The sequence below is a fragment of the Gopherus evgoodei genome, chromosome 9, assembly GCF_007399415.2.
Source record: "Gopherus evgoodei ecotype Sinaloan lineage chromosome 9, rGopEvg1_v1.p, whole genome shotgun sequence".
Taxonomy (NCBI): domain Eukaryota; kingdom Metazoa; phylum Chordata; order Testudines; family Testudinidae; genus Gopherus; species Gopherus evgoodei.
Genome location: NC_044330.1, coordinates 7,960,126 through 8,241,664, shown reverse-complemented (window position 1 = coordinate 8,241,664; position 281,539 = coordinate 7,960,126). Strand labels below are relative to the sequence as shown.

The 281,539-nt window shown below is 51.2% G+C and overlaps 10 protein-coding genes, 1 long non-coding RNA gene and 1 pseudogene across 24 annotated transcripts in view; 4 read left to right on the top strand and 8 right to left on the bottom strand.

The window, feature by feature from the left end:
- EEF1AKMT4 (EEF1A lysine methyltransferase 4) overlaps positions 1-16,426 on the bottom strand; it is a 33,498-nt gene extending 17,072 nt beyond the window's left edge. The window contains exons 1-2 of the mRNA XM_030575873.1: positions 16,157-16,426; positions 997-1,280 (exon numbers count right to left, since the gene is read on the bottom strand). Coding sequence (XP_030431733.1) covers positions 997-1,280; positions 16,157-16,376 — 504 coding nt within the window. The 5' untranslated portion in view covers positions 16,377-16,426. The remainder of the gene's footprint in view (positions 1-996; positions 1,281-16,156) is intronic.
- Positions 16,427-17,258: 832 nt separating this feature from the next.
- Positions 17,259-24,631, top strand: ALG3 (ALG3 alpha-1,3- mannosyltransferase). Its single transcript, XM_030575865.1, has 9 exons — positions 17,259-17,466; positions 18,693-18,792; positions 19,017-19,164; positions 20,280-20,440; positions 21,826-21,946; positions 22,556-22,761; positions 23,141-23,217; positions 23,523-23,667; positions 24,192-24,631. Exons 1-9 carry the CDS (start codon positions 17,274-17,276, stop codon positions 24,379-24,381), a joined length of 1,341 nt encoding a protein of 446 aa, XP_030431725.1. The 5' UTR covers positions 17,259-17,273; the 3' UTR covers positions 24,382-24,631.
- An 864-nt stretch (positions 24,632-25,495) lies between these two features.
- Positions 25,496-82,580, bottom strand: VWA5B2 (von Willebrand factor A domain containing 5B2). Of its 4 annotated transcripts, none has more exons than XM_030575862.1 (22): positions 82,529-82,580; positions 63,780-63,956; positions 62,304-62,465; positions 51,710-51,941; positions 50,936-51,090; positions 44,316-44,447; positions 43,642-43,766; positions 43,244-43,420; positions 39,550-39,660; positions 38,905-39,107; positions 37,014-37,128; positions 35,523-35,705; positions 35,076-35,274; positions 34,484-34,773; positions 31,050-31,275; positions 30,505-30,846; positions 30,284-30,421; positions 29,653-29,772; positions 29,089-29,166; positions 28,247-28,316; positions 27,601-27,709; positions 25,496-26,155 (listed from the first exon to the last, which is right to left on the bottom strand). In XM_030575862.1, the coding sequence occupies exons 2-22, from the start codon at positions 63,916-63,918 to the stop codon at positions 25,502-25,504; spliced, it is 3,960 nt and encodes a 1,319-aa protein (XP_030431722.1). In that variant the 5' UTR covers positions 63,919-63,956; positions 82,529-82,580; the 3' UTR covers positions 25,496-25,501. The 4 variants fall into 4 exon arrangements, with proteins under 4 accessions (XP_030431722.1, XP_030431721.1, XP_030431723.1 ...); XM_030575861.1 differs by lacking the exon at positions 82,529-82,580 and adding an exon at positions 81,940-82,169; XM_030575863.1 differs by lacking the exon at positions 82,529-82,580 and adding an exon at positions 81,940-82,169 and having other exon boundaries at positions 51,722-51,941.
- A 2,394-nt stretch (positions 82,581-84,974) lies between these two features.
- Positions 84,975-92,068, top strand: LOC115657733 (nucleoporin NSP1-like). Of its 4 annotated transcripts, none has more exons than XM_030575868.1 (4): positions 84,975-85,118; positions 87,708-87,746; positions 87,896-88,083; positions 89,178-92,068. In XM_030575868.1, the coding sequence occupies exon 4, from the start codon at positions 89,199-89,201 to the stop codon at positions 90,381-90,383; it is 1,185 nt and encodes a 394-aa protein (XP_030431728.1). In that variant the 5' UTR covers positions 84,975-85,118; positions 87,708-87,746; positions 87,896-88,083; positions 89,178-89,198; the 3' UTR covers positions 90,384-92,068. The 4 variants fall into 4 exon arrangements, with proteins under 4 accessions (XP_030431728.1, XP_030431726.1, XP_030431729.1 ...); XM_030575866.1 differs by having other exon boundaries at positions 84,975-85,160; XM_030575869.1 differs by lacking the exon at positions 87,896-88,083.
- A 3,417-nt stretch (positions 92,069-95,485) lies between these two features.
- Positions 95,486-101,067, top strand: LOC115657734. Of its 2 annotated transcripts, none has more exons than XM_030575871.1 (3): positions 95,486-95,577; positions 97,682-97,733; positions 98,781-101,067. In XM_030575871.1, exon 3 carries the CDS (start codon positions 98,802-98,804, stop codon positions 99,975-99,977), a length of 1,176 nt encoding a protein of 391 aa, XP_030431731.1. In that variant the 5' UTR covers positions 95,486-95,577; positions 97,682-97,733; positions 98,781-98,801; the 3' UTR covers positions 99,978-101,067. The 2 variants fall into 2 exon arrangements, with proteins under 2 accessions (XP_030431731.1, XP_030431732.1); XM_030575872.1 differs by having other exon boundaries at positions 97,682-97,754.
- Positions 101,068-101,704: 637 nt separating this feature from the next.
- Positions 101,705-110,648, bottom strand: LOC115657604 (PHD finger protein 13-like). The gene is made up of 6 exons (XM_030575653.1): positions 110,526-110,648; positions 108,449-108,697; positions 105,321-105,413; positions 104,478-105,087; positions 104,035-104,082; positions 101,705-103,721 (listed from the first exon to the last, which is right to left on the bottom strand). The coding sequence occupies exons 1-6, from the start codon at positions 110,646-110,648 to the stop codon at positions 103,495-103,497; spliced, it is 1,350 nt and encodes a 449-aa protein (XP_030431513.1). The 3' UTR covers positions 101,705-103,494.
- A 3,021-nt stretch (positions 110,649-113,669) lies between these two features.
- Positions 113,670-132,475, bottom strand: ABCF3 (ATP binding cassette subfamily F member 3). 2 transcript variants are annotated; one of them, XM_030575110.1, is made up of 21 exons: positions 132,357-132,475; positions 130,239-130,386; positions 129,837-129,916; positions 129,311-129,363; positions 127,271-127,368; positions 127,025-127,147; positions 126,415-126,681; positions 125,969-126,049; positions 125,203-125,262; positions 124,534-124,590; positions 124,210-124,232; positions 122,938-122,993; positions 122,505-122,705; positions 122,047-122,123; positions 121,375-121,419; positions 120,750-120,882; positions 120,326-120,414; positions 119,754-119,845; positions 118,806-118,938; positions 116,403-116,490; positions 113,670-114,886 (listed from the first exon to the last, which is right to left on the bottom strand). In XM_030575110.1, the coding sequence occupies exons 1-21, from the start codon at positions 132,427-132,429 to the stop codon at positions 114,728-114,730; spliced, it is 2,136 nt and encodes a 711-aa protein (XP_030430970.1). In that variant the 5' UTR covers positions 132,430-132,475; the 3' UTR covers positions 113,670-114,727. The 2 variants fall into 2 exon arrangements, with proteins under 2 accessions (XP_030430970.1, XP_030430971.1); XM_030575111.1 differs by lacking the exon at positions 113,670-114,886 and adding an exon at positions 115,351-116,248.
- A 3,836-nt stretch (positions 132,476-136,311) lies between these two features.
- LOC115657603 lies at positions 136,312-144,165 on the bottom strand (annotated as a pseudogene).
- A 6,564-nt stretch (positions 144,166-150,729) lies between these two features.
- Positions 150,730-195,194, bottom strand: AP2M1 (adaptor related protein complex 2 subunit mu 1). Of its 3 annotated transcripts, XM_030576682.1 has the most exons (13): positions 195,111-195,172; positions 194,045-194,099; positions 174,308-174,420; positions 165,607-165,872; positions 163,894-163,976; positions 159,031-159,036; positions 157,901-158,036; positions 157,620-157,761; positions 154,362-154,481; positions 153,631-153,766; positions 152,615-152,712; positions 152,300-152,411; positions 150,730-151,844 (listed from the first exon to the last, which is right to left on the bottom strand). In XM_030576682.1, the coding sequence occupies exons 3-13, from the start codon at positions 174,379-174,381 to the stop codon at positions 151,710-151,712; spliced, it is 1,308 nt and encodes a 435-aa protein (XP_030432542.1). In that variant the 5' UTR covers positions 174,382-174,420; positions 194,045-194,099; positions 195,111-195,172; the 3' UTR covers positions 150,730-151,709. The 3 variants fall into 3 exon arrangements, with proteins under 3 accessions (XP_030432542.1, XP_030432541.1, XP_030432543.1); XM_030576681.1 differs by lacking the exon at positions 194,045-194,099 and having other exon boundaries at positions 195,111-195,194; XM_030576683.1 differs by lacking the exons at positions 159,031-159,036; positions 194,045-194,099 and having other exon boundaries at positions 195,111-195,194.
- A 1,933-nt stretch (positions 195,195-197,127) lies between these two features.
- Positions 197,128-240,585, bottom strand: DVL3 (dishevelled segment polarity protein 3). 4 transcript variants are annotated; one of them, XM_030576676.1, is made up of 17 exons: positions 240,398-240,585; positions 213,686-213,755; positions 209,580-209,701; positions 208,776-208,882; positions 207,724-207,859; positions 207,325-207,418; positions 206,773-206,842; positions 205,878-206,017; positions 205,633-205,709; positions 205,119-205,231; positions 204,685-204,735; positions 204,420-204,569; positions 202,704-202,835; positions 202,196-202,363; positions 200,619-200,831; positions 199,407-199,808; positions 197,128-198,985 (listed from the first exon to the last, which is right to left on the bottom strand). In XM_030576676.1, exons 1-17 carry the CDS (start codon positions 240,562-240,564, stop codon positions 198,954-198,956), a joined length of 2,244 nt encoding a protein of 747 aa, XP_030432536.1. In that variant the 5' UTR covers positions 240,565-240,585; the 3' UTR covers positions 197,128-198,953. The 4 variants fall into 4 exon arrangements, with proteins under 4 accessions (XP_030432536.1, XP_030432538.1, XP_030432537.1 ...); XM_030576678.1 differs by having other exon boundaries at positions 205,164-205,231; XM_030576677.1 differs by having other exon boundaries at positions 197,128-199,808.
- A 12,277-nt stretch (positions 240,586-252,862) lies between these two features.
- EIF2B5 (eukaryotic translation initiation factor 2B subunit epsilon) lies at positions 252,863-276,748 on the bottom strand. The gene is made up of 16 exons (XM_030574998.1): positions 276,516-276,748; positions 272,998-273,122; positions 271,975-272,160; positions 271,698-271,875; positions 270,881-270,961; positions 270,093-270,170; positions 268,667-268,979; positions 267,754-267,899; positions 267,248-267,386; positions 266,735-266,836; positions 265,402-265,509; positions 264,325-264,415; positions 263,012-263,135; positions 257,383-257,508; positions 255,707-255,817; positions 252,863-254,649 (listed from the first exon to the last, which is right to left on the bottom strand). Exons 1-16 carry the CDS (start codon positions 276,660-276,662, stop codon positions 254,584-254,586), a joined length of 2,121 nt encoding a protein of 706 aa, XP_030430858.1. The 5' UTR covers positions 276,663-276,748; the 3' UTR covers positions 252,863-254,583.
- Positions 276,749-276,792: 44 nt separating this feature from the next.
- On the top strand, positions 276,793-280,976 carry LOC115657308. Its single transcript, XR_004001952.1, has 3 exons — positions 276,793-276,974; positions 277,378-277,437; positions 279,197-280,976. It is a non-coding gene; the product is annotated as an uncharacterized LOC115657308 (long non-coding RNA).
- The last annotated feature ends 563 nt before the right edge of the window (positions 280,977-281,539 follow it).

Sequence of the window (281,539 nt, the reverse complement as noted above, 5' to 3'; positions counted from 1 at the left end):
CTCCACCGAGTCCTTCTGGGCTTTCAGGGTGCTTGGATCCTAGCTAGGATACCCTGAATTCTGCCCACACAGCCCCAAGCCCAAACTTAAACTGTTCCCGGGCAAAGGTGTTGACCTTTCCCCTCCCTTACCTAGCTCAGGTTACAGGCTCTGGTATCGTCCATCCCCTAAAGTCCTCCCCTGCTCTCCCACTCCCCACACAGACAGCCCCTACCCCATCACACCAGCCATCTCTGAAAGACCAGCAAGGAACACAAGAGCATCTCCCCTCCCCAACCTCAGGACACAGCCCTGGGGCAGAGCAAGATCACCAGTGGCCAGAGGTCTCTGGGCCAAGCCATGGACACTGTATTCTCTCCAGTGTCTCACTGCTCAGCAGTTCCCAGGAGGAAGGAGAATGGCTGGGATGTGCCCCGGTAGCTGGGGGAGATGCTGGTAGTGGAAGAGCTCCATATGGAGCGTGGGTGGGGAGGAGTCACTAGCACCCTGATTTGAGGAGAGGCAGCTCCCCCAGACCCATAGATGAGAGCATAGAATTGAGCCAAGACCTGATCTCAATGCCGCTTGGCTCCCACCTGGACAAGGGCTGGGCTGGGCCGGCCCAACTCTGCCCCTGGCTTTGGAGCAGTCAGGCAGCCGGGGCCGTTCTCCTGTGGGTGGAAGGGGTGCTCAGTCCCAGCTTTGTCACACATTCACATTGCGTGTCCACCGCGCCTGGCAAGCTTTAACACATGGGCCCCTTCACAGCCAAGCCTTTCCCAGCATGCCTGGTGGAGCTGTTGTCTGGAGACAGGGCCTTGCCCTTCGAGGGCACCTGATTGCCCATTCCGACCAAGGCCAGCCATTACCGCCAGATGCTTGCACGAGCAGGTGTCAAGGTGTCAGCACTGGGGATACAAGTCCACATCCCAGCTGGGCCCAAGTCTGGTCCTACGCTGCCCTGACTGCAGTAAGGGGATCAGAGCCTCTAACGACCTCCGAGTCCTGCCCACTCACCTCCTTCAGCACCTGGTCCAGCAGCGCTATGGTCTCAGGCGACACGTTCCAGGGGTCCATCTCTGCCACCATCATGGAATCCAGCATGCCCTTCTCCAGAACCACATCGAAGGTGCCGTCTGTGAAGGCCAAGTCCCGAGCGTCCATCACCACCCACTGCAGGCCCTGGCACTGGGCGTAGCGGGCTCGCATGCCCGCGATGCACACCGGAGAGTAGTCAATGCTGGTGACATCCGTGTAGCCAAGCTGGAACAGGTCGGAGCTCAGGGCACTGTTTCCACAGCCTGCAAAAAAGGAGGATGGCCAGGTGAGAGCCGGCCAAGGCAGATGCCCAGTTGAGAGCCAACCAATGCAGATGGGTCCATGAACTGCAGGAGTGGTTCTGTGGCCCCAAGCAGAGCCCTGGGTGTTTCACAGCTGGGGAGCAGGAGCTGGCTGTCCCAGCCAGCTCAGCTGGCTTTTAACTCTGGAACCTACAAAAGACTATTCAAATGTCAGTGTTAACTGTTTCAGTGCCAGTCATTTTAGCAGCAAGATCCAGCTGATGCACTTTTCCCACTGTAAGTGGATGCAGGGGTAGATCCTCAGACAAAGGGGCTGCCCTTTGCTGCGGTGCTAACCTAGGAGCTCAAGCCTTGGTCATACACATTATCAAGTCCAGTGGGGGACGGGAGGTTGAGACTTTCCCACTGCCCCTTCCCAGCAGCCTCCCACACCCCCTAGATTGATGAGACAATAGCACACATTCCCTGCCCCCACCCAGGTAAGCTGGGGAACGCAGAGGAGTCTGGCCTGACTGTCTGTTGTCACAGCTAATCCAGCAAACCTCAGTGATTTCCCTTCACTGCAGCTGGCACACGAGGTCCTCTCTGCAGCAAGCTCTGGGCCGGCCTCCTCACCCTGCAACGCGCTGTGGAAGAGACAGAGCACTCAGACTGACGGGGCCCTAGCCTGGGCCCAAACACTGAACAACTTGCATCCAACCTGACCAGTGAAGCTGGATACCAAAAGTAGTAGCCTCCATTTTTGTGGGGCTCACCAAAAAGGCCTGGGTGCCCCCTGCTGGCTCCACAGCCATCATTACAATATTGTCCTCTCTGGAGCCACACACAAACCACACACCTCCTGCCACAGACCCAGCGTGGGGCCTCCTGTGCCCCAAAACTCAGCTGGGGCTCCCACTCCTCCTCAGGATGGGCCTGACTAGTCTCATGCAGATAAGGGCCAGGAACAGGGAAAAAGTGGCCAGAAATTGGCGCTTGGATCGTTTAAATCTTGACTAAGGCCTGCAGACCAGCAATGCACCAGAGGGGCCAGCCCCAGTGGGAAGGAGCTGGTCTCCTCCAGTTCTGCTTTGCGACTCCAAGAGCAGTCAGTTTTGGGAAGGGAAGGGGTGTGTGTGTGGGGGGGGTCATTAACTAAGAGACAAAGCTGCACTTAATGAGAGAGTTTGCAAATTCCATTTTAATGTCATAGGCGCCGCCTCTCCCGTGCGTCCACACGCGTGGGCAGGTGTCCCTGGGCAGAGGAGCCAAAAGACTCTGCTCCATCCCACATGGCAACTGGGGACACAGATCCCAGCCCTGCTGAACTCTGTCCTCCACAGGCAGCCTGGCCAGCTTCACCGGGGACTAGAGGGGTTTGGCCAGGAACCCAACACCAGAGAACCAGGGAAGAGGGAGCCAGATTCTGCCCTGCCCCACTCCAGGTCGGGCAGATCAGAGACTCCAGTTTGGGATTTACCGGGGCCTGCACATGTCAGAGTGGTCTAGGGCAAGGAGAGCACTTGCGGCAGCACAAACACAAGAACTGGATCCTCTGGCGACATGGAAGGACTCAGCCGTCCCTGCCACACCCTGGGCTTCAGACACCAGCACTAGCAACAGGTTCTGAGTGTACTACTCACAGGGAGATGGGGCACAGGCAGGGTGTTAAAGGCAACTCCCCGCACAGCATGGTACTGCCCCCTCCCAATACCAGGCTGGGATGCAGAGAGTGCAGCTCCCCCTGCAACATAGTCCCCGCATGCCAGGTTGGGGTGCAGAGACAGTGCCTCTCCCTCAGCGATGCAGTCCACCCCACCCCCCATACCTGTCTAGGGGGCAGACACCAGGCAGCTCTCCCAGAGGCCCAGCACACACTCCCCCCCGCATGCCAGGCAGGAGTGCAGAGACAGTGCATCTCCCCCAGCAATGCAGCCCCCCCCCATACCTGTCCAGGGGGCAGACACCGGGCAGCTCTTCCAGTGGCCCAGCACCCCCCCAAATGCCAGGCAGGGGTGCAGAGATGGTGCATCCCCCAGCGGCCAAGGTCTTTACATGGTTTCTCTGGCAGCTAAGTCACAGTGCTGGGTGCAGCCAGTCGGTGGGTCCCTACACTCCTCCCAGGCTCCCTGTTCCTGCCCACCTCCACCCCCTGAGCTGTGTGGGGAGCCAACCTACCAGGGAGGGATGCGGCTGGGATTCAGAGGGCACCAGCCACTGAGCAGATTACTGCATCTTGGCACCATCTGGCAGGGCTTAACTGATATGGGGGTGGGGGAAGCATCTGTGAATTTCTAGCGCATGCGAGGCAGATCAGGGAAGGGAACGAGCTGTCCACACTCCCAAGGGAGCTCCCTGAAAAGGCATCTGGGACAGCCAAGGCTTGGCCAAGCACCCTCAGGCCTGGGGCTGGGACAGCTCCCGAGCCAAACCTCATGCAGGGGTGGCAGCTAGGCCACGGCAGGTACATCTCTGGGTGTCTCCCCAACATAGAACCCCCCCACCCAAGGCTCCCTGCCTGCTCCAGACCGGGTGAGGCATTCCCTTTCCTACTCCAGCTGGGGTCTGGCCTAGCACACTCAGCCCCACCACCAGGTTTGGCCTCAGCCCCCACCCCACACCTGTGGGCTCCCCTCCTACCTTTCCTGAGAAGCCCTCAGCCCCAGGGGGATTTGGCTGCTATTAATCACAGATCGCATAGATTGATCCTGTTAAGGGATCACACGATTAGACCCGGTTAATCTGAACCTGCTCGGAAACTCGGGGAAAACTCCGGATTAAGGAGGCAGCAGGTTAAAAGCTGCAACAGCAGCCAGATCAGAGATGGATAAAGCACCAGGTGGAATTAAATGAAGCTTTGACTCCTCTCCTTCCCACTAAATCTCCTAGATGGACTTCCCTTGCAGCCTGCTGGGGGATCTGGTTAATTCGCAGGAGAAGCACTGTGCTCCGGACAGCGAGGGGCAGGATGCAGTGGGCATTGTCCAGTTCCCCCCTCCCCCACCATCACCCCCAAAGGCTTTACAAACCAAGACACAAACACGTCTTGTCACTCCTGGTGAGCATGTTTATAAGAACAGGAGCTGCCACACTGGGTCAGACCACAGGCCATCTTGTCCTGCTTCTTATCTCCATCCACAGCCAGTATCAGAGCTGCAGCGGGAACTGTACAGAATAGGGAAATTATGGAGGGATCTAGGTCTTCCCCTCCTGGTAGTCAGAGCTTTAGGGGGGGCCCTGAGCATTGGGTGGCAACCCTGAACTGTGGCTAGTAGCCATTGATGGGCCTATCCTCCATGAACTAGTCTAGGTTTTTTGAACCCAGTTCTACTGTTGGCCTTCACAAAATCCCCTGGCAAGGAGTTCCAAAGGTGAACACTGCATTGCTTCCCCAGGCAGAGACATGGATTGGCCAAAATGACCAGGTTCCCCACCCTAGGCGAGGCTGCGCTCTCTGTTCTTGGACAGCAAGGCCAGAAGGGAATCACCTCCGGCCACCTTCCTGCAGAGAGACTGGCCATAGAGTGCACCCAGCACTCCCCATACCCAACCCACCCACTCATCTCTTCTAGACAGAGACACCTGGTCTTGGGGCAAATCCCCCCCCCGCCCCCATTCCTCATTGGCTACACCCCCCTGGGTAGGAAGTGCCGACCAAAGCCAGACTGCTGATACAATATTGTGACAGGCAGCAGCAAAGTGTCAGTCTTTTCTTGTGCTCCCCCATCTATCCATGTCCTCTCATCTTATCCTTAAATCGAAAGCTCTTTGGGGCAGGGCCCATTGTTTGAACAGCTGCTATTGCCACAGAGGCTTGGTGTAAGACCAGGGCTCTGAGGTGCTGGGGTTAGAAAAATAAGAATGCGTTGGAAATTCATGCCCAGATGCCAGGGCTGGGCTTTAAAAAACATTCAACCATCCCGCCCTGTGCATTGTCATGCAATGTGGGTCACCCCCTCTGCCATGCAACTGCCTTCACCAGGGAAAATCTGGGGTGTTCCTGGTTCTAGCCTCCTCCAAGCTCTGTGCTTTGTACTCCTCTCAAACAGATAGTTAAGGGTTCATGTCTCTTTTGCCCGTAAAGTGTTAAGAGGCTCAGTAAACCTGGCTGACAGCTGACCAGAGGACCAATAGGAGGACAAGATACTTGCAAATCTTGGTGGAGGGAAGTCTTTGTTTGTGCTTTTTTTGTTTGTTTGTTTTTGGGGGGGGGGGTTGTTTGCTCTTGGGACTAAGAAGAACCAGACACACACCCAGGCTCTCCAAATCTTTCTGAATCAGTCTTTCATGTTTCAAAATTGTAAGTAATAGCCAGGCAAGGCGGATTAGTCTTATTTTTGTTTTCTCAACTTGTAAATGTTTCTTTTGCTGGAAGGATTTTTACCTCTGTTTGCTATAACTCTGAACCTGAGGCTAGAAGGGGTTTCCCCTGGGCTATATAAATCTAAGTACTCTGTAAAGCATTTTCCACTCTAATTTTACAGAAATAATTTTTACCTTTTCTTTCTTTAATTAAAAGCTTTCTTTTTAAGAACCTGATTGATTTTTCCTTGTTTTAAGATCCAAGGGAATAGGACCTGAACTCACCAGGGATTGGTGGGGGAAAAAGGAAGGGGGGATGGTTAATTCCTCCTTGTTTTAAGATCCAAGCGGTTTGGATCTGTGTTATCCAGGGAAGGTTTTGGGGGAACAGAAAGTGTGCCAGACACTAAATTCTGGCTGGTGGCGGTGTACCAGATCTAAGCTAGTAATTAAGCTTAGAAGTGTTCATGCAGGTCCCCACATTTGCACTCTAAAGTTCAAAGTGGGGAAAGAAACCTTGACAACTCCAGACTAGCAGACACTGTGTTAGCCAAGACCCCCTGGCTTCTCAGCCCTTTGTCCAGGTGTCCTAACAGCTCCTTGTTGTTAACGGGATCAAGCCAAGGTTTCCACCCAGATCAGTTATCAGCCAAAGAATCCCTCCAGAGCCCTCGTCCATCGTTTGTGAGGGGCCTTGTTGGGTGAGACGTGTTCTGGTCAGAGCCCCTGTGACCATCTCAACAGCTGGCCCAAGCACCACCAGGGGTGGCTGGGAAGCTGGGACATCAGTCGTCCCTCTTCCGCCAGGCCCACGGCAATTGTGGGAGAGTTCGACGTTCACAGAAGGAGTCAGCTGTTTGCTGTGTCAGGTTCAGTCATGCCCCAGACATCCCTGAGTCACAAGCCTGCAACGGCTGCCCCCCCACTCAGGTCTCACCTCCTGCACTGCCCAGGCAAGCAGCACAGACCCCCTTGCTAGGCATTCCCAGCACCCGAGCCCCGATGCTCTGTGGGTCGCTGCTCAGCTAGTCAGTAGATCACCCCCACTACTGGGTCATTTCTCAAGTGCCCAGGCATCCTGCATGAAGGGGTGAGCTACTGAGGTGCCGTCTTCTCCATTTGGAAGGAGTCACAGCACATTGTGCCGGGGGCTCTTGCAAACCCCACAAGCTGGGCCATAGCCGGACATCACATTTCAACTTAAGTGCTGCCGGCACTTGGATGCTCATGAATGAGGAGGTCCCTTTAATTGGAAGAAGCTGCAGCTCCACCACTCCCCAGTCAAAGCCAAGGGCTGCTGGAAACTGGTTTTCACTACCACAGAACAATTCCAGCGCTGTGCTGAGGCCAGTGCTCTGCCTGAGCCACCACAGAGAACCAGACGTCCCGAAGGCGCATCCTCGCCATAGGCACTGCAGGTCACCAACGTTCTCCTCCCATTAGCCTCTCAGCTCCCCAAAGGCCAACTGAGGTTTCATAGATCCCCCCGAAGCATCGCGTTCGGTCTAGATGTGAGATATGGGCCAGGCTGATTCCCTCAGGGTCTGTCTACACTACAATGAAACAGCCGCAACCAATCTGTGTCAGCTGATTTGAGCTGGGGCTATAAAACTGCAGTGTGGACACTGGGCCTTGGGCTGTAGCCCAGGCACTGGGACCCCATGAGGCAGGAGGATCCCGGTCTACACTGCAATTTTATAACCCTGTGAGCTCGTCAGCCAGCACGGGCTGGCCACGGCTGTTTTCACTGCAGTATAGATGGATCTTCAAATATTTTATTGCCCAGAACAAAAGGCACCGGCAACAGCCCTGGATACCCTCCCTCAATGCAGTTAGCACACAGGGATTGTCAGCAAATTCACCTGCCAAGGTGAGGGACATGCAGCATAAACTGACATGCAACTCCACGATACGCAGACAGCGCGTGCCAGCCGGCTCCTCCATGGCTGTTCTCCGGTCCCAAGCCCCCGGCTCACAGCGGGTTGTCGCAAGCAAGGACCGTGCTCTCAGTCAAAGCCCTTTCAGGCCTGTCCACACTGCAGTGCAAGCCCAGGGTTAGCAGAACTTGACCTAGCAGAGCCTGGGCTTGAGCATCTAAACACGTTTGCAACCCCAGGTTAGGAAGGATTGAACCTGGGTCCGCACCTGGGGCTCCAGCATCGACACTGCATTTTGCAGGCCTGAGTCCAACTCCCACAACTGAGACTTCCCAGCACCACCCCAGAATGCACCACCTTTAGCCCTTGGTCCGTGATGCAGCGCGGGAAAACTTTACTGTCCAAACCTGACTCTCCAGAAGACACGGAAGGCCGGCCCATGGGTTTTTTAAGTAGACCCCCAGAGCATGAGTTCAGTGTGGCTGCATCTACACTGTAAAAAAAAAAAAAAAAAAAAAAAAGGGCTTGAAACCCAGGACCTAGTTTGAGTCAGGCGCAAATCCTCCACCCTTGTGGGGTCCTGGGACCCTGGATTGGTGCATGTAAATGGAAGGGGGGTTAGGTTTGAGCCACAGTTCAAACCCTGGGCTCACGCTGCCATGTAGACGTACTCTTGAGGGGCCACAGGAATTCTTCCCACTTGGAGGGGAGACAGTTCTTCAGCTGCCACCAGAAAACGCCCTGATTGTTACTGCACAGAAGCCTCTGGATGGGAATCCAGAGCTCACCTTTCCCAGCACTTTGCTCTTCCACTGTCCTTGTCACCCGTGGAGCTCCAAGCCCTTCACAAAGGAGGCCAGTATCGTTTCCAGTGGGGGAGAAAATGGGGGGAGAGTCACTGAAGTGTCGCAAGCCCTTAGCTCCATCTTCCACCCTCATCACCCAGGAAGGTGGGGAGGTTTTCGATGCTCTCTCTGGTCCATCCCACTGGAGCAGTGGAGGAGGGACGGCCCCATATAAAGCCAGACCGATGGGTGTCTCACAGCTCAGCCTGGTGCTGGTCTGCTCCAAATACCAGGGCTCTAGGAAGTGCAGGGAGGTGCCCCCAAGGGAGTGCCTGGCCCTGGCCTTCATCCTGTCACCGCAGAGAAGTGGGGGGTGGGGGGGGATGACAATTGAAGTGGGGTGAGCTGGGAGCCAACATTCTCAAAGGCCTGAGAAGAGACTCTGGAGGAGGCTGGAGCCCCAAGCTGCTAGGGGTGGTGCTGGACACCTCTCCCAAAGGAGGAAGATGGTGGGAACTGCAGCAGATCCTGAGCACGTTGGGGGGAAGGTGGGGGACAGGACACTACAGGACAGATTGGGGACCAGCCCTGGGTAAGTGATCCTAGGCTGGGGAGACCCATCTCTCATACTGGGCTTCAGGGCCTCTGCAAAACCCCATTTCCTCCCTTGAGCACAGAGCACACAAGGGAGAGGCGCTGCTCAGTCCCAGCCCTGCCTGGAGTAACCTCAGACCTCACCAGCAACAGGAGACAGCTCCCACACAGCCCAGGACAGGGTGGCACCAGCCCAGGCGGATCCCCACCCATGAAGAGCAATCCCAGCCCGGCTTGGGCTACGTGAGCCTTCAGATCCCCGCTGCCAGGCCCTGCTCACATCAGGCACAGGATCCGCAGCTCTAGCCGAGGGGGCCACAAGGGCACTGAACTCCTTCCCATGGATGTTCCCATTCTGCATGGCGTGGGTGGAGTCAGAACTCCTGGGTTCTCTCTCATTTCCTCAGTTCTCCCCATGGGCTCTGGGGCCCACTGCAGGCGGAGGAGCAGCGTGAGCTCTTCTGATGCAGCAAGGCCTCAGAGGAGAGCAGAGGGGTGACCGCGAAGCCCGGCTGAGGATCTCAGGCAGAAACTCCCAGGCATCCCCACAGCTCTTGGGTACAACAGACAGGGGTGCAGGAATCTCATTAGCAAAGCATGCCGGGAAAGAGCAGCGGGTTTTCCCCAGAGATGCCCAAGGGGAGGCAGGGAAGAGGGGCCAGAGACCGAGGAGGAGACGCTGCACAAGGAGGCCAGCAGAGGGATCACAATCCCAGACACCCCCAGCAGAGCAGTGGGTCCCCCCAGAGTGGGTTTGCAGAGCAGCCCCCAGAAGGGCTTGGAGCCCCCAAACACAGACCCACTGCTGCAGTGAGCCCAGCAGGCTTTGCCCTGGGATGCAGCCCTGGCCCTAGGCCAGCTCACAGGGGCAGCCCCAAGAGCCCAGGGCCTCCCCCACCCTGAGTTCTGCACTCGCCCACAGCAGGGCTTGGAAGTGAGTCTGGCAGCGTCCAGCACCCTCAATGCTGCTTGAAATGGCCATGCTGCCCCCTGGTGGCGCTTGGGAGAAACTGGCAGGTACCATACTAGTTTTGTAGCGCAGTGGTCTCCAAAGTGGGGTGCGCAAGAGGATTCTTTGGGGTGTGCAGCACTTCAGGCAGCTTTTTATTTATTTATTTTTGCTCTGAAGGCATCTCAGTGCCTTTTTATTTTTATTTTTTTTTGGCTTGGGGCGGCAAAAATGGCGTGGCAGGGGGTGCGTGCTCAAAATTTTTTTATTTTTTTTTTTCTGATAGGGGCGTGCGATCAAAAAAGTTTGGAGACCACTGTTCTAGAGGTTACCTCTGCAGCAGAAATTCGGGGTCTCCAATGCATCCTCTGCTGCCAAGGTCACCCTGGAATAAGGGGGCCCTTGATGGCCTCGCAGACGGATATGGTGTACACACACAGGCTGCAGCTCTATGATCTATGGAACGGGTTGCTCAGGCTGCAGGCCAGAGGCCTGCTTCCTCCATCAAGTCTTGGGGGGACAGGGGAATAAGGGGTGGGCTGGCACATATGGACATCACCTTGGAGGGATAAGCTACGCAAGCCGAGCTGGCACCTTATAGTCCCTCTGCTCCACAAACAGCTTCCTCCCTGGGACAAGGATCTGTGCTAGCCCCAGACCTTTCACTCGCCCTGCTGGGCCAGTGGCCAGGCTCAGGACCTGCCTAGCACCGACAATGGACATCAGCAATAAGTGCGGCTGAACCAGAGCTGGGCAAGGCATGTCCTTGGTTACACCTGCAGCCACACCACCCTCCTGCACACATTACTGACACCCACGGGCAGCAAGGGGCATTTCCTGTAGCATAGATCAGGCTAATTATGTGCCTGCAGTGACTGACTAGCCAGATAGAGCAGGGGCTGTGGAAAACCCAAGAATAGGGGGGTGGGGAGAGTTAGAACACACCCACACCCAACACCATTTCAGGACATGTAGCAATACAGGCCACAATAGCTCTATGTGAGCTATGGTTTTAAATTGAGTTTGGATCTTAGCATGAGTGACAGGCCCAAAGCATGTGACCAAAAAGAGAAATGGTGAGAAACAAGGACTGTGTGTTAAATGCATAGGGACCCTTTGGAATAGCAGCATTCCCTTGTTTAGACCTGTTGCTTAGCCCAAACCTTAAAGAAAAACAGTTAATTGGGTACCAGGTGCAGTGAATAAATTGGATAGAAATGCTTAGTGCAGTAGTCAGGGACAAAATATGATAGAGAGAGAAGGGAAAAAAACCTTGACGAGCAGAGTGCAGCCCTAAACTGCTTCAATTGCCTTTAGCTAAGGTCCAACCACCAGCAAAGACATCGCTTGTTTGTTAGCAAGCTCTTCGAGCAGTCAGAACTTTTCCTTACCCCTCTGGCGGAAGATGTCTCCTGGGCCTGACCTGGTTGGCGTAGTCGGGTGGACGCTGATCACTGTATTGTATGTATCAGAGAGGCTAACAGAGGAGCTTTGCGAGGAACTTCTCCAGGCGAAGGAAGAGCGATTACATGACCCTTGGGGTAAGTTTGTGAGAGTGTGTGTTGTGCTTGCTGCTCGACTGAAATATACCATGTGGTCTGGTTGTTTGGGGGACCATGTGTTGACTGGTTGGGTGCTGAGCCTAGCAGCCTGCTAGGCAAAGCCGAGAGCTTAATGAAGCTTTTGGAACAGGAGCGGCTAACAGGAGTTTTGTGAGGTAGTTTAGAGGGAGAGTGGGGGGCTACAAACACTAACATTCCTTAAACTTAGGCCAAAAGACACCCCCTGATGAAAACAAAGCAACGAGCTGCGAGAGTAAAAAAAGAGGATGAAGGCAGGAGTCCAGCAACAGAGTGGGGATTACCTAGTTTAGTGCACCCAATGCAGCATGTAGGATCACCCGCCCTATGGGCTGGTGGCATGTGTGTGCATTCGGTGCAAGGAGGGAGGTCCTGGCCCTCAGAGCCCGTGTACGGGCTTTGGAGACCAGGGTGGCTGAGCTGGAGGAGCTGAGGGAGACAGAGAGGTACATAGATGAGACTTTCTGGGACACAGTACAACGGTCCCGCCCCTGGTCTGACAGGCTCTGTGCTACTGAGGAGGATGAAGGCCTCAGGGAAGGAGAACATCCAGCTGGAGCAGAGGGAACCAATCCCATAATCGGGACCTTCCTTCCAGATGTTGTGGTATCTTCTCGCACTGATTTATTAATTAAAAACAGACTTTTTAATAAAAAGCTTTTTGAAGAAAACAACCAAAAGATAGTTTTAATTAAGATACATCTTTGCGTTATAATGTCTCATATAATGGAATAGGGATTATAAATTCTAATTCTATAGTGCGAGACAATATATTCACGGATTAGGGACCCAATCTCATGGGGTTCCAGGGGCTTCTGCATAGATTATTTGGGTTAATCTTTCTACCTACCCAATGGGACTCAGGGCTCAGTCTAGAAGATACCATCAGAGATGCTTAGGTTTTGCAGTTCTCAGACTGGATTGGTCTCCACAGAGGTAACAGGCTTGTTAACAGCAAATATGTTTTTAAATAAATAAATATATAGGGGTGAGAATAACAGACCTCAACCCTATTGTCCCTCTGCACATTTGTGTACATAGAGTCAATCCCTTACCTCTCTCTAAAAGGAAAAGCACCAAGTTTCAAAGAGTTAAATAAACTGAAGATTATTTGGAGCTGACTAGATCTGGACAGGAGAAGAAGTCTGGAGATAAATGTGAGAAGTGAGGGACACATGCTTTTTTGTGAAAATATTACGTTTGCTGTTGAAGAAAAAAAAACCCAGAATACTTAATGTTGTTGTTTTAGTTAAATAAAACAATTTAAAATGTCTGGTGATGTTCGCCTCCAAATACAGCCTGGCAAGAAAATCCTCCAAATATTAATTGGAGATTATTCACCTCCCAATGACATCATAAATACCTGCTTCAATTATCTTTGGTAAATGAAATAACCGATCATTCATCTTCTGATACAGCTGTAAAACTAATCTGAAAAGTTTTCAAAAGAAATCACTGTTTAAAAATGTATAGTGTGTACCTTCTAAAAATGAAACCTACATCTATCTCTGAGTTGTGAAGAACATATATTAAGGTTATACCAACCAACAAGAATGCACTTTTATGTAGAAAACCATGATTAAAATGGAGTCTTCCTGATGAGTGATTTAAATCAAGTCCACCCTGGAGACGACTAAGGGAGGATATGATAAAGGTCTATAAAATCCATGACTGGTGTGGAAAAAGTAAATAAAGAAGTGTTATTTACTCCATTCCATAACACAATAACTAGGGGTCACCAAATGAAATAGGCAGCAGGTTTAACAGACAAAAGGAAGTATTTCTTCACACAATGCACAGTCAACCTTTGGAACTTATTGCCAGAGGATGTTGTGAAGGCCAAGACTATAACAGGGTTCAATAAAGAGCTAGATAAGTTCATGGAGAACAGGTCCATCAATGGCTATCAGCCAGGATGGGCAGGGATGGTGTCCCTAGACTCTGTTTGCCAGAAGCTGGGAATGGGCGACAGGGGATGGATCACTTTATGGTGACCTGTTCTGTTCATTCTCTTTGGGGCACCTGGGATCAGCTACAGTCGGAGGATAGGATACTGGGCTGGATAGACCTTTGATCTGACCAAGTCTGGCCGTTCTTATGTTGCTGGTGGTAGAATACAAGGGTCAATCTACTTATGTTGATATTTTGGATGTAACCAGCGCCAAGTGGCCTTTGGACTAATAAAAGGAATGCTTGTGTGGAAACTGAGTTGTGGTAAAACCTTAATAAATTTACCAGGGAAATTTCCAATAGGCTGCAGGGGGCCAGCTCTCAGGAGCTAACCAGAGCGGGAGGCACATTTGCGGCAGTAGTGGGCACTCTCCTCTCTGGGTCGGTGAGGAGGCATAGTGGAGTTTTGCACTACGTTCACTACAACCCCTCTCAGAAGCAGCCAGTTACTGCCCCAGAGCAAGGGAAAGACCAATCCACATTCTCCCCTGCCCACCCTGCAGCACTCAGCCCCAGAAAGGCCACATTCAAGGACCACTGACTCAGAGACCTTCCCACACAGCCCAGGCAGAGGTCACCGCACACAGCCCAGGCCTTCCGCACAGCTGCTGGGAGGGAATCCAGATGAAACCTGCCATTGATCCTGTGCCCCCAGGCCCTTGGTGCAGCTGCCGCCCATCCTGGACAACAACAGCTGCTCCCTCTCCAGTACCTTCCCCTTCCACGCCTTGAAATGCCCAGCCCAGGGTGGAGATGTGCATGGGGTAAAGGGATGATGCTCTGCTCAGGCTCCCCATACAATCCCAGTCACTGGATTTCTCTACTGCAATGATCAGCAATGAAACAGTTAACAACATTAAGACTCAATACATCGTTAGGCTCCAGAGAGAACAATCCTGGAGATGAGAGGGGGCAGGTCAGGGATCTCAGAGCTTTCCTTCTGAACTACCAGCAGGCTCAGGTAGATGAGGCTACCCCTGTGCCAGGTTCTCAAGGCCACTTCCCAGGAAGATGGTTAGAAGCATGTGGTACAACAGTGAAAGACTCAACAGTTGAAAAAGTGAAGAATTCTCTCACCACATTCAAAATATTTGCATACGTGGCTGATGAATGCACCGATGCAAATGGGCAGCAAGTCATTGTGTGCGTTATCTTGATGTCAGGGGTAGGCCAATAGATGCATTTCTAGATGACACATCGGTTGCATCTGTGACAACCCACATGTTAGAGTTAAAAGCTTGTCAATTCGACCCCAAACAGATGGCTGCTTGTGCCTCTGATGGAGCTGCAAAGTTCTCTGGAAGACATGGTGGAGTACAAGCTTTGCTCAGAGAAAAGTGTAACCCTAATCTCTCCTATACACACTGTAGAGGCCATCTACTCCACCTAGTGCTAGTACAAGCTGCAGACACTTCAAAAAGACATTTAAAAAGCTACACATTTAATGTCTTCATTATATTCTTTTTTCAGCAAGAGTCCAAAAAGACTAAATATCTTGGAAATATATAGAAGATACACTGGGACTGAAGTTCAAATTAGTCCAACCTGGGAAAACCCTCTGGCTTTCTCATGAGCAATTGATCCTTGGCTGTTGTCTTAAAATTACTCCAGCCATTATTATTACTGGCTTTGGAAATTATCTACCAAGATGGGATGGATCTAAGTAGTCAGGCTGGTGGATTACTTCTGCTACTAAATTCAGAGAAGACTATTGCCATTCTCTCTCTCTTGTAAGTCTACTGTTGAAACCACTTGGGTCATTAAACAATGCCATCCAGGCATCTGCTACAACAGCAGTAAACCTTTGTCCAGCAACAGAAGCTACATGTGGATCAGAGAGCTATCCATTGAAAAAAATACTGGAAGAAGCAAGTTTTTCAGTCCAGAAGTTGACTAATGAAGACATTTATATTGAATCCTTAAGTGAAGAAGACAAGAAGTGTTTGCTAAGACACTGAAAAAAGTACACAGTCTTGATTCTTAAAAATCTACAACAGCGACTTCTAGATTCTACTCAACCTCTATGTAGCTTTTACAGATCCCTGTCCTGTAAAAACACAACAGTTGAGTGGAGCGAGGCACTACCAGCAATGGGGCTGCCAGGTGCTCAGGACAGACTAGAGAATTTGAACACAGAGTGGAATATCATACAACCAACGAATGAAGATTTGGCTTCAACTTCTTTTTTTATCATCACTAGTGGCTCGATCCGATCTTTGTTTTCCGTTTCCTGGGATGAAAGAAGTAGGAATTCATCTCTCGCTACTCCCAGTCACAAGAGCTACAGCTGAGCGTTCTTTTTCATCATTGAACAGAACTTTGTGTTCTGAAAGAAGTCGCCTTCTGCCTGATCATGTGAATGGACTAATAAGCATATCAATTGAAGGAATGGACGTACCAGACACACGAGAAGCCACCAAAGATGACCACATCGCATTCGAGAAGTTAACAGAGCTGTGCAAAATTATAACAAGAAACCAAGAAGGATTTAGACGTTGTGCTTCGTAGAAGCCTTGAGTAGCCAACTTTACTTTGTGTGATGATTGTAAAACATGAGTTAAATCTAATAAAATGGTCCTGAAATATTTTTCAGTTTTTACTATGGTACCACAAGCCCACCTTCACCCTCACAGTCACACCCCTATCGAACCACCCCCCAACCCCCATTTCAATTTCTGGAGAAAACGCTGCTAGTGCTGGATAGTGGAAACACATGTCATCCCACACGGGGACCCCCATCACAAGGCCACCAAAAAGACCCAGCCCCGTAGGGGAAAAAGAGGATAGAGCCCAGGGTGCCCTTAACCCAACACCAGGCTCCGGTGAGGCTAAGGGGGATTCCCCAGGGGGTTTCACTTACCCAACACCAGGATCCGGTCCCCCGGGCGCAGCTCCGCCTCCAGCTGCTCGCGGAAGCAGGATAAGCCCCCAAACCACTCAGCCGGAGCAGCCCCCACTTCCCGGTACCGCGAGTCCCAGAAGCACCGGTCCCGGTACCGGACGTTAGAGTCCGGCAGCTGCGGAAGGTCCATACTCCCGGACCCAGCGGCGCCGTGGTGCCTATATGAGGGCGGGGCCATCGATAACGGGGCGTGGCCGACCCGCAACTTGTCGCTGAAACCGAACCTGCCGCCTGCCACGTGTTTCCCCACAAACCACGTGGAACTTCCGGGCCGGGTTTGGTGCAACGCCGAAAACATTCCGTCCGAAAACTATCCCCCCCAGTGGGCGGGACAGAACTCCGTGTGCCGACTCCCAGGGCATGCAAGGAGGAGGAGGAGATGTTTCCCCATGGGGACCCCTTCCAGAGCCCCCCTCCTTGCTGCCCCCCCCGTTTCCTATGTCACCATCCCCGGCCCTTCTGTCACCCCCCTGCTCTACTTAGCCCACCCCCTGACGCCGGGGTCAGGCCAGGGGCACTGATTAATCGTTAATCAGGCCACAGCTAACAGGATCCCAGCCCAGATCCTCGGGGTCGGGGATGGGGCAGGACACCTGTTGATACAGGGACCCCCCTCACACCGCAGTGAAATGCAGCTGCCTCTGGCTGGAGGTGCATCAGCTGCTCCCCCACACCCTGCCAAGCAGGGCTGTAAGGGAGGAGGATGATTCCTGTGTTGCCAACACCAGCCACTGGGGATTTAGGAGGCCCAGCTTGGTGGGGACATTTAAAAATGTGGCAACTAAGCAAACAGCTGAGTCAGCCCCAGTGCTCTCACCAGCAGACCACACTGCCCCTCCATAGCCTGGAACAGCCCGGAGCCACCCTGGCCTGATCCTGCCAGTGCCTGTCTCTGGCCAACCCCAAGCAACACGTGGCTGGGCCCGCGACAAGCTCCTGACACGGCCCCTCCCAGCCCGAGGGCCTGGGGGACCGGCCTGTCTGGGAGGGCTGCGTGTTTCCTCCCGGAGGGGGGGAGCCCTTAGCCGGTGACACGGGCCCGGGAGTTGGCAGCCTGGCCCGGGCAGGGCGGACGATGGCTCCCGCTCCCGGCTCAGGGCTCCGGCGCAAAGGGGCGGCGGGGCCGGGCTCGCTGCGCCAGGGCCTGCGCCGCGCCTGGCAGGAGAAGCACCGGCTGCTCTTGGCGCCCCAGTACACGGGGCTGGTGGCCGCCTGGCTCTGCCTGGCGGAGGTGGGGGTCACGCAGTGGGTCATACACAGGGTGGCATGTGAGTGGCCTGGCGCGGTTCCCGCAGGGCGGTGGGGGAGCTGGGCCGGCCCGGGACCCGGGACCCGCGACCAGGGCTGCGGGTTGGGACTGAGGGGCACTGGTAGAGCGGTGGGTGGGGAGCCCAGGGCTGGGGTAACAAGGGGCTGCGGATCGGGAGTGAGGGGCACCGGCAGAGCTGGGTGTGGGGAGCCCAGGGCTGGGACAGCAGGGGGCTGTGGGTCGGGAGTGAGGGGCACCGGCAGAGCTGGGTGTGGGGAGCCCAGGGCTGGGACAGCAGGGGGCTGTGAGTCGGGAGTGAGGGGCACCAGCAGAGCTGGGTATGGGGAGCCCAGGGCTGGGACAGCAGGGGGCTGTGGGTCGGGAGTGAGGGGCACCGGCAGAGCTGGGTGTGGGGACCCCAGGGCTGGGACAGCAGGGGGCTGTGGGTCAGGAGTGAGGGGCACCGGCAGAGCTGGGTGTGGGGACCCCAGGGCTGGGACAGCGGGGGGCTGTGGGTCGGGAGTGAGGGGCACCGGCAGAGCTGGGTGTGGGGAGCCCAGGGCTGGGACAGCAGGGGGCTGTGGGTCAGGAGTGAGGGGCACCGGCAGAGCTGGGTGTGGGGAGCCCAGGGCTGGGACAGCAGGGGGCTGTGGGTCAGGAGTGAGGGGCACCAGCAGAGCTGTGAGTGGGGAGCCCAGGGCTGGGGTAGCAGGGGGCTGTGGGTCAGGAGTGAGGGGCACCAGCAGAGCTGTGAGTGGGGAGCCCAGGGCTGGGGTAGCAGGGGGCTGCAGGTCGGGACTGGGGGGCACTGGCAGAGCTGGGGCAGGTGACCCTTGAGGCTGCTGTGGGCTAGTTTTTCACTGTTATGTCAAATTCAAGCTTCTGGCCCTCAGTGTCCCGCCCCACCCCCCAGCTCCTCTCCCTCGCTCTCCCCTTCTTTCTCAGCTTTCTCTCTCCCCCTTCGCCCCTTCACAGTTACTTCACTGGAACAGGCTCCTGCCCAGCTCCCCACCTGGCCCTCCCTGTGATGGCTCCTTACTGAATCCAGTAGCGCCTGTCTCCAGCTCTCTGCCTGGGCTGCTCCTCTGGTGTTACCTAGTTGGGAAGTCCCATGGGGCAAGGACCTGGCTTGGTGTCCGTCTCCCACCCCGTAGGGCTGGGGAATGATCACGTTTTCCCAGTCCCCTCCTAGCACCTGTCAGTGGTGAGCGGCTGCTGAGTGTGAGCCGCGTGCTTTCCCCACAGACACAGAGATCGACTGGAAAGCCTACATGGATGAGGTGGAGGGAGTCGTGAACGGGACCTTCGACTACACCCAGCTGAAGGGAGATACCGGACCCCTGGTGTGAGTACGGGAAGGGGTGGGAGGGAGCTGGGGACTTGGGGGACCAATCCTGGGGGCTGGGACTTCCTGCTGGCTAAGGAAGGGAAATGTGTGTCTAAGCGGTGGATAGGGCCAGACTCTTTAGGGAGGGGGCTCTTGGGAGGGAGCTGTCCATTGGCCAGGGCCCCTTCCCTCCTGCACTAGCCCAGGCTGCCCCTGCCCCTCACTCCCGTCTCTCTCTGTAGTTACCCCGCCGGGTTTGTGTACATCTTCCTGGGTCTCTACTACATCACCAGCCGCGGCACAAACATCCGTCTGGCGCAGTATCTCTTTGGCGCGCTCTATCTCGTGACGCTGCTGCTCGTCTTCCGCATCTACAGCCGGACCAGGAAGGTGAGCCGCCATTTGCAGCCACCCGGCCAGGGCCAAAGCCACATGGGGGCTCGAGGGAGCAATCACAGCTCCAGCCTCTGAGCACATCCGTGCTGTGCAGAGCTCTGGCCTGTGTGCGGGTCAGCAGGGGTAGGGGGCAAGACTGGAGTAGCAAAGGAGCGACGTATCTGAGGAGAAGGGCATTGACAGAGCTGGGAAGGCAGGTCTGGAATAGTAGGGGGCTGCAGGCTGGGACTAAGGAGCACTGGCAGAGATGGGGGGAGCCCAGGGCTGTGATAGCAGAGGGCTGCGGGTCAGGAGTGAGGGGCATTGGCAGAGGTGGGTGGAACCCAGGGCTGGGATAGCAGGGGGCTGCGGGTCGGGAGTGAGGGGCATTGGCAGAGGTGGGTGGAACCCAGGGCTGGGGTAGCAGGGGGCTGCGGGTCGGGAGTGAGGGGCATTGGCAGAGGTGGGTGGAACCCAGGGCTGGGGTAACAGGGGCTGCGGGTCGGGAGTGAGGGGCGTTGGTAGAGATGGAGGGAGCCCATGGCTGTGATAGCAGGGGGCTGAGGGTTGGGACTGAGGGGCATTGGCAGAGGTGGGTGGAACCCAGGGCTGGGGTAGCAGGGAGCTGCAGGTCGGGAGTGAGGGGCACTGGCAGAGATGGGGGGGGCCCAGGGCTGGGGTAGCAGGGGGCTGCGGGTCGGGACAGAGGGGCATTGGCAGAGGTGGGTGGAACCCAGGGCTGGGGTAGCAAGGGGCTGTGGGTCGGGAGTGAGGGGCATTGGCAGAGGTGGGTGGAGCCCAGGGCTGGGGTAGCAGGGGGCTGCGGGTCAGGAGTGAGGGGCACTGGCAGAGATGGGGGGAGCCCAGGGCTGGGGTAACGGGCTGAGGGTTGGGACTGAGGGGCATTGGCAGAGATGGGGAGAGCCCAGTGCTGTGATAGCAGGGGGCTGCGGGTTGGGAGTGAGGGGCACTGGCAGAGATGGGGGGAGCCCAGGGCTGGGGTAACAGGGGCTGAGGGTTGGGACTGAGGGGCATTGGCAGGGCTAGGATACCAGGGGTGGTGGGTCAGGACTGACGAGTATCGGGGGGGCTGGGACTGCAGTAATGGCCGCCTCTGTCTCTGCTCATAGGTTCCCCCCTATGTTTTCTTCTTCATGTGCTGCGCCTCCTACCGCATCCACTCCATCTACATCCTGCGCCTCTTTAACGACCCCGTTGCCATGGCCATCCTCTTCCTCGCGGTCAACCTCTTCCTGGAAGAGCGCTGGTCCTGGGGCTGCTTCTTCTTCAGGTGGGTCCCCCCTGCTCCCCCAAACCACAAGGCGGGAGCCTCTTTACCCCTTCCTTTGGCTGCGGAGTGTCGGATTCTTGTGGGTTGTTCTGGGTCAGGACTGACCCCTCCCTAGTCCAGGACACGAGGCCTCTGGGGCTGAGGAGTGCAGCAAGTCCACGCTGGGGTGGTCACTGCTCCCAGGAGCTCCCAGTCACGGATGGAGCTCTGGGAAGGGAAACGAGCATAGGTAAGTTCTGCTAAGATCAGCAGGATTGACTCCAGCAGCATGACAGAGGTGGGGCTCTAATGGTCCATCTACCCTGCAACTAGATACCCAGGGCTGGCCCAAGTCAGCTGGCAGCGTGGAGGGGCCCTCAGGGAGACGGAGACATGGGTAGGGCAGGGGCCTTCACGTCACTGCGCGCAGGAATCAGCATTGGGAGCCTTAGCAGAGCAGAGTGGATGGGGAGGGGCAACACCAAGCAGATGAGGGAGGATGAGCAGGGATGGGCACTTCCCCAGAGTTTGGGTGGCTCTGATGTTGGAGGAGCCAGTGGAGGGATCCCCTACTGGGAGTGACTTGATCAAACCCCTGGGCCAGGACGAGGCTTCTCGGGACAGCGCTTTGTGTGGGCTGGAGGGAGGGTGGTGGGAGCGTTTGGGAGGCCAGAGAGGAGGAGGCAGCGATCGCTCAGGCAGGACATTTGGCCGTGGGGATGGAGAGGAAAGGACGGATTTTGGAGATGCTGAGCATGGAGAAGCAGCAGGATTTGGAAACGGCCCAGATGCGTAAGTCATGGGCGAGGGAGGACGTGCCCCCGACAGCGCCTGTCTGAGCCAGTCAGGCTGCGTTTGGGCCAGGTCCCCATGCCCCCAGTAGCACCTACCTGAGCTGCTCAGCCTGTGTTTCAGGAGACGCAGCATGTAACCCCTCAGCCCACATGCTCCGACAGGGACAGTTCGTTCCCCTGGCTCCATTCCCCTCAGGATGGGCAGCTGCCTTCCTCCTCTCACTGTCTGTCCCGTCATTTCATCCAGGGCTCTCCCCCACCAGCCTCAGGACGGTCACAGCGCTGGAATAGAGTCCATTAGGGCACTGGAGCTGTGGAACCTGCCTGGGGGCAGCCTGCAGGCAGGATCGGGGCCATTCTGCACAAGGTCAGGGCCAGCGAGGGGAGGCAGCCTGCAGGCAGGATCGGGGCCAATCTGCACAAGGTCAGGGCCAGCGAGGGGAGGCAGCCTGCAGGCAGGATCGGGGCCATTCTGCACAAGGTCAGGGCCAGCGAGGGGAGGCAGCCTGCAGGCAGGATCGGGGCCATTCTGCACAAGGTCAGGGCCAGCGAGGGGAGGCAGCCTGCAGGCAGGGCCCTAGTGAGCCGCAGTGACTCTCTCTCTCCCCTCAGCCTGGCCGTGTCTGTGAAGATGAACGTCCTGCTCTTCGCTCCAGGGCTTCTCTTCCTGCTCCTCTGGCGCTTCGGCCTCCTGGGCACCATCCCCAAGCTCTCCATCTGCGCGCTGCTGCAGGTAACCCGCCCCGTGGGACTGGCCCAGCCCAGGCGAATGCTGGGGCCTGCACAGCTGGGGCCAGCTGCATGGCCGGCCCGGTCCGTGGGTCTCTGCTGCCTCCTGTACGGACGCACCTGACTCTGCCAGGCTGAGCCCGAGGCCCAGCACCCAGAGGTGCATGGAGAACAGGGCACATCAGGAAGGTGGATGCAGGGGTAGAGAGGGAGACTGGGGGAAAGACCGTCCCCACCCAGAGCCCCCTCACAAACTCGCATTTAGTATCCCCAGCCATTCAATGTCCCCACAGGCAGGAGGCAGGGAGCCTGGGGGCCCAAAATCACACAGGACACGCCTGTAGCAGCAGGCAGGAGAACGCTGTGGGAGCTCCTTCCCACACCTCTGCCAGTGCCCGTCAACCCCAACCCACAGCCCCCTGCTGCTCCGCTGCCCAGCTCTGCTGGTGCCCCTCAGGCTGCAGTCCCGCTATCCCAGCCCTGGGCTCTCCCCATCCAGCTCTGCAGGTGCCCATCAATCCTGACCCCCCCAGCGCTTAGGGGCGTCCAGTGAGATACCTGGGCGGGTCCTGGCTGGGGAGCTGCTCTCATGGTTCGGGGGTCTCACTTGCAGGTGGTCCTGGGGCTGCCCTTCCTGCTGGAGAACCCCGTTGGGTACGTGACCCGCTCTTTCGACCTGGGCCGCCAGTTCCTTTTCAAGTGGACGGTGAACTGGCGGTTCCTGCCGGAGGAGGTTTTCCAGCATCGGGCCTTCCACCTGGCGCTGCTCGCGGCCCACCTGGGCGCCCTGGGTCTCTTTGCGCTTTACCGGTGGCACAGGTGAGACCCGGCATGGAACGGGGCGCTGGGTACAGAGCAGCGGATCCTTGAGGTTTCCCTGCAGGCCCTACGCCGCAAGGTGATTTGGAGAGGAGGCTGGGGCAGCCCACCCACAGGGATCCCTGCCTGGCCAGGCTACGGGGAGCATAGTGTCAAAAAGCTTCCGTTACACTGGGGCTATGAAGTCCTGGGTGCCAGGGGAGGGGAGAACTTTAGTGCATTTTGGGGGCCTCCCCCATTCAGAGCTGGGCCCCTGGCTCTGTGAAGCCATTGCTGGCTGTATTGTCTCGGAGGGGCCAGTTCATGGCCCGGGGGGGTCTGTGGCCTCTGTGCCGAGGCTGGGCCTGAGGGGTCCTGTGCTTGTCCTTCTCCCCTGCAGGTCTGAGGGGAGTCTCCTGTCACTGCTGAAGGACCCGGCAGAGAGGAAGAGTCCGCCCCAGCCCCTGACGGCCAACCATATCCTTACGCTGGAGTGGCCATAGAGGCTAGGGCAGGGCAGCCAGCACCTGAAGGCCATGGGTTTGAGGAGGCCTCAGTGTGAGCATCTCCGGGCTGCGGCGCTGCGTAAACCCAGTGTCCTGGGGGCCACCCGGGGGCTGTTTGGGAGCTTCCCCCACACTGGGTTAGGAGCAGGGAAGCAGCCGCTCCCGATGCAGCCTTGTGGCTCTGGGATTTGGTCACATGCCTGGAGCCCCAGCCTGGGGTGGGAGCACAGTAGCTCTGGAACCAGCAGCTCCGTAACCTCCTTAACGGCAGTGCACAGGTCGTCTTCGTTCTCTTCACCTCCAACTTCATCGGCGTTTGCTGCAGCCGGTCCCTGCACTACCAGTTCTACGTGTGGTATTTCCACACGCTGCCCTACCTGCTGTGGTGCACACCCGCCGGGAAGCTCAGCCACCTGCTGAGGTACGTGCCTGGGAGGGGAGTGGGGCTGACCTCCCTTTGTGCCTCAGTGTCCTGCCCCCAGCTCCTGGGAATCCCTCCTGCTGCTGGTGCTGCATGGGGCAGGCCCTGGCCTTCACTGGTGCCGTAAACCTGAGCAAATGAGGGGCTGTGTGGGTTCCTCCCGGGTAATTATCCACAGGGCAACTCTGCTTGATTTGTCACCTCTGCTGAGGAAAAGGCCAAGGTCACAGGGGCTGCCGGCCAGGAGTGAGGGGTATAGGCAGATCCATTTGATGGGAGGAGCCCGGGGCTGGGATAGCAGGGGGCTGGGGGTCGGGGTTGAGGGGCACCGGCAGAGCTGTGGGTGGGGAGCCCAGGGCTGGGATCACAGGGGGCTGCAGGTCGGGAGTGAGGGCCACTGGAAGATCCATGTGACATGGAGCCCCTCAGGGCTGGGATAGCGGGGTGAGGAGCTGAAGGGTGTTCTCTCTCTGTGATGGGGGGCCCTGACTCCCCAGCTCTGACCCAGTTATCTCCCATTGTAGAGTTCTCATCCTGGGCCTCATCGAGCTCTCCTGGAACACGTACCCCTCCACGCTTTGCAGCTCAGCCTCCCTGCACCTCTGTCACGGGATCATCCTGCTGCAGCTCTGGTACGGCACCACTGCCCTCCTGGAGCCACAGGGCCCCCCCACTGCCCAGAAAACGACCCCCTCCCTGAAAAAGACAGAGTAAGACTGTGGGCAGCTGGACAATGGGACCTGCAGCCCCTCCCCATGGGAGCTGGAACTGGATATTCTGCCTGGGGGGACGATGCACCAGGCTGGTAACTCTGGCTGCTGAACTTCCAGGCTGTTCTGCAGGTGCCGCTCAGCTGCTGGCACTGCCTGTCCTACCCAGCGGCTGAGTGGAGCAGGCCCCCCCAGGACACCTGTTACGTGGGATTTCCTCAATAAACGTGGCAACGCCCCCGTGGGCTCTCCTGCCCCGGCCTGCAGTGATCTGTCTGGCCCCTGCTGCTGCTGGGCCGGGGGCATCATTTCACAGGATGGAGCAGCTGCCCTGTGTTTGGGGGGGAGTGGGGTGTAATGACTGGAGCAGTGGCCTGGGATCCAGGACTCTTGGGTTCCATTCTCAGCCCTAGGTGGGAGTGTGGTTAGTGCTGTGTGGCAGAGGGCAGCTCTGGGAGGGAGGACTCCTGGCTTCTATTTGCTCCCAAGGGCAAGTCCCTGAGGGGCACCTGCAGACACACCCATTTCAGGGACCAATGTGGCTGACCCTCGACGTGCTTAAAACTCGCGTAGTCTTAGAGGACCTGGGACCACACATGGGGATGAGCATCGGCCCCCGGCCCATGCTTCAGTCCCATTGACCCTACACCATGGAATCCTTCGGGAACTTGGTCCCCTAGCAGCCTCGAGTTGCTTTCACAGAGCAAAAGGGCCTTTCGCCTCCTCTGTTTGTTACCCCCATTCTGAAGGTGGGGAAAGGGGACTGCCCCACCCACTGGGGGTGCAGTGTGCTGGGGCCTGGGCCTACGTGAGCAGAGAGCGGGGCGGGGGATCACATGCCTCCTCTTCACCCAACGCTGCCTGCACCTCACTTGCTTCCAAACCCTTCTGCTGCTCGTTGGCTACCCCAGCCCCCCAGCAGGAGGCCGAGTGATGGGTGCCTGGGCCCAGGAGCAGTGCTGATGGTGGGAGGGAGCTGGCTGCTGGAGCAGGTGGGGCCTGGCCATCTCAGAGGGAAGCGCCCTCCGGGGGGCAGCTCAGGAAGGGAAGGAGCTGTGGACACAGCGGGGCTGAACCAAACCTCTTTATTGGCACCACATGGAGCCCGGGCCCTGCCCCTCCCCTCACATGTTGCTGGGGTTGTAGCACAGCATGTTCAGCTTGATGTTCTCGTCCCAGTGGCGTAGCAGCAGGAAGAGGTGACGCGCTGCCCCTTTCAGGGAGCCCACATCCATGCCCTCCGGCAGCTGCTGTGCCCGGAGCCAGGCGTCTGCCTTGGCAGCCAGCAGCTCCCATTCCACAAAGAAGCCAGCGCAGCGGTGCTCGAGCCAGGCCAGCGCCACCGCCGTGGCCCAGCTGGCGCTCTCCAGGTCCCCCTCGTCGGCCTCCAGCCCCACCTCCTGCAGGCTGACGGCTTCGGAGGTGACGGGCGAGTGGTCACAGGCGTCGGTCTCGGAGCCGCGCCCGCTGTCTGCCTGCGGCCAGATGGCGGTGCTTAGGACCTCAGAGCAGGTGCTGCGCGAATGGGGCGAGCCTGGTTCTGGCACCCCCTCCTGGCTCCCTCTGGCAGGCTCCATGCCCTGGCCGGCCACTTGCTTTTGGCCGTCAGGGCTGCCCTTGGCAACGAGTGCCCAGGGGGAGGTGCAGGAGCCAGGGCTGAGGCTGGCGCGGTGCGAAGCGTACGGCGAGGTGCGGTGCAGACGGTCCAGCGGGATCTGCACCACTTCGGAGAACCTTTCCGTCAGCTGGAAGGTGCCCTGGGCCTGCTGCAGCTGCACCTGGGGGAAGGAGAGGGCGTCACAGCGCGCTGGCTGGGGGGAGCATCTCACATTCACCATCTGTCACTCACTGCATGGAGCCTAGGGTGTAGAGGAGGGGTCCTGCACTCACTCCAGAGGCCCAGGGAGTTTGTGGGGAGGGGGTGTCTCCTGGCTGCAACTGGGCAGTCTGAGAGGCAGGGCTTGTGCGCCAGGCAGCCCTTTAGCTGACGCCGGCACTGTGCCCACATCTTGAGGAAGCAGCAGTGTGGGGGAAGCCCAGCACTAGGCCCAGGCTCTTTATGTACGAAGATAAGAACGGCCAGGCTGGGTCAGACCAATGGTCCAGCCAGCCCAGTGTCCTGTGACAGGTGCTTCAGAGGGAGTGAACAGAACAGGTGCTCGTTGAATCGTGCACTCCCAGCTTCAGGACACCCAGAGCAAGGGGTTGCATCCCTGCCCATCCTGGCTAATGGCCATTGATGGATCCATCCTCAGTGAACTCATCTTATTCCTTTTTGGACCCCATTATAGTTTTGGCCTCCACAACAGCCCCGGCAACAAGTCCCACAGGCTGACTGTGCATGTTGTGAAGAAATACGTCCTTCTGCTTGTCTGAAACCTGCTGCCTGTTAATTTCATTGGGTAGCCCCTGGTTCCTGTGTTACGTGAGGACGTAAATAACACGTCGTTATTCACTGTCTCCAAACCAGTCATGATTTTATAGACCTCACGTCATATCCCCTCCAAGCTGAGAAGCCCCAGTCTTTTTAATCTCTGCTCATATGAAAGCTGTTCCGAATCCTTAATCATTTTTGTTGTCCTTCTCTGTACCTTTTCCAATGCTAATATCACTCTGCTGAGATGGGGAGACCAGAGCTGCATGCAGGATTCGAGGTGTGGGTGCACTATAGATTTATAGACTGGCACTGTGATATTTGTAGTTTATTATCTATCCTTTGCCTAATGGTTCCTACCACTGTTAGCTTTTTGAACTGCCACTGCACACTGAGCGGATGTTTTCAGAGCGCTGACGATGCTCCGAGTTCTCTTTCACGAGTGGTAACAGCTAACACCGATCCGTCCCCGTCACACGGACGCTCTGGGTCTGAGCTGGGGTAGAGCAGGTAGGGAAGGCTGTGGCAGCAGCAGTTTCCCTTGTACAGCACTGAGGCCTGTCATGGGGCGTGCACACAGCGTTGACACCATGCTCTGCAGCCTAACTTCTCGCAATACCACGCAGCGGTGGGGGCAGCTCTGCAGGAGCCCTGGCTCCCGTGAGATGGGGGTTGGGATTGGGGCAGATCCTGGCCTTGTCATTACTAGTCTGCTCCATCAGATAGGAGACCAGGTTTGGTCACAGGTCCTAGGGTGGGATCCATCCCTGGCACTGCTGGGCTGGGAGTGGAGTGCCTGAGGGGAGGAGCTGGGCTCAGCAGGGTGGGATGGCAGTGCGGGGTCCTTACCAGTGGGAGGTAGTCATGGATGGCACTGTCCTTGGAGAGCTCGCTTTCTGGGGTCATGCACTGTGGCCGCAGCGCTAGGCCGTGTCCCCTGATCCTGCTGAGACTGAACCTGCCAGGAGAAGGGACCAGTGAGCAGCATGGCCTGGATCCTGCCGGCGTTGGAAGAGCTGTGCTCATCCACTCCTGCTAGGAGGAGGTGGCTGGAGCCTGACATCCCAGGAGACAGGAGGTCCATTGGGAGGGCTGTGAGCCCCCAGCCCTGAGTGAACACACACTCAACTCCCCTCCGTGGCCCAGCAGCCCTGGCCAGGGAGACTCCTCTCCAGCTCCTTCCTGCCGAAGAGGCGAGGTGACCAAGCTGCAGGGCCACGCTGGCCTCTCTCCAGGAGGCTGCTGGGCCCCAGGCCAATGCGTGCTGCAGTGCAAGGTGGGCTGGCAACAGCATGGGGAGAGATTAACCCCTGCTGTGCTGCAGGGTCAGGGCTGAAGCAGAGGTTTTGGGGGAGGGACCCTCAGTGAAGAAGTGGTGGGGGGTCTCTCCCTGACAGACTGGGGCCTTTCCTGCTGAATGCAGGGTCCCCTCTGCATGGAAGGGGCCCCCATCTAGCCCCCCCCCAACCCCAGAGAGTCAGTCTAGAAAGCCTACCTGGAGCCAGCAAAGTTCTCCATGGATTTCTGGGATCCCACGGAGGTGGCAGAGGGACTGAACACAGGACCTGGCATGGGGAGGGAAGGTCACTCCATAGGGCTGCACTCCCCAGGGCTCCCCTCCTTTCTCCATCCCCACCACAATTGTCTGCTACCACGGGACAGCTCCACAGGGGCCCCCAAAGCGTCCCATTCTGTGGGGGAAGGGCTCAGCCACGCTAGGAGGTAACCAGGCAGGTGGAGGGCCCCCAGCCCGTGCCCCACCTGAACATTACTCCATCCCCTGCCAAATGCAACATGGGGCAGGATGGGAAGTTTGACCCCAGCAGGGGCTGCCTTCCCAAACCCAGCGCTCCCCCGGGGTACTGCAGGCAGGTCAGGGGCACGGGGAGGTCATGGCTCCTGCCCAAGGTTCTCCTACGCTCCCGGGAATGGGAGCCACCCTCTCATCAGACCTTTCATCTCCACTAGAGAACCAGCATCTCTGCACTGGCTGGAGCAGCAAGGCTGGAGAGCAGCCTGTTCCGGCCAGTCCCAGGAGCACAGACAAGGGCGATAACGTAACCACACAGGTTAGGGGAGGGGGCTCGGCCCCCTCACGAGAGGTCGCACCCCAACACGGGACTGAGGGTTGGATAGTAAAGCTGATGGGTGCATTACACATCCAAATGGGCTGTGAGATGAGTCACGCTGAGGCTCCAGGCTTCCTGCCACCTCCTGTTTGGCCCCATCTCTCTCTCTCTAAGATTTTCCTATAGGGCCGAGCAGCGCAATGTCTAACCCTCAAAGCGCCTGCTTTCCCAGCTCCCCCAGCAGCTCTGGGCTGTGCGTGGGACTTACCATCACGGCAGCTTTGCTTTTCCCAGGCGCCGGCAGCAGAGGAGACACTGATGGGAGAAGTGGGTGTCTCGTCTCGCTCTGAAACAGAATCAAGAATTCAGAGACTACGCTGGGTGCTGGGACCTTCCAACTCCCCGCTGCAGCCTGCTGAGGACATGAACCCACAACCTCCCTAGTTCACACAGGCTCTAGCTCTGGCTTGGTCCCCTTTGCAGCAGCAGTGGCCTGAGGTGCTGTCCCTGTCTCCATCTCCATTTGATGCACAGGCTGCGCCCACTCCCGGGATCCCAGCACCTGCACTGGCTTGCACTTGGAAGTAAGTGCCAGCTGTGGGCTTCCAGGGAGCACCTCACCCCAGGGCCCTTTTCTTAGGTTCCCATCCTGGCTGGCTGAAATCAGTGGCCCCTTGAGCTGACAGCCCTCTGATGTGAGCCTGCCATTGCCCTAGGAGCCTGGACAAGCCTCACTGGTTTGCTTCAGTTCCTCCCCAAGGCAGTGTTGGGGTTTCAGGGGCGTGGGGCAGCGTGCCGGGGGCAGGTTATCAATGCAGGGCTGGGCTGGTACCTGCAGAGATGAAAGCATCATCCAGCTCCTCTGAGTCACGCCGTCGTCCCAGGCCCACTGAGTAACTGCACTGGCGCCGGATCCCAGCCTGGGACCCTCGGGGATGGCTGGAAGGGCCCCCTGGAGGGAATCACACTCACCATCAGCTGGCAGCTGCACCACAGAGCAGGGCTTAGATCTTGCAGAGGGTCCCCAGCCACCCCTGGCCACTGCTGCTTTGAGCCCAAGATGCTCAGGCCCACATCCTCTATGAAGTGCTTAAGTCCTGTTGATATTAATACTTCTGAGGATCTGGGCCTCAATTCCTTTAATGCGTCCTCTCACACTAGGCTTTCCCACTCTCTGGGCAGTTCTTTGGAGTCTAATCTAGCTCCATCCTTGGCATAGCTAGCTGCCCTTCTGAAACATCTCTGCGCCTGGACCCCAGACACACCTGAACACACAGATGTAGGCATGAGCACGTGCCGACAGGGAGACAAACGCAGACAGGCCCAGCCACGCGGACAGGCCCATGGATGGAGCCAAGCATACCCAGACACACGCAGATCCACATGTGCATACAGAGTCCCATGGGTCCCTAGAGGTGAGCTGGGAGCCTGGGGGGAACTCTGTGCCATCCTGGGAGCCATACCTGCACTGCGAACCTCAAGGGCCCTGGGCAGGGCCTCCTGGGTGGAGGAGTCCACAGGCACCAAGCAGGTGTAGATGGAGGGTGTGTTGCAAGCCTTGCTGGACTGAATGGCCTTCAGGCGGAGCCTCCGGGAGAAACCTGAGAGTGAGTCACAGGGTCAGGCTGGGCGGGGAGGGGGAGCCAACAGGATGTGGGGGGCATGCAGGTAAGTGCATACTCACTGTGCTCCAGCTCAGCTTCCCTCTGTGCCACATTCTCGTGGTCCCGGATGACGGAGCTGGCAGTCAGATGGTGCAGCAGTTTGTCCCAGCCCTTACACAACTCTTGTGGCAGCTCATCTTTGCCCTCCCTGGCCCTGGCTTGGAGCAGAGACTCCAGGGTGACTGTCACTTCCCAGGAGACAGGCTTCCCGGCATTGAGTGCATGGATCACCACCTGGCATCGCAGGGGCAGACAGGCACCTCCCTCACACTCACCGCGCTCAGCTGTTGGCGACGCGCTGAAGAGATACGGGGGCTCCACCAACATGTCCCAGTCCAGATGGGATGGCGAGAGCAAGTTACCTAGGAGACAGCAAGAGTGAGGTCCGGGGGCAGAGAGGGAGACAGCCCCCCTGGGCTGGTACAGGGCACAGCAGTCCCTTGCTCCACCCTGGGGACGGGACTGCCCTGAGCCCCCTGCACCCTCCTGAGGGGGCTGCCCTGAGGCCCAAGCTAATTTGGGCTCCAGCCCCCCAGCGCCTCCCTCCTGCTATAACAACACTCACTGGAATCTGCCAGGCTCCTTCGCAGCCTCTGCAGCTCTGGCCCAATCTCATCCAGCTTCCCTTCCAGGGACTGGTTCCGCTTCTGGGACACCTTCTCCAGGGCCCTGCGCAGCCGATGGGCATCCAGCTCACCGTGCGGGGACGAAAAGCTGCGTCCAGACAAGGCAGCTCGTGCTAGTGCCTTCTTCCGCCGCGCCAGCTCCTCGGAGCTCAGTACCACGCACGCCTGAGCAGGAGAGATTCAGGGGTCAGTCTGGGGAGTCGGGGCCCTGCTTTGGGTGGGTGTGCAGATGAGACCCCTGGGGGTTACTGCAGGGGATCAGCTGGCTCATCTCTCCACACAGGCCTAGCGCTGAGCACACCCATCTCTCTGCAAGGACTCAAGACCTGACAGGTAAAGTGCTGGCTTCCTGACAGGGAAAGCTGCCCCCAAGGCTGGGGCAGTTGCAGTCCCAGCCAAACCAATGGAGCTCAGAGAGGGCTTTGAGGCAGCCCAGTAGCTGGCATAGTCTGAAGTGCTCCCTTCCTCCCTCCCTTGGGTTCCCTGGAGTTGGACATGTTCTGGCTGCTGGCAATGGTGGTGTCACAGCAGTGTCCAGGCTGGAGCTAGACTCTGTGTACAAACTGAAACACGAGATTTTCAGGGCAGGTGCCCGTAACTCGTTTTAGAGCTGCCGTCCAAATATTCATTTCACCCTGGCTGTGCTCTGCCCCTCTCTGTATCAGCCATTTGACTAGAATATAAATACATCTATCAATGAGAAAGATTGACTTTCCCTGTTATTTTGGGGGTGGTAGCTAAGCAAAGACTGCTGCATTCCCAAATTGTTAGATAAAGCTGATGAGGAATTGTCAGTTTATTTGATATTAATTTGATGAGATTAATTTGATGATTTGATACTAACCCCTTTTACTGTTGTGTGATTTGGTTAACATTAAACCACGAGTATATTTCCAGTGAGGTTTTTGGGGTTTTTTTGTTAGTTTTGTTACTAAATAATACAAAACTCTGAAAACCAGACACTTTTCTCCCAAATGTCAGAGCCCAGAACTGTAGGACCCTGGGACAGAAACCAGAGATAACTCAATAAGCCATCTAGTGGTGACCCATATGACCTGCCTCCAGTAGTCCTCACACTGAGGCTTCCTTGGATGGGCCCTTTTAGAAAGAAATATTAAATCTGTTGTATGGATTAAGATGTTGATTCCCTTTAAAATCTTGGGGTTTGTAAAGTTCTGTCTTTGCTCCAGAGAGCTGGTGGCCAGGAAAGCAGAAACAAGGTTTTAGGGGGAAAACAGAAGTGACAGCCAAGGACTGTTGTGAAACTCTGCTTGCTTAGCAGAGCAGAACTACCCCTGTGCAGTTAGCAGGGAGCATTTATGTAAGATGGAGATAGCGTTTAATATTCACATTGGTTCGGCTGTAGGGGGGATGGTTCTGAAATATGGATTATATTTTCTTTCCTATTCTGCTTTTGAATGATCTAGAGGATTTAGTGGACAAGTCCCTAGTGTAACTGGCAGATCAGTATTTTAAGGGCTCATATATTTTGTTTCAGAGTCACCTTCTCAAATTAAAATAGATTTGAATAGTGTTAGAATTTAAAACTGTCATGTACGTATTTCTCATTTCATCTCAGAAAAGCAATCACGGAGAGCCACCGAGAGTCTGCCTCAAGGAGAAGTTGTTGCTATCTTGCCTGTTATCAGGAAGAGGTCATCATCCCATGGATTCAACAAAAAATTGCTTGAAGTCCACTTGAAGATGCTGGAGACTGTAGCCCAGTGTTTTGACCCTTTCTCCAAAAGAAACCAAAGTACATCGTACATATCCAACACATGAACCAAAATCGATGCCTTAAATTTGACCCTAATGGTTTGTTTATTGTTTGTTTATTTTTATTATTTTTATTAGCTGTCTTTTAGGGCTGGTCTACACTACGGGGGAAAATCGATCTCAGACACGCAACTTCAGCTACGTGAATAACGTAGCTGAAGTCGAAGTATCTAACATCGAATTACTCACCGTCCTCAGGGCGCGGGATCAATGTCCACAGCTCCCCATTTCGACTCCGCAACTCTGTTCGGGTTGGTGGAATTCCGGAATCGATATAAGCGCGTTTGGGGATCGATATAGATGAGACGCAATATATCGATCCCTGAGCAATCAATTTTAACCCACCAATATGGCGGGTAGTGAAGACATAGCCTTAATCATGAATGAGCCAGTACGTCATGGAAGGTGTGAGGATGTAGTTGTGTTTCACAGAAGAAATTAACTAGATGGATTTAATTTGACAAAGCAGGAGATCTGGGAATCTGTTTAGACTCTGAAAGCCAGAGCTCAGGCAGGGATTGAGAGGATGACAGCGGTGACAGTTAAAGGCAAAGAATTATAAACTATGGGTGATGCACATGTAGGCTTTCCCATGGCTTGTGTATTTAAGATAATGTTTTGCAAGACCAGCCCTAGAGCCCCATATGAGGTAACAGGGACCTTTTGCACTGCTCTGAGTGGACCCAGCCCTCAAGCAGTATCATCTTGAGATGACGCCTGCCACATTAAAGCATGGAATGTGATACAGAGGTCAGCAGCCATCAGCCAAACCGAGGCAGTGATACCCATCAACAATCAGTACTAGGTCCCACAGCTGGCAGGAGACAGTCGATTTGGGGAGATAGCCATATGTGTTGAGGACAGGAGAGATTCACTTGGGATGGAGACTTTACTTTAATTTTGTTTCATGTTAAATTAAGACTAATTTTAAGTGATTTTAATTATATTGGGGTTTTTAATTAATTAATTACATTTTGAATTCTACCTGGCTGGGAAATTGTGCCCATTGGATGTTCTTTCTCCAGCTGTCAGGGCCTAGAACAGCGAGAACCCGGGGGGCAGACAACAGACTTAGCTCAATACATGATCTAGCAGTGGTCTATAGAACCCATCCTGACAATCGTCACACCACACTCGTGTTACATGTTACTCTGCTTTCTGGCAATCGGGCTGACTGGGGAGTATCACTGCCCTGTATCCATCCCCGGCTAACCCTGGAGGAGCACTTACCTGTGTCATTCACCAATCAGCAAATCGTTCCTCCAGCCCCATTTCCTACCCCTGGGCAGCACTAATATGACCCAGGCATTCAAAGCTGCCCAATCCCTAACCAGCCCAGCCCTTCTAGGGGATCTCTCTAAGGCCTGCCTGCACTCCAGGGAACACAGGGTCCAACATGGAGGAACCGGGGGACTGCCTCGGTCACCATGATAGAGGATTCTGTCTCCAGTGGGAACTGAGCAGGAGATTTAGAAGAAATTCACACCCATTTGTGGGCAGGGGCAGGTACATGAGGTAAGAGGAGATGGACCACCCCAGCCTACTCTACTCATGGCAGTCCCAGCCATGGCCAGCCAGGGGCTCGGCCACACCTCACCTTGGTGGCAGCAGTCAGCCCGGCCTGCGGGAGTGGAGCAGATTTGGTGGAGGAGTCGCACAGAGAAACGCTCTTCTGTCCCTGCTGAGAGTTGGCTTCAAGGGTGCAGGCCAGTGAGCCACTCTCAGGAGCTATGTCCCTGGAGCCAGTGGACTCGCTGCTGGTGGAGCCGTGGGAGAGTAGGCCCTGGCTCCGGTCGGTGCTGACGGAGCAGTGAGTGAGGACATACTGCTCCTGGATGTAGGAGGCCTGGTAAATCCTCTTCCAGATGTCAGAAACAGGATCCACATCTGCCAAGGAGAGACACAAGCAGCAACCCTATTCTACTGGGGAAAGAGACGCTCCCCGTCAGCCCAGCCCTCTGACCTTGCCTGGCAGGGACTCATCCTTTGGCCAGCTGTCTCCAGACACGAGGGGTGGGTGCTGCAAAGCCTCGAAGGCTTAGAGCAGGCAGTAAGAGACCAGACGGGTCAGGGGTCAGCATCCTGCCTCTGCAGCTCCTCTGTGGATGAACATCTATCTCACCGGCCAAGTTCCCCAGGTGCAGCCAGCCCCACTCCCACACAAAGTGCTCACTCGCTGCTCCACTCACTCTTCTCGGACTCCTCGACGCCCCCAGTGGAAAACTCCAGGGAAATCTCACGGGAAATCTCCTGCAGGGCTTGACTGATGTCCTGGCTCTCCTCAGCTGGGTACGGGTGAGCCACATCTGGGCTAAATGCCTCATCCTGGGACTGGAATGCTGACCCCACAGAGCCCCGTGAAAGGCTTCTACACACCCGTTCTCTACCCTGGCAAAACAAGAGGACAAGGTAGTTGCCACGGTCACAGAGAGAGGCCCTCCTGTTGGCATCAGATCATGAGAGGGGAAGAAATACACCAGCATGTGAGTTTCCTCGCCACAGGGCCCAGCCATCCAGGGCTCCAGCAGCAACCTTCTTCACCACAGCACCTGAGACTTTGCAGCTATTGTCCAATCCCCACTGGTGACCACGGCCCGGTGGAAAAGCCCCACCCCCACTACACAGAGGGTTCTTACTGTCTTCTTGTCCCGGAAGCTGGCGATGTTGTAGAGGGTGCAATAGCTGATCAGTCGGTCTCCTGGGTACAAGGCTGCGATTTCATTGGGTGACAGCAGAGCCTCCATGGTGTCAGGCACATACCAGTCTATGGTGATGTCACTCACGGCAGGCTCAATTGCCTTTTTCAGAGACTTTATCAGCTGAGGAGGGGGCAAAAACCAGACCCATCAGCCCTCAGAGGCTCACAGCCTCCCCATCTATATGTTCCATTGCCACACGCACTCAGGGGCTCCAACCCTTTAAATTACCAACCAGCTGTTGGCCCCGAGAAGCAGATGACTGACACTGGGCACTGAGCCACCCAAAGCACAGAGCACAGACTGGGCCTCCCAGACACTGCAAGTGGCTCTGGGTCACAGGATGGCACAGAAACACTGACAGCAGGACCCGAGCTAGAGTAGGGGATGCGGGTAGATCTGGGGCTACAGGGGCCCTGTTAAATGCTGGTGGCCAATGCCTTGCTGAACACTGGCACAGAGCTGGCTCGGTGGGTCCTAGGGAAGTGAGTACATAAGCAAAGCCTGATCAGGGCACCGAACATCTTTCAAAGTCATTCAGGGGGTAGGCACCTTAATTCTTCTCCCCCTACACTTACTCTCTCAGTAAGTTCCCTCCCACTGGTGGGAGATAGATGCAGCTCTCTCCAGAACCCAGGATACCACTCTGAGCATCAGCCTAGGTACCCAGGGGCCTCAAGAGCAAACACGAGGCCCTTCACCACCAAGGCCTAAGTGACAAAGAGCGGGGGAACGGTGGGAGGGACAGGTAGGACTCGGGAGAGCTGGGTTTGACTTTTAGCTCTGCCACTCATTCTGCGTGATCTTGGGCAAGTCATCCAGGCCCAGATCCTCAAATCCTCGGAGCCTTGATTTCAATGGAAGCTAGGAGCCTAAACTCCTTTGAGGATCTGGGCCCTAATCGCTCTCCCATCCATATCATGAGTATACCACTACTTCCTTTGTCTGTTCAGGTTGTAAGCTGTTTGGGGCAGCGACCATCTCTCAGTGTGTGTTTGCAGTTGATTAACATAGCATCTTGGCCACTGGCCATTGCACATCACTATGTGTCTGAGCAGTGCCCAGCACAGCGGAACCCATCACAGCCAGGGCCGCGTAGATGGGCATTCCCAGCAGGCGTGAAGCATAGCCATGCTGCCAGATCAAAGTGGCGTGCTCTGTGTTGGAGACCCATGGTCCCTGCCACGAGCCACACAGCACATGCCACAAGCTGTGTGACATGCCAAGCCTCCGGGTCTGTCTGCAGGCTGCAACTGTGGGTGCCCTCTATAGGCTGCCCTCTGCAACAGAAAGAGGGCAGCTGAGGCCAGTGTCGTTCTATGCCCATTCGGTACGGTGGGTGAGCTTTAGGCATCCTTGGTTAATAGAGACCTCACTGCTCTCACCCCCACAACTGATTCCAAAATACTGGTGCAGAGGGAGGACACTTACCTTGGGCTGCAGCCTCTCCTCAGGGCTCAGGAACTCAGCCCGACCTTTGCTTACCTTGGCCAGGCCTCTCAGGAGCCTCCAGCAGGCTCCGGAGCCCAGGCCAAAGCTGAAACACCTGCAGGAATAAGCAGAACTGTTTAAAAGCAACCCTGGGCCCTGCTCTGAGACCCACCAGCTTCGATGGGAATGGCTCCAGCCTGAAAGGAGGAGGCACTGAGCCACCCCACTCGGGCTGGGATATTTGTAGGTTTTCTGGGACCAGGTCTGCACTGGGGTCTTTGGCAGAGAAGACTCCGAGACCCCCTCGCTTGGGGTTTGAGGTTAAAGATGGTTGGAAATGTTCCATTGAAAGTTTTTTGAAAATGCCACTGTTGTCAAAATCAAAACATTTAGAAATACAAGGTTAGCAGTGCTGGCTTAGCCGTCTTGGTCTCGGGATGACAGGATAAGGCGGGTGAGGTAATACCGTTGTAGAAACATGCCAATTTAAAACAAAAACTCAAAACAAAGAACATCTTCAATTTTCATTTTGAAAATTCAAAATTGGGGGGCTTTATTTTTAATTTTAATTTATATATTTGTATTATACTTTATATTATTTCATGACATGTCCATAGCAATAATGCACAATAGGCACCTCTGCTATAGACCTGCCATACTACAACATAATAAAGTAGTTATAATATTTTCTTATTGTTTTATTTTATGTTTCAAATCATTAGAGGGCAGCTGCTACTTAGTACTGATTGAAACATCGCATCTTCTTTTCTAGATCTGAGTCTCTTGTTTGTGCTTTAATTAAACAGTCTGGCATGCTGACATTTGAAGTAATGTAAAAATAATAAAAACGACATGAAGATTACAATTAAAAATCAAGGTAACATTTCAAACATGCAAACAAAAATTTGAAATTCTGGAATAAACATTCTCCAGATCCAAAAGTTTTTCAGAAATTCTGTTTCGTGAGAAATTCATGAGAACAAAACCAAATTTCAAAATGTCAAAATTTTCTATGAAATGGGAAATCTGAGTTTGGACTGCTCTATCTGAGGTGTGTGTGGTGGGGGCCTGGAGTTATTCTCTCAGGAGTTAACTTTGATATAACCATGGCCAGGGTCATCCCTAGGGGGGTGTGGGCCTGCGACAATCCCCCCTCTGCCCCAGGCCCTGCCCCCACTCCACCCCTTCCCCCAAGCTCCCACCCCACCTCTTCCTACCTCTGCCCCGCCTCTTTCCAGCTTCCGCCCCCTCCCCAGAGTGACACTGGGAGACAGCGGGGAGGGCTGGGGTCCCTGCTGCCACTTCTCGTCGGTAAGTGTGGGCCCGATCCCCGTTGCCGGTGCCAGGCCTCTCACTAAGCCCTCAGGCCAGCCTGCCCCCCCACCCCCGCTCAATCCCACCCCTCCGAGCCAGCCTACTGCCCCCCGCATGACACGCTCACAGAGCTGTCCCTAGGATATGGCAATTCGGGGCAGCCACTGCGGGGCCCCTAAAGAGCGGGCTCCAGGGCGGCCACCCCGATTTGCCATACCCTAGGGATGGCTCTGACCAGAGCTTAAATTCCAGTAAATATTTTCAAACCCATAGGGCTGAAGCTCCAAGCCATATTGCACCATGTGGGGCTTCAGCCCTGAGCGTCCCTGCCCCCCAGCTTAAGCTCAGAGCCCGGGCGGGGAGGAGGAGGATTGTGAGGGGCTCAGGGAAATACCCTATGAGAATTTAAGCCCTGGGTATAACAGTATTGATGCAGCGCCCTCTGCTCCCCTCTGGCACCAGGGGCTGCCAGCTAGTTCCCCATCCCCTCAGCCCTCCTCCCCGCAGTAGAAAGATTCTTGCCCTGTCCCTCCCCTGGGTTCGTTTCCCTCCCCCTACACACACACACACTCGGTACCTGACGGTGCTGGCCTGCCTCCGAATCAGCTCAATGATCTTGCCTGCGTTGCTGACATTGGCATCCGTGAAGATGAAGAGCTGGCGCGGGTAACCGCGGTGAAGAGGCTGCCCCAGGATCCAGGTCAGAGCAGACAGGAGGTTGGTCCCATGCATATCGGCTCGGAGCTTCTGTATGTGCTCACAGGCCAGCCTGAGGTTCTCCTGCTGACACAAACAGTGTGGATTACAGAGGTACTCCAAGCCCACAGAATCACCCCCAAATTCTCACTCTTCTCCCCTCTTGTCTACGATCCCACTACACTACGGTCATGTTGAAGTAAGGAGCCCGATGCCAAGCACCGATCTGTTGGCCAGCACTGCTCACACCATGGGAGCGGCTAACTTTCAATCACAGGAGCCAGAGAAAAAGACTTAGGTGTTTAACAAGCTCATGACAAGAGTGCACCAAGCAGCCATGGCCCATGAAGAGCCAGGGATGTGGACCAGGGGGCCTTGATTATTGGAGGGGCTGGTCATCGGGTGTCAATGTGAGGTAGGGAAGTGTAGTGAAGGCTTCAGACCTGGTGCATGGGGGCCTCCTAAGCCAGGTTGTGATGGCATCTGGGTCTCAAGGGCCAGGACTCCTCCCATGCACCACACTTACATTGCTGCAGGGCTTGCTTGCTGGGAAGAGGGGTTTGATGTGGGAACCGAATCCAGCAATGTTCAGCAAGGTGCCTGAAGGGAGGCTCTTCATTGCCACCAGCAAGGCCTCCTGGGAAGAAACAAAATATAACACGTAGGGCAGGTGAGGCCGGTGATGATGGGGAGGGCGGACAGCGAGGCTGATCCGCTGTAAGTGGGATACACCCTGTCCATCAATATTCACCACTCCCTACCAACAAGATCTACCAGCCTGGGGAACCATCTTCCAGGGGAAGGGCTGAGCGCCCCACTGCTGGGAACGTTCGGAACTGGACTGGACAAAGCCTTGGTGCATGGGCTAGAGAGACGACTCCTGCATCCCTCTGTGGGTCCATTCAATTTCTGACACTTCTCACCAAGCATGGCCTCTGGGACCCCTCCCTCTGTGGCACAAGGCTAGAACACCTCTCTGCGGAGTCACTTCCCAGCACTGGCACTCACTGGGCAACTGAGCCAAGTCACTTCCCTCCTCTCAGTCTCAGATGCCCCCCCTGGCCTTTCTGGGTTAGTTGAAAACGGACGCTCCACGCACAAGGGCCAGCGTGGAAGAGATGTGGAGACTGTTGGGGGAGAAGCAGACAAACGCGAGGCTGAGGCTGGACTCACTGCGGGGAAGGAGGCCGGAGACAATGGGACAAGGGAGAGCACCAGGAAGAAGCTGAGCTGCGAGGGGCCTTGAAAGGGAGGACAAGAAGCTTGGATTTGATGCAGTGGAGAAGGGGAGCCACTGGAAGGCTGTGGGGGTGTGCTGGGGTCAGAGGTCAGGCAATGACGATGAGCCTAGGCTTTGGAATGGGCTAGAGGGGGACGACGTGGGTGTATTTCTGGTTAAAGCCTACAGAGCATGTCCTCAGCTACTTAAGTGCCCTCCACAGGCTACTTCAGCCATTGAGTTACTGCGGAGCTATGGACTGAGGGAGCCGATCTGCCCCTATATATTTACATACACGTTCGATACGGGCCAAGGATTCCAGGATGTCTTGGACAAGGCCATCACATCCTGTTCCTGTTTCAGTCCCTCTCCCCAGACGGGAGAGCTGCATTTTCCCATGATGAATCTCAGTTTATTTGCAGCCCATTGTTCTAGTCTCTTTAGGTTTCTTTGTATCATCTTCCTGCCCTCACTGCTGCTTGTATCACCTCTTCAGTCAGTCTCATCTGTGAACTTCATTAACATGCTTTCAGATCATTACATGAAAATTATAATGAGAATTAATTAGCTCATGTTTACACCGCACCTTAAATATGTGAAACACTATGTAAACGCTAAGTACCACTATTAGAGAGACAAGGCGGGGGAGGTAATATCTTTTATTGGACCAACTTCTGTTGTGAGAGCTCTGTGTAAGCTCAAAAGTGTCTCCCTCTCACCAACAGAAATTGTCCAATAAAAGGTATTACCTCACCCACCTGTCTCTCGAATATCCTGGGACCAAGGGCTGCAACACTGCTGCATACAAGTATCACTATTAACAAGTGAACTCAGACAGGTCCTGATAACAATCCCTACAGTCCCCACTAGAAACCTCTTCACAGCTCTACCTGCTGCCATTTCTCAGGACCCTTTGTTCAGTCCTTCAGTCAGTTTCCAGTCAGGTTCCAGTGCTTCTATCCGAATCAATCAGAATTAATGTTTCAAGCACGATTTCATGAGGCACAATCAAGTGTTTTCTTTCCTGAAGTCTCTTTCGAACTGCCATGTTCCTTTCATTCACTACTTCTACTGTTCTCTTAGAAAGAGCAATCAGATTTGCTTGATATGATTTATTCTGCACAGCCACTTATTGGTCATGGTCTTCTTACTCTATAAACAGTGTTCTCAGAGTACCTGTCCCATTATTCTAGCAGGGATAGAAGTTAGACCAGGGGTAGGCAACCTATGGCATGCGTGCCGAAGGCGGCACGCAAGCTGATTTTCAGTGGCACTCACACTGCCCGGGTCCTGGCCACCGGTCTGGGGGGCTCTGCATTTTAATTTAATTTTAAATGAAGCTTCTTAAACATTTTTAAAACCTTATTTACTTTACATACAACAACAGTTTAGTTATATATTATAGACTTATAGAAAGAGATCTTCTAAAAACATTAAAATGTATTACTGGTGCGCGAAACCTTAAATTAGAGTAAACAAATGAAGACTTGGCACAGCACTTCTGAAAGGTTGCCGACCCCTGAGTTAGACATACAGGACAATAATTGCCAGGATCATTCTCTTGCATTTTTTAAAGACTGGTATTTTTTCTCTAGTCCTCTCATATCTTTCCAGTTCTCCAAGACTTTATAGAAACAGTCCAGTGATCAAATGGATTTATCAGTTTATTCCCCTCATAGCCTGGGGTCAGGGCCATCCAGACTGGCTAATATATAGGGTCAGATTTTCCAAGTATTCCCTCACCTGGTTTTATCAACGGATCTTTACTATTCCCTATGCAGCAAATCCAGCCTGAATGGTTGGGCTGTGGAGATGTGTTGGAAAGGTGTGAAGGAGAATTTCCTTAGGCTGCAGAGCAGCTGTGGAGTCATTCTGCAAAGACCTTTCAGTTCAGTTGCTGCAGTAGCCTATGCAAGGCATTTACACAGCCTCATCCCCACAGGAAGGAAGGAGATGAGAGGATCCACACAGCAGCAGATCCACTGGTCCCACCTCTGGCTCATCCACATCTCCCTCCCCACTCCTCTGCTGTGCAGAGAAGTTCACTCGCCTACTGCAGGTCCTCTGCCCCTACACCTGTTCATACTGTGCAGTCATACTGGTCTCATGGCCCAGGGGCTCTCGGAGGAGGGAGATGGATTTGGCCCTGAGTGTCCCAAACCTCTTTGCTTTATTAACTTAAGACAATTTTTTTTGAGCAGCTCAGAACCTTAAACATCTGAGTCAGAACTGGCTCATTTTCTAATGTCTCTATCCTTCACTTCCCCCCCCCCGTTTCTTTAAAAGCCATTCTTGTTAACAGCCTCAATCTGCCTTGTCTTTTCCTTACAGCATGGACTGACCCTGCATGTTGTTCAGTTACCTCCTCCCTTCTTTGTTTCTAATACAGATCAGTCAGTGATGTCTGTCTGTCTTCCTTCCATTCTAATCTCTAAAGTATCTCCGCTTTGAAAGCCTTTGACCAAAGCATTTTCAGAAGTAACTAAAGAATCTTGCCCTTCCAGGATATCATGTCCCTCTCTGCCACCCCAAGCAAAAGCTCAAGAAGAGGGATGAGTCTTACACCCTGCCCAGATGGTCAGTAGACTTCAGTGGGGAAGCAAATTGCAGTCTGTCTCCTCCAAAGAAAATGGCATGACCTGGCCCCTCCTCACAACATTCAAATCCAAGGATTGTTAGCAAGTTCCTCAGCTGACCTCAAATGCAGCAGCAGCAGCACAGGGAAGAGGTAGCCAGCCTGCCTGTTAAGTAGCTGATCAACCAAGGGGATTAACACAGTGTCTGTGCCATCAGGCCCCACTGATAACGAGGAAAGGAATCTGAGGGATCTGGGTGACCTAATGTTTCCTCCCTCTCACCTCACCCCTAATGGGAAGATTTGAGACAAGTCAGTGATTCACCCTGAGGACTCAGAGCCATCCTGGCCACTGCTTGTTCCTGGCTTTCTTTCCCTAGGTGGATCTTATGCTGTCTGCCCCCAAGTTGGGCTTTTTCCCCCGACCTTGATCCTGATGATGTTGGGGCCACTCATGCTGCTGCTCTGGTCGATGAGGAAGAGGATTTCCCGGGTGACTGTCTGGAGGTCAGTAGGCACACTGCCCACCTCAGGACAGAAGTTCAGCATCAGGACCGGGTTGTGGAAAATGTCTTTGTGGAATCGCTTTTGAACAAAGGCCACCTGTGAGCATGAGAGAGAGACAAGAGTGGGGTGGGATCCTCAAGCCTCACATCCCCCTTTCACAGGCACTTGCCCTGGAGCCTCACACATCCTTGCCCAGGACAGCTGTTTCCCCCGAGTCTCAGCCTTCTCCCAGACCTTCTCCCATCCTAGTCTTCTAACTGGCCCTGACACCTCCCCCTCCAGGACCACCCTGTTAAAGACCCTCCAGGGCTGGTCACCTGTCTCTCCCCATCACTGTCCTTCTTGGCAATTCGCACGTAATCCCGACGACTCCTGATGTGCGCCTCATACTCCTGGTACGTCATGGCACCCGACTCAATGACCAGGTGAGGGCGATGGGGCTCTGGGCAAAAGGACAAACATCAGAGAAGTTAGTGCCTCCCACCCTATGGCCCTAGGGCACTTCCTGGTGCTCCACAGAATTTAGAGTCATGAGGACCAGGCAGTTGGGAAGGGAGGGCTTGGGAGGGGAGCTGGGTCTATGAAAGGCCCTCTCCCTTATGAAGTGGGCTGCAGAATAAAATGGGCCCCTGACACAGGCAGCTCTTCTAGGACAGTAAATCAGTCCAGATTGAAAATGCCTTTGAAATACTAAATATGTCTCCACGTAAGAGAATTGGGGTTTACTCCACTGGCAGCACCTCCTGCTAGGAGAGGCAGAGAATTAAGCAACGGAGAGCTTCCCCGTGCTTAGGATGCCTGCTCCCTTCTCCACAGCACCATCAGCTGGAAGAGTCTTGAGCTGTAATAACCAGGAGCTTCCCACAGTCAGCGCTCCTGTTAGGAGAAGCCTTGAGCTCCCAGAGCCAATGTCTCTTGAATTTACCCTAGCTGTGGACTCCAGGTTAAAGGCATGCTCCCAGTGTAACGTTGGTTCACTTGTTCCTCTTACCACAGGGGTACAAGATAATCTCCAGACTCCTGTCACACTGGTGACCCTCTGCCAAGGTAACACAAATAGTGGAGGCAGAGTTGGCATAGGGGTTTGCATCAGCCCGAAGGGCATGCGATGGGCTCTCCAAGCCTGCAGGGCAGAGGAAGAATAAGAAGCAGAAGTTACAATGACTAAGGGGCTAGGGGAGGTAGGGGTAAGGCCCAGGATTTGTAGTTTTTAAAGGTACTCGGGCATTGCTGAACTTAGTGTTGTAACACCTAACCAATTTAGGAGCCTACATCTCATTTTCAAAAGGCATTTAGGAGACAAAATCCCATTGATTGTTGATGGGACTTAGGCACCTAAATCAGGTAGATGTTGCAACACTGATACACAGAAACGTCTAAATACCTTTAAAAATCTGGGCCTAAATCATCTAGTCTCAGCTCTGGATCATCATTGTGGCTTTTCTATCCAGACATCATCCCAGGGCACTTAGCGTATGTCAACCCTTGTCAAAAACATACAGCTAAGGGTAGCATAAAATCCCTCCTTTACCTGTAAGGGGTTATGAAGCTCAAATAACCTGGTTGGTACCTGACCAAAAGGACCAATAAGAAAAGAAGATACTTTCAAATTGGGAGGAGGGGGCGTTGTTTGTGCTCTCTTTGTTATGTTCTCTTGGGACAGAGAGAGGGACCAGGCAGGAAAAAAACATCTCCTAAAACCCTACCTGAAATAAGCATCTAAGATTACAAACATTGTAAGTAAAGCAAGGAAATGTGTTAGATTATCTTTTGTTTTAGCTTGTGAATTTTCCCTATGCTAAGAGGGAGGTTTATTCCTGTTTTTGGAACTTTGAAGTTGAGCCTAGAGGGGAATCCTCTGTGTTTTAAATCTTTTTATTACCCTGTAAAATTATCTTTCATCCTGATTTTACAGAGGTGCTTCTTTTACCTTTTTCTTTATAATAAAGTTCTTTTTTAAAGAACCTGATTGATTTTAGTGTCCTAAAGGTAAAGGTTCTGGTCTGTACTTGTATTAAAGGCAATTGGTTAGTATGTAATTCTCAAGCCTCCCCAGGAAAGTGGGTGAAAGAGTTTGGGGGAATATTTTGGGGAAACAGAGACTCCAAGCAGCCCTTTTCCCTGGATGTTTGTCTAAATCACTTGGTGATGGCAGCAATACCGTCCAAGGACAAAGAAAGGATTTGTGCCTTGGGGAAGTTTTAACCTAAGCTGGTAGAAATAAGCTTGGGGGTCTTTCATGTGGGTCCCCACAGCTGTACCCCACAGTTCAAAGTGGGGAGGGAACCTTGACAACCCTGCAGCGGCGAGTCTCAGAACCTGGGTATACAGACTCGGGCTTGAGCTACGGTGCTAAAAATAGCAGCGTAGCATAGCTGTTGCTACTTGGGCTGGAGCTCAGGCTCTAAGACATCTCTCCCTCACCAGGTTTCAGAGCCCAAGTTCCAGCCAAGTGGGAACATCTACACTGCTGTTTTTAGCACCATACTAGTGATCCTGAGTCTGCAGACCGCAGCTGAGAATCGCTGCTGCAGATTTGTTTTGCAGGGCAGACATAATCTAAGTCCCTGCTGCATCAGCTGGGTGCCTTTTTTAAATACTTGTGGCCTGTTATGCCAATTATCTCTCCCCTAGACCCTGCTGTTCCTTCCCCACAGAAGATGTACAGAGATATTTGGAGTGACTGCAAATAGATAATAATTAAATTCAAAAAGCTATACTAAAAGAACACTAAGGTTGCGAAGTCAAGCACTGAAAAGTTAGGAAGTGTCACAACTCAGGTTGCCTTTGCAATCTGAATTCAGCCCCCTTGTGCACTTGGATTGTGATACAATTTTTAATTGCATGATCACATAGTATTTTTTCCACAGGATCCCTGCCTCATTCAGTAAATGAGAAATTATTCAATATTTTTTATCCCACCATTCAGTGCATTGCCCCAGACCTTATTTATGCCATTCCATGGAAACCCTGCCCTGAATTCAACACTGTTCATTCTCTCCTGAGTGTTTTTATGATGCTCTCACCTTTGTATCTGAGGGCTTTACAGTCTTTCTTTAATTTATCTTCACAACACTCCTGTGGGAATAGGTGCTATTATCATGCTCATTTTACAGATGGGGAATTGAAGCACAGAACGATAAGGCTAAAATTGTCAAGTGTCCACTAATTTGGGGGGCCCAATGTGAGACACCTGGGGACTGATTTTTCCAGAGTACCAGGACTCTGCAGTTGCCATTCTGAGCACTTTGCATATCTGGCCATAGGTATCTCATGCTGGGCATCCAGAAAAGGTGTAATACATAATTAGTAGCCAACCATGAACATTTTGATTTAAGTGACTTTCCCAGAATCACCTAGGAACTCGGGGGCAGAGGTATGGATAGAATCCAGTTCTCCAGGGAGACATTTAGTTGTCATAACCCTTCTTGTCCTGGAATCCCCTGCGTCATCCACTTCTCAACTTCCTACGTCCGCAACAAATGAGGCAGATCTGACAAACTACAGCCAACCCTGATTCCTTCCTGAAGCACTGTCCACTCTGTGGCAGTGAATGAAGCTGTAGTCTGTGATCACGTGATTAAAGACTGTACCACAATGCATATGCAAAAGGGGCCAAATTAAAGTTGCATTTTTGGTCTGGACAAACAATGTATTTTTCCCTAATCTTGCTTTTGGAAACAGCCAAACCATTTCAGTAGAAATGTTTCAAAACAAGTCAGGCTGAGGCAGACATCTGGCATGGAAAATTTCAGCCCAAATACTTAAAGTTTGGCAAAGTTATAAGCAACTGAAAACAGGGTCTTATAATTGAAAGTTTATGCAACCTTAACTACAGGCCATACTACCAGCTCTGCTAAAATAAAACAGATCTATCCCATGAGAGGGAGGAAGGGTCTATCAAATTGAAATAGACAGAATTTTCTCATTTACCTGCCTCCAACACATACACACACACTCAGGCACATTCAAACTTGGGGGTTATATTTGGCTAACATCATTATGCAAGGCCCTGAAAATCTGGTATTGCTTGGCAGACAGGTAACATTATCCTTTCCTCTCAGGAATATCCATCAGCTTCCTTTCACTGTCACACATAGACATAGACTTTAAGGACAAAAGGGACCATTGTGATCATCTAGTCTGACCTCCTGCACATTGCAGACCACAGAACCTCACCCACCCACTCCTGTACGCAGGGGTGTGCGCAGGAATAACAATTTGACCACTTTTGGAGGGGCGCGTTCTATCTCTCCCTGCCCCCCATGACCCTGGAACCGGAGGAGCTGGCTCTGTCCTCGAGTCCGCCACCCCAGGGCCAGAGGAGCTGCCTCTCCCCACTCTAACCCCAGAGTTGTTCTGTGCCCCTGCTGATTATTGGGGCCACATGTGTCCCTGCTTGTCTCCTCTTGTGCACGCCTCTGTCTATACTAGACCCATAACCTCTGGCTGAGTTACTGAAGTCTTCAAATCATGATCTAAAGACTTCAAGTTACAGAGAATCCACCATTTACTCTAGTTCAAATCAGCAAGTGACCCGTGCCCTACACTACAAAGGAAGGCAAAAAAAACAAACAAACAAGGTCTCTATCAGTCTGACCTGGGGAAAAATTCTTTTGCAGCCACAAATCTGTCAATCAGTTAGAACTTGAGCATGTGAGCAAGATCTACCAGCCAGATACCAGGGAAAGAATTCTCTGTAGTAGCTCAGAGCCCTCCCCATCTAGGGTCCATCTCTGGCCACTGGGATTATTTGCTACTAGCAGTCGCGGATGGGCCATATGCCATGGTAGGCAATCTCATTACACCATCCCCTTCCTAAACTAGGGTGACCAGACGTCCGATAAAATTGGGACCATCACGATATTTAGGTGTTTGTCCCACGTCCTTTTTGGTCGGGACGCAATTTGTCCTGATATTTCGCTCCGCCGGCATTCAATTATTTTATTTTTTCCTCTCCGCCAGCAGACCCCCATGCGTTCCTATATTTTCTTCCTCTCATCTGGTCACCCCACCATAAACCCATCAAACTCAGTCTTGAAACCAGTTAGGTTTGTTGCCTCCACTGCTCCCCATGGAAGGCTGTTCCAGAACTTCATTCACATGCAAGTATTCACACACGAATGTGCACACACCCATGCTTCCACACACAGAAGTATTTATACCAACACATACACACACACTCAGGCACATTCAAACACAGGTGCATATGCACACATAGAGCCATGCATGCACATGTGCTCACACACAGAGACAAGCACTCATGCATGCACACAGATGTGCACTCACACACATACCTGCTTACACAAGTGCATGCAAACACACACAGCCATGAGCACAAGCACTTACACTTGCACAGGGGCTAGGGTTTGAACACATTTGCTAAGAGGGAAGGTTAAGGTTTGGAGGCCTCGCAGAAGGAGGAAGTGTGTTTTGAGGAGAGACTGAAGGAGGAGAGGGTGGAAGTGGAAGGAAAGGGGCTCTGCCCGTAAGGAACAGTATAGAAGAAAGCCACAGGCTATCTGCTGAGAACCCTCTGCCCATCCCACTTGGCCAGAGTCTTCCCTGAGCATCCCTCCCTGCTCACCCTTATGCCACCCCACACACAGCCACTCACCTGAGCATGGCCTCCACTGAGGCTAGTCACCACCCAGTGTAATATTCACACCAGTGCTCAGTGCCAACATCCCCGCCCCTAGACTCAGTAGCTCAGGGGAGGCAGAGAAGAGCCTCTTCAAGGTCTAAAAAGTACAGTAGGGATGCTCACAGTGCAGCTGGGACTCCTTGACATTTCTCTTCCTGGCGTACCTCCCCCTCCTACCAGAGGGGGCCTATAAACCACTCAGCACCAACAGACATTTTCTGCAGATTGATGCACGTTGAGGCCGGAGTGCAGCACCTCAGAGGCAGATGGGCCTCGAGCCAATGCTAATGGTATCAGTTCCCCTAACCTCTCAGGCACACACTCCAGTCTCTGTGCAATTCATCCCCATCACGTCCCTTCGCCCCACAGCCATTCCTCACTTTCATTTCTCTGAGTGAAGGAGGATATTGGCTAAGCAAGAAAGAACTAGGCCTTTACTGCTGGGTCCAAGTGGTAGCGGCTAAGACTCCACCTCAGGTGACATGAGTTGACTGGTCTCAGCCAGCTATCCCATAAATCCATGATGTGCAAAGGCATTTGGGGGCAGGAGTAGGTGGACTGGCTCATCCATTGTCCTACCTCAGATGCCCTTTGATCTTTCCTGCATTCCCTGACTTACCCAAGAGCTCTCATTCTATTATTAATGGCGTACATATATAACAGAGTGGTTGGGTTCTTCAGCTGAGCCCTCCTGGTTCTAAGGTACTAGGACACCACTAGGAGATGTTAATTGATTCCTGCTGGATATAACAGAAGTGGCAGTAGTCCTTTGACTAGAGGTATCTATGGGTGCTTTTGTCTTAAGTGAGTGCCCTGGGGAGGCAGCTTGGGTTGGAGTTTTGTGATAATAAAGTCAGCAAAGAGGTGGATGGGTTTTGCCTCTCTCACGTCTGTGGTGAGTGTATTGGAGCACGGTGAGAATGCCACTGGTTCACAGCTTGGCATTTATAGTCAAATCTGCTCTCTGCCTTGAGGAGCTTAATCAGAGATGACATGTCCCGGGGAGAGATAACATCAGATAAGGACATTGGGGAGAGTCGGACGGACCAGGTTAACATGAGACAAGATCAGGAGGTTCCTTGGCTATGCTGGGATCCTATCAAGTTAGTTCAGCTCCCCAACCCTTTAGTTTTATTGTTCAGAGGCTGGAGCAGGAATGAGGCTCAATGATGGAGGGAGGCAGAAGAAGCAGGTTTGGAGAAGGGGTTGGACGGAGGGACAGGAGGTAGTTTTTCCTTCAGTACCAAAAGGAAATGTCTTCAGGAATGAGGTGCATCATCAGATATCCTTTGTGTCATGGGACATCTCTCATTTTAGTCCCAAAGTTACGTACATGTTCCCTTCTAGCTTTTACTGTTGGAAACTTTCCATCAGAAACAGACTCATGAATCTGAGTATCAGAGGGGTAGCCATGTTAGTCTGGATCTGTAAAAGCAGTGATGCATCCGATGAAGTGGGTATTCACCCACGAGAGCTCATGCTCCAAAACATCTGTTAGTCTATAGGGTGCCACAGGACTCTTTGCTGCTTTCATGAATCTGAGTTAACAGAGAGAGCCATTTACACTAAGGGAATGAATCCCATAACTGCACTGGAATAGTAATTATTTGGTGCGCTTCATTTTGGGCCTTTGTCACATTCTGCAACCCCTGTTTGAGCCTTGGTAGCTGCCAGGTGGGATCAGTAAGCTATGGATCTAAGGAGCTGAGGGTTGGAATAGCAAGCTGTGCTGGGTCAGGACGAAGGGACGTGAAATGAGCTGCATGTTTCTGTTATCCCAGGGCTGGAATAGCAGGGGTGGGACTGCGGATGGGGATTGTGGGGTACTAGATGGGCTGTCAGGGGGAGGCTTGGCCAGCTGTTGCCCACACAGTGTCCAGCTCTATTGACACTTCACTTCCATGAGCATCGATAACCCACCAAAAGAGAGAGAAAAATTAGCCGATGGAGAAACATCACCCTCATACCTGCCAGCAAGCAGGGCCCCTTGACCAGCAGCTCAAAGGAGAATTCATAGGGGAAAGGATTGTAGGCCTGGCCCCTGAAGATGTCTGTGCTCTCGGGAGGCACAATGAATGACTGTTCACTTCGCAGGCCAGTAGCTCCAAAGCAGCTAGTGGGACTGAAAGAAAAGACAAGTCAATCATGAGCTGACTGCAAAGCACCCGCTAGCGGTGGGCTTGGCCTGCTGGGGAACGTTAGCCTCTGCAGTGCTGAGCAGCCTGCAGAGACCCCGTATCCAGAGCAGCCTCTCTCCCTATCGGCAGAGAGAGCTCTCGCCATGCACTCCTGGGCATTCCAGTAGCTGGGAGATTAACAGCCTCCTCTGATGATACCCTGCGATGTGCACCAGACTTTAGTTCACACCTGGATATCTCAGGCAGGCCATAGGGACTTTACTGCCACCTCAGGCCAATGGAGAGCCACAGTTCATCAGGGAGGGAACATGAAGTGTCTTCCTGAACCCCAACATCCTCCCACATTTACCCTGTCAGGTAATTCCTAGTCTGCCCACCCTGTGAGGACATAGCAGGAGAATGTGGGAATCCACAACTGGGGAGATCTGGGCAACCCTCTAGCGTGAGCCTCTGTATTCAGGGAATCTCCTCAGGGCTGAGGTGACCACAGAACCATCCCTTTGCTCCTTATCCCCTCCCTATAGCCCCTCTACTTTCCCTCCCCTTCTATAACCTCCTCAGCCCCCACTATGGCATAGACTCTGAGAAAGCCATGAAAATCACCATAGGGCCAACCTGTCGTCACACAAGCCTCCCGGCTCACTCGCACTTTCTGGGACAGCCACCACGAGGGGCGTGAGGATAGAGGGGAACATGATGTGGAGTGCACCGTCTGGTAGGGTCGACAGCTCCTGGCTGCTGCTGAAGACCACAGTCAGGATTTCTGAGGGCCCAATGGGGCCCGTGCTGAGGATGAAGGTAGAATGCTCTAAATCTTCATCAAGGATTAGGTGACCTGGGCAGGAAAGGAATAGTCAGCAGGCAGTTTCCCCAGGACAGGCATTTAGAGCATCGAGCTGGTGATCACAGTTACAGACCAGCACCAGGACGGGGGATTAGGCCCTCAGCCATGGACAGTCTCAAACTGGAATAGTGAGGCCAGAGGGATTATTATTCATTATACATTAAGTATTATCAGTGTGCTTAGCAATGTACACACATATAAAAAGACACTTATATGTCCTTGCCCCTAGAAGTTTACAGTCTAAAGTGTGGTCTAACTACAAAGGGAAGCTGATGTAAGCCATCTTGCGCTGACCTATTTGTGTACGTGTCTACACTTGAGCTTGTCTCCCACCAATGTAAGTGCCCCATTACAGTGATGCAGCAACTCCACCTCCCTGAGCAGCATTGAGCCATGGTCGATGTACTGAAGTCAATACAATGTGAGTGCAGACACTGCGTTACTTACGTCGATCCTAACAGTCCTCCAGCAGCTGTCCCACAATGCTTGACACTGAGAGTGGTCACAATTGTGAATTCCACTGCCCAGACTGGAAGGCCCCCCTCCCCTATAACGCTCCATGAATTTTTGAAATGTCTTTTCCTGATTGTCCAGCTTGGCAAGCACACCGAGCAGCTCTCTTTGTTGTGTGCAACTTCCCAGCTGATCATGCTGGCTACATGCTCCAGATGCACTCCGGCTTGGAGCAGAAAGGAGGTACTGGATCTCCTTGGCCTGTGAGGTAAAGACTCTGTACAAGCACAGCTCTGGACCAGGCATAGAAACATGGGCATCTATAAGCAGATTGCCTGGGGGATGCAGAAGGGGTACAATAGGGACCAGCAGCAGTGTCGTGTGAAAGCAAAGAAATTGCGGCAGGCAAATCAAAGGACAGGGAGGCCAACAGTTGATCTGGTGCTGAGCCACAGACCTGCCACTTTTACAAAGAACTGCAGATCATACTTGGCGGAAATCCCAATACTGTCCTGCACACCACCATGGATACCTCCGAGGAGCCCGAGCCACAGGCCTCTGTCGTGAAAAGCGAGTTAGGCAAGAGGAGCAGTGGGGTTATGTACACAGGGATGTGCCTTTAATCCTCCTGAGAGAGCTCGATAAAACTTTCATGGAGGTACTCTGCAATCCTCTCCTGAAGGTTTCTAGGGATGGCAGCCTTATTTCTTCCTCCATAGTAGGACATTTTCCCACACCAGTCAGCATTAACTTCAGCAGGCACTGTAGGCACCGACTCCGTGGGTGCTCCAGGACTGGAGCACCCACGGGGAAAAATTAGTGGGTGCTCTGCACCTACTGGCAGCCAAGCTCCCCTCACCCCCCATCCCACCTCCTCCTCCCCCTCCCCTCAGCGTGCCATGTCCCTGCTCCTCCGCCTATCTCCCAGCATTTCCTGCCCAGTTGCTGCCAAACAGCTGTTTGGCAGTGTTAGCACGCTCCAGGGCGGGGGGAAGAGCGGGAATGTGGCATGCTCAGGGGAGAAAGCGGGGCCGGGAGAGGGATTTGGGGAAGGAGTTGGAATATTAGCAGGGAGGGGGCAGAGTTGGAGTGGGAAGTTTGGGAAAGAGGTTGTAATGGGGGTGGAGAAAGGGTGGGAAGATGTGGGCAGGGCTTCATGGAAGGGGTGGAGCAGGGCGGGGCCAGGGGCAGAAGAGAGGTCGAGCACCCACAGGAAAGAGGGGAAGTTGGTGCCTATGACAGGCACCATTGCAATACACAGGCTAGCAGCATACAGGCTTGGGCAGCTTCAGGACACCAGCAGCAGTTGTGTTCTCTGCCATCGTTACCCTCAGGAACGAGATATCAGTTAAAGCACTACCATCTATGGAAAATGGTGCCAGTATTCAGTGACATTGGCCTATCCCAGTGGTTTTCAACCTGTGGTCCACAGACCCCTCAGGCTCCACAGATAATGTGTAAGAGTCCATGAAAGGTTGTTGTTACCACAGAACAGTGGTTTTCAACTTGTCTTAGATTTCCAAAAGGATCCAACCTCCATTTGAAATTTTTTATGGGTTTGCAAATGAAAAAAGGTTGAAAACCACTGGCCTATACTCAGAGTTTTATGCAACTGAGCAATTCCTCCTCCTTTTCCTCACCCCTGGAGAGCCATACTCACCATGGCTGGTGCCATGAGTGGCACCACGCACAAGCTCTCCAAAGCAGAATTGTCAATAAGTATGACTTGTTTAAAACTTGAATAGAGAAAAAGAAGGGAGCTAAATAATACAGTAATAATAAATGGAGATATAATACCTATCTCATAGAACTGGAAGGGACCCTGAAGGATCATTAAGTCCAGCCCCCTGCCTTCACTAGCAGGACCAAGTATTGATTTTTGCCCCAGCTCTCTAAGTGGCCCCCTCAAGGATTGAGCTCACAACCCTGGGTTTAGCAGTCCAGTGCTCAAACCACTGAGTTAGCCTTCCCTCCCTGTGAATCTTAACTTTCACTTTCTGTTGTGACTATACTGACAATGGTACCTCTGTGTGTTTAACCTGCAGGTTCTCCCTCTACACCTTTGGAATGCCTGAGCCAGATGAGGAGGAGAAAGAAAATGACTTGGGATGCATCAAGATATAATAAGACTTATCTGCAGACTCTTGTAGACCTTCAGAGTCAACAATCACAGGCATGCCTCCCTATGCTATACCTGGAGAACTCCATTACACCTCTCTAAACATACCCCTAACATTCCACCTGGCATCAGGGGGCACGTCCCTCACCCCTCCGCCCCAGGGGACATAATGGACAACCACAGCTTCACATAGACTGATCTGTGAAAGCCACAGTTGCTGAATGTGTAGGTAGGACACAAATGTTCTTTCTCCTTGTTAAGTTGTTCCATTAATTTATTAAGTTTTTAATGTATTTGTTTTTAAATTGCACAGATTTTTCTTTGTATTGGTTTTACTACTGAATAAAATTATATTATTTCAAAAATAGTTCATCTTTATTAGCTCCTGACATATGCTGCAGAGAACCTAGCAGTTCTGAAAGCACCTACTTACTAACTACTTTACCATGTGACATAACTCGTAGGATCAGTGACACACACAGTGTAATAACCATAAACGTACAGCAAGCACTGCAAAATTATTAGGTCATTGACAGTGTTATAGTCATAGATGTACACCAAGCACCACACAATTTCTAACAGGCCCACAAATAGCAGGGTGAGGTACAGCACAATACACCACAATGCGTTACTGTACTGTGATTCACTGTTAAAGTGCTCCTTCAAAGCCTCTCTGAACCGTATAGCTCTGCATTGAGCTCTTCTAATAACCCTTCCATGTGGCTGTTCAAACTCAGGAGACAGCCACTCTGCCTCCACCCCAGCTGCAACGTTTCCCCCTTTGCTTCACAGATATTAGGCAGGACACAGCAGACTGCTTTAATCATTGGGATTTTTGTCACCGAGATCTAATCTTGTGAGTAAACAGCACCAGCATCCCTTCAATCTACCAAGAGCATATTCAACTGTCATTCTGCACATGCTGAGCCAGTAGTTAAATCTTTCCTTGGTGCTGTTGAGATGCCTGGTGTATAGTTTCATGAGCCAGAGGACAAGTGGTAGGCTGGGTCCCCCAGGATCACTATTGGCATTTCAGCATTGCCAATGGCAATCTACTGGTTGGGAAAGAAAGTACCTGCTTGCAACTTTCTGAATAGTCCTATGTTCTTAAAGATGCCAGCGTCATGCACCTTCCCTAACCAGCCAACATTGATGTCAGTGAAGCATCCCTGGTGATCCATCAATGCTTGTATAATCATAGACAAATAGCCATTTGTGTTGATGTACTCTGTGACAAGGTGCTCTGGTGCCTAAATAGTGAGATGTGTGCTGTCTGTAACTCCACACCAGTTTGGGAACCCCATTTCTCCTACAAAGTGCCAAGAGTCACAGTCCTGTGTAGCAGGAAATAACTAATGGCCCTGCACACTTGCATGACAACAGCCCCCACAGTGCATTTCCCAATTCCAAAATGATTTACTACTGACCGGTAGTAATCTGGAGTTGTAAGTGTCCAGAATGCGATTGCCACTTGCCTCTAGACACTCAGTGCAAATCTCATTTTGGTGTCCCTGCGCAGAGGGCTGGGGCGAGGTTGGCACACAGATCCATGAATGTGGCCTTGTGCATCCAAAAATTCTGCAGCTACTGATCCTTGTCCCAACCTGCATTATGATGTGTTCCCACCTGTCAGTGCTCATTTCTCATGCAATAAGTGGCTCTCCATCATCTGCAACTGCTCCATGAACACCACCTACAAGCTTTAATTGGTTCTCACTATGTCCCACAGCAATCTTTGTCCTCCAAGAAATCGTCACATTCCCCCCAGATTCCGTTCTTTTTACAGTTCTGCAAATATCAGAGGATCATGCCTCCTGTGCTTGCAACGCTCATGACAATAGTGCAGAGAGCTATGAGGGTTTCATGGTTATGTCAGATATGACGGACTGTGAGAAGGATTCATGTGATTTTTTAAAAAGGTGCAAAAATTATGGGATACAGATGACATTATGGGATGAAGATAGTTGCACACTGGGAAGTTGACCCCTTAATCCCGGTGACCCCTGTGAGGCTCTTTTTTGCCCCACCATCCATTGCTAACATTTCCCAAAAGACAATGCACTGGATGGTGGCAAGTTGCACACTGGGATATCTACCAATGGTGCAACCACACTGTGCATCGACAAAAGCATGCCTGGTGAGTACGCCAACGCAAGGAGCCTAGTATGCACACGCACAAGTGATATACTAACTGCAACAGCTTTATGCCGAACTGGATGTGGAAGGTGAGGAGCAGCCAAATGAAGGAATTCAATCAGTGGAGTGGAGTGGTCAGGAAAGGAGGAGGGATGTTAGCTTCAGTGTTCACGGTGGAGTAGAAAGGAGAATCTGGGAGGCCAGAGGAGAGGAGAAGGTTGCAGTCATGGCAGGAGATGACAAAGAGCAGGTTTTGATGGAGGAATGGAGAGTCAGGGATGGATTTTTGAGATCTTATAAGCAGGAACTGAAAGGATCTTTTAACATTGAATGGTGGGGAGCGGGAGACAGAAAGAAGGGCACGGAAGATGTTCCCTGAGGAGAAAGATGACGTCATCACTGCAAAAGGAGGGGGATGGTTTTAGGGGAATACATGGAGTTCAGGTTCAAACATACTGAGTTTGAGATAGACTGTGTAGGGGATGTTTGGACAACCAGAGATGTAGAACTAAACTTTCAGAATGAAATACTGGAGATGTGACATGTCCAGGAAGAAGGACTGCAGATGTGAGATGGAGAAGAGTGGGTGATGTTGGTGCTGCAGAATTAGACTTGGGAGTCACTGGCAAAGAGACAGTAGCTGAAACTACTGGGATAGATGAGGTCACCCAAAGAAAAAGCAAAGAGGCAGAAGAGAAGGGGAATGAGAACAGAGCTCGTATCTTGATGTACGTCAATAAACAGAGGGAGAGAAGAGGAAAAGAAGCCACTAGGGGAGACACTGAAGGAGTGCACAGAGATAGGAGAAACAGTAGGACTGAACTGAGAAGCAAATGTCCCGGAGGAAGAAGCAGCAGTGATTGACTGTTACAAGCAGCAGAAGATAGAGGAGGAGAAAAGAGAGGAGAGCCTGAAGATTATTAACGAGCTAAATCAGCAGTTTCAATGGAGGAGACAGGACAGAAGCTGGCTTGCATGGCATACAAGAGAATTAAAGCAGACAATGTCAGGACAGCTGGAACTGGTGGCACATTCAAGTTGCTCGGAGGCAAAGGATAATAGTGAGACAGAATCACAAAGAGGTTTCTATAAGCTCATATTCAAAAGCTGAGGGAAAACAATTAAATGTTAATGGAGATGAGGACTATCCCTTTTTCAAAGACAGGCTTGCCCAGGACTGCAGGTTCAGGAGAATCAGCCCTCACTCACTGACAAACCTGCTGCCACTGGGATGCTGGTACTGGAGGGATCAACCCCAAATTACAGACTGTCCAACTATGGGACAGTGGATTCAGGGAGGAGGAACAGTTTATTTCAGAGAACGCCCATACCCCATCACTCCTCCTACCCGCAGGTAGGACAGCTCTCACCTCAGCACCTGCCCTGACAGGGAGAAGAGTCGGTTTTAATTTGTCCTGGACAAACCTCAAAGGATTCAGTGTTTCAGTTCCCTTGGCAGCATCCGGAAATTCATATGCTGCTTCTCCAAACTTTGTTGGCTGAACTCATGAGTGGGGTTTTGGCCAGACTCCCAGCATCTCTTGGTTCCAGCTATGTTAGCATTGCTTTGTGAATCACCTTTCCAGGGGAGGTTGGGATCCCTTACCCCAGGTGACACATCAAAGGTGCACCCACAGAAAAAAATCAGTGAGTGCTTAGCACCCACCGGCAATAGTGATGCTGCAGCCCCAGTCAGGGGTCAGCAGTTCCTGAGCAGCCCCACCTATACCAATCAGCTGATAGACTAGATCACCAATCAGCTGTTTGGTGGGCTCCCCTGAATGCAGCCTCACCCTGCCTATCAGCTGTTCTGCAGCCTCTGGACTGGATGCAGCAGAGGCTGACCCAGTCCTACATCAGCCCTCAGTAGGGGGTGGGGACCCTTCTCCAGCAGCCTCAGGAAGCTGCTCCAGCCAGGATTAGGGGTGGGCTGCGGGGGCTGGCCCCTGGACCCGCCCAGACTCCACCCCCTCCCTGCCCCTATTGGGCACCGGTGGGTGCTCACATCCCTGGCCCTGCCCCCAGTTCCTCCTTGACTCCCCCCTGCCCCTACTGGTCCCCTTCCCAAATCCCCGCCCCAACCCCACCTCCTCCCCCAAGTGCACTGCATTCCCCCTCCTCCCTCCCAGGTTTGCAGCGCAAATCAGCTGTTTCGCGGCAGAAGCATTGGGAGGGAGGGGGGAGAAGCAGGACCCAGCGGCGCGTTCAGGGAAGGAGGCAGTGGTGGAGCCGGGGTGGAGGCAGGGCCAGCTTTAGGAAGTGCGGGGCCCAATTTGAACAGTTTCGACAGGGCCCTGGCAGGGATGACTATAAAAAAAAATGTAAAAAACACATGGGGCTTGTACTCACCAGGCAGTACTCCAAGTCTTCGGCAGCAGGTCCTTCACTCGTTCCAGGTCTTCGGCGGCACTGAAGGACTCGCCGCTGAAGACCCAGAGCAAGCAAAGGACCCACCGCCAAAGTGCCGCCAAAGACTCGGAGCGCTGCCAGGTGAGTAAAAATTAAAAAGGCGCCTCTATCCAGGGAAGAGATTCTCACTGGGCGCAGAGCCCTCTTAGGTGCGGGGCCTGATTCGGGGGAACTGGTGAAATTGGCCTACAGCTGGTCCTGGGCGGAGGTGAGCTGGGACGGGAGGGCGGGGAGCTGCCAGTGGGTGCTGAGCACCCACCAATTTTTCCGCCTGGAGCACCCACGGAGAAGCCCAGCCTCATCATCAGCAGTGAGATCTTGCTTACCTGGGTCAGATGGCTCCACCTCCTACGTAGATCTCCTGGGCAGGCTCCAGCTCCCAGTCGGCTCCAACTGCAGGCAGCACTAGGTGAGTCCAGGCAGAGGGAGCCTGGCTGGGGGTGGGTAGGGCCCACTGCAGTGGTGGGAGAGGGGAGGCCACCATAGGCACAATTTGGGGGTGATGGGGCATGCAAAATCACTGCCACTACCTTCCCACATTTCTGCCAGTGCTGAGCTGCTCTCCTCCTGTTGGGAAGGGTCTGTTCTCAGAGATGCCATTGGGTGGGGGGACTGTCCTGGCCCCCCAGAACAGTAAAAATCTGGGGCAAATCTGTCTCTCTCATCCCTCCCTTCTACCCATGCATCCTTTATCCAAAATACTCATTTGGCACTGAAGTTAAATAGTTGTTAACAAAATCAGACAAAACAGAGTTTTTCAAAGTGATTTAAAATCTCTTCCCCTCTCCATTGCTCAATTTTCTGTCTCTTGACTCTTGTGACTCCATGCATTTGAAGTGGTTTTTTACCCACAAAAGCTTATGTCCAAATAAATCTGTTAGTCTTTAAGGTGCCACCAGACTCTTCATTGTTTTTGTGGATACAGACTAACAGGGCTACCCCTGATACTTGACTCTTGTGATGTTATCATTTCACTAGTTCTCCTGTTATCATAGCTTTGTCCAGACTAGCATTTGTCCTCCTGTTGTAATTGATCGCCAATTGCTTGTTAAGTGACTCGAAATGCTAATCTAGCTGCAAACATTTGCAGAATATCAGGACATGGGGGTTCAGCATGGACAAACCACAAAACTTTGTGCTACAGAACAAAAATCTGTGGAGAGCCTCAGTTATTAACACAATTAGCATTTACAATCAATCAGTTCAAATTATAACAGGAGCACCAACTCTAGTCTAGACAAAGCCAAAGCATGAGTCCTCCAGGCTAGACAGGACCTGGATTTTTAATATAAAAGGAGATACCATAAATGTATCTTACTCCCCAAAACAAACAAATGTATCAACAAAACAAAAAACATCTAGGACCCCAAATCTTCATGCCTTCTTTACACATCAGAAGAAAATCAAACAAAGGCACAGTCTCAGTTATTGCCCTTTTACAGATCACCTTTTAAAATGAAATGATCTTTTACATTCCAGTTCCCCCAAATCGGGGTAACTGCCAACTTTGTGGGGCTGAAAGACTGTATCTGGGTGTGAATATTTGTTCCTTTCCACTGTTGGATGTACATATAGAACAGTGCTCGGAGCACAGCTGAATAGGTTAGGGTAAAAGCAAGCTGACTGGGGGGAAAAAGCCCTCAAAAAAGCCTTGTCTTGAAAATAGCGACAGGGATGGTTTAATAGTCAAGATTTCTGAGGCCGGTTAAGTGAGATACAGTCCCACTAAAAAAATCAAATAACATCCAAATTTTACACTTCTTATAACTTTTTTTTTTTTAAACACATACTTGGGGGCTCAAACTATGGCTCTGATGCTAGTATCATTCTCTCGGGATCAATCGTGGGTAATTTCCACCAACCACGTCCCTTTTGGGGAAGCAATAATTAAAAACCTATTCAAGGGCTGGGGTAGAATTTATGGTGCAAATTTAGGTTATTTGATCGAGAGGTTCCCAATATATGTCCTCCCCCTGCATTATGAGCTTCTTTTAATTTTCAAAGTACTCTAAAATCCAGATGCATAATAAGATTATCTAGGATATTGGTATGCCGCAATGGTGAACATTTGGAGTAATTTGGTTCAGGCATTCCTCATATACTGTCCGCCCCAATAAGAAGATTTTAATATTCCAGTTGCTCTAAAACTGACAAGCAGAATGAGATTATCTTCCACAACTGAAACTGAGGTAGAAGGGAAGTCCCATTGAGATGAATGGGTCATTTCACACCACCCAGAGCTATTGTGTTAAACTATTCATCTCTTTGGAGCACCCTAATTCATCTGAGCACACCTAACTGAGGTGAATGGGCCATTCCACACATCAACAGTACTCCTGTACTGCAGAGAGCTGTGCAGAGCTCATTCCTTTACACTAGCTCCCTAAAGTAGATACAAAATCTGGGGCTCCCAGTCCCTGCTATTCCTCTTGCTGCCTCCAGCTGGTAGATGTGTTCCTAAAGTGGCAGATCATTCCCCACCCAAAGGTGCCCTCCAATCATGCTCCCTCACTAACACCTCTTCCTCAAGAAACAAAGGAAATTAACTGCCCAAAAAGATGGTTAATGCAGGCCTTGTTTACACTAAAGCGCCTTTGCCAGTATAGCTATGCCAGCTAGACTCACCCCTGCTTAGTACCTTCTTCACCTCAAGAAGTGTGTTTCAGATTCTTGCTGGCACTGCCAGTCTGACATGCCTTCTCTGGCTTGTCAGATTGCGTTTATATCTGCTGGTGAACCACAGCACCCCTCAGACTGCTGCCCAGGCTGGTGAACCACCCGTGGTTCATTAATTTTATACCATTACCAGTGTAATTCCACTGATTCCATTGGGGTTGTTCCTGATTTACAATACAATGCTCAAGCACCCATGGAAAAAAATAGTAGGGATGGTTCAGCACCCACCAACCACAGCCGTTCAGCTGTTTGGCAGAGAGCTGGCATGAGGCCTGGGAGGAGAGGGCAGAGCAGGGACAAGAAGAGGTGGCATGAGGGTGGGGCCCTGAGGGAGAGGGCGGAGCAGAGACACGAAGAGGTGGAGTGGGGAAAGGCCTTGGGGCGGAGCACCTACCGGGAAAAATAAAAGTCAGCACCTATGCTAAATGTAACTTCTCAGCCTTCAGGAAGCTCTTGGATTCCATCTGTACTTATCTGAGTAACCCTTGGCTTTGACATCATTTTAGCCACCCCCTTGTCCTAATATGGCTAGGTGACATGTTACCACCCAGCATACCTACCGTTGGGGCACAGCAATGGCTGGCCCAAACTGGGGCTGCAGTCAACACAGCAGTCCTCTGCTCGGTGTCGATTCTGGATCTGGAAGGTGATGCTTCTGCTTCCTGTCACAGCTTCAAAACCTGCTACCACCTCAGACTCCTCCAGCGGATAGATGAACACACCTATAGGGGGCAGCAGAAAAAGAATTCTGAGGCTGAGACCTCAAAAGCTACCAGATGGAAACCAGCCTGACTCAGAACAGATTCCACCCTTACGCTCAATGTTCCCAGCCTGCACTATGTTATTGTCATAGATTATCAGGGTTGGAAGGGACCTCAGGAGGTCATCTAGTCCAACCCCCTGCCCAAAGCAGGACCAATCCCCAGACAGATTTTTATCCCAGTTCCCTAAATGGCCCTTTCAAGGATTGAACTCTTAGCCCTGGGTTTAGCAGACCAATGCTCAAACCAATGAGCTATCCCTCCCCCCTGGTGCTTCACCACAAATTCTGCTTTAGAGCTGGTGAAAGGTCCTGGAGCACATCCACCTCCATTTATCCTCAGTGCAGCTACAGAACTGGCAATTGCAACATCAGCTTCTCCCATGTTCCACATCCCCAAACATGTCAGATCTCTGCCTTGAAGGCAATCCCTCTATGTTGGAGAGAAGAGTTCAGACTCAGTTTGTTTATTCGGTCCTTGTCCCAACAAGGGGGGCAAATCTGATGGTGGCTTTTGTGATGTGGACTCCTGCCCTCTGGTAACTGGACTGAGACTCACTAACTCACTTCACCTCCTAAAGCACTGAACAGCCATCACATGGAAACGACTTTTGCTCACTATTCCCAACATGGACAGAATGGAGCAATTGACCTAGTGATGCAAGGTTTTGTATCCCAGTTCCAGTCCCCTTGAGCTAGCCAGCCCTCCAACAAGGGATTTTTAATCTCCAGGATGCAGTAAGGCAACTAGGAAACTGCTCTAGATCCATTTTAGTATCTACTTAATGCACAAGAGGGTGCCTAGCCATTTAAATGCACAACAGCCTGGCTATTTGTCATCTTGTTGAAAGGTGATTGGATCAGTGCCTCCTGGATGCAAACCAACTCAGATTCACCTATGATATGATCAGGGAGAAGGAAAGCCCAGTGCTTCCACCTCTTCTTACTCATGGGCTGTGCTGGGTTTGGGAAGGATCCTTCTGCCAATCTAGCATTCATGTACTGTCAAGCATGTGTATTCCGCTGCCTCCTACGGGAACATGCTGGGTTTGCTTCTGCGTATATCAGTTCCCTATACTGACTATCCTATACTGGGTCTCCTCTTTTATCTCACTAAGTAGAGGCAAGAGTTCAAGAGACCAAGGATGAACAGGTAGAGGAGGGTGAGTGCAGCACTGCTCCACATGAAGATAGGTCAGACCTGCTCCTATATCCCAGCAATCTGCTAGTTAAGTAGGTATAACTTATTCTTTAGCTCTAGATAGATGCATCTTACCTTCTACAGGATCCTCCTCTGAGTTGATGTAAGTGAGGTGAGCAGTGACTCCCAGGGAGTACCCATTGGCACAGGCCTTTACGCATGAGCTCTTCAAAGGGAGAGCTGTCCAGGTAGCTAGAGAATACAAGCCTGGCATGGTCTCTAGGCACAGCTACCAGGTCCTGCCAGCTGGGGCTATAAAGAGAAGGTGAAACAACACAAGGAAACATTGAAGTTTGAAGGCAAGGAGAGGTCAGACTGAATGCTGTCTTTAACTACCAGGAGAGCTTCAGAAGTCTGTAATGAAGTGGGGTTAATAAGTCAACTGCAAGATTAGAATGAATCTTGTGATGAATAAAGCTGGTGATTTTACAGTATTCTTCCTTCCTTCAATCTCTCCCCCCAATCCCTCGCTCCTTGGATTTCCATGATGCTTTGCTCTCCTGGATCTTCTCATCTTTCCTCTCAAACTCTCTCCTCTGCCCCCTTTCTCCATCACCGTGACAATTCCTCTATCTTCCCAATCAATCCAGTGTACAGCCTCAGGGTACCATTCAACTCCTTTCTCCCCTTCTCTCCTCACATCTCAGTTCTAATCAGGTCTTGTTACTTTGTACTCTGCCACTTCTCTACTGTCCTTTCATCTTCATCTAAAACTCTCACCTGGGCCTTGGTCCTCTCTCACCTCAGCTATTCAATCTTCCGCTCTCCAGCATCCCTGAATCTCATCTTGCTCCCCTCCAATTTATCTAAAGTGCAATACCAAATTCTCCTATCACACTTCTCTGACCATTTCTGAGCCCCCTCCCTGACTTCCCCTAGCCTGTTGTATTACATCCTTCTCATCCATCATCCTCACCTCTAGGATCATGTATATGTCTCTGCCTTCATTTCTCCTGTTCTCTCCTTTGCTCCTGCTACGGCACTATTCTATTTTCCCTCTCTGTATCATTCCTCCATGCCCACCTTCATGCCTTCTCCATGCCATTATGCTCTTATACTTGGAACAAGCTCGCCCTGCTGATGCACCAAACCATCTCCTTCTCTACTTTCAAATCTCTCTTCACAACATTTTTTCGGGCAAGCCTTCCAGTAATGAGCATTGCACAATTCCTCCAGCACCTCAAGTTCACGCCAGCACTCACTAGAGTGAGCTCTCTGAACTCTGCATTGTCTGCATCTAGACTTTATTGCAAGACTGAGTCTTCTTATGTTTTGTACGGGGCTAAGCATACTGCTGGTTCTCAAAAAACAGCCCTTGGGTAGGGACCTGAGGAAAGTAGCATCATGCTGCCAGGCTGAGCAGCCACTCAGGGAGTGCTCACTGGCCACAACGGCAGCAGAATTAAATAAGCCCACAGGCTAAGCAGGGCGAGGACTTCCTCAGCCCCTGTGTTTAATGGAAATTAAGAGAAAAATCCCAGTTTCTGTGGCCCTTCGGAATGGATTTGACGGAGGAAAAAAGCAACACAAGGACTGATTCTAAGCATGGTTGGGATCAAATAGCCATGCACTTGCTCTCTGTTTATTTTTCCATATCAGCAGCAGCTGAGCACTCAGCCTAAACTTTCCAATGAAACCAGTGCTAGTTGGTAAGATCTCCATAGCCATAGGGGGCCTATATAGACACTGAAGGCAAAAGATTCATCCCAGACTATGCTCCATGCTCTCTTCTGCTGTCTTTAGGGACCAGACATCAGGAGACACCAAACTATGCTTCAGCCTTAAAGTACATGCCTTATCTGCTGTTCCCATCCCTGTCAGCTATCCACAAAGGTTACCAGGGTAATTGATAAACAAGTGAAGGGAAAAAACACACAGAGTAGCAGGGACAAAACAGAGACTGGAGTCTCTGTTTGTTGGGGGATTAATAATTAACAACCAAGTCAACACTAAATCTGAGACAACATAGCATGGAAGGAATTGTGGGAGGATGCATCCCTCGCACAGCTGGGATCTCAGCAATGCCCTCAGGCAGATCATGCAGAGTCCACTTCTGGCCACAGCAGCTCCCAGGTACTGCCTACCGTCTAGCTGTGGTCACTTACCTTGAGAAAAGTCCATGAATTATATAAAAAGGTCAGGACACCAGCCCATCCCTGAGGCCATCAAACTTTCCCACTCCATTCCTACTTCCAGTTCCTGATATCGACTCAAAAATAGGAGTACTTGTGGCACTTTAGAGACTAATAAATTTATTTCAGCATGAGCTTTCGTAGGCTACAGCTTACTTCTTTGGATGCATAGAATGGAACACACAGACAGGAGATATTTATACATACAGAGAACATGAAAAGGTGGAAGCATGCATACCAACTGTAAGAGTCCAATCAATTGAGATGAGCTATCATTAGCAGGAGAAAAAAGAAAACAAAACCTTGAAGTGATAATCGAGATGACCCATAGAAGGTGTGAGGAGAACTTAACATAGGGAAATAGATTAAATTAGTGTAGTTCTCTGTATGTATAAATATCTTCTGTCTGTGTGTTCTGAAAAAAGTGGGCTGTAGCCCACAAAAGCTTATTCTGAAATAAATTTGTTAGTCTCTAAGGTGCCACAAGTGCTCCTGTTCTTTTTGCGGATACAGACTAACACGGCTGCTACTCTGAAACCTGTCATATCGACTCAGAGACTTTTCCAAAACTATTGCTCTGGCCGAAGGATTTTCCTGTATGAGATGTGAAATGTAATGTTATTTCCACAATGTGCCTCAAGACTCACATGGAGGGACTGCCTGAACCAACAGGCCTCACTGCTTACGTGAAGGGACTGTTTGGCTCATCTTCCACCAATATCCCTCACCCCTTCACAGGAAGAGATTGCATAGTCCTGGAATAAGAAAAGGGTTCTGGCTCAGTGTCCAGCCAGAGCTGAGTTTCTTCGCAGTTGTACCTGAAGGGATCCCCAAACTGATCAAATCAATGTATTTCCATAAAACATTTGGATATGCCGTAATGCATCTTCCTGCAAAGAGATTCCTTGGATCCTTCTTCTCCAGACACATGCAGTATTTAGTCTGTGCCCATCCAGCTTGCTACATATCTCACCTCAACTCCCACTCTTGATTCACCCAGATGCATAATGGATAGAGACATCCCAGCATCACTAACGTGTGCTATAGATTTAGCTGCTCTGATTGCACTAGGCTAAGAGAAAAGGGCAAGGCCAGATGGAAACAAAGCATCTGGTTTCATCTCACTCCAGTGGCCTTCATCTCAGGAATTGCAGTTTTATGAGACAGACTGTAATTTAAGATTCCATGTACCCACAATTTATAGGTCAAGGATGCATCTGTTTGGAACACCTTACGCCACTTGGAAAATGGAGACCCTGAAGTGGAGGAGTGATAAACCCAAAACAAGTCTGAGGAGACAGAGCTGTGATCAAGTCAATCACTGTTAAGAGATCAGTGGCTACAAAGGATGGGGACAATGTCCTGGAGCTTTACAGATGAGCATTAGAAAGTACGTACAACCCAGGAAAACATAAATTATCTGAGATTGCCATTACCATCCATCCACCTACACATCCCATAAAATGTAATTACCAGACAACTTAGATGAGTGCACAGATCCTAGGAGACTGGGGAGTGTGAATCTTGGTAGTAATCCAGCCCTGGCTGTGGACCCTGCTGCATTTAGGAGCTGAGAGTGTGATTCCTAACACTAGGGTCCCGGGGTGAAATCCTGGCTCTGTTCAAGTCAATATCAAAAGTCCTATTGACTTGAACAGAGCCAGGATTTCACCCTGATGTACAGGTAGGGTGACCAGATGTCCCAATTTTTATAGGGACAGTCCCAATTTTGGGGTCTTTTTCTTGTATAGGCTCCTATTACCCCCCACCCCTGTTCCTATTTTTCACACTTGCTGTCTGGTCACCCTACGTACAGGTCCTCCTAGGCTCAGGAGCTGGGAGTTTGAGTCCTGGCACTATTGTGGTACTGTAGTTCTGGGTGTCATTAAAATTGCTCTGAAGATGATCACAGCAGGTTAGCATTAGAGCTCTGGTGGAGTTCCAGAGCACAGTCGTCCTAACAGGGAACTGCCAGAGGGACACTCCCACTGCTCAAAGTGCCAGCTGGCATTGGGAAGCCAAGTTGATGTACACCTGTTCTGACTATGCCCTCACTAGGCCCCCTTGAGCATTAGCAAAGGGAAAAGAAGGCACCAAGCAAACCCTAGGAATCTGTGGGGAGCTCAGACACATTTCACCTCAGAGCCGCTCCACTTGCTCCCAAGACAGTGTGGTTAATGCGCAACCAGTGAGCCCACTATTTGCCAGGCCCCTGGTTGGCCAGAGTTCCATTTAGCTGTTTACCAGGGACTTACCACAGAGGCTGTACTGGTTGCAGTCTTTACGTTTATTCTACCAAAGTAAACAAGTCCCATCTGGCCCTCTCATGTTTTATGTAGGTTGCAGGGAGCCAGTTGGTAATGAATAAAAACAGATCCACAGGTCCTCACCCTGTGCCCCTCCTCCTCCTATTCCCCCATTGGGAAGCAAATGGTCTGTGGCAGTGTCTGCAAAGACTGCGCGTTCCTACTGCTCTCCCCACAGCATCTCCTGCAAGATAGGTCAGGTCCCCTCACCTGAGCAAGGTGCCAGCCCCTTTCTCTTCTCCTGGATTGCCTATCAAATGGTACACAGGGAAGCATAACTTGCTATCTCTTTCTGTCTCCTACCCCACTCCTGCTTGTCACTTCTACCTCAGGGAGCTGTTGTTAATATCTATTTCAGAAGGCAGGGGAAAAAGAATCATAACTGAAAGAGCCAGTATCCCTGCTATGGATCAACTGATTCAGAATCCAGGGGAATAAGCTGTGTGTTGGGAAACAGTCAGGGAAGGTGAGTGGTCGACAGCATCTGTAGTAGATATTGAGAAAAAGGCCAAATCCAGGCCTAGTGTAAGGAAGTGGAAATCCACTGAAGACAATAAGAGTTAAATCTACTTAAACCAGATCTGAATTAGGCCCAGAGTGTCTGTGAGATCAGGCAATGATAATGAAGTATAAGATATTCTAGCTTCTTTCATCCACGGATCTCAGAACTTTCATTTAAACATTGATTAAGACTCACAATATTCCTGAGAGTTTATTCCTACTGTATTTTTTTAAAATAAATTATAACCTGACATTTCTGTTGCTCCCTTTCACCTTAATGAATCCCAAAGCACTTGCCTGACTGTATTCTAGGTGGAGTGATGGGAATAGTTAAGGATGCTCAAGTGCTTAGAGTCTGAAGGCTCATTTTCAGAAGTTTGTAACTTTGTCAACTTTTGCATGTTCTACTGAAATTCAGCATGTATATTTCTGTCTAATTTCCCAAGTTATAATGGTTTTGCATATGCAATTTTTTTTAATATGATAAAGCTAATAATCTGCCATGCTTCATTTGCACTACACACAGGAACATAGGCAAACCCAGTGGAAACTTCCGCTGAAAAGGTGATGTCATAATATTACAGTGGACTTTCACATGCATGTGTAAGAAAGGAAAGCAGGAAATCAATGTTAAGGCCATGGTGTGGGGGGGATATTGTCTGTGATGGTGCATGTAGAATGAAGACAAGGCTTCTATCTCACTGATTGCACATATTATACAGGATAGAGCTTTCTAACACTGTACACAATACAGGGGGTTTGTTCATTGTAAAAAAGTAGGAAATTTCAAAACAAAAGGGTTTGATCTTAAGCTGGTGAAAATCAGGGCAGCATGCCAATTTACGTCAGCTGAGGAGTTGTTCCATACTCTTTAATGACGTGATCATGATTACTTCCCCACAGACCTAACCATATTTAATGACCAGGCTGGACATAGAATGAGGCAGGAGTACAGAGGACCCAAATTTCATTCGCTGCTAAAGTTTTATAGCATGTAACAAATTAATTCAGGGTCCATAGGACCACTGCCTAACTCATTGTTGGAGTTGGAGGATAAGCAGTGTATGGGCCCAGAGGCCATAAATGGAATGAAGAGGATAAGAATAAATAGTGAACAGCTGCCTCGTTCACTGAGCAACAGCCATCTAGCACGCTGTTCCAGAGTAGCAGCCATGTTAGTCTGTATCCACACAAAGAACAGGAGTACTTGTCGCACCTTAAAGACTAACAAATTTATCTGAGTGAGACAGGGATCCTGCAGAAAAGCTGTGTGTATAATTACAGATGATCATAAGGCACACACACAAAGAAGCAGAGCTAAAGTTGTGCAGATAGCCAGACTTTGCAACCTTAACACACTTTTTTTTTTTAAGTAGGATACATCAGGGTGCTGGAACAATTTGTATAGTGGGGGTGCTGATAGCCACTGAACCAAACTGCAAACCCTGTATATGATGGAAACCACTTCAAGCCAGAAGGTGCGGCAGCATCCCTACTTCTCGCACCTATGGGATATATAGGGAGTCCTAAACTCAGCTGTGATAACACTCCCAACCCTGAGATGGAATGTAATCACTGTTTAACAGTGTCCAGTGGCAATGTAGAGTAGTTTAGGGCAAGACATGAACAGAATGTGGGGAGACAGAATGTAATCATCTATGCTGGAAGTTAGCCAGTCAAACCCCAACTCATGCAAAACCAGCCATGGGATCCTTATGGAACACAAGTGGTTAGGACTTTGGTTTTACTCCTCAGCCAAAAGACAGAACCTCCAGCTGCACCGCATCCACTGCCATTAACTGTGCCTGAAGAAACAACTCCAGATTGTTCCCTCCTATGAACTTTCTGCTACCAGTTTGCTGTTTCCTTTTTATTGGTGTTGTCGCTTACTCGAGATCCAGAAGGTTAAAAGCGATGCTGACCCACCGGAGGGGATCCTACAGTTCTGAGCATGTGTGCCAATATTGGAGTGCACGCAGAGAGTGAATTTCCTTCACAGCTCAGAATAGGGGGCCCCCAGGTCTAGCATGGGCGCAATGGATTCTCTTGTCCCTAAGGAACTCAGTTTCCACCCAGCCCAATTTCAGATGTTTGCACAATGGCCCAGATCCTCAAAGGTATTTAAATGACTAATTTTCATTGGCATCAATGGGAGTCAGGCACCTAAATATCTTTGGTGTTCTTGTCTCTAGGTGTCTCTGTCTAACAGAGGCTGCACTGTAGGTCTCACAGACCCACCTGAAAATAAAGGAGGACTTGCCTTCCTTAGCAGTGCTGGAAATCAGTCCTTTCTCCTGCTTCCCATCAGGAAATCCTCAAATCACCAGACCAGGGCTGAGCATAAGGTCATTGAAGGCAGGGTCAAACCATCCCTCACATAAAACAAGAACAAGTGTGAATATGCAGATAGCTGTGGGTGAACACACAAAATTGCCATGTCCCCACACTTACAAGGCACCCACAAGTAGTGAGCATATGCATTCTAGCTCACTTTGCTGAGGGCTGAACGAGGTGGAGGAGACAGGCACAGTGGGGTGAAAGGGGAAGAGAATTTTCCTGGAGACTCTGTGACAGGGGTAGGCAATGCGAGCTGATTTTCAGTGGCACTCACACTGCCTGGGTCCTGGTTACCGGTCCGGGGTGCTCTGCATTTTAATTTAATTTTATATGAAGCTTCTTAAGCATTTTAAAAAACATATTTACTTTACATACAACGCTAGTTTAGTTATATATTATAGACTTATAGAAAGCGACTTTCTAAAAACGTTAACATGTATTAGTGGCACATAAAACCTTAAATTAGAGTGAATACAGGAGGACTCGTCCCACCACTTCTGAAAGGTTGCCGACCCCGGCTCTGTGATAAGGACATTAGGCTAAGTAGGGATTATCCTGACCCTTTATGGGCTGCACTGAGACAACAGTCACTAGATCTCAAAGAAGCAGCCCCCACTTCTGACTGGCAAAGAGGGACGCTGTCACAAAAGGGGAAATAAGAAATGCAGCCCTGAGTCCACTGAGACAGAGCCACCCACAAGTTAATACACATATAGGACATTAAAAAATGGGGCCTCCTACTGGGAGCCATGGGAGTCCCCATCTGTTCCCAATCACATTGCTCAGGTGGGCAGGGAAAAGTGTCATGTTAACAAAATGTCAGACAGAAACCAAGGAAATACCTCAAAGTCTCTTTGGCTCATGATGCCCCTTCATGTCCAAGCCACTGAATCTTAGGGGAATTTGACATCAAGAAGAAACTCACTTGAGCATCTTTTTCATGCGGACTGATCCCAGACAAGCTAAAAGTCTCCATCCCTGCATGGGCGGTGGGTATAACAGGCCAGGAGAATCCCTGCCTTCCCTGAAGCCACTCACAAAATAGAAATCTTTACAACAATAACCAAATGCCAGGAAACAGAGATAACTTTCTTTTCAGCATACCATCAAAGCTGCTAATTCTCATGCCATTGATCCCCAAGCCCAGTAACTCTTAGCCAAAAAAACCCACAAAGACACCCAAGCGCACTCTCCCCACTTCCCAGCAAAGCCTGATGAGCCAAAGCGGTGCGGCGGGGGGGGGGGGGAAATATTGGGGACTTAGAGTATATATAATATAGTATGATGTATTATCATAAATAATTAAAACTACATTTGTCAAATACTTAAGGGCAGGTCAGTCTGCGATGCTGCACCCTTGACTGGAGGGTTATTTCATTGTGTTCATTTGCTTTCTTGCTAATTCAGAAAATTTATTACCGGTCTGCAATGAGTCTCCCAGTCAGCCATGAAAAACATAAGCAAGCAGAAGTCACACACATATACACACACACACACGTGTCCCGTTTAGCGGGTCACTTGCTACAATTTACCCCTAGGGTTGGTGGGGAGCCTGAGAAAGCGAAGATCTCACATCCGTCCCCCCAACCACTAGACCTTGTTCAAACCTCCCATTTTCTGCGCTGCAAAGTTGCCTGGCAGGACTGAGTGTTAAGCACTTACCTAGAGGATGACACAGAGTCTGCAGTCCCAACTCGTCCAGTTTCAGATGAATTAAAAACACATAAGAAGGAGGAATGAAATCAGCCCTGTTCTGGATGGTCCCTTGCCTGGGACACTCACCAGAAGCCTGGTCTTTCCTGCCCCTCAGGCTCTTCTTTCTCCTCTCAAGAGGAAAATGATGTGTTCCCTCCCCAGCCTGCTCTCTCTCTCTCTCTCTCTCTCTCTGCTGCAGACTCCCTCTCTCTCTGGCATTGGCTTCCTCGGTACTGTACTACATCTCTCCCTCCTCAGTGCCAGAAGTAAGGGAGCTGAGCAGCTCCAAGCCCAGCCTAATTAAAGCACTGGTCTGGCAGCAACTGGGAGGGGACGGAGTCTGCTCTGCATGTGCTGTCTTGTTTCTCAGGGGGATGGTGAACCTTGTCAGAGGTACTTGACGGACAGGCAGAAAAGCAGTAGGGAGCTACAGACTTACACACACAACAAGCAGATTATAGCAGAGACAAGTCTGATCCTTTTGATCCCCGTTTGCAGGCCCAGGTCAGAGGTGTCAGGACAATTGCCTGTTAGGCGGAGGAGGTGAAATCCCAACACATTGCTCATGGCGTGCACAACCCTGTCTCTTATCTACCTCAGACACTAGAGCACCCAGTCCCACCCAGGACTCATTTACCAACTTTCCCTGACCATAATCCCAGCATTACACTGCAACCCACTACCCAGATCAAATCCCTCACCTCAACTGACTGAACTCTCTCATTTAATTATTCTAACCCCAAACTTCACAGAGGCAAGAATCCAGACAAGCCCCATCGAAGTATTAACACACAGCCTTGTGTCACAATACCAGAGGTAGATCTCAGCTCCCACGGACATCCTCGTTATGGCAAAATTGCACCGCAACTAACAATCAGCACTAGGAAAGGATTGCACAGAATGACAACAGACTCCATAGATTGTCCCAAAACTCAAACTCCAAAAGCTATTTGGAGGTTCGGTTAAACATTTTAAAGCATCTGTTGTGAGCCTCTGCACTTCCTGCTTTCATCAGAGTGAAATGCCAGCCTAGAGGCAAGCAGGAAGCAGGACAGCAGAATCTCTACGGAGAGCCCAGTCTCATAAGAACATAAGAATGCCAGGGCTGGGTCAGACCAATGGTCCATCTAGCCCAGTGTCCTTTCTTCTGACAGTGGCCAGTGCCACATGCTTCAGAGGGAATGAACAGACCAGGGCAATTTTGAGTGATCCATCACTTGTCATCCAATCCCAGCTTCTGGCAATACAAGGCTTAGGGACTCCCAGAGCATGGGGTGGCGTCCGTGACCATCTTGGCTAATAGCCATTGATGAAACTATCCTCCATTAATTTGTCTAATTCTTTTTTTAACCTAATTATACTTTTGGCCTTCACAACATCCCATGGCAACAAGTTCCACACTGCGCCTTGTGTGAAGAAATACTTATGTTTGTTTGTTTGAAACCTGCTGCCTATTAATTTCTTTGGGTGACCCCTGGTTCCTGTGTTACGTGAAGGGCTAAATAACACTTCCCTATTCACTTTCGCCACACCAGTCATGACTTTATAGACTTTAGTCATGCCATCCGGCCCCTTAATCATCTCAGGAGATGCAAGTTCACTCAGGAGGGGAAGAAGGACAAATCCTGTGGGAAAGGACCCAGTCTGAGATTCCAGGCTAGAAGACAGCAGCCAGGAAGGGCTGGAAATTTCCATTCCAATCAGGATCAGTTAAAACAGGCAAAGTTTTGGATAGTTTTCTATACTGAACTCCCATTTTATGGGCTTCTCTGTCACTATGTTATAGTCCTGCCTATGCTGTTACCCCATCTTTGTAGAGCTGCTTATACATAATAACCACTATCCTTTTTCACAACACCAGATCCACTGTTGTAGTCATCATTTATCCAGAGCTGAGAAGATATAAACATGTAGATACTGGGAAAGAAACGGAACACATAGGTGAATGGCAACACACATAGGGGGAGCTCAGAGTTCCTCTCTGGGTACAAAAGCCAGAGGTGAAAGTAAGCCGGTCCAGTCCAGTATGGCATACCGGCAAGAGCCGGCACATCATGCCAGACTGGACTGCCTTCTCCAGTGGTGATTTAAAGGGCCCAGGGCTCCAGCCGCTGCGGAGAACCCCAGGCCCTTTAAATCACTGCCGGAGCTCCAGCAGCCGGGCTCGGGCAGGGATTTAAAGGTCCCCGAGCTCTGGACCCAGTGGGGAGTCCCGGGTCCTTTAAAGAACCAACCAAGCCCTTCTGCCAGAGCTCCAGTGGGACTTTAAAGGTTTGGGGCTCCCCACAGCAGACGGAGCCCCAGGCCCTTTAAATCACCACCGGAGCCCGGCTACTGGAGCCCCGGCAGCCAGGTTCTGACAGGGATTTAAAGGGCCCGGGGCTTCCAGCAGCAGATGGAGCCCCAGGCCCTTTAAATTGCCTCTGGAGCCCTGTGCCGCTACCCCAGCCCTAGCCCGAGCCCTGCCACACTGGGGTAGCAGCAGCAGGGCTTCTGTGGTGATTTAAAGGACCCAAAGCTCTGCAGTGGCCGAAGCCCTGGCACTTTAAATCGACCCTGAACCCCGGGGCTCCCAGCCACCTCTGTAACTTGTAGCTTTGGGGTGATTTAAAGGCCCTGGGGCTCCCAGACACAGTCCCAGGGCCTTTAAACCTTGAAAGCTCCCGCCTCTTCCGGTTGAGTCCATGCCCACTCAGGACTCTGGTGTAACAGTAAGTCCTTTAAGTTACTTTCACTCCTGACAAAAGGTGAATCAAGATCCCCTCAGTTCAGCCTAAGTGAGTAGTTCCATGCACTGGCAGAGCTTAGCTTTTCTTTGCCTTCCCTCCTGGGAGGACTAGGGGGGAGAAGGACCTTCTCTTTGATCTGGTACATACATAGTGCTAACTCTTTTCGTCCTGTTGGCTGTGAGCTGAGGAGTCTGCTGACTTTGCCAAAAGAAGCAGATTTGGTCAGTTTACATCTCTAATGAAAATGCATTTCTTCTCCCCATGGAACCCAGTAGCACACCCCTACTGCATTAGAGTGAAAAAAAAAAATCCTTTAGTACCCACATTAGCAAATCCATTACCCACTACATCCTGCTGGGCCCTCCCTCATCCCCCAAGGCATATAGAAAACAGAGTGCAGAGACACTCCTCTTTCCCCTGTGCTATGAAATCATAGGACTGGAAGGAACATCAAGAGATTGTCTAGTCCAGTGCCCTGCACTTGTGGCTGGACTAAGTATTATCTAGACCATTCCTGACAGGTGTTTGTCTAAACTGCTCTTAAAAATCTCCAATGATGGAGATTCCACAATGTCCAACCAAAACCTCCCTTGCTGCTATTTAAGCCCATTGCTTCTTGTCTTATCCTCAGAGGTTAAGAAGAACAAATTTTCTCCCTCTTCCTTGTAACACCTTTTAATGTACTTTAAATCTGTCATCATGTCCCATCTCAGTCTTCTCTTCTCCAGACTAAACAAACCCAATTTTTTTCAATCTTCCCTCATAGGTCATATTTTCTAGACCTTTAATCATTTTTGTTGCTCTTCTCTGGACTTTCTCCAGCTTGTCCACATCTTTTCTGAAATGTAGTGCCCAGAAATGGACACAACACTCCAGTTGAGGCCTAATCAGTGCGGAGTAGAGCAGAAGAATTATTTCTTGTGTCTTACTTACAATACTCCTGCTAATACATCCCAGAATGATGTTCGCTTTTTTTGCAACAGGGTTACATTGTTGACTCATATTTAGCTTATGGTCCACTATGACCCCAGATCCCTTTCCGCAGTACTCCTTCCTAGATGGTCATTTCCCATTTTGTATGTGTGCAACTGATTGTTCCTTCCTAAATGGAGTACTTTGCATTTGTCCTTATTGAATTTCATCCTATTTACTTCAGACCATTTCTCCAGTTTGTCCAGATAATTTTGAATTTTAATCCTATCCTCCATAGCACTTGCAACCCCTCCCAGCGTGGTATTGTCCGCAAACTTTTTAAGTGTACTCTCTAGACCATTATCTAAATAATTGATGAAGATATTGAACAGAACCACACCAAGAACTGATCCCTGCGGGACCCCACTCATTATGTCCTTCCAGCATGACTGTGAACCATCTAAGGGCTTGTCTACATCAGAAAGTTGCAGCGCTGGTGAGGGAGTTACAGCGCTGCAACTTTGAAGGTGTACACATCTGCAGGGCACCACCAGCGCTGCAACTCCCTGTTTGCAGCGCTGGCCGTACTCCCGTTTTGTCTCGGGTGTAGAGGATCAGCGCTGGTGATCCAGCGCTGGTAATCCAATGTAGACAGTTACCAGCGCTTTTCTTGACCTCCGTGGAAGGAGGAAGCCTCTGGTAATCAAGCTGGTTTCCTTTCCCGGTTTGCTCTCTCGGTCCCGGAGCCACCCAGCAAACCGCAGGGAAGGAGACCTGCTTGCTCGGGGTTCCGGGACCGAGAGAGCAAACCGGGAAAGGAGACCAGCTTCGCCGCGGTTTGCTCTCGCGTTCCCGGAGCCAGCCAGCAAACCGCAGGGAAGGAGACCTGCTTGCTCGGGGTTCCGGGACCGAGAGAGCAAACCGGGAACGCCGCGGTTTGCTCCCTCGGTCCCGGAGCCACCCAGCAAACCGCGGGGAAGGAGACCTGCTTGCTCGGGGTTCCGGGACCGAGAGAGCAAACCGGGAACGCCGCGGTTTGCTCTCTCGGTCCCGGAGCCACCCAGCAAACCCCGGGGAAGGAGACCTGCTTGCTCGGGGTTCCGGGACCGAGAGAGCAAACCGGGAACGCCGCGGTTTGCTCTCTCGGTCCCGGAGCCACCCAGCAAACCGCGGGGAAGGAGACCTGCTTGCTCGGGGTTCCGGGACCGAGAGAGCAAACCGGGAACAGCTGGGTGGCTCCGGGACCGAGAGAGCAAACCGCGGCGTTCCCGGTTTGCTCTCTCGGTCCCGGAACCCCGAGCAAGCAGGTCTCCTTCCCCGCGGTTTTGCTGGGTGGCTCCGGGACCGAGAGAGCAAACCGCGGCGTTCCCGGTTTGCTCTCTCGGTCCCGGAACCCCGAGCAAGCAGGTCTCCTTCCCCGCGGTTTGCTGGGTGGCTCCGGGACCGAGAGAGCAAACCGCGGCGTTCCCGGTTTGCTCTCTCGGTCCCGGAACCCCGAGCAAGCAGGTCTCCTTCCCTGCGGTTTGCTGGGTGGCTCCGGGACCGAGAGAGCAAACCGCGGCGTTCCCGGTTTGCTCTCTCGGTCCCGGAACCCTGAGCAAGCAGGTCTCCTTCCCCGCGGTTTGCTGGGTGGCTCCGGGACCGAGAGAGCAAACCGCGGCGTTCCCGGTTTGCTCTCTCGGTCCCGGAACCCCGAGCAAGCAGGTCTCCTTCCCCGCGGTTTGCTGGGTGGCTCCGGGACCGAGAGAGCAAACCGCGGCGTTCCCGGTTTGCTCTCTCGGTCCCGGAACCCCGAGCAAGCAGGTCTCCTTCCCCGCGGTTTGCTGGGTGGCTCCGGGACCGAGAGAGCAAACCGCGGCGTTCCCGGTTTGCTCTCTCGGTCCCGGAACCCCGAGCAAGCAGGTCTCCTTCCCTGCGGTTTGCTGGCTGGCTCCGGGACCGAGAGAGCAAACCGCGGCGAAGCTGGTTTCCTTTCCCGGTTTGCTCTCTCGTCCCGGAACCCCCCTTGAAGCCGCCCAACAGCGCTGCAGTGTGGCCACATCTAACACCACTTGCAGCGCTGGTTGCTGTAAGTGTGGCCACTCTGCAGCGCTGGCCCTATACAGCTGTACTAATACAGCTGTAACAACCAGCGCTGCAAAATTTTAGATGTAGACATGGCCTAAGTTGCATTTCCCTAGTTTGTTTATGAGAAGGTCATGTGAGACAATATCAGAAGCTTTATTAAGATCAAGATATACCATGTCTTCCACTTCCCCGCATCCACAAGGCTTGTTACCCTGTTAAAAGAAAGCTATCAGGTTGGATTGACAAGATTTGTTCTTGACAAATTCATGCTGACTGCTACTTATCACCTTATTATCTTCTAAATGTTTGCAAACTGATTGCTTTAATTATTTGCTCCATTATCTTTCCAGGTACAGAAGTTAAGATGACTGGTCTGTAATTCCCCGGGTTGTCCTTATTTCCCTTTTATAGATGGGCACTAGATTTGCCCTTTTCCAGTCTTCTGGAATCTCTCTCATTTTCCATGACTTTGACTTGAAGACATCTAACTTGTCTAAGTAATTTTTTACTTTTTCTTTTCCTATTTAACCTCTGATCCTACCTCATTTTCACTGACATTCATTATGTTAGATGTCCAATCACCACCAACTTTCTTGATGAAAACCAAAACAAAGTTGTCATTAAGCACCTCCGCCATTTCCACATTTTCTGTTGTTATTTCTCCACACACACCATTGAGTAATGGGCCTACCGTCCTTTGTCTTCCTCTTGCTTCTAATGGATTTGTAGAATGTTTTCTTGTTACCCTTTATGTCTCTAGCTAGTTTGATTTAATTTTGTGCTTTGGCCTTTCTAATTTTGTGTCTACATACTTGTGTTATTTGTTTACATTCATCCTTTGTAATTTGACTTAGTTTCCACTTTTTGTTTGATTTTTAGATCATTTAAGATCTCCTGGGTTTTTAGATCATTGAAGATCTCCTATATATTCTGCAGTATAGTTCTTCCTCACTCCTATAGAACATGTATGCTAAGATCTATAGCATATATACTGCAATATGCTGCTACTTTCCTTGCCTATTTATATACAGTACTGATACATTTTCTCCCTTGACCATGTAGTATATATATGCTAACCCATATATGCCACCCCTGAAGTACACATACTGCAATATACTCACCTCCATAGTATATTGTATATATTGCAGTATATTTCTCCCACGCCCTGGACAATATATATGTTGTAGTATGCCACCCCCTCCAGCAGTAGTGTTAAAATTCCAGGTGTTTGAGATCTTTATCTAGTCTTCAGAACAGATTCAGATGCTGCAAAACGTAGGCTTTAAATTTTGTAAAAGGATGTTTCTAGCCCTTACAGATGCTAAGAAAAAATTCCACATGTGACTCAAGTGTAAACTCCTTGGAGTAGGGACAGTGACTCCCAAAGCGTTTTCATGGTGTACAGCATAAGATTATGACTGAGGCCTCCTGGGGCTATTGCAATATGCATTAAACAAATAAATAAAGTAATAAACAAAATAAAATAAAATAATAAGAAAAAGAATGGATGAGTGATGTCTTCCTAAGGCTGCTGACAGCCTGAAACAGCTGTGAGAGATGTGAACTGCCTCCATTCATTTCAATGAGCTGTTAAAGCTAACAACTAGATTTTAAAACAATTTATATGCACATTTGTGTTCCTAGTTTGCACACTTACTGCATGTCCAAATTAAGTAATTGCAAGCACAAACAAATAATAATACAAAAAAGGATAGAAACAGCCGTGGGCCCAAAAGAGTACGACATAATTGTTCACTAGTGAGTAATGCTGAATGGAAAGTAATTTTACTAATTTAGGGACCAATCCTGCCAACATCCGCAGGTGTAACTACACCAGTTCGATGCAACCTTTGGATTCCCTTACACTGGAGGAATCCCCAGTTGGCCAGTTAACCTGGTTTTCCATCAGCTTTGTAAGGCCTAAGCAGTACAAATCAAGATGGAATGGGAGTCACGATCTGGGCCTTTATCCCTGGCTCTCAGACCTTTCATCTTGGGCTTTGTGAACTGAATTGTCCCAAAGGAACACGTCTGACTTAGGGGGTCACAGATGGGGATGTGGTCATAGATGTAGTTGAATCCTCATCCACTGATGGCCCAAAAGATCAGCCCCAGTACTTTTAACTGAACTATCATTGGAAGCAGACAGGGATGCAGAGTTGTGTCTGTGTAATAATTTACATATTGACAAAAAATGGTCTAGATGCTTGAACAGTTAGATTAGGCCATCTGCGATACAGTTTGCAGAACCAAATCCAGTATTAGGTCAAAAGGTGTAGCTATCCACAAAAGTGGCTCTGATTCTGATTTCAACTGACAGGTGTGTTTGTCTGGTAGCTCAAAAAAAGAAGAGGGGAAAGATCAGAAAAGAGGGCTGAGGGACAAGAAGACAATGGGAGGAGAGGGAAAATTCATCATGAAAGATATGAAGGTGCTGGGAGGAGAAGAAAGGGAATAGAAGGAAGAAGAACATGAGGAGAGATGCAAGGAATGGAGTTGGATGACCATATCTAGCCATCTGTATCATGCTACTGTGAAACTGCCACTCCATTTCTGTATGCAGTCTAGTTGTAGCCATGTTGGTCCCAGGATCTTAGGGACACATGGTGAGTGAGGTAATATCTTATCAGACCAACTTCTGTTGGCGAGAGAGACAAGCTTTCAAGACACACAGAGCTCTTCTTCAGATTTGGGAAAAGTACTCCCAGAGTCACGGCCAATGCAAGGTGGATTGTTTAGTACAAGTAGAAGCACATATTCTAAGGGACCAAGGTAGAATGGCCCATTAATGCCTCTGCAGTCAAAAAGAGGCAGTTAGTGGGTTACAAATTACTGTAATAAGCCTTCTGGTCATGTTAGAATGAGATGGCTCCTCCCCTCCCAGTCTCCATTGTGCTAAATTATTGAAACTTCCCCTCTCCTATCTGGATTGTGCTGAAGTGGGATGTACCCTTACTTTCCCATCTGAATTGTGCCAAAGACAGAATAAAGGAGATGGTGTGTGCTCAGCAGCCAGAGTAGGAACATGCCCTCTAGGGTGGCAGGACATCCCTCCGCTCTACAGATTTTTAATCCGGGAAGGAAATCCCACACAGCTGCTGCTATGCTCCCATGACAACTGTTATTTTGCCTTTTGATATTAAGCAGCAGAAAGTGCAGTTGACAAGGATCTGTTAATCTGCTGCTTGCCTGAAAGGAATAAGATGTTCCACAGAGCTCACATGGCTGCTGTAGCCAGGAATCCAGAGGAGTGGAGCACGGCAAGGTGATCCTGCAACAGCTGGTGCCTATAAAACAGGCTTTCCCAAGCCCTACTCTGAGATACAGAACATCCTTCATCTTACTGGTCAACTTTCTAACAACACCCCTGCAGGGATACAAACAGCTTCAAAAAAAGGGAGAGGGAGGGTTTGGAATGTTTTGAAATGATGGATTTTCTACTGTTGAATTTGAGAGCAGAGCTATGCAAATGTGGCATTGTCAATACATTTGATCCAGAGTGAAATTTCACTTTTTCAAGCCTGGTTTTATGCAACAAAATTTGACACACTCGTACCTCCAATCCTCCAAGGAAACAACGAATGTTCCTGGAATTTTCCCTGTGTGGAAGGTCCTCACACTCATAGAGTTCACTTTGTCCACATAAAAGTTGAAGCATAAACATCTTAATTTTTGGTGAGCAAGGAGAGAGCCTGATTTCTCATTGGTGGCAAGACTTGCACAAACAGCAAGGATTTCACTCTTCCTTCTGTTTGCCAGTGACTTGGAGCTGCAGGATCATTTAAGAGACGAGCCTCTTTGTGTTGCAGCTGTACATTCAACAGGACCCAGTCACCTGTCTCTGTAAAACATGTCAGGGCTAGCCTTAAAGGGTCTGTTTTGCCAAGTGTTGTGCTGTTCTCTGTATATTTGAGTGAACGATTCCCTCTAGTGGGAAAATCCAGCTATGCCCGTTAAAAAGGCTCTTGCACCCTGTAAATGTTTTCAGTTTCATCCCTTGCTATTCAGCTTCAGAAATGATAATCCACAGCCAGTAATGACTTCGCATTAACCATAGGTAGGGATGAGCTCCAGCAGAGACAAGGAGCTCCTCTCCACAAGCACCCTTCCCTTCAAACACTACTGTATTATCAGGCATTGCTGACCTTATGGTGCTGTGTGAAGAATTTGTCTCCTGCCGCTCCATCAGTCTCTCGCCCCGTCAGCTCCCCCATCACATTGTCCCCCTCCCTTTGCTCCAATCTCAGCACCATCACTCTGCATATTTATGTAATGGGGCCCATCTGCTTTGGAGATATTTCATCCCACACTTGCTATCCTGGCTATCCCGCCACCTCCTTAGGGTGACCAGACGTCCCGATTTTATAGTGACAGTCCCGATTTTGGTGTCGTTTTCTTATATAGGCTCCTATTACTCCCCACTCCCTGCCCTGATTTTTCACATTTGCTGTCTGGTCACCCTACCTCCCATTCCTGTGTGGTGCCATAGCCCTTCCCTCTCCCAACTGCCCCTCCCCGGGCCATCTGGGGTCTCCCCTCTGCCAACACTGTGCCACAGTCTTCTCAATTGTCCCTTCCCTGTGACATGCTCCTCTCCCCTTCCCTGTGCCACAGCCCCTCCCTCTCCCAACTCCCCCAGCCCCTTGTGCCACAGCTCCTCCCACTGCCAACTGCCCCCCCCCCGCCAGAGCCCTTCCCTATTCCAACTGCCCCTTCCCCCTCCCTGGGCCATCAGGGGTCTCCCCTCTGCCAACACTGTGCCACAGTCTTCTCAAGTGCCCCTCCCCTGTGACGCGCTCCTCCCCCCTTCTCCCAACCCCCCCTTCCCTCTGCCACGGCCCCTTCCTCTCCCAACCCCCCCTTCCCTGTGACATGCTCCTCCCCCCTTCTCCCAACTCCCCCTTCCCTCTGCCACGGCCCCTCCCTCTCCCAACCCCCCCTTCCCTGTGACATGCTCCTCCCCCCTTCCCTGTGCCATAGCCCCTCCCTCTCCCAACTCCCCCAGCCCCTTGTGCCACAGCTCCTCCCATTGCCAACTGCCCCCCCCCGCCAGAGCCCTTCCCTATGCCAACTGCCCCTTCCCCCTCCCCGGGCCATCTGGGGTCTCCCCTCTGCCAACACTGTGCCACAGTCTTCTCAAGTGCCCCTCCCCTGTGACGCGCTCCTCCCCCCTTCTCCCAACCCCCCCTTCCCTCTGCCACGGCCCCTCCCTCTCCCAACCCCCCTTCCCTGTGACATGCTCCTCCCCCCTTCTCCCAACCCCCCCTTCCCTGTGACATGCTCCTCCCCCCTTCTCCCAACCCCCCCTTCCCTCTGCCACGGCCCCTCCCTCTCCCAACCCCCCCTTCCCTGTGACATGCTCCTCCCCCTTCTCCCAACCCCCCCTTCCCTCTGCCACGGCCCCTCCCTCTCCCAACCCCCCCTTCCCTGTGACATGCTCCTCCCCCTTCTCCCAACCCCCCTACCCTCTGCCACGGCCCCTCCTTCTCCCAACCCCCCCCTTCCCTGTGACATGCTCCTCCCCCCTTCTCCCAACCCCCCCTTCCCTCTGCCACGGCCCCTCCCTCTCCCAACCCCCCCTTCCCTGTGACATGCTCCTCCCCCCTTCTCCCAACCCCCCCTTCCCTCTGCCACGGCCCCCTCCCTCTCCCAACCCCCCCTTCCCTGTGACATGCTCCGCCCCCTTCTCCCAACCCCCCCTTCCCTCTGCCACGGCCCCTCCCTCTCCCAACCCCCCCTTCCCTGTGACATGCTCCGCCCCCTTCTCCCAACCCCCCCTTCCCTCTGCCACGGCCCCTTCCTCTCCCAACCCCCCCTTCCCTGTGACATGCTCCTCCCCCCTTCTCCCAACCCCCCCTTCCCTCTGCCACGGCCCCTCCCTCTCCCAACCCCCCCTTCCCTGTGACATGCTCCTCCCCCCTTCTCCCAACCCCCCCTTCCCTCTGCCACGGCCCCTCCCTCTCCCAACCCCCCCTTCCCTGTGACATGCTCCTCCCCCCTTCTCCCAACCCCCCCTTCCCTCTGCCACGGCCCCTTCCTCTCCCAACCCCCCCTTCCCTGTGACATGCTCCTCCCCCTTCTCCCAACCCCCCCTTCCCTGTGACATGCTCCTCCCCCCTTCTCCCAACCCCCCCTTCCCTCTGCCACGGCCCCTCCCTCTCCCAACCCCCCCTTCCCTGTGACATGCTCCTCCCCCCTTCTCCCAACCCCCCCTTCCCTCTGCCACGGCCCCTCCCTCTCCCAACCCCCCCTTCCCTGTGACATGCTCCTCCCCCTTCTCCCAACCCCCCCTTCCCTGTGACATGCTCCTCCCCCCTTCTCCCAACCCCCCCTTCCCTCTGCCACGGCCCCTTCCTCTCCCAACCCCCCCTTCCCTGTGACATGCTCCTCCCCCTTCTCCCAACCCCCCCTTCCCTGTGACATGCTCCTCCCCCCTTCTCCCAACCCCCCCTTCCCTCTGCCACGGCCCCTCCCTCTGCCAACTGCCCCCCCCGCCAGAGCTCTTCCCTCTACCAACTTCTCCATCTCCCAACCGCCCCTCCCCCTCCCCGCTATGGCCCCTCCCGCTCTCCACCCCCCTGCCGCGCCCCGCTCCGGCCAACTCCCGACTCTCGGGCGGCGGCGGCGGCTTTCGGGCCCCTCCTGTCACCCGCCCCTGGAGCGGGGCCGGTCACGGGGCCCGGCCGGGGTGGAGCAAACAACTTCTCGAGAGAAACCGAGGGCAGCGGGTCTTGGGTGAGGAGGTGTCGCGGTGCAGGCCGGGGGGTCAAGCTGGGGGTGAGTCCCCTTCCCTGCCGGGTGGGGTGGGGGCTGAATCCCCTGCCGGGTGGGGTGGGGTAGGAGCTGGGTTCCCTCCCGGGGGGCATGTTGGGGTGGGGGCTGAATCCCCTGCCGGGTGGGGTGGGGTAGGAGCTGGGGTCCCTCCCGGGGGGCATGTTGGGGTGGGGGCTGAATCCCCTGCCGGGTGGGGTGGGGTAGGGGCTGAATCCCCTGCCAGGAGGGTGGGGTAGGAGATGGGTTCCTTGCTGGGGGGCAGGGTGGGATGAGTTCCCTGCTGGTGGGGGCTGAATCCCCTGCCAGGGGGCATGTTGGGGAGTGAGGTAGGAGCTGAGTTCCTTGCCAGGGAGCATGTTGGGGGGTGGGGAGCAGGGTGGGGTACGGGCTGAATCCCCTGCCAGGAGGGTGGGGTAGGAGCTGGGTTCCTTGCTGGGGGGCAGGTTGGGGTGGAGTGAGTTTCCTGCTGGGAGGTGGGGTGGGGTACGGGCTGAATCCCCTGCCAGGAGGGTGGAGTACGAGCTGGGTTCCTTGCTGGTGGGGTGGGGTGAGTTGCCTGCTAGGGAGTGGGGTGGGGTGGGGTGGGGTATGGGCTGAATTCCCTGCCGGGAGGGTGGGGTAGGAGCTGAGTTCCCTGCTGGGGGGCAGGGTGGGGTAGGGGCTGAATCCCCAGCCGGGGGGGTATGCTGGGGATATGCTATAGATGCCTGTAGGTCTGAGATCAGTGATGACCTACAGGTCAAAGGCTCCGCTCCCTGACCTGCTCATGGCCCCTCCTTGGCTCTAACACTTTATGAATTATAGTTATAATTCACAGACAGGGATAGTGCTCAGTCAAAAATGAAACCTAACTTATCACTACAACCCTTCTGTCCTTCAGGGGTGGTTTACGGAAACCCACAGATAACTGAGCAAACCTCTGCCAACCAGCTAACACGTGCAGCATTAGGAATAAGCCTGCTTGGGGACTATTTCAAGAAGGGAACAAGTTTCACTTTTAATCTAACAGGCTTGTTTTGAAGAGTCTATGGGGTGTGAATGGTAAGAGTGTAATCATGAAAAATTCACATTTGGATGCTCTGTGAATTACAACTGCAGAATGAGGCATAAATAAACCCCCTTCCCCGGACAGTCACACCCGTGGATGCTGACTAGAGCAGTTCAAGTCATCTTGACAAATATGCCTGGACTTGTTGGCAGAAGGAACTATTTGAGTCCCTGGAATCTGAACACTTTTGTCCTGTCATATCTTGGCACTGCAGCTGGAAAGACAGGGTGGGACCAGTGAGAGAAACATGGAGTAGGAAGCCAGTTTTAGGGCTATAAAAAAAAAAGTGGTGTCACCATTTCATTCCAAGAAAATTTCACCCTTCTAAACAGGGCCGGCTTTAGGCCCATTCCACCAATTCCCCCAAATCGAGCCCCGTGCCTAAGAGGGCCCTGCGCCCAGTGAGAATCTCTTCCCTGGATAGAGGCTCCTTTTTAATTTTTACTTACCTGGCGGCTCTGTTGGTCTTCGGCAGCACTTCTGCGGTGGGTCCTTCGCTTGTTCTGGGTCTTTGGCGGCACTTCGGTGGCGGGTCCTTCGGTGCTGCCGAAGATCTGGAGCGAGTGAAGGACCCGCTGCCGAAGTGCCGCACCGCCGAAGACTCGGAGCACCACCTAGTGAAGCCCCATGTGGTTTTTTTACGTGGTTTTTTTCTTTTTTTGTCTTCCCTGCCGGGGCTCCGTCGAAACTGTTCGAATTGGGCCCCACACTTCCTAAAGCTGGCCCTGCTTCTAAAGATTATAATGAAATAAACAGCTGGGCCTGTTTGCAAAATGACACTGGCATCCAAAAGCCCAGACGAGCCACTAAACTGGAGAGCCAGGATATCAGGTTTTCAAATCAAGGTGGAGGACAAGATAATGGCTGGAGGGTTACTCAGGGGGATCAGGTACATGTCAAAAGTCAAAATAGTGGTTACAATTTTTCAGTTCTTTAATTACAATCTTTTAAAACTTCATTATTACCGTGTCAAGAGTGTTCATGCCACCCCATAAGCTATTAGTCCTTACAAATCTAAGGTTCCTCAGCGTGGAAGAGAGGCAAGCTGGGGCAAGTTTGCTGAATAGGATTCTGCTGTTGGCTTTTAATAACTTTTCCTGCCAAAAAGGGAAGTGAAATCCCAGAGCACTCATCATTTCAGTACTTTGATTTCTGAAAAGAGTCATGGAGCAAGTGGGCCTTTGAGGGGTAGGGATGGGATAAACACACAGGAGGAGATGGGCATTTGTTTGTTACCTTGGGACTCTGAAGCACTCTAATCCCCTTTATCTCTATATACAAAGCACTGAAACTGGGCATGACCCTTCATAGGCCAGCAGAGAGGGAGTCTCTGCCAGAAGAACCTCTAATATATTCTCTGGAGCTTTTTTACCTAATGAACAATCCAGTGGACATGTCTTTTAAGCAGGTTGAAAGATACATGTGATCAGAGGCAGCTTGGACTAGTAAAAGGAGCTTACTTGACCCTAATTCCTGCTGTTTCTCTTTTGCATTTCTTGCAGATTGGACTGTGAATCTCAGTGGAGGCCCTGATCCTGCAGGTGAGTGGTGCTGCTGTGTTAGAGTTGCACATGCTACTGCAAAAGATTGGTTGGTTTAAAAATTTACAGAAATGTTACTATGGGGATTTTAAAGAATTTTTACAAAAATCTTGAGTGTGGGATCAAGCAATTGGCGTTTCTCTCTTTAGTATTTGAGCAGCACTTTCAAGATGGAAAGAATCGGCTGTTAGAACCTGGAACAGACCCACTCTCTGGATGATCACCAGTCTGTTGTGATTGGATTCAACCACTAAATCCCACATGTTTCTGAGCCCCTTGGATTTGGATAGAGACTAATCGCTGTTCCTAGCTCTGGGTCTTTCAGGCATACTCCCAGGTACTCTGAGATCTTTCTTGACATCCTGAAAACAGTGGCACAACCCACCCAGTCCCCCCAGTTGTTTAGTCACATTCCCCCCAGAGTTCATGGGCTCTGGGAGCTCTGATTTTCTAGTTAAACCCTTCAGGATCAATGTGGCACTGAAGCAATGAAAACAGGCTTAGCAAAGGAATTTCTTAAGCACAAATACTTTACTCTTTAAAAGCACAAGAGAGTTACAGATCTGTGGAAAACAAAGTCCTGAACACAATACCCATTTGTCTGATCTTACCACCTCTGTGACTCCTGAGTTGGGTCTGAGTCCTTAGGCCTGGCAATAGAATGACCTCCCTTCCTTAGAGAAGTACTCCATATAAAACAGTCAGTGTTGATTGCCCTCAATTGCTCTCTCAGCTTTTCAGATAAATAAATAAATATGAATAAAAAATACAGATACAGTCTGTCCAGTAGGTGTCAAGGCTGTGCTACAAAATGGATGCTCTAAACTCTAGTCAAAGTTACATTCACCAATGGTGTCACAAAACAAAATGGGATTCATAATGACTCAGACATCTCCCTAAATGTTCACACCAGCTATCATTACATTACATCCTCTCCCATCCATCACAGTTCCAGCTCTCATGAGACAGTCCTAGCTTGATACCCAGCCCTTCCTTCTCTGACCCCTCTCTGGGTCAGCTCCAGTTCAGTTCTGGGCTGGGTTCATTGGGTCAGAGCCATGCATACTGTGGAGTTGCAGGACGCAAGAACCAGCTCGCTGCTGGGAGATCAGACATCATACCGCCCTAAAGAAGAGGGATAAAGGGATAGGTGGGGCATTGATGTATTTGCATGCCCTTTCCCCTGGCTTGTCTGGCAGACACCACAGCCTTGGGAGAAGGGATTTGCATAGGGACAGCACTGAGATAAAGGTGTCATATAACAGCTTAATATGGAGATACAGAAAGATTATTGTGGAGGGCAGTAGGGTGTCCTGCCTACATGGGGCGAGAAGGGATGTAACCCTCCTGAAGCCTCAAGCACAGAGGCCAGAGCTAGGAAACCAACCTGGTCTAGGGATGTACATTCACCTTTCTCTTGTGCCCACACAGCGTGACTCCTGACACTGAACAATGGGGAGACCCAGGCAAAATCCTGACAGTACAGCCTCACCTCGTCAGGCTGCAACTGTGCCCAAAGCCACCCCAGCAGCACCTCGTTCCTCTGCCACCTCTACCCAGGCCAAGACAACACCCACAGCCAGCCGACCTAAGAGTGCTCAGGCTGCTGGGAGTTCAGGCACCAGCAGGGCACAGACAGACAAGCCAACCAGCAGCACCACTGCCAGAAGAGCTAGGCAAAGCTCTTCCCAATCAAGGGCCACTGCAGCACATGGCAGTGATCAAGGAGACACCAAGATAAGCTATGGAGTGACAGCTAAGAACCCCACAGTAACTAGTAGAGGGAAACCTTGCTCCACAACAGCTAAAGCACCTGCTGGTGCTGACCCCTGCCTGGGAGGGAGTCAATACAGCCGCTCTCGGGCCAGTACCTCTGACCAGGGCAAAGCAAGTAAATTTCCCTCCCTGCTGACAAGAGAAGATGTGGTGAAAGTGGAGAGGGAAACCCGGGGCCAGAGGGATAATCCCAAGTGGTACGAGTGGCGGGAAAACCGAATCACAGCCTCAGTCGCACCCAGGATCGCTAATAGCAAGTTTGTCAATGGCAAGAGCTCAGAGGTGCCCCAGTCTTATCTCAAGGCTGTGGTAAGCTCTGGTTCCAAAATGCAGACACCAGCCATGTCCTGGGGCACTCAAAACGAGAAAAAGGCAGTGCAGGCATATGAGGAGCTCCAGTCCAGGAGGACAGGTAGGCCTGTGAAGGTGCAGGAGTGTGGCCTCTTCATTCACCCAGGGAAGGAGTGGCTCGCAGCCAGCCCAGATGGAATTGTCAGAGAAGCAGATACAGGGAAGCTACTGGGGCTGCTGGAGGTCAAGTGTCCCTATAAGCACAGAGACAAGACAGTGAAAGAGGCCTGTAAGGACAAAGCCTTCTGCCTGGAGGTGGATAGTGAGTCCTACTCCTTGAAAAGAAACCATCCCTACTACACTCAGGTGCAGTGCCAGCTGGCAACAACAGGCTTTGACAGGGCTGACTTTGTGGTTCACACCAACAAAGATACAGTCATCACCTCAGTGGACTTTGATGCAGGGTTCTGGGAGACAACTGAGCCTAAGCTGGAGAAGTTCTATATGGAGGCTGTGATTCCCCACCTGGATGAGAAGAGAAGCAACTCAGTTTGGGCTAAGGAAGAATAAAGTATCTGGGACATCTGGCCACTACCGCACCAGGGACTTCTGTCTTCCAGATGCCATGATAGATTAATGGACTATCTCTAGTTCTGCCACAGCAGAACTATGGAATCTGGAACATGATACCTGCTGAGTCCTGGTCTACATTTAAAAATTAGAGCTAACTAGCTACATTTGTTCCCTCAATGCTTTAGTTATGTCTACCTAACCTCCAGTATAGACATGATAGGTCTTTTAATGAACTAGTTCCTACACTGAGCAGTAACTATCTCCAGTACAGCTGCAGCACTACTGCTGTAGTGGCTGTAATGTAGACATTGCTTGAGACTGGACTCTTCCTTCCTATTTAGATTGTAAGCTCCCTGAGGCAAGGATTGTATCTGCCTGTGTCTCCTGCAGGAGTGGCATTTAGTGCTCCGGGACTGAACTGATTGCCTGTCGGTGTTGATAACGTCACCTTTCTCTCAACAGCTGCTCTCTTCCGAACTTCTTATTCCAGTGCCTGGCAGCTGCTGCAAAGTATCCCACATCTGGGGAAATAAGTTGGTCTGTCTGTGAAATGGTCTAGTTCAGGGTTAAGAGAAGGTAGGTGAGGTAATCTCACCCATCTTGTGTGTCTCATATCCTGGTGCCAACACAGTTACAACAAAACTGCATAGTTCAAGGTTGTCTGGGGAGGGGGCTGGATTCCATTTAATGGTCTAGAGTGAAGTTCAGGACTAAACTTGAATTTTAGTCCTCCAAGGAATCCTTGCTGCTGTCAATGGCAGGTTTGCCAAAGATCAAACAAAAGGTATGGACTTCAAGAGGTAACTGAACTTATAATTATGGGCTGTATTGTCAATTCAGCATCATACAAAGGGACAATGTGTTCTGCTTTAGATAGGCTGCTGTTTCTTCTCTTGCCATCTTCCCTCACAACCTCTTTCCCACAGTCTGTTAAAATGATCAGCAATTAACTTTTAACTGCTTACATTTAAAGTGTTAGTAGGGTTTGGAACCCACCCCTTGCCCCATGATAATGTGAACCATGAGCACAGGCATGTAACTGGTGCGGTTTGCCCCATCCCTGATGCCTGTCCCTTTTGCGGCATGAGGGAGACCCTGGCTTGTGTGCACCAGGTTGCAGCCCCTTTTCTGGCTCCTCCTGGATCCACTTTTGCGTTTTTCTCCCCACACCTTCTCATATACACACACCCCATCTATGGCCTCACAAAGTCGTGGGACCTCCTTGTCAACCTCCTAGCGATGGTCAAAGTGGCCATTTGTATCGCCAGGGAGAGGATGTTGGCTGAGGGGGTTCTCTGTGACTGTTCCATTCTCTTAGGGGTCTTCAGCCATGGGTAGGCTTATGTCCACCCACTTCCCCCAAACCCAATAGGACCCCATGAGAATTTGGGGGAAGGGCTTGCATCTCAGAGCTACTGTTTCAGGCTGTCTGCAGATGCAGGAAGACAACATTGCATCCATCAATTAACCTTTCAAATGTGAACCAAGTATAACTACACAACCATGAGATTCCCCAGAGACTTTTTTTAAATGAAAGCTTATTTCTTCAATAGCTGACTCGGCCATGTGTGTCCCAGCAATAGGTAGAGCAGCCTATGGCTTTGAAATCACTATTTTGGTTCATTTCAGTTGCTCCTATTTTGGAAACTAAAGTGTCTAAATAAAATATTCACTTTGGGTGATTCTCTTGCGATTTGTAGAGGGAACCAGTTGTGGAGCTGTAATTAACCCAGGGGGACTGGATAGGGCACTGCAGCAGAGGGGCTCATTACCAGGAGTGGGTGTCTGCTCTCACGCACAAGGACAGGACACCCATTTTGAGCTGCTTGTATTAACATATGTGCCTTGTAGCATGGGGTTGTGCCTGCCTTCCAGTTTCTCCCATGGTTGAACTGGTGCTTTCAGTGGGTGTTGGAATTCCCCCATTTCCAGAGTTCCCTGCAGCACAACAGGAGCCAGGCTACCACCCCGTAATCAATAGTGCCATGTACATCTCAAATAGGAATCAAGAAAACAGCAGTAATCTCACTCCCAAGGCCCTAGATGAGGCCTGTTTTCAGCTGCTTACATCATAGATGGGGGGAAAATGCCATCAGTCCTATCTCTCTCTCAACCTGGGACTAGCAGATACATTCTAGTCTGAGATTTTAGTGCCCCAACTGACTATCTCCCACTTTTTCCAGTGGAAGACTGCATCAGAGTCTGATCCAGCTCAGAGCCCTGGTGTTCTCCCTGTTCCTTACATTATATTTATGTTTGCTTAATTTCCCTTCATTCTGCCTAGTTTTACACACCCTTGCACTTCCACAACTATTTCTTTCCCAGGGCAAGAGGCTTGTACTCTTCAAACACATGTAGACAGACAGACTCTTGCATGCTTTGGATTTTTAACTCCCCAGGATCCACCAAACTCCCAGTGAAGATTGAGCCATGGTAGAAAAGACATGGCTAGGGATCATTCCCACCCACTGTGCTCAGTCAAAGTTGAGATTCAGTGAAACTCACCCCCAAGTGGGATTAGAGGTGAGGCCATGAAACCAAGACAAGGCCACAAGGATTATTGCAGAAGTATTATATACATATCACTCGAGCCACACTCCACAAGGGAAGGACCAGAATTTGCTATTTTACATCATTTCAATAAAAACCTGACTACAAACTATAAAAGTGTAAAGCATTTCATGGGCCTAGGTTTCCCACTGCAGGAGATGGGTACAGGGCATGAACCCTCCCAATGCAGGGGATTGTGAGTGATGGGGAAGATGCCCCATATGCCCTTCTCCCAATAAATGGTCACATGGGAGCCAAATGCACAAGTATGAAAAAAACCCTTTAGAAAAATAAGAGTGGAATTGTGATCTTAGGTTCCTTCCATGTCCCTTACTCCTCCAAGCACCTGGTCACCCCCAAAAACAGGTCCAGCTCAATAGGGACATGAATCCCCAATGCACAAGCATCAGAACAGCGACTGTCATATGAGTAAACTAAGGGCCTCCAACACAAGGGGAGTGGAGTATTTGAAATGCAGCACAGAAAGTGCAAAAGGTACATGGGTCTTGTTCTGTGGGGGAGGACAGTAAGGAAGAATTAGAAAATGGGATCTGATTCTTAGTGCACATGGAGCTCCCAAGAGACCAACCAGCTCAGTTATGTCCTCCCCCTGAAGAAAAGAGAACAAGACAGAAGACCAAGGAACAATCAGTTTCACACATACAGAATGGGAAGAGACTGTCTAGGAAGGAGTATGGCAGAAAGGGATCTAGGGGTTATAGTGGACCACAAGCTAAATATGAGTCAAGTGTGATGCTGTTGCAAAAGCAAACATGATTCTGGGATCCATTAACGGTGTGTTGTGAGCAAGACATGAGAAGTCATTCTTCCGCTTTACTCTGCGCTGGTCAGGCCTCAGCTGGAGTATTGTGTCCAGTTCTGGGCACTGCATTTCAGGAAAGATGTGGAGAAACTGGAGAGGGTATAGAGAAGAGCAACGAGAATGATTATGGTCTAGGGAACATGACCTATGAAGGAAGGCTGAAAGAATTGGGTTTGTTTAGTTTGGAAAAGAGAAGACTGAGAGGGGACATGATAGCAGTTTTCAGGTATCTGAAAGAGTGTCATAAGGAGGAGGGAGAAAACGTGTTCATCTTAGCCTCTAAGGACAGAACAAGAAGCAATGGGCTTAAACTGCAGCAAGGGAGGTTTAGGTTGGACATTAGGAAAAAGTTCCTGTCAGGGTGGTTAAACACTGGAATAAATTGCCTAGGGAGGTTGTGGACTCTCCAGCTCTGGAGATATTTAAGAGTAGGTTAGATAAATGTCTATCTGGGATGGTCTAGACAGTATTTGGTCCTGTCATGAGGGCAGAGGACTGCACTTGATGACCTCTTGCGGTCCCTTCCAGCCCTAGAATCTATGAAAATATTCTGCCTAGAAACTCCATAGTCAGCATATCCCATTCAAGGGGCAGCAATTTGCATAGCAGATGAGGTTCAAGGCACAAGATCCCCAGTCTGTATGAGGCACTAACATTCCCCAATTTTGACTGAGAAGCCAAGATTGCCAGACCCTGAGAATTCTTCAGGGGAGAGGACAGTTCAGAAATAGAAGCCTCACCTGCTTCCTGCTCTCTCAGGACTTGGTTCCCATCATCCACCAAACTTTTAGGAGGAATGCTTCCTGGCAGGCAGCCCAGAAGCATCAGGGGAAGAAGGCTTGAGAGCCGTTTCAAGGAGATGAGCTTGATCTGCTTTTGCCCAGGGTGGTTTTATTTATTCTCTGCTGCCTGTGGACTCTCTGGAGCTGGTGAGTGCAGTCAGATCAGAGCGGGGCTACTCTTTGCTTAGTCCAGGTGAAGGAGTTTATGGGAGGGGCTGCTCAATCCAAGTCCTGGGGCACATCACCACATTTGACATTGGCCATAACGGCCGAGAGGACAGCTTCCTTCCTGCCCCCTCAGAGGGCGTTACTCCAGGGCCTGCTTTGCAGGGGGAGCAGCTTGCTCTCCGATCTGGGCTGTATCTGCTATCGGGAAAGAGGCCTTTGGCGCCTGGGAGGAGCCACCTGACACCTTTCCCCAGCCCTCATCTCACGCGAAGGGTGAGAGGCGCCAACCCCCGCGGAGAAGGGAAGGTTGGACAGAGCACCCCATCCCCCTCGCCCCCACCTGAGCTCACCCCGTACTGAGCGTTAACCCCCCGCCCCCACAGACACCCCGTGACCCTGACAGAGCGGCCCCTGCCCGCTCCCACGCGGTGGGTTGCGCGCCCGCGGGGAGGAGCGGGGAGGTCATGTGACGCGGGCGGTTAAGCCAACGTTTTTTTCTACAACCAAACTCCCGCGTTTCCTCCGGGCTTTTTTGCTGTGCTTCCACCTTGCCCCGCCCCCCTGACGAACCCCGCTCGCCAGCGGTCTTCGAACCCCGCCCCCGCTTCTGTCTCGCAGCCAATGGCCTGCAAGGACTTTTTAAGGAAGCACCTGATTGGCCGGGCCATGCCGCTCACTGTTGTTTAAAAAAAGGCGGTGACTGTCGCTGTCGCTGATTGGCTGCGCGGGGCTACTTAAGAGTTTCGCGGGGACTAGGCGCGCTAAGCCGAGGGGGTTCGCGGCGTCTGGAGCGGCGCTGCTCCGTTCTCTCCATCGCGCTGTGTGGGAGCGGCCTGGCCCCGCCTCTTTCACCTCAGCCCCGGCTCAGGTAGGAGCGGGCTGAGCCCCGGAGGCAGCCCCGCCCGGAGCGCGGCCGTTGGCGGGGCGGGGGGCGCTCCCCGGCGCGGGCTCCGCCCGCAGAGCGATCTGTGGGCCGCGGGTCCCCGCGCGCTGCGCTAGGGGGGGCCCGGCGCGGGGCTTCCCCCCACGGGTCTGTTTCTGCCGCGCGCCCCGACGCTGGAGCCAGTCCCCGGGGCCTGGGGGAGGCGCGCGCCGCCGGCCGCTGCACTTGGCTTCCCGCTGGCAGAGGGGGGTGTAGGCTGCAGGGTGGGGCCCCGTTCTGCGCGGGGGGGAGGGCGCTTGTAGCCCCTCCCTGCCCTGGGGCTGGGTTGAGACGGGCTCGGTTCCCTGGTGTGCTGGGTGGGGGCACTCGGGCTGTCTGAGGCTCAGGGGCTTGTAGCCCCAGTCCCCCCCCCTCCCCCCAGACCTGCAGGGAGCAGCAGCTGCGCTCCCTGCCCGGCCCTAGCCCAGCTGGGTGGGTCTGCCCGGCTGGCTGCTGTGAGCGGCTCTCTTGCTAAGAAATTCATGGAGCCGAAGGCCCCCCCCCGGGCACTTCAGAGCTCCTGAGCAGATGCTGTTAAGTGGGTCCCTGGGTGAGCCAGGGCTATAAATGTCTGAGATGAGTGACCTACAGACCAAAGGCTCCACCCCTTGGATTCTCTGGCCCCCACGTGGTCCTGTCAAACTGAATAATTCATAGGGATGGTGCTCAGCCTGAAACGAAACTTATCTTGTCCCTACAAACGGTATAGCTTTCAGGGGCAAAGGGTGTCTTACTGAAATCCACAGCTAGTTGGTTGGCAGGCCTATGAATGAGCCAGGGACTGTTTCTATAAGGGAACAAGTTTCATTTTTAACTGAACAGGCTTGTTTTGAAGAGTCTGTGGGGGTGGGGATGATAGAATGTAATCATGCAAAATTCATATTTGGCTGCTTTGTGAATTGCAGCTGCAGAGTGTGGCATAAATAAACCAACCCACTTCCCTGGACAGTCTCACACATGGGTGTAGATTAGAGTAGTTCAAGTCATCCTGACAGATATGCTGGACTTGTTGCTAGAGGGGACTATTTGAGTCATGGGAATCTGACCATTTTGTCTTGTCATAATCCTGGCACTGCATTTGGGAAGACAGGCTGGCACCAGTGAGAAACATGGAGGGAGAAGCTAATTTTAGAGTGGCAAGAGTGGGTATGACAGGTGATCCCAAGAAAACTTCAGCATTCTAAAGATTATAATGAAATAAACTGCTGGCCCTGTTTGCAAAAATGACATTGGCATCCAAAAGCCCCAACCGAGCCACTAAACTGGGAAGAAAACCAGGATATGAGAGTAAAGGCCCTTCCGTCAGGTTGGAGAACAGGAGAATGACCTGAGGGTTACTTAGGGTTCAGGTACATTTCAATAGTAAAAATAGTGGTTACAAGCTTTTCAGTTCTTTAACAATGTTCATTATTGCCATGTCAATAGTTCATGCTAACAGTCTCCCTGAGAACTAGTGAAATTGACTATCAACCCTTCCAAATACTAAGTTCCCTAGCATGGAGGAGAGCAGGCAGAGAGGCATGTTTGTTAAAGGGGACTCTGCTGTTGGCTCTTAACTTTTACTGCCAGAAAGGGAAGTGAAATCCCAGTGCATCTATAATTTCAGAGGTTTGATCTCTGAGAAGTGATGTAGCAAGTGGGCCTTTCATAGTGGGGCAGACACAGAGACCTGGTTCTCCCAGGAAGCAATTGAGCATTTGCTATGGCTTGGTTTGTTACTTTGAGGTGCTGAGACAGAGGATTACAGTGCTTATTTACCTGCATGACCCTTCATAGGCCAGCAGAGAGGGAGCCTCTGCTCCAGGAGCCTCTAATTTACTCTCGAGTGGCTTTGTTTAATAATCAGTACAGTGTGGTCAGAAGCAGCTTGGACAAGTAAAAGTACCTGGGACTAGGAGACAAGAAATCAGTTCCACTTCTGGCACAGACACCTGCTCTCCAACAGCCTTGGCCAAGTCACTTCACACTCTGCCTCATTTGGTCCCTCTGCATCATGGAAATGTACTTTCTTGATCTTATTCCTACTGTTTATCGTTTGTATTTCTTGCAGATTGGACAGAATCTCTGTGGAGGCCTTTGTCCTGCAGGGAGCTACTGCTGTGGTAAGGGTTACACACCTAAAGGTGAGGGTTGGTGGGTTTGAAAATCCAAGGAAATGGTACTATGATATTGGGCTTTAAGATTTTGAGGAGTTCTTTTACAAACATCTTGTAAAGAGTAACAGACCTGTGGAAAACAAGCTCATGAATCCAGTTCTTACTGGTCTGTGAGTCCTGGGTTTGGTCTGAGTCCTTGGGCACCTTTCACTGCCTTCTGGCCTGTTCCTCTTGGTGCTGGTAGTGGAAAGGGCTGGCCTCCTCTGCTTAGAGACCCACCCCTTATAAAACAGTGCTGCAAGATAGGAAGAAGTCTAGTTTTGAGCTCCCTGCCCCCTCAGATTGTGAAGAGACCCATTCAGTCAATGCCCCTACCAGTAGAAAACCCATTGTTCCAGTAGGAAAGAGTCAGTCAGTGTTGATGTCCCTTGATTACTCTCAACTTGTTAGTTTGTCCACTAACTGTCAAGGCTGTGCTACAAAATGGGTGTTCTAATGAGCTGTATTGATATGAAGTTTTCAATAACAAAAGGTGTTCACAAAACAATGGGATTCACAATGACTCAGACATCTCCCTAAACTTTCACATTAGGTATTATTCCATTCCATCCCCTCCCCTCTATCACAGCTCTAGCTCCCATGGGGCAGCCCTAGCTGATACTTACTGCCTTCCCTGAACTCTCTCTGGGTCAGCTCCAGTTCATTCTTGACTGGCTTCATTGGGTCAGAACCATGCATACTGTGGAGTTGTCTGACCTCTGCAGCAAGCTGGTTCTTGGGGTCTACATCACACAGCCTCGAAGAGGGATAAAGGGAGGGATTAGGCATTGATGTACTTGCATGATCCTTACATCTTGGCTTGCCTGGGGACCACACAGAAGTGTCAAACAGCCTGATACAGATTCTTGCAGAGGGCTGCAGGGTGTCCTGCCTACATGGGGAGAGAAGGGATGTGTAACTCACTTGAAGCCTCAAGCATAGGAGCTCTTGCCAGAGCTGGGAAACTGATCTGGTCTAGGGATGTACATTCACCTTTCTCTTGTGCCCACACAGCGTGACCCCTGACACTGAACAATGGGGAGACCCAGGAAAAACCCTGATAGCACAGCCTCACCTCGTCAAGCTGCAACTGTGCCCAAAGCCACCCCAGCAGCACCCCGTTCCTCTGCTGCCTCTACCCAGGCCAAGACAACACCCACAGCCAGCCGACCTAAGAGTGCTCAGGCTGCTGGGAGTTCAGGCACCAGCAGGGCACAGACAGACAAGCCAACCAGCAGCACCACTGCCAGAAGAGCTGGGCAAAGCTCTTCCCAATCAAGGGCCACTGCAGCACATGGCAGTGATCAAGGAGACACCAAGATAAGCTACGGAGTGACAGCTAAGAACCCCACAGTAACTAGTAGAGGGAAACCTTGCTCCACAACAGCTAAAGCACCTGCTGGTGCTGACCCCTGCCTGGGAGGGAGTCAATACAGCCGCTCTTGGGCCAGTACCCCTGACCAGGGCAAAGCAAGTAAATTTCCCTCCTTGCTGACAAGAGAAGATGTAGTGAAAGTGGAGAGGGAAACCCGGGGCCAGAGGGATAATCCCAAGTGGTATGAGTGGCGGGAAAACCGAATCACAGCCTCAGTCGCACCCAGGATCGCTAACAGCAAGTTTGTCAATGGCAAGAGCTCAGAGGTGCCCCAGTCTTATCTCAAGGCTGTGGTGAGCTCCGGTTCCAAAATGCAGACACCAGCCATGTCCTGGGGCACCCAAAATGAGAAAAAGGCAGTGCAGGCATATGAGGAGCTCCAGTCCAGGAGGACAGGTAAGCCTGTGAAGGTGGAGGAGTGTGGCCTCTTCATTCACCCAGAGAAGGAGTGGCTCGCAGCCAGCCCAGATGGAATTGTCAGAGAAGCAGATACAGGGAAGCTACTGGAGGTCAAGTGTCCCTATAAGCACAGAGACAAGACAGTGAAAGAGGCCTGTAAGGACAAAGCCTTCTGCCTGGAAGCGAATGGTGAATCCTACTCCTTGAAGAGAGACCATCCCTACTACACTCAGACGCAGTGTGAGCTGGCAGCAACAGGCTTTGAGAGGGCTGACTTTGTGGTTCACACCAACAAAGATACAGTCATCACCTCAGTGGACTTTGATGCAGGGTTCTGGGAGAAAACTGAGCCCAAGCTGGAGAAGTTCTACACAGAGGCTGTGATTCCCCACCTGGATGAGAAGAGAAGCAACTCAGTTTGGGCTAAGGAAGAATAAAGTAGCAGGGACATCTGGCTGCTACCCCACTTGGGACTTGTCTTCACCAGCTGCCATGATAGATTAATGGACTATCCCTGGTTCTGCCCTAACAGAACTATGGGATCTAGAACATGCCTGCTGAGCCTAGACTCTTCCTTCTAATTTAGATTGTAAGCTCCATGGGGCAAGGATAGTATGTGCCTTTGTGTCCTAGCGGCATGCAGAGACAACCAGTGATTTAATGGTTCTGTCCTAGCTGCAGAACACATACTCTGGGCATTTGGTGGTGTGGCAGTGATGCGTGTGCAGACAACTTCACTGTTCTCTCAACATCTGCCTTTGAATTTATGCCAGTGGCTGGATGCTAGTGCAAACTACCCTATTTGTAGGGAAACTGGTTGTCATACTCAGCCTGTGGAGGGAGTGGCGTTCCATTTAATGAGCTGGAATAAAAGTACTGGACTAAACTTGAATTTTAGTCCCGCAAGGATTCCTTGCTATTGTCAGTGGCAGGCTTTTTGAAGATAAAAGGTAAGGTATGGCCTTTAGGGTAGGGGTTCTCAAACTTTATGGGTGACCCTTCACATAGCAAGCCTGACACCCCCATAAAGTAAATACAAGTGTTTTTACTTTGCCACCAGTATTTATAATGGTGTTAAAGTGGAGTTTGGAGTGGGGGTTCACAAGCTGTCAGCCTCAAGTTTGAGAACCCCTGCTTCACAGGGTAACTAAACTTGTAGTTATGTGCCTTAGTGTGAATGCATCATCATGCACAGCTGGCTGTTCCCATACTATCTTGTGTTCACTCCCACTCTTTCCAAGTGAGGGTAATAGCTGCTCATTTTAACAGGCTAACTGCTTACATTTTAAAATATAGTTTAGCTTTAGCATCAGTCTTGCCCCCACAAGAATGTGGGGGAAGGGGCATACATCTCAGCTATTCTTTCAAGGGTGACCAAGTAAAACGCTTTTGTTATGGAAGTTTATTTCTGTAATAGCAGACCATATCATGCATAACAGTAGTATGGAGAGGTGCCTTGATGTTTGAAATCACTATTTTGTTCAAATCAATCCAATCCTGTTTTGATTAATCTATCTGAACAGACCATTTTTTGGGGTGTATTGAGTTTTTTTTGAGGTGGCTGGAGCTTGAGCTCAGTCACCACAGAGGCCAGGATAGGGCATGTGAGGGGTGTCTGGTCACACTAAAATAAGGCTGGCATTTTGACATGCGTCCACAGATATGCTCAGCAGTGTGGTAGGAGAGGGGTTAAAAAGATGCTTTACCTTAGGTGAGGGAGATGTCCCATTTCCTTAACTTTCCTTTCCACAGCACTGAGTGTCAGACCATTGCCCTGTAATCAATAGTGAGTGATTGCACTTCTAAAATACTGAAGCAGCAAGCCTGTTTGCATCACAGATGAGGAAAGAGGCCATCAGTCCTGGCTAGAATATCTCCCCCATTTTCAAGGGGGAGACTGTCTAAGCCTCACCCAGCTGAGAGCCCTGGTGTTCTACCTAACATTTCTCTTTGCTCAGTGTCCCTGAGTTAACATCTCTTCTCCAGGCCACCAGGCTTTGGATTTTTAATTCCTCAGCATCCATCAAATTCTCACAGATGGCTCTATGGTAGAAAGGAAAGGGCTAGTGGCTCTTCCCACCCCCACAGCACAGCCCAAGGAAATAGTCTCAGACTTATACAAAGGGAGTTACAGATGAGGTAATGAAACAATAAAGCCACAAGGGTTATGGCAAAAGTACTTTATTATATACATATTACTCCACCCACACTCCCAAGAATTTGTTATTTTACATAATTTCAATAAAAGTTACTACAAACTATAAAAGTGTAAAGCATTTCAGGGGCCTAAACTTCCCCCCACAGGAGAGGGGTACAAGGAGCAAACCCTTCTAGAGGGACAGGAACATTGCTTGCTGGCTGACTGTCTGATGGCAGCCAAGTACATAAGTTTGGAAAAATAGGAATTGTGATCTTAGGTTCCTTTCATTTCCCTCCACCCCAAGAAGCAGAGGTCCAGCTCAATACCAACATGCAGCACAGGAGTCAAAACATCTGCAGTTTATATGACTAAATCAAGTGCCTCCAGCACAGGGAGAGCAGCATCTTTGAAATGCAGCATAGAAGGTGCAGAAGGCATATGGGTCTGGTTCATGGGTGGGTAAAAATTAGAAGATGGAATTTAATATTTAGTGCATGTGGAGCAGCCAGCCAGCTCAGTCATGTCCTCTGAGGAGAGGGAGAGAGAAGAGCAAGTATCCTGTCTACAACTGTAAAGGTGTGCTCATAGTAGGCACATCCAATTTAAAAGGCAGGAATTTGCATAGTGGATGAGGCTCACAAAAGACCTCATGTCCCTCTGAGACACTAACATTCCTCAAACTTCAGCAAGGAGCCTAGACTGCTAACATTGGAGAGTTCAGACAGAAGCGTCACTTTCTGCTCTGTCAGGACTTTGTTCACATCATTCACCAAGGGTGCTTCCTGGGAGACAGCACAACAGCAGGGGAAGTCCTGAGAGCTATTGCCTAGGGTCTCACCCTCCCCTTCTCATGAGTTTCCAAAGGTTCTCCTGCCACAACTCCTTAAGTCCCCTCACACAGGAGACTACAGTGCAACTGGAAGTTTGAAAGCAGAGGACTATTTTACAGTTTAAGCAAGAATTGTTTGTATATTTTTTCTAAACATCTGTTACAAATTTACAGTCATTCCATTAATATTTACAGTAACCACACACTGCCCTCTGCCCAGCCTCAAGCTACTGAGTACAGTCAGAGGCTACTCTTTGCTTACTCCAAATGAAGCAAGTTTGAAGGCAGAGGTGCTCAACTCAGGTCCTGGGGCAGATGTCCACAACGCTAACTGATGGGCTATGAGAGCACAGAGGACAACTTCCTTCCCTCCCCCGAGGGTGTCACTCCAGAGCATGGTTTGTAGTGGGAGAAGCTTGTGCACTCAACAAACCAGATTAAAGATGACATTAGTCTGGGGGAGGAGGGGGGCTCTAGCCACCTGACAACTTTCACCAGCACTAAACTCACTCTTAGAGGTTGTCACAGGAAAGGAATTGGGCACCAGTGGGATAACAACCATCCTTGGGATAAGTCTAAGCAGTCACCATACCAGAGGGAAACTACTTGGACTAGGCTCTCCTGGATTGCCTGGGGGAAAGGCACTGAACCCCATGTGTATTACAGCAGGAAGGTTTCTGGCTGACCTGCACTGGATTCCATTGACCAGTGAGTTCTGCTGGGCCCCACTGCACTGGCAAAACTGATTTTCTCAGCTCCATAGTTTACATGATCCCCACACGAGAAAGATTATTCCTCCTGGAGTGAGTCAACATGCCAGCTTCCTGGAGTTGGAAGTACAGGGGGCATGCCCAACACAAATGCTCTCACTTTCCAGTCCCACAGGCCTCCTATTATCACTGCATCGATTGTCTAGCCAACTTGGGCCATAGTCTTAGAACAAAGGGCCCCTGCCCACAATCACCATATCTCTGGGGGGAGAGGATCAGTCACAGAAGCGTTTGCGGGGCACTGTTCTGGCTCGGTTTGAGCGACGGATCTCTTGTTTGGCATCACGGCATCTCTGGCAGATGAAGACCTCAGGCACATTGGATTTGCGAATCTTGGCGCAAGAGAGATGGATCCAGGTGGTGCATTCATTACACTCTATCATGGGTCTCCCTGCAAAGGGCTTCAGGCAGAAGCAGGTTATCAGGTCCCAAGCATCATCCTCTGGACAGGGGAGAGACAGACTTCCATCAGAAAATGCGAGACAAGCTGAGTTTATAGCATAAGATTTTGCACACAGGAAGGCAGTATAAATTGTCCCAGGAGCACAAAGGCCTATAGGGCTCAGCACTGACCCCCACAGATGATTACTGATGAGCTCTGAAGGAAACCCAGGCCCATCCTATGCTGGCCTGCATTCCCCCCTGTCTGGTTCAATCCCCACCCATTTCAGGAAGAAGCCCAGCAGCAAAGCAAGGCTCCCAGCTCCCTGTGCTGGAGAGGCTGCCAGTACCACACATAATGGGGTCCAACTCACCTTCTGATTTGGTGTTGTGAGGTGCCACTGTGAATTCCACAGGTGAAGCTGCAAAAGAGAAAAGAGCAATTAAAATCAGTCAAATGGTTAGTTTGAGAGAGTCTCCCAAGCTGAAGTCTGGCTCTAGCACTGTCTGCATCAGGGGAAACAAGGACTCTGACAGGCTGAGGCCCAAACCTTGATTTATGCTTTGCAGTTCCCCTACTTCACCTCTTGTTGGGTGAGGCTAGGACTCCAGTAGCTGTGTGTGGGCTCCCCACGAAGCCAGTGAACCTACACTTCCTCCAGCTGTATGACAGCAAGGTGCTGGTCATTGGAACATGATGTGGCTTTGCAGTGAGAACAAGGCACTGACATAACCATCTATCCAGACCAGGGACATCTGCCTCTCTTTTCCCACAGACCCCTCCACACTCGCCATACAAACTAGCTTGGGATCTTACAAATGAGCTGGGAGCTGACACTGCTTGTACCCTCCTCCTCTTTGCTTTGATCCACAGTATTCTGACAGCTGGAGCTCCTCCGCTCCTCAGGGCATGATTCCTGCTCCTTTGGTCGAAAGTAGCCTCCTACTGGCACCTCACTCTCCTGAACCCCATGTGTCCAGTCCTTTTCTTCCTTCATGAACTCCTCCAACAGGGATTTGGGTCGGAGCTCACCAGCTGGGACAACCAAGGACTCAAGACATTTTCCCATTACATAAGGTGCCTGCTCCTCTAGTACAGCTGACTCTTTCCTTTGCTGTTGAACATCACTTAAATTCTTCGTGTCAGCCAGCGTCACATTCTGTTCCATCTCTTGATCCAAGATGAGCTTCTTTGCATACAGTTTCTTCTTCTTGGTTTGCTGGGGCCGGGCTGCATAGAAACTGCTGGGAAAGTCAGGGCAGTTCAGGAACAGGTTGCCCCCTTTGTACTTGGCATTCCTGATCTTCCCCTCATCTGGCAGTACTTGGGAATCAGAGGAATGGGATGAGGCCCAGCTGTCACTGTCCTGAGTGCTGCCTGTGCTGTTCTGGGGACTCATGCTGCCTCCAAGGGTCCAGGGTTCATTCTGCAAGGACAAAGAAAAGCACATAGGATCTGCACAAGACCACACCACAGATGTGATGGTCTTGGAGTGATTGGGGGAGGGAAGGAGACATGAGTGGGAGAAATGACACAGCAGGAAATCCCCAAACTTCAGTGCCAAGAAAGAAAGGAGAGGTGCCAGGTCTGTCTCCCAGGACATTGGCCCCTTCACACAACACAAAACAATGGCACAACACACACACCAATCTGTTTTACCTCCTCGGGGTAGGGGATGTAACCAGCATAGGCCAACACGAAGGTGCAGAACTGGTTGAAGTCCTCCACGGTTCTGTGTCTTTTTTGTGGCGGCTGCAAAAAATGACATTTTATTGATTAGAGTCTCCACCTCCAGCCTCAGACTTGATGGCTAGAAAAAAAATTGACAAAACATTGTCTGTAGTTAAAAGCCAAGCTGGCAATGACCAAATCTTATGCTACAAGATGCCACTGTGGCAGTCAGAAAGGACTGCGTGTGCAACACCAGCCACCAAGTAACTCCATTATACATGTATCAGAGGGGTAGCCATGTTAGTCTGGATCTGTAAAAGCAGCAGTGAGTCCTGTGGCACCATATAGACTAACAGACGTATTGGAGCATGAGCTTTTGTGGGTGAGTACGATGAAGTGGGGATTCACCCACGAAAGCTCATGCTCCAATACGTCTGTTAGTCTATAAGGTGCCACAGGACTGACTCACTGCTGCTTTTCCATTTTATATCCAGCACATACAGCCCTGGAATGCCTGAGCAACATAATCCGCGCAGTTTCAGAATGCCTGACCGCCACCACAGAAGCCTGCAGTGCCCAGCCCACCAAGGCGACCCTCCTTTCTCCCAAACCAGCTCACACATTCAGCATGCCTAGATGTTCCCTTTCAAAGTACACCCAGAACCTGCAGCCATAGCCCATTCAGGCACCCTCACCACATCAAATCCACATTCACAATGTGTAGAAAGGAAATATTTGAATGTTGAGGTTCTACAAGGTTTCTAAACAGGTTGAACTCCTGAAGTTGTGGAAGAGCCCCCAGCAGCGAGCTCCATTTATCTTCAGTCACTCGACTGGGGTGTTTGTGGCAGGGACCATGATCAGTGCCTAAGGAAATCCTCGGCTCTGAGATCCAGTGGGAAGGATAACAGGCCCCTACACAATTAACACAGGAGTGTTCAGACAAAGCTTTGAGCATTGGACTCTAGGGAACCATCCTGCCCTGATCCCTGAGTCTACAGCTCTATGGAGGGGAATCAGAACAGCTATGTCACCATGGCAGGGGCACCCAAGAAGAGTTTCCTCTCAGGACAATCAAGTTGCCCATTATGGAACTCCAGAGTCCTATACAAAACAGCCTCTGGCACCCACCTCCTTCAAGACAAAGGGAATTGAAAGCACTGGAGCCAATCCCAGCCAGTATGGGCACTTATCTGACTGACTGGGGATAGGCCATATGGGCACAGTGCTACCATTTACTTCAGCCAGGCAGTCCATGCCAGCCAACCAAGAGCAGTGAAAACTCATGGCTGAGCCTGAGTCAACACCAGTAGCTTGGTGGCCCCCTCCCTGCTGTTCTGCAGGCATCTAACACTTGGAGTTACCAGAAAGGCCAACTCTCCAGCCCCTCAGTCCCAGCTCTGAAGGGCAGTACCCCAAAGAGCAGAGGAGGAAGTTCATGATAACACTGAGGGAAGCCTGGAATTTCTTCAGCCCCGGGGCCTCGTCACATCCCAACCCGAGGTCTGACTCCACCCAACCACCCCTCTTCCCAAGGGCTGAAGGACAATCGCTTCCAGCCATAGGGAGGGGCACCGGCCTCCTGGAGAGCAGGGGGAGAGGCCTTTACTGCCTATGGTGGGTAGGAGGAGCCAACCATTGGTGGCAGGGTTGGAAAGAGCATCCTCCCCCCCCCAGTTACAGGCCTGAAGGAAAGAGCAGAGAGCATGCTCAGGGCTACAGAAAGCTAACCCCTGAGCCACCACACTCCCCCCAATACCCAGACCTCCCCCCTCACAAACACACTGCCCAAAGCTTATCCCCACATGCTCCCCAATGCCCAGACCCCCCCCAAACACACTGCCCAAAGCTTATCCCCACATGCTCCCCAATGCCCAGACCCCCCCCACAGACACACTGCCCAAAGCTTATCCCCACATGCTCCCCAGTGCCCAGACCCCCACAAACACACTGCCCAAGGCTTATCCCCACATGCTCCCCAGTGCCCAGACCCCCCCCACAAACACACTGCCCAAGGCTTATCCCCACATGCTCCCCAATGCCCAGACCCCCCCCAAACACACTGCCCAAAGCTTATCCCCACATGCTCCCCAGTGCCCAGACCCCCCCCACAAACACACTGCCCAAAGCTTATCCCCACATGCTCCCCAGTGCCCAGACCCCCCCCCACAAACACACTGCCCAAGGCTTATCCCCACATGCTCCCCAATGCCCAGACCCCCCCCAAACACACTGCCCAAAGCTTATCCCCACATGCTCCCCAGTGCCCAGACCCCCCCCCAAACACACTGCCCAAAGCTTATCCCCACATGCTCCCCAATGCCCAGACCCCCCCCACAGACACACTGCCCAAAGCTTATCCCCACATGCTCCCCAATGCCCAGACCCCCCCCACAAACACACTGCCCAAGGCTTATCCCCACATGCTCCCCAGTGCCCAGACCCCCCCCCACAAACACACTGCCCAAGGCTTATCCCCACATGCTCCCCAATGCCCAGACCCCCCCCAAACACACTGCCCAAAGCTTATCCCCACATGCTCCCCAGTGCCCAGACCCCCCCCACAAACACACTGCCCAAAGCTTATCCCCACATGCTCCCCAGTGCCCAGACCCCCCCCCCACAAACACACTGCCCAAGGCTTATCCCCACATGCTCCCCAATGCCCAGACCCCCCCCCAAACACACTGCCCAAAGCTTATCCCCACATGCTCCCCAGTGCCCAGACCCCCCCCCAAACACACTGCCCAAAGCTTATCCCCACATGCTCCCCAGTGCCCAGACCCCCCCCCAAACACACTGCCCAAGGCTTATCCCCACATGCTCCCCAGTGCCCAGACCCCCCCCCACAAACACACTGCCCAAAGCTTATCCCCACATGCTCCCCAGTGCCCAGACCCCCCCCAAACACACTGCCCAAAGCTTATCCCCACATGCTCCCCAGTGCCCAGACACCCCCCCCCCCCCCCGCTGACACCCCCCCCCCCCCCGCTGACACCCCCTACGGAAGGGGCAGGTAGGGGAATAGCCTGTTAGCTGCGGCACCCAAGGCCGATCCACCCGGGGGCCAGCGCGGCCACAAGTCCCATTATGGAGGCTGAGACTGAGCCCGGCACCTTCCACGACGGGCCCCCGAGCCGGGGCGAGGAGTCCGGGGGGGGGGAACGGTCCGTCCCGCCCGCCCCCGCGCGATATCTGATCCCGCCCAAGATGGCGCCCGCACAGCGCTCCCGGTCCGCCCTGAGCCGGCCCCCCACGGGGTCACTCCCCGCCGCAGGGAGCCGAGGAGCGGCGGCAGGCGGCAGAGCACCCCTCCTCCGAAACGTGTGGCGGCACACACTGCTTTCGGGGTTCCCACCCGCCCGCTACACCCCTGGCACACAGCCCCCTAGATCCCCCCTCCCCTCAGATACACCCCCCGGCACACAGCCCCTCAAAGCCCCCCGCCCCAGCCCCCCTCCCCTCAGCTACACCCCCGGCACACAGCCCCCCAAATCCCCCCGCCCCCCAGCAAGCAGCCGCCAGAACCCCCTCCGGCACACAGCCCCCTAGATCCCCCCCGCCCCCCTCCCCTCAGCTACACCCCCGGCACACAGCCCCCCAAATCCCCCCGCCCCCCAGCAAGCAGCCGCCAGAACCCCCTCCGGCACACAGCCCCCCCTCCCCTCAGCTACACCCCCCGGCACACAGCCCCCTAGATCCCCCCCGCCCCTCAGATACACCCCCCGGCACACAGCCCCCCAAATCCCCCCGCCCCAGCCCCCTTCCCCTCAGCTACACCCCCGGCACACAGCCCCCCAAATCCCCCCGCCCCCCAGCAAGCAGCCGCCAGAACCCCCTCCGGCACACAGCCCCCTATATCCCCCCCGCCCCTCAGCTACACCCCCCGGCACACAGCCCCCCAAATCCCCCCGCCCCCCAGCAAGCAGCCGCCAGAACCCCCTCCGGCACACAGCCCCCCCTCCTTTCAGCTACACCCCGGCACACAGCCCCCTAGATCCCCCCCTCCTTTCAGCTACACCCCGGCACACAGCCCCCTAGACCCCCCCTCCCCTCAGCTACACCCCCCGGCACACAGCCCCCCTGCCTCCCCCGGAGCCTGGCGAGGCAAACAGCGTCCGCCCTCCCCGACCCAGCGGACTCCGCCTCGCTCCACAGCCCCCTCCCCGGCCGGCTTGGCCCGCTGGCCCCCCACCTCCCCGCAAAGCCAAGGCCAGCACACACAGCGCCCCCGCACATAGGTTCCCCCCCAGCACACGGCTGAGTCCTGCTCCAGAGCTTGCCACGCAGCCCCCCAGCTCACCCTGCTCCCCGCTCCAGAGCCGGGCATACAGCCCCCCCGGCCCGGCGCCGCCCCCCCAGCTCACCCGCCCCTCACCCCGCCCCCCGCTCCAGAGCCGGGCATACAGCCCCCCGTCCCCCGGCCCGGCGCCCCCCCCAGCTCACCCGCCGCTCACCCTGCCCCCCGCTCCAGAGCCGGCCCGGCGCCCCCCAAGCCCGCCCATGCCTCACTCTGCCCCCTGCTCCAGAGCCGGACATACAGCCCCCCCCGGCCCGGCGCCCCCCCCCAGCTCACCCGCCCCTCACCCCGCCCCCCGCTCCAAAGCCGGGCATACAGCCCCCCGTCCCCCGTCCCGGCGCCCCCCCATGCCTCACCCTGCCCCCCGCTCCAGAGCCGGACATACAGCCCCCCCCGGCCCGGCGCCCCCCCCCAGCTCACCCGCCCCTCACCCCGCCCCCCGCTCCAAAGCCGGGCATACAGCCCCCCGTCCCCCGGCCCGGCGCCCCCCCATGCCTCACCCTGCTCCCCGCTCCAGAGCCGGGCATACAGCCCCCCCGGCCCGGCACCCCCCCCAGCTCACCCGCCCCCCGCTCCAGAGCCGGGCATACAGCCCCCCCCCCGGCCCGGGGCCCCTCACCCGGCCCCCCGCTCCAGAGCCGGGCATACAGCCCCCCCCCGGCCCGGGGCCCCTCACCCGGCCCCCCGCTCCAGAGCCGGGCACACAGCCCCCCCTGGCCCGGCCCGGCCCCAGAGCCTGGCACACAGGGTCCGGGTCCCCCCAGAGCCCCAGCCCCAGCGGGCCCCTGCCGCCGCCACCCCGCAGTCCGCACATGGCGCCCCCTCCCCGGGGCCCCAGCCGCCCCGCCCCCACAGCCCGAGCGCCCGGCGCTCCCGCCCCGCCCCCGCCTCACCTCCTCGGGCCCGGGGGAGCCGGGGCTGGGCACGGGGCTGGCACCGGCGGGGGGCCAGCGATCGGCGCGGGGGGGCGACCCGGAGCCCGGCCGCCTCCCACCTGCCAGCTCGTGGCCGCTCATCCCGCCGGAGCCCCGGGGGGGGGGCGCGTGGCTGGGGCTGGGTTCCGGCTGCCTCGCTCCGGGGTGCGGGTCTCGGGGGCGCGGCACCGCTCTATCCCCGCCGCCGGCCGGCCGGCCGGCGCCTCTCTCCCGCCCGCTCCTCTCCGGCGCTGGAGCCCCGCCCGGCCGCGCCGGGGGGCGGGGGCGGAGCCACCTGGTGGCGGGGAAGGGGGAGGAGGGGCCTGGAGCCGGCCCAGGGCGGGGCGGCGCCCCGGCCCCTCGGCACTTGGACTCGCCCGTCAGCTGAGCGGCAGACCCGGGGCCTCCCCCGCCGCCAGCGGCCCGGGCGGGCCCTCCCACGTGGTCCCCTGCTCCACACCCGGGCTCGCAGCTTCCCGAGAACCCGCGGGGGATCCGACTCCGGAGCTCAGGCCCCCCCCCGCCAGCCGGCCGCACAAGGGAAAGTGGAGGAGGGGCTGCTGGGGGGCCAGCCCCCCCCCAGTCCCGATCTCTCCTAGCTCCCCCTCCGCTGGGATCCGAGCGCACCCGCCATCCCGGCCCTGGAACCCCCTCCAGGCTGGGGTAATTAACACGGCAGCGAGAGGCCATAGGTACCGGCCAGCTGGCAAGGGCAGGACCAGGGATCCGGGGGGATACAGCAGCTCCTACAGGTTTTGGGTCCTCATCCAGGTGAAGGCAGCGGCCCAAGGCGAAAATGACGCTACCTCTAGCAGCTCCTGGGCCTCCCTACCCCAGCTGTTGCTAGCTGCCAGAGCCGACACAAGGCACCTGATACCAGTGATCTAGTGACACAAGCATCAGGGCAGGCTTTTCCTGGGAGATCAGGCTGGTACTGACCCTCTCACAGCCTCTTCCCCCAGGGCAGGATGGGACTTTACCCTTGCAGCTGAGAGCTTGTGCCCAGAAAACCTTTTAGAGCGCTGTGCAACCCTTCCCCAAAAATACCTGCTCAGACATTTAAATCCTTATTAAAGCCAACAAAGGCTGGAGTTACCAGAAAACGCCTTAACTGCCTAAAAGTCCTAAAGAGCTGCTGGGAGAACTACCCCCTCCTCCTAATTTTCTAACATACAGGTGGGGAGCAGTAGAGTAGTAAAATCCCCCAGAAAAGGGTGAGAGCAGCAGAGCTGGGGTGTATTTTCAACAGGGCTGCACTCTTACCAGGGGGCTCACAAACAGGGTAGAACTTAGGTAGGCCACACGTGGCAGGAATCTGAGTATAGAAGGCAGAGGGTAGAGTCATGCAATAGTTATGGAGCCCACCACAGGGCTGGATGCAGGATTTTTTTTTTAAAGGGAGTTCATTTTTTTTTTTTTTTTAAGAGCAGGTGTCTCCTGTCTTTACCACAGGATGGAACATATTGCCCAAGGCAACCACTACAAATGTACCATTGCAACAGCAAAGGAGACATTTCCAAAATGCTAATCCAGTCATTAAAAACTAGCCCCAAAAAGTAAACAAAATGTTAAAATTAAGAGAAGACTGATTCCCCCACCCACTTCCAGGATAAAGATGCCATGAGGAGTCTCACTCCAGCGCATATGATGTCCCTAAAGGAAAGGGAGAGCACAGCTGCAACACATAGTGTGGAGAGTCCAAGGCCAAGCCCCCAACCAGCTGGAGCTGCTACGGCGATCCAGTAGCAGGGGTGACTGCTGGCTGGAAGAGGTGCTAGGTACAAGTGCAGACTGTTAGTGAAGCCCTTATTTTGAGGACTAAGGCACAGTGTGTCTGAGCTCACCCATGAAGGGTAAGATGGGTCCTAGTGGAGACTGAAGACTTCATAGCATGTTTACTAGCACTCAATCCAACCCCATCCCTGCATCTAGCACAAGAAGGCACGTGGGAGCAGTCAGGCTGCTATCAAAACCCCCTGACTCTAGAAGAGAATGGCTCCCCTCCAGCCTGCTGCTTCCTTTCTTAGGATCTTTTGCAGCACTGAGGCTGCAATTGCCACTCAGCAGAGCAGAAGGCTCTGTGGGGGCAGAGCACGGTGCTTTGATGGAAATGCTTCCCACTCGGCCTCAGGAAGCTAGGTTCATCCTAACATCACTAGCATCAAGTTCCAGCATTCTTGGGCAGCTCAAGCCATTACTGTAACATTTTACCCTTCTCAGCAGGCTGAAAAGGGCCTGTTGGTTTCCCTAGCGCTATGTCTCTTCATTGTATAGCCACTACCCTGGCAGCTGCAGACCATACATTTGCTACTGATGTTGCTGCAAGGAAAATTTGAATGTGCCAAATACTCTTGCCATAAAAAAACAAAACAAAACACTGGAATGTCACAGCAAGTGTCCCAAGAACCACTTCACAAGCAACCTGGACCTGACTGGAAGGCAGGGACCTGACAAAGGATACCCAACCCCTGCTTTGGAATGTTCTGGAAGAAGAGCCACAGCTCCTTAGCTAGCCATGGTCCAGGAGGAACTGATGGGGGGACTCCATGGGCAGCAGTCCTGCTCCAAAGGTGACAGATGACTGCCAGCAAAGGGGGAGGGGTGAGAGAGAGGGTTACCATTGCCATAAAAGCTTTCAGAGCTTGGGGAGTGAGCAGTGCCTGCCTCATGCTAGCAAGCGGAGACCAAGCAACAAGACTCCTTGCAGATGGTAACTTTTTCTAAAGTTCTCCCCGGCTAGTTCATCCAGCCACACATAAGCTATAGCATCCTCAGCATCACCCCACCACCTATTCCTGTGCCTGTTTGTAACACCCCACCCTTCTAGGAGTAGTAGCCAAAGAATTCTTTGCTCGTGATATGCTCCTACAGAGGCTCCTGACATTATGTTCTTTGCTCAGAAAAGGGAGGGCTGGATCTTTTCCCTCCCCCTCATTCAGTCCTTTAGCAAGAACTGAATAATCAAACTCTCCTTTCATAGCACAGCTGCTGACTGGAAGCAGAGATTGTGCAGGAACCATAACCAGTCCCTCCTGCCCAAATTCACTATCAGTCGAAAGGACCGTAAAGAAACGCCCTGGAAACCAGCACCTGGAATCCACTAGGGAAATAAGAGTTCCAAGGTCATCAATTTCTGGTTTTATTTACACTGCAACCTCTGGGCTGAGGAACAGGGAGTTTCACTCCGTGCTCAATAACTTACCTTGCAATGTGCAGTATTTGATCATTTAAAAAGAAATGAAACAGATGGTGGTAGCTGGGACGGACCTAGCCTAGTCCTGCATGGAGAGGCTTTAGCTGGGAGAAGGGTGCAGGGGTTGGTGCAATAGTTAAGTTTGGTAGAAGCTTGTGTGCAGGCAAGATCTTGTCCCTGTCTGAATCACAGCGGCCCACTACCCTGCCAAACAGCACAAGCCTGGGCTCTTACTGACTGCAGCTTAGGGACAACAAAAGCAAACCCCATCAAGGATTTCCAAGGGCCCTTAGCAAGAAGCAAGGCCTGTTTAGCAGCAGCAGAAGCTCCCCCACTCCTTGGGACAGGGACAGGAGCATAGGGTCAGGCCAGGAAGAAAGAAGTGTTCCTAAGAGGGTTTGACTAGTGTTTGGCAGGTAAAAATGACTGAAAAACCAGGAGGCAGCAGCTCCTGTCCGCAGAGGGCTTGAGAGGCCTTTCCCAGCACCTCACATGGTTTAAGTTAAAATTGGGAGGCAGTCTCTCTAAACTCCATCCCGCTTCGCAGAAGAGCAGCTCAAGGTGCAACAGGTAGCAGCAGTCAAGCCCGGTGTTCCCTGCACACTCAGAGCACCAATCCTCCACTAGCCGCAGAGACTGGCTGAGCTAGGCAGCACTGGGCAGATGGCAGAGGAGAGGACGTGCTCAGAGCAGATAGTACCACTCTGCACCCCTCCCCTCGCTCTGCAGCTTTAGACTTCCCCTCCCCACATCACTCTGCTGTCCATTCAGCCCTGCCCAGCAGAGGCCTGGTGCAGCTCTAGAGGCAGGAGAGAGGGCACATCCCATACCCCCAACACCTTTGCAGTTCTGGGGGGAGGGTAGCAGATGGCACAGACGACAGTCCATGGGGTGCAGGTGGTGTCCCCGCTGGGCACCTTTCAGATGGGTATTGAGGCCGCTGCACTTCCCCACTCCAGCCAGCTCTCACACGGTTTGGGTGCCTCCTTTATAGAAAGCCCTCCTTCCGGAACTGCTCCTGCAGGATGTCCCTGTACTCATCGAAACCGCCCTCAATGCGCGTCACGGTAGCGTTCTCACACACCCACAGCTCCTTGCACAGCAGGCGAATGAAGCACTCGTCGTGGGACACCAAGATTACACCGCCCTGAGAGTGAGGTGCAAAGAGAAAGTGCTTTACAGCAGAGGGGCAGGAAACAGCCCAGCTCTAAATAGCTACTTGAATACTCTGGGGAAGGGCAATGTGTCTTGTAAGTCTGCTGACCCCCCGGCTTAGAGGCCAAGAGAGTCAAAGGGCACAGAAAACAGGTCCAGGCACAGAAAACAGCATCATACAAATGTAAGGCTAGAAGGGACCTCAAGAAGTCATCAAGTACAGCCCTGCACTGAAGCAGGACCAAGTAAACTGAGGTCAGCCCTGACAGGTGTTTTCTAACCTGCCCAAAAAACCTCCACAATCTCCTTGGGAAGCCAATTCCAGAGGTTAACTCCCCTTAAAGTTAGAAAGTATTTTTTACTATCTAACCTAAATCTCCCTTGCTGCAGATTAAGCCTTTACTTTGAATGTCACCTTGTTGATTTCAGACCAATTCTCCAGTTTGTCAAGATCATTTTGAATTCTAATCTCATCCTCTAGAGCTCACCCCCACTCCCAGCTTGGTGTCATCAGCAAATGTTATAAGCATGTCCTCCACTCCCTTAGCCAAGTCATAAATGAAACTATTGATTTAGTTTCCAGACCCAGACGTGACCTCTGTGGGCCCCACTGGATACATCCTCCCACTTTACATCGATCCAATAGCCAGGCTGCATTGCATATTGGAACCTCTGGTCTCTGTCTATTGCAGAATGGGCCCACTGGGAACTCCTACTTTACATGCTACAAGCAGGAGGAGGGACAAAGGGGGGTAATGGGGAACTAAAGCTACTTCCAGCCTGGCTCGGGCCCCTCACCTTTCCTCCTGGGAGATCTGGGGCCAAGGCTGGCAGGGAAAATGCACAGTCTGGGGAAGGGGTGTGTGTATAGTGAGAAAGGGCTCGACTGGCTTTTCACTATACACACAACCCTTGGCCTACAGCTAGAGTTTGCCACTGGCCTCCCAGACTCACAGCAAGATTCAGCCACTGCCCTCAGCTTTGCCTGAGCAAGCTGTAGCTTCTCTTTTGAAGGAGGAGGATTCCGAGTTAACCTGTCAAGTTATTACCGTAAACGAGATTGTGACAGGCCCATCTCTCATGCTGGCGAACAGGAGTTCATTCCCATGAAGACATCACAAAATATGGCACAAGTGGCATCTTTGCCTACTACTGGAACAGTACAATGTGCTAGAGGCCAGGTGAAGTGAAGTGAAGTGTGCTGGCAGAGCAGGGGGATACCCGGACCTAGAAGAGGGGGTGCAGTGGGTCCAGATCTCAGAGTTGGAGGAAGGGGCCACTCTCTAGCTGGCTCTTACCGGTCAGCCACTTTCCTGGGCACTAAAAGAAGAACCACCTGTTTGTCCAGGGAAGTCTGAAACAAGCCAAGTGACAGGAAGCACAGAGTCAAGGTGGAAATGCACCATGTTCTCCACCGGCCAGGATCATTTGGGGCCACTTCAACTACTCTTAGTGGCTGCCACTGGGCTAGGATGCTGCAGGGAGTGTCAGACCCAGGAGAGCCTTACCTGGAATTTATTCAGCGCTTTTGCCAAGGCCTCAATGGTCTCCATGTCCAGGTGGTTTGTCGGCTCATCCAGGATATAGAAGTTGGGACTGGAAGGAGAGGAAAGAATCAGCAACTCAGCATCCCACTGGAAGAGGCCCGTGCAGAGCCTGCAGTGCAGTCACCTTCTGGCATTACCATCAAGAACAACGGGCCCCGTTAGTAGGGCTTTAGCAAGGACTCACACTGGACGGGAGAGCCCAGCGTATTGGCCATGCCGCTCAGAACGCAAGAGAAGGGCTCTATATGTCAGTGTCTCTTGTCCTCAAGTGGCTGCTCTGCCCAGTCCCATGTGTGGCTATAGGGACCCCTATTTCCCAAGAATGTGACTGTGGACCGAGCCCAAAACGGTGATGACAAGAGCAAGCTGCATGCCTGTCTCCATGCACAGCTCCCTCAGGAAAGAATCCTGTGGCACCTTATAGACTAACAGACGTTTTGGAGCATGAGCTTTCGTGGGTGAATACCCACTTCCTCAGATGCATGTAATGGAAATATCCAGGGGCAGGTATATATATGTGTGCTAGCAAGCAAGCTAGAGATAACGAGGTCAGTTCAATCAGGGAGGATGAGGCCCTGTTCTAGCAGTTGAGGTGTGAAAACCAAGAGAGGAGAAACTGGTTCTGTAATTGGCAAGCCATTCACAGTCTTTGTTCAATCCTGAGCTGATGGTGTCAAATTTGCAGATGAACTGAAGCTCAGCAGTTTCTCTTTGAAGTCTGGTCCTGAAGTTTTTTTGCTGCAGGATGGCCACCTTAAGGTCTGCTATAGTGTGGCCAGGGAGGTTGAAGTGCTCTCCTACAGGTTTTTGTATATTGCCATTCCTAATGTCTGATTTGTGTCCATTTATCCTTTTCCGTAGAGACTGTCCAGTTTGGCCGATGTACATAGCAGAGGGGCATTGCTGGCATATGATGGCGTATATTACATTGGTGGATGTGCAGGTGAATGAACCAGTGATGGTGTGGCTGATCTGGTTAGGTCCTGTGATGGTGTCGCTGGTGTAGATATGTGGGCAGAGTTGGCATCGAGGTTTGTTGCATGGATTGGTTCCTGAGCTAGAGTTATTATGGTGTGGTGTGCAGTTACTGGTGAGAATATGTTTCAGGTTGGCAGGTTGTCTGTGGGCAAGGATTGGCCTGCCACCCAAGGCCTGTGAAAGTGTGGGATCATTGTCCAGGATGGGTTGTAGATCCTTGATGATGCGTTGGAGGGGTTTTAGCTGGGGGCTGTATGTGATGGCCAGTGGAGTCCTGTTGGTACTGCAAGACAAACCCAAGAGAGAAACCAACAGGACTCCTCTGGCCATCACATACAGCCCCCAGCTAAAACCCCTCCAACGCATCATCAAGGATCTACAACCCATCCTGGACAATGATCCCACACTTTCACAGGCCTTGGGTGGCAGGCCAATCCTTGCCCACAGACAACCTGCCAACCTGAAACATATTCTCACCAGTAACTGCACACCACACCATAATAACTCTAGCTCAGGAACCAATCCATGCAACAAACCTCGATGCCAACTCTGCCCACATATCTACACCAGCGACACCATCACAGGACCTAACCAGATCAGCCACACCATCACTGGTTCATTCACCTGCACATCCACCAATGTAATATACGCCATCATATGCCAGCAATGCCCCTCTGCTATGTACATCGGCCAAACTGGACAGTCTCTACGGAAAAGGATAAATGGACGCAAATCAGACATTAGGAATGGCAATATACAAAAACCTGTAGGAGAGCACTTCAACCTCCCTGGCCACACTATAGCAGACCTTAAGGTGGCCATCCTGCAGCAAAAAAACTTCAGGACCAGACTTCAAAGAGAAACTGCTGAGCTTCAGTTCATCTGCAAATTTGACACCATCAGCTCAGGATTGAACAAAGACTGTGAATGGCTTGCCAATTACAGAACCAGTTTCTCCTCTCTTGGTTTTCACACCTCAACTGCTAGAACAGGGCCTCATCCTCCCTGATTGAACTGACCTCGTTATCTCTAGCTTGCTTGCTAGCACACATATATATACCTGCCCCTGGATATTTCCATTACATGCATCTGAGGAAGTGGGTATTCACCCACGAAAGCTCATGCTCCAAAACGTCTGTTAGTCTATAAGGTGCCACAGGATTCTTTGCTGCTTTTACATATCCAGACTAACACGGCTACCCTCTGATACTTAGCTCCCTCAGGGTGACCATGCTTCCCCAGAAAGCCCCAGGGCATTGGGTCTCCTACTCAGCCAGAGCCAGTAAGAGACTCTCAGCATCTCTGCTTCCTCCCTAAAACAAACCAGACCCAGGGACAGAGCCGTGTCACTAACAGCAGCAGGAGCAATGTCTGGGAGAGAATTACCAGGGCATGGTCATCTGGGCAAATGCCACTCGGCTCTTCTGACCTCCCGACAGGCTGGCGACAGGGCGGATGGCCAGCTCCCCCGAGACTCCGTAGCTTCCCAGCTGGTGACGATACTCCTCCTCTGTCTTCCCTGAAACAGCACATAGGGAGCATGTCACAACCCAGCCCTGGCCTGCAGGCATTAGCCCCCAAGATACTAACTCAGAGCTTCCAGTCAGCCAGGAGGCACACAAGGCTCTGTGTGCTCAGCAGCAAGCTGGACCTAGGTTCTGCACCAAGCCCCCCGGAATCTATGGTGCTCAAGTGCAGAAAGAGGGAAATGCAGGAGCAGAATGGAGGAAATACACGGAGGCTTCAATATGAACCTGAGTGACACAATCAGGACAGGGGCTCCAGGGTACTGGCTGAGATGAAATTCAAGTGACCATGTTCCTAAATTCAACGGTGCATATTTTTATATAAGGTAAAACTACATCAGAGAGGAGGAAGCTGGAGGTTTTGGCAGCTGGGAGAGGCGCAATTGAGGTTTTTGCTGCTAAAATGAGCAGCAGCTAAATAGTCTACAATGCTGATGCACAACTCTGAAACCTAATGACAACAATCACCTCCCATGGCTCATTTCAGGCTGTCTGCAGCGTCAGATATCCCTGCAGCACTCACACTGTGACACTACCCGAACTTTTCAAGCCAGGTGTCAGAGAGCCTGCAGCTCCCGTGAGGTGGGGAAATATTAGGCGAGGAAAGAGGATGACCCCCGAGCACTGCGAGCAGTGGTTGGTTCTCTAGGCAGGAGCTCCTATCTGCATCCAGGGGAGGCCTCCCCAATGCATCAATGCTGCTCCGTGTGACAGCTCTCCTTGTCCCAGGAGGCAAGACATCAAATGTAGGTCTCACCTGGCACCACCAAGTGCCCAGAGTCAATGCACAGGGAAGTCTGATGCTCACCTGGGAACCTCTTGGCCAATAACTCTACAGCACTGATGTTTAAGTCCAGCTGGTCCACGTGGTGCTGACTGAAGTAGCCAATTTTCAGGTTCCTGCCAAGCCAGAGAAGAGAAGCCATTATAGGCAGCATTACCCAGAGCTCCTCTGGCCCCACCCACTTGCTGTCAAGAGCGAGACAGAGGCGTCAGGAAGGGAAGGTGTGCGCAAGTGTGCGGGGGGGAAGAGGGGGAAGTTTACCTTCCCCATGGATTGGGGACCTGGCTGCTCCATGATAGCTTGGAGCTCTGGGCCACTGGTAACTGGGAAAACATGTTAATGCTGGTTCCCCAAAGCCACCGGAGATGTCAGGATGTGGCCCCAGGGCAGAAGGAGCAGCCTTTCTGGGGACCCACCCATAGTGTTTTTGGGGAAGTGGCAGATAATCCATGCTCCCTCCAGCCCTCTGCAAATGGGGGGCAATTTCCCACAATCCCCTCTGCCTTTGCAAGTCCAGAGACCTCTTGCCCTTACTCCACCATCCCCCCAACCCCTTCCCATGTGCTAAAGCCAGGCAATAGCAACGCAAGCTGTACCTGTGTGCGTGTCTAATCCCACGAACAGGTGCCAGGTCTCCCATCAGGATCTTTAACATGGTTGACTTGCCAGCTCCATTCTCCCCAACCTGGGCAAAGAAGCAATTGAGAGACTAGGTCCCACAGGGACCACACTGGGGCCCCAAGACTGGACTGGATTTTGGGGGTGGAAGGTATAATTGACCATCCCCCATTACCACTGTCCAGGGCCCTCCTCCACACCAAGCACAGAACTGCAGCAATGCAAAGAGATCCACAGCCCCAGCTGGCTACAAAAGGGTTATCTGCCACACTCCAGCTGTGATCCCCTTGTACGACATCTGTCTCAACTGCCCAAATCCTACTTCTAGGGCCTGCCAGCTCTCTCCTGAAGCATCCTCTTGAGGCCCCATCCCAGCTAGAAGACCAGGTCCCCAGTACGTACCACACAGATCCGGGACTCCAGGTCAGCTGAGACAGAGAGGCTACGGAAAATGCAGTGACTTGGGTTGTAGCTGAAATCCACTTCATCCAGCTGCAGGATTGGAGGAGAGAATTTCTCAAAGCCACCAGGGAACCTGTAAGGGGGTAGCGGGGAAGAGGAAAGCCCAAGGAGGTGAATACAACAGGCAAGGGGAGAGGTAGCCAGGGGAAGCACAACACCTGAAGTGGAGGAATACCCACACACTGTACGAGGCAGGGTAAAGGCAGGAAAGGATGTTGCTTCGCTTACTCCACGCCTGGGATAGGGAAGGCGTTCAGCACAGAACCCCACCTGCCTGCCGTGTGTACCCATCACGGCTGTATCTGACCCACAAACAAGCAAACAAAGAAAACAGCAGCATTTATGTGCATGCCTAGGCCTGATACCAGGGAAGGCGGAGTGGAGAGCAACCCAGGGAGATGGCACCAGATTCTGCAGCCATGTTTTACATGCAGTGCCATGTTTTACAGAGCACACTCCCAGTAACAGGACTTGGGAGGCAGGAAGCTGTGGGTCTGAGGCTGCTAGCCACCAGTACAGGGAACCGAGCTACTGGTTCCTCACGACGGGCTCTGTGGTCACTTACTTCATCATCACTTCAGACTCTTTGTCCACAGGTTTCAGCTCTGGCCTAGGAGAAGAAGAAACTTGTCACTCGGAGCTGGAATATTGCTGTACCAGGACAGTGCCTCCTCCCCACACGCCATGCAATTCCCTGAGCTGGGGTGAAGTGGGGGGACTTTTGCCCCAGGGCAGGGGGCCGGGAGTACATCAGTGACATCCCCAGCCACATACTCTACAACCATCCAGCCCCATGTAGTCATCCCAGGTGGCCTCAGAGACAGGATAGGAAGCAAAGAGGAGATGAACCCTTGGGAAACTGACCACGTAGGTCAGACGACCCCCTTCAAAAGAGCAGGCCCTATGTCTGGTCAGCCAGAGATTGGCTGTTTCTGGGTCCAGAGCCATTCCCAGCCCCCAGAACCAGCCCTATCAGCCTAGAGAAACTCAACTGTGTTTCAAGCCCATGTGGAACCACTGGGAAAGGCTCTCAACACCTTCTCCTTACTCCAATAGGATTAGGTGCTTTACCACCTAAAGCGTGTGTAGAGCGTGCCTACCACCTGGCCAAGTGGCATGGTTTAACTGCATGGCACAGTCTCAGCCCCTCCCCAGCTGTGCCAGTGGTGCAGTCCAAACGCATGCCACTGCTTCCCCTCCTCCCAGGCCCAAATGAGGGGCAGGACCAAGCACTCACAGCTTCTCCAGCAGCTTGAGTTTGCTCTGCACTTGGGATGCCCGGTTTGCATTATAGCGAAATCGATCAATGAAGACCTAAGAGAGAACAGAACATCAGTGTCCCCTAGCCCCAGGTGGTACCAGCCACTAACTTCTGCCCACTGCTAAGGCCCCTTCTCAGAGCTCGTCCTCCTACAGTGGGAGCTGAGCTATGGGCCGGAACCCCCTCTAAAGCCAGAGCGACATGGAGGATCCAGGTGAGGACAGCCTGAGAATAGTCTATGGCTGTCAGTATGAAGGAGGACTAGAGATGCTCCCCCTAGGAGCCCCTCCATGGCTCCCCACTGGCAACCGCCAGAGCCACACTACACGCAAATGAGTTCTGTAAACTGGCTCCTCTGCTGGAGGGACTCCCAGAATGGTACAGTGATGTTCTTCTCACAGGATGAGATCACATCCACGCCATCACCTCTGTACCTGGATATGCTCCCGGTACTGCTGCTGGGCCTCATACTCGCGCTGCTGGTTCTTCAGCCGTTCCTCCTTGATCTTCATGAAGTTCTCAAAGTTGCCCCGGTAGGTCTCGAGACGCTGCGAGTGCAGGTGGATGATGTCAGTGGCCACAACATTCAGAAAGTTCCGGTCGTGGGATACCACTAGGATGGTTGACTGCCAGGTCTAGAGGAGATAGTAGCAGGGAGGCCTGAGCCAAGGCATTAATTGACCCCAGGGGAGCTTCATACAGCTAACGGGGAACTCCAGCCTGTGCCATAGGGGCCATATCCCATGGCTACTTCCTATCAAACCATTAGGGAGTAATCTCCACTCCAAGGGTGCATCACCAAAGAACCAGTGATCGTAGACAGCAGCCTGCCACAGGTCACGGTACCCTTTTGCCATCCTCACCTACCTGCAGATAGTTCTCCAGCCACAGAATGGCCCTCACATCCAACATGTTAGTAGGCTCTGAAAGGGAACAGAAAAGGGACACGGATCAGGGGATTCAGCCCTCACGAAGGATGGAAAACACTAAGCTGATAAGAATGTGCAAAGCTACCACATGATCCAGAACTAGGACCACTGGAGAGGGGACTGTTACAGTAGTGCCCAGAGAATCATGGGAACAATGTACCGGGCACTGCATACACCCACAGGATGAGAGCTGAACAAGATGCCATAACAGCAATGACTCCTGTGGCACCTTACAGACTAACAGACGTTTTGGAGCATGAGCTTTCCTGGGTGATTACCCACTTCGTCAGATGCAACAAGCGGCTGCAACAAACAGGGAAAATCTGGTGGCTCCCAACTTGCACAGTTGGCAGGTTTCAAGTCATCTTTGGTAATAAACACAAATACTAACACCTTCCGAGCCCCTGAACAAGCCAAGATCTGCTCCAGAGCGGGGAGGCTTTCCCCTGGGACTCAAGCTGGGACCACGAGGCAGATGAGTGGGATTCCTATGTGCGCAGAGCGCTATAGGAGCAGTGCCCATGGAGAGCACTGTCTGGTGCCAGGGGCTGCTGCGCTGCAGGGTGCTGTGATGCAGGTGACTCAGCAGTGAGCACTCTCCCCTCTAAGCCATTGCTAGGGCATGGGGGTCAGTGCCAGCACACACACAGTGTGTAACTGAGGTCTAGAGCGTTGGGAGTTAACCCCAGTGTCTTGGCCAAACCAACTTGGCGAGCTGCATTCTACCTCATTTCTCCTGGGGAAGGGATCCAACTCTTGCACCCTGGTGGCTTTGCTAATTGCTGGGAACCTGGTTCCACTCCTGAGACTGGGGAAAGGATCATTCTGGGGAGAATGCTGCAGCAGAGTCTAGGTACTAAGTGACTTGCCTTCAGGGCTCCATCATCGTGCCAGAGCTCTGGCCATCTCCCACACAGAAATCACCTGGCCAGCCGAGATCAATGGCCAGGGAGGAAGAGGGGACAGGATAAGCTATTTGACTTCCTCAGATGTCTGGACTCCTCCGATGAGCCAATACACAGGGGTCTCACTGCGCCACATGCAGCAAGGCATCTCCACAGTCCTGGCAGCACCAGGTGAACAGCTGCACATTCACTCGGGATATGCAGCCAAAAAGCCACACCAGGCCTCCCATTCCCAGCAAGGGCATTCCGAGCATCCCACAAGGCCACAGCTCAGAGATGAGAAGGGATTCATGGTGTTCACTTACCATCAAGCAGAAGAAGATCCGGTCTGAGAGAGAGTCGGGGGGAGGAGGAGGAGAGAGAACAGTTAATACCAGGTGTGTTTAAATATGAGTAGATCTACTGTAAGATTGAATTAAAACTATTACTTGTTACTCTGCCAGGAGAGGCTGGGACCAGAGCAGCTGGGGGCTCCCCCCACAGCCAGTACTGCCCTGCTCCCTTGCTGGCAGGGCAAGTGTGCGCTAACCCAAGGCAGCTCTTGGACTCTGCGATCACAGAGTCTAGCCTACTTTAACAGAGACAAACTGAGTGTAAAAAGATCAAATATGGAGCATGCTGAGACCTACCTGGCAAAAAGGGCCCTGGCTAAGGCCAACCTCATTCTCCAGCCCCCGGAGAACTCTCTGAGTAGAGAAAAAGCCACATACAGGAAGCATCAGAGCTCAATACAGAACCACTCTGACTTAGCTCATCCACAAGAAAGCCTCACCCATAAGCCACCCTGTTCTCTCACCCCATGACCCCTCCACAGCAGATGCACCAGGGCTCACCACCACCTGGGGACGGAGGTGCCTTGTAAACTCTGCTGTCACCCCAGAGACAGCTCATCACTGCAGCAGGGGTGAGATGCAGCAGGCCCTGGCTCAGCAGTTACAAGGGGCAGCAACAACTCGCCATGATGTGCCAGCTGCTGAACTTGAGAGCAGCATCACACAATGCTGGGTTGCTCTGTGCTCTGCCACATTTGCAGCAGCCTGATTCAAGAGGGGAACAGCCAAGCCCTCCCAAAGAGCATACCAGCTGCTGTTACAGCCGCTCCAGGCCACCCCCCACAGTAACAGCAAGGGGAACGCCAGTGATCCACAGAGCACCCGGCAGTGCCCAACGTTCAGTTTGATGCCTCTAGCCTGACAAGAGAAGCAGTGGGTTGGGCAGCCCAGGCCCCTCCATGCCTAGGGCAGGGAGGAATCTACCCAAGCACGGACACCTTGATGCACGGACCAGGGGAGACTTACTTGGTTGTCTGTTGCTGCATCTTTGCACTGAAGCCCAGCCCAGCAAGAATGACAGATGCCCTGTGGGGAAGAGGAGAGACAGCCCTCTGAAATGCACTTGACAGCTACGTGGAACTGCCTGCAGCACAGGGCTCAGAATTCAAGGTAAGTGCTGCAAAGGAGACTGCTGTGGTATTGAAAGGATGCTGCACGACTCTGGGCCAGCAGAAACCCTCTCCTGCCCAACAGCAGCAGCCACGCTGGGATTCCCAGCTTCCCAACAGGGCACAGGATGGTTTTGACATGACATTTTGGGGTTTGAAATCAGACACTGACTCCAAGGCACTGGCCCCCAGCCAAAGTAGTCCAGCCCTGCCTCTCAGGCCAGCATAACGTCAGTTTCCATCATCTACAACAGACATGGAAACATCTCCCAACTGGTCACCTTCTGGGAAGTCCCAAAGGCCCAGTGGAGCACCATTAGTCTAGTCACTAGAGGGGAAAGCTTGACTTTCCCCAAAATCTCTGGGGAGCCCCAGCTGCTCCTGTCCCAACCTCTCCCAGCTGCAGAGAATGAGGCAGGAGCAGTGGCTACAAGAACCTCCAGCCCATTTGTTAGATCCATGGCCAGGTAAGGACATCCCACTGATAAAGAATCTATGCCTTGAATCCTGGAGTCCATGTCCACCAGTCTAAATACCCATCTCCTAATTAGCCAACACCCCAGGCTGGCTGAAGATAGCCAAGGGCAGACCCCATGCCAGCTCAGAAAGGGGACTTGTCTTACCTGGCTGGCGCCTTGTCTGCCTCTATCTCTTCCAGCTTGGCGTAGATTTCCGACAGTTTGTCACCTTCTATACCTTGTTCCCTGGTAGGAGACACAAGGGCAGCATAGGGAATTCTTGTATGGCCAGGGTTTAAAAATCGGCTCTCAGGTTGTGTGCACCTAGGCTGGGGGAGAAGGCAAGCGGGGAGGCTCATCTAAGCAGAACTCAAGCTCCTGGGGTAGCTCCATTCCTATTGGAGCTTTAATCTGAACAAGACCAGCCCCAGCGAGAAGAGACAGAGAGGAGAAACCTGACAAAGCCACTAGCCGACCCTAGGGCTCAATTTTAGTGCTAGCACGTGGCAGGAGAAAGCAGTGGTCTCTCAGGGACACTAGGAGTAGGACTGGAAGCCTAGGCTCAGGCAAGGCTGGAACCCTAGGACACGGTTTACGCAGCAGTCTCTCACTTGCCAGCGCTGATCCTGGCTGTCAGCTCCCTCTCCTCCTGCAGCAGGCTCTCGCGGGTGGTGTCGCACTCCAACACGCTCTGCAGAGCTGGCGTCTCATCCCCTGCCACCTCCTGCTCCACGTGGAGGATGCTGATGTGCGAGGGGATGCGCAGGCTGCGGCTGGCCAGCATCTTCAGCAGAGTGGTCTTGCCCAGCCCATTCCTGCCCACCAAGCCATAGCGCCGGCCAAACGCCAGGTTCAGGTCTGCACCTGTTAGCAGGACACTACGGCAAGAGAACAGACCAATATCTGGTCAGCCTGACAGTTCACCTGCAAGGACACAGCAACACCCAGCAGCAGCGCTTCCACTGGATGGGAACTTCATGAAAACTCCTGCCAAAGCCAGAGGGAGGACAAGCCCCCACACGTTAGCATTCAGTCCTGACCTGTTGCATCTTCCCCACCTCCCCTTATTCCAGTCCAGGCTGCCCCGCAATCCTATCCCACCACCTCCCCTATTCTAGGGTTCCACCCCACACACTGTGGCCACTGTATGTCAATCTTCCCTCACCTCACCCCCTCCTATCCCAGCCTCCCCCGGGTCCTTCCCACCCCACAGGGACTCACCGCTCACCGAAGGACACGTCGAAGTTCTCGATGCGCACATCATATGACTTGTTCTTGCCCGATGACTCCATGCGAGTCTCCTTCTTGCTGGATGCCTGGCTAGCAGATGCCTCCTCCAGGACCCTGCAACCAGACATGAAAGAAAACAGAGCTTCAGTGCAGGGAAGCCTGGGAGCACATCAGGCTCCCCAGAGAGCCACACATCAGTGTGATCAGAGCCTGCCCTCCAGCCACGTGCACACTCACAGTAGGCCAGCAGGGTTCAGGGAATCCCGCTCTGTCCTCTTGTTCTGCTTGGCCTTCAGTCTGGCTTCTGCCTTCTCCAGCTTCTTAGCATTCACCATCTGGGACACAAGGAAGGGCATTCAGAAAAGAGCAGGAATGACCATCAGGGGCCTGAAACAACTGACTCGAGTAAAGGGGAACAGCCTAGTTAGGAGGGAAAAATCTCTGATGGGTGGAGATTTCAAGGAACGAGGGTCAATTATTTAGATGGGACACGAGGATGTGACTAAGAGGGTGCGGATGGCACGAACAGGCATTTCAGGGTCACGGTTCTAGCTGGGACCTGTTTGGACAAATCCTTGGAGAATCAATTACCTGTGGGGAATAATCTTGCCCTGGGGTGGTGGACAAACTAGATGGGATCTAACCATTTGCTCTTCCCCCCAGGTCTCATTTTTTTTATTCTAGGAACCTAAGAGTCTCCTAGTCTCTTCTGTCAATTCACTGTCTGTAACACTCCTCCCACCTCAGCCCACCACTCACTCCACGCCATTAACCATTCCACTTAGCCAGTAAGATGGGCCTTTGGCAGACAGATACTAACTCCAGCTACATGATTAATAAGTCTGTCTGAGGTGCCAATATTTAATCAACTCATAGATTTTAAGGCCAGAATGGCCCTCTGTGATCATCCAGTCTGACCTCCTGTAGGTCACAGGTCAGGGGACCTCTCCCTTAACGTATTTCCTGCTTCCAGTCCAACACCTGTGGTTGTACTCGTGCATATTTTCTAGAAAAGTTATTTCTAATCTGAAGATGTCCAGGTACAACTTCCAGCCTTTGGATCTTGTTATACTGATATTTGCTAAATTGAAGAGCCTTTTATCATCCAGTTTCTGTTCCCCACATATGTGCTTCTAAGATGTGATCAAATCACCTCCTCTTTGTTAAGCTAACTAGATGGAGCTCCTTGAGTCTAAGGCAGGTTTCCCAATCCTTTAATCTTCTCATTGCTCTTCTCTGAGCCTTCTCCAATTTATCAACATCCTTATTGAATTAATTGATATCAGAAATGGACACAGCATTCCGTACTGTGCACCAGTGCCAAATAAAGAGGTAATATCACTTTCCTGCTTGAGATTCTTCTTTATACATCCAAGGATCACATTATTTTGCCCATTGCATCACACTGGGAGTTCACGTTCAGCTGATTATTCACCATGACCTCCAAGTCCCTCACCCTCCCGAGTCACTTCTTCTCAAGACAGAGTCTTGTATCCTCTAAGTATGGCCTATACTCTTTGTTCCTAAATGTATAACTTTACATTTGGCTGTACTGAAACACAATTGCACCCAGCACACCGAGCGATCCTCTTCCTTATTTACTAGTCCCCACTCCCAATCTTTGTCTCATCTACAGATTTTTGTCATTAACAATTTTATTTTTTCCTCCAGGTCATTGACAAAAATATTAACTAGCTTAGAACACATACGCCCAATGATGATTCCCCATTTACAATTACATTTTGAGACCTATCAGTTAGCCAGTTTTTAATCCATGCCTTGTTAATTTTAAACTGTTCTAGTTTTTTAAATCAAAATATGCAGTACCAAGTCATACCCCTTGGAGAAGCCTAAGTATATTACATCAACACTGATATTACCTTTATCAATCAAACTTGTTATCTCATAAAAAATGGTATCAAGTTAATTTGACAAGATCTATTTTCTATAAAGTCATGTTGACTGGATTATTCTCTTCTAATTCTTTATTGACTCCTCTATCAGCTGTTCCACTAATCTGCCCAGGATCAGTGTCAGGCTCCCAGGCCTACAATTCCTCAGGTAATTCTGTTTACCAGATCAAGACTGAGCAGCCCCACACATAAAAGTGAACGTCTGGACAGAAAGAAAGCAATGTCAATATCTTGAGGGAGAGCCCCACTCCCCAACCCATTGTGTGGATGAATGTGTACGAAAGCAAGACCCTCCCAGCATCTTGAGCAATGCAGCAGGCAGGCTGGTAACAGCATGAGCAGGATGAATCCCCTTCTTACTCACTGAGTTCTGGTCTCTCTTTAGCAACAGCGTCGGCAACAAGTCCACACCAGAATCTGCAATCAACAAGGCACAGTAACACTCAGCCTCCCTCTCTCCAGCACCTTCTGCCAAGGCAAGCTCAGTGCTTAATACAAATCTACCCAGCTCCCTGGCAGGAAAATTAATAATCTATTTTACAGATGGAGAGAGGTGAAATGACCTGCCCCCCAAAAAATAATAATAATTCACACAGCAATTGAGTAGCAAAGCTGAGAATAGAATTCAAGTCTTTATTCCTAGTTCTGTTCTTGCCATTAAAGCTCTGTCTCAAAGAGCACCACTCTGCTGTTGAGGATGAGCTCCTCAACATTCCAAGGAGGGAGTCTCATTCCAATCCATAAACTCCAGGGTTTATAAAACTTCCCACCACAATGATGCTTCTGTTGGAAGGAGCAGATCAGCTGGGAGACTGTCCAGTCAGATGAGCAGCTCAGGCACTTAAGATCAATTCCCTAGGAGCAAGGGCTGCTCAGTATTCGTTACTTACCATAGTTGTCTGTGATCTTGGAAAGCTGAATAGGTGCATCCAGCAGCACCTGGCTGCATCCCCGAGAGTTTTCCTCATCTCTGTAACACACAGGAGAGTCAAGGAGTGAAGGTGCCAAGATACCATCCTCTCCTGCAACATTCCCATCTGCCACACACCTCCCCAAATGAGTCTCAGATGCTGCCCAACGTTATTCTTTGTCACCCCCTTTTACATCTTCATTCCATGCATTCCAGATGCAGACACTTGTCAGCACAGCTCCAAAGAAAAATGCAGGCTCCAACACACCACAAGATCCAGAGCTCACCTGATCTCTCACCACCTTGGCCCCAGGCCTATTTCCAGATCCTTGCACTGAGACCCAACAGCCTCCCACCATGTCACTCGACAGAGAATACTTACAGGTGGAGGGTGTTGTACATCCTCTGGCAGATATTCCGGATGTCCTCATCATCTTTGGAGTCTCTGGACACTTCCTGCAAGAGCTCTCCCACCGCTTCAAACAGATCATCTACAGACTCAAAGTCTGCACTCCCACTATGCAGGATGCCTGCAAGAGGAAAGAGACAAGCCACTGAGCAACAAGTCCCAAACAATCCCAACCCAAACAACAGCCAGTGTCACGGGCTCAGCACATCATCATCCTAACAACTCCACTGAGCAACAAGGATCATTCTGGGCTTAAGGTAGTGGGCTGGGACTCTAGCACCAATCGAAGAAACCAAATAAGAGAGCACTGAGTTCAATTCCAGGCTTTGCCACAAATGTCCTGTGTGACCATGCATAAGTCACTTTGGTCCAGATCCTCAAAGGGATTTAGGCTCCTCACTGACATCAAAGACAACAGGAATGAGGTGCCTTAGTGTCTCTGTGCCTCAGATCCCTATCATGGGATCAGACTCCCTCTCTCACAGGAATTGAGAATAATTTCATTAATATTTGAAAGGCTCAGACTAGGCCGCTGGGGGCTGTAGAAGCACCTAGATAATCAGACCCCACCACACGGACACCAAGGTTTGAAGCCTCCCCACAAGCAGCAAGCCTTCTGATGAGGGGGGAGGAACAGCTCAGTGGTTTGGGCACTGGCCTGCTAAACCCAGGGTTGAGAGTTCAATCCTTAGGGGGCCGTCTGGGGATTGGCCCTATTTTGAGCAGGGAGGTGGACTAGATGACTTCCTAAGGTAAAGTCCCTTCCAACCCTGATATTATATGATTTCATCAATGATCTGGAGGATGGCATGGACTGCACCCTCAGCAAGTTTGCAGATGACACTAAACTGGGAGGAATGGTAGATACACTGGAGGGCAGGGACAGGATACAGAGGGACCTAGAGAAATTATAGGACTGGGCCAAAAGAAACCTGATGAGGTTCAACAGGGACACATGCAGAGTCCTGCACTTCGGACAGAAGAATCCCATGCAGTGCTACAGACTAGGAACCAAATGGCTAGGCAGCAGATCTGCAGAAAAGGACCTAGGAGTTACAGTGAGAAGCTGAATATGAGTCATCAGTGTGCCCTTGTTGCCAAGAAGGCTAACAGCATTTTGGGCTGTATAAGTAGGGACACTGCCAGCAGATCAAGGGACATGATCATTCCCCTTTATTTAACATTGGTGAGGCCTCATCTGGAGTACCGTGTCCAGTTTTGGGCTCCCCACTACAAGGATGTGGAAAAATTGGAAAGACTCCAGCAGAGGGCAACAAAAATGATTAGGGGGCTGGAGCTCATGACTTACAAGGAGAGGCTGAGGGAACTGGGATTGTTTATTCTGTAGAAGAGAAGAATGAGGGACGATTTGATAGCTGCTTTCAACTACCTGAAAGGGGTTTTTAAAGAGGATGGATCTAGGCTGTTCTCAGTGGTACCAGATGACAGAACAAGGAGCAATGGCCTCAAGTTGCAGTGGGGGAGGTTTAGGTTGGATATTAGGATACACTATTTCACTAGGAGGATGCTGAAGCACTGGACTGGGTTCCCTAGGGAGGTGGTGGGATCTCCAGCCCTAGAGGTTTCTAAGGCCCGGCCTGACAAAGCCCTGGCTGGGACGAGGTAGGTGGGGCTGGTCCTGCTTTGGGCAGGGGGTTGGACCAGAAGCCCCCGAGGTCCCGTCCAGCGCTGACAGCCCATGACATGAGTCCAGGAGCTGGGCAGCCAGCCTGGGACCGAATCTCCGCGCTGCGGGGAGCCGGCCGGAGAGCGCAGGGGTCCCGCCGAGCGGGGCCGCTCCAGAGGCTCGGTCTCCGGGCAAGGCACCAGCGTGTCCCGGTGTCTCAGCCCGGCCCAGGCAGGGCAGGCGGCGGAGCGGACCAGACCAGCCCGGCTCCCCCGCGCCAGGCGGGGAAGGAGCCTGCGGGCCCCACCCGGGACCCAGGGCAGGGCGGCGCCGCCCGCCTCACCTCAGAGCCGCGGGGCGGCGGCCGGGCGCCCCGGCGAGAAGCGGGAACCGCCGCCGAGACACCGGGCAGGGCCTCCCCGAGCCCCGCCGGGCCCCACCCCCGGGGCCTCCCGCCCCCTCACCGGTCACGTAGGCGAACACCTCCCCGTCGAGCTCCGGGAACTCGCTGCGCAAGATCTCGGCGCAGGAGGCCATCGCTCGCCGCGCCGCGCGCCCGGCCCCGGCCCAGCCGCCACCGGGCCACGCAGAGCTGGGAAAGGGGGAAGCGCGGGGCACGCCGGGAAAAGGTCCGCCGCGCGCGGGGGCTGCCGGGAAATCGAGTCTGGGACAAGCCGCAGCGCGAGGGACGGCGGGATAGGGAGCCCCGCGCATGCGCCTCTACCTGGGGCGCGCCGTTCTCGAAGTTCCCGCCACGACAGGAGAGGCGCATGCGCAGTGCGTGACAGCGGGGTTGGGGCGGGGCTCTAGAGTAGGGAGCGGAGCATAGCGGCCAAGGGGCGGGGCAAGGAGGTGGTTGCCCCGCCCCCTGCTGAGGGGGTGATGGCTGCTGGGAACCCAGTGGGGTTCGGCCCAGCCCACCCCGGGTAGCCTGGGGGGGGATCCCGACCCCCAGGGGTGCTGGGGACTTGGGGCCTCCCGCCACCCCCCCGTCAGTGACTCTGCCCCGCTGGGGCCAGCACCGGGTTCCCAAATCCCCCTTTGAAACTATTTCAGGCTCTGGGGACACCCCCCAAAAGCTGCCCCACCCCCATACCAGGCCACCCTTATGGCTGCACGGCTGCTGGCGGCAGCGCTGCCTGCAGGGCCAGGCACCCAGCCAGCCGCCACTGCTCTCCGGCCACCACCCTCCTACGAGCGGCCCCTGACCCCCTTTTGGATCAGGAAGCCCAGTTTGAGAAATGGTGCTCTAGGGGCTGCTGTCGTCCCTCGGTGCCCCTGCCCAGTGCTGGGTCTCTGGCAGTGATCTGCTGTGGTGCAGGGGAAGGAGTGGGGCCTGTGGGGAGCGCCCCAGCCTCTGGTACCATACATCGGGCCAAGACAGACGCTGTGGCCCACACAACACAAGGCCTGAGTTTATTCCACCCACAGGAGGACGGCACCACTAAGAGCTGGCACCTGAGCAGCACAAAGGGGCCAGGGAAGGCAGGCAGAAAAATAACTGCAAAATAGGCCAGCCTGTGCCAGCCATCTCAGGAGAGGGACAGACTAATGTACCTTATTTATTTCATTATGTGCTAGGCACTTCACAAACCTCTGTGAAACCAGCAGGCAGGGAGGATGAGTTGAGGTGTAGTGTTTTGTATTGACTGAAGGGGAGAGTATTGGGGGGCTAGAGACGAGGATGCCACAGTAATCAAGGACAGTGTAACAAAGGCCAGAACAAGAGATTTGGCTGCAGTAAGGAGCAGAAAAGGTGCCTCCCAAGCTAATAACATCCAAACTAATGTTAACAGCAAAGTACTCGAAGGGTAACACAGGCGTGCAGGCATCAAAGCAGCCACTCGAGACAGCCTGAAACATTGATGAACTGTTTGTTTTCTGACTATAGGTGCTGGTACTGGGGCTGCCGTACCCTTTAGCTTGAAGTGGTTTCCATCACTACACAGCATTTACAGTTTGGTTCAATGGCTCGCAGTACCCCCACTATACAAATTGCAGAGTGGTAGGTATGTTAGTTAGAATCTCGTCCTCTCAACTATTCTTCACAGAGTTAGTGATGATTCATTCTTCCTACTCCTTTCTTGCTCCATTAAAGGGTCCATGGGCTATTGGAACTCTCTCTCCCCCCAGAAGCCCAGCTGTTTCAGAAGCAAATGTTGACTCAACAGCCACTTTCAACTCCCTGTCTATGGCAATGATTTAAAATAGTCTAGTCCAATGCCTGCACTGCACTCACTACACTGGTATTTGGAAGCCTACAGACCAGCTCTGAGTGAGTTTCCCAGACCTGAAGAAGAGCTCTGTTGAAGCTCAAAAGTTTTTTTTTCTCACCCCCAGAAGTTAAGATACCACTTTCTCCTTCTCCCTCATTCCCTTCCAGTCCTCGCTGAGGATGCTGGAAGGAGAGGCTGCGTGTATTTCTATCCAGCAAGGTAGCAGCTTTCTTCACCTTATGAGTTGCTAAGGGACAGGGCCCAGCTGGGCACCAGAGGGATTGGTGCACAGTGGAGACATCGCCAAAGGGCCAGAGCAGCCAATCACAAAGGAGCTTTGGATAATCAGCGTCTGCAGCCCACATTGCTGTGGTTTCATTCAGATAACTTGTTTGGCGGGAAATTGCAAGGCTCTATTCCAGGAAAACTAATATCCACGCCCTTAGGACTGCCCAAGCTAAGGCACTGAGCTAGCAGCTGCACTGGGCCAGCCTGGGAATACTGGAAGTGACAGGATCACTGCTTGAAAAGAGCAACCGAGTCAAAGGAAGAAGGGCAGAAGCAGATAGCTGGGATTCTCACCTGGGTTTTTATTCAGCTCCTGGTTTGACAGGGCTACAGCAGGGTGGCTCAGGATATAAGCACAGAGTTGAGGTGCATAGGAGGGGGAAGTGGGCATGCTCACAGACACCAAATAACTGGGTAGGTGGGGAATGAAACCAAGCAGAGGGCCTGGGGAAGCAGGCAGATAATCTCACCCTCACCTCCTCCCAGTAGGAGATCGCTCCGGGAATAGTGAGTAGCTCCTGCCAGCACTGGGAGTGGATCAATGAAAGGAGCAGGGTCCTGGCATTGAACTCTCTGCTATTTGGCCAGCCCTGGTTTAAGTGACCAGGATGAGGAAGAAGCAGAGGAGATGGGGCAGGATGCTGAGTGATGAGAGAGCCGAGCAATGAGACTGCTGTGAAGAACAGGGACGATACTGTCCCCACACAGAGCCCTGGGGCCCTGAGGCACATGCTCACAATTGTGCATGCATCCCTTGCCCTGTGAATCAGGCACGTGCATTTCCCTGCATGTCCCTTCAGAGCCCTGGTTGCTTGTGGGAGGAAGGACTCCTGGCCTTGAGCTTTATCTGCTAAGAATTGGCCCGGAGGATCCTGCTGGCGTGGCGACTCAAGCACGTGTACTGCCCTTCGCTGAACTCGGTGGCATGAACGTGCAGCTCCTGGCGCGGCAGCAGCTCGAAGCCGGAAACAAGTGTGAAAGGAGCTCCCCATTTTTGTACCAGCTGCAAGAGAAAGGGGGACAGTACAGTAAGTCCAAGGTAGCTGCTCTGAACTAGCTCCAGCCTCCTCAGACCCATCACTCAGCATTACCCCATGAGTGCTAACGCCTTTCCTGCAGCTCCTGGTATGCTAACCGCCTCCTGCCTTCTGCCCAGATCACTCCCAGCCACAGCAGAGATCAGGCCATTTCTCCCTTCCCTCCATCTCCCCGCTGTGCCTGCTAGTCAGGGACAGGGACTTTATACACAGAACACGGTGGAGAAGTTTGTTTCATTCAGGCACGGTCAGAATCAAGGCCTCGGTTGCTCCTTATTGGAGGGGTGTTCAAGGCTCAGCAGCCACTGAACTCCATCTGCTCTGCCTTTCCAATGCAGTAGCCTCCCTCCTTCCTGCACTCCAGAGCTGGCAGCATCTGCACAGACACCAGCTCCAGGAGAGCAAGCTGCACTGGGAGAGACCTTCTCCAGCTTCCAGGCAAGGAGACTACAGCAGAGATCAGCCCTATGGGGCAGGTCTGGTGGCTACTGTGGGGAGAGTGAATGCTCTGCACCCAAGAAGAGTCCCCGCCTGCAGGGGATAGTGGCTCACCTGACTTGCAGCTGTGGGCTGGAGGTAGCCCGCAGCGGAATGTTAGGACTCTCCCTTCGGAGATGTACTTGGTGTGAATGTAGGGCGGGGGGGGGGGCGCACAGAGGGGGAGGAGATGACAGCAGGGGGCTCTGAAAGAGAGAGAGACAAAGAGCAGTGATGCCAACAGCTGAGGGGCCTCGCAGCTCCTCCAGACCCCTCCTCATACTGCAGAGGCCTGATGGGGATTGAGGGCATGGGAGGTGTTAGGTGGCATTTGCTTTGTGGGGGGCTGGGCAGGGCTGGTGGACCTGTGGGCAGCTCGTTTCTATAGCTCATAGCACCGGTTAGCAGCAGGGTGGGGGGTTCTCACCAAAGGAGGCGTTGCAGATTTGGGGGCAGTGCCTCTTCATGAAGGCGCTCCGGCGCGTGCAGAATCCCAGCCGGGCCCAAGGCTCACACTGCCGCTTCTCATCCACGCGCCCTGCAGGGACAGCATGCAGGACAGGGCCCCCAGATGAGCTGAGTGTTGCAGTAAAACCACCCAGCCACATGGGGGATTGACCTTTGGTACAGAAGCAGCCAAGGAATTTGGGATGGAAGAGTCTCAGCCAGTGCAACCCCCAATTGAGGGCTGGGTGCTCCCATCCTATCTCCACCCAGTCGCCTCCCTGCTGCCTGTCACACACCTTATCACACCCTTTGGCCTGGTCTGCCCTTTGCTCATTTTCCTCCCAGTGACACCCCGGCCCCCATAATGATTGCTATGGCATCCATAGGCTACACTAGCCAAGGTGACCCCGAGGCAGCTCTACATTCTGGGCTGCTGGCTGGATGCAGCTGGGCCGATGTCTCAGTGCAGGACAGTGACTCAGGAGAGGGAGTCCTCAGGGGGACAGTCCCCTCTTCTGGGGCCAGATGGTGACTAGGTGCTGGGCACGCATCAGTGCTGGCACTCCCTTACCATACAGTCGCTGAACAGCCCAGACGTCATCCTGGCTGATGCGCAAAGTCCTGCTGTAGGTAGCGTTTGGGTGCATGAGTGTGCGGACGTCCCGCGAATGCCACTGGCCCAGGGCATGGCCGATCTTGTGAGCTGCCACCTAGACCAGGTCATTCAGCCAGACCCCTGCAAGCACAGAGCACCCCAAGGGAGCAGGGCCACCAGACATGCTGGAATGCCAGCCCTGGCAGCTCCCAGACACCTCGGTGTAGGGAGGGGGCTCTTGGAGCAGACTCTTGAGCAAGCCCCGCCTGACTCCTCTCTGCTACCCAACTACAAGCATCCTTGAAGAGCCACCGCTGCAGCTGCCCACCACCCCCGCACACAGCCCCTGTCCTAACCCAACCCAAAGGCAGGGAATATAAAGAAGAGCAGACATATTGACGGCCTTGGCGGTTACAAGCAAGCATCTTCTTTTGAAAACACCCTCTTTGAACAGCATTGGGACAACACCCAGAAAGAAGCAGCACAAAGGACCAATGAACACAGACACAGATTTTGAATCTGGTATAGATTTGCATGAGGGGGAAGCTGCTATAAATGTGAGGTGTCTTGCACAGGACCCCAGGTCTCGTCTTGTCAACAACATGGGAGCATCGATCCAGATCGGCAGAAGCCCGGCTCCACCCCTCCCCCATTTAACTCACCTGGCCAGTGAAGTTAAGGGGAGCAACTAGTTGGTAACAACAAGACGAAGTGTGCTTGTGTGTGTGTGAGAGTGTAATATAACATATGCATATGATACAGTGTGGATTGGTACATGTGTTACCAATAAATGTGGTGCTTTTCCTTATTCCTCCGAAAAGAGCCTGTGCAGTACATTAAGTACAATAGGAGTTCCCCCCGGGGAACACCCTGCCAGGGAGAAGAGATCAGCTGTGTGGGCATGGAAAAAGAGGCAGGGTTGGACGTCATGGGCAACAGCAGCAGCACCCTTCAGCCATTGTCTGCAAGGACCGAGCCGCTGCCATGTGCGCACTCCCCATGCACAGTGTGCTCCGAGCTGAGGAAGGACAGGGTTGTGGGAGAGCACCCACCACCCAGGAGGAAATGGCACCCGGGTGCCAAAAGCAGGTGCAGAGCCATTTATGTCCCCTTGCCAGGACTCAAGGAACAGTGGGGCATCCACAGGCCCCCCAAGAGTGCAGCCCCACTGGCCAGAGGCTGCCGCCACAGGGAAGGCTCCTCCTGCCATTGCCTCCATGCTCCCACCTTTCACCTACGTTATCTGAGCTGCAGCCAGCTCGCTCTTCACCAGCTTACCGGCTTGGCTGGGCCCAAAGAGACACTGCAGCTTTCTGGGGCGATGAGAGAGGCAAGGCGCCTGTGTTACCTGCAGATGGACGGCACCTCAACCCAAGCCGCCTGGCAAACCCACTGGGAGGGGGAGACAGCAGATCCCCGCAGAACCCACAGCAGAGGGGCCTCGTGGGGGGTGAACAATTCCCAGCCACAACCTCTACTAGTCTAGGGGCCCTGGAAGAAGCCACCCCAGAGCACAAGCTCATGCAGCTGGCAGGGCCGGCTCCAGGCACGAGCGGAGAAAACACGTGCCTGGGGCGGCTCATGCTAAGGGGCAGCATTCTGGCCAATCTTGGGGCAGCACAGTCCGAGCAGCCTTTTTTTTTTGCTTCAGCGGCAAAAATGGTAGAGCCGGCCCTGGCAGCTGGGACTTGAACCAGGACCCTTGGGAGAATCCTAGGCTGGAGCTGCTCCACGCTGGCCTTGGCTGCAAGTCACATCCCCCCGAGGGGAGCTGGGAGGAGCCCAGGCGAGCTGGAATCTCCCCCCGTGATGGAGCTGCCATGAGCATCCGGCTCTAGAGCAGCAGAACAAGGCGCCCCCTGCTGGATGTAGTATGTGCATCCCCCCGCCCCCCGTCTCCCGCCTCCAGGGCCCTGCTGTGGCACAGGGAGCTGTAGGGGTGGGCTCCTGCTGGGGGGTGGGCAGGCTAAGCCTGGTTGTTGCAAAGCACTGACAGCAGGTAGCTGACCACTCCCATCCCTGAATTGGCTCCCCCAGGAAAGGGCTGATGGAGGAGGAGAGGAGTGGCCAGACTGGGGGTTGATGGTGTCGTGTCGGGGGTGAGAGCTCTCTCCCTGGAGAAAGGGCTGGGGATTAGGAGATCTGGCCTAGCCGTGCGGCGCAGGCCAGGGTGGAGCTGGTGCTTTGGTGAAGGGGATAACGAACGGCACAGAGGTGCTAGCCAGCCCAAGGCTGTTTGTGAGGGATCTCAGGACAGGAGAGGCACCTGCCCTGCTAACCCTGGCAGACCTCTGGCCGCCATGTGCTCCCTCCTACCTTGTTTCCAGCTGAAGTGCGAGCGGCCCAGGATCCAGAACTCGTGGTTGTCAAAATGGATCTCGCCCCGGGGTGGCAGGAAGGCGTGGGCCAGCTCCCCGTTCAGCCCATCGAAGCAGGGGTGTCGCAGGGAGAACCAGCAGTCAGCGTGGTGAAAGCCATAGAAGCCTGCCCAAGAGCAACCAGAAAGACGTCCTGGAAGCAGAGGGCCGTGTGAATCCCAGAGCAAAGGTATCAAAGGTTGGGGAGTGAGTCTGCTGGTGGCTGGGAGCAGGAATCCCAGCTCTGGAACTTGCTGGAGAGGGGGAGGTGTGATTGGATCTGCTAAGTCTGCCTGTGATAGCCCCTCTCCAGTGCCAGGTGTGTGCAGGGGAGGGCCTCTGGGCTTCCATGGATGCTCTGCTGGGGCAGGGTCCGGCAGCAGGGAAGGAGTGAACGGGGGTGGCACATGGTCTCGAAGCCCTTGAGATGGCTCCCCTGCAGCTTGGGTCTGCGGCACCCACAGGCAACCCCAGAGTCATCTGCACAAACGGGAGGAAGGGAGCAGGGAGAGGAGATCGGAGGGCTGAGAAGAGGCAAGGAGGGCACCAGTGAGGGAGACAGGGGTTCTGTGCCAGTGGCAGTCCCAGCCCCACCCCCAGCCCCTCATTTCTACCTATGGTGATGTCAGCCGGCTGGTCAGGGAGCAGGCACTGGAAGCTGAGGGGCGAGATGTCGCTTCACATGCAGAAGGCAGTGGCAATGGCTCTCTCTGTGTCACCTTCATTCAGCCTGCTGGGGAACTGCCCGATCCTGCAGCAAGAGGAGGGGAGGGTGATCCAGGGGCACCACTTGCTCCTCCAACCTCTACTGCTATAGAGAAAGGGCAGGAGTGCAGGATGCGCTCAGCTACTCCAGCCCCAGCCTCTCCTACCAGGGGGTGCTGGAGGGAGCAGGGCAGCAGCACTGGCTGTGGTGGAGGGGGTCCCAGCTGATCCAGGGCCAGCCTCTCCCAGTAGGGGGCGCTGTGCAGAGTGAGGCAGGAGTACTCTGTGTATGTGTGTGGGGGGTCTCAGCCTCTCCCAGTAGGGGTCGCTGTGCAGGGTGAGGCAGGATCACTGTCTGTGTGTGTGTGGGGTCCCAGCCTCTCCGAGTAGGGGGCGCTGTGCAGGGTGGGCCAGGAGCACTGTCTGTGTGTGGGGGGGGGGGGGTCCCAGCCTCTCCGCATAGGGGGCGCTGTGCAGGGTGGGCCAGGAGCACTGTCTGTGTGTATGTGTGTGTGGGGTCCCAGCCTCTCCCCATAGGGGGCGCTGTGCAGGGTGAGGCAGGAGCACTGTCTGTGTGTGTGGAGGGAGGTCCCAGCCTCTCCCCATAGGGGGCGCTGTGCAGGGTGGGCCAGGAGCACTGTCTGTGTGTGTGTGTGGGGGGGGAGGTCCCAGCCTCTCCCCATAGGGGGCGCTGTGCAGGGTGGGCCAGGAGCACTGTCTGTGTGTGTGGGGGGGGTCCCAGCCTCTCCCCATAGGGGGCACTGTGCAGGGTGGGCCAGGAGCACTGTCTGTGTGTGTGGAGGGAGGTCCCAGCCTCTCCCAGTAGGGGGCGCTGTGCAGGGTGAGGCAGGAGTACTCTGTGTGTGTGTGGGGGGGTCCCAGTCTCTCCCAGTAGGGGGCGCTGTGCAGGGTGGGCCAGGTTCACTGTCTGTGGGCTGGGTGTCCTAGCCTCTCCCAGTAGGGGGCGCTGTGCAGGGTGGGCCAGGAGTATTCTGTGTATGTGTGTGGGGGGTCTCAGCCTCTCCCAGTAGGGGGTGCTGTGCAGGGTGGGCCAGAAGTAGTGTGTGTGTGTGTGTCTCAGGGGGTCTCAGCCTCTCCCAGTAGGGGGTGCTGTGCAGGGTGAGGCAGGAGTACTCTGTGTGTGTGGGGGGGGGTTCCCAGCCTCTCCCAGTAGGGGGCGCTGTGCAGGGTGGGCCAGGTTCACTGTCTGTGGGGGGGTGTCCTAGCCTCTCCCAGTAGGGGGCGCTGTGCAGGGTGAGGCAGGAGTACTGTCTGTGTTTGGGGGGTTACAGCCTCTCCCCATAGGGGGCGCTGTGCAGGGTGGGCCAGGAGCACTGTCTATGTGTATGTGTGTGGGGGGGTCCCAGCTTCTCCCCATAGGGGGCGCTGTGCAGGGTGGGCCAGGAGCACTGTCTGTGTGTATGTATGTGGGGGTCCCAGCTTCTCCCCATAGGGGGCGCTGTGCAGGGTGGGCCAGGAGCACTGTCTGTGTGTGTGTGTGTGGGGGGGGTCCCAGCCTCTCCCCATAGGGGGCGCTGTGCAGGGTGGGCCAGGAGCACTGTCTGTCTGTGTGTGGGGGGTCCTAGCCTCTCCCCATAGGGGGCGCTGTGCAGGGTGGGGCAGGAGCACTGTCTGTGTGTGTGGAGGGAGGTCCCAGCCTCTCCCCATAGGGGGCGCTGTGCAGGGTGGGGCAGGAGCACTGTCTGTGTGTGTGGGGTCCCAGCCTCTCCCCATAGGGGGCGCTGTGCAGGGTGGGGCAGGAGCACTGGCTACACTAACAATTCTCAAACTCCTTCATACCACAAACTAGTTGAGAGCTGAGGCAGCTCCCAGCCCTGCCTCTTCCCCAGTGCAACTAGCTAGGTAGAAGGGTCCTGTCTGCACAGCATGGAAAGAGACTGTATTAGGGCAAGTGAAGCAGCAGGGTGCCAGGGTCCTCTTCCTTCTGTACCCTGGGTGCCTACATGGCGGGGACGTCCCCATGGGGTCATATAGCCCAGCAGCAGGAGTGGTGGGGGGTTATTTGGGTTGGTTGAACCCCCCAAGCAGGCAGAGGCACTGCTCAAAGAGGCAGCCCCTGCTCCCTGCCACCCATAGCCCATGGGGAGCAGGTTCTGAGCAGAGTCAGGGCCCCATTTCCTGTGCAGTGAGAGCATTGGCGCATCTGGCAGAGATCTCTGGGCTCCTGGCAGCCATGTGGCTGTTACCGCCCTGAAGGAAGCAGTTAGCTCCTGCTAGCAAAGGCTGGTGTCAGGGAGTCGCCTCTCGCCAGAGACACGCCACGGTGCAGAGGCGCTGGGAGCCAGGGGCAGGCTCCACTGTGGAGCCAGGTCACCTTCTGAGGCCTCTCAAAGCCAAATGGTGCAAACAGGGAGATCCAAGAACTGGGCTAACAGCAAGGGATGGGGGCTGTGGCCAGGCTAAAGAGGGCTCAGCTGAGTTCCGTATAGGGAGCCTCGTATGGGAATAGCTGCAGGGGCTGCAGGACAAGCTGATGCACCCCTATCCTCCCTGGTACACTCACTCATAGGTCAGATTAACATGGTCCCGCTTATAACCAAGCGGGTTGATGGCATAACGCCTCCTCCTGCCCCTGTGACCTCCTTGTGCGACCGTGAAACCAGGATCCAACTTTTGGGGGGCTGTTGGTTCCTCCTGCAGGAAAATAAGACAGCCCCCCCCCCCCAGGTGAAGCAAGAGGAGCAGCTGGGCAGGATCTCAGTCAGGCTTCCCCCACACCCTGCCTCCCAGCCAGCCAGCATGGTGTTGCACCCTCTGCTCCCATTAATGCCAGAGACCCCACCCAGACCACACTAGGTTTTGGGCAGCTCCCAGCTCTGACTATTCAGCACAAAAGGGCAGAAGGTTTCCATCCAAACAACGCCGGTGCTAGAGGCTTCCCCTGGCAGCTGCCTCCGGGGACACCCAGGGACCACCTCCTTCCCAACAGGCGCCGGGACTCCTGAGCTGTCCCTGCAGTGCATCTCAGCAGCCCAGCATGGGCCTCAGTTGTCACCATGGAAGCCCATGGGCAGCACTTGGGAAGCATCTTCCTCTGGGGTGTTGCACTGGGCAGTATCCACTAACCAATGGCAGTTGCAGGTTAGCAAAGAGTATGGGATTGGGGGGCGGGGGGGTTGCAGCCAAATTCAGACCAGGGAGTTCTGCCATGCTGTTCCAGGGAAGACTACAGATCCCAGCATGCACTGTGGCCAATGACCCCAGGTCACTCTGCCTATCAAGCCTAGTTAACCCCCCCACGAAATTTATCAGCTGTGATCTGCTTGGTTTTACCTCCCTGACACAGGGAACAGCACTGGGGGTTTATGCTCCAGCTCCATGGTTCATTCAAAGACCCAGTGGGCAGAGAGAGGGTCCCATCTTCCCCATGGGATGGTGCTGATTTCACTCCACAGCTGCCCTTCCCCCAGTCCAAGGCCCATTGAAATATAGCTCAAAGCTGAGATCCCCTCTCCTCGCCCCAGCCCCAGCACCAGGGCAGGTGCGGGGCTGCAGGCTCTGCAGTGTGGAGAAAATTCCTCTGGGGTATTTTTGGCTCTTTTCCCAGCTCTGGGTGATGCCGCCAATGTGGCAGACGAGGAAGTGGGGAGAGGTGAGGGGCTCAGAGGGATATAGGCTGGGAAGCCAGAAGCCCCTTTCACTGGCCAGAGCACCCCCCTGTGATTTCAACTGAAGGAGGCAGAGGCAGCTCCGTGCCTGGTTCTAGCAGCCTGTCTGCAGCACTCTGGGTTAAGATATCCAAAACTCCCAGGTTCCTGGCAGGATTCCCTGCTAACCCCTAACTTTGCCTCTGATTTTGTTCCCTCTCCTGCACCCCACCATACGCTACAGCCCAGCTCCCCCCTCCCTCCCCAAGCGAGGGGAACAGCTCCACAAAGCCCCTGAGTTCAGAGTCTCAGAAGTTCTTCACTCACCCCGTGATTCCAGCCAGCTCCTTGCAAAGTCTGGTAACCCGTCAGCAGCAGCAAGATTAGGAGAGCAGCCGCGGCCCCCCAACACCTTCGGTGCGGCTGATGGGGGCCCGTGCCCATGGCTGGGCTCAGCTCTTCCCTTCCCCAAGTGACAGGGCTCAACACAAAGTGACCCCTTACCCTCACTTTGGCCGATCCCACGGACAGCCACCCACGCATAGGCCCTCTGCTATGAGCGCACGCGTCTGCAAGGAGCCCCCAAGCCGCAGTGCAGCCCCAGCCCTGCTAGATTGGCTCCATCTGTCCACAATACACAGAAACAAAGTAAAGCCCCACTTCATCCATTCCTCCTCACTGCCAGATATCGACCCCTTCCCCTCCCCAGCACGAACCAGGAGGCTGCCGGCTGTACAGCACTGACAGCTGGATTGTCACACTGGCTGCTACACCACGACCTTCCCCCACGTTTCTCCATTTCTGTCCCTTTCAGCCTGAGCATCCCCCACTTCTGAGTTACTTGCAACCCATCCCCTGCCAGCCACTCCAGCCCTGCCTCTCCCCCCTCTCATTCTGCCAATGGCCCAGTCTGTCCTGGGCTCCCTGGCACAACCCAATGGATGTCCTTTAATCTCAGTGGTAATTAGGACCACAGGACCAGAAGGGACCTCCCAACTCTGAGACCACCAGTAGTATGTTTCAGGTGCCCAGGGCAGCCAGCAGAGAGGTAAATCACTGCAGGGCAGGGGGGCAGACTGGTAAAGACCCAGCTGGTGGCTCCTACCCTGCTCCAGGCTCAGCTGCAAGTCCTGGCTGGGCTGAGGAGGACAGGACTTCCTCTTCCCCTGCATGGTATCTAGGGCCCCCAAATTTCTCCTGGCTTCAGGAAGCTCTGCAAACTCCACATCTCCCCACTTCCTGCACCCATCACTCCTCAGCTGCACAGGGAGCAGTATCTCCATCTTCCCAACCCCCTGCATCCAGACCCTCCTCCTGAGCCTCCCCCACACTAAGAATCCCCTCAATGAGCCCCACTCCCCCTGCACCTGGACCACCCCAATGAGCCAGTGACACCCAGATCCCCACCCCACCAAGCCCCAACCAGATGCACCTGGATCCCCATCCCACTGAGCCCCATTCCCCCAGCATCTGGACCTCCCACTATGCCCCCCCCCATTCACCCCCCTGCTGAGCTCTATCCCCTCCATACCCAGACCACCCCCACTGAGCCCCAACCACCTTCACCTGGACCTCCTGCAGACTCCCATTACTGTTGCACACAGAACACCCCAAAAAGCCCCTGTGCACCCAGACCCCCCCAACACCCGGATCCCCTCGGAGTCACCTGCACCCAGATTGCCCCACACTAGGATCCTGCTTTGCTGAGCCTGCCTGCCCACACCTGGCATGGAGGGGCAGGGCCCTGGGGTGTTTCTAGGGCAGATGCATTCCTTGCACCGTGTTATGGTTAGGTGCAGCCTCATCGCTGAGTTTGTGTCCTGAGGACTGAGGGACAGCTGCAGGGTGATCTCCCACTTCCATTCAGCCAGTGGCCTGTGCTTCCCCCTGCCATGATGGAGCCACCACATCTATTTAACAAATACAATTTGCAGAATTTGAAAACTGTGCGCAGAATTTTTATGTTGTTGGCACAGAATAGGCTCAGAAGTACCTGGAGTTTATTTAGTACCAGTGCTCCAGTGAGTGGGGCCAGCTGAGCAGAATGAGGTAGAATCTGTGTCTGTGACGGTAACTACATTTCCCAATCCCTCAAGACTCCCTCATGATGGGGGAAGGCCAGTGGTTTGGCACTGCTGCCTTTGGCAATCATGACTGGCTCATTCTTCATCTCAGCCCCTGCACCCTCCTAATCAACAAGACACAGTACTACACATAAGGAAGGAGGGGAGGGGAGAGACTCCAATGCACAAATACACACTGGGGAATAAACAGCTAGGCCGTGGTACTGCTGAAAAGAATCTGGGAGTTACAGTAGATCTCAGATTGTGTATGAGCCAACAGATGATGCAGTTGCCAAACAGGCTAACTTTGTGGGGTGTATTAACAAGAGTGTTGTGCATAAGACATGGGAGGTAATGGTCCTGCTCAACTGAGGCCTCAGCAGGTCTGAGTAGAAGTATCATGTACAGTTTCAGGCCCCATACTTTTAAGATGTGGATACACTGGAGCAGACGCTCTGGAGAGCAACAAAAATGATAAAAAAAAATCTGACGTATGAGGAAGGGTTAAAAAAACTGGGAATGTTTAGTCTTGAGGGGAAAAGGGGGGAGGGACAGACCTGATAGTCCTCACATATGTTAAGATCGGTTATAAAGGGGACAGCGATCAATGGTGCTCCATGTTCACTGAAGGCAGGAAAAGACTGTAATGGACTTAATCTGCAGCAAAGGAGATTTAGGTTTGATTTAAGGGGAGACTTTGTAACTCAAAGAGTAGTTGAGCTGTAATACTGCTTCCAAGAGAAGTTACCGAATCCCCATCCCTACACATATTCACCATCAGCTGGACAAATGTTTCAGAGATGGTCTGTTTACTTGGGATCCTTCACCAGACGAGTGGACTAGATTTCCAGGTCCCTTCCAGGCCTACATTTCTATGATTGAATTGCTTTAAGCAGCTGTTGTGTCTATACATGCGGAGTTTTGGGATGGGGCTATTCCTCTCTACAGAACCAAGCACTCCACTCTCTGCTGGGGTTGGTGCAGGCTGGTGGAATAAAATGAAACCTAAGTCACTACAGCAGAATCAACTCTAGTAGGAGGAGGATTTGAGCTGCAAACACAAATCAATTCACAGTGCACTGCTCAGGCCCAGCTTCACACAGGAACATCACAGAGCTTGCAGCTGGACTCAGCTCAACAGGAAAGGGATGCTGTGATGCAGTAGGGACTGTCTGTGTGGGGAGTGGGAGAGCAGGGGAGGACTTTAGGGGATGGACGATACCAGAGCCTGTAATCTGAGCTAGGTAAGGGAGGGGAAAGGTCAACACCTTTGCCCAGTAAGGGGAACAAAGGAAGGGAGTGGCAGGAGGGAAGCAGTTTGAGTTTGGGCTTGGGGCTGTGTGGGTGGAATTCAGGGTATCCTAGCTAGGATCCAAGCACCCTGAAAGCCCAGAAGGACTTGATGGAGGGGTCCTGACTGTGCCTGCAAGCTCTGCTGTAACCTGTGTTCCTATTGTCCAATAAACCTTCTGTTTTACTGGCTGGCTAAGAGTCACAGTGGGTCCCAGGAAGAGGAGTGCAGGGCCGGACTCCCCCACACTCCATGACAGATGCCCACACTGCAAACAAAAACGACACCTTGCTACAGGGCTACAAAACAGCAGTGTAGACATTCCAACTCAGGCTGGAACCCAGGCTCTGAGAGCTTCCTGGGCTCCAGCTTAAGTGGAAACACCAACACTGACATTTAGCCCCATATTACAAGCCCTAGTTTTCATAGAATAGAATATCAGGGTTGGAAGGCGCCTCAGAAGGTCATCTAGTCCAACCCCCTGCTCAAAGCAGGACCAATCCCCAAACGCCTAAAGGATTAAACTCACAACCCTGGGTTTAGCAGACTAATGCTCAAACCACTAAGCTAGTTGCTGGGGTTGCTTATTTTTTGTGGGGGAAGCGTAGACATAGCCTGATGCTCGTTCCCTGAAATGTAAGAGACTTGAGTAAGGAAGCTACCTGGATGACAAGCCTGTGCTTTAATTTAAAATAGAAACCCTGGTGCTAGCAGAGACAATGCAGAGGATTCGTTCGAGTGAAGGGCAGGGCTCTGGCTTGCACCTAGAGACAGGACAGAAGCCCTTCTCATTACGTGTTCAGTAGTTCTAGAGCCGTGTACCAAGGGGAGCAAACCCTTGCCAGGGAGATGCAGTAAAATCCAAGTCCCTGTCAGAACCAGTACTAGAAACTGAGTTCCTAGCACCAAGCTAGTGCTTCTCCCTGTCACAGGAGATGGAGGCCCGAGTCCATGCTACAGCAGTCCAGGAGGAGGAAATCCTAGGCTGTGCATCTCTTCTCCCCCAACCCCAAATACACACCAGCTCTTCTGCCTCACGTAGTTCTGCTCTCTGTATGCTGCCGCCAGCCCAGACATCTCCGAAGGCCTTCGGGGGAGATGATGCTGGTGGCAGTGATGGCCCTGTAGGGGGGCTGAGGGGGAGCAGCAGATACACCACACTAACCTGTGCTGCTGCTGGCCCACCCCAGCAGACAGGTCGCTGGGCACTGGCCTCTGCCAGACTGACTCCTTACCCTGGGGAGTGAGGGCCACAGCTGGCCTGAATGGCTGTGGGGTCCACCCAGCTTCATTCTAGAGTGACACAAACTTTAACTGCTTCTACAATGGAGCACGCTGCTCCCTCCCACTCAAGAAGAGGGAAGGGGGGCAGGGCTGAGCTACATGGATGCCTCTCAGGCTGCTTTCAGTGGCAAGAACAGCAGAGGGGAACTGCTTTAATTTATTCTCTGCCATACTATCGACAAGAACCTGGGGCCTTGCAGAGACCAAGAACCAAAGCCGCGCCAGATTGGCCATAGGGATGACTAGTACTCAGCTGCCGGGTCCTGCTTCCAGCAACTCACAAGGAGGGACACTTCTGCAGAAGGCAAACACCTCACCCACTGTGGCAAGACAGGCCTCCCTTCCCCCTAACAGCAATCGGCTCATCCCCAGAGCAGGTCAGAATTCCCTCCCCCAGGAGCAACAAACGTCCTGTTGGTACCAACATTCCTGTAGCACCCAGATAGCCCAATGAGCACTTCCTGGGGGCTGCAGATGGACGAGTAGGGGGATGGGCTCCATGCCCAGATCCTGAGACAGCATCCAGCCAGGCTCAATGCAGCTGACGGTTCTAAGGCAGCACCAGTAGTTTGCACGTAGGGCATTGTTTCTGTCTTAGGGACCATAGCACAGGCTGCTGCGTAACGCTCTTCCCCTAAACAAAGGGAGCTGGAAACAGGGCAGTGCCTACTACAACTGGCACTGCACTATGGTCAGACGTCGTTACTATGCGAGACAGCTCTCCCGCACGCCGACATGGCTTTAGGGAGCCACTGCCTATGTATGCCTCAAAGGAATGGAAAGTTCCTGATGTGGGGTCCAGAGAGACGTACATTATCAGACAAGGACCGACTGGCAATTCCAGGCAAAAGCCCTCCAGCATTAGGCTACAAGGAAGGCTCCGTGTTCTGACCCCGAATCTCACCCCACCGCTGCAGAGAGGGGCTCCAAAAGGCTCTGTTCTCACTTTGAGTTAGCCTGCATGGCTCAGAGGCAACAGTAATTAAAGATAACAAAGCAGAGGTGTCTACCTGAGTCTGCTGACACCCTAACATGGGAGGGCAGGGGGGAGCTGCCCCATTCATCTTAGTGGACTGAGAAACCAACATAGCCCAATGCACCCACCCCTGAATCAATTGCTGAGTTCCCCTCCCACCCCACTCAAGCCTTGCAATCCGCTCTCCTGCAGGCAGAGACTGGCTGGGTCATTCGCTCCCAGCCACAAGACGATAGGCCCGGATCTGCCTCCTGAGCTGCGTGCAGAGCCAAGACCACAGTAAAGGAGCTCGACTTTCACACACAAGAACAGTGCTTCTTGGCAAAGTAATGAGCACAGCAGTACTGTGCGGCCATTTGTATGTCCTTCAGCCAGGCCAAGCTTTTTTTAAGTCTAGATCAGAGGTGGGCAAACTACAGTCCTTGAGCTCCTAGCCAGGGAGGCTAGCCAGCCCCCAGTCCCTCCCTTGCTGTCCCCCCTCCTTCGCAGCCACGCAGGCAGCGCTCTGGGTGTGGGGCTGTGCGCTCCTGCAGGGCAGCGCGTCTGGCACCGGCCAGGCAGCACAGTGGCCAGACATGCTGCTCTGAGCGACATGGTAAGGGGGTTGGATAGGGCAGTTAGATAAGTGTGGGAGTACCGGGGGGCCTGATAGGGGATGTCGATAGGGGGGGTGAGGTCCCGGGGGGCAGTTAGGGGCAGGGCATCCTTGGAGGGGGCAGTTAGGGAACAAGGAGTAGGGGGTTGGATGGACCAGGAGTTCTGAGAGGGGCAGTCAGGGGGTGGGAAGTGGTGGATAGGGGGCAGGGACCAGGCTGTTTGGGGAGGCACAGCCTTCCCTACCTGGTTCTCCATACTGTTTTGCAACCCTAATGTGGCCCTCAGGCAAAAAAAAAAAAGTTTGCCCACCCCTGGTCTAGGTGAAGGTGCACCAGAATCCAGGGGCCTTCTCACCAAAAGGTAGGTGTAGCTTCCCAAGCTCCATAAGCCTCAAGCACTAGCAGCTAACAGAACTCCAACCAGTGAAAGGTCTCTGCCTGAATGAAAGTTGCCACTAGAGTCGCCAGATCAATGACCCCCATCAATTTGGGGGTTCTGCCCATTTATTACTGAGCTACAGGCATGCTGCCCTGCAGAGTCGTCATTTTAGAAGGCAGGGCTCTGAACAAGTTAGCAGCACTGCTGGCTACTGCAACGACAATCCCACTCTGCCCACTCCCAGTTGCAGAGAGCTGCAAAATGAAGGTGTCTGCTACAGGGGCGCTCTGTCACAACCCAAGAGTCCAGGGAGCTAGTGGCCAGGTGAGCGGTGCCGCCATTCCTGGCAAGCAAGAGCTGCACTGGCCCTCTTCACCTATCCCAACCAGGCAAACTTTCAAGCTATTGGGTTGATGGGAGCCCTGACGTTTCCAGCAACATGGCAGCATTTACAGGCCAAAGCCTGTGTCCCAGCTCAGCTCCTTCAAGGCCCCCATAACAGCAGCTCTCACAGCCTCCTGTGTTCTATGCACTTTATTAGGTTTAGAACTGGACAAATCACAATGTGTACAAAATGGAGACCACACTATTAGAAGCAGAGGACTGTGGGTAGCAGCAGCATTTCTATAAACCCAGAAGCATTTGGTAGAAGTGTGGAGAGGGCAGGGGGCTCTTACTGGCCATCATGTTTCAGATTGCCAAGGACGGATCCTGTAGTTCACATCCTGGGTGGAGTAAGAATGAGCTGCGCCCACACCCGCTGGGATGGAAGAGGAGTTTCCAATCCACTGGAGGGCAGACTCTGGCTCAAGCCAGCATCAGGTGGGGGTAAGTGCTCCAAGGACCTGATATGGGCTGTGAAATGCTGTGCCACCCACATACACACCAGCAAGAGTCTTAAACCCTTATCCTTTTTGGTCACAAACCTTCCCATGGCAGGACACGATACTGAAGACTTTGCAAGGAAAAAAAGGAAGGTGGTGAGGCTTGGTGAGCTCACCACACCTAGGCGCCTCAGTCTGCACAACATCTACAACAGCAATAGCTAGTACAGGAGCCAGGGTAGCGTCAACTCAGATTTGTCCAGTCTATGGTTTTCAGGCCTATTCTACGAGTACATATGCACAAGAACTTCAAAAATACTAGGATATGATGCAAGTAGCGAGACACCAACAGAAGAGTTTAATGGTGGATGTTCCCTAGAGTGATCCTAGGAGGATGGTGGTTAGACTAGTCCCGCCCCACCTTGGGACAGGAAGCAGGAGGCTACCTAGGCTCCTCCTGTGCATGGTCAGGCGGGTTCTGAACTTCAGCTGCTGCTCTGGTGGTAACGGAGATCATAGACAGGAGAGAGTCCATTCCCGAGGTGAGCCATAGGGGTCTAACTTCCAATCCGTGTGCAGAGGGGCCAGACAGATGCTCTCTTTAAGTGTACTTGAAGACCAAGGAGACTGGGAGGGTGGCTGGGGAAGAGAGGGAACCCGCCAGCCTCTTGGGGCTAGCACCTGGTCTCGTAGATTCCACTCCTGCCGATGTACCTCACCCATTTGATCACATCGTGGTCACTGTAGTTCAGCTTTGGTTCAAAGACTTTCAGATAACGCACCTTCAGGCCAGAGGGTGCGAATGGGACCTGTTCACAGAGGGAACAATCAATGGAAAGAGTGAGCAGAGCACCTGAGAACACTGCAGGCACCTGGGATCCTGACCACGGCATGCAATACTATGAGCCTGGCACAGAAATGCTAGTCCTAGGCCTGGTCTTCCTCCAAAGCAGGCATGCCAAAAGCCAGAGGGTAACTGCGGAAAGGAACAGGGAAGGTATTTCTAGAGACTTTGAAGGCACATATGCAGGCAGTGCTGCAACCACAAGGCCTGTCAGAGGGCACAGCTACACAGGGGATATTCCCACTGCCATTAGGAACACAAACTGTGGGCCTCCTCTCACAGCTCCCAAAGTGGTTTCCAGCAAGCCTGAGCTAGAGAGAACTTCCATAGCAGAGGTTCCTCCCAGCAGGACAGGTGGCAGCGGCCAAGTGCCCCCAAGGCTAGATTTGTGTCCAAGGAGGAGGGATGCAGCCATCCTACCTCAAAGTTCATGGAGATTGGCGGTCTAGCCCATTTCTTCTTGTCATTGGTGGGCAGCAGTTCAATCTCTGCACTGATCTGGGACTCCTTCATTCCAGCCATACGCTTAATTCTAGAGGAGAAAAGGCCAGAGATGTCAGAGACCCAGAGATTCCAGCTACTCCACCTCTTTCCTGGGAAAGAGGGGTCTGGCCTAGTGCAGACAGGTTGCTGCAGGACCCAAGCACCCAGCAGAGTTATGGTGCGACTCTTGATTTGCATGGAAGTGTGGCTGCCTCCCATGCAGGCAATGTCCAAGCTGCCATGCTCACTTACTTCCACACGATGGCGTTCTCGCTGGCCTTGTACTTCGCCTTCCCTTTCATACAGATGACCTGCACTCCACTGGTGTTGAGGGGAGTTGGGATTCGGACCTGGAAGACAGTCAGTTAACCGGCGGGAAGAACTCTGGCTGGAGTCTGTGGGCAACTTCACCTTAACTCAAAACCAGACAGGACAAGCTGCCCAGTCATGGATCCCCTGACTCTATCCCCTCCATGCCAGGGCTCACAAGCTAGCTGCTACTGCAGAAACACTAGATACTCCTCCAGGAATTATAGCACAAGAGGGAGACAAACCCTAGGGCTTGGAGACAGAGCTTTAAACCCCCTAGAGCCACAACTGCCAGCTGGTGTTAAAGGAGCCAAGTGAAGGGCAAGATAAAGCCTTTTCTCTTTAATTCAGGAAGGCATCTCAGCTTGAGGAAGCATTGGGGGGGCAAGCATGAATATGCCTTCCAGCAGGTGTTACAAGCAGTCCTCCTCAGGAAGGGTAGGCCCCACTGCAGGGATGCATGCATGCAGGGAACAGGTTTGCATGCGAGCCCAAGAGGTTTACATTAATGTACACCATGGACACGTGGATGAGGTAGTCAGGAGTTCTGCACAGCAGTATTATGCTCCCCCTGGCAGCAGCCTCTGCTGCTGTACATCTGTACTTGGCCTGGTTACCTTGGGTGCAGTGAGCAATGGGGCCGCTCACAGCATCAGGTGAGTGAGAAGGGCACAAGCATTAACCGTGATGGGAACGCTCAGCAAACAGCCGCTGGACAGGTGAGGTGCCTGGAAGAGCACAAAGTCAGCCCAGGCCAGCACCCAGGGAATGGTCCCAATTCAGAGGTGCAACTTTTCAGGCAGAGCACACACAGCTGACTTCGTAGCCCTTTATCTCCCTAGCATGGCAGCACCACGACTGAGCCTTTCTAGTCTAGAGTTAGACTTCAGGATACTGGGGTCCCAGCTAAGCCCCCTGCCGCTCTCCAAGGCAGGTAACCACATGGGGCTGTGTCATACCTCTATCTTCTGGGCCAGCAGGGAGGGTTTGAAGTTGGATTTGATCACCACTTTCACTTCCAGCTTGGTGCGGCCCACCTCCCGCACCAGGGGAATGACACGGAAGGGCAGGATGATGTCCTTGGTGGTTCGGTATCTGCAGGGATAGGACAAACATCAATAAACCCTGCAAAGAAGGCGGCCCTTATTGCCTCAAATGGCAGCTGCTCTCCCCAAAAGGAGGAGAGCAACATGCACTAGAGGTAAGTTCAGACAGCTGGATGGCTCAATGATTTATTAAGAGCACTAGCTGGAGCCATCATTTAAAGTGAGCTGTCCCACAAGCAGGATGGGGGATGTATAGATCAATGGTTAAGATACAGGACTAGGAGTCTGGATTCCTAGAATCTGTTCCTGGCTCTCAGGCCAGTCACACAGAGGTTGGTTTAAGTGCTAGGAAACAGGGCTGCACCCTACAGATTGGGGATCTGTAGGCACTGCTTTGGGAATGGTTAGGACGACCTCTGTGCTTCAGCCCTTGACCTCTGTGCTATCTGTAAAATGGGGAGCTGAGCAGATCATCCTCCCCCGAGGAGGGGCAAGGCTCAGCTTGTTAGCATATAGGCCTGTGAAGCCCCTTGGAGAGAAGGAGGGACCAGACGGGCAGGGTGCGCTAGTGCTCAAGGAACTTGAGGTCAGCTGGAAGCTAGCAGTACAGAGGGAGACTCCTGCCGCAGCAATGCAGGGCATACCTCATTAACTCAAACTCTCCATCAGGTGGAATGAAGCTGATGCTCCTCTCCGAGTCGAACTTGCTGAGCCGCACGCACTGGTGGAAAGTGCAGTCATCGATGGCGATTGACTGTTTGCCACTATAGCACAACACAGAAAGTTACAGTCCAATTTGCGGCCCCCTAGAATGTCATAGAGCACGTGAGGTCTGCCCATATTGTGTGTGTCAGTGAGTATTCAACATGAGCACTTTGCCATCACAGGTGTATCCATGAAGTGAGGGAGGCAGGAGAGATTCAGGGGACACAGGCCTGCCAGCTCAGACACACACTTTCCTAAGTTAGAAACCTAAACCCAGGCCTTGTCTGGGTGTCCCCCATGATCTGAACTGGACAACAACACTGGAGCCTGCCCTGCTAACATCACTTCACTGGGTCATGGGAAACTCAGCCAACCTCACCCAAGCAGGCATGTCCCTGCAGTGAAGTTTGAGGGGAGAGGAAGCATTTTCCTGCACACAGCGCTATTCCACTCTGACCCTCTGGGGTGTCCCTTCTCAAATTTCCACCTTGTGAAGTTTTCTAGTCACCACCCATGTTTCCAGGCAACTAACAGTGGCTCATTCCAGGGCCACAACCTCTCCTCATTGGGCCAGCCAGCACAAGAAGTTTGGCTTGTGAAGCACAATGCTTCCCTGCCAGAGGTCTTAAGTTCAGTTATTGAGTTTCTGGCATTGTACCCGTCAGACAGATGCTGCTCCTGGAATGATCAGGGTGCCTGGGACAGCAACTGGATTCCAACATTCTGAATATCCTCATTACTGCCTGAGGACACAAGGGGCACTTGTCAGCCCCAAGAATTTTTGAGGGAGGTGTGAGAAAGGGACACAGCCACCAAAAGTGACAGGGAAAGGACAGCAGAGTGCAGGAGTCTGGCGGCTGGAAGGCCTTGAGGGCTTCGTGGTCAAGGGGGGGACTGTGCAAGAACAAGCAGCTTGGGAAGCAGTTTGCTTCTCATTTGCAATCATCTGTATCCTAAATCAGCCAGGTGGTGGAGGGTACAAGGACAACTCCAGTCTGACTGGTCACTGTCTACTATAAACAGCCTTTGTATTGCAGCCTTGACACGGGTCACTCTTCAGTGGCATCTGCCTATTGCTTCCTCTTCAGAGAAGCCCGAGGTTTCTGTTTTGCCAAGGGAGAGAGAGAAACCTTTAGGTCCTGGTGTCTTCCCAGGTATCGATGGAAGGCCTTTATCGCTTGACTAGCCAGATTACAATAGTCAATACTTTTGCAGAATAGAAAGTCCTACCGAGAGGAGAATTGTGGAGAGGCTGGGACTTCAAAATTGCTTAACTAGAGTCTACACCAAAGCTGAGTCACTTGTGCCTTAAACCTCCGTACACTGGAACTTGGAAGACAGTTACCACTGTTGGGCACTTCAGTACCAGAATTCAGTGCTCCTGCTCGCTGCTGCCATGACCAGAGACAGCTCAGTTTTTGATCACCAAGATGGGGAGTTTCCCTTCCTGCTTCCCTACCTCAGAGGGTAAGCTTTACAACTGGCAAACCTGCTTTGAAAAACTCCCATCCTGTCTCCTCACTTAGCACTTGGAGAGAGATGGCTGCTATTAGCTACTAATGGTGGAGAATTACCACCCAATGCAGAGAACTTTACTAACTAGAGCAGGGGTTCTCAACCTTTTTCCTTTCCGAGGCCTCATCAACAGGCTATAAAAACCTCTATGGCCTACCTGTGCCACAACAAATGTTTTTCTGCATATGAAATCCAGAGCTGGCATTACAGGGTAGCAAGCAGAGAAACAGCCTGGGGGCCCATACCACAGGGGGGCCCCCCATGAAGCTATGTTGCTCAGGCTTCGGCTTCAGGCCCAGGTGGTGGGGCTTAGGGCCCTAGGCTTCTGTCCCACATGGTGGGACTTCGGCTTTCCGCCCTAGGCCCCAGAGTCTAATGCTGACCCTGCTTGGCAGACCCTCTGAAACCTGCTCATAGCCCCCCAGAGGGCCCTAGACCCCTGGTTGAGAACTGCTGAGCTAGAGGATTTCCCAGAGCAGTAGCTTCTTGCCAAGGGTCACATGGGGCTTTGTTCAGCCTACCATCTACAAAATAGCTACTGGACAGATGGGATTAAAGGGAACAGTGAAGTGCTAGTTCTTGGCTTGTTCTGAAGGGTAAGCAGGTAGCAGCTCAGTCACAGGAACCATCAGGAGAAGTGTCTGAAGTTTGAGTCACATGCACAAGTCACGCAAAGCAAGAGACAGGGATGGGGAGCAGAGTGTGCGCACACAGCAAAAGCAGATTATCTACCTTCCCAATTCACTGGGGTCAGCAGAAAACAAGAGAAAATGTAACAAATGGTTAGTGGGAGGACAGAGCTGCTCAGTGCTGTCGGCAGCCCCCGCCTGAGTCAGCACTCTAGTCCCACGTAGGGAGGCTGAAGAGAGCACGGGAACTGACTGAGCATGGGGCACCAACAACTAAGCCCACAAGGGTCACCAGGGAGGAGCCTTCAGCTCCCGCATCACCTGCTCTTTGCTCGACCCTGCCCAGAGACACATTTAATACTAAGTGATGAACAGGAAGTTTAGTCTAACTGGTCATTCTAATCAGGGCTCAAAAGGTCAGCTGCAACATTAGTCATGAAAGGGAGATTAGCCTGTGCTCCCTCCTTCATGCTACATGAAGGGTATAGTGCTAGTGATCACATAGCATTGCCCAGAACAGGCTGCTTGAGCAATTATGTACTCTGGAAGGAAGCAGCTCCCCAGGGGATCCCTGCAGGGGACAACTGTAGGAAGGAAGTGGAGGAATCAAAGCCTCCCCCAGACCACCAGCTCCAACTGGCATGTCTGAATGAAGTGCCACTAGAGTAGTTGGTTCCCTCTGCAGCCAAGCAGGGCACAGCCATGACTGGACGTAGAGGATCCCAGCTACTCTCATTCTGATCTTGCTGCCTCGTGCAGAATAATGGCACCAAAGCTTCTGTGCAACTAGCACCAGATTGTCTCCTTGCTCACATCGGCCCTGGGTCCTAGAAACAGATTATTCTCAAGCCAGCAAAATTCTCAATGCTGCTGCCTTCAGGCCAGCTTTCCCTTTTTAACAGTCAGAGCAACAAGTGTCAATGCAATATATTCAAAGACATCTAATGATCCAGTTCTCAAGGAGATGATGGAAGATCTCATATCAGCTCTGTCTACCAGATCAAAGACTGCTAAGTCCCTGGCTCCTAAGGAATCCTGCCCTAACATTCTTACCTTTTCCCTGTTTCATCCGCAGTCCCTTTGCCCTGTTTCTCAATGACGATCTTGTCATTCATGCCAAACTTGCACTCTGGCATTCCACTCAGATAGCTCTTCATCACCACCCTGCCAGAGACATGGGCACTCAGAACCTGACCTGGGTGGAGAAGAGCACACCCTGAAGCAACACCAGAAGGGTAGACTGCTACCTACAGAATCCCCACTCCTGCCCCCTGGGAAGATTACAGATTCCAGGCCTATCCACTATGACAAAAGCCTGCTTCCCTTCCACTTACCTTGTGGAGACATTAGCAGATTCACACTCTCCAGCACATCCAGGAAAAGTTCATTCCGACGGTATTTGATCCCTTCACGTCTCCAGCCAATCTGACCAGTCACTTGGCTGGTAATCTGTGATTGTTCTTCTTTAGTCTGAAGAAGAGGGAAGATGATAGTTCTTTGGAAACTCAAGATTAAAGCATTGAGACTGAATCCAGAATAGTAGTTTACAGCTGAATATAGAGCAAGTTACTTGCAGTGCAAGATACAAATCGGCCACGTTATCTTGATCTGGGGTGTCATCACGATACCTCACTGGGTATCAATAGCCAAGTTAGTGTGCAGTGTCCATAAGAAGAGTTCCTTTGTTCTGGCAAGGGACTGATTATTCTCACACTCATCTGGCTCTAGTCTCTGGCATCATAAGGAAGCAAGGATAGGTCTCTTTCCATTAGTCAAGTGGAGCATAGTTAGACCAAGGGTTAAGTACAGGGAAATTAGACCTAGAATGCAGTTCAGGCTTTACTGAGCCATAATGGCTGACAGCAAACCCTGGGTTAGCCAAGAATAATGCCACCAGACCAGGGGTCAGCAACCTTTCAGAAGTGCTGTGCCAAGTCTTCATTTATTCACTCTGATTTAAGGTTTTGCATGCCAGTAATACATTTTAATGTTTTTAGAAGGTCTCTTTCTATAAGTCTACAATATAGAACTAAACTATTGTTGTATGTAAAGTAAATAAGGTTTTTAAAATGTTTAAGAAGCTTCATTTAAAATTAAATTAAAATGCAGAGCCCCTGAACCGGTGGCCAGGACCCAGGCAGTCTGAGTGCCACTGAAAAATCAGCTTGTGTGCTGCCTTCGGCGCACATGCCATAGGTCGCCTACCCCTGCACCAGACCAACGTAACAAGCTGGGAGTTTGGCACGCTTTGTACTGTATGTTAGACTTGTCAGCCAGGCTCAGACCAGTTTCCAATGGCTAGCAAGACACACTTGACTATTCAAGTTGGGGACAACCATTCCATGTCAAGTTACACATGCATCGGATCAGTATAACAGCCGCTGCTCTTGGATCTAATCCACCAACTCAGCTGCGCCACTAAGAGCATTAAGGATTTGCTGGGCCATACAGCAGGTTTGCCTACCTGGTGCTATAGGCAGGTCCAGTCAGACGCAGAGTGAGAGGAAGCAGATGTATAGCAGCAAGTGTTGTGCACAGAGTTAACAGGCAAGCAGGTCAGTAGCAGGAAAGGGGAGGAAGAGGAAAAAGAGGCAGGTTAGGTTCAGGGCTACCTCAGGAGGGGAACACAGGAGGTTAGCTTTCCTGTAAGGTCAGCCTAGGGACTGAGGGGACCACTTCCCTACGTGACCCATCAAGGCACCACCGAACAGGGGCAAGGCAGGAGCCTGCAGTCTGCTCAGCAGGGCAGGCACAGTGAACACCTGGGTGAGCACCAGGCCTTGCACAGCAAGACATGCCCTTGCACTGGGTCTAGACTCTGCCCTCCCCTAGTCTAAGTCATTGGCACTTGCCATGCCCCAGCACAACCACAAAGGGGATATTCGAGTGAAGCAGGAAGTACTCTGCATCCACTGCTACAGGACTGTCTCTCTCAGACTGTACATTAGGTTTCATTTTCAACGTTAGACCCCATTTTAATCCTGGTTCTTCCAGGAAAATGGCTATGTTTTGGGCAACATCAGCCTTTTGTCTCATATGTCCTGTGGCTGTAGCCACAAGGGGGCAGTGTGGGAACTCAGTATTTTAAAACAAGCATGTGAACAGCAGGGAATTTGGTTTTAACGCAAGGCTCCTCATTGACTATCTTACAAATATCTCCAGTTTTGTGCTCATGCTGCCATTAGATTATTGCCTTCCTGTTTAAAAACAGGATACTAGCTCAGGATCTGCAGGACACTGGCCATTCAGCACTTGTCTGAATACCCTGGAGGGCATCCTATGGTCTCTCACCCACCCCACTGGCGACTCCTTATGTGTGTATCCTTCAATCCTTTGAATATTTTTGCTAAACTATTGCTTCAATTTTAGGCATAGTGGCAGGAATGGGGAGGCTTGAGCAGACATGAATCCCCAGGCTCGTTTCTGTGCACAAGCCTCCAATTTCTGTAATGGCACAAGTCAGTGGAACATTTACTGGTTATCAGATGCAAGTCATGGACGATCGTGGAGTCAGAGCCACTTCACAGAATGCTGTCAGTCACAAATGGGAAAGCCAGTGGGGTGTTTGGCTCAAACTCAGCCCAGGTGGATGAATGTTGCTTTGAGGTGGGTAACTGCTCAAGCCACGTTTTTGGGCTGGTTTTGTCCAGCAGCCAGTTGAGGACAGAGCCCAACTACGTCTACTGAATGGAGCTAGAGAGGTGGTTGACCTCCACTGTTCAAAGGTATTTGGCTCTGCTAAGACAGCCCCACAGCTACTGTATTCACTAAATCCTCAGAATATTATGGTGTTGCAGGATTCTGTTTTGAACAAACAGCTACTGAGACAGGCCCAGCATGTCCTCTCCTGTGGGTGCATGTGGAGTGCTAACAAGCATGCGCCCTCAGCTCTGGGATGCAGAGAGGCTTCCAATTCAGAGAGGGGATTACCAGGCATTTTGTAGCTATAGAATTTCTATAGCTGGAGAATGTCCAGAACTTTTTTAATAAGTGAGAAGTAAGGGAGATGCTGATGGACGGGAACTGCAATAGAAAGTTCCCATAGGGCACACTTTGAGTGTGTGCGTGGGGGTGTGTGCGCGTGGAGTGTGATTTTTTCCTAGAATTAGTTCCTATATTATAATAGAGGGTATAGAGATGACAAACTGACCTCCCTTTTTCTGCCCAGGAGCAGGCCCATTAGGAAAAGATTTCAAAAGCTCAGTTTAGTTTCTCATGACAGTGAGGATGAGCCAAGCTATAGTGCAAGTTTCTTCCAAGGCAGATCAATGCACTCTGTACCATGCTGTGTTTTAGTGCTGAGTCTCCCTAGAAGGCAGACTATCCCTTATATGGTATACAACATTGAAGATATCGGTCACAATCTCCAGAGTGACACGACACCATTTCTAGCACCCCCTGGGAGCTGCTTTGAGAAGCTATAAAGCAATACCAGTCCCTCCAAGAAAGCAATGTGCATTTAGGACAGTTTAAGACCTTTCTGTGGATATAGTAAGAGGGTCAAATGTCTCAAAGGCAGGGCTGTCCCTAGGCATACACAGAATATGCAGCTGGTTAGGGCATGATGAAATTTGGGGCATTTAATTGCCACAAATGTCATGGTTCCTTAGGTAGCTGTGTGCTGCATATGCAGCACCATCAGCTCTGGCACCCAGCCTATCCCCCAGCTGGCCCGCCCCACGGGCTGCACCCACTGCAAGGGGAAAGGCTGTCCTAGTGGGGTGTGGGGCCTGGGACAACTCCCTCCGCCCTGCCTCAGCCTTCTCCCCTGCTCTACCTCTGGCCTGTCTCCTCGCCCCCCAAGCCTCTTCCCCAAGTGACCCCACACTCACTGGCAGTGGTAGGAAGCACAGCAGCCCAGCCCCAGGCCACTCCACTCTGCCAGCTCCCAGTCACATCGCTCCGCTTCCTGCTGCTGGACTGTGTGTGGGGGGTGGTCCTCCCACGTCCCCTTAGCAACCCGGCTGGAGCCAGGTCTCTCCACTTCCCACCACCAGTGAGTGCGGGCAGGGGGGTACCTTTCCCCAACTCCTGCCTCCCTGGCCCCACAGGCCTTGAACACAGCCCAGACCCTCCATGTGGGCGTGGGGAGGGGGAGGGAGGAGCAGGTGCTTGGGCTGCATAAGGCACCATAATTGGTAGGGACAGCCCTGGTCAAAGGAAGCAGAGTTCAAAGCTATTTGTTAAGTGTCATAAGTCAGGCTATTTGGAACTGAAGGATGCTTACAGTAGTAGTCTTGTCCACACTACAGCTAGATTGAAGTCTAAAATGTCTCTGCACAAACAGGGCAGGCAAGCCACCTAGCACTGCATTGTGCACATGCCTTTGCAGGTTTAGTCTCAATGGTTATATGCAGGTAAAGTCCTTGGCTTTAACAGAAGTCCGGTTCCAAGCAAAATTTGCTTTCTTCGATAGAAGATGCAGAGAGCATGATGGTGGGAACAATAAAGCCCTGGAAATATGGTAGGACTCTCAAGCAGAACAATCTGAGGGCCTTGTCGGTACAATGCCAGACACAGCCTGTACCTGCTCTTGTTTTTAATATGAAGGTGAAGACCATTGACAGTTGCAGCATGCAAAGCAGAACTGTTGTTGGGATCAAGATGGACCATAGTCTAAACTACTCTGTATTACAGGGGTAACAGCATAGCTGGGGCTTTGGCCAGCTGTTGAATGAGCTAGGTATAATGGTGATGGAGCCTGAGCCGCATGTGGCAGCTTATTGCCTAACAGCATGAAGATTTGCTAAAAACAGGAATGAAGAGCAGTGTTTAAAAAATATATCAAGGAAGGAAGTGACGGAGATGGTTAGTTTTAAGTGTTCCTAGGAACTGGAGCTGACTCGGCCAGTTTGGGCACTGACTGCCCTAAGTGTCAGATTGCAGCAGGCTGGAGTGATCAGGAGGGAGGAAGCTTGGAAGAGCAGCCTTTCCATCTGGCCCCAGACACTTCCTGCTGGAGTACAAGTCAGCAGTTTGTGCAAGAGGGAATGTGAGCGGGGCTCTGGGCTAGCCAAAGGTGAGGCCACTGCTGTTGGATTCCTGGGTTTAAAAAAAGAAAAGCAGTTATTGGGAAAGTTAGTGCAGGTGAAGGGAGTTGGGCTGCAGCCCTGGAGAAACTTACCAGGCTTAGGACTTCAGACCCCTTCCCCTCTTCTTCCATCTTTGCCTATGCAGAGCAGGTGAGGAGAAGTGATATTCTCCACTCTGAACTGCAAGGCTTTTGCCTACACTAGATGGAGTGTATTGCTGGTCTGCTCTGGGGATGGCCATTCAGAACCTGAGCTGAATGACTGCTGTGCCTCCGGCAATTCCACAGGGTCCAACATGAACTGCAACTGCACTAGAGGCAGAATTCTTTCACCCCACTTGGCCCTTCTACCTGCCATGGAGTAGGAGCTGGCCATGAGGCATAATTCATGAACAGCTCTGTGGAGTTCAGTGCATCAATAAGATCTCACCCCAGGCAACAAGCAATGCCTGCCCAAGAGAGTTCAAACAAGCCCAATTCTGAGTTCTAAAAAGCACTGAACAGCAAGTGGTTACACTCTCCTTCATGAGGCTTAAGCTTCCCTCCTTTAACACTCAGCCCTCCTTTTCGGACCCACGAAGGAACACCTATCATCTACTGATAGCATTGTTTTTTCCCTTTTCCCCGACCTACCTAGATTTAAGCTCTCTGGGACAAACACTGCATGGTGTCTGTACACTACCTAGCACAGTGGAAACTTAACTTGATTTGGGGCTTTTTAGGTGCTACCATTATATAAAAGCTAAACAAAGTAGCATCTAAATCTTAGCTACATGGCCTTGCCCACTCAGAACAGCAGGACTCATCAGGCTGCAAAAAAGGTCACCCAGGTGAAGGTGAGAGCCCCATGGCTTGAGACACCGAGAACTGGAGAGTAGATTGGAGGAGTCAGAGCCATCCTGCTCTAGCAGAGGGATATGAACAAGTTCTCTCCCTAATTGGGTTGTGTCTATGACTTACCCAGATACATGTTTATCTCCACCGGCCAGCCTTTGTCAGTCGATGCAACGAAATCAAACTATTGAACATTTGCAAGTAAAGGAGAGAGCAACAGAGATGGAGCAAGCACAAAAAGAGTGACACTGCTCAGGTTCTCTCCTCCTTTCAATCTATCTAGCATCCTATACCCTGCTCAAGGCCATGACCAGCTCAGATCCCATGGTCAAAGTTTGTGTAGTTTAGATAAATTCCCTCCCTCTAAGAGATTGAGACCCCTACACTTCCTTGAACAGATTTTTATACCAAGATAGACCAAGGACAGGACAGTGCTACTTTATCCCGAATCCCCCTCATTACCTGGCTCTTGATGCCTTGCTGAGTGATGAAGGTTTTCAGAGCCCCTGTCTCAGAGTTTTGAGGATAGCCAAAGTCCAGGATTTCTATAGAAGGGTAAAGAATAATCAGCTCAATGAACCCACAAGACAGAAGAGCTGCAGGGTGTAAGTCACTTCCAATGCAAGCAGCCCCCAGCACTGAACATTCCTAGAAGGAGAAAGGACTGGCACATGGACGCCCGCCTGCCCTCCACAGAACCTGGAGCCTCTGAAGCAGGGCAGACATGACTGGCTCAAGACTTGCACCAGAAACAGCCCTGCTGGACTAACTGCCATGACTGTACGGGGGAAATCATATTTTCAAGCCAGTTTGGGGGCAATTGAGAGTTTGTTCATCTGAAAGTGGGGAGCTCACTAACTCTCATGGGGCCGTACTTCAGAGTCTAAATACCAGCAAGACAAGACAGACATTCAGGGGACACTGAAGAGGATCTATCCACAGACATCCAGGGGACAGTGAAGAGGTTCTATCCAACAGCAGAATAATCTATCTTTGCAGCATTTTCTTTAGGTTTTGATTTTCGCATGAAGATGTAATAAAAATCAAAACCTAAAAAAATAACAGCAGAGTAGTGACACCGCAGGGCGAGCCAGCAGGGGAGAGAAACAGCCGTTAGCTACAGAGAAAGAAGTGCACTTGGCCCACTCTCCCCTGGAGAGGCCACCTACACAAAATCCAGCGGGGATGGCAAACCTGTAATGTGAACATAAACATGACACTGCACATGCAGGAACTGTTACCACTCTGCTAGAAGAGGTCAGGCTTTGCGCACCAAAGGTAGAGCCTGCCATGTAAGAGAAATAGCAATAAATTCCAGCTCTCTAACTTCTCCTCCACCCCCATCAAGAGGGACCTGCAGAAAATTTATCAAGCACTAACTGGGACCTTTGGGCAGGCTATTGAATGCTAGTACACCCATACTTGTTTCATTCTTTTGATTTCAAGTCTGGAGGAAGATGGAGCTCAGTTTTAGAAAACAGCTGACACTGGCTATCAGGAGAGTCAAAGCATTAGAAATAATTTTCTTTGTATTGGTGTTAGGCAAGAGGAGGACCCAGAATCAGCCCAAGTGCAGGTCTTTAGCCTCCATGGACCCAAGCAAATTAAAAAAAAACACTGAGCATCAAAAAAAAGTTTCAATGAGCATCCAAAGAGGTACCTGCAATAGCCAGACAGAAGAGTGCAGTTCAGAGCTGCTTCCAACAGCGTAGTATTGCACTCCCTCCTCAGTGAGAGGAGAAGGCTGAGGTGTTAGCTCCCAGGACTTGCTCTAACATCAAGTAAGGAACAGGGCAAATAGCCCACATGGCATGGCCACCAGCTCTTGATTAGAGTCAATGGATGATTGCTGAAGCAGTGATTTGCTTCACTTTCTCTACATGTTATGCCATCCTCATCACCATAATAGCACAGGTAATCTCACTACTTAAGTGAGGAGCAGCTACCAAGCGTAAGTGTTTGAGAATGGGGGAAGCACCATCGTCCTACACTTGAGAGCACTGGAAGGCAGAATGCAGTGGAATATTAAAGCAGAGCTAGAAGCTGTATGGCCTGCCTCATACAAACTACAGGAAGATACTGAAAGCCAACACTGGGATGGGGTAAGCTATGTCCAACTGGACCCTGGGAACTAACTAGGTGTCTCACACAGTGGTCATAAGGGAAACTCCTCACCATCCAGCAGCTCATAGATCAGCACAAAGTTGTTCTTGATGTTCTCCTCGCTGATCTTCCCGAAGTAGGCAGTCATCACGTCGCACATCTTGTAGAGGAATTCAAAGACCATGGCAGCATTGACATTCTGCTTGGTGACTGCAGCCAGCCAGATGTTGGAACGCTTGACATGGAAGAAACTGGTGCGGGCAATGTTGGTGACAGGCGAACGCACCTGCTGCCGTGCGTGGATGACATTGACACGGAAGGCGTCCACTGCATTTCGCCTAGAGGATTGTCACAAGAGGCGGAAAAACAGAATTAAACTCCAGATGCACCCTGCAGATTTGGCTACATAGTTTGACCAGTTGCCTAATGTCTACATTTGTTAAGCTACAGCTATGTGCGCCTGGCCCTTAACAGGAAGGGTGTTTAGGACATTATAGCTAATGGGTCCTAACACAGTTCAGGAACGGAGTTAAGAGATGTTAAATCCTGCAATATACTATGTGAAAGGGACAAGGAAAGAACCTACTGGACCACTAAGAAGCTCTGGATTAAGGCTCAATGTCAATTCCCATCTGCCTCCAGATGGAAGGTTCTCAACTGGCCTAACAAGAGGCTTCCTCTCCATTCACCTTGCTAGTGCTCCCTCACAGACTAGCTCTGTCAGAGCCCACAAGGCATAGCAGGTTGTGGCCTAGTTAGAGAGAAACCCGATTCTGACCAAATATACAACAGCCTGGTACTTCCTATTCTCCACCCCTTAAAGCTTCACAGCAGCCTCGCTTCTACACCTGCTACCCCCCACAACCTGCTTGAGCTTTAGGTTGACTGCAACCCCTTCTGCATGAAAGGAACTGCTGTCATATCACATGCCACTGTGAAAATCCATCAAATCCTACTAGATTCACTTGCCTGATATATGGAGGCAGGTGGTGTCCGGAATGGGATTATTCCCAGATATGCTTCATCTCTGAACACAGCAAGCATTAATGAGGAAGCTCAAACCAGGAGGTAAAGTGTAGAATTTAGAGCATATTTTACTTGTTTCCAGGTTACACTGCTAGTTCTTATTATGCTATATTCAACTATAGAACAGCAGAGTGGTTTGACTGATGGTTTTTAGAATTCCAGTGGTGCAACATGCTAACAGAAATGCACTAGTGTATTTGCATAGTGCAGGCAGGTGCAGTGCAAGCTTCCCCTATGTGGCTCTGACATTTTCCTTAATCCCAACATGATGCACTACCCTTCTGGTCCTCTGCCTTAAAACCCACTACACAGTTGACAATTTATGTGCTCTAGACCAAGTCCTTACTGTACATATGCCTTTACTTTTGAGAGATGTGGATTTTAAACCTAGAACTAAACTCCAGGGGCTAGCTCTTCAACCTTCTGCATTATGTAGCAGGAAGGTTTTGGAATCCTGACCACTGCATAGTTACCTGCCTGTACTCCCATAATGAAGTTGAAAGTCTGTTAAGACTAGAAACCCAGGGAGTAAGTCAGAAGGCTTTTTACACTCTTTTCTTGATGCAAGCCTGAGAACTAGTCTGTACATCAAGGAATGAACTAGGAGCCATACAATAGTCCTTCAATATCTCTGCTCTGGGACTGACCCTATGATATAGAACAGGGTTTCTCAAGCTGGTCTGCGGACTGCCAGTGGTCCGGGAGGCTACTCCAGGGATCTGTGAGTCATGTACAGAGCAACTGGCCTTGCTGATCAACTCCTTCTCCTCCTCCCCCCAAGTATCTCCTGCATACTGCAGAACAGCTGTTCAGCGGCATGCAGGAGACGCTGGGAAGGAGGAGGGGCAGGGGGGTTCGGGGTCCATGAAAAAAAAAAGGTGGGTCCTCAGGTTGCTAAAGTTTGAGCATCACTGATATAGAAGATAAATGCTATTTCTAGTAGGCTGTTAGGTATTGAACTGCCTGCTGCAATTCTGATGCCTTTGCAATTTGGTAATCAAGATACTAGGTATAGTTAATATTAGCGAGTTGGATAGTAAATAGTCCATTTTTGAGGATGAGTAAGTTCTAGCCCCTTTAACCCTTGTCACTTACACTGTATGTTGTCAAGCATTACTACTTAAGAACCTCCAGGAATACTAGTTTAGTTTCTATCTTCAAGATGCAGACAGGTTGATAAACTCTTCAGGGTGCGAAGTAATTCTTAAGCTCCTCAGTAATACCTAAGGCCTGGACTACACTAGCAGGGGGGTTTGAACTAAGATACGCAACTTCAGCTACGCTATTCACATAGCTGAAGTCGAAGTATCTTAGTTCGACTTACCTGGCCGTCCTCACGGCAGCGAGTCGATTGCCACAGCTCCCCCGTTGACTCCGTTTACTCCTCCTGCTGAGGTGGAGTACGGGCATCGATTTGCGGATCAATTTATCACATCCAGATGAGACGCAATAAATCAATCCCTGATACATCGAACACTACCCGCCGAATCGGCAGGTAGTATAGACATACACTTAATGTTACCCAATAAACCCTGCAATGACGATAATGCTCCAGGATTGAGCTAAATCCTCCCCCACTAATTCTAGCCCCAAGAGTCATGGACTGGTCCAAGACAGAGAGGAAGCCTCCAATGAATGAAACCTTTTAGCACATCAATTCCCCACTTTGTAGGGCCAGTCATGGCCTGCCACGCGTCTCTTACCTATTGCTACAGCAGCCAATGAGATGGGATGGACAGAAATGGCGCCAGCAAAGAAAGGAGGAGTGACAGCAACAAGAGAAAGGGTTAGAAACACACACAAGGCACAATGAATCCAAAAAGACAAGGAGAGACCAACAGCACCCCCACCCCATTTCCAGGCACAAGTGGCGAAGGAGGTACTTCATGGAAAGTCACAAGCTGTGACAGCAGTGAAGCCATTGCAGACAGAAACTTAACATGCAGTGGTCACTCAGCAGTTGTCTGTGCCAACAGATTTCTGTGCTGTTTAGTTGCAGCTCTAATTGGGTGTTTAGTCGGAGCCATACCCAAGTCACTACCAGTATTACCCAATTCACACTCTTACGTGCAGTTTATTACAAATAAAATGGCAGACACCAAGAATGAAGAAGCCTCAAAGTGTCAGGCTGCATCTAATGGAAAAGCCTGCTTAGAGTTTAGATTTCCCCTACCAGCAGATATCAGGAGCGATATTACTGATCTGATTGAGACACCATTCTCTCCTAAAAGGCTATTGTTTTGGCTGAAGGATCTTAAGCTTGGTCCAACCACAGGGAATTATAGAAAGTCAGGCACAAATCAGAGCATGAAGGAGAGATGGCACTTCCAGAAGATTCAGATGCTGCACTGTCATCAGCTTGGCACAACTAAGAACAAGTGTGATAACCACAAAGCACAAAAGCAATATTAACCGAATCTAGTTTGAACCAGATGCTCAAGAAATAGAAGATACGTGCAGTTTGCCATTTAATAGCACATTCTTATCAGGTATCTATATGGAGATAGCATGTTTAAACAGAGCTAGGCTTACTTCCGGAGTTAACCATACAAATAAGAACAGTGCTTGAAGGTTACAGTGAACCCTTCCACGATATCCTGAATTAAATGCACTGTGCTTTTGTTTTGATACGGAGTTTAAGAAAGGTAACGACTATTTATGCATGCATCTACTTACATTGCATTGGCAGATGCACTACATGCATTTATTTCAGCCATTCTTTTAGAGAGAAGTTGCAAGCAAACAAGTTTGCTTGCTATACAGAAGCACCAGGAAATTCAAAACAATGGTTAATTAACTGCTACTCTGCTCACTGGACACCAAGTTACCATATGGAGTTTAAGATTCTACATATGCACAAGGGGAAAGGGTTTGAGATACTGTAGATCCATGGCTTTGAGGCTACGTCTAGACTACCCGCCGTATCAGCGGGTTAAAATCGATTGCCCAGGAATCGATATATTGCGTCTCATCTAGACGCGATATATCAATCCCCGAGCGCGCTTATATCGATTCCGGAACTCCACCAACCCCAACAGAGTTGCGGAATCAATAGGGGGAGCTGCGGACATCGATCCTGCACAGTGAGGACGGGTGAGTAATCTGATCTTAGATATTTGACTTAAGCTACGTTATTCACATAGCTGAAGTTGCGTATCTAAGATTGATTTCCCCCCGTAGTGTAGACCAGCCCTGAGTTTCTCTCCCAGCATGTAGGTTTCAAGTTTCCACAGAGTTTGGCAGAAGCGAAGGGCCAAACAAGAGCCAAGGAGCCAGAAGCCCTAATTTCTCAGAGTTCAAGTAAGGCATAAGGAGCAGCGCAAGTCTTCCCAATCCCCATCCAGTCTCAATCCTTTCCCTCCAAAGACAGACATCCTGTCAGTGGGTCTCAGCTCTGGCAGTGAAAGACGAACATGCAGGGAACGAGCTTTCTACCAACAAGGGCATCAGCAGTGATAGTCTATGGCATGCATACCTCCCCTCTATGCACAAGACTGCATGACACTCATGTTGACTTTTGCATTTACATCACTGTTTGACTAAGATGGTTTGGAAACAAGAGCCACAGGCTCCAGACGAGTCACAGTACAGCCATTTAGGACACCAAATTGATCCAGCAATGCTTTAACAAGATTGTGGAGTATTTCATACCCAGACTCCACTTAGGACAATGGACAACAGTATTTATTTCCTTTGGAATTCTTAGGAGCTGGACAGTCTTCCATTCTCTTCTGCCCTTTAAACACCATTACAGATAGGCCAGCAACAGCTTAAAGCAGACACGGCTTTGCTATTTCCTTGTTTGGACATCAACATTAAGCTCTCCTTACTCACTACACAGTACATCAGAAATAACACCAATTTAATTTAATGGCTCACTTCCATCACAAGTTTTTAGAATGCATAGGACACTCCCTACACCAAGTTACAACGATTTACAAAAATAGCATATGAGAGCCATTAGCCAACTCCATGCCAGGTTCCAGACACTGACAGAAGAAATTCCCAATAATTCTTTGGGCACTTTAAGAGCTAGGTGAGGTTCCCACTGAAAGATTAATTGATCTTTACCAGTTTTAGAGGTTTCAAGATAAATGAAACTGAAGCAGTTTTGCAGAGCTGCAAATTGTGAGAAACCCTTCACTCAGGAAGCCACTTTCACCAAAGTTTATTCTGTGCCCTTGGAAAGAGGTGCTGAAGGAAGAAGTACCCACTTCACTCAGCCACATTAGCAGCCTCAGCATCCGTACAGGGCCAGGCTAGGCCAACTCACTTTATATTCTCCTTAGTACCAAGCAATAGTTGTAATTTTAGAGAGACACTTATAGTTCCTTCCAGACAAGACATTTAACCTGGGCCTCAATCCCCTTATTTGTAAGAGAAGGAAAGTTACTAAAAGCAAAATCCAGATACAGTATTGTGATCTCCACAGTCATGTAGATGTAGGAGTTCTCCTTCAGTAAAATAAGGTTAAATGGGCCCAGACTGGCTAGTCAACTTGCTTAGGAAGGCATAGGTCATGTTTCTCAAAGCAGGTGTCATGATAAATGCGTCAAAGGGTCATGCAGAAAGCTGAAGAGTGAGCCCACACCATGCTTACTCTGCAGTGGCAGCTCTGGTCCCATAGGGCTGGCTGGGCTCCACTCCTTGTTCTAGGAGTTGCAACCTGGTGCATAGGGTGCTGCTTGGGTTTGGTCCAGCCACTGCTCCATCATGAGAGTTAAGAGCCAAATATGAGTAAGTGGCGCTGCAACCCCAAATACCAGATCACAGCGACACTCACAAGTTTGGTTCAACCAGCACACGGGTATCAGGCAAAGTTACGCAGTGCTAACCCCAGAAATCGCAATGCCCAGAGTGGGGACAGGAGCTACTGCTATAATACACACAGTGTACTTATTTAGCACTTATATCATGGGTAACAAATACTTAGCCTTTTTATTTTATTTTTTTGCACTAAAGCTATTTACTAGGTCATGACAGGCCATCAAGGTTTACAAATGGGTCCTGAGTCCAAAGAGGTTGCGAACTGCTGAGAGAGATACAGGACTGGGAGCAAAGACCAAGGCTCCAGTACTGCCACCTGTTCTGCCAGCAGCTTTTTCCAGTCACAAGGGTGACTTTTCATGCAAAATAAAAAAATCACATGCCTCACTGCATATTAGGCTCTGAAAGACTGACATGCTAGGGGTGCAAAACAAAGGAAACTGGAAGTTATATTTCACCCAGCTACAGCCTTCTGCAAACCCATGTTTCAATGGATGCTATTCAGATAAAGCTAGGGTGACCAGATGTCCCAATTTTATAGGGACATTCCCGATTTTTGGGTCCTATATAGGCTCATATTACCTCCCCACCCACACCCCGATTTTTCACACTTGCTGTCTGGTCACCCTCCTTAAGTGGTAACATTTTTAGAGACATTAGAATCAACTTTTAGCTCTACAAGGCTGCATATTTATTAGACATTTGTTATTCAGCATAAAATAAGTGTGTCTCAAGTAAGTCATCCTCTAGAAAATGCAGGAGATATCAAGTTTTATATATTGATATTTTGAAGTTTAAAAAAATAATCAAGAAAACTTACAGGCTGTCATACATCATAAGCAGAGTGAGCACAAACCCAGTTTAATTTTAAATTCTTCACAGACCTCAGAAGTCTTAACATTAGTAAGAGAACTGCTCACTACCTAAGACAGTCTAAGGAGGACAGAAGACTGACGCTCGAAGAGCACACCTCCTGCCTATCCCTGGCCAACACCAGCTTCACAGAGCTTCTGCACAGGATGCACGTTCTGCAGAGAAAGCTGGCTCATGGGTCACTTAATCTGCTTGTTGTAGTTTCAGCCAGTCAGGAAAGAGAGTCAGAAGGGGACATATGACTCTATTGCGTGGAATTTTCAACACTGTCAAGTGATGCTCTGCAGGATAGCTGCCCAGAGTGCACCACTCCGAATAGTGCTGCAAGTGTGAACATGCTATCGCGCAGGCAGCTGACAGTGTGAACAAACAGCAGTTTCCCTTCAGCGCTCTGAGTAGCAATGTAACTTTGCCAGTGTAGACATACCCTAAAAAGTCGGACAGAGCAAGGATGCATTTTAAACTTATCAGTTAAATAAGCTTCATTGTATTGCTGTGTTAAATAGCTACTTCCCCTTCCACCTTTCCTTGAACAGGATCAATCACCACCACTCTATTCCAGTCCAGGGATAAAAGCTAAACTTTATTATGAGGCAAACAAATCCACTACACAACCCAGCTCCAAAACGAGGCATTCTTCAGTCTGCAGCAGCCTAAATAAAGGTCCCTGGGAAGCAAAGATCTGCTCTGAAAAGAGATTAAGAATAGCAATGGGGTTCCACGCATCTTTGTTTCCACACCAAGGTGGACTCTGCTTATTGCACAATCATGCTCCCTTCTCTCATCTGAAAGTTCTGGGTTCTTCTGCACCACCAGTAGTAGAGATTCTACAGGCCCAGTTAGACCTTCAAAAACACCAGTGCAGTCCTACTGCCTTCAGAAGATTTGAACAGTCATAACTGATTTGATTATGTGATTCCAATCTGTTGATGCTGGACATTAGCTAGAATCCACTAGAGGCAAGAGTTTCACTATATAAAAAGGTGCCTTGCACAATCATTTTTTAGGAAAAAGCCGCACTTCAGAGTTGATTGCTAACTTTACTGGCATGCTTCTGTCTGGTTTCCATATCAGGAGGCACGAGCAGACACATTTCTGTTGAGCACTGCTAGATCTTTGGATCACCAATCAGGGAAGCACCAGCTGACAGCTGTGCCAGGTTAAGCAAGTTTCAAATCTATTCTAAGGGCTGCCTAAATTCAACTGGCGTTGTCTTTATGATAGCCAGTGGATATCACAGGCTTGATCCAAGTAGTAAAAATGAATTGCATGCAGAGCCCTGTAGACCAGTGGTTCTCAACCTTACCTGACTTACGTACCCCTTTCAGGTTTTATCTCGTGTACCCTAGATCTCACCTCAAACTATTAGCTTATAAAATCAAACAAAAATACAAAAAAAAACAAGTGTCACAGCACAGTTACTGAAAAATTGCTTACTTTCTCATTTTGTCTGTATGAAATTTTAGCCTGTACTGACTTTGCTAGTACTTTTTATGTAACCCGTTGTAAAACTAGGCAAATATCTAGAGGAATTGATGTACCCCTGGAATACCTCTGCATACTCCCAAGGGTATGTGTATCCCTGGTTGAGAACCACGGCTGCAGACTACCTCTTTTATACAAGTTAGATGTAACCTTCAGGCTCCTGGGACATGGGCAAACTTTGCCCAACGGCTTTGCGGGCAATGCGACGATATCCAAGTATAGAAACGTACCTTCTATTTCTCCCCATGCTTGCTGGGAAGAGCAGCATGTGTGCCCTAGGCCTGGTATGTGGTATACACTCAATGCCATTTTACCACTCCTGCTTTAACTGCAAACTTACCAGCTTTGCTGTAAGTAGTAAGTTAGGAAGCATCTCCTTACAGAGATTCTTAGCAAGAGAAGCCCAGCCTTACTAGCAGGGTATCCTTTATCATCACCTGAAGGATACCAATATTCAGAAACAGATCTAGAATATGTCAAAAGATCCTGCTTGTTAAGTTAATGTAGTTAAGAATGACTCTCATATGCATGCACAGCTAATGCAGAGGAAGCAGCTCTGGAATATCTTCACAGTGAGTGGGACTAGGGTGCAGAGGCTTTAAGCTGGAGCCAAGTTACTTACCCAATGTCATCACGATAGACTCGAGAGATTAGAACCTCTCCTTTGTGATTATAAATGAACAAGCCTCCGATCATGATGGAACCTTAGTCTTCTCTTTCCATATTGCATAAGACCTGAGAAGACAGAGGGAACATTAGGCTTTTTGTACGACAATAAGTGGTGTAACTTGACAGCATTAGAGACTTTTCACAGCACTAAATTCTATCAGCTGGGAGATGAGCACAAATGACTCATATATGTAGAGTCAGTCACTGTAAAAGGTGAGAGTTATGACAAGTTGGTATTAAGGTACTAAATCCCTACATGAAGTTACAGGCTTGAATACATGGGATGCTACTCTACCACCATAAAGATTCTGCCAATTAGAGCCAGGTGGAAACTTTACACAAGCTCTGATGTGGCTTCTCAGTCAGTTTACCAGGTTATGAGCAAAGCCCCAATTATTCAGGAAAGCCAACACTGACCTGTCACACTGATTTAGTTGGGAATCCGTCCTGCTTTGAGCAGGGGGTTGGACTAGATGACCTCCTGCAACCCCTTCCAACCCTGATATTCTATGAAACACAAGCTTTGTGGCTCAGTCACTCTGGACCTGTGCGTATGGCCTTGCTGGCAGTACCAGGCAATAAGCTATCTTGAACCGCTGTTCTACAAAAGGTCAAAAGGGCATTGGTCCAGGATTCTTACATCCTGAGACCTAAAAAGTTTGAGACAGCATGCTGACATGCTCTCAGCCCCTGCCCAAAACTCACTCCCCCCACATACACACACCACACTCCCTGTCACACTCCACCCAATCCCCCTCATTTGTGAAGCATGCTGCAGCCACTTGCATGCTGGGATAGCTACCACAATGCACTGCTCTCTCTGGCCACTGCAGGAGCTGCTAATGTGGCCACGCCAGTGCACTTGTAGCTGTCAGTGTGGACAGACTGCAGTGCTTTCCCTACCGCACTCTGTGAAGGCTGGTTTAACTCAAAGCACTCTACATCTGCAAGTATAGCCATGCCTTAACTGTTTACCCAAAGTGTAATGAAATAATGTTTATTCTGAAGTTTGATGAAACCTTGACTGACACTAGCTAATTTACTGCTGATCAATTTAGCCAGAGCAAGCCAGTTATAAGACAGAGTAGTAAATGGCTGACCAGGGTTGCTGGAATGAAGAGGAGTGCCAATCCCCCCCCCCCACACACACACACCTTTTCACTCAAATTTAGAGTGATTTCTGCACCTTCTTAACAGGGAGAGTTAGAAATATACCCCCCGCCCCTCCAAATACTAATTCATAGATTCTGAGGTCAGAAGAGACCACTGTGATCATCTGGTTTGACTTCCTGTGTAACAAGCCATAAAATTTCCCGAAAATTCTTGAAGCATCTTTAAAAAAAAAAAAAATCCACTCTTGTTTTAAAAATTGCATTGATGGAGAATCCATCACGATTCTTGTAAGTTGTTCCAGTGATTAATTACTCTTAAAAATTTACACCTTAGAGTCTAGATTTGCCTAGCATTGATTTCCAGCCACCGGATTGTGTTGCATCTTTTCCTGCTGGACTGAAGAACCTATTAAATATTTGTTCCCCATGTAAGTACTTGGCTGATCAAGTCACCCCTTAACCTTCTTTGTTAAAATAAATAGATTCAAGGAGCTCTATCACTATAAATCCTGTTTTTTAATCCCGGAATTATTCTCATGGCTTTTCTCAGACCTCTCCAATTTATCAACATCCTTCTCGAATTGTTGATACCAGAATTGAATATTGGACACAATATTCCAGCAGCAGTTGCATCAATACCAAATACTGAGGTAAAACTCTATTCCTACCCGACATTCCTGTCTATGCAACAGAGAATGGCCTTAACCTTTTTGGCTACAATGCTGCACTGTAGCTTATGGGAGAGTGATACCTCAGTGGTTTGAGCATTGGCCTGCTAAACCCAGGGTTATGAGTTCAATCCTTGAGGGGGCCACTTAGGGATCTGGGGCAAAAATTGGTCCTGCTAGTGAAGGCAAGGGTCTGGACTTGACCTTTCAAGGTCCCTTCCAGTTCTAGGAAATTGGTATCTCTCCAATTATTTATTTATTATGGTTAGCTGTTTATCCACCACAACAAAGTTTTTTTCCCCCACTGTCATTGTTTCCCAGGACAGAGTTCCCCATCCTGTAAGTATGGCCTATATTCTTCATTCCTAAACATTTACATTTAGCCTACTAAAATACATTGTTTGCTTGCACATAGTTTGCCAAGTGATCCAGATCACTGTGCAGTAGTGACTGGTCCTCTTATTTGCCGCTTTAGTTGGTGTCACCCAGGACCTTTATCAGTGACTTGTGTTTTCTTCCAGGTCATTGGTAAATATTAAATAGCACAAGACCAAAAACTGATCCCTAAAGGACCCCACTAGAAAAAAAACCTACACCCACTCGATGATTCCCTGTTCACAGTTATTTTGAGATCTATCATCCATCTTTTAAGACATTTTATCTGTCATGTTAATGTTATTATTCTAGGGGTTTCTTTTAATAAATCAAAATGTTGTGTGGTACAAAGTCAACATACCTTATAGAATTCTAAGTATCACACTTAGTTTTATCAACCAAACCTGCAATTTCATCAAAAAACGAAGTTATTTCGGCAAGCTCTGTTTTCTATAAACCTATGTTGATTGGCTTTAATTCTTGAAGGAAGATCAACAACCTCCTATACGCCACAAACAAAAATCAGCTCCTATACAGTTTCAGGCCATGTCTACATCTAAAATTTTGCAGCGCTGGTTGTTACAGCTGTATTAGTACAGCTGTATAGGGCCAGCGCTGCAGAGTGGCCACACTTACAGCAACCAGCGCTGCAAGTGGTGTTAGATGTGGCCACACTGCAGCGCTGTTGGGCGGCTTCAAGGGGGGTTCCGGGACGAGAGAGCAAACCGGGAAAGGAAACCAGCTTCCCCGCGGTTTGCTCTCTCGGTCCCGGAGCCACCCAGCAAACCGCAGGGAAGGAGACCTGCTTGCTCGGGGTTCCGGGACCGAGAGAGCAAACCGGGAACGCCGCGGTTTGCTCTCGCGTTCCCGGAGCCACCCAGCAAACCGCAGGGAAGGAGACCTGCTTGCTCGGGGTTCCGGGACCGAGAGAGCAAACCGCGGCGAAGCTGGTTTCCTTTCCCGGTTTGCTCTCTCGGTCCCGGAACCCCGAGCAAGCAGGTCTCCTTCCCTGCGGTTTGCTGGGTGGCTCCGGGACCGAGAAAGCAAACCGCGGCGTTCCCGGTTTGCTCTCTCGGTCCCGGAACCCTGAGCAAGCAGGTCTCCTTCCCTGCGGTTTGCTGGGTGGCTCCGGGAACGCGAGAGCAAACCGCGGCGAAGCTGGTCTCCTTTCCCGGTTTGCTCTCTCGGTCCCGGAACCCCGAGCAAGCAGGTCTCCTTCCCTGCGGTTTGCTGGGTGGCTCCGGGACCGAGAGAGCAAACCGGGAAAGGAAACCAGCTTGATTACCAGAGGCTTCCTCCTTCCACGGAGGTCAAGAAAAGCGCTGGTAACTGTCTACATTGGATTACCAGCGCTGGATCACCAGCGCTGGATCCTCTACACCCGAGACAAAACGGGAGTACGGCCAGCGCTGCAAACAGGGAGTTGCAGCGCTGGTGGTGCCCTGCAGATGTGTACACCTTCAAAGTTGCAGCGCTGTAACTCCCTCACCAGCGCTGCAACTTTCTGATGTAGACAAGCCCAAAGATGCCAAGAGTCCCAGCCTCCTGAACTGCCAGAGGCTGTATGCCAACTGTGACTGTTTTGGGATGCAGTTACATGTCAAATCAATGTACTACTGATTTTTTTTTTTTTTTAAGTTGAAGTCAGCACAGGAATTTAGCTCAACAACATTTACACTAGGGGTACGTCTTCATTACCCATGTTAAAGAGCTCCCCCAGCACCGTATAAAAAGCCCACCTCCACAAGAGGAGCAGCTCCCAGCACTAGGAGTGCAGCACCCAGTGCTGGTGCACCATCTATACTGGCACTTTACAGCACTGAAACTTGCATTGCTCAGGGGGGTGTTTTTTCACACTCCTGAGCGAGAAAGTTGCAGCACTGTGAAGTGCCAGTGTAGACAAAGCCCTTAGACACCCTTCCAGTAGAGATACTCATATCCCTCCACTTCAGCAGAATGCAGGGCACATGCTTGCCTGTAGCTACAGGCAAGCGCTGGGCCCAGTATAACATCTAGTATTTCTAGAGAGGAATAAAGTGTTTAATGGTATTTAACTGAGTCTCAAAGCATTTATCATTTTATTGGAGTTTGTTCCTCTTGACTCAGATCTCTCTCATTTCAGGCAGAGTCCAAAGATAAGGGAAATGTCACTCGGAACTGACTTGTTAATGGTTTACTGCAGAAAAGCCCACTCCCACACAGCACTATAGGTACTGCATTATGCTGTGCTGTTTTTACAAGGAATGGTCTGTCTTGCTACGTTTATAGAAAACCTAACATGCACAGAGTGCTATAATAGTACCTGCTGACTGCGTACACTGAATAGGTATAAGAATCCAATGACCCATATCTATGGCTCTTTCATCACATTAGTAAGCCTCATCCCAATTCACAAACCTAACGAAGTGTCCTAAAGTGCAGAAACATCTCTAAAGCTTCATAAGAAACTAAGAGCATACGACAGACCACTGATCTAACCCAGTATGGCCAATCTAGTCCAGTATCCTGTCTTCCAACAGTGGCCAATGCCAGATGCTTCAACGGGAAAGAACAGAGCAGGGTAGTTATAGAGTGATCCATCCCCAGTCATCCAGTCCCACCATCTGGCAATAAGAGTCTCAGGGACACCCAGAGCATGGGATTCATCCTGACCATTTTGACTAATAGCCATTGATGGACCTATCATTCATGAACTTTAGTTCTTTTCTGAACCCTGTTACAGTTTTGGCTTTCACAACATCCCCAGGCAATGAGTTCCAAGGGCTGACTTTGCATTGTGTGAAGTACTTCCTTTTATTTGTACTAAGCCTCTCTATCAATGTTATTGGCTCCTGTGTTACGTGAAAGGATAAATAATCCTTCCTTATTCACTTTCTCCACACCATTCATCATTTTAGAGACCTTTATCATGTCCCTCCCTTTAGTCATCTCTTTTCCAAGTTGAGCAGTCCCAGTCTTTTCACTCTATCATATGGAAGCTGTCCATATCCCTAATCATTTCTGTTGCCCTTCTCTCTACCTTCTCCAATTCTAATATTTTTTTGAGATGGGGCAACCAGGACTGCACATAGTATTTGAGATGTGGGTGTACCACAGATTTATAATGTGGCATTATGATATTTACTGTTTTCTTATCTATCCCCTTCCTAATGGTTCCTAACACTGTTAGCTTTGACAGCTGCTGTAGATTGAGTGGATGTTTTCAGAGAATCTGCAATGAGTCCAAGATCTTCATCTTCATTTTGTAAGGGGATTATTTCCCCCCGCCCCCTCAATGTGCATTACTTTGCATTTATGACATGGAGTTTCATTTGCCATTTTGTTGCCCAGTCACCCAGTTTTGTGAGATCCCTTTGTAACTCTTCACACTCTGCTTTGGACTTAACTATCTTGAGAGATTTGGTATCATCTGCAAATTTTGTCACTTCACAGTTTCTCTTTTTCCAGATCATTTATAAATATGCTGAACAGCACTGGTCCCAGTACAGATCCCCAAGCTATTTACTTCTCTCCGTTGTGAAAACTGACCATTTATTCCTACCCTTCGTTTCTAGTCTTTTAACCAGTTACTGACCTATGAGAAGACCTTCCCTCTTATTCCACAACCGCTTCAAGTCATAGCATCTTGGTTACCACTATCCAAGACTGAATTAACACTAGGTCTATACAGATACTATACCAGCAAAATTTATATTGGAGAGGAATGCAGCTTTTTATACTGCCAAAAACTCGTGTGTTGAGGCAGTTCTACTGGAGTGTGTTGGCTGGCATAGCTTATTTTGCTTGGAAACAGGTATAGAGATTTTATACTGGTAAAAACTTTTGCTGCTCTATGCTGCATCTATTAGTAAACACTTTCTAGCATTGGCTAGGCTTAAGACTACCATTGGAAACCCAGCTGCTGATTACCAATGTCATCTATCAACTTGTACCCACTACATTTACCTCTAACAGAAAGAGCTGCTCTACAGCACCTCACATGGAACTACATACTTCTCCCTCACCACACACCAGAAACAATGCAATCTAAGATTCCAGACAGATCTGATGCCATCAGGAAAACTAAGGGCTTGTCTACATCAGAAAGTTGCAGCGCTGGTGAGGGAGTTACAGCGCTGCAACTTTGAAGGTGTACACATCTGCAGGGCATCACCAGCGCTGCAACTCCCTGTTTGCAGCGCTGGCCGTACTCCCGTTTTGTCTTGGGTGTAGAGGATCCAGCGCTGGTGATCCAGCGCTGGTAATCCAATGTAAACACTTACCAGCGCTTTTCCTGACCTCCGTGGAAGGAGGAAGCCTCTGGTAATCAAGCTGATCTCCTTTCCCGGTTTGCTCTCTCGTTCCCGGAACCCCGAGCAAGCAGGTCTCCTTCTCTGCGGTTTGCTGGGTGGCTCCGGGAACGCGAGAGCAAACCGCGGCGAAGCTGGTCTCCTTCCCCGGTTTGCTCTCTCAGTCCCGGAACCCCGAGCAAGCAGGTCTCCTTCCCTGCGGTTTGCTGGGTGGCTCCGGGAACGCGAGAGCAAACCGCGGCGAAGCGGGTCTCCTTCCCCGGTTTGCTCTCTCGGTCCCGGAACCCCGAGCAAGCAGGTCTCCTTCCCTGCGGTTTGCTGGGTGGCTCCGGGAACGCGAGAGCAAACCGCGGCGAAGCTGATCTCCTTCCCCAGTTTGCTCTCTCGTTCCCGGAACCCCGAGCAAGCAGGTCTCCTTCCCTGCGGTTTGCTGGGTGGCTCCGGGAACGCGAGAGCAAACCGCGGCGAAGCGGGTCTCCTTTCCCGGTTTGCTCTCTCGTTCCCGGAACCCCGAGCAAGCAGGTCTCCTTCCCTGCGGTTTGCTGAGTGGCTTCGGGAACGCGAGAGCAAACCGCGGCGAAGCTGGTCTCCTTCCCCGGTTTGCTCTCTCGGTCCCGGAACCCCGAGCAAGCAGGTCTCCTTCCCTGCGGTTTGCTGGGTGGCTCCGGGAACGCGAGAGCAAACCGCGGCGAAGCTGGTCTCCTTCCCCGGTTTGCTCTCGCGTTCCCGGAACCCCCCTTGAAGCCGCCCAACAGCGCTGCAGTGTGGCCACATCTAACACCACTTGCAGCGCTGGTTGCTGTAAGTGTGGCCACTCTGCAGCGCTGGCCCTATACAGCTGTACTAATACAGCTGTAACAACCAGCGCTGCAAAATTTTAGATGTAGACATGGCCTTAGAGTGGTGTAGAACTGCACTTCTGTATTGTAAGTACCTACAAAGTCAAACCCATGTACTGCAGAATTCTACTACCTACACTAAGGACACAATAAGTTAAAGATGTCTAGCTGCAAGCTATGGCCTTCTTCAACCTTATCAAAGCCTGCAAGGTACAATAGTGCACAGAATGGAAGTTCAGCAAGAGAGTTAAGTAACTTTGGCAACACTAGACTCTACTCTGCACTTGCTGGTGATACTTCAAGTTTCCAAACTATTTGTTCTTTGAGAAAAGTGCTCAAAGGCTTTTCCCCTCTACAAAACAGCCAAGATCAGCTTTTTGCCAGGGAATCCTCATGTATGCTTACTGGCTTCATAGCCACTAAGAGGTAAACAGACTGAAGACCGTTTTTATCTATAACGGACAGTTGCTTTAACACAGATCCAGTTTCTGCAATGTAATTGTTTGCCCTCTTCATTCAACTAGCTCCTTCAAGTCAGATATCTATTCTAACAGCTGCTCTTGTGGCTTAGTCCAGAGAGTAATACTGCAAAGGTGATAGCAAACAGGACCTTACCAAGTAGTCACAAGAATGTCAATATGCAAATATTTCACAGCTCTAGACCGTTGACCAATGGCCACACGAGGTTCTTCCCACCCATCCCAAATAAGTAAAGGATGGCAAGAGGCAACAAATTGAAGAAGATAATGAACTAGATTTATGTGATGTTCCTAGAACACACCAAGAAAAGAAGCTGAACTACTGTCCCCTGCTTATCTCAAGGAGATCAGAAACAGAGGGGTCTAGAGATGACAAGACTTCCATGGAGAGAGATTAAAGATAATCAATCCGTAACTGGAAGAACGTATAAGATAGCAAATGGTACTGAGTCATGTATTATCTATGCTCAAAGCAATATTTAAATTCAAAAAGTCAACACATTTAGAAAGAGGAAACATTTACTCTCAGTTTTAGCCTGGGGAATTAACTGCTACATGGTCGCTACAGGAGAAAAGTTGGGCAGGTTTTTAGAAGGATTAGGCACTCTTATGGGGCAAATGACTATTACATTTTATTCCTAGTCATAATGTAACACATAATGCTTAAAGGCATTAGCTATTAAGAAATTTTCCCTGTGGACATGCTATTTTTATATACTTTTCTACTCTGTCACTTGATGCTTCAAGAGATGCAAGTAACCCCAAAGATTATTGGACTTAGTGGGTTAGTCTGATCTGGTATGGAAGTAACTGTTTATAAACCCAATGCTTTTATAAAAGCTAGCAGGGTTCTGAGCGTGACACAGTGATAATACTTAGTATGTTACATATTTAAGGTGTGTACAAACAAGCTTCATCTGCCAAGCAGCAAGGTGGTATGATCTAAAACCAGGATGAGTGGCTCAGGGCCACATTAGGTCAGAAAAGCCAAGATGCTCCTGATCTCCCTAACTTGGCTATTAACAGAATATCTATTCTGCCCATTACTGTCTCAATGGACAACTACAGTGCAATGATAGGCTACATGAAGCACATTTTGAAATAAAGCCTTTAGAAGGCACAGTATCCACAGGCCTGATATCTTTAGCAAGGTTACATCCCAGCAGGCAGGGTGCTGTTGAGCCTATAAACTATACCATTCAGAAAATTTAACATTGTCAAGTAGCATTGGGACACCTCTGCATTAGCACTGTTAGATAACCGTGGTCAAGTTATGATGTTTATGTACATGGTTATTCATGATACTTGTGACTCAGGTGCACAGCTCCAGAACATGAAGTCAGAGGTGTTTGGATACACTAGGATAAACTTTTTGCAACATGCTGGCAAGATTAATTCAATTGCTATTAATTTGACCAGTGCTGCTTGTTATCCTCTCCATATACTTTTACTGTTACTTAATATGTAATCAAGAGAAGACAAGGCAGTGTTGTGTTTTACAGTAGAGACTTTGAATGTATAGCAGACAAAGCAAAGTTTCTCCATCATATTAAAAACCACTGATTCAGTGGACTACAGACATATTCCTAGATGCTTATGTAATATGCACAAAGGCAGATCATGTAAAACAAACAGCTCTCTCCACAGCTCATGTCAGAAGTCTCTCTCTATCCTCCCTTGAAGAAGATTCCCAGAAAGCACATCCTAGCCTTAAAAATAATCTCCCTCTTAGAAATGTAATGCGATTTAAGATTATTAAACTATTTTTAAGCTTGCCAAAGGAAACACACTTGTTTTGATGAGCATCAGGACCAGATACAACATAGCTAGGACCCTATCAAATTCACGTTCACTTTGGTCAATTTCATGATGATTGCATTTTAAAAAATCATAAATTTCATGATTTCAAATATTTAAATCTGAAGTTTCAGTGTTGTAATTGTAGGGGTCCTGACCCAAAAAGGAGTTGTGGGAGGGTCTCAAGGTTATTGTAGGGGGGTTGTGGTACTGCTATCCTTACTTTTGTGCTGCTGCTGGAGGTGGTGCTGACTTCAAAGCTGGGCGGCCAGAGAGTGGCAGCTGCTGGTTGGGAGCTCAGCTCTGAAGGCAGAGCTACTGCCAGCAGCAGCAGCGCAGAAGGATGGCCTGGCCACCCTTACCTCTGTGCTGCTGCCTTCAAAGGTGGGACCTCGGTCGGCAGCCGCAGCCCTACGGCCACCCAGCTCTGAAGGCAGAGCAGAACTGTGACACCCTGCCCCCAAATAACCCTGTGACACCCCCTCCCCAACCCCCTTTGGGGTCAGGATCTCCAGTTTGAGAAACACCAGTCTCCCATGTGAAATCTGTATAGTATAGGGTAAAAGCACACAAAAGACCAGATTCCACAGTCTGTGATGCATTTCCCATGGCCATAAATTTGATAGGGCCTTAAACACAGCAATTCATGTAGTTTTCTGACCAACACCTTCATTTGTCTGAAATATTCACATTGATGGCCTTAGGTTCTCACTGGTCTTTGTACAGTGAAACAATCCATTCCATTAGTAAGAAGCCTAGATAGATACTTATAAGCTTGCCATCTTAGTCAAAATGTCAGCGGCCTTCACTACACTAGAGAAACTAGGACCCACAATCCAACACTAGTGCAGCTCTACTGGTGGCAGCAATGGTGAAGGCTGTAGCATAGACAGTATTTAGGCAGTTTTGCCACCATGTTATCCAACACTACACAAAGCTGTTTGGTGGGTTACAGATCTTAGCTTTCCTATCTATGATTCCTATATGGCCCCATTACCACTAGGTCACAGTGCCATGCAATCTTTAGCATATTTAACCTCAACATCCCTGCAAGATAGGGAAGCATTACTATTTCCATTTTACAGAAGAACCACCAAGGAGGAGACTACTGTGGCTTGCCCAAGCTCAGGAAGTCTATGACATAGCAGGGAAATGAACCCAGATCTCCTGTGTCAAAGGTCAGTGCCTCAACTACTGGGCAATCCTGCTTAGAACCAGGGGATGTGTCTTCACAAAAGAACTTAAAAGATTTCATGCCTTTTTCCATAAGTAAAGAAGTAGATGTAAAGCACAAACAGCATGTAGTGGTTAAGAAATGCAGGGGACACAGGTCAGTTGGCTGAAACACTGCTATATTTCGTGATTCATAGCTGTTGGAATCAGAAGGCCCCGATAATGAAAAATCTAAAATGGAGCTAAAGCAAGCTGCTATGCACAAAGCAGAATGACTCAGTCAGAATGAGCAATCCCGTTACTGGGAAGCAATCAGCCTTGAGTGACTAATGTTCTGATCTTCTCTTTACACTTTCAGGCTTTTCAAGGGAGCTTGGCCTATGCAGGCCCTATACTTCCTCAGATTTAGCACCCAAGAGAGGCCGAGATAAAGCTCAAAGAGATGAGCCATTAAACAACCTACAATACAAGTTATTTATCCTGAAGAATCTTGAAGCAAAGGCCAGCTAGGCTTTATGCTCCATCAGAAACAGATTAAAGAGACCTTTAACCTGAAGAAAAAGCTGTGAAAATGCAGTTCCAATCTGTTATTGGGAATGCAGTTACCACTGTTGTGTGTGACAAGCCTGAAGCTAGAGCTGCCTGTTCTGTAAAGACAACGAGGAATCCTTGTGGCACCTTAGAGACTAACAAATTTATTTGGGCACAAGCTTTCATAGGCTAAAACCTGATGAAGTGGGTTTTAACCCACAAAAGCTTATGCCCAAATAAATGTGTTAGCCTTTAAGTTGCCATCGGACTCCTTGTTTTTGAGTTTTGAGAGTCAGTCACATGTCAGTTTCTGTATAGCAGTGATCAATTAACAGGAACCAGACCCTTCTCAAACCCTCAGACCCAACACATGGCGAGAGACTTACCATCCCTTATAGTTAACAGCAAGTTACTTGGCAGAGATACTCCAATTAACAATTTAGTACAACTACACCCAACAGTGAATACAGCTGAATGCATCCAGAGAAATGCTGGAATTCAAAGGTGGGGAACACAATGGACTGTTCTTAGTCCTTCACATCTACTTATTATATCCATTAGACTAGATCTAACTTCCCATTTAACAGACAAAATAATTTAATTTGTATTAAGCCTAATAATTTGAGGCTGACTAAAGCAACTTCCAGAAAAACATTCAATCAGGATTTGATGCCAGCAGGAGGGGTAAATCCACCCCTTCCATTGGTGATTTATTAACTGTTGCAACACTCTTCCTGAAATTTTCCTAGTGCTCATTGCCAGCTCAAGTGGGGCAGGGGTAGGGTGTGCCTTAGCTTTGTATTACTGTTTTAGACTTCTCAGGTTAGCTACTCTCCACATTCTGGAAGGGCACAAGGCCCCACTGGGCAACCTTAACTCTGCATTAGAGTTCTGGGGCATTTAATGTCCTTGTTTTTAAAAAGCGATCTCAGTATACCCTATGCTCCCCTGCCTTCTCCCACTTCTCTTAGCTCCCTCTCAGCCATTACCCCTGACAAAGACTGTACTGGTGTGTTTTAACTCCTTCACAATCTTGTCATCTGTCTCTACTTTCCCAGCACTGCCTGGTTCTTCCCCAAATCTGAGCCTAATGTATTGGGAAGAGGTTCCACACAACCATCCACAGCATAAGTGGATCCGAGGGGTGTGAAGTGACCAGGGCCGGCTTTAGCAAGCGCAGGGCCCGATTCGTGGGGATTGTACTCGCTTCGGATTGCTGCTTAGAACTGTCCCCCAGCTCTCTGGCCAGCGCTAGCAGGATCATGGGCTTGCTGCGTTCTGGCTGGGTGCAGGGCCCTCTTAGGCGCGGGGCCCGATTCAGGGGAATCGGCCTAAAGCTGGCTTTGGAAGTGACCCCCTTCATTTCATTGAGATGTCTGAACAGAACACCCAGTGGAGAATACAGACCAACAATAGTTCAGAGGTGTTAACTGCTTCACTTGCCCCAGAGAGGGGATGTGAATGCCTATGGAGACATTAGTACCCCATGGAGGAAGGAGGGGGCTAAAACCTCCAGATTCCCAGCTCACACATAGGGGTGACCTGTAGCCTTGGTGAGGGCAGGAACCATTTGTTCTATTTCCCCACCCCCCCAGTGAAGCACATCCCCCTCCAGCCCACAATCAGCAGCCTGAGACAGGTCTGAGAGTCATTTCCACACCATCACCCAGCCAGGCCAGGCCAAAGGGATCAGGGAGGGGGCAGTAGCTTCAAATGGGAAAGGAGAATGTGGTGCTGACAGGCACTCTTAACCCCCCTGCAGCCCACTTGCAGACTCCTACCCTACTCTTCCCCCCGCCCCCCCAACTTCCCCAGTCCTGAAGGCACTCCTCCCCCTATGTACACACCTCTTATAGCAGAGTGAAAATGAAGACACCACTATTCAGTACACTAATTCCCTCCATTTCTCTAGGAGGGAACTAGCAAGCTTTCAACTCAGGGCTTGTCTACATCAGAAAGTTGCAGCGCTGGTGAGGGAGTTACAGCGCTGCAACTTTGAAGGTGTACACATCTGCAGGGCATCACCAGCGCTGCAACTCCCTGTTTGCAGCGCTGGCCGTACTCCCGTTTTGTCTCAGGTGTACAGGATCCAGCGCTGGTGATCCAGCGCTGGTAATCCAATGTAGACACTTACCAGCGCTTTTCTTGACCTCCGTGGAAGGAGGAAGCCTCTGGTAATCAAGCGGGTCTCCTTTCCCGGTTTGCTCTCTCGTTCCCGGAACCCCGAGCAAGCAGGTCTCCTTCCCTGCGGTTTGCTGGGTGGCTCCGGGAACGCGAGAGCAAACCGCGGCGAAGCTGGTCTCCTTTCCCGGTTTGCTCTCGCGTTCCCCGAACCCCGAGCAAGCAGGTCTCCTTCCCTGCGGTTTGCAGGGTGGTTCGGGGAACGCGAGAGCAAACCGCAGCGAAGCTGGTCTCCTTTCCCGGTTTGCTCTCGCGTTCCCGGAACCCCCCTTGAAGCCGCCCAACAGCGCTGCAGTGTAGCCACATCTAACACCACTTGCAGCGCTGGTTGCTGTAAGTGTGGCCACTCTGCAGCGCTGGCCCTATACAGCTGTACTAATACAGCTGTAACAACCAGCGCTGCAAAATTTTAGATGTAGACATGGCCTCACTCTCAATTCCAGGCTCTAAACCAGTGGTTCTCAACCCACAGGCTGCTTGCAGCCTGATCAGCACACAGCTGCAACCCATTAGACATTCTCAGGGCCATACAGGTAGTATTGTGTGGATGCAGCCCACATAAACCAGATAGCTGCATATATGTGGCCCAAAATGGTAAACAGGCTGAGAACCACTGTTCAAAACCCTAATCTCAGCAGTTTCCCACCATCACCTGAGTAAGAGGAAACATCTGCAGAAGCTACAAGTTCAAAACTTGCCAGAAGATGTGTTTGTTTTCTTCTACAAAGAGGAGGAATGCAAGTGTTAAGGCTGTTATTGTATCCCACTATTATGGAAACTACCATGGACTTTCCTAAAGTAAGCACATGCCAATACATCTCTCCATCAAAAGGATGATGGGCTAGCTTGTATTCTCACTGGCTGACTTCAGAGAACTCCCCTCCTCAGAGAGGACAACAGGGAAGCTGTGTAAAACATTTCCACAGAAATTCTGATCCCAGCCTCCTGCCATGAAAAATGGACATACAGTATAGCCAAACTTCTCTGTGACGCATCCTCACTATACCTTTGAAACTGTAGTCTAAAAGCAAGTCTAGAATTCCTGTCCTGCTTACATTCTATTCAAGTTCCTATACTGTCCTCATCACCATAATAAAAGTACAACTATTACCACCCAGCATAATCAGAAACCCCAAAGTACTTCTGTTAGTACAGCATTAGCAGAGAAAAGTTGAAGTCTGTATGTCCAGTCATGCTACTACCTATCTTTAAGACAGACATTATGGGCTGCCAGCCATGTACACACATGCACATGCTAGTCGTTACTATGAAGATGTCCCTCCACCAAAGGAGAATGAGAGCAGGTAGCAGCAGTTTGTCAAAGCAAACTGGCTCTTGTCTGATGTAAGGCAGCGCTTTTCAAACTGAGGCCATGTCTACATCTAAAATTTTGCAGCGCTGGTTGTTACAGCTGTATTAGTACAGCTGTATAGGGCCAGCGCTGCAGAGTGGCCACACTTACAGCAACCAGCGCTGCAAGTGGTGTTAGATGTGGCCACACTGCAGCGCTGTTGGGCGGCTTCAAGGGGGGTTCGGGGAACGCGAGAGCAAACCGCGGCGAAGCTGGTCTCCTTTCCCGGTTTGCTCTCTCGTTCCCGGAACCCTGAGCAAGCAGGTCTCCTTCCCTGCGGTTTGCAGGGTGGTTCGGGGAACGCGAGAGCAAACCGGGAAAGGAGACCAGCTTCGCCGCGGTTTGCTCTCGCGTTCCCCGAACCACCCTGCAAACCGCAGGGAAGGAGACCTGCTTGCTCGGGGTTCCGGGAACGAGAGAGCAAACCGGGAAAGGAGACCAGCTTCGCCGCGGTTTGCTCTCACGTTCCCCGAACCACCCTGCAAACCGCAGGGAAGGAGACCTGCTTGCTCGGGGTTCCGGGAACGCGAGAGCAAGCCGGGGAAGGAGACCAGCTTGATTACCAGAGGCTTCCTCCTTCCACGGAGGTCAAGAAAAGCGCTGGTAAGTGTCTACATTGGATTACCAGCGCTGGATCACCAGCACTGGATCCTCTACACCCGAGACAAAACGGGAGTACGGCCAGCGCTGCAAATAGGGAGTTGCAGCGCTGGTGATGCCCTGCAGATGTGTACACCTTCAAAGTTGCAGCGCTGTAACTCCCTCACCAGCGCTGCAACTTTCTGATGTAGACAAGCCCTGAGGTGTGTACCCGGAGGGGTACATGGGCTCTTATCGGGAGTACAAGAGAAAAAATCCTGCAATGGCAGACACCACATTTTATTTAGTAAGACTAGGCAATCTAATCATAGATATATTATGACCTTATCTCAGATGGGGGTATGTGATAAACTATATTATTTGGAAAAAGATATGCATCCTAAAAAGTTTGAAAACCACTGTTGTAGGTGATCAGAGCAGCACTTGAAGCATAGTTTATCTGGCTACCTTACCAAACAGCTGCCAGAAAGGAAAAGGTCAAGACTTGGTGGGTACTGTATCCATCTACCAAGTCACTCTAGTTGGTAGTGACCAAAAACCATCTCCATGTGCAACAGCCCCTTTGCGAAACAAGTTGGTGGCTTCAGTCCAGTTCCTAGTAGCCATCAAGAAGTTTGGCTGGATGAAGAATGAGGCACTCTGGTGGGAGCCCATGGTATTGGGAAAGCTTGCACTGCCCTTACCCAGGCTGTACCTACTCCAGCTAAGATGTGCTCTGTCTCCATGGCTCCCAGGCCAGTACCCTTCCCCAGCACAAATTGCACATGGATGGAAATACATGAAAGCTGAAGAGTAACTATTTCTTCTGTATGCATGATACTTACACAGCACTGCTTTTCACCAGCCATGATCTAATCTGATCTGCTGTTCACTTCCCAAACCATTTTGTGTTTGTTTAGTAGCCTGCTAAATTGGTTTGAGCTGTGATTTCCAAGTAATGAGTGAGGTTCCTGAACATTAATAAGCTTATCTGACTAAGCAGCCCAAGACCCAGCAGCAGTTAGATGAGGACAGCCCTAGGAAGAATCCAGGAAAATGTTGCCTCTGAGCAGCAATATATCTACAGGAATGAGTCACAAGCAACCCCCAACTCCCACTGAGGCAGGAATTCAGCATTGCATAAAGCATTACATGGTTAAAGCAGACTGCTCCTGAAGCCCAGTACAAGTGAGACAGTGGCTGAAAGAGGAAGAGGATTAGTTCAGAGATCTGAGTTAAGCAAACTGAGATTGCTTAGTAAGCCAATTACTTTCTGGTTAGGCTTCCTATTATCAGATCAGACAATGCCACCCTACAGCCCATAAAGCAGCTGACAAACTAATACTCAAGCACCCAAACTGTCCTGGCAAGTACCTAACACGATCCGATAAGGAGTCCATGAGCTGCACTTGGTTTATGGTGAGGCAACAGATAGCAGCTGCCCTCATAAATATCGAGGCCTAAACCCAGCCAGAGATAGTTTCAAGACAAATATCAGAAGGGTAGCCATGTTAGTCCGGATTTGTAAAAAGCAACAGAGTCCTATGGCACCTTATAGACTAACAGAAGTATTGGAGCATGAGCTTTGCATCTTACAAAGTGCGTATTCACCCACAAAAGCTTATGCTCCAATACTTGTTAGTTTATAAGGTACCACAGGACTCTGTCACTTTTTCAAGAGTTTCAGGGACAATACCCTGGTTTTAAGTCCAGCTCAGTAAGTCCTCAGAGCAGGAAGGTGGGAGGGAAAAGAGTACTGGGATTTCTATCTGACTTGAGGGTGCCATGTTTCATATAATCAGTCTGTGGACAGAGGGGTCTGTTTGAACCACTACTTCCAGGGATAAAGAGTTTTCTGCTTCTCTCTGCTCTAGACTGCTACCTGGAGACATGGGAAAATAGATTTTCAATATCCTACCCTTTCTTTAGGCTCTGATTTTGAAGTTTTCTCCCCAAAACTAGCTCCAGCTTCTCCCTTCACTGCCACTCATAAGTTTTCCAACCAGCAGTGTGAATTGAACAGTTGAGTTGCATTGCTGCTTTCAGGGTTCTCAAGAGCAACCGTCGAGTCTTTCATATCTCACTGCTGTTGCTTAACAAAGCTCTGAGAAGCAGAAAGAGGTACTAACATCTCATGAAAATGAGTTACATTCCATCCCCCTTGGAAGATTAAAAGAAACTTAGGTTTGGGGTTTCAGTGAATGCTTAGACTTCAGAAAATGGATGGTTTAGGCCCCCGACTCACCAGGGAACGCTTCCTATTGCCATTGCTAAGTGAACAAGTGTATTTTGAGTCCTGGGTCCCAGCATGCTTTTAGCTTAATTGGTCTCCTGCTGGGATCAAGATGAAATGCTGCTTACTGGGACCTGTAGTCTCTGTTGGTCACCTCTCTGCATTAAAGAGAAAGGAAGCTGCAGGCTGTGCTGTACTGTACAAGTCTTTATGATACATTTAGCACCCTGAATGATCTTTTATTCATCCTTCGTCTAAGAGAAGAGATGTTTTCTTTCATTCCAACACCAATGCACCACATATCCAGTCATCTACTTCTCAACTTCTCATGCTGCAAGCCATCCATAACCCCAGGGGTCCATCTTTTATAAGAGAGAAATTCTAAATTTCCCCTTCTGGGCATCCATGGGCAGAGATGTTTCCTGATCTCTTTCAAAGCACATCTCCCCAACCGCCCTGAAAGGAAACTTTGTCAAACTGTGGCTCCAAGAAACGGACAACACTGAGGTACTAGTTACCAGGGATGGAGCCCTTACAATACAAGACAAGTGATGTTGCCTTCTACCAAAGCAACATATACAAAAAATTAGAGAAAGACAGTTTGGTAGCATTATACCAGATGAGAGACCAGACTGCTAACAAAGCTTTAAGGGACAAGTAATGTTGTTCCTGCTAATTGATCAGAATAGCATCAGCTCTGCTTCTTAAGGAGCCCAAGTAAACCTTTTCTAATAAGAGGCTGTGGCTTGGTCTACATTTTAAACTTATATCAGCATAGTTATATCAGCCAAGAGTGTACAAAATCCACTCACCCCATCAACACAGCTATGCCAACAACACTCCCCCGCCCTCGAGTAGATGCATCTAGGCTGACAGAAGCATAGCTGATGTCTGATTGCATAGCTAATGTCGTTTGGGGAGGGGGCATTGCTACACAAGCAAAAAAACTCCTACTGGTGCATGCTCCCTTAAGGGCCCATGGCAGCATAGCTATGCCAACCCAGACTTCAGTGTAAACACAGCCTGTAACTACACACAATGTGCGCTCAACAAGAAGGGCCCCTAATACCCCAGACCTTGGAACGCACAAGGCATTCAGGTTTCCCTACCTGGAAAAGTTCCAGGTTCTGCTTTTGGGCAGCCCAAGGGTAAAGTTTGACAGCAGTCGATGGTGCTGATGGGATAAGAGAAGTGATCAAAAAGCCTATAGCTTAAAATAGGAAAGAGAGATCAGAGAAGATTAGCTTTCTAGTGGAGAGAGAAGTCAATGACATCACCTGATAAACAGACACTGGGTTTCCTGCAACTGTACAGAATCCAAAAGCCCAGAGAAAGGAAATGGGAATTCAGTGGAAGAGCTGTGTGATAAGGGCCTAATTTTCAATCTCGGAACAACAATTTACAGTTACCAGAGCTAATAATGCCTCAGCCCAGTAGGCTTTACACAGTGATTCTCAAACTTTTGTATTGGTGACCCCTTTCAAACAGCAAGCCTTGAGTGTGACCCCCTTTATAAATTAAAAAACACTTCTTAATATATTTAATGCATTATAAATGCTGGAGGCAAAGTGTGGCTTGTGGTGGAGGCTGACAACTCATGACCCCCCCACATAATAACCCCACAGCCCCCTGATGGGTCCCACCCCCCGTTTGAGAACCCCTGGCTTTACAGAAAGAAGCTGCAATCCATGAGCCAACTAATTCATGCTTACATCAATAATGCAGATATTTTGGGGATGGAGTACTTCTGATCCCCTTATGAGGCCTCTGCCCACTTTAACCTGTCATGTTAGATTACACCACACCACCTTCAAGAAAGAGCTACATATCCTGACTTAATTCCCCTCTCACTCAAGGACTTTCAGCAGAATAATCAATGCTAAGATGACTCATAATAGTTTGTTGCCATGATGGGTGTTTCAGACGGATCACCAATAACCAGCTGATACTCCACAGCAACAGTGCTTTAGCATTTGAAGGGAAGTGTCAAATACACTCTGTTCTCACCTAGCGGTGAGGATATGTGAATTCTGGAGAACAGACTACAGATATTAGCATTTAGCTCTCAATATCTTTGACTTACCACTATGCAGGCCTGAGGGGGAGCACCCCAGCTGTTTAACAGCTACTCAGCAACCCTATACAAGAAGAAAGGAATAATTCTATCCAACAGGAATTGCAGGAGATTTTTAGTGAGCCAGACTAGAATTTACACAGGATGCACAAGAAAATAGCCCAATTACAAAAGGAAAAGTGGCCTGCATAGCACAGCAGAGGGTCAGGAGATCATAACCACCACCAGACCTTGGTTGTATCTCTTCTCTTGAGCATACTGCCTCTTACCATACTCAGTATCACGGCGGAGCAACCGGCTGTATGCAGACACAGCAGAAAAGACACCCTCACAGCTTCCTGCAGTACTTGTTTTCTCCTTGGAGTCTCCCACCCAAGTGCTGACCCAGCCAGGTGCTGGTTAGCTCAACATCTGTTAGTCCCAGCACAAGGTATTTATAGCCACAAGTCAAGGTCCCACCCACCCCAAACCAAGGATGGAGAGATTCTTTTCCTTGCAGCTTCTCCCAGGTCAGGGGTGAGCCAACCAAGGAGCCTTATCTAATGCACTTGGTTGGGAAAAATAATGAAACCCAGAGACAGGGTCTCTCCCTCCCTCGCACCCCCTTCCCAAATACAGAGTCTGTTTCTCCCCCAATACAGCATCACCCGCTCTCTTACACACTCCTTCCGAGACACAGCATGTATTCCCCCCCCCACACCGAAACACAAGCTCTCGCCCCCCTTGCGCCCCCTCCCAGACATGGGGGCCTGTTCCCCCCAGAATGACTCCACACGCCCCAGATGCAGGGTGTCTCCTTCCCCTGCCCCCCAGATGCGGGGTCTATTCCCCCAGGCGTCCCCCGCCCAGACCCCGGGGGAGCTTTGGGGGCCGAGCCCTACCCCCACCACAGGGCACGGGGAGCTCGCTCGCCGCCCCAGCCCCCAGGGCAGCACCTCGCTGCCGGGCAGGCTGTGACCCACGCCCCGAGGCCGGAGCCCCGCGAGGGGCTCACCCCGGCCGCCCCCGAGATGAGGCACCCGCCCGGGGCAGGGGAGGGCCCCGCCGCGCCCCAGGAGCCGCTGCCCGGCCTCACCTGCCAGTGGTGCCTCCGCTCGCTCTCGCGCCCTCTCTCCGCCCAGTCCCCAAGATGGCGGCTACTCCCCCCTCCCTACGGCGCCCCCCCATTACTGCAGAGCCACCGCCTCCGCGCATGCCCGACCCACGCCCAGCAGCCTCTGCGCATGCGCCTCCAGGGGGGCGGGAAGGGAGAAGCATGCAGACCAAGGAAGAGAAAACTTCATGTCCCACTATGCACCGCGACAGCTTGTCCGCGCGGCGTCGGCGGCTACTCGCACTGCATACTGGGATTTGTAGTCTCGCCGGCCAGACCGCCGCGTCGGAGACCGTAGACCTCCAGGAGGGGGCGTTGCGTGCTGGACAGCGCCAGCGGGCTGAGTTCGAGCCCGAGCTTGGGGACATGTCCCGCAAATCCAGAGGGTTGGGCTGCGGCCACGGGGCTCTCTCGGGGTAGGAGGCACCCCCTTATTCCCAGCGTTGGGGTGCAGCCTGCGGGCCCCAGTCAACGTGGCAGCAGTAGCTCTGGCCCCCAGTGAGTGGTGGGATTGGCAGCAGCAGCCACATGGCACCTGTGGGTGTCTCGAGGGGTTGGGGCATGGAGCCCCATCAGTGCAGGCACTTTAATGCCACTCCCCAGCTTATAGACTCCCTCACAGCCAAAGCCCTGCTGGCACTGGCACTTGCCTGACAGCTGGGAGCCGCCCCCGTGTTCTTTCTTTACATAGGGAAACCGAGGCACAGAGTGGCAAAATGATTCACCCCATAATTCACCTTCCCCACCACCTCACACTCTCCCCCAACATTCACTAATCAAATAATGAGATTAGCTTAAAAAATGTGAGGTTAAAGAGGTTCTTTTTATTTGCCTTCTGGCTTTTGAGACTTTAATGTCTTGGGCCCATGTATAGGCTTTGGTTCGCACCCCTGAGGGCTTTAAAAAAATAACGCTGAGATTCTCCCACAGTCACATGCCTCCAGAAGCTGGGGCTTCAAGTTTAAACACCACTTATTGCAAGAGTTGGCAACTCTTGTAATTTGTCACCCTTCTGCCTCATTTGTCCCATCCAGAGCCTGGAAAAAGCCCTAAAATGTCCAAAGGGACCAGTTCAGCCCGAGCCTGCTGTATTTGCAATAGGACACATTCTCTTCTATGATGCTAAAGGTATCAAAGGTAGGAAGCCAAGTTGAGTTGGAGCCAGAACTGCAGTCACAGGGAGGAGACAGGTGGGAGGTGTTGAGGCCCAGTCTGCAATTGGAAAGCTTTACTAGTACAACTATACCTATACTATAATCATCAAGGTGCTCCTAGCATAGACCCAGGCACAGCTTATACTGGCAAAACTTCACTTTTGGCAGCATAGCTTATTCTATCCCCCTCTGAGCCAAATAAGCCATCCCACCAAAAGCAGGGTTTTGCAGGTATAACCGCACCTAAACTAGGAGCTTTTTGCACACCCCTCACACTGCCAGCTAAACAGTTATGCTAGCGGAAATGTGTAGTGTAGCTTGCTGTATACTGTATACTGAACCTCATACATGTCTGAGGGGTGGGGGTTGCTACTGAAATCCATTTATTCCCATGTATACACAGATGATGGGGCAGGGGAGAGGTTATTCACCCATCCCCTTCAGTTCTATGGGCATTCCATTAGCTTCCCTCTATTTAAGACAGGCCTACGAAGAAAGAATAGATCAAGCCCTGCAGTTTAGGTTTTAGTTAAGAGAAATGTCACAGCTTCACTTTCGTAATGACCTTCATCAGAGCACACATCTGAAAATATACCACAGCCCTGTGGGTTGGGCCTCAGTGACTAGGAGACTCTCTTTCTGATGGAGCAGCAGCAGTATAGGACAGACAGTGATTGTTCACTTGCCAGAGCCGGAAACATCTGGGAAGAACTCCTCAGGAAATGAATAGCATCAAGCATTCTAGGCCTCAGCAGCGAGGGAAGCCTGCTGCAGGCCAGCCATACCAGCCGGAGACACAGAACAGCAGGGGAATAAAAACAACAGGAGCCAGGATTCCAATAAAACTATGTTTATAAATAAAAACAAGGGAGATCGGTTTTGTTTTTATAAAACCCAGCGGGCAGGGGGAGGAGCCAGGCCAATGCCAGGATGATGAGTTGGCTGGAAGGCAGGGGAGGATGGTAGGTGGCAGCATGAGCTGGCAGGATGGCACACTAGGGCAGGATAGTGGATATTAGAGAGGCTGGCACCAGGGTAGATATGAAGGATTATGCACAGTAGATGCACTGGTAGCAGGGTAGGGAGCTAGGAGAATGGACGAGTGTAGAAGAGCTGGTGCTGTGACAGAGGGGCAGGAAGATGGCACACAGGGCAGGATGGCTGGTGCTGGGATGGCAGACAGGGCAGTAGATGAGCTGGTGCCAGGTGTAAGATATATTTCACCTGCAAAGACTAAGAATAACCACAACTCCAAGGAGTTTACACTGTTGCAGAGGAAACTGTTGCAGGGCAGCGAGAGGACCCAGGGAGGAAAGGGAAAGACTGTGGCAAAGCCCCCATTGGCTGCAGTGCAGCTTAGTGTACCAGGTACTGTCTCATGCACTAGCCAGTTACCCAAGATAGTCTCTCTGTCATTCCAGCATCAGGCAGGAGGAGCAGGGCTCTGAGAGACTCCAGGAGGCCGAGGAAGAAAAAGGGAACTTTTTTCTAACAGCTCAACTCACTGCTGTCCTCCACAGGGAGAGGGCCCACGCCCTGCACACAAGCAACAGGCAGGGGCTGCAGTGCCACGTCACAGAAGGGGGCAGCCTCTCAAGTAGGGACTGTCACAGCAGGGCCAAGGCTCTCACTCTCCAGTCTCCTTGAAGCCTGGTCCCTCCCCACCCCTCCCTCATCCATGGAGAGGAAGAGGATAGAAAGCCCCTTACCCCTCTAGAACAACGGAGGGAGACAGACCGCTGCTCAGGAGGCAGCAAACGCAAGGGAACTTGCTATTGTGCTCACCCCCACTCTGGAAACACCACAGCTGCCCCTTTCTCAGCTTCTTACCCCCTCCTCTTGCTCTGCTTAGACCTAATAGCTTCTGCACCTTGAGCCTGCTGCTAAGCACCAGTGTACGAGAGTACAGCCAGTCGCTGATGCCCCCAGCTACACACAGCAGGCCTGGATGGAGCATGCTCTGTGGCCATGGAATGGGTAGTCAGGCCTATGGTCATGCAGGGGGTGGGACAGTTAAGGAGGGGCTGCCTAGACTAAAGGCACATTTTCAGAGCTAGACACCACACTTGCAGAGGGTGTAAATGAAACCCTCACATTCAGCCAAAACCACACCACTCAGCTCATGGGCACAAGCAGAGCCTTGAGTAATGGAGGGTAGGTATTTTAGCAACTTCAGGCTCCTGATGCTGGCCTGCACCTCCTGTGGGAGTTAATGACCCAACAGCACTCAGTCAAGAACAGAACCTCATTTGTTTGCTGCCTCCAAACCCAGCTGGGGCCTCGCCACAGGGGTGCACTGCGTTTAATACTATACAGAGAGTAACAGACCCTGGCCCAAGCCTGACCATGTTGTGGTGGAGGGTGGGAACAAGGTGTGGTACCCTCCCAGCAGGGGCCTCACCTTCTCCACTCCCCAGAGGCACTGAAGCCATGGAACATTCATGCCACTGGCCAGGAGATGGCTACATTTATTGATCTGAACACACGTAAGGTTGGAGCTGGCCCTGCTCCCCTCTCAGGGTTGTGGAGGGAACGGGGGGCGTCGTCAGCTAGTGGGAAAGAAGCCATCTTCAGCACCATACGTGCCCAGCGCCCTTGGGGCTTCGTGTCCTCCTCTGTTGGGCCAAGCTGCCAGGCCATGCTCCAGCTCTCACCCCTGCGGGCGGCAAGCTCAGAGGAAGTCAAACACCCCGTAATTCTTTGCTGCTTGACAGAAGAAACACAAAAGGGTGAAAAGAAAGAGGAGACATTTAGGGGGGAAGGAGTGAGGTGGGAGCGGCAGCTACACACGGGCGAGCAGCACAGGCACCAGGATGGATGCGGGTTAATGGGGTTAGAGATGGGGGTTAGCGGCTTGCACAAGCAGCAGCAACTTGCCTCTGCACACACGAGTCCGAAGGTGGGCTGGGCCAGGCAGGGCTCAACAAGGCCTGCTGGCCCCTGCCTCTACGCCACAGGAGTAGGGATTAAAATCAAGATTTAGTTCAGTTTATTTTTCCCTTTTTTAGTTATCAAGACAAAAAAAAACAAAGTGAGGCCAGGGCTGTTCCTAGAAGACAAACTGACGAGGGCAGCAGACAGACAGGGGGATGGGTGCTTCACATTACATCCACAAAGAACTCACTGGGATTGCCCATGGCCATTCGGAACGACTGTCTACTGGCCGTCAGTTCAGGGGGCACAGAGGCCAGGTCACGGCCCGGCGGGGCTCCTGGGGGCCCCATGGCAGAAGGCGGCGGAGGCATCAGCAGCATGGGCGGGCTGTAGAGGGGTGGCAGGCCAGGTGGCCCGTAGGACTGCTGGCTGTGGTGGCTGCGGATGCTGTGAGCTAGGGAGTGCTGGCTGCGCTGGCTGTGCTGGCTGGCTGGCACCGAGCGCTCACTGGCCGCCCGCTCCCGCCGCATACTGCTCCGGGTGGTGTGGTCCGACTCACTGCCACTGCCGCCCGACTTGGACTCGCCAGCCTTCGAGTCTCTCTCCTTTCTCCTCTCACTGCCGCTGCGGTTTGAACCGCTGCTGCGACTCCCTGCAAGAAGCCCAAGGCATGGTTAGGGAATGGCCCCAACAACATGCAGCCCCAGCCGGCACAGCAGGGGAAGGGAGAGACTGGAATAAAAGGAGCCTCCCCGAAGCCAAGGCCACAACACATGGCCTTGCGAAAAACTGCAGAGAGGAACCAGCCAGACCCCAGCCAGGAAGGGCAGAAGCAGCCAAAGCAATGCCCCCTCTCCCTTCCCTTTTCTTTCCATGTAGCTGATGCCCTCTGAACCAGCTCTCCCCACTGAATAAAAACTAAAGAATCACAGAAGTAACATGCCATTTGCTACCATCACATTGTTTACTCTGCTTGTGTGTTCTACCCCTTCCTCCACCCCGTGTCTGTCCAGTCTAGTTAGATTGTAAAATCTTCAGGGCCAGGACTCTCTGCTACTCTCTATTTGGACAGGCTTAGGCCCAGTCTTGGGTGGTCCTCAGGCACTACCTTAATACACCTGACCAATGATAGCTTTCAGCTCCAGGACAGGGCACCACTGCAGCAAACTCAGGGCACCTCCTTTCAAACTCTGCCCTCTAGCCCACCAGAGGCTCCATGACAGGAGGCATCATACTCTGGTTCCATCATGCCCAGGATCTAGCCTGTGGCCCTGGTCCATACTTGATGCTTCAAAGAAGCTCTGCAATGCACCTGTCCAACTGTGCTGTGTGCACGTGAATGAGAGGGGGTGGGGGGAGACATATTCCTTGTTCCAGGAGATGATCTAGATCTTGGCTTGCTCTCCAAAGGTGTTAAGGAAAATACCCCAATGGCACAGTTCAGTTCCTTTCATTCATTTACCTTCACTGTGCTGGCTGCCTGCACTGCCCCCACCATAGCTGTAGCCTGGGTCAGGGAATCCTGGGTGGGGATTGTATGGATGAGGTGGTGGGTATTGATATGGGAAAGCCATGGGCCACGGTGCGGCTCCTGGGTGGGGGAGTGGAGCCAACGTATCCTGATCTGAGGCACCACTGGATCCATCATGGTCATGCAGGGACAGGTTAGCCATGTCTGGAGAGAAGCAAATAGGGAACCTGGGTTAGTCCTGAAATGAAAACAGTCATATACAGTGGGACAAGCTCACCCCCATCCCAGCTGACAGGTAATCATGGAGTGCCTGCAAGAGGGGCAGAAGATTTCAGGGGGCAGCTATGGACACCTCCTTGCCAGATACCAGTCCAGGCTATGTTGGGGGTTACTGTTCCCTACTTGGTCAGAGAGAGGATAAATGATCTGCTAGATCAGAGGTGGGATAACTACAAACTGGGAGCCACATCTGGCTCTCGAGCTCCCGCCAGGAAGTGAGGTCTGGGGCTTGCCCCTCTCCAGCCAGGGAGCAAGGTCGGGGTCTTTCCCCACTCCACATGGCTCCCAGAAGCAGCAGCACATCCTCCCTTGGGCTCCTATGTGAAGAGACAGCCAGGGGGCTCCGCACGCTGATCCCACCCCAAGTGCCACCCCTGCAGTTCCCATTGGCTGGGAACCGCAGCCAATGGGAGCTGTAGGGGTGGCACCTGTGGACAAGGCAACACACAGAGCCACCTGGCTATGCCTCCACATAGGAGCTGGAGGAAGGACATGGCACTGTTTCTGGGAGCTGCTTCAGGTAAGCACTGCCTGGAGCCTGCCCCCCTGACCCACTCCCATGCCCCAACCCCCTGCCCGAGCCCTGATCCCCCTCCTGCCCTCTGAACCCCTCAGTCCCAGCACAAAGCACCCACCTGCACCCCCAACTCCTCATCCCCAGGCTCACCCCGGGGCGTGCACCCCAAGCTGGAGCCCTCCTGCCGTCCTGCTCGCCCGCACCCCAACCCCCAATTCTGTGAGCACTCATGGCCTGCCATACAGTTTCCATACCCAGATGTGGCCGTTGGGCCAAAAAGTTTGCCCACTCCTGTGCTAGATAGTCATAAACCAGCTCAGAAGAGAAAAGACAACATCAGAGCTGGCCAGACACCCTTAGGTCTGTCTCCCTTCCCTTCTCATCCCTCTCAGGTGAGCAGAGCCAGCCAGGTGTCCTTAGGTCTCAGCTACCTGCCCATTCCTCCAAGGACAGTGCAGACTCTGATAGCACTGAGTGAAGCCAGCCCCACCCAGGAGTTTAGGTTTAGTCCAGGATCAACGAAAGGTGATGTTTGACTCCTTCCTGTCCTGCCCAGGAGAAAGGATTGTGCAGCAGAAGATGGGGACATTGGCTGCACAGTAATACACCAAGCACTGGAGAGTAGTATGGAAGGGGTTCAGGCTGGCAGTCTGGAGGTGGCAAATCACTGCAAGACTGTCCTCAGAGAGTTGTCAGGGCAGAGCAGAGCGTCTCCTTTCAGCACCCTCACCACCCCCCGCTTCCCCAACAGCTCTAGAGCAGGGGTCCGTACTGCCGCAGAGGTCTCCGAAGATGTAGTAGCACTGCTCTGAGAAGGTGATCTTGTTCACAGTGTGTCGGATGTAGCCGGCCTTCAGCAGGTTGCTGGCATACTTGCGGGATTCTCGCCGATCTGTAAAACCTTCCACATGATGATAGAGCCAATCCACCACGTCTGAACCTGCCACGAGATTAACCAAAGAGCACGGTTAAACATAGCAAGGACAGGAAGGGCTGGCTCTGGGGGCAGACAAGGGTGGCCTGAATTTGTTCCAGGGGTGAGGGATGGGAGTGGTCCATGGGTGAGAGAGGTGCAGAGATACTCCTAGGGGCAGCACAAGGCCAAGGATTCTACTTGTTTCCCTAGCACAACAAACAGGATGAGCCAACAGGACATAATAGTGAAGGATGCTCCCTTGGCAAAGGTCCCCAAACAGGATCCCCTCACAGAGGGTAGGTGCCTCTCTACCCATGTGTCTATCCCTCCCCCAGTCCCAGAGGAGGAAGTGGCTGCCTCTTACCGATGAAGGCATTGGGGATGGTGATCTTCAGCCACATGCGGTCCCGCACCTCCAGACCTGACTCGGGGGAGGCCATGGCTTTGACGATGGTGGCCATGTCACTGTGGATGGACAGGTGAAAGTCATCGAGGCCTGCGAGGCGGACGAAGGGAAGGGAGGCAGAGATGAGAGGGGACAGAAGAGGCAACAGAGCCACATGGAGGTGATACGCACAAGGGGATGGGCCAGGGAACAATACATCGCAGGCACACCCTAGAACACTGAGCAACTGGCCAACACACTGCAGCACCCACTGGTCTAGACCTTCTCAGCTTTCTTCCCTCACAAAACCAAAACCAAAAACCTGCCTCCAGCCACCAGCAGCTGCTGCTAAGTTTGCAAGGCTCCAAAAGCTGCTTCGTGCCGGATGCTGGTTTAGCTGGGAAATTAAACTAGCCCCTTCCACCTTTGCCAGAAAGGCCTGTCTCACGAGCTCAGGAAAGAACCAGTGCCATGCCCCGGCTCTGTCCTCACAGCACCATTTACTGGTGGCACCAACAACCTTCAGCAACCCCCCAAAATACAACTAAAGAATTCCCCTAACTGAGCGGCTTCTTTGCCAGGGCCTCTCTGCTCCTGGCAGCTCTCCTATAGTCCTCCTGGAGGCTGTCTGCCTGAGCGTCTGGCTCCGGAGCCTACCACAGGAGCCAGTCTGCATCCTATAGCTCTCCTCACTCAACTCAACTCTTTCAGCCTTTATAGGAATCAGGTGCCCACTGGGCAATCACCTTACCCTTTGCAAACTACCCAGAACAGGATGGGACCTAATGGGGCTTCACCTCAGAACAGGGCTGGCCGGCTCCAGGCCTCCAGCCCTTACAGGGCAGACCTCCCTGTTGCAGCTACCTTTGAATTACCTGCCCATAGCTGAAAGGCCCAGACCCAAGCTCTCTCCCTCCCAGTCACCACAGGCCTCTGATCAGACCACTAATTCAAGCAAAGATGCAGCCTCAGGCACGCTCAGCAGGGCATTTCTTCCTGGCCCCGCTCACTTTTCCCAAGGCATTCCTTGCATGGCTGACATCCCCTCCCCTCCCACAGCATAGTCTCCTCCTGCCTCCTCCCTTCACCTTTCTAACTATCTGAATAGTTACGCACTGGAACAAGCTGCCAAGGGAGGTTTTGGAATCCCCATCATTGGAAATTTTTAAGACCAAGCTGGACAACCACCAGTCAGGGATGATCTAGGTTTACTTGGTCCTGCCTCAGCATGGGGGGGGGGGAGAGATGGGGGGACCGGCACCTCAAGGTTCCTTCCAACCCTGTGTTTCTACATCAGTCAGCCCATGACCAGCCTCTCTTATTGTCCTTGTCTGGAGAGAAGGAAAACTGATGTGAATTTTCCCACCCAAAACTTGTACTTGTCCTAGGCTTTTCAGCAAGAGGACTTTTCCTGGCCTTCCCTAGCACCACCCCCTGGTGCCTGCTTGCAGAATTCTTCCCACCCCAGCCATGCTCTCTTGGCCCTTACCTGGAGGAAGCTCCTGTTCCTCCAGTCCTTACTCCCGCTGGTAGGGAGTTCCCCTTGGTTCCTGGACTCCCTTCCCTAGCCCCACCCAGACCTCTGGTTTCTGCCCATGCAGATGTATTGCTTCCACCAGGCTAGGGTGCTGTCAGGCACAGTGCAGGTGACTGGAAGCCATGCAGTGGCGGGAGCACACAGGACCAGGGACTTACGCTCAGTCTCTGGGATGGAGCTGGTGATGGAGGAGCTGGTGGAAGTGATTGTGCTCATGGATGGGCTCATACCGTACGCCGGGTAGGTGCCAGTCATCGCTGCCGTGTGGGAAACCCAGGCTGCCGGGTCAATGGGTCGGATGGGCTCACCTACAGTGAATGCAGAGACAATCAGAGGCTGTCTGAGAATCATTCCCTTATGAAACCCACCTCTAGGGGGCGCCCTGGGCAGCCCCTTCCTTCCCCAGCATCAGCCGGGACTCACCCGGATCGGAGCATGGAGAGTCTGGCCCAGCCCAGATCCGCTGGGGAGCAACTGGGAAAGAAAGAAGAGAGGGAGGGTCAGCAAGAGGAGCACAGAGGGAGAGAGTCCCCTTATGGCTCAGTGGCAGCAATCTTGGGGGTGTTTCTCCTTCCTCTGGAGCTCCGAGAGGTGACCTCCCCGCCCTGGTTAGGTGGGTATGTCCCAGGCATGATGTGGGGGAGGAGGGTGGGCATTGGGGTACTTCAGCTCTCCCAGCTGCAGGACACAAGGAGAGGGAGACTGCAGTGCTCGAAGGTCTGCACTGCACCTAGGCCATGAGGCCATAGCAGAGGGAGCGGGGTGCAACCCCCAACGACCCCACATTCAGTCTCAGTCTCACAGGAAACAGACAGGAAATAAAGCAAACAAGCAGGTGCTCGCGGCAAGGTTCTCACATGGGCTGGGCACAAGCGTTAAGGGCGAGTCAGGAATCCACTTACTCCGAGGTAACGAGAAGCAGCCCCTGGGGCTGGGGTCCCAGCACTTGGCCACAGTCAGAGTGATTGGCCTGCAGCAGAAACACAAACGTTTTTGCAACCTGCACACAGGCCAGCATGCAACGCAACCAGGCTGCTCTCATCAAGGTGCTGGCCCTCAGTGGCCATGAGCTGCTCCCTTGGAGGCAGTCTAGATACAGGCCTGCCAGGGGATCCTGGCAGGCTGCCAGCACAGATACCTCAGCTGGGGATCACCCCCACCCAGCTGGCAGAGCCAGTAACAAGGAGGGCAGTGGGAACTGAAGGGGCATTCAGCAAACCCAGCCTAGGTAGAAAGGAGGGGCTCGGGGCAGGGCTGGTTGCATTACCCGTGTTCGATGAGCCAGAGCAAAGGGGACTGTAGCCTTATAGGAGATGCAGGTCTGGGGGCAACCTGCCCCAGAGAGGAGAGCTGGTGGGGGAAAGCACCTACCCTGGCTTGTGCACGATCTCCCTCAGCACACGCACAGCATCATCATTGCTCATGTTCTCAAAGTTGATATCGTTCACCTGCAAACAAGGCAAAGAAAGGCTGAATCCCAGAGACATGGCTGTAGGCCGGGCTCCTTCTGAGAGCAGCTTCTGCAACTTGGCCCGACAGTCTGCGAGCAGGGGCTCCAGTCTGCCCCGAGCCCCTCACTGTCACTGCCCCAGCCCTGGCTGCGAGGGGTGCGGTACCTGCAAGAGCATGTCTCCCGGCTCAATCCTGCCATCGGCTGCTACTGCACCCCCTTTCATGATGGAGCCGATATAGATGCCACCGTCCCCACGTTCATTGCTCTGTCCCACGATGGAGATGCCCAAGAAGTTGTACTTCTCTGCAGGGATGGGAGGAGAACGAGCACAGTGAGAGCAGGACGGGACAGCAAAGCCTCACTGCATTGGCCCTAGAGCCCCCCACCTGGGCAATCCCCCTCCAACAAGTCCCAGCCACACAACCACCCTCCCCGACCTCCTCAAGTGGCTTCCTGGCTCCTTCCTCCCTTCCCAGCTCACCCCAGCTCAGCCCTGATCTCCTCAGCCTCCCAATGCTCTGAGAACTGGAGCATGGGGATGACAGCACAGTTAACCCCTACCCTGCCATGCTCCTGCCTTGCACCCTCCTGCACGTCAAGCACTGGAAGGACACTGCCCACCTTGACACGGACACATTTTGGGCTCCACATCTGAGTTTTCTATTCTACCCTTGCCCTCTCCATGTGCATCTTGGCCTCTCAGGATCCCAGACAGAAAGCAGCTGGGAAGCAACAGTGGGGTAACATGGTACATGAGACACAGAGGGAGCTGAGCTCAAATTGGGGGTGAGGGAGAAGAGGCTGAAACTCATCCTGGACCAAATCCCAGGACCCAAAGCCACTCTCCCCACCATCCCAATCCCAACCACATTCTTGCAAACTAGCAAATCTTTAAGGGGACTAATGCTTCAGGACCAGTCAGTTTCCCCAGGGGACCCTCTCCTTTCATTACCTCCCCACTCCTCCATCTCCCTGCTCCCCCACTGCACCTCCTGATCTCACTCCTGGAGCTCAGGAGAGCCTCAGGCCCAAACAGAAAGACAGAGTCTCTCACTCACCCATGTTCAGAGTGACCGTGATGATGTTCAGAGACATAGTTGAGTCCGTGATGCTGCTGAAGGACGACGACTGCAACACAGTGAGGCACAATGAGACGTCCCCCTGCTCCCTGGCCCAAGCACAGTCCCTGCCAGTTCTCGCGGCTCTCTGGTGCCCGCCGTCCCTCCTGCTCTCTGTACACCGTTCCTATGCTCCCCACTGTCCCTTCTATTCCCTGTAGTGCTGTCCCCATGCTCCCACCTCTGACCCCACCCCAGTCAAGGCAGGAAGCTCCACAAATGGACTGGTGGCTGCACCTCACACATTCCCACTGTGACTGGGACAAGAAAGGCCTTTGGTCCTAGCAGCAGCACTGACCCAGAAGGGTTTGTGGTACTTTCACCAGCAGATTCTCTGCACCTGGGCCAGGTTTGTAGTGACTGGAGATTCCACCAGCTGAGTTTCTGGGGGCCAGGGTGAGGCCTAACCCTCACATGGGAGTGGGGAGGGGCGTGCCGCAGGTACCAGAAAGCCCAGCCACAGCTTTGCAATTGCCCTCCCAAGAGATGTACCCGCTCAATGCGTGGGGCCTTTTGTTTCCGCCGGCGTCGCTTGTGCCTTCTCATCAGGCGGGAGGCGCTGCTCTGCTCTGTCGAGCTGCTTAACCTGCCGGCAAAGGAGACAGTCAGTGCCACTGCCTGCGAGGGTCAACAGAAGATGGGTCTGTCAGCAAGACAGCCACAAAGGAGGAGCAGGGTGAGAGAACACTGTGGGCCAGGACGGGGGGCAGCAACAAAGCTGTATGGGGAGCAGACAACTGTAATAGCAGAAGGGACTGCTGGTCGGGATTGAGGGCCACTAGCTGAGGGAAGAGCCCTGAAGGATGGAGCTGAGGTATCCCGATTTGGCATCTCCTTGGCACTAAGAGTGAAAGAGGTGCCCATGTTTCCCCAGGCCTCACGCCCTCCTACCTGCTGGTGGAGTCATCCTCATCCGAGTCGAAGAAGCTGGTGGTCTCCAATTCGCTGCTCATGAGAGTGGAAGAGCTCTCGTACCCGCCTAGGTCTCGGCGCCGCTCTCCTTTTGCCGTCCCATTCACTCTGGGTGCTGGGGGGAGAGAGAGAAGTCAGCACTCCTGGGAGATGCAGGGAGATATTGCTGCGGCAGAGCTGCATCCCAGCCTCCTGCAGGAGCACTAGTGGGCTCAGGGCTTCACAGGGCGGAATGTTGGGACTCAAAAGGAATGACAAGGGGAGGAACCTGGCCATCAAACACCACATCTTGGCATGAGGGGGCACTGTGCTGCCCTCCACTCTTTGACCATTCCCCATCTCTTCAGGGTTACAACTTCCCTGGCTCTTTAGATAATGGGGAAGGAGGTGGTGAGCCACTGGGAGCAAGGGTCGGAGCCACAACGATCCCTACAGAGTTAGGAAGGTTACTCAGAGATGGTCACTCTGGATGAGAGGCACCAGGCCGTGGGCAGTGAGTGTAATGCAGTGCCTGCCCACGCTGGGAACCACTCTCTCCTCCGTCTCAGCCTTTCACCGAATCATAGAATATCAGGGTTGGAAGGGACCTCTGGAGGTCATCTAGTCCAACCCGCTGCTCAGAGCAGGACCAATCCCTGGGAGGGTTTAGAGCCCAACACAGGTGCCTGTGAGCCCTGGACCTTCTGCAGCGCTGCCCCTTATAGACATGTCCTGCCTTAGGTGCTAGGAAACAGCCTCTCCCCAAGTGCAGCAATGGAGAGGTGCCTTGCCCAGTGGGGGACAGTCCCTGCCCACTGTGGTATCTAGGGGCAATGGGTGTTCTGCCCCTCCTGCCTCCCAAGACTCATGTCCAACACTTTGAGGTGACACATGGGTACACTAGGATCCGGGGGCCAGCTCACGGTCGTGGTATGAGACTGTCACATCCTTGGGATCCGGCTGCTCATGCTGGGGGATTTACCCTCACTGCTGCCCTGATTGCACAGCAGGAGTCAACACACAAGCTCTGCAGGGCAGGTCAACGGGCTCACCGTGCTCAGGCCCATCTTTCCGGCGAGGTCTCTCCCTCTGCGATGAAACCACTGAATCTGTCTCTGTCTCGTTATCCAGGTTCTCCCGACTCCCCCCGGTTTTGGGGCTGCAGAGGGGTGATACATCCAACAGAGAACTCAGTGGTTCCCCAAGGACATGAAGGGGCCCCCCTCACCTCCCGGCATTCCCTGCTCTGACATACACCAGTTATGCTGCACTTCTCAAGTCGTATTTCCTGTTATCCCCTCACTTTTGAAGCGGCATACCACGGCCACTAGATGACAGTTTCCACCCCTCTTTCTAGTGTGGGATTGGGACATGTGGGGTTTAGAGTGCACACAGCCTCAGCAAGGGACAGGGGAGTGGGGGTACAAGCTGAGTCCCACACTGGGATGGAGCTGGGAGGCAAGGCAGTTCAGGGAGCAGTTTCCCCACTCCCTGGCAAGCCCTCAGTGGTACCATTGTTAAAAGAAAAGGGAGATGGAAACATGTCATGTGTGATGGGCAAGGGGAGATCAAAGCAACAGCAGCAGGTGATGTGGGTCCTCTTGCTGCTTGCAGCATCCCCCTATCAAATGATCAAAGAACTCCAGTCCCAGCTCCACCATCCAAGGGACCCTGTCCTAGCACTCCATTCCTAGCCCCACTTCTGAAAGCTTGCATCCCTACCATGCCCCTACCCTTCCATCACTCTCCCCATCTTGGTTTGTGACAAATGGGATCACGTGGCCACTTCCGGCTCAGAGCTCACTTGACAGCCTGTCCTGGGGAAGCCCACTGAGATGCATCTCAACATGGCTTACTGGAAGGAGGGAGGCCTGGAGTCCCCAATGCCCCCGGTACGCTCCATGGAGGGTGGCAGCTCTGGCTGGTTATCGGCACAGACAGACCCCCCATCTGAGTGCGACCCCTCTGCAGACACCAGCTGGAGAGAGGAGAGAAAGGGAATGAAGCGGCTCAGGATCAGGGTGGGAGCCTCAGCGTGAGGGACATTTACAACTACACTGGTCTCAGGAGCAACTGGGGCTTCCATATCTCCAAACCCTAGGAGCTGGTGGGAGGGGGAGGGCTGGGCTATGCCCAACCCTGGAGCAGACTCCCAGTGTGCTTTCCATCCTGACTTTTCCAAGTACTCTGCAAACCCACTACCTTAGTCAGACCACCGGGTGTGGGCACCGCCCGTAACCTGCCCTGTGAAGGGCTCAGTGCCTTGCCCAGAGCAGAACTAAGCACCAGGACTTTGTGCTCTGCACAACATTGTATTAGACTGGCCATGAAGTAACCTACATTGTATGTATTTTGGGACAGCACCAAACAGAGCAAGGCCCCGATCTAGACTGGGGCCTCTGGGTACTATTGTAAACAACCACCCACCGCCTGAGCCCAGGCTCAGAGAATAGGATACAGTGCCTATCACCACCAAGGCACCAACACAAGCATACCCCGGCAGGGAGAACTGGCTGGCTCAGCAGGGTTGGGGAAAGGACAGAATGGTCTGTTTGAAGATGGCTCCAGCTGAGGTAGTTTCTAACTGGATATATCCCACCACACCGCTGCCAAGCTGTGTTTGAAAGTGGTTTAGCTGGCACCACATTTAAGCATGATTCCCAAACTTGGTCTGCAGGAGACGTAGGGACCTAGGTCACTAAATCAAATGCAGCTTAGGAGAGCAGTGATCAGAAGTCACTTTCCTACGAGGGCTGATCAACAGCCTCTGAGACAGAAAAACCAAGGCCATGTAGGCTAGGGAGAAAGCTACAAAGAGGAGCCAGCCAGAAGAGGCAGAAGCAGCCAAAGCAGGGACCATTGGTTCCTTGGAGAACTGTCTACAGTTTCCACTGGACTTTCTCTGCCCAGTGCTGACTGGCTGTTTGCTCCAACCTTCCCCCTTTCCTCAGTCTTCACCTCAGCATCACTCCTCCTACCCTCTTGTCTCCTCCTCTCTCTCTCCCCTTCCCCATCCCTCACTTCCCTTTAGCTGATCCCCTCAAACTAAACCAACCAAGAAAAGAAAAAAAAAATCACAGAACTAATGTGCCGTCTGCTGCCATCACACTGTCCCCTCTGCTTGTGTGTTCTAACCCTTCCTCTGTATGCTTTGTTTAGCCTGTACGGCCTTCAGGGCAGGGACTGCCTGCCTGTTCTGTGTTTGTACAGTGCCTAGCACCCTGGGGTCCTGGTCCACAGCTAGGGCTCCCAGGTACTGGAGCAATACAAACAATAAATAAAAAATGTTCCACGGTTTCCCCTTTCATTGCTGGGCTTGGCTGCCCCAAACATGTTTCCTACATGGCATGTTTCCTGTGCTGGAGAGCAAGGGGACTGGCAGTGGGTTCTCTCCAGGCCCAAAGAGAGGATTCTGACACTGTCCCTCAGTCTTGGCCCAGTGCAGCACTGGCCCTAGAACAGGAGCTGGTGCAAGTCTGGAGATGGGCTGAGCAAGAATGACAGGAGAGCTCGAAGCGAGAGGTACCAGGCCAAGCAAAGGCAGGCCCTGATCTTACTTGCTTGGACCACCTGGGCCCCAGTTCTTCTACTTATCACTAGCCATGGAAGGGAACAGGGCCTGATCATAGGACAAACAGGGAATACTCCACTGCAGGTAGACATACCTCTGGAGATCACAGTGCCGGAAAGATAACCAGGGGTGGAAGAGGAGGGACTTGGCTGGCAACTACCTGGGCTTTGCTTTCTTTCATACCATCATATCCTCTCTTTCCTGATGCAGCTGGGGAAAATCCACCTGCAGCTCTGCTTTCTGTCAGCGGAGGGCACTGCAGTTATTCAGAGAATTGAACAAAGTCTGGCTCCAATGAGCCCCCAGGCAAGCAAAAACCTTGTGGCAAAGGAAGGTGGGGTGAGATGCTGGGAGGCCCAGGAAAGTGAGACTGGTTATGCTGTGGGGTGGGCTCAGGATTAAATTGCCAGTACAAGAGAAGCGTCAGAGAATAGGTTCTGAAAATGGCACCCATGGCCCTCTCCATTTAGACGCTGTGGGAATGGGGCCACAGAAATAACTAGACAGACAGACAGGGGGATCCAGACAGTAATCTAACAGCACCAGGCCAGAACTCCCCCTCCCTTGTTGGGCGAGGGTCTGTCACTGCTTCGTAAGGCTCCTGCACTTTCCCTGCCTCTTAGCTGCCATGAAGGCTGCAGACTCAACCCCCCTGCTAAAATGAGCACTAGATTCCTGAAATAGCCTCACTCTAGCCTGTCTGGCTGCAGCAGAACAGACCACACAGCTCCCAAAGCTACCAACTGATGGGAAATCTTGGGGGAATAAGGGGGGGCATCAGAATGTCAGCTGCGCCCAGAGGGAGCCGAGTGCTACTGCCCACAACACACAAGGACTGAAAGCCACTGCTAAGTCCAGGTGTCTGACTGCCCCACAAGGAGTCCAATTAACTCAGGCCCCAGCTACAGCAGTATCACTTGCTAACCTGCCTGGGGCACTGAGAACACAGACTGGTTCTGTATAGATAGATCGGACCAAACTGTGTTATACCCATGATATGACTCTGCTCAGCCACAGGCCCTGAATCTGTCAGGGTGCAGGAGGGGAAGCCAGCTGCTGTGCATGCATAAGAGCCACATTTAGAAGTATGGCAAAGAAACTGAGTTGGGGAGCAGAGGGCTCGCAGCCTGCAGGCTCCATTGACCAAGCACATAAGAACAAAAGCAACTCGGAAGGGGAAGAGCAGAGCGGACAGATGCAGCTGCAATAAATACTGGAGAAGGATGAGAATTGGACAAGCTTGGCGCAGTGCAGGTGCCCAGAAAGCCACTAGAGGGAGAACTGCAAACTGTTCGGCAACAACTAAAAAAAGACCAACTGTTTGTGTGTCTGAGCCGGCAGAGAGGCCCCCATTCCCTGCACACACACACACACACACAAAGGATTCAACCCCAGTGACATGGGTGCCTTTTTCAGACGTACTCATAGCAGGGATAATGCATGTAGCATGCCCCGGACACCCAACTGGCTGATCTCCTGTTACCCTAACCTTACTGCTCCCTATCCTTCTTCCCCAACTGTCCTACCCCCACCACTGCCGTTTTGGTGCCCCTTGTCTGACAGTAAATGGTAAGCTCCTTAAGGCAGGGACTGCGTGTAATTTCTCTGCACTGGGAGGCATCAGCACGCATCCGGCCCAGGTCATTAGTGTCTGACGGTGGCTTCCATTTGCGGACCGCTGGGTGGCCCCTGGGAGATGAGCTGTTGGATTTCAGTTTAATTCCTAATAGGCAGATATTCACATCCCAACTAGCATCATCTGTAGCCTCGGCAGAGAGGGTAAGGGCTCAGCGAGCCATGGAGCCCGAACTCCCCTCGTGTCCCAAGATGGGGTCCCCTCCAGGACAAGGGGGAAGAGCATCTGCCTGGTGTGGGATGGAGGGAGAAGCTTGCCTGTGGCTGCCCAGACAGTACCTTCAGTCTTCACGACAGTCAAATCCAGTTCTCTTCTCCAGCACTTAAAACCCTTTGCTACAATCATCTGTGGTGGAACTTGGAAAATGAAACCTGGTGTCGGGGCACACTAGTTACCCTAGGCAGGCCAAGAGCAGAGCTCCAAGCAGCAGCTACACTAGGACGCAGTTACAAAAGGGTTTGATACATGTTCTTAACTATTGCATCCCCAGGACTGTCTCCTAGTAGTTGTGGGGAACGCAGAACAGACTTGCTCTAGGGTTCAGGACTAGGATGGGAAGTGGTACCCTCAGCCCAGACACTCAGGAGCTCAGCATGGTTTCAGTTCCTGCTACAGTTAGTGCCTCTTCAGTACAAAGCACAGCTGTCCCACTGCTCTATCTAGCACTGTACAATGGGAATGGTGATTTTCAGAGCTGCTGGTGGAGTCTGATGTAGAGATAGAGAGACAGACATCCAGCCAAGAGTCCTGCTTACCCAGGATACCACCCGGCCATTGAAACAGGGAAGCTTGGCATTATCATCTGAGATTTCTTCCTTCACGACCCTGTGGAAAAAAGAGACAGGACAGGTTAGCAACAAGGCTCAAAGCCTATGGTTAAGGTCACAGAAGGCAGCCTCTGGGTTGAGCCATCAGATCGGTCATGGGACAGGAGGAGATGAGAGGGGACAAGGAACTCTTGCTGTTCACAGAGGCACCCACGCTGGGCTGCACTGTCATTTCTGATCCCCCATGGCGCTGGCAGCAGAAAGCCCCACTGCAAGTTCAGAAAAACGGCCAATCGCAGGTTTGATGGAGTGGGGAAAACCTTAGACTCCAGCTGCTCAGCTATCTCAACAGAGCCCAGAAAACAGGGGGAGCAGAGAGATGCCTGGAGAGAAACAAATGGAGGGAAGTAACCAGGGCGCATAAAAATCGATAAATTAAATCATTTGAAAATTGGATTTGTTAAATTTAAATTAAATGCACTTAAAAAAACCTTTAAAAATATATTTGAAATTATGACCAGCTATGTTAAGGCCTAACATCACTATGATCAATGAAAATCACTTAAAATAAAGACATAATATGCTGCAAGAAGCCCTCCTCAAATTTTAAAGAGTTAAAGGGTGCGGGTTTTTGAATTACATACAGACTCAGGGGAAAAGATCTCTCTCTTCTGAGGTCCACTCAAGCTTTTTAAAGATGTCACAATGCCATGTATATGCCATGCATTAAGTATCCGGATCATGTACAGTATTGGCAATGGAGTCAATGCTGCTATCTTCATTTTTCCAAATGTAAGTACTTTCCGTTTCTGTTGTACAGGAAAGACGTTATTGTTGATTTCAGTTTAGCTAGCAGGTGCAGAGAATATTTGCTTCATTTGGCTTGGTTCATCAAAGTTGACAAACTGATTAGGAGTTGAAAAAGCAGGAAAGCTTGCTTTCCTCCGCCACTCTATAACTAAAATCCCAAGGGACACGAGGGCAGAGTTTCAAAGGTAATGAGGGACCTAAAGATGCAGAGAGGTACCTAGGTGGATTTTTAAAAGCACCTAGGCAGGGTAAGTGCCTAATTCCCATTGATTCAACTCTCGTTGATTTCAAAATCCCACTGAAGTGAAAGGGAGCAGGAAATGTTGTTACAATGAAAGCCTCACTTAATATTTTACATTTCAAATGCTGTAATTGGTTTCCCTTCTTTTCTGTTTTTTTAATAGAAAGTTAAAAAGTTGTACAGGTGTGTTCACCATGGTCTCCGTATACCAAAACCCAGGACTTGGTTAACACTGTTTAATGTGGGACAGTGACTGGGTTTTGACAACATCTTTGGCCCATACATTAATTTAGATTAAATACAACAGCACCTATGTGCAAACACCTTTGAAAGTTTGGCTTACAGTGACCAGAAACTATCTGCCACTTGGTTACCTACAGTTAACATTGCCTTCATTTAACAAATCAGTTTTAAATGCAAAACATGTTTTGATAACCTTACATAAAAAGAAAAAGTATCCAGCACATTTAAAGTGATTTTATTCAGCTAAAAAAACAATTTTAAAATGCTGGTTTTGAGCATTTTAAATTGCATTCTAATCTCCATCCAAATGTAGCTTGACACAAATCACACACAAGAAGTTAATCTAGTAAATAAGAAATGCATCATTTAACGTTTTCTAACATAAAAAATGTAAAAATTTAGATTCTGAACGTTAAGTTATATAATTGCTTAAATGAATGCATATGTGCATAGATATTATATACATAATTTAGTTAAAAGGCTATATTTCATTGCAAATCAATATGTTTTAACCAATGAGAATGAACCTTTCTTCAGTAAAAGAACTAAAAAGTACAAATGCAAAATAGGATTTAACTTGAGTCAGATTTTCTAGTTTTCTTATTTAAATCATGATTCAGATTAGTGATTTAAATCACTCCACTCTGGAAGAAACTATTACAGCAAAGCAGGAAGGCCCAAAACAAGGACCATGTCAGCCCCGTCCCAGGTGTCTAATGGCTGCCCCTAATTTATAGAAAATAAAACTGGATGCAGCTGTCTTCCCTGGACTGCGACCCATCATCCCAGCATGTAATGCAACCTGGTCACTTATATCAAGGCAGAGCACACTGAGACATGTGAACATAGGTGCTTAGATAACTGCCAAAATTAGGGCAGCAAACCTCATTTACACTCTTAAAGCATCAACCAAAGGTAAATGGACAATGCTACGTGCCAAAATCTGGGGAACAGGCTCTGCCCCACCCTGCCAGCAACATCAGCTGCTCCATTCAGTGCCACAGGCTCCCATTAAGGGAGTCACCGAATGAAACCAAACAGATTTCAAGATCACCACTGGTTGTCAACACACAATTGTCATGATCCCTTCCCAAGGCAGAGAAACAATGGTGCCTAAGGGGCTAGGGGAGGAAGAGAAGAGATGCAGCATCTCAATTCCACAACAGCACAGAAGGCAATGTCCCTTGGGTACAAAGGAAGGTATATCCACAGATCGGGAGGGCAAGAACACTTAGCACTCAGAGCAGATTAATCCTTCCTCCTCCAAGGTGTAGCCAACCCAAGGTCACATCAAGGCAGCAGCAAACCCAGGATTAAAACTCTGCCAGCCTAATGCTCCTTCCTGTAGCCTGTGCAGTTTTCCACTGACACTTTCAGCATGGCTCTGATCCATAGAGCAAGTGTCAAATGCTGGCACATTGCTGAGGAGACACCAGTCTCTTTCAGCACCCAGGCCAGCCTGTCTCACTTGCTAGAAGGCTCCCCCAACAACCCCTCCTTGCCTGGCAGCACTAACGTCCACTCAGACTGACACAGGCAGCCTGGACTCCATCCAGTTCCTAGAGAGCTCCAGGCAGAGCCAGTTCCCAGTACAGTCTGTAGCTTCCTGAGGGGCACAGAGCCCAAAATGCAGGCAAAGGGGGCAGTGCTACCCACAGGCAGGGACAAAGTGACCAACAGCCAGGAAGGGATTGAACAGCTGCACAGGAGCGATAGGGGAGACCCCACAATTTCATATGGCATGTCCCACCAGGGATCTGCTCCCCATGTTCCACAGAGAAACAGAAGTAACACAGTTGCTCCAGGACAGGAACAGGCCTTTCAGGATTCACATTGGTGCTGGGAACAGATTTCTTCCCCAGTGCATGGACAAGCTCCTCCCAATCTACTCCTCTAACTTCCCTCCATAACCTGCTCCTAGCATGCATGTTGCATTATTTATCATGTATTCACCACCAGGATTCCAGTGTGCAATGAATACATATTTACAATCCCAGAGGAAAGCCTGATAGCAGTGAGCTAGTCAGACACATGCTGAGCAAGACCATCCCCCCCCAACCCTCCCAGTTCTGCCGAAGCCTGTCAATCCTGTCAGCACAGCTCCCCAAGCTATTCTAGCCCTAGCCTCTCCACTCCATAGATCTGCTGATGCCTCTCAATCCTGAGCTAAGATCCTCTGCCCCTCTACGCCTCACGCTACCCCAGGTCAGTCACACCTGAGCTGGGAGCCTCCCATGCGGGTAATGCCACATCTGTTCTCGATAGGTTGCACAGGACAACCCTGGAGGAAGCCATGGAGAGGAACAGGGCCACATACCTCCTGGGGCCAAATCCTCAGCTGGTGAGGTTCTTCCTCCAGGGTTCCCAAAGCACCAGGTAAGACTGAAAGTGGCTTTTCATTTTCGACTCTCTAAGGACCCTTCTACCTAGAGACAGCCATGGCAGCCCTGTGGAGCCCAGCAGGCTGCCAGGCCAAGGCTGATCCCAGGAGAACTACCCCTGGTTTGCTGTGCACAAGGCAGGCTGGCCTCACATCTGCAAGGGTTTAACAGACCCACTAGGTTTGGGTAGCTCTGGAGCATGCCGAGAAATGATATCCTCTCCCACCCGATGAGAACTCCTAGCTATTATTGGGCAGCCCTAATCCTGCCCAACTGAGCATGGCATGGGCCACATGACACAGAGCAGACTGCAATGGCTCTGCAACCCACGGAGATTATCGAGCCCAGCAGTCAACAGGGCTGGGAAACTGCTCCAGATGAGATCTGTATTCTTCACAGGCCATCATCCCCGAAGAGCGACCTACGTGGTGTGTGGTCAGTACGTGACAGCACAGACCCAGGTGTGAGAGGACTGAAGATACCCTGGCCCTCAGTGGGCTACAACAGCACATTGCATTGCCTTCTGCAGCAATCTGCCATGCACAAACTGCACCCACTGTACCTCAGCCTGACCCATAGGCACACGAAGCGCAGCAGCCATGGGCAGAGCAGCACACCACACGCAAACTGCACACAGCGCCTGGCCCCTGGGCAGTGTTCCTCACACTGCCTCACTCCTCTGTGCTGCATTTTCCAACAAAGGGACCTGCGGGAAGGAGGAGGGATCCGGGGAGGCAGGGTGAGTGGGCGGATGATTCAGGCTCCATCCCCCAGTGACATGGAGGCGGATTGTACATGGAGCCAGGCTGGGGGAGGGGGGACACTTCTACGGCCGCAGGAGTCAGGGTTGGGTTTGCTGGGTATTCGTGAAACAGTTGTCTGCAGAGACGCTCACACAAGTAACACATCTGCTCCCATGCTGGTGGGGGAGGGGCAGAGGCAGCCTGTGAGGAGAGGGAGTCGAGGAAGACAGCTCAGGCCCTCATCAGACCCCTACCCTCCTGCAGCCTTCTCCTTCCTCCCCAACACCACCCTCCAGGCTGCACCCTCCACCAGCAGAGGTGACCAAGCAGGGAATTTCCTGCAGGCTAGTAGCTCTGGGGCAGAAAGGCTGGGATTTATCACTCCATTGATGAGAGGAGAGCAGAGTGTCCTCCAGAGAGATCCAGTCCCAGGCTCATAAGCACAGGGGATTTCATATATTACAGCAGGATGGATGGGGGTGAGGGGAAGGTAGCAGGAATGGGGCAGGGGGAGAGGAGGCAGCTGAAATCAAACACATACTTGGAGACTGCTGGCCTGCGTCCCTGATGGAGCCCCTGGGCTCCAGAGCCACTTCCAGTTAGCCTTGAACGCAGCTGCTTGAGTCCTAGCCTCTCCCATTTCCCTGCAGTGCCTCCGCCTGGCACAGCAGGGCTGGCTATGGGGGAGCTATGGGAGTCACTCCAGCCCAGGGCTCTCCTAGGCAGGGCCCACTGGTTACGGGGATGCGCAGGAAAGCTAATGCATCTGGCAACAGAGAGAGATTCAGTGGGAAGGAGAAACCCCGAAGCATTCGAGAAGCCTGGGGGTGAGAGTAGCTAGCTCTGGATTTGCAGTTTTGAGCTGCGTATGCAGCAATATCCTGGGGCACAAGGGGACAGACTCCCTCCAGAGCATCTCTGGGATGACTCCACCCAGAATCGGGTATTCTTCTGAAGCCTCATTATCAGAAAGATAATGACAAACTGAAGGAAGTTCAGAGAAAAGCCATAGAAATTATCAAGAGCACACGGGGACTCACTTACTGGGGAAGAGATCAGAAATCCAAAATCCACATCGTTTAGGGGGTGGGGAAGAGGTTGAGAAGGGAAGACGGGGCAATAATTCGATCACCCAAGCATCTGAGGCATGTAAATACCAAGGATGGAAAGGAATTCCTCAGAGTAAGGCAGGGAGCTAGCTAGGAGATTCAATTCAGCAATGGCAGTTTCAGGCTGAAGATCAGGAAACACTTCAGAATAGTGAGATTAGAAGGGTTTTTTGTTTTGTTTTGTTTTAATGTAAGGAAATTCATAGGCAAAAAGCTTAATTTAGTTTAAGGAAAAACCCCTCACAGAACAGTGGCATTTTCTCAAATATCAGATAGGCAAGAACTCAGTGTTGAGCGCAACCTTACATTACAAAACCCCAAACATCAGAAAGCAAGGTGCACAGCTTAGATCCTCCACATAACATTAACTCTGCCCCAATATGCAAACTCACCGAACAACTGAAAACCAGAAGATGATCCTGTCCTTTAACACCACCACCACATGCTTCAGTGACTAAAAAAACCGAAATGTGATTTAGCTCTCCACATCTATAGCATAGGCTCTTTAGGGCAGGAACCAGGTCTGGTCTCTCAAGCACCATGCAGGTTAATGATGCTGAATAACTAGAGTAACTGTGCATTAATACCAAAATATTGCAGCCCTTATCACTACAGATAAATCCTCCTCAGTTTCTTCTGCAAAGCCAAATGCTGTTGCCAAAAAGAAACAGGCTGTGACATCTCTTTACCAGAAGAGATCACCTAATGAGGACAACTATGTAGGGCAATTCCTGAAAAAAGATGGCATTTCAAACGTCAAATGTCCTCAGAGATCAAGCCCAGACATAAAATGCTGTTGTACGTGGGTTATCACCCTCTGAAAGACTGGATCCCAAATCAGGGCGCTTGCATGCCAGCGATCATACTTGTGTGTCAGATACAGAGGCCCTCATCTCCAGGGGCAAACTACATGTATCAGATAGGCTTAGGGAATTCGAGAAGTCTGCAGTCATAAACCAGGGGCTTCCTGGTGTCAATCATAAACTCCATCAATACGTCTTCACCCCACGTGCATCAGCAGGTGCATGATGGTGTATGGGATGGAAGGGACCAGGACAGAGATAAGGCTGTTTTGTTGACTGACTGCATTTTCAGGTAACATTTGTATTCCTTGAAAGAGCAACCTTCTCTCTGAAGGGTCTTCCACTTAAGCAACTGAGACAACCTCCAACTAAACTACATTTTATGGCTGGGAGACACACATGCACTAAGTCTGTAAGGCATGCTGCGGTGAGAAGGGCTCTAGGAGCACAAGATGAGATTGTCACCTTTCCTTCAAACTCCTTTCCCAAGCCCCCACGAGCAATATCTTCCTTGACATTCCAATTTCATCGCACAAGGAGCTTACAGACTCAACTGCACTCCAGCTCCTTTGAGCCTTCCCTCTCAGAAGGCAGTATGCTGTACCCCGGCTGTCCTCAAGTGTCTCTATCACCTGGTCCCAATGTGCTGCTGAGAACTTCATCACACAACTGCCTTCGTTTGAGGTTTTTGGGAAGCAAGGATTGTAAAGCAAATGATCTGCTAAACTGGGACCCTACCATAACACAGTGCCATAGCAGGGACCGGTCATCTGTTTTCCTGCATAAGTCATAAAGTGAATTGTACAAAGAGTCTTCAGAGACCATGTTTTGTTTCATTGCTTGCTCACAGAGGCAGCAGGGAAAGCCACACCCAGGAACTAAAGCACATCACCAGGCCCTGCCATTTTTGGCCTGCCAACTCAACAGTCTCACCACCTGGTGCTCCTATTACTAAGGGAAGTAATGGAATCAGTGAAGGAGCAAAAGACTGGACATGCACATATCCAGCTGTAACAACTTCCCTCCCATGCCCTCTCAGATATGCTGTATTAAAAAGGAATTACAGTGGGGAAGTTCTGTGGCCTGTTTTATACAGGTGATCACACTAGATGATCACAATGGTCACTTGTGACCTTGGACTCTAAGGAATCAGTCATGCAGAATTTTTTCCAGTAAGGCTACTCATGGCCATGACTCCTTCAAACTGAGAACAGGCAAAGGGGGTGTGAAATTCTCCCCAGCCTAAGGAGCTGAGCACTTCAATGAAGCCTTGGTCATTCATTGTTCCTTCGTCACTGCTGGACAGGTTCTTTATAGTTCCCTGTTCCTAACGAGCTCTTTTGGCTCGCGCCACATCACTGCAGTCATGAGGCCTTGTCAAGGCACCTATTATTATACTGCAATATAGTGTAAAAGGTCCTGGTTAGGGATCGGGGCCACAACAAACTAGGCATCGTACACACAATAAGATGGTTCCTGTTATGATTTCTCTGCCCTAGACAGACACTCAAGCCTTAGAAAGGCCCTTTCAATGATTAGAAAAGAAACCAGCTCAGGCCCTATGTCCCAAAGCTGGAGTTGGCAGAGACATTCAGCTCCTGCTGGATTCGTGCTCAGTGAAGAGGGCACTCACTTCCACGCCATCCCACCCCACCCAGGACTGAGTGTTGATCCAGCCCAGGGATGCGGAAGGAACAGGATTTGGAAATGACCAACTGACCTCAGAGGCCTGTCTAGCACCAACTAAACTAAGCATGAGGCCCAGAAATCAAATTAAGCCAAAGATCCACAGTGGTCTCTCCCACCTGGATCTCTAGGATCTGCCGAGTAACCATCTGGCTGTAGGTGCTGCCCTGCAAACAAGCACCACAGACCTTTCAGTCTAAACAGACACAGGAAGCTGGGGAGAAAACTGCAGGAGACACAGAGGCATTTCCACATTAATTAATTTTGCCCTGCCCAGCAGACACCTCTGGCATCCACCCCCACAACAATGTTCAGAGAAGCCATCAAAGGAGCCATTCTCCAGGCCTCTGAAGGTTCAAAGCCACTTTCATTTCCTCTGGCTGGGGCAAAAGGAAACACCCCAACTAAAAATAAACCCATCTCCCCACTCCTGTAATCCAAGCAGCTTCAACTTATTGGGGCAGAATAAGCTAGTCTACAGTGTCAGCCACAAGGATAGCAGATAAGCCTAAGGGACCACACTGGGGGAATGAATGAAGGGCCTCTGTGTAAAAAACTCCCTTTAGACAAATTCAGGAAACTTTGGGCAAGTCAGCAGACATAGCAACACACTCAGGACTGAAAGCTGGGCTCCTGCTGAGGGAAAACTGGTTCAGAGAAGCTGCAACGGAAAGGAGATGGATGTATTTCAGGGTGGGCTAAGCACTATCCAAAGGTGGCTTTTAAGATTCATCCTAATGGTGGGAATGGCAAGCAAAAACAAGGGGCCTGGCCAACGGGGGGGAAGAGCTCAGTGGTTTGAGCATTGGCCTGCTAAATCCAGGGTTGTGAGTTCAATCCTTGAGGAGGCCATTTAGGGATCTGGGATAAAAATCAGTACTTGGTCCTGCTAGTGAAGGCAGGGGGCTGGACTCAATGACCTGTCAAGGTCCCTTCCAGTTTTAGGAGATAGGTATATCTCCTATTATTATTATTTATTTATTTTTTATTATTATTAACAGTGCTGCTCAGCTCCATTTGGATCCAAGCAGCTGGGAGACACCACAGCAATACCAAAGATACGAACATAGGGATTAAGCACACTGTACAGCACCCATCACTGTAATACCTGGATGTCAACTCCCCTTGCAACACTTGCTGACAGACAAGAGAAGGAACTCACCAACATACCAACTAACTATCCAACAGCAATTGCCAGCTTGATGATCTGATGGTGTCAAGCAGAACAGAGCTCAGCTCCCACTGGAATGCTCAGGAAAAGGCAGGGACTAGCCAGTGAGATGGAAGGAAAGATCTACTGGGCCAATGGCAGAAGCTAACTCAGTGGTTACAACGAATCCGGTGTACTTCACATTCTTATTTAGTATCTCGTTAATGACGTCGTTAGTATCTCTATGGAAGCCCTGCAGTTCTACCAATACTCACTGTTTTCCAGGCTGCCTGAGAACGTAACACGCTCTCTGTTCTCACCTGCAGGGCCTGGGACCTGACAGGGGTTAAAATGAGAAACCAGGAAAACATCAAAGCAAGGAGGTGCAAAGAGCCCCTCAAAGATGTGGAGGGATACGGCACCAAAGGCATCGGAGACCCCCACCACTGCCAGCTTGTGTAGTGTGGCAGACAGGGATGAGAAGAGCAATGAGCCCCTGTCTGTGCAATGGAGCAGGCGGGACGAGGCCCTTCCTCCTTGGCCTTTGGAGGAGAGAAGCCCAGCCAGCCCTAGCTCTTTCTCAACAGCAGGAAAAGCTCCTGCAAAAAAATGCTGATGCTGTGGAATGTGCTGGGTTAGCAGAACAGCTCATTCCTGGAAAAGCATCAACACAGCGGGAGAGCAAGGAGGGAGAAGGGGGAATCTGAGCAACTCAACCTCCACACCTGGGGAACAAGGGAGTCACCACAAAACAATTTGCTCACCAGCACCCCCTTCTCCTGGCCTCTCCACACAACAGGCCCAGCACAGTCCCTTTGTTCTCAGCCCATATTACTGGGCCAGTCAACAGTGCAGCCTCTTTGCAGAGCAGAACTGGTAGGCACAAAACCAGGCAGACACCTCCAATCACGTCTGAGTCCTGGGCAGACATTTGTTGAGAGAAGGATAAATATTCATTGGATTTATTCCCCCACACCACATGAACAATTGGTTTGCGTTTAACAACAGGTCTGTCTGGGGCGGGGGGGACAATAAAATTGCCTCTGACTGTATCCTGGCCTCATGTCACCGACCTAAGTTCCATCTAAGCTTCGCAGCTGCATAGCAGCCTATTTACCACCGCTCAGGCACTCAGGGAGAGTGCCTCTCCCCGCTGGCCCCAGCCCAGCCACAGACCTGCTGTGGCCGGGAGAGAGGTACCCCTCCCCCGGCCCCAACCCTGTCCAGCCCTTGGAGAGGTGCCCCTCTCCGAGGTCCAACCCAGCCCAGCCTCAAATCTGTTGCAGTCAGGGAAGAGGTGCCTATCCTGCAGCCCCAGCCGCGGAGCTGCCGAGGAGGAGAGAGGCACCTCTTTCCTCCCCACTCCCCCAGCCCAGGTTCTGCTACAGGGAGAGAGAGCTGGGCAGGAATCCTATCTCCCCACCATAGCCTCAGGGCAGCCTGCATCCCAAACCCCTCATCCCCTGCCTCACTCCAGAGCCCACACCCCCAGCCAGAGCCCTCACCATCTGCACCCCAACCCTCTGCCCCAGCCCTGAGCCCCCTCCCACGTTCTGGACCCATCGTCCCCCCCTCGCCACATGAATTTTGTTATGTGCACCAATACAGAGGTGGTGTGTGACACATCACCTCCATATTGGTGCACATAAAATTCTTTCTGCACATGCATGGGAAAAATTAGAGGGAAAACTGTCACCGACCACTGCATACTGCCCTCTCACTGCCCCAACAGTTGAAGGGGGGGAGGGCGAAACCCAAACATGAGACACTCAGGATGAAGGAGAAGGCACGAACTTTCAAATCAGACTCCAGGTCGGAAGATTCCAGTAGTGTCAGCCCCCACGGCCTCCCACAGTGCAGTTGCCCAGAGGGGCTTGTAAAGCAAGGGCAGCGTGGGTGGGGTTGGGAGTTCTACCCATACGCCTCTGAGGCCAGGATGAGGATGACTCCATATGGTATGCTGGGCTGGACAACGGCAGGCAGTGCATCCACTGATGGGGCACCTCCGCTTCCTACAGTAAGGAAACGGCACTGGCTTCTGCTCATGTGGGACCAACCTCAAAGCTCCCTTCTTGGGCCTTGAGGGCAATTTCATTTGAAGCAGCATCTAAAAGACAAAGTCACGTTTCTCAGCCCTAGCACACAATTTCACACAGGCTCTTTCCCAAACACATCCCTTCAGATCAGCGGCTATGTTCCTTCTACACCCTGCTCCCATTTCCAGTGAAATGCCCTGTAAGGACAGAGAGGGGCAACTGTGGGGAGAGTCAGAATCCTGTGCCCTTTTCTCCACAGGCTCACAGTCTCCAGATGGCCTGTGGGACTATCAACAGCAACTTCTCTCCTGACCAGGGCACTCTGTGCCGACGCAGACAGCCTCTGCAAAGCCAGCAGGGGAGTAAAAAACAAGCACCAAATCACCTCCTTTTATAGTATGACAAAGCATTAGCCCCAGACAATGACAGAAGGAACCCCACAAAGTGGATGTGTGCCTTTCCAAAAGTAGGGCCAGGGCAGCTGCAGATGGCGGCTTAAGAAACAACTGGATAGTCATGGATCCTGGACTCTACATCCCAGCATACCTTTTGGGGGAAGGGAGAGCGAGCAGTTACACCAATTCCCTACAGAACTCAGATGCAGGGGAGGAGAGCGAGAGCCAGCTTGAGAACTATTTCCAACCACAGCTGGAGCAATTACTGGACAACTCCTCTGCACCAGAGCCAAGCAGGGAAGGAGGAAATCACACGCCTAGTAGAGTGTGCCCACCAGACAAATGTCAGCAAACTGGAAAGAATTCAGAGAAAAGCAACAACAATGCAGCTGGAATGATCAACCTGCAAGGAGACAGTTAAAGAAATTCACCTGTCTACCGTGGGAGGAGGCATGCAGAATAGGAATGGACAGACCAGAGCACTGGACCAGCTAGCCTGGTCTCCTATCTCCAACAGTGGCCAGTACAGACATTTCAGAGGAAGTTGCAATAAATTCCCAGAATGAATACTGAATGGGACAGATCTTAAGAGTATTTTTTACTAAATTCAGCCATTTCTCAGGCTCTTCCCCAGGTAGGGCCCAGCACTAGAGCAGTGTGCCTGCTGTAGGACAGACATGGCCTCTCAGCAGGGCCACCATAAAAAAATATTCTTTTCCAGACAAATCAATGGCTCTTGGTTTAGTCCTGCCCTCTGCACTACTCCCAGTGCCAAGCAAACACCAGACCTTGGGATCCAGGGAAGCACAACAGAAAGGAAGGGGGCACTGGAATAAGAAAAGAAAAAGATGCTCTGATCCTACCTAGTTAGAAAGAGGATGTGCTGGTACTGAACCAGAGACCAGAGAACGAACAAGTCACAGAACAAAACTAACACTGACCAGAGTCAAGTCAACCACTCCCCCAAGGAGACAGCATACTGCTTCAAGCACTAGCGTAGCCAAATGTGCAGGACAGGGAAAGTCCCAGCAGTCCCAGCTCTTACCAGGCTGTTCTCAAAATTAAAGTAATTCTGCTTTGGCTCCTTTGCTTCTCTTGGATCACAACTGGCACTAGCTGGTCCTCCTCTTGGCAGTCTTAGCAAATCTAGGTTGCCAGGGCCCAACCCTGTAGCTGTCTCTCCAGAGCAGGGTGAAGACAAAGTGGAAGGTGGTAGGACTTGTCCTGCTGCTACCCAAGCTGCAGCTATTATGTGAGTAAACAACAGAATTCTGAGTTCCGTAGCAGTGTTGAAAAGTGGTTACACTAGCAGTTAGTTAAACCTTTTCCAACACCACTTCAGAGTGGCCCACTGCTGATAATTATGTTCAGCAACAGATCCACTTCCTGCCCCAGTGTATCTGCAGGATGGGCAGTTATGTGACCTAGGACTTTCACTTTCTTCACTCTTAGCCACGTTGAAGCATTAATATAGCATCTCACAAAACTAGGTGACTGGGCAACAGAATGGCAGATGAAATTTAATGTTGATAAATGCAAAGTAATGCATACTGGAAAACATAATCCTAACTACACATATACAATGATGGGGTCTAAATTAGCTGTTACCACTCAAGAAAGAGATCTTGGAGTCATTGTGGATAGTTTTCAGAAAACATCCACTCAATGTGCAGTAAGGCAGTCAAAAGAACGAACAGAATGTTGGGAATCATCAAGAAACGGATAGCTAATAAGACAGAAAATATATTGCCTCTATATAAATCTATGGTATGCCCATACCTTGAATACTGTGTGCAGATGTGGTCGCCCCATCTCAAAAAAGATATATTGGAATTGGAAAAGGTTCAGAAAAGGGCAACAAAAATTATTAGGGGTATAGAACTGCTTCCATATGAGGCGAGATTAATAAGACTGGGACTTCTCAGCTTGGAAAAGAGGCGACTAAGGGGGGGATATGATAGATCATGATAAATGATAGATGATGAATCATGAGTGGTATAGAGAAAGTAAATAAGGAAGTGATATTGACGACTCCTCATAATACAAGAACAAGGGGCCACCAAATGAAATTAATAGATAGCAGGTTTAAAACAAACACAAGAAAGTATTTTTTCATGCAACGCTCTGTCAACCTCTGAAACTCCTTGCCAGAGGGTGTTGTGAAGGCCAATACTATAACGGGGTTCAAAAGGGAGCTAGATAGATTCATAGAAGATAGATCCATCAATGGCTATTAGGCAGGATGGGCAAGAATGGTGTCCCTAGCTTCTGTTTCTCAGAAGCTGAGAATGGGTGACATGGCATGGATCACTTGATGATAACCTGTCTGTTCACTCCCTTTGGGGCACCTGCCATTGGCCACTGTCAGAGAACAGGATACTGGGCTTAACAGACCTTTGGTCTGACCCAGTATGGCTGTTCTTATTCGCATGGAATGTCTCTCCTTGCCCCGCAGTTAAGTCACGGGGAGTGTTTTATAACAACGCATTTGTGAGACTGGGAGATCCATACGGGATCACATAGCAACACAGGCATGTGACTACTGCTGTGCACATCTCAGCTCAGATGCATGTGAACTCTACATCTCACTAAGAGCACACAAGCAGCATACAATTTCCCCATCCTTAGCACAGCCCAAGGCACTGGCCACATGGAGGGTTGTGTCAACTGGGGGGACCAGAAAATTCAAAAGGGCCCAGATTAAAGATATCTGTGCATAAAAAGGCAGCTGAATTCGGTGACACACACACACCTTGATTCTTGACCACGGGTGGGTGGCTTAGGGCTAGGATTTTGTTTGTCTCGACCTTCTCCCACCCTATCAGAATTTCTCATGTTAGCGCCAGCTAACATGAGAAATATTATCTAAGAGGGTCCCTTGGAGAAAAAGTTGTATGTATCTGAAAATGTATCTATAATGCAAGTCCCTCTACCATACTACAATGAAGGCATCCCCTGGCCTAGTCTGATTTCACTAGAGAGGTTGCATTAGGAAGGTCTAAGTAACACAAGGATGAGTCAGCTACCACAATGACTAGCACTCTAGTGACTTCTGCACTCTCAAAGCTTTGCCACCAAACTAGCAATCACATCAAGTACTAAAGTCACACTTACTGCAGTATTTTGCAATTACCCCCTGCTGTTTAATGACTCGGACATTGTGCAATGAAAACAAAAGGATAGACCAGAAGCTGCCCTGCAGGATTCATTGTACGATGGCTGCATGAGACACTCTCCTCCCCAACAGCGAACAGTTTGGTTTGCCCAGGTATGGATTACACATAGGACTCCCGAGTCACAGGTACGGTGACTTTCTACTAGCCTCCTAGACACTGAAAGCTATTCAGGGGAAGACAGTGGAGTATAGGTAGGAGAAAGAGAATGTTATTAAGAAAAGGAATAATACAGGCTATCAGCAAGAACTCTGTCAGCAGAGAAACCTGCCTGGGAAAATCATTTTCCTAGAAAAGAGGTGAGAGTCCAACTGCTTTAGACATTTAAAACTAGACTGGGGCAAAACACTAGGAAAAGTGCATTAAAGAATAAAACTGCCCCAGTGTCCGCAAGCCAGACTGGGGGTGCATCCACACTAAGAAAAAAGTGGGTTTTGCTAACAGATAGTAACCAGGGCTTAATTTGCACCTCTAGGCTTGGCAGTTCGTAGCCCCGGCACTGAGGCTTGACACATCAGTTATGAAAGTAAAAATATTGCTTGAGACCCGGCACCTCTTTCATTACAAATTAAGCACTGATAGTAACTAACATGGTAAAGTTATGGACAAGGCAGCTGTAGTTTTAACATGTGTTAACAGGAAGAGGTAAACATTAATGGTAAAAATAAAACACTTTTTACCCTAGAGAAGACAAGGCCTAGATGAGCTCACACCCACAGCCCTTTATCATTGCTAGCTTCTGTGCTCTCTCTCCAGTCCCTGGTACTCACTACAGAGACTGACGTGGTTGGATTTACAGCTGACACATCACAAGGGGCCAGTTTAGGAAAGAATTCCATCAGAAATCCTAGCAAAGTCCTTAGGATACCCACATTAGTAACGACTCAGGAGGAACCCTGTCTGTACAATAAATCCCTGTGGAATTCACTCCATGAGGCTAGAATAAGACTTGGCCCTTTCTCAGCACATCCCAGCCAAGGATCTGAAAGCACTTTCCAAACACTAATCTCTAGCCCAATAAAGGAGGTCAGTATTATCCCAATGTTACAGAGGGGAACTCTAAGGCACACAAAAGTGAAGTGTCTTGGCCAAAGTCAGTACATTGGTGGCAACGCTGAGAACAAAATCCAGGGCACCCGACTCTCAGGCCTACGCTTTCAGCACAAACGTCCTCTCCATTGTAGTCCAAGCCTGTGACACAGCTCCCAGAAACGCAACCCTGTTTGACTGGCCCTTAGACTCATCTCGGAGGAAGACTACTGGGTACGGCAGCAGCTGCTGGGCATCAGAGAACAGAGAAACCCAAACACAGCCTGCCTCATTCACACCCAGCACTCTCCATGAGCCACTGAGACAGCTGGCAACAAAGACGGAGGTCATTCAGCAGACGCTCTTCTCAGCACTGCAAGAGCAGATCCAGAAGTCAGCTGAGAGGAAAGACTTTCCCAGACAGGGCTGCTGCTAGTTCTCTCCTAGCAGCTGTTATCTACGGGGAAGCCAATGTCCCTACCCTGGGGGCACGAGGAAGCCTGTTCCCTTCCAGGGATTTAAAGCTTATGTGCAGCTCAGAGCCTGTAATGCCAGGGCCAACAAGCCTGATTCTTTTCTGCCAGTTCAGTCATTATTACAGAAATTCACTGTAGTTTTACTTACGTCTTGGCCAGCAAGGCAGAGCAGAGAGGGGACAACCAACTCAAAGCCCAGCCGCTATGACACACTGACTAAATGCTGCTCCCACTGCCCTGGAGACTTGACCCATGATGGGGCAGTCCTAGGGAATTTTTTCCCCGCCCAATCTAAAAAGTAACTGATAAAAAATCATAATTGTTCCAACTCCAAACAATACTGCCTGTACAACTGTGAGCCCAAGGGAGAAGAGCCCGGCTCCAACTCTGTGCCTGTCAAAGCTACCAGAGCAGCTTAGCTCCTAGCTGCGCTGGCCCATTGTAATTATCACAGTCACAACATCACAAGGCTGGAGAGAGAGAAAAGCCAGACCAAGAGCCTCAGAGCAGCAGGAAGGAAGCTCAGGAAGATGCCAATATGTCTCGTCTGCGAGTCACCAAAGCTCGTCTGCTTAGCCCGAGAGTTCTTTGAAGCAGGGATGGAGCACACAGCACAGAGCACACTGGCACTCTCTATAAACAAGAATAATAATTGGGACCTCTTTTGTAGATGTGGTCAGAGGGAGTGGAAGTTTTGCTGTGGAGACAAAATAGCTGAGAGATTGGCCAACCCCCCCAAATCAGATCCAGCTCCAAGCGCCCCAAAAATATGTTGGAGAGAATTGATCTGAAAACTGTACTATGGCCAGAAGCTTCCAACAAAGTCTTGTCTAACACCTGTCCCTCCCCAGTGAAATGATGGGGTTCACGTGTTCCGAGCTGAACAAGCCATGAGGGCTGGGATCACATGATGTTGCAGCCAGACCCATCCAGTTACAAACACTCCAGAAAACCACCAGCCAGATAGCAAAGGCCCTGGAAGCAGCCTCCAACTAACAAAGAAGAGGGTGGGAGGGGAAAGAGGAGGGAATCAATCTGAAACACCAAACAGGGTTCTGGCAGTCGTCCCATCAGATAAGCCTCAATGCAGTCCAAACAGCATCCAGTATGCAAAGAGGACTGGGCAACACAGAGGCAATGTCCGCATCAGCAGCTTGCACAGCATTCTACAAACCAAACTAACCCAAGCCCAGCTGTCCTGCAGGGGCTTTCACAAAGAGTCAGGTAAAAGCTATGCCCTGGCCAAGGACACTGCTGTGTTCTCTTGCATGTTTACACAGGATGCAGCCAAAGCTAGCTCAGGGACAGGGGAGGTGAAGGATCAGCAGGATCGAACCAATTCCCTCATTCCAGGAGCATCCCTGGCATAAATTGAAACATCCCATCAGCTGCATATCCCTTTCCCACCATCCCCAACACAGGAGGCTCCCACTAACCTACATCACAAAAGTCTCAGAAAGGACACAAGGAGCTTTAACAATGTGCTCTGCATAGCTAAAGAGAAAGGCATATGGTCTGACTGCCTAGAAAAAGGGGCTGGTTTTTATGAGGTTTTTGGAAACCAAGCACGACTATGCCCTTGGCTACACTGGCACTTTACAGCGCTGCAACTTTCACGCTCAGGGGTGTGAAAAAACACATCCCTGAGCGCTGCAAGATACAGCGCTGTAAAGCCTCAGTGAGGATGTGGTTTACGTGCAGCGCTGGGAGACCTCTCCCCCAGCGCTGGCGCTCCGACCACACTCACACTTCAAAGTGCTGCCACGGCAGCGCTCCTGCCCCACTGCCGCAGCAGCGCTTTGAAATTTCAAGTGTAGCCATACCCTATGAAGAAAGAGCTACTGGGGACCTCACACCTCTGTCCACACAGAGACTCCTTTTTGCACTCCCATTTCCCCTGGTTGAGCAACATCAAGCCAAGCTCTGCACATTAGCTTCCACAGCACAAGAGGGCTCTGGGCCAGAATGCTGCAGCTCAAACACATTTGATCCTGTCAGTCCCCTGGGGACCCACAGGACTGAGCCGAAGCTTGTTTCTTAGTGTTTGCACAGCCATGCCCTAGTCTCTGGGGAGGAAGCGCGTGGCACCAGTTCAGTGACTGCTTAGGTCAGGACAAGCCCTCATCAGAGACAGAAATTAGCCAGTCCTCTGGGAGGTGCACAGCAACAGGACGACAATACAGCCATTACAACAACATATGACCAGTCACTGGACTGGACACTGCAACGGAGATGAATCACAGAGCTCCCAATGAGATGAGAGTAGGTGGGGAATCCAAGGGCAAACAGGTCATGTACACGGGAGCTAAGCTTGAGAACTAGCAGGGGCTCAGCATTCTGAGCCATGAGCATGAGGGACATGATCTAACACCATCTGCAGCCCCAACTCCAAGCCAGCCAACACCACTATTTCCCTGGCAATCCCACCCCCTTGCTGCTCCCGGCAAAGGGGACACTAACATTGTCCCCAAGCACTACCACCCAGACACATCGCTGAAAGGCAGCTGGGCTACAAAGGGAGCAAAGGGCCCTGTGTGGAATGGAGCTCTGCCAACTTCAAAACGAGACTCTCAAACATTTATTTTAAATGGAAACCAGAAGACCAAACAATGGTTGCCATACTGTCATCATTAGCTCACTAATAGGACAAGAGGCAAAAGTAAACCAGAAAACCAACAGTATCATATTCTTCCAGTAAGCACTGGGGGAGGGCACTCACTGTCCTGACCACAGAAGCCAGAGATACCCCCCAACAAAGCCTCACATGTTCCCTGGCAGGCTGCTACGTGCATGAGGCCTCTTTCCTTCATTTGGAGCACTAGACCCTGCTGTCATTGAAAGCCACTGGCAGACCACTGAACTCAGAAAACGGAGTCAGAAACTGAAGCCAATTTAATGTTGAGTACAGAAAACGCCCTTTCTGGCAGAACCATATGTTTCAGATCCACAGGATTGGTGCTATGCCCTCAGCTTTGGAACAGTCTCTGGGAGGAATCCCTTCAATGTGCCAGACTCCCAAGGGGTATCACTCTTCCTTCAGGGTGAGCCATGAGGCCTCATCACCTCCTAGACTGAACGTCTGGGGCTCCAGCCCTCCTGCTTCACTCTGCGAGCTCCGTCCAGAGAGTCCAGCTGAGACAGACTCTGGCAGGGACTTGTCCACCCTTCAGGGATTAATGCACCTCACCCAATATTTGCAGTGACGCTTAGTATCAAGAAAGGTCAGGTTTAGCAGTCAATTGGACACAGCCTAGGAAGTCCTTAGGGGAGCCCAGAGACTGAAGGTTAAAGCATAGTCCAAGACCCATTCTGGTTAGCCCAGAGCCCAGTCAAGCTGTAATTAACTCCATGTTCAGGCTCTGTCTCTCTCTCTCAGTCTGACCTCCCTGGGAAGTTCCCAGGTGAGAGGCTCGACTCCTTCCAATAGCCAAATCCGATCCCACCACCTCACTCCTTCCCAGTTCTTTGTTCTCAAGCTGGGGATTTTGCTCAGCTTCCATGCTGATTGGTGGAGAAACCCCTTTCCCTCCGGGGATTAGTTGCCAAGTGTCAATGTCCTGGTGACTGGATTTGCCATGGTCTTCTCAGATTTTCCACTGATATGGGGTCAGCCTCAGCCTGCCCTTTTTAAGAACTCGTTCATGCTCAGACAGGTGACATTCATACCCACATCTCTTGCTCAGCCTTCCCTGAGAGCAAGTGGTTCCTCTCCCCCCCCCCCCCACTGGGTACCCATGCGAAATACAGGAGAAACTGAGGCACATATAGGTTTCAAAAAAATTTACAGAAAATTCCCACTTCGCCACACCATAACCAAATAGGACCTTGTGATGGACAGCATACAGCAGCTCAGGGAAACAAGAGTGCAGAGCCATGTTTACACAAGAGTTAAATCCAGTGAAATACATTTCAGCAGATGGGCAGAGAACCATGCTCGAAACCATGACATTAACAGCCAAGAGCAGGCAGTTCAGGCAGAGAACAAGGCTATGTTTGGCCATGATCACAGATCAAACGTCAGATCAAACATGCTGGAACTCAGCTAAGCTGCACCTAGAGATGGCTAGAGGGCAGCAATTCCATTTCATGACAACTTTTGAGGTCCCAAAACTTGATTTTAGTTTTGTTCTGGTGTGGAACGTAAACTTCTGGACTTTTTCATGAATCAGAATTGTGTCAAGAAGTCCGTGTTCAGCTTTTCAATTCATCATTAGCTGCAAACAAGTTCAGTAGGTGTTGTGAAAGGTTTGTTGTTTGTGTAGTGTAGACAAGGCCCAAATTGGCTAGCTTGTCTTACAGAACACCTCTCCCTGGCAAAGAAGCCAGGGTACGAGTGCCATCAAACATGGTGGTTGCTAAAATGGTGTCAACCACAACACAGACAGGGCTGGACACTGACAGAGTCTAATAGCTGGGTTTGAGCAGAAGGGAGCAGCAATGCAGGCACATGCAATGCCATCCAGAGGTGAGTACAGCAACTAACCCTCCACACACACATCTGTTACACCACAGCCCTGGTGCTCTTGCTCTGCCTCCCCCTACAACTTGGGAACAGGCTCCTACAATAGCCACGACTAGGATCAATTCCGGTGTCTATGTGGGAGAATGGTGTGGAAACTTGCCATCAGAAGAGGATGGAGAGGTTGGCAGTCCCTAGCCATGTGCTCAGCAGCCTACAAGGCAGGAAGTGCAGCCAGTCAGTGGGTCCTGCGCCCAGCATTCAGATACCCGAGAAACATTTCAAATAACATTTGCCTTCACTTAGGCAACTCCATCCTATCTGATCAGCAGGGAGACCTCTGTGCCCTCACAACTAAGTGCAATAGACGAGCATACTGTGAACATGTCTCAGAGGTGAACACTGCCCTCGAAGGACCTCCAGCTTTCTGGTCAGCTTGACAAGGAATAACCTGGTTGGGGGAGGGCTAGTCAATATGCTGGGCATCAGCCAACCACCTCAATTTTGTCCTAGGAGGCAGGTGCTTTTTCACAAGGATTTCTAGGCTGAGTCAGTCTAATTGTCCTAAGCAGAGTTACCCAGAGTACCCAGCACTGCAGGCAACTACAATTCAACTAAACCCATTTGTCTTGTCCCTTTAGCCCTTCCCGTCTTTGCAGCAACAGATTGGGAGACATCCAGGGAATGAACAACTCTTCTCCTCAATTAGGGAATTTTACTGCTTAGGAAAAACACAAGAGATTTGTGCTCAGCCCGTGAATGCCACAGGGACAGCATACATCCTACCCCTCAGTATGAGTAACGACACAGTTAGCAGGTCACTGGCTAGAGGATGAGGAGAGGTGCAGGACAGGCATTGCCCCTTACCCAGACTTACCACAAGGGAAATAAGTAAGCAAACAAATCACATAAGGCTTCCAAGCCTTGTGAGCTCACTTACATTGTCAAGGGATTTTCTCTCACCTTCTCTCTGCATGCAATCCAGTCTGAGTGACAGCAGCACCTATCACCAGGAACAGGGCAAAGCCAGGAGCCTTCTTTAAACAAGGAAGTTACGCATACAAGAAAATATCATCTCAGGCTCCAATGGGCTGGCATGCTATGAGGCAGCTCACCACTTCTTAAGGATTGACACTGCTTATTAAGTTTAGGATCCATTCCTTGTCTCCAAACACTCTCAACCAGAAAGACAGAGACTCCTGGCACTGATTTCAGAAAGATCTCACAATAAAAATAAATCAATCAGCCTCTCAGCAGACATCAACACATTTCCCCGTGCACATGTGTGTGAGATGAGGTCGCCAAATACCAACAGCGTCAGACCCAGGAGCTGGGAATTCCAGCAGGGCCTGCTTTGTTCTGTCTCCAGAAAGTTCTCCTAATCTCAGCTTTGAACCCAGCTTTGGAAAGCTGAGTGATAATTAAATAGGCCTGAATTAGTTATCAGGCTGGTGATCAGTTGGATACTAATTTTTGCTTGCCAGCTGAGACCTGGAAATCACTCACCACTGTTCAGAGATTAAAGTTGGAATCAACTTCTGAACACAAGTGGGAGAAGCAGCAGAAGCACCCCATCATCCCACCCCAAATCACTTGTGTCCCCTTAAGTGATGCAACACAAAAGGGCATGGGAGCTGGTTTGTCTTATCACTGCCCAAAAAAGGGGAGATCACATAGGTCCAGAGACCGCAATGGAATAGAATAGAAGAGTTGGCAAGGCACAATGGAGACAAGCAAAACAATCAATTGCTCAGACCAACTACTTCCTTAAGCACAACAGGAGTTGTGAGAAAAAAAGAAACAGAGTAAGGGGGAAAATTAAAACTTTCAGGCAGCCAAGGATTTAGGGAGAGGAGAGAAGAGGGAAAACTTTGAGCCAGTTGCTAAGAGTTTGCCTACACACAGAAATTGCATGAGTTTAAAAGACTACTTAAATTAAACCAGAGCAAGGACTGCATGGACATCCTTCTATTGGTTTAAAACTGGTTATATTGATTACAGGTAAAATCTAAACCAATAAAAACCTGGTTTAAATTGATTTAAGAGAGTAGCCACAGAGTTGCACCAGTTTAAATAAACTGGCTTAAAAATCACATCTTTAGTTTAACTGTTGCAACTGTGTGCATAGCACAGACTGCAGGGAAGACCTGCCTTTGCGATGCACAAAGCAAGACACCATTTCACTATGACAACTTGGGGAGCCTGTCACACATTACGGAAATCCAGAACCTTACTGAATAACCAAGTAAGCTACAATGGGGCTTCAGGAGGTGTGGTGTTTGTCATGTCCTTGCATGGATACAGTAATAAAAAAAAAAAAAAAAAAATTAAAAAAAATCAGGGTATCAACTGAGATCAGGGCCTGTTGTGTTAAGAACTGCACAGATACAGATACACACAAGTAAGAGTCCCTGCCCTGAGGATCTTACAATCTCAAGAGACAAGACAAACAAAGGGTGGGAGGCAAGTATGATAATTGCTGGTTTACAGATATATGGAGATATACCTATCTCACAGAACTGAAAGGGACCCTGAAAGGTCATTGAGTCCAGCCCCCTGCCTTCCCTAGCAGGACCAGATGAAAAACTGAGGCATGGAAAGATTAACTGACTTACCCAAGGGGACTCTGTTGCCATTTGTTGCTGTCACATCTCAGTCCAGTAACAGACTCCTGCTCTGTGGGTGGGTAATGAACCCATTTCCCCATGAGGACTAGCTCAGGAAATGTTGCGATCTCTCTGCTTAACCCTCTCCTCTTCCAAATTTGCAAGATTAATTAATTTTGGGTTTCTTTCCTTCCCACAGAAGACACTGTTCTGAAATTCACTTATTCCAAGGCTGGGTACCTTGTACTTTGGCTAGCAATAGCTGCTGATCGGCCCTGCAACTCCACACTCAGTAAGGAGAATCCTGGTTCACATTTCCAAGGAGATGTAAACACTGAATCAGCCTCCCTGCAATCCTGATACTCAGAGGAAACAGATGTTAACAAGATAAATAAAATAAGGGAAAATCCCACACATTAAGGCCTGGTCTACAGTTAAATGTAGGCTGGCATATCTAAAAGTTCACACCCCTGAGCACTGTAGCTGTGCTGACCTAACCCCCAGTGTAGACATGACCAGATCAATGGAAGAATTGTTCTATCAACCCACCTACCGTTAAAGTGCCTTCCAGCGCCGTAGTAAGTGTCTACTCTACCACACGACCGTGGCATATCTGCAAGGCCGTAGCTGTGTTGCCCTAGTGCTCATAGCAAAGACATGGCCTAAGGCAGTGGCTGCACTGCTGCTTTGGGATGTGGAGAGCTGAAGGGAGCTCCCAAGGGAACGCCATGCCAGAGCTGTCCTGCCTGGAGAAAGGCGGAAAAGACGGTTGACCAGGCCTGAGCTTAGGGCAGAGGAGGGAAGGGAAAACTGTCAGAGGAGGGAAGGGGAAATTAGCAGGTAAATCTGGCTGACTCTGGGGAGGGTGAAATGCATCCATCCCTGACAGACAGCTTGCAGAGAACTCACCCTCATTCCCTGGGAGTTTTGCCTCTTTAGAGCCAGGGCCAAGGCCCAAGGCCCATCCCAGTTGGAGGCTTCCCCTTTCTGTGTTACCAGCTGCCACTGAACCTTGAGGCGCCACCATTCCCTCTGCCTCAAATAAGTAGTTTCTAGAAGTTCTCCCACTGTCAGAAGCAGGCTGGCTCAGGAGACTCACTCCACAGGAGTCACGTTCCTCCTTGCAGGTGCTGGGGGAAGGGGCAACCTGGGGAAAAGGGGCAGATTGTCTGGCAAAGAGCAGTAAGTGCACCTGAATACCACCCCTTTCTATCTCAAGCACACAGCAATTCTTTTCAGTCACTCACATGGCACAGTAAGTGTCCATGCCCTTCTATAATGATCTCTCCTCCACATTCATCTTACTAGGATGGAAATACAAGATCCCAGGAGGTTCCTGCCAGCCCACCTCCCCATGGGTCAGTTGAAGATTATTCCCTCCTGTATACTGTTTAGAAGTTACCAAAACATCTTAAGTGACAGGGCCTCCGCCTCTTCCTTGGACACAATGCCACAGCTGGATCAGTCTTACTGTCTCCCTCCAGCCCTCAGATCATTCTCCTGGCACTTCTCTGAACGAGCAGGTACCCAGAACTAAAAGCAACATTCCAGATGGGTTCTCCCCAGAGTCAGACAGAAAGAGACTCTCCCCTCCCTGCTCCAGAACTTAAGGCCTCTGCGTCTGCAGCCTCAATTAGATGATTTATTCAGCAGCACAGAAGTACGTGGCACTAAAACAAAACCACAGTGACCACTTTTTTACCCCATATCACACTGCAGACTCCAGTCTGATTTGCTGCCCACCCCCTCAGTCTCTCTCATCCACTTCTACACCCCAGATTTCTTCCACCCGAAGAGGATCCAGGTTTAGGGTTATTCCTCTCCCCCATTGAAAGAGCTGCATTTGTCCAACCTGATCCTTGTTTTATTATTTTCAGCCCATTTCTAGTCTCACTGGGTCTCTCTGTATCATTTCCCTGCCCTCACTGGTATCTGCAGCTCCTCCCTGTTTTGCTTCATCTGCAAATTTCACTGATCTGCCATATGCCTCCTCTTCTGGATCATTAGTGAAGCTATGAAATAAGACCAGGCCTAACACAGGTTCCTGCAGCTTCCACCAGACCCTCTGGCCACAACTTGAGACATTGCTATTTATTACTACTCTTGGTTGACAAATGCAGACACTTTTCCACCTATATGGCAGCATTGCACTCAAGGGTTTCAATTCATTTTGAGAGCAACATTTCAAAGGATCCCAAAGCATTTATTTACAAACAATATGCATGGAGAATTCATTTCACCCACCATTGCAATGCAGCCTCCTCTGAAGGGAAGGCAGCAGCACTTTGGCAGTACCCAACAACGGGATACAACAATTTAGGCACAAAATATGTAGTGCAAACAACTGAAATTCCAGAGGGAAGGCAGGACAGGAAAATGTACTTAACTGGAATTTGGACAAAAGGTAATACCAACTCATTTGAGAAATGCCAGGAATCTTTCATAACCATGAATAGGTCTAAACTAAAAGTTGTCATTTCCAGACCTAACACCAGACTGGGGTATTTGGGCCAAAATGGACTCAGCAGAGAAAGTAATTATCTGAAAGACTCTCATCCAAGCAGTAAGCAGGCCCAATTTATGGGCATGGCTCTAATTTATGAGATCTAACAAGGCCACAGCCTGGGGCAGTCTTTGGTTGTAGTAGAAAGGAGCTGGGAGGAGTATGAAACTATAGACCTCTTGCAAGCCCCAGCTGCCCCCTAACAAGTTCTAGAGTAAACTGTGAACCCTGTGAGGGGGAAAAAAAACAAGCAAGAGGGGCCCTGCAACCCCTTCCCAAGCAGGTGCTCTGCAAGACAGGAGGACCAGAGCTCCCCAGGTAGAAATGGGTTCTTCACCAGAGACTGGAAAACAGTAGGATGCAGGGAGATGACAGAATGGGGTGAAGGGATGTGAATATCCTGGGGAGAGAAATGGATCAGGGGCTCCATAGGAAAATTAAGCGTGTGCCTATATGGTGGTTCCTTAAAGAGACGTAGAATTTGTTGGGGGGTGCCAGAAAAACTAGACTATGGGGCCCCAAAATGAGAGAGAATTTGGGGAAGAAGGTACAAATCCCTCAACCTTCTTACCCAGATATAGACATTTGAGGGTCCAAGGATCCCTGGTATTGGGGGAGCCAGGGGTGCTCCCCAGCACACTCCAGAGGTGGGATTAGGGGTACCGGGGTGCCCCCCAGCAAACCCCAGAGGCGGGAAGGGGGAGTCAGGGGTGCCCCCCAGCACACCCCAGAGGCAGGATTAGGGGTACCGGGGGTGCCCCCCAGCAAACCCCAGAGGTGGGATTGGGGGTACCGGGGGTGCCCCCCAGCAAACCCCGAAGGGAGAATTGGGGGTACCGGGGTGCCCCCCCACTCACCCGAAGTCATCGTCCATAGACTTGAAGTAGAACTTGTAGTTGGGCCGGTTGAGGAGACCCTTGAAGTCGCCCAGGGTGACCCGCTCGGCCGGGATCGGCAGCTTCACCAGGTAGGGCGTCTCCTGCTCGTCCAGGTGGTAGATGATCTTCGTCTCGGCGGCCGCCATGGCGCCCCCCGCCCGGGCCCCGACCAGGCCTGCAGCCCCCCGGGCCCCGAGCGCCACCAGGCCCGGCCCCGGCGCGGAGCCCCTCAAACGCAGCGGCCCGGCCCGGCTTCTCGCGGGGTGGGTCCCCCTGGCCCTTGTTCTCCGGGTCCCAGCGCCGCCCGGCTACAGCGCAAACTCCGGCGGCTCCGGCTCCGGCTCCGCCCCCGCGGCCCCCAGGCCCAGGGGCTCCGCTGGGCAGCGAGAGCGCGGCCCGGCCTCGCCCTGCTCCCCCTTCCCGGGCGGCCTCCCCTCAGCAACGTGCACGGAGCTGCGCACAGAGCCCACAGCCCCCCCGCTTCACTGCATCCCCCCCGAGCGCACAGAGCCCCCCCTTCACTGCACCCCCCCCGAGCCCACAGCCCCCCCGCTTCCCCACAGCTCCCCGAGCGCACAGCCCCCCCAGCGCACAGCCCCCCCGCTTCCCCACAGCTCCCCGAGCGCACAGCCCCCCCGCTTCACTGCACCCCCCGAGCGCACAGCCCCCCCGCTTCACTGCACCCCCGAGCGCACAGAGCCCACAGCCCCCCCGCTTCACTGCACCCCCCGAGCGCACAGAGCCCACAGCCCCCCGCTTCCCCACAGCCCCCCGAGCCCACAGCCCCCACAGCCCCCCCGCTTCACTGCACCCCCCGAGCGCACAGCCCCCCGCTTCACTGCACCCCCCGAGCGCACAGAGCCCCCGCTTCCCCACAGCCCCCCGAGCGCACAGAGCCCACAGCCCCCCCGCTTCATTGCACCCCCCCGAGCGCACAGCCCCCCCGCTTCACTGCACCCCCCGAGCGCACAGCCCCCCCCGCTTCACTGCACCCCCCCCGAGCCCACAGCCCCCCCGCTTCACTGCACCCCCCGAGCGCACAGAGCCCCCGCTTCCCCACAGCTCCCCGAGCCCCCCGAGCGCACAGAGCCCCCCCTTCACTGAACCCCCCCAAGCGCACAGAGCCCCCGCTTCCCCACAGCTCCCCGAGCGCACAGAGCCCACAGCCCCCCCTTCACTGCACCCCCCGAGCGCACAGAGCCCACAGCCCCCCCTTCACTGCACCCCCCCAGCGCACAAAGCCCCCGCTTCCCCACAGCTCCCCGAGCTCCCCCGCTGCCCCACAGCCCCCCGAGCGCACAGAGCCCCCCTTCACTGAACCCCCCGAGCGCACAGAGCCCCCCCGCTTCACTGCACCCCCCTAGCGCACAGAGCCCACAGCCCCCCCGCTTCACTGAACCCCCCCAGCGCACAAAGCCCCCGCTTCCCCACAGCCCCCCGCTGCCCCACAGCCCCCCGAGCGCACAGAGCCCCCCCGCTTCACTGCACCCCCTGAGCGCACAGAGCCCCCCTTCACTGAACCCCCCGAGCGCACAGAGCCCCCCCGCTTCACTGCACCCCCCGAGCGCACAGAGCCCACAGCCCCCCCGCTTCACTGAACCCCCCCAGTGCACAAAGCCCCCGCTTCCCCCAGCCCCCCGCTGCCCCACAGCCCCCCGAGCGCACAGAGCCCCCCCGCTTCACTGCACCTCCCCGAGCGCACAGAGCCCCGCCTTCACTGAACCCCACCCCAGCGCACAAAGCCCCCCTTCCCCACAGCCCCCTGAGCGTACAGAGCCCCCCAGGCTTCCCCACAGCCCCCCGAGCCCCCCCGCTGCCCCACAGCCCCCCGAGCGCACAGAGCCCCCCCGCTTCACTTGCACCCCCCTGAGCGCACAGAGCCCCGCCTTCACTGAACCCCACCCAAGCGCACAAAGCCCCCCTTCCCCACAGCCCCCTGAGCGTACAGAGCCCCCCAGGCTTCCCCACAGCCCCCCGAGCCCCCCCGCTGCCCCACAGCCCCCTGAGCGCACAGAGCCCCCCCGCTTCACTTGCACCCCCCTGAGCGCACAGAGCCCCGCCTTCACTGAACCCCACCCAAGCGCACAAAGCCCCCCTTCCCCACAGCCCCCTGAGCGTACAGAGCCCCCCAGGCTTCCCCACAGCCCCCCGAGCCCCCCCGCTGCCCCACAGCCCCCTGAGCGCACAGAGCCCCCCCGCTTCACTTGCACCCCCCTGAGCGCACAGAGCCCCGCCTTCACTGAACCCCACCCAAGCGCACAAAGCCCCCCTTCCCCACAGCCCCCCGAGCCCCCCTGAGCGTACAGAGCCCCCCCGAGCACACAGAGCCCCCCTTCCCTACAGCCCCCCGAGCCCCCCTGAGCGTACAGAGCCCCCCCGAGCACACAGAGCCCCCCGCTTCCCCACAGCCCCAAGCGTACAGAGCCCCCGCCGCCTCACTGCACCCCCACAAGCGCACAGAGCCCCTGCCCTCCGCTTCCCCACAGCCCCCCCAAGCACACAGAGCCCCTCCCGCTTCCCCACAGCCCCCCCAAGCGCACAGAGCCCCCCCAAGTGCACAGACCCCCCCCCGCTTCACTACAGCCCCCCCCGAGCGCAGAGGCCCCCGTGCTTCCCCACAGCCCCCCTGAGTGCACAGAAACCCCCCTGCTTCACTACAGCCTCCCCGAGCACACAGAGCCCCCCTGCTTCCCCACAGCCCCCCTGTGCACACAGCCCCACCTGCTTCACTACAGCCCCCCCTGGGCTCACAGAGCCCCCCTGCTTCCCCACTGCCCCCCGAGCACATAGACCCCCTGCTTCCCCCCAGCCCCCTGAGCGCACAGAGCCCCCTCGCTTCACTACAGCCCGAGCACACAGAGCCCCCCCCGCTTCCCCACAGCCCCCCCAGAGCGCACATAGCTCCCTCGCTTCCCCACAGCCCCCCAGAGCGCAAAGAGCCCCCCTGCTTCACTACAGCCCCCCGAGCACACACAGCCCCTCCCTGCTTCCCTACAGCCCTCCCCGAGCGAACAGCCCCTCCCCACTTCCCCACAGCCCCCCTGCTTCACTACAGCCCCCCGAGTGCACAGAGCCCCCGCCACTTCACTGCACCCCCCAAGCGCACAGAGCCCCTGCGCTCTGCTTCCCCACAGCCCCCCCAAGCACACAGAGCCCCCACCCCCCGCTTCCCCACAGCCCCCCTGAGCGCACAGAGCCCCCCCACTTCCCCATAGCCCCCTGAGCACACAGAGCACCCCGCTTCCTCACAGCCCCCCCGAGCACACAGAGCCCCCCAAGTGCACAGACCCCCCCGCTTCACTACAGCAGCCCCCCTCGAGCGCAGAGCTCCCCGTGCTTCCCCACAGACCCCCTGAGTGCACAGAAACCCCCCTGCTTCACTACAGCCTCCCCGAGCACACAGAGCCCCCTCGCTTCCCCATGGCCCCCCTGTGCACACAGCCCCACCTGCTTCACTACAGCCTCCCCCCGGGCTCACAGAGCCCCCCTGCTTCCCCACAGCCCCCCCAGAGCGCACATAGCCCCCTCGCTTCCCCACAGCCCCCCAGAGCGCAAAGAGCCCCCCTGCTTCACTACAGCCCCCCGAGCGCACACAGCCCCTCCCTGCTTCCCTACAGCCCTCCCCGAGCGAACAGCCCCTCCCCACTTCCCCACAGCCCCCCTGCTTCACTACAGCCCCCCGAGCACACACAGCCCCCCGGTTCCCTACATTCCCTGAGCACACAGAGCCTTCCCCACAACCCCCCGACCGCACAGAGCTCCCTCGCTTCCCCACAGCCCCCTGCTTCACTGCAGCCCCCCCTGACTGCACAGAGCCCCCAGGTTCCCCACATTCCCCAAGCACACAGAGCCCCCCTGCTTCCCCACAGCCCCCCGAGCGCACAGAGCCCTGTCGCTTCCCCACAGCCCCCCGAGCACAGAGCCCCCCTGCTTCCCCACAGCCCCCCAAGCATACAGAGCCCCCCTGCTTCCCCACAGCCCCCCCAGCGCACAGAGCCCCCCGCTTCACTACAGCCCCCCTGAGCACAAAGAGCCCGCCTGTTTCACTATAGCCCCCCCGCTTCACTACAGCATCCCTGAGCACACAGTGCCTGCCCCGCTTCCCCACAGCCCCCCAAGCGCACAGAGCCCCCCGCTTCCCCACAGCCCCCCAAGCACACCGAGCCCCCCGCTTCCCCACATCCCCCGAGCAGAGCCCCCCACCACTTCACCACAGCCCCTGAGCACACAGAGCTCCCAGCCCCTCAATACACAGAGCCCCCCTGCTTCCCTACAGCCCCCTATACAGAGCCTACTGCTTCCTTACAGCCCCCCAGTATACAGAGCCTCCCCCGGTCCATTTCCCTACAGCCCCCAATATACAGAGGCCCCCTGGCCCATTTCCCTACAGTCCCCCAACACACAGCCCACAGCCCCACTTCCCTACAGACCTTCCTGAGCACAGAGTCCACCTAGCGGTTCCCTACAGCCCCCTGAGCATACAGAGCCCCCTCCCCATCCCAGCTTCTCCAGAGACCCACAGCAGGGAGAGGACCCCCACCCTAGTCCTGGCTTCCCTAGAGCCCTGCAGCACACAGAACTCCCAGCTTCTCTACTGCCCCCCAAAACAGAGCCCCCTCAGCTTCCTTCCAGTCCCCCAACACACACAGCTCCCTTGAAAATACAGCCCCAGTTTCCCTACAGACCACCCTACACCCCCTAGTTCCCCCTCAGGGGTCCAGCACAGTCCCTGCCCCTGACTACACACAGCTTCCCCCCAGCCCTGGCTTCTCTACAGCACCCTTCTGTATCCACCAGCTCCTCTGTGATGCTGGCAGACCAGGTGCCAACTCCTGCTGAGGCCCCTGGGCCCCGCTGAACGTTGACAAATGCATAGCTGGATACCAGTCTGGCTCATCTGTGCGTGATCATTGTTAAAAGAGATATAAGAATGTGTTTAATGTTCAGACTTTATTAAATGCTTGTAGGCTGCTTTCTTAATCTTACTAGAAACATCTTCACCCCCGTTATAAGGTAATACAACTCTACCGCGATATAATGTGACCCGATCTAACACGAATTCGGATATAGTGCGGTAAAGCAGTGCTCCGGGGGGGGGGGGGGGCAAGGCTGCGTACTCTGGTGGATCAAAGCAAGTTCGATATAACGTGTTTTCACTTATAACGCGGTAAGATTTTTTGGCTCCCGAGGACAGCGTTCTATCGAGGTAGAGGTGTATTTAAGTGTTTGCTAAAACTGTCAAACCCACAGTCAGGGGAGAAGCATTAAGTGTTAAATACTATTTACCTTACCTCCTCCTCCCCAATAAAAGAAGGCCTATAGATGCCAGACAAACCATTGTGGAACATCGGTGGACAAAAGGCTTTGTTGTTTGCTTCCTTCACACCCATGAAGAGGGTATGCTGCCCAAGCCCTCCTCCTTTCACAGCTTGCATGCTGGGGGAAGGGAATAAAAGTCCCTGTTAAAGAGAGATTATCATCCCTATGCTGCTTGACATTCAGAAAGGGTATTATTTGTGAGTATAAGCAAGGGATCCCCAAGCTATTTAGTTTGGGTTAGCCCTAAAGAACATAAGGAGCTTGCATATATAGCAGTTAACTATCACCTTTTGGAACCTAAGACTAACTGTGTGTTACATTCACCTGCTTTAATCTCATAAATAACCCATTTATTTTCTTAACCTAACTAAAGATTTATTAACTATTACAGGATTGACTGACAGTGTTGTCTTTGGTGAGATGGGAGATCTGGGGTGCAACTGATTTAGGGTAAGTGACTGATCCTTTGGGATTGGGAGTAACCTGAATATTACTGAGAGATTTGGTAAAAGGCCTGGGTGGCAAGATACACCAGAGTGCCTGCTCAAGGGGACTGTGTATGATTCCATGGGAAGGTTGTTTTAGTGCTTGCAGAGTTCATACTTCTTAATTGGTGGGTGAAATCTTAGAGCAGACAACCAATTTGGGGATTGTGTCCTGCTTCTTGACACTCTGCCTTGATGTTGGCACCCATGTTCGTGAGCTGCTTCAGACATCTTGACCCCCCGCCCCCGGGACTCTGGGACAGCCCCCACTCCTGAATACACACAGCTCCCCCAACCCAGTCTTCCCAGCAGCCCCCTACTACATCCACCAGCTCCCTGCACCCACAAATACACCCAGAGCTCCATCCAGCTCCCCTACAGCCCCCTTCTATAACCCCCAGGGCTCCTGGACAGCCTTCCCCAAAGACAACCCCCCACTCCCCCTCAGCCATGTCTTCCATACAACCCCCTCCCTTACACCCAGCTGCCCCCCAGAGGGCTCCAGGATAGCCCCCACTCATGAACACACATACTTCCCTCCAGTCCTGGCTTCTTGACACCCACCAGCTGCCCCCACTCTCAACAGGGCTCCAGGACAGCCTGAATACACACACACAGTTCATCTAACCTGCTCTCAGGGCTCCCCTGTAGGCCCCAACCCCTCTCTCCACACAGGGACTCCCTCCCCGACCCCAGCTTCCCTCCAATCCCAGCCCCTGCCAAGGGTCACCTAACTGCGAATCCAGGCTCTCCTATAAACAAAAACCCACATGCGTGCATGGACCCTGGGCTCTCATAGACTCCAGGACTGGAAGGGACCTCGAGAGGTCATCGAGTCCAGTCCCCTGCCCTCATGGCAGGACCAAATATTGTCTAGACCATCCCTAATAGCCATTTATCTAACCTACTCTTAAATATCTCCAGAGATGGATATTCCACAACTTCCCTAGGCAATCTATTCCAGTGTTTAACTACCCTGACAGTTAGGAACTTTTTCCTAATGTCCAACCAAAACCTCCCTTGCTGCAGTTTAAGCCCATTGCTTCTTGTTCTATCATTGGAGGCTAAGGTGAACAAGTTTTCTCCCTCCTCCTGATGACACCCTTTTAGATACCTGAAAACTGCTATCATGTCCCCTCTCAGTCTTCTCTTTTCCAAACTAAACAAACCCAATTCCTTCAGCCTTCCTTCATAGGTCATGTTCTCAAGACCTTTAATAATTCTTGTTGCTCTTCTCTGGACCCTCTCCAATTTCTCCACATCTTTCTTGAAATGCGGTGCCCAGAACTGGACACAATACTCCAGCTGAGGCCTGACCAGCGCAGAGTAAAGCGGAAGAATGACTTCTCGTGTCTTGTTTACAACACACCTGTTAATGCATCCCAGAATCACGTTTGCTTTTTTTGCAACAGTATCACACTGTTGACTCATATTAAGCTTGTGGTCTACTATGACCCCTAGATCTCTTTCTACCATACTCCTTCCTAGACAGTCTCTTCCCATTCTGTATGTGTGAAACTGATTGTTCCTTCCTAAGTGGAGCACTTTGCATTTATCTTTATTGAACTTCATCCTGTTTACCTCAGACCATTTCTCCAATTTGTCCAGATCATTTTGAATTTTGACCCTGTCCTCCAAAGCAGTTGCAATCCCTCCCAGTTTGGTATCGTCCGCAAACTTAATAAGCGTACTTTCTATGCCAACATCTAAATCGTTGATGAAGATATTGAACAGAACCGGTCCCAAAACAGACCCCTGCGGAACCCCACTTGTTATACCTTTCCAGCAGGATTGGGAGCCATTAACAACTACTCTCTGAGTACGGTTATCCAGCCAGTTATGCACCCACCTTATAGTAGCCCCATCTAAATTGTACTTTCCTAGTTTATCTATAAGAATATCATGTGAGACTGTATCAAATGCCTTACTAAAGTCTAGGTATATCACATCCACCGCTTCTCCCTTATCCACAAGGCTCGTTATCCTATCAAAGAACGCTATCAGATTAGTTTGACACGATTTGTTCTTTACAAATCCATGCTGGCTATTCTCTATCACCTTACCACCTTCCAAGTGTTTGCAGATGATTTCTTTAATTACCTGCTCCATTATCTTCCCTGGCACAGAAGTTAAACTAACTGGTCTGTAGTTTCCTGGGTTGTTTTTATTTCCCATAGATGGGTACTATATTTGCCCCCTTCCAGTCTTCTGGAATCTCCCCCGTCTCCCATGATTTCCCAAAGATAATAGCTAGAGGCTCAGATACCTCCTCTATTAACTCCTTGAGTATTCTAGGATGCATTTCATCAGGCCCTGGTGACTTGCAGGCATCTAACTTTTCTAAGTGATTTTTTACTTGTTCTTTTTTTTTTTTATCTTCTAAACCTACCCTCTTCCCGTAAGCATTCACTATATTAGACCCTCTCCCAACCCTCCCTTTGACCCCTATCCCCTTTCTCCACACACCCCTTTTACAATCTCAATCCTGCACAATCATGTGCCCCCCTAGTTCTAACACTCCCCATCTCAGTCTCCCTCTGCCTCTCTAACACTTCCATTCCCTTATTTGCATTCCCACACTCCTTGTGATCTTGGATTTCTTGCTCCTCTTTTCCCCATCAGTGCCCCTGAGACCTGCAGGGAAAACCATCCCAGCAGTAGATTCCTCATCAAACATGTGCAAGTTGATGGCTGGTTAGGAAAGCGTCTTCCTGCCTGAGACCTGGGAACTCCTTTTATCTATATGGCTAATGTAATCCCTTTGAGAGATGGTCTCACTGAAGAGCCAAGTTGTATGGGAGCTGCTGGGCGATTTAGCCAGTTCTACTGGATCGGGATTCTGTTACACTGTCTAGCACCTGCACCTGTGGGTGCTGCAGGTAAAACAGTAATGCCATGAGAAAGCATCCTACTGCCAAGGGCTCAGCACAGACTAGACCCTGAAAAATCACCCACCATCAGGGCCAGACTCCCCTGTGTCAGGAGGATAAACCGTTCCCCTTGGAACAGATTCCTTGGGTTCTCAGACAGCCAGGGTGGAATCCCCACTTTACTATGTCCAGAGAACGCTGACAAGTCTTGTGGCTGTTGCTGATGGGCCTGGGTCACTCAGGCAATGCTGCTGGCAGGAAGCTGCACTCACTTGGCTGGGAATCTATTAGCCTGAAATTAAGTTTAACCCCGCCACCAAACAACAAATAAAAAGCCTTAAAGAATACACTGAGGGGTACTACACCTATAGCAGCATAGCTGTGGAAGTGCACCTGTGCCGCTGTAGTATAGATGTCTCCTACATTGATGGAAGAGGGTTTTCGGTCCATCCATCTCTCTGAGGGCCAGTAGCTAGGCTGATGAAAGAATTCTTCCGTTGACCTAGCTATGTCTACAATGGTGGGGCTAGGGGGTTAACTACATTGCACAGGACATGCAATTTTTAATGACCTGGAGTGATGTCAATCAATCTAATCTTTAGCTGGAGACCTAAGCACAGAGCAGGGAAAGTTGGCAAATAAGCAGCAGTTATAGGAGGCATGAAGAGGGGAATGGGTGGTTTCCACTTCAGCCCTGGGTCTGGAGTTCTTTCCATAGACACAATGGCCCTTCATGCAGAACAGTGACTGGCAGAGGAATGGTCTGATTCCACAGGGATCTTGCCCACAGTCCAGCTGTGCAATGGTCTAGGTTAATGTGCTCCTTGTCATCTGAGAGTGCCATCAAGGCATGAGGGATCCACTGTAACTGTCCTCCTAATGCAGTGTTAATGCCTCAAAGATATTCAAGGATGTAGCATAACTACCTCTCTTGGTGCTGTAATGCTCTTGGACACGTGGACGTCTGCTATAACAGCTCCCCCCTCAATGTGTTACTATCCCCCTCTGGTGCAACTTCCCCTCCTGCCTGGCCAGCAGGGGATGCCCTGGGACCATACAGGGAGCTAATGTTAGATTTTCCTGGCTGCTCTCAGATGGGGGTGGTTGGCGCTTGGAGGGTCATCCTCCCGTACTCTTCTGCACTCCCAACTCCTTGCAGACTCTTTTCTGCTAGTAAGGCTGCAGCACAACACAATGGAGCTTCCACTGCATTAGTGGGAGGCTTCTCTTGCTTAAAGAGCAGCTTTTCACAGTATTCTGTAGTGGTAGGCTCCTCAAGGATAAAGTAGGTGCTGACAGGCCATGTAAGGTTGAATGGAGAAATCAGGCTGTATGCACTTTGTACTTGTAATGCTGTTCCAGCTCCATAGCTCCAATCGTACAACTCGTATCATTAACAGACTCATTACTGCAGCTGCTTTTTAAAAATGGGATAAGTGATTAAATACTCCCAGTTGATAAACACCGACGTAATTGCTTGCAAAAGTCTTGTTAAGCAAGATTCACTCAATGCATGGGAGTAAAGACCACAGAGCCAAGAAAATTAGGAGTAAGGGACTAGGCTAAGCAAGCCAGTTCCAAAAGGAATCATTGCTGAAGTCTGTAGGCTTAAATCTACATGAACTATGGGTCCAGGAGTGCTAGAACAATTTTATAGTAGGAGTGCTGAGAGGCACTGAACCAAACTGTAAACCCTGCAGATGATGGCAACCCCTTCAAGCCAGCTGCAGCAGCACCTCTAGTTCCAGCATCTATGCATAGGTGTACACTTAAAAAGCTGAACTGGCATAGCTGCACCACTGTAGTGCATCATAAGAACGGCAAAACTGGGTCAACCCAAAGATCCATCTAGCCCAGGATCCTGTCTTCCGACAGTGGCCAATGCCAGGTGCCCCAGAGGGAATGAACAGAACAGGCAATCAGTGATCCATCCCATTGCCCATTCCCAGCTTCTGGCAAAGAGGCTAGGAACACCCAGCCCATCCTGGGTAACAGCCATTGATGGACCTAGCCTCCATGAATGTATCTAGTTTTTTGAACCCTGTTATAGTTTTAAAAATTGGCATCACATTAGCTATCCTCCAGTCATTTGGTACAGAAGCTGATTTAAATGATAGGTTACAGATGGGAGTTAGTAGTCCGGAAGATGATGCTACTACGCTGATGGGAGAGCTTCTCCTGTTGGCATAGTTAATCCACCTCCACAAGAGGCGGTAGCTGTCAATGGGAGAAGCCCTGACATTGATATAGCACGGTCTACATCAGGCCTTAGGTCAGTATAATTGTGTCACTCGGGTGTGGATTTTTCATCCCCTCTGAGTGATGTAGTTAAACTGATGTAAATTTATACTGTAGACCTGGTCTAAGCTATTTTGTAGCAGCTAGTGAGCACCACTGTTTCCCATGGTGTAAACACCTATATAGTCGCTACAGGTATTTTTACCACGTCATGAAAACCTGTTCAGGCCAGTCTCTGATGACATGGTGGTAAAAATGGTTGGTCTTGAAGTCTTTAAATCAAGACTGGATGTATCTCTAAAGATATACCCTTGTTCACCCAGAAGTTAAAGGCTTGCTTCAGGAACCAGTGGCTGAAATTCTCTGACCTGTTTTATGCAGGATGTCAGGTTAGATGATCATAATGGCCCCTCCTGGCTTTAAAAAACACATGAATCCACCACTTCCATCACTCCTAAAAATGGGCAGCTAATTTTACAGCACAGTCAAGACCTCTAAGAAATGTTTTTGCATTCCACCTGACTTAACTTCTGATAGTAGACCAGAGAAAGCATTAAGCCTGGTCTGCTCTTCAGCATTGTAATTAACTCTCTTTCATAAAATATATAATTATTTGCCCTTTAGAAGTAAGTGTGTCTGTATTGATTGCACTATGGCTGTTCCTTGGAGGAGGCGATCAAGTATGTTATTTTGAGAAGCCTCCTTTTTGTAAAGCACAGACCTGGAGACAAGAGTACCGAAAAAAATAATCCACTCAGAAGAGCCCTGAAGGATTAGGACAAAGTCTGGCAACATAGGAACATTCTACCTAAATCTCTATTGTATGTGCCTATAACCCCTGGTGAGAGAGAGGCTCACAACAATAAGAAATTGGCCACTTCAGTGCAGAGAATTCAGGCTGTGGAATGCAGAACACAGAAAGCAGAATTGTTTGTTCCTTGGCACAAAGAATCCAGATCCTCTGCTCAAAACAAGTTAATTATGCAATTACAAGCAAAACCCATTTTTTTAACCATCTTTATACTATTAAAAAAATACTCAAGACATCCAGGGAGATTTTAAGCTGCCTGGATCTTGCAGCTGGCTTGCGAACACTTTTGAAAAAGGGCTTTGTTGCCACCCTCTGCCCTTAAAAATCACACAATATCAGGAGGGGACAGTGTTATATACACTTTGTAACTCTCAGCATTGTTTCATTAAGGTTTAAGATGCATCTTTGTAAGTTAATTCTGAACAAAAGGGAGCCTCTGCTAGATAGTAGAAATCTGAAGTGCAAGAGTTTCACTCAGGTAAACTGTTCTCCAGCTCTTATCTTAGATGGTGGTATTGCTGGACATGGTTGAAGAGTTATCCCAATTCCATAGTGGCCTGGTCTCCTATCTGCATATTATATACACACTTGGATCCTGTTGAGAAATAAAGTTAGCTATGTGAGCTATTACATAAGTCTCTTCATTAGACTATGTATGAGCCCTGCTCAGGCTTGTGCCATGATCAGAGACATTTATCCAAAGTCAAACAGAGGCGAGAGGTCATTCTTTACACCAGGATGTTTTTAATCACTCCCTGAATTAAATATTGGCAGATATAGAAAGTTCAAATATCAGCTATTTTCCCCAAAATTTACAAGACTGGCTTCCGTCATGCCGGAAGCTGAGGGCCTCCATGCACAGTCCTGGCAACCGACACTGTGAAAGCTCAAGTCTGCTCCCTTCCCAACATCCATCTTTAAGAGGCAGCATTTTCTGACCCCCTCCCCCACAGATCAATGTCCCCTAGTTTAGAATATGTGGCATCATCCAATGGCCAAAAAAATCCTGAGTGGGCAGCTTCAATGTATCCTCCCATAGAATTTATTCCACATCTCCCCTAGAAGGACAGTGGCAAGGTCAGCATGCTTAACATATGACCTGCCTATTAAGGGTCGGCTGATCTGCTCCATTCTTGGGGGAGAACAGGGGCAGGAAGTGGCACAATGACATTTACAAGAACGCTGCTCCTGAGGGCTCTATTACCAGCATGGAGGAGGGTGCAGGAGAGGGATGGATGGAAAGGACACACATTCACTCTTGCTGCACACCCACGCATTACCCTGCAGTTGCTGATCCACAGTTTTCCCCACAAAGGAGAAACGCAAAGCTAGCGTTTTAAAAAATAAATAAATAAATAAAACACCTGGCTTGACCTAGTATCTCTAACCGTCGCTAGCATGGGAAACAGGATGAGAGAACGTCTCGTGTTGCAACTTGCGCGCTCAGAACCATGCAAATCCCTGAACCAGGGGCCTTAACAAGTGACAGGCATCTGTTCCCTTTTCTAAGTTAAAATAAAAACTTACCCAAAGAACCAGCAACTAGGGGGACAGAGAAGGTCAGTCATATCTGGGACATAATCCTCTATACAGTACTTTATTCCCTAAGTATGTTTCTGTTATTAGCTAGCCCTCCGTGAGGTAGGAGAGTGAGTATTAGCCCCACTTTACAGAAAGGGAAACAGACACAGAAAGGTTACATGGTTTTGCTATGATCACAACGCAAGTCCATGTCAGACCCAAGATTTTAACTAGCCAGGCGTGCCTGATGGTAAGAGGTTCTCCCTCCTGGAGAGAAAGCACAAGTGCCTCTTCTCATTCCAGGCTGCCAGATGCCTTGGGCTTCCCCTGCCAATTAGTTCCTGAGGCCCAGTCCTGTGCTTAGATGACTAAGCCATGTCTGTCCACCAGCCTTGCCCGTGTCTCTTCAGAAAGGGCTCTCCACAAGTGAGTGGGAATCAATTGTCCATTGGCCTCTTTACAGCTCCATGAACATCAGTAACTCCAAATAACCAGGTCATATGACCACATTTACACAAACCAGAAATGGTTCAAACCCCAAGAGTTAGATTTACATGGAATTTGTATGTATTTGCCTGTCACCACTACATTAGCAGTGAATGGCTCCCAATGGATAGCTTATAAGACATCATACACAGGCCACAGAGGGATCTTGGACATTAGCATCTCCTGCTTTTCCCTTGTGGTTCTCACACTGTGCTGTGACTATCCCACGTAAGACGCCATCTGGGGGGCTGGGAATACACAACAATTAACGATGGGATTGTCAGTCACTTCGATTTCAGGTCCCACACCTATGCACCCTGCACTGGCATTGCTCTTGCTCTGCCCACCTTGCTAGGCAAAGCCTGGCCAGTAAGAGATCCCTCCCTCCTCCTCTAAGGGCAGCAGGAGTGCCTCTTCTCATGTCAGGCTGCCAGGTCAGTCTTGGTCGCCCTCAGACGACTCTTCTTCCGCTTCCTTCAGCCACTGGATAAACTTCTGAAGCTGCAAGGACAATGAACTGTGATGAGGAAAAATAAACCCCAGAAAACAGCTACTTTAATGAGACAACTGCAGTTCCTCAGCATTTGACCACTTCCACGTTAGATAGGAGAGGCCGAGGAACAGGGAAAACAGACATAAAAATGGACACTTAAATCCAAGTGGTATGGGCAGTACAGACTCTTTGGAACCCACAAAGGAAGCCTCCTCATGGCCAAGGTACCCGCCAACCCTAATAAAAAGAGGCAAAGTCTGCTGGGAGAAGGGAAGTTTAGACCCAGAGTTGTTCCATCAAGGGCTCATGAGAAGGAGGCATGACAGCTCCACCTAACTTTCAACAAGCACATAAGGTGGGCGGTGCAAGGAAAGCTGCTGCTAGGAGACTGCTCTGAGAGTATGTAATTTGCTCATTTTGCCGTTTGAACTCTGTTTAAATAAGCAGCTCTAGGCACTGACAGGTTTTTAAAAAGGGAGCTGACTTCACCTGGGCTCTACACGAAGCAAATCTGGGCTCTTCCTCAAAGAGGGTTTTCTTTCTGTACCGTCTGTGGGAAAGGCTCTGGAACTGGGCGTGGCCACACCCGGATACAGAGTTCCTACCCATGGAGAGGTTTATGCTTGTTACAGCACAAGCCAGTTATAAAAGGGCTATTTTGATATCAAGCCAATCAGTACTGCCAGTGCTCAGTGAACATGCAAATGGATGAGGAGAGAGCCAGGTACAGTAGCTTCAGAGGAAACGTGTAAGGAGTGAGAGTTCATTTCCCTGAAGCCCATTTCAAGTAGTTGCCTAGCTTAGAGAGGCTTCTCCGTTACTCAGAGCATAGGGTGATCCCAGCAGTTTCTCGAGCAGCTGTCAGTAAATATCTCCCTCCTCCTTCACCCCAACCAGAACACTTCGGTTATGACAGAACACAGCAGAAAGCCACGCTGGGCTGCCGTAAGCCAATGCATTGTGTGTTTCATTACCTGCCCTGCTGAGAACCCAGCTTTATCAGAACCACCTCCGCCCCAAGGCTGACTACAGCAGCTAGTGAATCCCTCCAGGACTTGGACTTACCTGCTGGTTTTTACGAAGCTGCCTGCCCTTATCAGATGTGTCCCGCTGAGAAAACCAGAAGAGAATCATCTCCTCTGCCAGGATTTCCAGCTGGTAAAAGGTCATCAGCACCTGGACCAATCAGAAAACCATAAATGGGGCAACAGAACAGTAAAAGGCTGTGTATGACAATCCGGGACTTCCACCACAAGCCTCAGTGGGAGAGAACAGAGTGTATATCATTGTGCTTTTATTGTCCTGCTGACACTGAGTCCCTGAGGTGAGGTAGCTCTGATGCACACAAGGTCCAAGTCACAGCTCCCCTCATGGCTTTCAACTCCAAGGATGCTGGGAGGGGTATTTAGGAGTTGAAAGCAATGAAGGACCCCAAGGGGACTCCACAAAATCATCTCCCTCTCCTTGGTAAAGCACACTAATAACAAGCACTGAAATGGATCTTTCAGGAACCTCTCGTGTCAGCAGACCCAGATGGGTGAAATTCTGGCAGCAGCAGTAGGAAAGAGTACTAATGCAGTTCAGCCAGTCCTAACTGGTCATCACATCTGCAACACAACCCCACACACCCTTTGCTAAAAGGTGCCTTATAGTGGGTGTCAAATGCATTTGAACATTTGCAGAATCAAGCTTTTGCCTGACGTCATGATGAAGGGAGGATGCTAATGCACTCTTGCTTGGGGGGCCTCATCACCCCTGTGTTCAGCCTGATGAGAGACTTTGCAGTTAGTCTCCTCACGGCAGAGGACTGAGAAGCTAAGCTACATGCACCAGCTCCAGTAATGAAGTTTTACTTCAACTCCTGGCCCCCAGGGAAAGCCAGGCTAGAACGATGGATACAAGCCAAACAATCTCTGCCATTCAAGGACATTTTGGCTTACTGAGCTGAAGGCTTTTGACGTCAGTCCAGGCCAAGTGCTCGTGCCATTAGCCAGAGGCACTGGTACCATGAGATAAGATTCCTCCTTATTGGGAAACCAACGTGTAGGCAGATTTGCAGGACAGCTTTCTTCTGGAAGTGACGGGCGTAATGTTGTGCAGGCACTTGTAGAGGAATTATTCATGGAAAGATTTCTAATTGGGGAGTTTAGCTGCAATTTTAGATAGCAGAAATAATCCATGAACACAGAGGGAGTGTGTGTATATGAAAAGTGCGTTTAACGCTTTCTAGGACTGAAACCTACAGTGGAAAAGCAGATCAGTCACACACTACTTTCATTTTGTTCACTGCTTTCCACCCAGTTCAGCCTGAATACGAAATCCCACCCTCTTTCCAGCCTTGCCTATCTCCCATCTTTAAGTGTGACAAAAGCTATTTTATACCCCCTTGCTTTTGGGTCCAAGATGGTAGGTTTGGGTGCCTTCAGAGTGTGAAACTGGCCTCTCCTCCCCTCCCCTCCCCTCCAGCACCATGGAAGGGGTCCCTCTGGGTTAGATACTGCTAGATAGCAGCTCCAGATTGCATGTCAACCAGTACTCCTCCATAGCAGGGCTCAGTCAGAGGCCTGGGCAGACACAGAGGAGAGATTTTAATCACGTTCACAGATGTTTTTTCACCCACTTTTCCCAACAGACACATAAGCCTTCCTTTTCTGATAGAAAACAAGCTGATGGCACCTACAAACCACAATTTACTACTGTGCAGGTGGAAGCAGAAGCTCTTGCCACTGTGATGAACTTACTTTGGCTATGGATGTGTGGAGGCCATCATGTTCGAGGAAGAACTCCTCAATGGCAGATAAGGCGTCCAAGTGATCTGATGCCCGCTTTATGTAATTCTTAAACACTGGGGACCACTTCTTCAACAGCTGCAGAAGGAATCAGAGTAAAGGACAAAGGTTCTTGAATTATGAGACCTTTAAATACAGATATGTGCATGTTCAATGCAGTTCCTCAATGGGAATAGACTGATCTGGAAAAGCCACTCTCCCATAATTCAGATTGTCTAATTACATACACAACGCCATCCCCAAGAGCTGAGTGAAGTTAAGGGGGCATCCGGAGTTACAGCACAGGACTACAAGGTGACAAGTCCACTTCTGTGTCTGTGTTTTCCTGTCTGTAGCACGCAGAGGATGTGTAACTATCTTGCTTACGTGCTTTAGGAGCTATGGATAGGGTGGTAGGTATTCTCACAAATGAGTTCAGGGGAGCAGGGAACTCAAAGGATGTCACTTCACAGCAGACAATGGCAAACAAAGGTACATCCCTGAGACTGGGACATGATCACTCTGCAGAGCAGCTAGAGAAGGTGCAACTGAAAAGGAGCAACTGCTATAAATAGAGCAAAGACTTAGGCCATGTCTACACTAGAGATGTTACAGCAGCATGGCTGTACGGGCTCCTGTGTAGCTGCTCTGTGCTGATGGGAGAGCACTCTCTCATCGGCATCATTAAACCATACCCAGCGAGCGGCAGTAGCTATGTCGGCAGGAGACGCAGCGCTGTTCACACTGGCACATCTGTCAGTGTAACTTATGTCGGTCGGGGGGAGGGGGTCTTTTCACACCCCTAAGCCACAAAAATTTTACCAACGGAAGTGCTAGAGTAGACACAGCCTTAGTCAGTGTACCGCTGTCTGCCCACTGTCCATCCTCTCTAGCTGAGCCCAGGCAGACACAGCAAAATGGGCTGCCTCCAAAACAAAAGCACAATAAGAGAAGTTCCCAAAGGCTCAGTCTCCATTTGCTTGTCTGTTTGTCTGTTAGCTTCTTAGGACACTGTAACACCTACTAGAATCTGTTACAGGCAATGGGGGAAGAGAGAGGAGAAGCAGGAAGCTGTCACGTTACTGGCTGATCCTGCTCCAAGGTTTATTTTTCATTGGATGTTTTGATTAGCGATTTTGTGCTGTGTTTCTAGCTGAGAAATGGGGGGCTGGGCTTGGGGAGGAAAACTTGAGGCAATGCAGGAGGTGGGCATCCTGATCCCAAACCACAAGATCTTTTACAGCAGGGGTTCTCAACCTTTTTCCTTCTCAGGTCCCCCCAACATGCTATAAAAACTCCAGGGACCAGTGGCAGGCAGGGAAGCTGGGGGGGCTCCAGACTTCAACCATCAGGTGGAGGAGAGGGGCTTCCGGGCTTCAGCCCCATACGAGTGCCCCAGCTTTGGGCTCCAGCCACACAGCGGGAGCTGGGGCTCCCCATGGCTCTGCTCCCAGTTTCAGCCCCACAGGGGTGCCAGAGATCAGGGCACAGGCTTCAACTGCGGGGCCCTGCAGCCCCCTGAAACCAGCTCACAGACCCTTTCTTGAGAACCTGTTTCATATCACTAGAATAAGAGAACAACTGAACATGAACACAAAGTTGCCCTCAGCCACATACTTGGCTAGTTTCTATCACGGACGCTTCTCCCACCAACTCCTGGGTGGAAGCATCTTTTCCAGTTGGAAAGCTCTGACCTCTTCAACGCCACTGACACTGGCAGACCAGGTGCCAGCTCATGCCAAGGCCCTTTAGGCTTCACTAGATACTGACAAATGCATAGCAGGAGACCAGGCTGGCTCACCTGGGTGTAGGATTGTTAAGATAGGTCTTGGACTTATAGCAATGTGTAGAGTGTTGGGATTTTATGAAATGTTTGTATGTTGCCATATGCATTAATCTCACTTATAACCTCAAGTATTACCTTGTAGCATGGGATATAAAGTGTTTGTTTTATAACTGTAAAATGTTTGTTCTGAAACGACGTGACTTACCAAACAGGAAAAAAAAATTAAAAAAAAAATCACCTAATGCAAAATGCTGGATTCTTACAGATGGCGTTGTCTCCAGACTATCAGGATTCACTACTGAATCCCAATGGGCCATTGTGGAACAAAGACTTTCCCCCCACAGCCCTGAAGAGAGTAAGTGCCCAATCCCTCATCCCATCACAGCTTGAATGCTGGAGGAAGGGAATAAAAATACCCATTGAGCCAAATGTATTATTCCTTTGCTGCTTGAACTCTGAGGGGCAAGGATTTCTAAGCATATGCAAGAAATCCCCAGCTGTTTTGCCTGGGTTAGCCCTAAAGTAATGGTTCTCAACCAGGGGTCTGGGGCTCCCTAGGGGTCCGCAAGCAGGTTTCAAGGGGTCCGCCAAGCATGGCCAGCATTAGACTTGCTAGAGCCCAGGGCAGAAAGCCGAAACCCCATCAAACAGGACTGCTGTGTACAGCTGGCCCATGGAGTTTTCATAGCATGTTGGGGTGGAGGGAGAGCTCAGAAAGAAAAAGGTGGAGAACCCCTGCCCTAAAGGACATAGAGTGTCTGCTCACTATAGAAGTTGCTATTATCTTTTGAAAAGTGACTAACGTGTGGATGATTACCTGCTTTCACCTTGTAAATACGAGTCATTTATTTTTCCTAGTTAATAAACCTTTAGTTAGTTTATTACAGGATTGGCTACAAATGTTGTCTTTGGTGGGAGATCTAAAGTGCAAATTGACCTGGGGTAATGACTGGTCCTTAGGACTGGGAGTAACCTGAATATTTTGTAATTTTTGGCATAAAGTGACTGTCTATCAGAGAGTCAATCTTGCCTAGATCGCAATGCCCAAGGGGACTGTCTGAGACTCCATGTTAAGGCTGTATAGTGCCTGAGGAGTTTACACTTGTTACTTGGTTGGTGAAATCAAAGTATGTAGAACTCATAACCTGTTTGGGGTTTGTGCCCAGCTTCTTAGCAGTCTGCCCTGAGGGTTGGATTCTCGTTCATGAGCCCTTCCAGGCAGCATGACAGCCACACAGGGGACCCTGAGCAAGTTTCCAAGCCTGCAAAGGCTGTGAATGCAGAGCACTCACAGCAACTCCCAAGGCAGAAGACAACAATGAATGGCTCTGGAGTGCCACATTCCACGTCCTCTGCTCATGGCAAAGGTACTATTAGGAATATGTTGGGGTCTTTGTGACTTCCAGCATCCAGCAGAGGAGAGGAGAGGCGATAGTGTAGGAAATACAAGATGATTTGTATATTATATCAGTGACAATTGGCTCACAGGACAATATCTGTAATAGGGTACAAGGGGTAGAGTAGTCCTGATGTTGCAGCAAGCACAGTTCCAGGAACTACTTCAACCCATGGGCAATATGTTTTATGCTGAAGGTTACTTCTCCCTCCCCATCAACCATCATTTTTTATTTCTCTTTGGAATTTTTTCTTCTCAAATGCACCTCAGCAGTCAGTTAGTATGACCAGGCAAAGACGTGTTTTGTGATCCCTTCCATTATCACCTTTAACAATAAGGCGGCAGAATTTTGGAACACACCAGAAATGATTACGGAGTTTCAAAAAGCAAACTTTGATTACAAAGGAAGCACAAAGTTCTAAATACACCTGCCATCTTATGTTGTGAATGAAGTTAGCCTGTAGATGAAAGATTTTCAACACACAGCGTTATTTTAGAATGACCAGGATTGTGATACTTTGGGTTTGCCACCACCGGAGAGAGACAATTTGCAGAGATATAAGGCTGGAATAGGAATTTTCACAACTTCTGCATCTATGTCTGGTAGTTACCTAGCTTCAGCCAAAAAATCTAACACGTTCTTGACTGGAGTTAATTTCAGGTTCTTGTCAAAGGAGAGGCCTATCAGATCATCCTGCACTGGGTCTACTCAGTGCTCCTGCGTTGACAGTATCTTGAATGAAGATGTTTGAGATCCAAAGATATTCCTTCGGCTGCATCTCCACTTCCCCAGGACCCTGGTATGAAAGTGCTGTCATGAGGTGTGATCTGCACAAGTGCAACCAGGCTGTGGTTCTTACCTGCCATCATCTTGGCACCATCCACACAGATTATCTTGTTAAGCTCCCACTGACTGTGACCTTTGGCTGAAAGGTCTCTGATGAGCACTCATCTGTGCTGTTCCCCGGCACAGCTTTATAAAAAAGGAAAGTCTGCTTCATAGAACCAGTGAAGACACACCCTCAAACATTAGAAGCTGGGCAGCAGCAGACACAGCGGCTGATTCATTATGGTGAACTGCTAAGCAGTAACTTTTCCCAAAAGTAATTGCTCTTGGACAGCCTCACCCATGTCACTAATACTGCATCAAACAGGGTTACGTGACAAAAGCACTGTCTTCAACTTGGCAGCTGCTTCAGGGCCTATAACTTTTCAAACCATGTCTAACGTCCGGGGAAGGATGACGTTTTCTGCAACATTATGTGCCTTATGCAATTTGTAGAGATACCAAATAAGGTGCCTGCTGTGTGTTTGGGTTGACACTGCCAGTGTGAGCAATACAGTCTTACTGATTTTTCAAGGCTTCCTGTTTTCTCTGAAAAATAACCTTGTGCTTATTTCTTCACTGATGGGTGTTTGGCTTCTGAGTATTATACCAAAATTGAAGACTTCACACTCATGGAAAACAGCACTCCCTAACATGTTACACACTATGATTTCAAGTCAACGTATGTCTTAACTATCACTGGTTTCAGAGGGGTAGCCATGTTAGTCTGTATCAGTAAAAACAATGAGGAGTCCTTGTGGCACCTTAGAGACTAACACATTTATTTGGGCGTAAGCTTTTGTGGGTTATAACCCACTTCATCAGATGCATGGAGAGAAAAATACTGTAAGCAGATATAAATATACAGCACGTGAAAAAATGGGAGTTGCCTTACCAAGTGTGTGTGGGGAGGGTCAGTGCAAGTGGCTGGAGGACCTAAACCCACTCCTAAGTACCAGGTGAGAAGTCCCAAGAAAGAACAGGTAAGAAGTCGTCTTAATTTTCCATGCCCCTGAGTTTTAGCTGCTGCTGAGGCCTTCTGCTCTCTGGCTTTCTTAACTCTCATGTTCCTCCAGCCTGACCAAAATGTACCTTCTTCCCAGGCTCTTCGTCTTCACATTCAAGATTATACCATTCTGAACCTATCTGTATTTTGCCTGCTGGCACAAACTGAAGCCCTGTGTGCTACTGAGTCCTTCTCCCACAAGTGCCTTCCCCACTTACTGCCATGCTGTTGCATCCACCTGGAATGTTCGCCCTGCTTCCACAGGCCATGCAGCCTCCCAACTCCTTCAGATCCCACTTCTGAACCCCACACTCCAATGCTAATTTCCTAGAAGGGTGTGTCTAGTGCAAAAACCAAGAGACTGCCAAGTGCATAACTCTCCATCTCATCCCCAGCCCTCTTCTAAGATTCATGTTCACGTATGGTGCTCAGCACAAAGGTGAACACTCAGCTGTTGTTCCTGTAATAGTGACTGAGACTAGTCTAATTTAACTCAGGAGGACCAGGGCTCCTCTCTCTAAAACACCACGTCATGGTAGAATAACAGAAAATATATGCAGACTGAAAGGAGTGGGGAAGTGTACTCACAGGAATCAGCATTAAACAGTAGTGTTGGGGGTCTAACTCTGTGTCCAGCTGCTGCAATGGGAACTCCATGACCACCTTACTGAGCACCTGCATCACCTCCTTCAGGCCAATGTTATAGGCATATCTGTAAGGGAAAGGGGAGAGGATGTCAGACCGACACACCTTCTAGGACCATAAGCCTGTGCAATCTGGCATCCTGCCTCCAGCCATGGCAAATCACTGAAGTCTATTCTTCTGTTGCAGGACATCCATTAAATGTTAACTTCCCAGCCCTGGGCCCAAGTCTTTTTTTAAGCATCATGTTTAGTGTATTCATGCAGTCAGAAACATGCCTGCATTGCAGTGGGTCTCATGAAAGATCACATTTCTGAAGACCCGGTTTCAGAATGTAACATGCTGTCTGGAAGGGACAGCACACTCACATTTACTGCTATGATGCAGGAATATGATGGGGGAAACAAGAGAAACAGACTTGTACTTGAGAAGTGGTAGGTAGAACACATTCAATTAGACCCTGAGCTCCAACCCTCATCAATTTGATAGCTTTCAAAGTGAGATAAGCATTACTGTTCACCTTTCATCCCCCATACACAGACCTGGGAGACAAACCAGGTCCGCTGCCATCTGTGCTCAGGAAAAAGTCAATTGGTTTGTCTGTGTCTCTAGTTTATAGTCTGCTCCCAATAGAGAGAGGACGTTAATGAGGCTCAGTGGATTTGTTCTGCTTCATTATTCTCAGTGACAGTGGAGGCTGAAAGGCAAATTCTAAAGCATGTTCAAGTTGAGGTTACCCTAAGCATGTTAGCAGTGGAGATGCTAACAAGAGCTAATGACAGACCAGAATATCACGAAGGCTAAAACTCATAAGCTGCTGTGTAAATAGGGTGGAAATGCCACACCACACACAGCTTCTTGGCTCTGGACTTGCCGGTTGAACGTTGCAATGTATGGAGAGCGGCAACTCCCTGGCTAAACTAATGTGTGGCTTTGCTCTAAAAAGACTGGTGTTCTCCCGTTCCCTTCATAGGCACCCAATGGATATTCAGTCCCTAGCCCGAGAGCTCATGGAACAACAGCTACAGCTAGCTGGGGAGGTTATGGAGCGAGAGCACTCTCTGCATCACCTTAGGTCACTATCTTCAGTTATCGCTATCTCTTAAGCCCGACTGCTGAAGAAACTAACTGGATACTGATCGCGACATGGGCTAATCACATGGTTTCCCTTTTCCTTCCTTTCAAGCCTCTTAGCATCATGCTCATTAGACAAAAGACACTTCGGAGTCAGGGACTGCAGTTCCAGGGGGAGCACTTACTTGAGAGAGTTGATTTCCAAGACCAGATTATCACAGGAGATGTTCTCCTCTTCACCCCTCTGCAAGGTACCCAGAACCTCATTCTGGAAAACTGTCACCAACGCAAGAATAGGCCATTAGATAGGAGAGGGAGAAGTCCAGCAAACAGCATCTCTCACTACAGAGAAACCAGCCCCGTGACAGGAGCAGGGACAAGCCGACTGAAGAGCTCCACATTTTCACTCCATAACCCAACACATGCCCACAGTTATTCCACCTGCAAGTGACCGTAGAGCATGTATAAAACTAAAGACCTGCCAGATCCCACCCATTTCATTCCTAGCCACCAGTGCAGGACTGTCTCCTACTGCACCACGTGTACTCCGGGGTTGTATGCAGACCTGTTTTAAACGACTCAGGCAACAGGGCTTCTACAACTCCCTTGACAGGCTATTCCATGACCTAAGGGCTCATCTACATGGAAAGTTATATTGGTATAAGCCAAGGGGGAATTTAAACTCATATGACAAGACTGGTGGGTGCACTTAAACTGAAAAATAGCCACTTATACCAGAACAACAAACTCTTTCCAAGTCACATAGGCTAAGCTGAAAAAGTCACTCATATATGAGTGCCACATGGGGCATAATGCCAGTGTACCGACTTTGGCTTAAATATACCAGTAAAATTTTCCCATGAAGACAAGCCCAAACACATCTTGTGGCTTCCTGGATGTGCAGCAGGGGGAGAATTACCACAATAAGCTGCTATGGAAAGGGAACACAATCTCTGGTAAAGACAGCTTCAAACAGCCTTTGGTCAAGAAGAGGGAAAGTCCTTCTCAACCTTCCCACCTGGGCCCCTATGCATGTACTAACCAGGCAACAGCATGGAAGAGAATATCAAAGAACTGTAACAGGAACAAGAGAAATGCTGGCCAGGAAGATTGGGGGCCTCTGAAGAGGGAGGCGTGAGCTGCAGCAAGGCAGAAACTTTCAGTGCACACAGTCACAGCAGCACAGGGCTCACTCCGCTACTCACAAGCTCTGGGCCCTTCCCTGGCTCTTCCAGCATTCCCTCTAGGCCCAGGCCTCTCACCTTTGATGTCATCCAGCTGAGGAGAAGCAGTCCGACTGTCTGGCTGCTCGGAGCCCAGACTCAGATCACTCTCTGTCTCACTCTCTTCCTCTGGATTCAAGGTGGGACCTGACAAACAGAAAAATGTAACCTTTTGAGGAGCAATCCTGAAAGCAGAAGTGCTGCAGTCATTTCGCAGCTGATGAAGCTGGAATCCAGGGAGGTTTGAACAAGCTATCCTTGTATGGGTTTGCTACTTACAGACCCAGACATCCATAACCACTGAGTGGGGCCTGCCACTAACTTGAAGGGGCTTTGCCAGATCCCTAGGAGCAGGCAGCATGGGTCAGTGATTAAAGCAAAAGCATCCCTCCCAGCCAAACTGCTCACTCGTTGCAAGCAGCGTGGGACTCTCACTTGAGCTGGAATCTTGCAGAAAAACAGATGTAGCCTCTGAGCTGAGACAGTTCTGGTGGAAAATGATGATCAACATACATGCCCCCCATCCCCGAGAGGCGAAAGCAGCAACTCGGTGCCTGGAATGTAATGGGCTCCCTTCATCATTCAGACACAGGTTTGAAGTTTGTTATTGTGAGACAAAAGGCTGGAGCAGAAGAGGCAAGATCTGGGACCATCGTTCAAAGAGCACAAGAAAAGTGTTTGGTCAATGCAATGCATCCATATCCACCGTACTCTACACGGAGCAGCCATAGCCACTGTACTTTACACGGAGCTCAATGGGAGACTTCATGCCACCCAATCCCACAATTATGGACTTCACTGTTTGGCAGCGATGGAATTTGCCAAATCCCTAACTGTGCTCCAGAATCTCAGCTGCCTTTTTTTTTCCTCTTCAGTAAAATGTATCTAGCCTTTATGGCTGGGCAGGAAGTTTTCCAAACATGTCCTTAGCAGAACTGGGGCAGTGACATCTGCCTGCATCTGAAACAAGGGCTCCAAGAGGGATGAGATTTCCCCATTCAGCTGGAGTGTCAGATTTCTAACCCAAGGTTGTTCCCCGCACTCTCTCTTCTCCAGGGCTTTGTCTAATCTGAGTTTTGACATCTCAGTAATGGACTATACACCACTTTGCTTGAAGATACTTCCTCAGCCTGGTTCAAGACACCACCTTCGATGACCTTAGATATGAATTATTATTTGTATTACTGCAGCATCTGGGAGCCATAGTGATGGACCAGGACACCCCCCTCCCCAAACCCCCTCATGCTAGGCACTGCACAAACACAGAACAAAAGGATGATCACTGCCTGTTACTAACGTCCCACTCAGCAACTCACTGAAATAGGGTACGTGCGTGTCCATTCCCAGCAGTCTATATCAAACCTTTCCTCACCCCAAAGGTTCTGTCTCTGCTCTTCCTCATCTGCTTCATTCTCATCATCTGCTTTCCAGAGGTAACCTCTGCCCTCTGACCCCACCTCTGCTTTGTTATAACCTGAAAGAAGAAGATGGCGTTTAGAAGGAAGGAAGATACTGGGACAGCCAACCAACCTGAAATTGATTGGCCTCTAGTGGGGGAGTGAGGGGAGGGTCAGAATGACCTGCACCAAGCTGTGTCCTGTCATCTGTAGAGAGCTCCCACCCCAAGACAAGTGTCCACAGATCTTTATGATGAAACAGGAGGTTGGGTTCTGGAGAGGGCAGGTAGTCACCAGTTATTTGACTTGACTGTTAGCTTGGTATACTGGATATCCCTCTTTCCCCACTAAAGGGGCACAGATGCCAAGCTTAACATAAGACTTTTGCTACCAGCTTTGCATTTCAGCAAGTTTGGAACACAGGCTGGGCCCAGAGGGTGAAGCCCCACAAAGGACAGGACCAAAGGGCTAAACAAAAGCTCATGCACCTTTCAGCTTCACTTTGTTCTCCTCCTTGTTCACTCCAGAATCATCACTGAACTCATCGTCGTCCTCCTCTTCCTCATCTGGTGAGTGCAGCGAGATCACTGTGCCCTCAGGGAGGGTGATGTTAGGACCTACCACCACCTAAAAATAAAGAACTTACTTATCTATATAAGGAACAGAAGCATAGCTCTCTACATTGCCACCTCTCATTCCTCCCCCCCCCCCCCCCCAGGAGCCACGGGCTGCCTCAAAGAGCGTCTCCTGGAACTGTGTAACATTGAAACATATTTGGAAATATTAGCAGTGCCTGGGCACGTACCCAGCTAAATAACTCCTTGCAGAAGGGACAAGGTGGGGGCAGTAGCCTATGCCCCAACCAGAAGAAAGGGCCTGGAGCACGCCTCACTCTAGCTACTGGCCAGGTCCTTTCAGTTTAGTATATTCAATGAGCAAGTCTAGTAACTCTCCAAGGAGTGTGGAGAACCTTGCAGACACCGAAGCAGCTCACCTGGGAAGTAAGGACGCAGTGAGGATTTAATTTGACCTTCTCCTTCACTTCAGCCTCATCGCAGACAATAGACTGGCGGATCTCCACGTGGTCTGCTACGTGGACACCGTTCCAGAGGAATGCTCCATCCAGGATAACTTCATCCCCTATTAACCACCACCACAAAGATGCTGAGCAGGGCAGATCACAGCTCTCACTCCATGCTTCACTAGCACTTTTCCAATGCTGAATGCACCAGAGAGTATCCAACCCATTTGCTCCAGAACTAGAGGGTACCCTTGTGTCTCAGTGGACGTTTAGATGTCGTGGCAAAGCCAGCCTCAGATTTCAGCAGCCACTCCCCTTAGGCTAAGCCAGGGAAGACAAACTGAGTTAAGGTTTCTGTAGGGATTCAGCAAATGCTGCAGTACCAACAGGCCTCCCACTTACAGTAATTCAGCAAAATGAGGAAAAATGATAACAAAGGAGGTGTATTCAAGGCTGTGAAGTTGGGGCACTAGGAGGTTCATGGGGATGAGCATGGGATACAGAGATTTTCACCTCTAGAATACTGGTCTGAGAGGAGCCCAGTAAGTTATTGTCTTAACATATATACACATCACTTCTCTTTCTTTTTCCTGTGTGCCACATGCCCTCTCTCTCAGCCTGCACTATGATCCCTGCTGTGGCATTAGCTCCCACCCCAAAGGCCTGGACCTCTTTAAAAATTAAGCATTCAAGACTGTACAATATATACTAGCTTAACTACTTGTAATTCCCCTCCTTCCACTTTGGTTTCCCTAATATCCCCATTTCACCCACTGCCTCCACTCCTCTCCTCCCACAAAAAGTACCTTCAATCAGAACTGAATTCACTATAATTCCAAACAATGTCAGGTTTCCCCTCCCCACACCTCCCATATATGGCACTCACCTATTTTGCAGTTTTGACCGATGACACTGTTGGTAATGGAGCAGTTGCTGCCAATGACCGTCCCCTGCCCAATGAGGACGTTCTCGTCCAGCACACTGCCGTGGCCCAGGCTCACCTCTGCCCCTCGGTAGATGTTGTGCTTGGAATGGGTATAGCTCTGTGTCTCATCATCGGTGAAGTTCATCTCTGGAGTCATAGGATAAACCCAGCGCCGGATGATGTCGGAACACACGGCCTCGTACATCAGCAGGTTGGACACACGGGCACCATACTCCTCTGCTGTCACATGCATATGGATCTGGTTCCCCAGGACCTGGGAAACAGACAGAAGCATGTTAAGGGACTCTTTGCAGAGGAAGGCTCTCTGCACCTGAGCAGGGTTCTACGCCATGTTAAATGTTACCCACACACTTTGCTGCCACAACCCACCCCTCTTCTTTGCACTCGTTTCCATACAGGTACTTCTGCTACCATATTCACTAACCAGCCTTCTCAGACACTAAGGGCACTGAGGTCTGAGAGTGTCATGGAAGCAATCACCTGAATCATATCTCAAATATTCTCAAACGCCAGCCTCCCAAATGCATTACAAGCCAGAGTCACTATCACCCCAGTGGCTTTAGGAAGGCATCTCATTTGCACAAGCCTGCTCATTTGTTTCCAAAGACACCCACAACAGAACCAACATGATTAGCCAGGACAGGTATACAAGGGGATACTTCAGGCTGGGGTGAGGGGCATTGGCAGAGCTATACGGGAGGCAGTGGAATCGGAATACCAGGATGATCTTCAAGTCAAGACCCAGGGGCATCAGCAGAGCTCCATGGAGGCAGCTAGCACACATCTGCTGACATGATTTCAGATCCCCTATAATTGCTGAAATTCAACCAAACAGTAAGTCTGGAAAGATGAAAGGGCAAGTGCAATAAAGCTATGTTATCGCTATTTGTATTATGGCAATGTCCAAAGGCCTCAAAGAGGATCACAGCCCCACTGTGATGGGTGCTGTCAAACTCAGAAGACAGTCCTTGCTCTGAAAGCACAATGTAAAGCATGGCACCATGATGGTGAAGCAGTAAAGGCTGTGTCAGTTTGTAATTTAACGAGACGTAGCTTTCATATTTCCTATTCTTCTGCATATAAGCTAAACCAGGAGCTGAAAGCAGGTGCTTTTGTGAATTGCAGGAGATCTAGTTACTAGTTTAACGGAGAACTGTTCCCAGCCACCTGAGAACCTCCAGAGCCTATCACAACTTAGAACATGTTACAGCCCAGCACGCACAACCACCTGTGCTGACATGGAAACACCTCATCCCAGACAGCACGCAAAAAGGTCCCAGCCACCCACTGAAGAGATGAGATGAAAAGCCAAAGGCTCCTCTTGGGTCAGACAGAAGTGGGTCTCCCACAATACCCCTCTTCTTACCTCCTCGTTCACCAGCAGACCACGCACAAAGTCATCCCTGGTCTGATAATCAAAGTTATCTGTGAACAGCTCAGCCACCTGGAGACAATGAGAGGGCAAAATTCAGAGGACATTGCCAGGAGAGCCCAGGACAGTTATTAATCCCAACCAGCCACTGCCAGGGAGCTCAGCAAAGTACAACACAGGAAGACTGCTCTTGTCCTTCTCCTATTGGCATGAGAAAGGCTCAATCTCTTCCATGGAAGGTGCTGGGGCTTCCCATCTCCCCTTCCATAGTGAACATTAGTAGAGTCTGGCTTGGGGGGATTACTTCCAGCTGGCTGGCCCCATCTAACTTTGTAATTTTGCTGAGCGTGGAAGACTGAAGACCAGTTCTCCTCCTGACAGTGGAAGAACAGTTACTGAGTCTAGGGCATGGCAGGGAACGCCCTGGACATTATTACCAACAAGTTACCAGCCATCAAGAACTGACACTTCACTTGGTCCCCCAAAGGTGCCATCTCCACTATCTTGGACTAGTTCCTCCATTCAGCTCAGACAAGGACACACACACAGGCGCTTCTTGTTGGACCTGTTTTCTCAGCAACAGACACCAGAAGCTGAGAGTGCTGGGGCAGCCCAAGAAAGTATCGTACTCCTGTGTCCGTGACAAGCTCCATGGAAAGTAGCAAGGAATGGGACTGGGGCTCTGGAATCCACTCTACGCTGTAACAGTGTATTTCTACCATGTCAGCAGCACAAATCAGCTACTCCGAACACTTCAGCCCTCCAGAACTATAGCAACTCACCTGTGGGGAGCAGATGCTGATATGGCAGTCCAGCAAGTCATGGCGCACCTCAACCATCTCAATATTGCTCTGGAACAAGCTCTGGAAAGAGAAGAGAACACAGAGTTCAGATTGAGTGTTTCTCATGCGGGAGTCAATCCAGAACAACACTGCAGCCGCTGAGGACAACATACTACGAATACACTTGGATTGGTTGGAAATCTGGAGGACACACCACAAGTCACGCGATCCGGGCAAAGTACACAACAGACAGAGCAACTGTGCCTAACGTGTGCAAAATGGTCTCACACAATACTGTATGCCAACCAGGAAAGATTTCAACCCAGCAGTATTCCCACATGAAAAAAAACTTTCCAAAAATCTCCTATGACAGAAGCAGTATCACACCTTTCCAAACGCCAGCACTGATAGTCACTTCATTGGCTGCCAGAGAACAGCCTGAATCATCTGTCTCATCCTTTGTCACACATACAGAATCCCAAGTACAGAAGTTACATGAACTAATTTATACCTGTAAAACTGAATTTAGAGGAAAAGAAGCCTACTTAGTCTGTTTTAACCCTGTTAGGGATGGTGGGAACTTATCTCCCATTCTCAAAAACTTGAGGGAACTTCAGAGCACATACCTGCATGGCTGTACCATGCCACAGGCTTCCATAGAAGGGGCCAGCTTCAAAAGCTACTTCTTGTCATCTCTTCTTCAGAGGGAGCTGTAAGCGCCACTCTCCCCACCCTAGACTCAAGAGAGTGTTTTACTTTGGAGTGGGTTGCTTGACCGCATTAGCAACTTTCCACCTGCCACACACTCTGCACGTACCATGGGAAAGCGAAAGCACTTCAGCTCCTGGGTTCTTTGGTAGTGCAGGACACGGTTCGTAGTGCTGTCCATAGCAAGGATGATGTCATCCTCCTGGCACCTAGCACGGTGACCTGGTGAGGACTCTTTGAAAATCATTGTCATCACAGACACGTTCTTGTCCAGCTTACGGCGCATCCTAAACAGGAAAGGAAGAGTTTTAAACAATTCCTCTGAAAAAGTGACACCAATGAGCCTGAACAAGCCAGGCTGGTGCGCCTTCTCGCCAGTCACCCACCTGTGCTCCTCTAGAGCTGCAGAAACGTTGATGTTGGACACCACATCTCCAGAGACGAGGAGGAAGTCAGAGCGGACTAGGGACTTGGCATCGACATCCCTTAGCACATCACCAAGTGAGCGGTACAGGTCTGAGGTCACAATGCGCACCTTGTTGGGAGAGGTGTGGCGGCACCACTTGGACTTACTGGAGGGGAAGAAAACAGGTCAGAAGGAATGAAAAGGGTGATCGTCTACTTTAGGCTAGAACATGGTGCTCCAGTGTGGGGGGTTGTCTGTCCACACATGTAAAAAGCAACGATGTTATGATGGCTGGCCCACTGTCACATTTAAGCATGGTTATTCCCGTAGCAGAGACAAAAGAAAGTAATGCTCCAAGATGATAGCTTAGAGGACACTGACTTCCTCGTGGGCAAGATCTTGTGTGGAGATTCGTGAAAGAAGGGGAAAGATACCAAGTATTTATGCAAAACCAAAGAGAAGAGTTTTAACCTGTAGGCAACAGCTGAAGGAGGGAAGAGATGAAGCTGTATACTCCTCTTTAGCACATGAGCCTAAAGATTAGAGAAGCTAAGAACATGTAGCAGAGAGCTGACCCCAGCCTGCCAAGTGCACTTAAAAGTGTTACAGAGCAAGGCCCAGGACTCCTCAGTGAAAGCCAGTAGTTTAAGGAACATCAGGTACACAATGTTATTAAATATCTAACCAGGAAAGCTCTGCCTTTAAATATGGAAAAAAAAGACAGTCAAGACCATCATATATGAAATCCTCAGACAGACATAGCCCACTTACAGTGCTACCCACGTCCTGCTTTCCAAAGGAAGAAATGTTCTCTCTTCACGTGTTATTTACCTTGCTGTATTCTCAGCTATTAGCAACAACTGGCAAATAAGGATATGCAGCGAGTATGCTCCCAGGGCCAGCAGAAACTGGTAGAGACATTGCTCAAATGATCCCCTTGGGACAATAATGGGAGTAGCACCCAGCTTTCATTAGCCAAAGGGGTCACTGTGATGTTCCTTACTGTAAATGCTCCTTTATCTCAGACGACTTCCAGCAGCAGAAAACAAAGGTTTCTTCCACTCCAGTTGCAGTTAGGAACTCCAGGGTGTAGTCAATCATGGCCACGTTTGCCAGAGGAAGGAGAACCTAGGGAAACCGGACAGAGTTAGCTGAACCAACACTATACATCAATCAAGATCAGCGACAGGCCGGCTGCAGGAAGGAAGACTCAGCAGTGTTGGAGTTATACAATCATGACTCCTTGTCTCATGCTCTAACTGTTAGAAAAAAAAAAAAGGCAGACATGAGGGATGAAGCCACAGGAACAAAATTAAAAAAAAAAGTGTTTTTTTTTAAATCACAGAACACTTATGTAGGTAATGTCAATACATTCCATCAATTGTAGAGTCAAGTGTCTTCTTGAAGGTAATTTATAACTGAAGGATCACTTATGAATTTTTTTGTATCCATCATTTTCAAAAAGCATTTTTTTCTGACAGTGAGATTAAAAATTATTCCCTTCTCAGCTAGTGGACAAATATGAATCTTGTAATCATGATTGCCATGAATATTTAACCAGCCAATGAAAGAGGATAATTATTCAACCTAACTCCAGAGGTAGTGCTGTCTCTTATAGCACCAGAGCCTTAAGATTTGGGCAATTCAAGTATACCTCTACCTCGATATGATACAACCCAATATAACATGAATTCAGATATAACGCAGTAAAGCACTGCTGGGTGGGGGGAGGGAGGGGAAGGGATTGTGTGCTCCGGTGGATCAAAGCAAGTTCAATACAACACGGTTTCACCTATAACACGTAAGATTCTTTGGCTCCAGAGGACAGCGTTATATCAGGGTAGAGGTGTACTCTCTTCTCTCATTTGCTGGTGATTTAATGGGAAACATTGTTGCAGCTCTGGGCAGTGGCTTAGCCTCTCCCCATCTACCACAAAGGCATTTGTCCCTTCCCTGAGTCAGCTGCAGTTCCTGTATCAGCTCTGGCAAATGAAAAGCAAACAGTACTATAATGTTCTCTAGGCCCCACTGTTATAACTGTGGTAGTTTGGATTTCTGGTTTATTTTTCCTCATTGTGGGGGTGAAAAAACCCCAAAACATTCCCACAGGAATAGCTGGTATGTATACGCTATGTAGAGTCAAAATCTTTTCCCACACTCCCCCTATTTATGACTTCCTGTAATTCCCCAATATCTAGTCTGCAAGAGAGCTACAGGAACATTTATGGGCAATGTAGTTCCCTCCAATGAAGCACTATCTTTCATTCGCACCCAAGAGAGGCAGCACAAGATAAGAAACCAAACAGCTGCTGTTATTGCATTTGAAAATATTCCCTCCAAATTGTGCACTTAGAACATGTTGTATGTATTAGCTATTACTGTCACCTTTGTCTTCTCCCTGTCCACATTGTGTTCTACCAACTTGTCATGTCTTGTCCCTAGTTAGACTATAAGCGCTTTGGGGCAGGGGATATTTTGTTTTATATTTGTACAGTACCCAGCACAATGGGAATTGTGCCATAACTGAGGCCTCAGCATGTTACTGTAATACAAATAAGACTATTCAAAATAGTTTCAGAGCTCAGTTTTCCATTCTTCATCCACTCCCCTTTCAACAATTCAGAAATTAATGTAGTGAAATCCTTCACCCCCATCACTCTCCTTTCTCTTTCAGAGTTAAGAGGTGTGCTTATTGATCTGGAAAAAGGGGGTGCACGGTGGCATCAGTCACATTACCCACTGGACTCCCCTTAGATTGCCTCATTTGAAAGCCCCCTCCATTCATCATAAACTGATCTTACAAGATATTAAACATCTGTGTGTGATTTACAGGATCTTTCCTCTCAGCAGTTTCTTGCTGTATTTGGGTACTTTGCTTCTTAATACACTAAAATCCCTATGTAAGGCTTTAAAAAGAAATTCACAGATTCACCAAATATAAAGCAAGATAAATTTCATCCAGTAACCCCTGTATTGAGCCCAATAACTTGTGTATGGCTAAAGCATATCTTCCAAAAAGGGATCTAGTCTTGATTTTAAGACCTCAAAAGATGGAGAAGCTACCAGTTCCCTTGGCAGTTTGTTCCAATAGTTTATCCCCTTCACTGTTAATATGTGCCTTATTTCTCATTTTTATTTCTCTAGCTTCAACTTTCAGCCATAGATTCTTGTTCTGCATCTCAACTCTACATGAAAGAGACCTATGAACGTGCTTACATGCTGTAATCAAGACACCTCTATCGTCTTTTTGATAAATTAAACTTCAATAAACTAAAATAGTCTCCCATAGGTTTCAATGGGACTCTAAAAATATTTTCTTGTTGGAAGATATCATGGCAGCTTTCACCACCAAAACCTGTCACTCGACCAGGATGATCACATGGGAGATGGTAATAGCATGCTTTGCATAGCAGGGCAGAACTCTCTATGAGCCTGGACACTTCAGTACATGATGCAAAATCTCTTTATTCAGCTAATTTATTAACTCACAGTGGCAATTAGTCCTTCGCTGGTAAATTACCAATTTCTTGTTCTTCTATAAAAGCCAGTTAGATTGCTATCAGAGATGCAGCATGAGTGTTCCCTGTTCTGGAAACATATTCTCTTGAACTAAGGTATGTAAGGACTAGGCTACACTGGCAATGCTAAAGCACTGCCGCAGCTTTAGCAGCACAGTGCAGGGAGAGCTCTAAAACAACCCACCTCCATGGGTATTACTGTACAGGCTGAAAGTTGCTGCACTCAGGGGACTGTTTTTTCACACCCCTGAGTGAGAAAGTTGCAGCGCTGTGAAGTGCCAGTATAGACAAACCCTAAGATATAACCATATTGGAGAATTGTGGGCGCTTTATACCTGCATGTAACAAATCAGCATCTCCCCGCCCATCACATGCTGTTCCCAGAGACTACCACAAACAAGTATCTGTCAAATTGTTTTCAAAGAGCTTTAGGAATACTCCCTATCCTCCCCCTGGGTATATCAGTGCAATTATTGCCCCCATTTTACAGACAGGGAAGTTGAGGCTTGGATTGCAGAAGGGACCTGGCCCAGGTTCCACAGTGAAGCGAGGAAAGCGCCAGGAACAGAACCCATGAGTCCTGCCCGCTGATCCCCTGCAGTTCCCTGGGGCTCAGAGCTCTCCAGGGCTGTCTCCTTCCTCTGCAGCTTGTAGGGGGTTCAGGATGGTTTTTCCCACAGGGTCGAACTGGCTGAGGTACCAGGGTCGGGAGAGAAACCAGAGGTGAAATGTGGGCTAGATCCCGGGAGGGGGTGGGAGATCCCGCCTTCTCTCTGCTCTTAGGAGGGGCAACAGCCGAGCTGCCCTTCCGCCGGGGCGGGGCCCGCTCTCCCCAGCTGGGGGAGGTCCCAGTCGCTCTCTCTGGCGGGGCGCGGGGAGGCAGGTCTGGAGTCTCCGGCTGGGGGAGGGGAAGCGCCCCAGTCTCTCCGGCAGGGGGAGGGGTCCCGGCCGGCCCCAGGTCTCCCCGGCTAGGCGGGAAGGGGTCCTGGGCGGTCTCTCTCACCCGGGGCCGGTCCTTGGAGACGGGGAAGAACCGGCGATTGAAGCTGTCCGCGACCAGCACGGCCTGCAGCGGGGGCGGCGGCTCCTCTTGCGGGTCCGGCCCCCGGGCCCCGGCTCCCCGCCTCCCACAGCCCCGAGCCGCCATCATCCGTCTCCTCACGGACGCACGCGGCCCCTCCGCCGCGTCCGCTTCCGGGCCGCCCCGGGTTCGGATTCCGGAAGGAGACGGCACGTCGGCGAGGACATACCGGCCCGCTCAGAATGCGAAGTGTGTGTGTGTGTGGGGGGGGGGAATCCCTGACACGCATGCGCGCGCCGCGACCCGCCAATAAGAAATCTGACCTGATACCTGCGTTCCGCGTTGGTGCCCCGCAGGCCGGCTGCTCCCTGTGCAGGGCGCATGTGCAGTAGGGCACCATGTGGGCAGGCTCCCTAGGGCGCGGGAGAGCTGCTGGGGTGGGTGAGTGGGACCTGGCTACTCGTCCTGGGTGTGGGGGAGCCTCCAGCGCAGCCTAGCTGGGGTGTCCAGACAGCAAGTGTGAAAAATCGGGACCAGGGGGTGGGGGGTGGGGGTAATAGGAACCTATGCAAGAAAAAGACCCAAAAACCGGGACTGTCCATATATAATCGGGACATTTGGTCCCGCTAAGCCCAGCTGGGGCTGCCTTGGCCGTGGCCCTGCTGGCTGCTTGCAGTGCTGCGTGTCCTCCAGGGCAAGGCCAAGCTACCTTGCTGCAACCTCTAGCTCAGCAGGCCCCTGTTTGAATTTCCTCGGTTTCCTCTCAGCCTCTTTTGGGGACCTCTCCATTTAACTCTCCTGATTTTTGTTATGAGTCTCCTGATCATTATTGTTTTCCTTAAAGTTCCAACTTCCAGAGTCCAGTGGATCTGTGAGGATTTCAGCCTCCATTCTAAAAGAAAAAGTAAGTTTCTAGCCCTGGTGGCTGTGGAGAAAGCTTCGAAATATTGTCAGTGTGTGATGGAAAAGGGAGTGGCCCAAAATAAAAGTGCGTGTTTACACACATACATGTAGCCACACGTGTGCATCCATGCACTGACACAGGCACGTGGGCACACTATTGTACAGTAAGTGCTACCTCACGGCTTATTCATAAAACTGAAGTTTTGTGTGTGCAGTGGAGGGTTTTGTTCTGTTTTTTTTTTTTTTTTTTTTAAATAGTCTAGCTATCTATGTCAGGCCTGCACAACGTACAGCCTCTGGGCCACATGTAGCCCGCATGGGCTCACTGTGCAACCTGTGGGGGTTGAGTAGGCAAGCAACGGGGTGGGGCAAGCCAATGGCTGGGCGAGTGGGGTGGTGAAGAGGCCAGTGGGGGGGGGGGCAGGGTGAGGTGAGTCGGTGGGGGAGGAGGCAAGTGGGGGGTTGAGTAGGGAAGCAAGTCTGTGGGGCAAGCCAATGGCTGGGTGGGAGGGTGGGGCGAGGTGGTGAAGATGCCAGTTTGAAGGGTGGGGCAGAGGTGAGAAGGCGGGGGTGAAGAGGCAAGCCGGAGGGGGATGGGGGGATGATGAGCTGGGCGGTGGGGGGTGAGGAGGCGAGCTGGGAGGTTGAGGGGGGATGATGAGCTGAGCGGGCGGGCAGTGGCAGCGAGACTTTATCCGTGGGGGTGAGGAGGTGAGCGGCGAGTCGGTGGCTGGAGGGGGGCATCCATTTTCAGTATTTTAATTTTTGGTACTGCATTGATTGACTGCTGTGTGCAGTAATATAGTGACCCCCGGGTCTTTGAATGAGGCTTTATACTGAGGGGGGTGAGGAGGTGAATCAGTGGCTGGAGTGGGGGGGCAGCCATTTTCAATATTTTAATTTTTGTTACTGTGTGGTACTTAAAGTACTGTACAGGATCTTTTCAGGGGGAATAAGGGAAAACTCCACATTTATTAGTACTACATGTAATAATCAACACTGTCATATGCGTATGATATATCACACTCATGCACTCACATACAAACACATTCCATCTTACTATTGTTACCAACGAGTTGCTCCCCTTAACGTCACTGGCCAGGTGAGTTAGATGGGGAAGGGCTGGAGCCAGGCTTGTGCCGATCCAGATTGATGCTCCAGTGTTGACAAGATGAAACCCAGGGTTCTCTGCAAGACACCTCACTTTTATAGCAGCTTCCCTCTTATGCAAATCTCCCAGGGCAATTGAATATAAAGTGGGGGGAAGATCTTATTCTACTTCTACCAAAAAGACATTTTTATTTTACCTTAATTATACTACCTTAAGGGCCTGCTATAACATATTACCAAGATTCAATACAAAGTTCTATAAAAGTTATACAAAATGCGTAATGCATAGGTTTATCTACAACTGCATTGATTGCCTGCTGTGTGCAGTAATATAGTGACCCCTGAGTCTTTGAATGAGGCTTTATACTGGGGGAAGTGGAATGTGAATGGCGAGCTGGTGGCCAAAGAGGCAAGCAGTGAGCCAGCAGGGGTTCTAGGGGTGGGCATGGGGGTTTCTGGTAGGGGAGGGAGGAGGTGAAAGGAGGTGAGTGGTGGGTGGAGGACTGACTAGGAGGGATGCAGCAAGCCAGCAGGGGGTGGTTAGGGGGTAAAGAGGGGTGTGATTGTGGGGCTGAGCGGTGAGGGGGCAGGTCCTATTTTACTGCTGTGATCTGGTCACCCTATGCGCACCATTTCTTTCCCCTTTACAGACTTCCACACACCGTCAGTACCTTATTAGTGTGCCATACGCTGTGAGATATCTCTTCTCTTTGTGTGTGACTGTGAGTGTTTCCCTTGTATGTGAATTTATTCAACAAAATCTTGAGCTACATAATGGATACCATGAGTGAAAAGAAAAAGAGAAAAATAGAATCAGAGCACGGCGTTTTCAACACTGAATCGACGAATAAATACATATGTACTGAAAACGATAAGCTTACTAAAGTAAGCTTTCAAATTTCTAAGGAAATTGCTGCTGCTGGGAAATACTTAACAGATGGCGAGTTTTTAAAAAGTGCATGTTGATTGCTGTATCTGAGTTATGTCCAGAAAAGAGGGGAATATTTGAGAATGTCAGTCTATCACACATGACTGTACAGAGAAGAATAGCTGACATTTCTACCAATCTAAGTGATCAGTTAAAGCAGAGAGTCAGTGAATTCTGCTATTACTCCCTAGCTATGGAGGAGAGCACCGATTTAAAAGACACCGCCCAACTTCTTATTTTTATTAGAGGTATTGATAAAAACTTTGAAATTACTGAAGAACTTGCTGGCGTGTGCTCTATGACAGGTCACACAACCGGAAAATAAATCTCCAATGAAGTGATAAAGTGCATGAATGATAAGCTGGGATTAGATTTTACAAACTTGGTGGCCATTTGTACTGATGGTGCTCCAGCTATGTGCAGAAAAAATGTTGGAGCAGTTACTCTTCTTGAAGAATTTATCGGGAGACAAATAATCAAACATCACTGCATTATACATCAGCAGGTTTTGTGTAGCAAAGTCTTAAAATTTGAGCATGTAATGTCAGTGGTGGTTTCCATTGTAAACTACATCCGTTTTAGAGGACTAAAACATAGGACATTTCAAGCCGTTCTTGAAGGGGTAGATGCCGAGTGCCGCGACTTGATCTATCATACAGAAGGGAGGTGGTTGAGTTGAGGAAGAGTGCTCCAGCATTTCATTGCTTTGAAAGAGGAGATAGCAGAATTCCTAGAAAATGGGCCAATAAAATTCCCAAAGCTTGAAAATGAGTCCTGGAATCAAGATCTTTTTCTTTTGTGATATTATACCTCAATGATCTCAACATTAAACTTCAGGACAAAAATCAGCTTGTATTTCAAATGTGTGCAGCAGTGAAAGCTTTCAAAATGAAATTGAAACTTTTCAGAAGTCAGCTGTCAAAAGGTGAAATGTATCACTTTCTCACTTGTGCACAGCGTATCCCTCAGCACAAACACGCTGAGTTAAGAGAAAAATACGCAAAGCACATCAATCTTTTGATTGAAGAATTTGACAGAAGACTTACTTTGTCTAAAGAAGAAGATGTCCAGTTGAAGCTGATTGAAGATCTCTTTTCTGTGGATCCAGAGGACATGCCACTAGATTTGCAGTTGGAGGTTACTGAACTTCATTGTTCAGCAGTTTACCGAAATAAGCACAGAGCAAGCAGCCTGTGGGACTTCTACAAAAATCTGGACAATGAAAAATACAAGAATCTTATTGAAGTTGCACTGAAAATGTTCAGCATTTTTGGAAGCACATACATATGTGAACAAACGTTTTCCATCATGAACAAAATCAAGCAGCATTCTTCTCTGATTGATGACCATTTGGAAGATATTATGAAAATATCCACTTCAGATGTGACCCCCGAATACAACAAGCTTGTTGCAGAAAAGAGATGTACTATCTCTCTTTAAATTTGCAAGGTAATTATGAAAAGTACAAATGTTTTCTTTCAACGGAACAGGTGTTTTGCATTTTTTTCCATGATTCATAAAACAAAATAAAATTAAAAAAATTGTTTATTAAGAATTTTTCAATTAAAGCAAAGTATCACCCGCACCCACACCTTCCTTTTCAGCCCACAGCTCTTTCGGCAGGGCAGTGCTGGGGAAGGAGTATTTATTTCTGCGGAGCGGGCAGCCCTGGGGGGTCGGCCCTCAGCTGTTTTCTTTGGAGTAATATGGCCCTCGCTGCTTTGCGAGTTGTGCAGACCTGATCTATGTTTATGTTAGAGAAGGCAGATCAAAGAAGTGCACCTTGTACTTGGAACAGAAGATGGTGAGATTTGTCCTTAGTTCCTCAGGAAGTTCATTCCACCATCTTGGCCAGACGTAAGAAAGTTCTGAACCCTGCACAGACAAGCTTTATCGTTGTGGTAGGAAGGTTCATTGTGCCAGAAGAATGAGGTTGTGGGAGCGAGGAGGATGAATACTGCCTCAAATACTGTGTTCATTTCTAATCACTCCATCTCAGAAATGATATTCCAGACATAAAGAGGGGAGTCAGAGACCATTGACAAGAAGGTTAGGGACCTGGAAT

Excerpts from the sequence above, each read along its gene's own strand:
- ALG3 (XM_030575865.1), top strand. The coding sequence starts at position 17,274 with ATGGCTCCCGCTCCCGGCTCAGGGCTCCGGCGCAAAGGGGCGGCGGGG. Across the intron at positions 23,218-23,522 it reads CCAGCCCCTGACGGCCAACC|AGGTCGTCTTCGTTCTCTTC; the intron begins ATATCCTTACGC and ends ACGGCAGTGCAC. Across the intron at positions 23,668-24,191 it reads AAGCTCAGCCACCTGCTGAG|AGTTCTCATCCTGGGCCTCA; the intron begins GTACGTGCCTGG and ends CTCCCATTGTAG.
- VWA5B2 (XM_030575862.1), bottom strand. The coding sequence starts at position 63,918 with ATGCCAGGCTTGTATTCTCTAGCTACCTGGACAGCTCTCCCTTTGAAG. Across the intron at positions 51,942-62,303 it reads GCCATTGCTGTGCCCCAACG|GTCACCTAATCCTTGATGAA; the intron begins GTAGGTATGCTG and ends TTTCCTGCCCAG. Across the intron at positions 39,661-43,243 it reads CCAACATCATCAGGATCAAG|GAGGCCTTGCTGGTGGCAAT; the intron begins GTCGGGGGAAAA and ends GTTTCTTCCCAG.
- LOC115657733 (XM_030575869.1), top strand. The coding sequence starts at position 89,199 with ATGGGGAGACCCAGGCAAAATCCTGACAGTACAGCCTCACCTCGTCAG.
- LOC115657734 (XM_030575871.1), top strand. The coding sequence starts at position 98,802 with ATGGGGAGACCCAGGAAAAACCCTGATAGCACAGCCTCACCTCGTCAA.
- LOC115657604 (XM_030575653.1), bottom strand. The coding sequence starts at position 110,648 with ATGAGCGGCCACGAGCTGGCAGGTGGGAGGCGGCCGGGCTCCGGGTCG. Across the intron at positions 104,083-104,477 it reads TGTCAGCTCCCAGCTCATTT|CTTCACCTGTGGAATTCACA; the intron begins GTAAGATCCCAA and ends TCTCTTTTGCAG. Across the intron at positions 103,722-104,034 it reads TCACAACACCAAATCAGAAG|AGGATGATGCTTGGGACCTG; the intron begins GTGAGTTGGACC and ends TCCCCTGTCCAG.
- ABCF3 (XM_030575110.1), bottom strand. The coding sequence starts at position 132,429 with ATGGCCTCCTGCGCCGAGATCTTGCGCAGCGAGTTCCCGGAGCTCGAC. Across the intron at positions 126,682-127,024 it reads GACGTGTCCTTCGGTGAGCG|TGTCCTGCTAACAGGTGCAG; the intron begins GTGAGTCCCTGT and ends CTCTTGCCGTAG. Across the intron at positions 122,124-122,504 it reads AGTACCGGGAGCATATCCAG|GTCTTCATTGATCGATTTCG; the intron begins GTACAGAGGTGA and ends GTTCTCTCTTAG.
- AP2M1 (XM_030576681.1), bottom strand. The coding sequence starts at position 174,381 with ATGATCGGAGGCTTGTTCATTTATAATCACAAAGGAGAGGTTCTAATC. Across the intron at positions 154,482-157,619 it reads GCGGATGAAACAGGGAAAAG|TGGCAAACAGTCAATCGCCA; the intron begins GTAAGAATGTTA and ends GTTGTGCTATAG. Across the intron at positions 152,713-153,630 it reads TGCTGGCCCAGAAGATAGAG|GTCCGAATCCCAACTCCCCT; the intron begins GTATGACACAGC and ends ACTGTCTTCCAG.
- DVL3 (XM_030576676.1), bottom strand. The coding sequence starts at position 240,564 with ATGGCGGCCGCCGAGACGAAGATCATCTACCACCTGGACGAGCAGGAG. Across the intron at positions 209,702-213,685 it reads ATGGCCGGGTGGTATCCTGG|CTGGTGTCTGCAGAGGGGTC; the intron begins GTAAGCAGGACT and ends TCCTCTCTCCAG. Across the intron at positions 205,710-205,877 it reads CGGGAGACATGCTCTTGCAG|GTGAACGATATCAACTTTGA; the intron begins GTACCGCACCCC and ends CCTTGTTTGCAG.
- EIF2B5 (XM_030574998.1), bottom strand. The coding sequence starts at position 276,662 with ATGATGGCGGCTCGGGGCTGTGGGAGGCGGGGAGCCGGGGCCCGGGGG. Across the intron at positions 271,876-271,974 it reads GCAGCTCTAGAGGAGCACAG|GATGCGCCGTAAGCTGGACA; the intron begins GTGGGTGACTGG and ends TTTCCTGTTTAG. Across the intron at positions 254,650-255,706 it reads AGCTTCGTAAAAACCAGCAG|CTTCAGAAGTTTATCCAGTG; the intron begins GTAAGTCCAAGT and ends TTGTCCTTGCAG.